At 36.6% G+C, this 230,789-nt stretch overlaps 15 protein-coding genes, 3 long non-coding RNA genes and 1 other non-coding gene across 43 annotated transcripts; 13 read left to right on the forward strand and 6 right to left on the reverse strand.

Annotated features, from left to right (window-relative positions):
* Nucleotides 1-23,415: 23,415 nt before the first annotated feature.
* Nucleotides 23,416-48,697, reverse strand: LOC128017048 (CD82 antigen). Its single transcript, XM_052602124.1, has 9 exons — nt 48,544-48,697; nt 44,502-44,573; nt 43,137-43,209; nt 39,151-39,275; nt 27,362-27,436; nt 26,309-26,407; nt 25,770-25,943; nt 25,119-25,202; nt 23,416-24,459 (listed from the first exon to the last, which is right to left on the reverse strand). The coding sequence occupies exons 2-9, from the start codon at nt 44,562-44,564 to the stop codon at nt 24,382-24,384; spliced, it is 771 nt and encodes a 256-aa protein (XP_052458084.1). The 5' UTR covers nt 44,565-44,573; nt 48,544-48,697; the 3' UTR covers nt 23,416-24,381.
* Nucleotides 27,683-32,854, forward strand: LOC128017051 (uncharacterized). Of its 5 annotated transcripts, none has more exons than XR_008184351.1 (4): nt 27,683-27,737; nt 31,230-31,326; nt 31,452-31,535; nt 32,183-32,854. It is a non-coding gene; the product is annotated as an uncharacterized LOC128017051 (long non-coding RNA). The 5 variants fall into 5 exon arrangements; XR_008184350.1 differs by having other exon boundaries at nt 27,723-27,737; nt 31,115-31,326; XR_008184352.1 differs by having other exon boundaries at nt 27,729-27,747.
* LOC128017052 (uncharacterized) lies at nt 35,024-39,049 on the reverse strand. 7 transcript variants are annotated; one of them, XR_008184355.1, is made up of 7 exons: nt 38,687-39,049; nt 37,338-37,549; nt 37,129-37,212; nt 36,366-36,470; nt 35,985-36,279; nt 35,671-35,882; nt 35,024-35,582 (listed from the first exon to the last, which is right to left on the reverse strand). It is a non-coding gene; the product is annotated as an uncharacterized LOC128017052 (long non-coding RNA). The 7 variants fall into 7 exon arrangements; XR_008184354.1 differs by having other exon boundaries at nt 38,697-39,048; XR_008184357.1 differs by having other exon boundaries at nt 37,338-37,434; nt 38,697-39,043.
* A 2,389-nt stretch (nt 48,698-51,086) lies between the features above and the next one.
* Nucleotides 51,087-81,902, reverse strand: LOC128017050 (tumor protein p53-inducible protein 11). 2 transcript variants are annotated; one of them, XM_052602129.1, is made up of 8 exons: nt 81,749-81,902; nt 79,439-79,549; nt 66,312-66,468; nt 60,929-60,987; nt 60,713-60,761; nt 60,012-60,102; nt 56,107-56,208; nt 51,087-53,241 (listed from the first exon to the last, which is right to left on the reverse strand). In XM_052602129.1, exons 3-8 carry the CDS (start codon nt 66,435-66,437, stop codon nt 53,108-53,110), a joined length of 561 nt encoding a protein of 186 aa, XP_052458089.1. In that variant the 5' UTR covers nt 66,438-66,468; nt 79,439-79,549; nt 81,749-81,902; the 3' UTR covers nt 51,087-53,107. The 2 variants fall into 2 exon arrangements, with proteins under 2 accessions (XP_052458089.1, XP_052458090.1); XM_052602130.1 differs by having other exon boundaries at nt 66,312-66,480.
* A 9,764-nt stretch (nt 81,903-91,666) lies between these two features.
* On the reverse strand, nt 91,667-93,288 carry LOC128017054 (heat shock factor-binding protein 1). Of its 2 annotated transcripts, none has more exons than XM_052602137.1 (4): nt 93,091-93,288; nt 92,478-92,544; nt 92,163-92,312; nt 91,667-91,926 (listed from the first exon to the last, which is right to left on the reverse strand). In XM_052602137.1, exons 1-3 carry the CDS (start codon nt 93,133-93,135, stop codon nt 92,191-92,193), a joined length of 234 nt encoding a protein of 77 aa, XP_052458097.1. In that variant the 5' UTR covers nt 93,136-93,288; the 3' UTR covers nt 91,667-91,926; nt 92,163-92,190. The 2 variants fall into 2 exon arrangements, with proteins under 2 accessions (XP_052458097.1, XP_052458096.1); XM_052602136.1 differs by having other exon boundaries at nt 92,167-92,312; nt 93,091-93,287.
* Nucleotides 93,289-94,670: 1,382 nt separating this feature from the next.
* Nucleotides 94,671-103,991, forward strand: LOC128017053 (PHD finger protein 23B). Of its 3 annotated transcripts, none has more exons than XM_052602134.1 (6): nt 94,714-95,116; nt 96,238-96,269; nt 96,349-96,441; nt 98,031-98,634; nt 101,622-101,711; nt 102,813-103,991. In XM_052602134.1, the coding sequence occupies exons 1-5, from the start codon at nt 95,089-95,091 to the stop codon at nt 101,678-101,680; spliced, it is 816 nt and encodes a 271-aa protein (XP_052458094.1). In that variant the 5' UTR covers nt 94,714-95,088; the 3' UTR covers nt 101,681-101,711; nt 102,813-103,991. The 3 variants fall into 3 exon arrangements, with proteins under 3 accessions (XP_052458092.1, XP_052458094.1, XP_052458093.1); XM_052602133.1 differs by lacking the exons at nt 101,622-101,711; nt 102,813-103,991 and adding an exon at nt 98,927-100,454 and having other exon boundaries at nt 94,718-95,116; nt 98,031-98,244; nt 98,338-98,634; XM_052602132.1 differs by lacking the exons at nt 101,622-101,711; nt 102,813-103,991 and adding an exon at nt 98,927-101,105 and having other exon boundaries at nt 94,671-95,116.
* Nucleotides 103,992-106,285: 2,294 nt separating this feature from the next.
* LOC128017055 (phospholipid scramblase 2) lies at nt 106,286-117,765 on the forward strand. Of its 5 annotated transcripts, none has more exons than XM_052602138.1 (9): nt 106,286-106,528; nt 107,142-107,207; nt 109,979-110,197; nt 110,415-110,479; nt 110,803-110,845; nt 111,376-111,596; nt 113,616-113,777; nt 114,294-114,458; nt 114,911-117,765. In XM_052602138.1, coding segments are annotated over exons 1-9 (1,002 nt in total). In that variant the 5' UTR covers nt 106,286-106,527; the 3' UTR covers nt 114,971-117,765. The 5 variants fall into 5 exon arrangements, with proteins under 5 accessions (XP_052458098.1, XP_052458102.1, XP_052458101.1 ...); XM_052602142.1 differs by having other exon boundaries at nt 106,287-106,524; XM_052602141.1 differs by having other exon boundaries at nt 106,288-106,528; nt 107,103-107,207.
* Nucleotides 117,766-120,835: 3,070 nt separating this feature from the next.
* LOC128016320 (phospholipid scramblase 2-like) lies at nt 120,836-126,642 on the forward strand. Of its 2 annotated transcripts, none has more exons than XM_052600806.1 (13): nt 120,836-121,121; nt 121,380-121,559; nt 121,716-121,814; nt 122,058-122,228; nt 123,390-123,563; nt 123,698-123,964; nt 124,206-124,355; nt 124,633-124,697; nt 124,798-124,840; nt 125,005-125,204; nt 125,816-125,977; nt 126,112-126,273; nt 126,514-126,642. In XM_052600806.1, exons 1-13 carry the CDS (start codon nt 121,037-121,039, stop codon nt 126,571-126,573), a joined length of 1,818 nt encoding a protein of 605 aa, XP_052456766.1. In that variant the 5' UTR covers nt 120,836-121,036; the 3' UTR covers nt 126,574-126,642. The 2 variants fall into 2 exon arrangements, with proteins under 2 accessions (XP_052456766.1, XP_052456768.1); XM_052600808.1 differs by having other exon boundaries at nt 120,838-121,121; nt 121,380-121,493.
* Nucleotides 121,248-123,552, reverse strand: LOC128016321 (uncharacterized). 2 transcript variants are annotated; one of them, XR_008184141.1, is made up of 3 exons: nt 123,429-123,552; nt 121,691-121,795; nt 121,248-121,538 (listed from the first exon to the last, which is right to left on the reverse strand). It is a non-coding gene; the product is annotated as an uncharacterized LOC128016321 (long non-coding RNA). The 2 variants fall into 2 exon arrangements; XR_008184140.1 differs by lacking the exon at nt 123,429-123,552 and adding an exon at nt 122,094-122,240.
* A 5,566-nt stretch (nt 126,643-132,208) lies between the features above and the next one.
* On the reverse strand, nt 132,209-142,240 carry LOC128017056 (activated CDC42 kinase 1-like). 2 transcript variants are annotated; one of them, XM_052602144.1, is made up of 14 exons: nt 142,163-142,240; nt 139,442-139,624; nt 139,255-139,325; nt 138,985-139,173; nt 138,726-138,878; nt 138,117-138,394; nt 137,828-137,954; nt 137,574-137,720; nt 137,098-137,192; nt 136,247-136,456; nt 136,056-136,120; nt 133,594-134,081; nt 132,805-132,900; nt 132,209-132,705 (listed from the first exon to the last, which is right to left on the reverse strand). In XM_052602144.1, the coding sequence occupies exons 1-14, from the start codon at nt 142,188-142,190 to the stop codon at nt 132,553-132,555; spliced, it is 2,283 nt and encodes a 760-aa protein (XP_052458104.1). In that variant the 5' UTR covers nt 142,191-142,240; the 3' UTR covers nt 132,209-132,552. The 2 variants fall into 2 exon arrangements, with proteins under 2 accessions (XP_052458104.1, XP_052458105.1); XM_052602145.1 differs by having other exon boundaries at nt 141,914-142,234.
* A 6,630-nt stretch (nt 142,241-148,870) lies between these two features.
* LOC128017057 (uncharacterized) lies at nt 148,871-153,726 on the forward strand. Of its 3 annotated transcripts, none has more exons than XM_052602147.1 (11): nt 148,871-149,048; nt 149,690-150,396; nt 150,661-150,813; nt 151,104-151,215; nt 151,322-151,469; nt 151,573-151,620; nt 151,899-151,976; nt 152,324-152,461; nt 152,620-152,703; nt 152,807-152,857; nt 153,086-153,726. In XM_052602147.1, exons 2-11 carry the CDS (start codon nt 149,727-149,729, stop codon nt 153,194-153,196), a joined length of 1,593 nt encoding a protein of 530 aa, XP_052458107.1. In that variant the 5' UTR covers nt 148,871-149,048; nt 149,690-149,726; the 3' UTR covers nt 153,197-153,726. The 3 variants fall into 3 exon arrangements, with proteins under 3 accessions (XP_052458107.1, XP_052458108.1, XP_052458106.1); XM_052602146.1 differs by having other exon boundaries at nt 148,872-149,163; XM_052602148.1 differs by lacking the exon at nt 152,324-152,461 and having other exon boundaries at nt 148,871-149,163.
* Nucleotides 153,727-154,324: 598 nt separating this feature from the next.
* On the forward strand, nt 154,325-160,668 carry LOC128017058 (eukaryotic initiation factor 4A-I). The gene is made up of 11 exons (XM_052602149.1): nt 154,325-154,426; nt 155,862-155,910; nt 156,341-156,473; nt 156,769-156,908; nt 157,303-157,471; nt 157,635-157,744; nt 158,124-158,267; nt 158,578-158,715; nt 158,885-158,974; nt 159,260-159,339; nt 159,421-160,668. The coding sequence occupies exons 1-11, from the start codon at nt 154,404-154,406 to the stop codon at nt 159,563-159,565; spliced, it is 1,221 nt and encodes a 406-aa protein (XP_052458109.1). The 5' UTR covers nt 154,325-154,403; the 3' UTR covers nt 159,566-160,668.
* LOC128017968 (small nucleolar RNA SNORD10) lies at nt 158,371-158,506 on the forward strand. The gene has a single exon (XR_008184658.1). It is a non-coding gene; the product is annotated as a small nucleolar RNA SNORD10 (small nucleolar RNA).
* A 3,967-nt stretch (nt 160,669-164,635) lies between the features above and the next one.
* Nucleotides 164,636-168,004, forward strand: LOC128017059 (transcription factor Sox-19b). Its single transcript, XM_052602150.1, has 2 exons — nt 164,636-165,649; nt 166,255-168,004. The coding sequence occupies exons 1-2, from the start codon at nt 165,018-165,020 to the stop codon at nt 166,490-166,492; spliced, it is 870 nt and encodes a 289-aa protein (XP_052458110.1). The 5' UTR covers nt 164,636-165,017; the 3' UTR covers nt 166,493-168,004.
* An 8,717-nt stretch (nt 168,005-176,721) lies between these two features.
* LOC128017060 (metallo-beta-lactamase domain-containing protein 1-like) lies at nt 176,722-178,040 on the forward strand. Its single transcript, XM_052602151.1, has 2 exons — nt 176,722-177,172; nt 177,267-178,040. The coding sequence occupies exons 1-2, from the start codon at nt 176,768-176,770 to the stop codon at nt 177,504-177,506; spliced, it is 645 nt and encodes a 214-aa protein (XP_052458111.1). The 5' UTR covers nt 176,722-176,767; the 3' UTR covers nt 177,507-178,040.
* Nucleotides 178,041-179,607: 1,567 nt separating this feature from the next.
* Nucleotides 179,608-182,263, forward strand: LOC128016323 (transmembrane 4 L6 family member 5-like). Its single transcript, XM_052600810.1, has 5 exons — nt 179,608-179,895; nt 180,073-180,138; nt 180,393-180,529; nt 180,733-180,919; nt 181,069-182,263. Exons 1-5 carry the CDS (start codon nt 179,704-179,706, stop codon nt 181,075-181,077), a joined length of 591 nt encoding a protein of 196 aa, XP_052456770.1. The 5' UTR covers nt 179,608-179,703; the 3' UTR covers nt 181,078-182,263.
* LOC128016322 (lysophosphatidic acid receptor 6-like) lies at nt 181,841-185,383 on the forward strand. The gene is made up of 2 exons (XM_052600809.1): nt 181,841-181,942; nt 183,043-185,383. The coding sequence occupies exon 2, from the start codon at nt 183,085-183,087 to the stop codon at nt 183,985-183,987; it is 903 nt and encodes a 300-aa protein (XP_052456769.1). The 5' UTR covers nt 181,841-181,942; nt 183,043-183,084; the 3' UTR covers nt 183,988-185,383.
* Nucleotides 185,384-191,095: 5,712 nt separating this feature from the next.
* LOC128016324 (transcription factor HES-2-like) lies at nt 191,096-193,549 on the forward strand. The gene is made up of 4 exons (XM_052600811.1): nt 191,096-191,262; nt 191,959-192,054; nt 192,221-192,293; nt 192,464-193,549. Exons 1-4 carry the CDS (start codon nt 191,200-191,202, stop codon nt 192,922-192,924), a joined length of 693 nt encoding a protein of 230 aa, XP_052456771.1. The 5' UTR covers nt 191,096-191,199; the 3' UTR covers nt 192,925-193,549.
* Nucleotides 193,550-206,540: 12,991 nt separating this feature from the next.
* Nucleotides 206,541-218,507, forward strand: LOC128017061 (galactose-3-O-sulfotransferase 2-like). Of its 2 annotated transcripts, none has more exons than XM_052602154.1 (4): nt 206,541-206,733; nt 213,094-213,204; nt 215,471-215,780; nt 216,606-218,507. In XM_052602154.1, exons 2-4 carry the CDS (start codon nt 213,098-213,100, stop codon nt 217,593-217,595), a joined length of 1,407 nt encoding a protein of 468 aa, XP_052458114.1. In that variant the 5' UTR covers nt 206,541-206,733; nt 213,094-213,097; the 3' UTR covers nt 217,596-218,507. The 2 variants fall into 2 exon arrangements, with proteins under 2 accessions (XP_052458114.1, XP_052458113.1); XM_052602153.1 differs by lacking the exon at nt 206,541-206,733 and adding an exon at nt 212,208-212,554.
* Nucleotides 218,508-230,789: the final 12,282 nt, after the last annotated feature.

The following is a 230,789-nucleotide window of genomic DNA, read 5'->3' on the forward strand; positions in this document are numbered from 1 at the left end:
CTTTCATTTTGTAAGTAATTGCTTTGGCACATTATATTTTTTATTTTTATTAATAAAAATAGTTAATAAATTAATCATTATTGGACATAATATTTAATAACTTTACTGTAACACACTGTACTTTCACCAAATTCAGTTCACACATCACTGCTCTCCTGCTGGTTATACTACAACTTTCATTTTGAAAGAAATTGCTTTGGCACATTTTTTTAGAATTTTTATTATGAAAAATAGTTAATGAATTCACTATTATTGGACATAATAGCTAATAACTTTACTGTAACACACTGTACATTCATCAAATTCAGTTCACACATCACTGCTCTCCTGCTGCTTATACTACAATGTTGGTTTTAAAAATAATTGCTTTTGCACAATTTTTATGATTTTTTTTATTATGAAAACGTTAATAACGTTACTGTAACACACTTTACTTTCACCAAATTCAGTTCACACATCACTGCTCTCCTACTGGTTATACTACAACACTTATATTGAAAATAGTTGCTTTTGCACAATTTTTATGATTTTTTTGTTATGAAAAACAGTTAATAACTTTACTGTAACACACTGTACTTTCACCAAATTCAGTTCACACATCACTGCTCTCCTGCTGGTTATTCTACAACAATCATTTTGAAATTAAATGATGTTGCACATTTTATATTTTGAAAAATAGTTAATAACTTCACCATTATTGAACATAACAGTTAATAACTTTACTGTAACACACTGTACTTTCACCAAATTCAGTTCACACATCACTGCTCTCCTGCTGGTTTTACTACAACTTTCATTTTGAAAGTAATTGCTTTGGCACATTTTTTTAGAATTTTTATAATGAAAAATAGTTAATGAATTCACCATTATTGAACATAATAGTTAATAACTTTAATGTAACACAATGTACATTCATCAAAATCAGATCACATATCACTGCTCTCCTGCTGGTTTTACTACAACACTCATATTGAAAATAATTGCTTTGGCACATTTTTTATTATTTTTTATTATGAAAAATAGTTAATAACTTTACTGTTACAAACTGTACTTTCATCAAATTCAGTTCACACATCACTGCTCTCCTGCTGGTTATACTACAACTTTGATTTTGAAAGTAATTGCGTTGGCTCATTTGTTATGATTTTTTATTAAGAAAAATTGCTAATAACTTTACTGTAACACACGTTTTTTCAACCAAATTCAGTTCACACATCACTGCTCTCCTGCTGGTTTTACTACAACACTCATATTGAAAATAATAGCTTCGGCACATTTTTTATTATTTTTTATTATGAAAAATAGTTAATAACTGTACTGTTACAAACTGTACTTTCACCAAATTCAGTTCACACATCACTGCTCTCCTTCTGGTTATACAACAACTTTCATTTTGAAAGTAATTGCTTTGGCAAATGTTTAGAATTTTTATTATGGAAAATAGTTAATGAATTCACCATTATTGGACATAATAGTTAATAACTTTAATGTAACACACTGTACATTCATCAAATTCAGTTCACACATCACTGCTCTCCTGCTGGATATACTACAACTTTGATTTTGAAAGTAATTGCGTTGGCTCATTTGTTATGATTTTTTTATTAAGAAAAATAGGTAATAAATCACAATTATTGAACATAATAGTTAATAACTTTAATATAACACACGGTACTTCCACCAAATGCAGTTCACAAATCACTGCTTTCCTGCTGGTTATACTACAACTTTCATTTTGAATGTAATTGCTTTTGCAAATTTTTTATGATTTTTTTATTATTAAAAATAGTTAAAAACTTCACCATTATTGAACATAATAGTTAATAACTTTACTGTAAAAGAGTGTACTTCCACCAAATTCAGTTCACACATCACTGCTCTACTGCTGGTTATACTACAACTTTGATTTTAAAAGTAATTGCTTTGTCTCAGTTGTTATGATTTGTTTATTAAGAAAAATTGCTAATAACTTTACTGTAACACACTGTTTTTCAACCAAATTCAGTTCACACATCACTGCTCTCCTGCTGGTTTTACTACAACACTCATATTGAAAATAATTGCTTCGGCACATTTTTTATTATTTTTTATTATGAAAAATAGTTAATAACTGTACTGTTACAAACTGTACTTTCACCAAATTCAGTTCACACATCACTGCTCTACTGCTGGTTATACTACAACTTTCATTTTGAAAGTAATTGCTTTGGCAAATGTTTAGAATTTTTATTATGAAAAATAGTTAATGAATTCACCATTATTGGACATAATAGTTAATAACTTTACTGTAACACACTGTACTTTCACCAAATTCAGTTCACACATCACTGCTCTCCTGCTGGTTATACTACAACTTTCCTTTTGAAAGTAATTGCTTTGGCACAGTTTTTATATTTTTTTATTTTGAAAAATAGTTAATAACTTCACCATTATTGAACATAACAGTTAATAACTTTACTGTAACACACTGTACTTTCACCAAATTCAGTTCATACATCACTGCTCTCCTGCTGGTTATACTACAACTTTCATTTTGAAAGTAATTGCTTTGGCACATTTATTTGAATTTTTATTATGAAAAATAGTTAATAACATCACCTTTATTGAACATAATAGTTCATAACTTTACTTTCACACACTTTACTTTCACCAAATTCAGTTCACACATCACTGCTCTCCTGCTGGTTATACTACAACTTTAATTTTGAATGTAATTGCTTTGGCACATTTTTTATGATTTTTTATTAAGAAAAATAGTTAATAACTTTACTGTAACACACTGTACTGTCACCAAATTCAGTTAACACATAACTGCTCTCCTGCTGGTTATACTACTGCATTCATTTTGAAAATAATACCTTTTACACATTTTTTATAAATTTTAAATAAGTAAAACAGTTAATAACTTTATAATAACAGTTAATAACGTTCTTTCACCAAATTCTGTTCACACATCAGTGCTCACCTGCTGGTTATACTACAACCCTCATATTGAAATAAAAAAAAAATTGCACATTTTTTATGATTTTTTTTATTATGAAAAACAGTTAATAACTTTACTGTAACAGACTGCACTTTCACCAAATTCAGTTCACACATCACTGCTCTCCTGCTGGTTATACTACAACTTTCATTTTGCAAGTAATTCCTTTGGCACATAATTTACCATTTTTTTATCATGAAAAATTGTTAATTACTTCACAGTTATTGGAAATTATAGTAATAACTTTACTGTAACACACTGTACTTCCTCCAAATTCAGTTCACACATCACTGCTCTCCTGCTGGTTATACTTCAACATTTATTTTGAAAATAATTGCTTTTGCATATTTCTTTTTTATGATTGTTTATTATGGAAAATAGGTAATAACTTTGTAACTACATAACTTCACGATGTAATAAAATTACTTAATTTATGGACTTTGTTTCTGCACAATACAAACATGTATCTCAACTCCGATACCTAATGCAGTTTACTTTTTAGTTAACTGTAGAATTTAATAGCACATAATGAAAATAAGAATACTTCACACAAATGATGTTGTTACCCACCTAACATACTAGATACTCTCACAATGTCATTAAGTTTACAGTAACTTATTTTAATAAGAAAAAATATAATAAGAAATATCATAAAAAATGTGCCGGCACAAATATTTTCAATATAAGTGTTGTAGTAAAACCAGGAGGAGAGCAGTGATGTGTGAAATGATTTTAATGAAAGTACAGTCTCTTACAGTAAAGTTATTAACTATTATGTTCAATAACGGTGACGTTATTAACTATTTTTCATAATAAAAAAATCCAAAAAAATATGCAAAAGCAATTAATTTCAAAATGAGTGTTGTAAGGATAACCAGCAAGACAGCAGTGATGTGTGAACTGATTTTGATGAAAGTACAGTGCATTACAGTAAAGTTATTAAATATTGTTCATAATAAAAAATCATAAAAAATGTGCCAAAGCAATAATTTTCAATATGAGTATTGTAGTAAAACCATAAGGAGAGCAGTGATGTGTGAACTGATTTTGATGAAAGTTCAGTGTGTTAAAGTAAAGTTATTAACTATTTTTCTTGATAAAAATTCATAACAAATGTGCCAAAGCAATTATTTTCAATATGAGTGTTGTAGTTTAACCAGCAGGAGAGCAGTGATGAGTGAACAGAATTTGGTGGAAGTACAGTGTGTTACAGTAAAGTTATTAACTATTATGTTCACTAAAGGGGACGTTATTAATTATTTTTCATAATAAAAAATAATAAAAAATGTGCCAACGCAATTACTTTCAAAACGAGTGTTGTAGTATAACCAGCAGGAGAGCAGTGATGTGTGAACAGAATTTGGTGAAAGTACAGTGTGTTACAGTAAATTTATTAACTGTTTTTTTCTTATTTAAAATTCATAAAACGTGTAAAAGCAATTATTTTCAAAATGAGTGCTGTAGTATAACCAGCAGGAGAGCCGTTATGTGTGAACTGAATTTGGTGAAAATACAGTGTGTTACAGTAAAGTTATTACCTATTTTGCATAATAAAAATATATAAAGACTGTGCCAAAGCAATTATTTTCAATATGAGTGTTGTAGTAAAACCAGCAGGAGAGCAGTGATGTGTGATCTGATTTTGATGAATGTACAGTGTGTTACAGTAAATTTATTAAATATTATGTCCAATAATGAGGAATATATTAACTATTTTTATTAATAAAAATTAAAAAAAATGTGCCAAAGCAATTACTTACAAAATGAAAGTTGTAGTATAACCAGCAGGAGAGCAGTGATGTGTGAACTGAATTTGATGAATGTACAGTATGTTACAGTAAACTTATTAACTATTATGTTCTATAACGGTGAAGTTATTAACTTTTTCATAATAAAAAATGTGCAACATCAATTCATTTCAAAATGAGTGTTGTAGAATAACAAGCAGGAGAGCAGTGATGTGTGAACTGAATTTGATGAATGTACAGTGTGTTACATTAAAGTTATTAGCTATTATGTCAAATAATGGTGAATTCATTAACTATTTTTCATAATAAAAATTCTAAAAAATGTGCCAAAGCAATTACTTACAAAATGAAAGTTGTAGTATAACCAGCAGGAGAGCAGTGACGTGTGAACTGAATTTGATGAATGTACAGTGTGTTACAGTAAACTTATTAACTATTATGTTCTATAACTGTGAAGTTATTAACTTTCTCAAAATAAAAAATGTGCAACATCATTTAATTTCAATATGAGTGTTGTAGTATATCCAGCAGAAGAGCAGTGATGTATGAACTGAATTTGGTGAAAGTACAGTGTGTTACAGTAAAGTTATTAACTGTTGTGTTCAATAATGAAGTTATGAACTATTTTTCATAATAAAAATTCTAAAAAATGTGCCAAAGCAATTTCTTTCAAAATGAAAGTTGTAGTATAACCAGCAGGAGAGCAGTGATGTGTGAACTGAATTTGGTGAAAGTACAGTGTGTTACAGTAAAGTTATTAAATATTATGTCCAATAATGATTAATTTATTAACTATTTTTATTAATAAAAATAAACAAAAATGTGCCAAAGCAATTACTTACAAAATGAAAGTTGTAGTATAACCAGCAGGAGAGCAGAGATGTGTGAACTGAATTTGATGCATTTACAGTGTGTTACAGTAAACTTATTAACTATTATGTTCTATAACGGTGAAGTTAGTAACTTTTTTCGTAATAAAAAATGTGCAACATCAATTAATTTCAAAATGAGTGTTGTAGAATAACAAGCAGGAGAGCAGTGATGTGTGAACTGAATTTGATGAATGTACAGTGTGTTACATTAAAGTTATTACCTATTATGTCAAATAATGGTGAATTCATTAACTATTTTTCATAATAAAAATTCAAATAAATGTGCCAAAGCAATTACTTTCAAAATGAAAGTTGTAGTATAACCAGCAGGAGAGCAGTGATGTATGAACTGAATTTGGTGAAAGTACAGTGTGTTACAGTAAAGTTATTAACTGTTATGTTCAATAATGGTGAAGTTATTAACTATTTTTCAAAATAAAAAAATATAAAAACTGTGCCAAAGCAATTACTTTCAAAAGGAAAGTTGTAGTATAACCAGCAGGAGAGCAGTGATGTGTGAACTGAATTTGGTGAAAGTACAGTGTGTTACAGTAAAGTTATTAACTATTATGTCCAATAATGGTGAATTCATTAACTATTTTTCATAATAAAAATTCTAAACATTTGCCAAAGCAATTACTTTCAAAATGAAAGTTGTAGTATAACCAGCAGTAGAGCAGTGATGTGTGAACTGAATTTGGTGAAAGTACAGTTTGTAACAGTACAGTTATTAACTATTTTTCATAATAAAAAATAATAAAAAATGTGCCGAAGCAATTATTTTCAATATGAGTGTTGTAGTAAAACCAGCAGGAGAGCAGTGATGTGTGAACTGAATTTGGTTGAAAAACAGTGTGTTACAGTAAAGTTATTAGCAATTTTTCTTAATAAACAAATCATAACAAATGAGACAAAGCAATTACTTTTAAAATCAAAGTTGTAGTATAACCAGCAGTAGAGCAGTGATGTGTGAACTGAATTTGGTGGAAGTACACTCTTTTACAGTAAAGTTATTAACTATTATGTTCAATAATGGTGAAGTTTTTAACTATTTTTAATAATAAAAAAATCATAAAAAATTTGCAAAAGCAATTACATTCAAAATGAAAGTTGTAGTATAACCAGCAGGAAAGCAGTGATTTGTGAACTGCATTTGGTGGAAGTACCGTGTGTTATATTAAAGTTATTAACTATTATGTTCAATAATTGTGATTTATTACCTATTTTTCTTAATAAAAAAATCATAACAAATGAGCCAACGCAATTACTTTCAAAATCAAAGTTGTAGTATATCCAGCAGGAGAGCAGTGATGTGTGAACTGAATTTGATGAATGTACAGTGTGTTACATTAAAGTTATTAACTATTATGTCCAATAATGGTGAATTCATTAACTATTTTCCATAATAAAAATTCTAAACATTTGCCAAAGCAATTACTTTCAAAATGAAAGTTGTTGTATAACCAGAAGGAGAGCAGTGATGTGTGAACTGAATTTGGTGAAAGTACAGTTTGTAACAGTACAGTTATTAACTATTTTTCATAATAAAAAATAATAAAAAATGTGCCGAAGCTATTATTTTCAATATGAGTGTTGTAGTAAAACCAGCAGGAGAGCAGTGATGTGTGAACTGAATTTGGTTGAAAAAACGTGTGTTACAGTAAAGTTATTAGCAATTTTTCTTAATAAAAAATCATAACAAATGAGCCAACGCAATTACTTTCAAAATCAAAGTTGTAGTATAACCAGCAGGAGAGCAGTGATGTGTGAACTGAATTTGATGAAAGTACAGTTTGTAACAGTAAAGTTATTAACTATTTTTCATAATAAAAAATGTGCCAAAGCAATTATTTTCAATATGAGTGTTGTAGTAAAACCAGCAGGAGAGCAGTGATATGTGATCTGATTTTGATGAATGTACATTGTGTTACATTAAAGTTATTAACTATTATGTTCAATAATGGTGAATTCATTAACTATTTTTCATAATAAAAATTCTAAAAAAATGTGCCAAAGCAACTACTTTCAAAATGAAAGTTGTAGTAAAACCAGCAGGAGAGCAGTGATGTGTGAACTGAATTTGGTGAAAGTACAGTGTGTTACAGTAAAGTTATTAACTGTTTTTCATAACAAAAAAATCATAAAAATTGTGCAAAAGCAACTATTTTCAATATAAGTGTTGTAGTATAACCAGTAGGAGAGCAGTGATGTGTGAACTGAATTTGGTGAAAGTAAAGTGTGTTACAGTAACGTTATTAACGTTTTCATAATAAAAAAAATCATAAAAATTGTGCAAAAGCAATTATTTTTAAAACCAACATTGTAGTATAAGCAGCAGGAGAACAGTGATGTGTGAACTGAATTTGATGAATGTACAGTGTGTTACAGTAAAGTTATTAGCTATTATGTCCAATAATAGTGAATTCATTAACTATTTTTCATAATAAAAATTCTAAAAAAATGTGCCAAAGCAATTTCTTTCAAAATGAAAGTTGTAGTATAACCAGCAGGAGAGCAGTGATGTGTGAACTGAATTTGGTGAAAGTACAGTGTGTTACAGTAAAGTTATTAAATATTATGTCCAATAATGATTAATTTATTAACTATGTTTATTAATAAAAATAAAAAATAAAATGTGCCAAAGCAATACTTACAAAATGAAAGTTGTACTATAACCAGCAGAAGAGCAGAGATGTGTGAACTGAATTTGATGAATGTACAGTGTGTTACAGTAAACTTATTAACTATTATGTTCTATAACGGTGAAGTTATTAACTTTTTCATAATAAAAAATGTGCAACATCAACTAATTTCAAAATGAGTGTTGTAGAATAACAAGCAGGAGAGCAGTGATGTGTGAACTGAATTTGATGAATGTACAGTCTGTTACATTAAAGTTATTAGCTATTATGTCAAATAATGGTGAATTCATTAACTATTTTTCATAATAAAAATTCTAAAAATTGTGCCAAAGCAATTACTTTCAAATTCAAAGTTGTAGTATAACCAGCAGAAGAGCAGTGATGTATGAACTGAATTTGGTGAAAGTACAGTGTGTTACAGTAAAGTTATTAACTGTTATGTTCAATAATGGTGAAGTTATTAACTATTTTTGAAAACAAAAAAATATAAAAACTGTGCCAAAGCAATTACTTTCAAAAGGAAAGTTGTAGTATAACCAGCAGGAGAGCAGTGATGTGTGAACTGAATTTGGTGAAAGTACAGTGTGTTACAGTAAAGTTATTAGCAATTTTTCTTAATAAACAAATCATAACAAATGAGCCAAAGCAATTACTTTTAAAATCAAAGTTGTAGTATAACCAGCAGTAGAGCAGTGATGTGTGAACTGAATTTGGTGAAAGTACACTCTTTTACAGTAAAGTTATTAACTATTATGTTCAATAATGGTGAAGTTTTTAACTATTTTTAATAATAAAAAAATCATAAAAAAATTTGCAAAAGCAATTACATTCAAAATGAAAGTTGTAGTATAACCAGCAGGAAATCAGTGATTTGTGAACTGCATTTGGTGGAAGTACCGTGTGTTATATTAAAGATATTAACTATTATGTTCAATAATTGTGATTTATTACCTATTTTTCTTAATAAAAAATCATAACAAATGAGCCAACGCAATTACTTTGAAAATCAAAGTTGTAGTAAAACCAGCAGGAGAGCAGTGATGTGTGAACTGAATTTGATGAATGTACAGTGTGTTACATTAAAGTTATTAACTATTATGTCCAATAATGGTGAATTCATTAACTATTTTTCATAATAAAAATTCTAAACATTTGCCAAAGCAATTACTTTCAAAATGAAAGATGTAGTAAAACCAGCAGGAGAGCAGTGATGTGTGAACTGAATTTGGTGAAAGTACAGTTTGTAACAGTACAGTTATTAACTATTTTTCATAATAAAAAATAATAAAAAATGTGCCAAAGCAATTATTTTCAATATGAGTGTTGTAGTAAAACCAGCAGGAGAGCAGTGATGTGTGATCTGATTTTGATGAATGTACAGTGTGTTACATTAAAGTTATTAACTATTATGTCCAATAATGGTGAATTCATTAACTATTTTTCATAATAAAAATTCAAAACAAATGTGCCAAAGCAATTACTTTCAAAATTAAAGTTGTACTATAACCAGCAGGAGAGCAGTGATGTTTGAAATGAATTTGGTGAAAGTACAGTGTGTTAAATTAAAGTTATTAACTATTATGTTCTATAACGGTGAAGTTATTAACTATTTTTCATAATACAAAATGTGCAACATCATTTAATTCAAAATGATTGTTGTAGAATAACCAGCAGGAGAGCAGTGATGTGTGAACTGAATTTGGTGAAAGTACAGTGTGTTACAGTAAAGTTATTAACTGTTTTTCATAACAAAAAAATCATAAAAATTTTGCAAAAGCAACTATTTTCAATATAAGTGTTGTAGTATAACCAGTAGGAGAGCAGTGATGTGTGAACTGAATTTGGTGAAAGTACAGTGTGTTACAGTAACGTTATTAATGTTTTCATAATAAAAAAAATCATAAAAATTTTGCAAAAGCAACTATTTTTAAAACCAACATTGTAGTATAAGCAGCACGAGAGCAGTGATGTGTGAACTGAATTTGGTGACACTACAGTGTGTTACTGTGAAGTTATTGAGTATTTTATTAGTAACCTTTTTCGCGTTTCGCACTTTGCAGACGGTCCCTTAGGACTTGTCTCTCAGACGCCAGCGCATTGAGATCAACGTATTTTGTACAGAGCGGAGGAAAGCTTGTTTTCAGGCAAACTCGCTTGTAGCTCGTTTACTACATCACTACGAGTAAAAAGAGGCATAATTCGTGTACCAAAAACGTTTTGCTCGCGAGTTATTGATCCGGAAAAGTCGAATCTGTGAATATCTTGCCAGTTTTACCGAACTTGGCCAGTGGCGGCTACTAGACCTTCTCGTCTCCTGTCATTAATTCTTCATTTTCACATAACGGTGTACTGTAAGTCAGAGTTAATCACGGTGACGTTATATATGTGTGCGCGTGTGTTTGTGTGTATACCTCTACATCCTTTTATAGATCATTTTATATTCAATCCTTCGCTATATTTTATCTGAAACCTAAATCAAGTCATTCAGTCTACAGTAAGACCAAACTCGCTCTGACCAGCAGGTGTCTTATCGGGTATAGGCTTTTTCTCAGATGAAAGATTCACAGCTTTTGATTAGATTTTTATTAACTACCTGTAGACATATTACATGAACACTGGTCCACAAAAGCTGAGAGACTAAAATGTCTGTCCTTAATAAAGAATGAACGTGTTGCTCTATCAGCCTCAGTAATTGTACTTTTCTTTCCATTCATTTCTAAGCTCCTCGTGTAAAGGTCCCTAATATAAAATATAAGACATTAGCACACATATTATTTCAGCATTTTTATCCAATGCAACTAGAATTGCTATCAAAAGTTAATAATTGTATGCATTGCTTGGGAACTGAACCCATGGCCTTTGGTTTGCTATGATGCATTGCATCATATAGTAAAAATATCAAGCAGTGACAGCTTTTGTACCTTTTTTTCTGAGAGTTAAGAACTATAATTTAAAAAAGGGCTATAGCATTTACAAAGACAGTACCTGGAGAAATGGCTCATGGTTCTCTGCTTTCTGGACTCAAACCAGCAACCTTCTAATTTCCAGCCCAGAGCATTAGAGACAAATAATGTGTATCTTCTTAAAATAAATAAGAACGTGAGTCTGTGGCATCACTCTTGACCAGTTAGACACTGTTTTGACTGTGACATTGGTTGTAGGAACTGTAACTGACTGATCTGGGCTCTGTGAGGTCCTGAGAGAACTGCATAAATAATTCAATGCAAGGTGACCCAGCCTCATAACATGCTCCACTTGAGCCTTTAGGCTTATATTTATAGACAAAGACTACAGGTACATTGCTCAGTTGCAGTCCTCACTTTATTTTTTCCTGTCACAGACAGTTTCAGCCTTACATTCAGCCAGTGATGGCAGACACATTTTAGAGAGATTTTATGCTCAGTAGCAAGCTCATGGGCATATGTCCAAACATTTTTGGGAGGGGTGGTGAAAATTTGATGATTCCTGAAATTATAGTCAAATGGTACAGTCAAATTCTGATATTATTCATAAGATCATTTCATATTGATTTAGCAGATGTACATCCAAAAGGTCACAGGTGACCTCCCCAAATGTTTTCATATTTTTGGTTATCACTACTAATGGATAAACCAAGACTATCTTGTATATTATGTCACAGGGCCTATAATTCAAGGTTTAATTTCATTGTGTTAGAAGGCTGGGCATATATTTACAATTACACTTCTGGCAGACACATTTTATCTAAAACAACTTACACAGTATTCAGGGTACATTTATCTGTTGCATTCCCTGCAATTAAACCTGTTTGAGCTAAAGGAAAGATCAAGAAGCATGGAATACAAGTCGGCGAGCTATTTTCTCATTTACATCCTTTTTTGTGAAGAACAGCAAAAGTGAAAGCTAACTTCCATCTTACTCTTCAAGGACTGGAAACTTAAAAATACCAAAGCTGTTTGCTAAAGCATTGCATGAGGCAATTTCTTTTTTTACATTTTCATTGTTTTTAATTTTTAATCACTGAACAGTGTATCTCTAATGCAGGGATTGATATATTTTATTTTTCCGGCAAACTGGGAATTATTATTAATGAGTAATGATGTTTGAGTAATAAGCCCAACTCTGCATGCCAGTTTCACTTTTTTTTTTTCTTTATTCCATCAGGCCCATTATCTTCAATGACCTCTGCAGGCAATTGAAAAAGCATCATGCTATTCATTACAAAATCAAATTCTTTAAAAAAATTAATCATAAACATCTGAAAGTGAAGCTATATGTTAATTTAGGAACTAAAACTGCATTCTGACTTTGGTCAGAACAATGCTTCGGTTGCTAAGTGAAAATTAACATGCAGTCTGGTTCTGTGCTGATTCGTCTATAATGTGTTGTCAGTTGTTAAGCGAATTAGTCTTTCTAGTTTCAACAATATTAGGGCATCACATTTTAGACTACACCTTGAATTATTACCACCTAGATAGGTGGAGAAGCCTGTAAGATCCAGCTATCATCCGGGAAAATAAACCACAGGGAGTCTGGGTGGGCGAAGGTAGAGGTCAGCTCTTTGCTTGTTTTGATACAGGGCATCTTCAGTACAGGTGGGCAAAGGTTCAGACCAATCAACAACATTTTAGCTGCAAAACCCACACAGTGGGGTTCTGAAAGTCTGCTCTCAGGCATGAACTCCACAAGTTTGTTCAGAACATGAACTTTATTTACATTTATGCGTTTGGCAGAAACTTGTAGTGACATAGCATTCAATGTTTACATTTCTTGATTTATCTGAGAACTGAACCCATGACCTTGGTGTTGCTAGTGCCATGCACTACACTTTGAACTACAGAAAATATCATATTTATGTTCTCCAGCATGATTTGAGAATGATCCAAGAGCATCTTGAGCGTCATTGTTTACAAGAATATCAGACCTGAGGAGTTCACATGATCAATGTCACAACATTTCCTTATATGATTATTGACGAAGAAATAATGCAGAATCATAAATATTTCATAATATTTATTTATTTTTTAATTTTTATTTAATTTTTTTCACAATCTTTACTTGTTTTTTCTAGGTTTAAATCACTATTGCCAGATCCCAGTTTTTGAATGTAGTCTCAGTCTTTTGGATGTCACTATAGTCCTGAAGATGACTAAATCTTGGCATTTCTAAACAACAAAGTGGTATGATGAAATAAATCGTTATCATACAATAGCTCATTATTTCAAAGAGAGATGACTAATAAATCCATCACACAATGTATACATGGGGAGAACCTCAACTCCACGCTATCAGAAAAGGAGCAGTCCAGTAATAAGTCCAGAGCAGCTGTGACTACAGCCAGAGGTCACTAATAAATAATGTACAATTCTCCTTGTCACCTGTGGGGAGAATGACAGATCACAGTGAGAGAAGTCAACTTATTTACAGCTCCAGATGTCATCACATGACAAGGCATGGAGATGCTTCTGCAAATACATGTCAACAAGATAGATCATTTAGCTAATACAATTTATGTTTATAGTGTTGTTATTTTTATGTTTGCTGTGGATATGTAATTACATATAATTAATATGGCTGAATATTTTATATATAATAATAGTAATAATAATAATATATTAAATTCCTCACTATAACTGTTCTGGAGTTTTTAGTCATAAAAGTCATCATTATTATTCAGGGCAGAAAGTTGAGAGCATTTGAGAAAATTAGGTATTCATCAGGTTCAGTGAGTCAGAAATGATCTTTCACAGTTCAAGTAATCCCTGATAGACCTTAATACAGATGAGCAACATCCGAATTTAAGCCGCTTTACTCTTTACGAAGAGCAATAATGTCAACTATAAATTCCAGAAAGTTTCATGAAACAATTGCCTGTGGTTTATAGGAAGAATATTTGTTGTTTAGAATTGCAGAACGATTCTAAATGTTTTCAGAACTTGATTTCCATCAAAAGATGGACCTCTTTGTAGAGCTGGTTATCAGCTCCTCTTGTATTCCTGTCTTTACTCCTTTGTACTGCAGTTGCAGCGCTAACCCTCCAGCTCTGATATCATTCCTGGCAGGAGCTATTAAAAAGGCAGCAAAGTAAAGGGCTTCAGGAAAGGTCGAGCTCTGAGGGTGGGGAATGAGGAATGGAAATGTTAACTGACATTATTAATTGACATTCACATGCTGTGGAAACAAAAAGGTATAGATATCCCTCCTTCTCCCTGAGGGGGAGATAGGTAAAGTGTGTCGGTATTGAAGCAGATACAGATACTATAGTTTAAAGCCATTTTCACTATTTATAAAGACACGTGTGCAATGCTAGGAGGAGACAGGTACAGCCTTGTGTCTGAATGCTGCAGGGCATATATCATATCAAGCTATTACAGTTTGGCAAGCTATGTTTTTGTTTTGTTTTTTATAATTTTTTCCACTTTTTCTTTCCTCTCTCTCTGTCAGACCACGGGGATTGAGCCAACTCTTGAGATGTGGGTACTGACATTCAGTTATGTAAGCTACATGAAATAGGGAGGTGAAGGTAGTGTTATGTGGCCCAGCAGAAACCATACCCCTAAATTCCCATGTGTCATGTCATGGATGGTCAGCTATCATCTTGAAAATTACAGGTAAATGGTAAATGGACTGCATTCATATAGTGCTTTCAACAGACCCATGGCCATCCAAATAAATAATATTTTTGCATGTTTTGCATAGACAAAACTACAGCTTGACTGGAAATGACAATGAAAAAAAAGTCATATTTACATAGTAAAAAAAATAATACTTGAAATTGCTCTTTATCAACAAGGTTTTCTCTTTGGAAAAATAAATATAAAAAATAAATGATGGTGAGGGTTGTTATAGGTAGTTTGATCTTAGTTCATTTTAATAAAAATAAATTCCTAGGACATAAAAGTGTAGAAAAAGAAATGGCCTCATAGACTTTAAAGCAAAACTACCTCAGATGACATGTGTTTTCTTTCAGTGCAGGGCCTGCTTCCCGCTGTCCAAGTAAGTTTTATGTGAAGACTTGTCTTGAAACACTCTTCTCCACTTTACATAAAGATAGAGTGGCAGCTGGAGTCTTCTGGGACTGTGTTTTTCTCCCAGCTGTCATCAAGCTGAACATCAGATTCTTGACAGAGAGTAGATGAGAGAAAGGCCAAGACTGAGTCGCCTTTCATGCATTTTTGTGAAGTGATTTGGAGTGATGTCATGCCAGATGAGTTAACGTAATAGCCTTTAAATCTTTAGTGATAAAATGTGAGTCATTTGGAAGCAGTCCATTAAAATCAACAAACAGCAGTCATACAGTGTTTCATATGTATTGATTTGATCAAAATAGATCGAAAAAGACAGCTGTCATGGGGATATTCATAGCTCTACACATCTCATAAAAATTTCATATAATACAATAACATCCTCTGCCTGAGCCCATAAAAATTATCATTTTATTTGGGAATAAATCTAATGCAATATATTAAATAATACATTTCCATACATGGGAAAATAGCTTATATTTTTCAATATATTGCTTTAAACAGCTTCAGTTCAGTCTTCTCTCCCCTTTTATTTCTGTTTCTCAAGCCTAGTGCCCTTCATGCCCTTTCTGACCAGATACAGCACATCAGAACACCATCTGTCCACAGATCAACATAAATAGATTCACTATTGTCTTTCATTTACCCAGTGAAGGCAAGCAACAACCAGCAGACATGCATTTAGATTAAAATATCTCTTTGGGACAAAATGAAGTTATGCTACATGGCTTTTTTGTCTTTATCTTCCTATTTCTAGGAACTTGATGACAGATGGGAAAACTTCCAAACTCGTTAAAACACTTTTTTGGTGTTTTGTGGTATTCAATAATTACGCTATTTGTAAAATGAATTTAAATCCAGAAAAAGGAATCCTTAACACCGTAAATTATTTACCCCTAACAGTAACCATTTACAGAGATTAGACTGTCACTGAGATTGCTGTAATATTTCTTTTGGATAATTTTCTAAAAACAATTGTGTAAAAAAAAAAATGAAATTATAATGTTGAAATACATTTGTTTGCTGTGAATATTAAACTGTTTCATATGAATACAGATGTGTTCATATATTTCAACATGTAGACTTTGTAAAATTACTTTCTCTCTAAAAAGTGTGTGTGTATATATATATATATATATATATACATACATACATACATACATACATACATACATATATATATATATATATATATATATATATATATATATATATATATATTCCATAAATGTCCAAACTGATTGGTTCCAGGAAGACGTCAGCTTTTTAGGATCCAGGAAATTCTTTTAAGAGATAAGAAATCCAAACATCTGGCTCTTAACTAGGAACCAGAATTCCCTGGAATCTTCTAAATAAATTGTGGTATTTAGTTGAGATTTCGTCATATTTGAAAAGAGAAGACTCACCATGAAAAACAATTCAGTGGGCACAACATACTGACAATCAGAAAAAGTTATGTAATCATCTCTAAAGGACTAAATAAATCCAGGGTACCTGCAGGATTTTTAAAATTAAATTTAAGACTTTTTGACACCTACACAAATTAAATGAATACCATAAGGCATAGGGCAATGTCTATGATAACATATTGGACTGTAAAATTACAGTATACAGTTTACAGTTCAGATACATGTTTTCACAAAAACTAATTGTTTTAAAAAAAGGGAAGAGTCAAAAGAATAAATTATTATATTAATTAAAAAAATTATTATAAATTATTTAATAGTGTCACACCTGGACTCATTTAGTGTGTTTTTGCCCGTGACCCAGTTTCTGTCTTTCCGTGTTTGGTTTGATTAGTTCCCAGGTGTGTCTATTCTATTCCTCATGTGTTCCATGTCCCTGTTAATTTAGTCATGCCATCCACCTGTGTTTCCCCAATTATCCTTTTGTACATAAGCCTTGTCCTTTCAGTTCTGTTTTGTCGGGTATCATCACTTGCTACTAACTCATTCACTACGTGTGTCTATCGCTGTGCTCCTTGCGTTGTATATATTAAAAGCCTTATTCCGTTTATCCTCGGCTCCGTGTTCCTTCAGGCAGCGAAAACCGTGACAGAAGACCCGACCACAAAAAGGAAAGTTTAAAACTGCGTCTTTCCCTCCGTTTTGCTTTCGTTTTTTCTCAGTCTTTTTGTTTTGTAGTGTTTGATGGATCCCCTCTCTAGCCCCGGATTCCTCCTCCTCATGCTGGAGCAGGAAGGACGCTCTCTCGAGGACCACACCAGACGGTTTCTGCTATTAGCTAATGCCACCAGCTACCCGGACGACGCGCTCTGCACCTTCTACAACACCAGCCTGAACTCCAAGTGCAGAGCGTTGTCGCCCGAAGATGGTCCTCGGGAGGATTTCGCCGCATACGTGGAGTGGACTCTGGCGAGAAATGGCTCATCTTTCACCATCTGCCCCATAGAGGACCTCGCCAGCCCCACTCCCGACCCAGAGACCAGCCAGCCACCATCACGCCGCACGGAGCCAGAGCCCACCGCAGCCGCAGAGCCCGAGCCATCCACTGACAGGGAACAGGATCTCGAGAGCGCGACTGACCAGGTGTGTGAGCCGGCAACACCGTGCATCGTGGGAGTCCTCGTGGAGATCGAGGGCGTGGAGGAAAGCCCTGCCCACACTCCTGCGACTGAGGGTGAGCTGTATACAGTCTCTGAAGGTCATATGGAGCAAGTTCTGGATCTGATGGACTGGTCTATGGAGGTAATCCCTAATTTTCCTGTTTCCCCGCTGGTTCCGTCCAGCCCTGATTCCCCTGTATACCCTCTCAGTCTCCCACTCCTACCTCCTCCAGTCATTTCCTCTGCTCCATTTCCGCTGGTTCCATCCAGCCATGAATTTTCTGTTTATCCGCTGGTTCCGCCCAGCCCTGAGTTTTCTGTTTCTCCGCTGGTTCCGCCCAGCCCTGAATTTTCTGTGTCTCCGCTGGTTCCGCCCAGCTCTGAATCTTCTGTGTCTCCGCTGGTTCCGCCCAGCTCTGAATCTTCTGTGTCTCCGCTGGTTCCGCCCAGCTCTGAATCTTCTGTGTCTCCGCTGGTTCCACCCAGCCCTGAATCTTCTGTGTCTCCTGTATTCCCTCCCAGCCTCCCTCTCCCGCCTCCTCCCAAACCTGCTGGTCCCTCTACTCCTCTTTCGCTGGTTCCGTCCAGTCCTGATCCTCCTGTCCTTCCTCCCATCCTTCTCCTCTCTCCTCCTCCTAGACCAGCCAGTTCCTCGCCATCCCTGCTGGTGCCAGTCAGTCCCGCAGCTCACCCTCAGTCCGCGCCATCGGGGCGCGATGGTTCGCCGCTGGACTGCCAGTCTCCAGCTCCGCCTTGGCGCGTTAAGGCCCTGTCTCCGCCTCCAGCCTCCGAGCCCTGGACTCCTCCTCGGTCCTTCGACCCAGCGGCTCCGCCTTGGCTCTTAGCTCCCTCGTCTCCACCGTGGCCTGTCATCCCACCTGCTCCACTGGGCTCCCTCGTCCCTCCGGCTCCACCTTGGTCAGTCGTCGACCATCCGCCGCCTCGGGACTCCTCTCCTCTGGTTCCACCTCGTCACTCCATCCCTCCGGCTTTGTCAGGCTCCTCCTTCCCTCCAGTTCCACCTCCATCCTCGGTCGCTCCGGCTCCACAGCGGTCTGCCAGGACCCCGCCTCCACCTTGGTCGCCTGAGCCTTCAGCTCCACCTAGGCCCTCCGGATCCTCGTCGTCACCCTGGCTCTGCGGCTGTGCTGCTCCATCTTGGGCTCCTCACCCACCGGTGCAGTCTCCGCCTGTCGGCCCCCTGGTGTCGTCGACCCTTCCTTCACCATGGCTCCTCCCGCCGTCGACTCCACCTTGGATCTCCGTCCTGGCTGGTCTCTGGTGGACCATCTGGCTCCTCCTGCTCCTGTCTCCTCCCTGGCTCCTCCCTCCGTCGTCTCCTCCCTGGCTCCTCCTTCTGTGGTCCCTGTCTGCTGGCCCCCTCCTGGGAGTCCGTCCTCCACCGGAACCTCCTCCCAAGTTCCCACCCACGCCTCCCTCTGTTGTTTCTACGGGGCGAGGACGCACCTACCGGGAGGGGGGAGTACTGTCACACCTGGACTCATTTAGTGTTTTTTTGCCCGTGACCCAGTTTCTGTCTTTCCGTGTTTGGTTTGATTAGTTCCCAGGTGTGTCTATTCTATTCCTCATGTGTTCCATGTCCCTGTTAATTTAGTCATGCCATCCACCTGTGTTTCCCCAATTATCCTTTTGTACATAAGCCTTGTCCTTTCAGTTCTGTTTTGTCGGGTATCATCACTTGCTACTAACTCATTCACTACGTGTGTCTATCGCTGTGCTCCTTGCGTTGTATATATTAAAAGCCTTATTCCGTTTATCCTCGGCTCCGTATTCCTTTAGGCAGCGTGAACCGTGACAAATAGCATATAAATATATCAGTGTCTTTATTTTTTAGATTGTAATACATAACAATTAGCTTCTTGTCGATGCACCCGTTCACATTTACAGCTGTATTAAAATTGAATAAAACAGCAGACAGGCTTAATGAAACTGCACATTCATTCTCCGCTATATCACAATTCCTGTATTTCAGTCCCCAAATTTAAGACCTCTAAAAATCTAAGACCTCTGTCAGTATTATGATTAGCATGGGTGCATAAAAAATAATTGTCACATCATGTTCTGGTAACACAATATTATGTTTATACCTAAAAATAAAATCACAGCATACTTTGAGTCTTCAAAAAGTATTTAGCACTCAGTTTCTTCTGAAAACTGGTGAGAAAAACCTACAGTAATATAAAGTAGCAGCTGAGCTCACACAGAATGACCCCAATAATATGCACAAGTCAGCGGTCCATCCTAGTCTGTAAGTCTCCAGCAGCTGCCAAGAGCAGGAAAAAGGGTCACGGCCTGTAGGTGACCTCATCTGGAGTGCAGAGGAGTGGCTGGTGCTGATCTCATTGCTGGATATGCTGTAGAACCAAATCATTTCCAGACAGGAAACTGTTCTTATTTCATACATGAAGAGTGGAGGGTAAAAAGCGAATGTTGGTGACCTGTTTCCTGGGATTTTCCTTAGTTGGCAGTTATAGTCATCAAAATTATATGATATTAAATGATATTCTAATTATATGACCAGCACCTGTAGATGAGTGTCCCAGACCTACAATGAGCTGCCCTTTAGATCTGGTGAGCATGATTTCACCAAGTACAACATGTTCCTCGATCAACATCCTTGTTGATCCTTGAACATCATTCTAATCAACCAATAAGAATTGAGAGATAACTTTTCAGGAAATGTGTTCATCCACACCCTTGTTAATAAGCTATCACTTCCCTCTGATTTAAGGAATAAATTATGGGTAAGTTAAGGTTTAGAGGTAGTGATTGGGTTAAGTCTGTATTTTTGGACATTAAATGTTGATCCAGGATCAACAAAAGATGTTGATCCAGGAACATGTCTTCCTTGGCAAAATCATGGCAACATTTTAGATCTTCTCCAGCCAGACCTTCAACATCACTGTTCTCAGGTCAGCCCTTTCACTCATTGTTCACCCCCACATCTCACTTGTCCCTCCATGAAAACTGTAACAGGGCCGACGAGCCGTGAGACATGCGGATCCATATTCTAACTATTATTACACAGAGAGGTGGTTGTATAGGCATGGGTCAAACACTGGCAAACAGGTATATAGATGGCAAGACAAAGAATATTCCTAGGGCAAGCGTGGGTCTTCGATGAACGAACACTATCCAGAGGGCTAATATAAGCAAGAGTGGTAATCCAGAATCCAGAGCAAAGGGTAAAAACACAAGAACAGGGCAAGGCAAGAAAAAGACTAAACTATGAAAACTAGAAAATGAAATAAGACTACGAAAACTAGAAACTGAAACAAGACTTTGAAAACTAGAAACTGAAACAAAACTATGAAAACTAAAAACCGAAAAAAAAAAAACTATGAGAACAAACATGGAATGGCTTGGTATCACAGCTATCGCTAGGAGAGGGATATGGGCAGAACAATACTCGGCAGTGTGTGAAAGGAAGTCCAGTGCTATAAAGCGTGTCTGATTGATTGTGCTGTGTGTGTGTGTGTGTAATTGGTCTCAGGTGCATGTTGTGATTGTTATCAAGTGCCTGTGATTGGTGCAATGGAGCATGGGAAATATAGTCCAGGGTTTACTGTGTGGCGTGAGAGTCTGTGTTATAGAGGCTTGTACTTCTTCAACTTAAGGGTGATCTTGCCAAGTCCAAAATATGCGCCTCTCATTTTTGGATGCTGCATATCATGCAGTCTGCATAGGACACTGCTATAATAGGGATTTTGTTCCAGTTTTCTATTACAGTGTTCTGTTATTCAAGGACCAGATATGGTACATACAGTGAAAGACGCAATTATAATGGTGATTTTACTGTTCTCAAAACTCCTAAGACATGTAAACTCCAGCAATTTTCCCTAGCTATCTAAACAATTATTTTCACTGGCTATCGAAATAATATATTATTTATAAATATAATATGTGTGCCTTGGTGGCTATACATTATATTATATAAGAAATTTCGGTAACATTTTCTATTAAGCCTGCATTTATTATACATGCATAAGGCTTTATAATGCATGCATTATGCATTATAAAAAAAATAATAATGATCATAACAACAGTTATAATACATTGTAATAGTTGCGCGTTTGTGGTAATAATGTTTAAGAGCATGATTATTTATAACACACAATTAATACCATATTGAATCCACTTAATTTAAGATGGTTTATTTCATGACATTGTTTGTTTAAGGTCTGCACAGTGAGTGGTTAGGAGTGGTTGATTGTTTTCGAGTGTTTCCTGTGAGGTTAAAACAAATTTTGCTGTAAGCTTCTTTTTTTTTTTTTACTTTTCGAACTTCCCCTTGCTTCTCCTGTTATTAGTGGACTTCCTCCTACCCTTCATTAGCCATCTATGTGAAGTGAAATTAGATTAAACTTAATGAGGGTGAGCAGAGTATGACTGTGTGTGTGTGTGTGTGTGTGTGAATGACAGCTCTGTCTCGTGCAGTCATGTCTCTGTGGCTTCCTGTCAGCTGCTCTTTCTCACAGTTACCATCAGTCTATGATATGGTATTTCTCTCTTTATGTGGTCATAAACATTAGGAACATTTTAAAAACTAAATCACATCTACAAAACTGACCTCAACATGAGACCTCAACATGAGACTGTAAATATTGCTTATAAAATTTAATTTCTAGACTACTCAAAAAGTCAGATTTCTACAGCTACACAATGAAATAATTTTGCTGTCTATGAGAGCTATTTGAGAAAAGAGCAGCAGCTGTTGTTGTTTGGCAGGCTGGCAGAACATGATCAGAATGATATTCCAGACAGCCTTTTGACAAAATACAGCTCAGCTCCAGGGTCAGTCCGTCACCATTATAATTATAAGTTTAGCTCTGGAGACCTGGAGCAGAGCATTACCGGGAGGATGGGAAAGGAAACCCATGTCCTCTTTGAGCTGAATTACCATAGATTAATAGAGATCTACATGCTTAGGTAAAAAAAATAATTTATGTTGAATAATTTTTTCAAAGCAATTGGACATGTGCATCTAAAAAAAGACAAGTTGACCATGAGTATCCATGTGTGTGGAGGCTGGGCAAGACTTTGGAAAGTCACAGCCTTCTGAAAAAAGGATGGATCTTCACAGGCAGGTCGGTTGTGAAGGGGGTGAGCAGGAGGCAATGAAGGGAGGAAAAAAGGGTGGACAGTGTAATTTAACACCTCATTAAAACACAGAAGAGAAGCAGACCTACATAATGACCCCTTGAGAAAGACCACCATTTGACTGCAGAAATAAACAAAAAGCAGGGTAAGAAATATGTTACTGTATGCATATGTATTATTTTTTGATGGTTTACTAATACAGTAATACAGGGTTTATTTTTATTTACTTACCTATTAAGCAAATCATTCTGAATTAAAGGTTAACTGCTGACCACCACTCCCAGTTCACATTAACTAGAACAGATGTGCTACTGCCACCTAGTGAAGATCTGGCAAAAGTACATGGTATATAAAAACAAAGCAAATGAAAGGTACATGAAGTTACATTATTCTATCATTTCATTATTACTTTGTAGGGGACTGTATTCCTTGTATTAAAAAAAATATGACTTTTTGTAACATACAAAAACATAACAAAATAAGTGTGTACCTTTTATTAAGAATTCAAAGTTTTACATATGCAAAAGAACTATTACAGATGACAGAAAGCATTGTTAGCATTCATTTATACTTGTCATAGCAAGTATACAATTGAATGCGTAGTTGTGCCAGAGAAAATCAGTTAAATTAGGATCAATGCAATAATAATAATAATAATAATCTGCAGTCAACTTTGGGGGCTAATCTTCATTTTGGTTCACATCATCAGGAATAGCTTTATTTTGTACTTCCTTACAAATAAGCTCATTCAAATATGCTCAAATTAAGCATGTAAAAAAGACTACATTTATCACCTGTACAGAAAAAAGAGACTCCCTAGACTTGCAAATGAAATCTAAAATATATACACACTAATTAAAATAAACACATCTGAAACAACACTGATTTACAAACATAAATGATGGACTATAAAACAAACAACTTTCTCATGGACATGCCACTATAGGGCAGAGTGGGAATTGTGTCAGTCTACGTATACCACAAAATCTAAAGAAAAGTCCCTTGATTTAACAAAAGCACGCCTTCATTGTTTTTCTGTTTTGTATAAAGCATAAACCAAATTTTAATAGGCTGTTAACTCATAGTTTGGGCCGCTACAATGAAAAAATATCAAAGCAAACAGACCAGGGTGTTAAAGAGCGTTGTTGAATAAGTAGACCATCCAGGACTCATCATACACTTTTCATTAATTTATGTGGGCATCCTTCATGTTGTACACTTCACAATGTCATATGATGGGCTATTCAACCTGGACTAAAAAGATCTGATTAAATATCACAGGGGATAGTGTTATTGACAAAGAGTGGAATCTCACGACTAAACATAACCCTAAAGTTTCTCTTTTGGAAACACTGAATATACTGTAGAAAAAGAGGGAGATCTTTTGTTCCAAGACAATAAGGAGGGACTGAATACATTTGTGTGCAAGTGTCCGTGTTTCCTCCTCAGAACCGTGGCACTTTGGTGTAGTCCTCTTGGTGTACACTCTTGCAAAGGCCCATAGAAAGTATCATGCCAAGGAGCTGTAAAAACAAACAATGGTCACTCCACAGGGATCAAGATGGAAATGTCCAATCTGTTCTTCAGAAAACTGTGATGTTACATTTCACACAAAGTACAGAGCTGTCATCGGGTCAGTACCACAGACTGTAAAAAAATATGAATGTAGTGTCCGTGATGCGGTTTTGAAGCCTAAAGTGTGCAGAGCGGGCCGTCGCCATATGGCAGCGCGTCACCGCGCGACTCCCGGATAATCGAAAATGGGCAAAAAGGCGGGAGCTGACTGCTGAAGCCACGACCACCCAGCACGACGGCATTGTCAGCAGCGGCAATCCACCTGTCACTCAAGTGGCCACGCCCTTAATTATGCAGAACCTTAAGGCTTAATATAATTTAAACGGATGAGATATAAAAAATTTAACCACCCTCACAGTTGTCATGAAGGGCAAAATTAGCAATATAGACCAAAATCATTTTTTGAACCAGGCTGTAAACATGTTTTTTTCTGCTGTAAAGTTGAAAAGTTTACCTTTTAAAAAAAGTAATGCACCAATGACGGTTTTGTTTGTTTTCTTTCTTAGAGTGCATAGCAAAACTTAATTGATAATAAACACCCCATGATTTCTTAGTAATGAAAAGGCGTATTGTTCATGCTGCCAAGGCCAGAAGAGATGCAACATACCTCAATGACAGCCACACCAAGGCAGATTCCCAAAATAATTCCATAATTTGTGAAGAGCCAGCTCTCCACATTTCCCAGGCAGCCCTGACAAAGGCAGAAAAACACTCGGTCATAAGATCTTTCACCTGAACTAGACCAGTTACCAGATATATGCATCTCAAACTTCATAAAATTATGGAGGAAAGAGGTAGGTGATATGTAATTTATTAGCATCCATCTTTTAGCATCTGTGTAATACATTTAGCAGAACTATGTATTTTTCTGTCATACCGAAGGATAGTCCACCCAAAAATGAAAATTCATCTGTCAAATTCATGTTTATTCATGATCCCCAACCTGTTTGACTGACTGACTTCATAGGAACACGAGAAGATATTCTGAAGAATTCTGGTAAACAGTTTCAGTTACCATTGACTTGCATTACATTGTTTGGCCATACAACGGAAGTCAATTGGAATCAAAACTGTTTGTTTACTTTTATTCTTCAGAATATCTTGTGTTCCACAGGAGGAGGAAAGACATTTTGGAACCACATTTTCATTGGGTGGATTTTCACTTTAACAATGCTTTAAGAATTACACAAAAATAATTAAACTGGGGATAAAACTGAGACTAAAAATGATTAATGGATAGTCAATATATTTCCCATACCGTGTTATAGACGGGCCAATCATTAGATGTGGTCTGACAGAAGCCGCTATCAGCCACAGTATGTGGTGGGAGGGAAGCATTGTGGCAGGAGCATGGGTAAAAATCCAACGATGTATTCTTTATCATAAGGTTGGCCTCCCAGTCCTCATGTCCATTCCAGCCACAACACTGCATCTGAGACACACAGAGAAGAAATAACAGGGCATGAAGTACTTTATAATGTTGGCTTGACTATGAACCAGAACTGTTTAACCCACTGACATCTTAATCATTTATAATTAGCACATCGGCCCACTAATTTCTCATTAAAATGTATGCAGTATTCAGCCTTATACACTTTTCCAGTGGAAAAAATGAACAGTCAAGCCTTGACGTCAGTTCTTAAAGGCTAAACTGTCAACCCAACAAGTATTTCTACATTCAAGAGCTTAAACCTTGCGGTTTTCATGGAAATACATTCAAATGCATACACTACACATAATACACGTCTCTAATCTGAATTAAAGACAGTGTATGAGTTACACCCATTCTCAACTCACTGTTCTCTGGAGGTAGTCCCAGGCTTGCTCTGTGGTTTTGTTCTGTCCGGGGTAGTTCACCACAACTTTGGACACAATTTCGCTTGCTTCCTTCCTCAACTGCAACAAGAGTAAAACAGGTTAGTGGTTTATTTTTCCAGCCCCAGCTATTTGACCTGAGACTCACTTTGCTGACTGAGGAAACAGTTGTCGCTAAGCTATTAAAATGGAACAAATTCAAACACACTTGTTTTGCACAAGTCTTTTGCCATGAGAGTAGCATGTTTTGCATTTGTATTGGAAGCAAATCTTCCAACTGCATGCTCATCTTGTCTCCAAACCGGTTTGTATTTATGAAATTTACGAAGATGACAGGTAAGCAAATACAACAAGGACAACATCTATCATCTACTTGCTCCAAATTCTTTATGATTTACTGCATATCCTGCTCAGATGCTTCCTATAACATCCTCAGAGACACTCGCTGCTGGCTGATTTAGATGGAGGGTGCTGAAGTGTTTGCGTGCATTCGTCCTCATCCTGTATCTAACATATGTGATTATTTTTCTCACGGGTCATCATGGTGAAGGTCTCTTCAAAAACAGCCATCCTCAAATGCATGCACTTTTTGGTAAATGCAATAGGGGGCATTATAGATCATTTTCAGCCACTGATTCTCTTGACCTCTTTTCAAGCTGTTTCAGAAATCTAAACAAAACCTTCACAATAAAGTCTAGCTGGCAAATGGAACACATAGAGATCTGATCTCAACTTTCCCAAAACATTTTAACATGCATATGTTAAACAGTCCTATGTGTCTTGCCCTCAAAAGCATTTTGATGCCAGGCTTTAAGAGATGGTTCACCCACAAATGAAAATTCTGTCATTATATCATCATAATGAAAATTCTGTCTAAAACACTTCTTCAAAATATGTTTTTTTTTGTGTGTGTGTGTGTGTTCCACAGAAGTCATACAGGTTCAGAATGATATGAGGTCGAGTAAATGATCACATTTTCCTTTTTGAGTGAACTACTGTATTATGGTAGGCACGTAAGAGCGTTCACTCACTCACCCAGTCCCGCTGGAAGTAGATGAGAATGGCAGTAGCCACTTGAGCAAGGAGGATGAGCAATAGACAGGTGAAATACTGGAAAGAGAGAAAAAGACAATGGATTAAGATATGACAGACCCATGTGCATGCCCCACCACATATGTCAGTCTCCAACCCGTTCTCATCAGTCTGCGTATAAATAACACGACTTTACACTTTCTATTTGCGTGTAATGCATACGCCAAATGCCATTTTTGCGTGCATATGATACGCCAATCCTTCCCATTGATTTCGGTGGAGAGCAGATGCGTCCAAATAACACGCATCATCTTCAGCGGCAGTGACGTCACTAGCGAGGCTCGTTCAGTTCACCTGATGCGCGTACACCTTCAAACAGGTAAGCAAGGGTAAATATATTTTTTTATTCTTCTTTTTGTAATGATATCACGTGGTTAAGCGTATTGTTTTAACTATTTCAGTATTTCTGCATCACGTTACAGGGCTCCAGACTAACTTTTTACACTAGGAGCACAGTGGCCCCCAACTGAAAATTTTAGGGGCACAACCAGAAAATTTAGGGGCGCACACCGTAAATCAACATGCTAACCAAATCTACTAATTTCCACTGTATTACTAATAAATACTTTAATAATAGATGCAGAAATTACAATGTGCCGTTTCAAATTCAGTGTCACATTTTATTCTGCACTTTTGAAGATGCAACAAGGTAAACTGACAGCACCATCGCTGTCATGACAGTACAAATAGTAAACAAAATTCCATACACTCAGAATAAAAAATGTGCATAGTAAAAAAGTTTGTGTGCATGCTTTATCGTTGTTGTATGTTTCGTTAAGTTTTAAGCCATTCTTCCTTTGAAGGTCGAGCTGGCTTTTGTATTTGGTGAAAAGTAGTTCTAATAATTATAGTACCTCAGCCATCTGAATTCTTACAGCCAGTCTTCTCGAAAATGGTGAGTGTGACACCTGTTCTGTCGATTTGTCCTACGCTGTCAGATTTTCCTACCTCCCACCAAAACAGTGGGTAGTACAATTCCACAACGAAAATTCTACTGTAACGTTATGGTTTAATAATGTCTACACCTATCACAACCCTAATCATACCCTTACAGAACTGCAAATACAGTAATTATGTGTTATATTCGCGGTTGTAGCTAAAATGGATACAGTTACAGGAAACCAACAATAAATATTATTTTCTACCAATTAGATTGCGTTTTTATTAAAGTCTACAGCTACCCCAGCCCTAAACCTACCCTTACAGTAATGCAGATACATTAAATATCGTTGTTTAGCATGAGACAAAGGACGCGATATTGATGTGCGCGTGCGCAGTAAACCCGCGTAGGAAAATCTGACAGGGTAGGATAAAATGTCAGGACACCGGCCCTGACCAATTTGCAACATTTTACCTGGCGCCTCATGCATATATATATATATATATATATATATATATATATATATATATATATATATATATATATATACACACACACACACACACACACACATTACAGCAGAACTGTTTCCAACACTCATAATAAATCATCATATTAGAATGATTTCTAAAGGATCATGTGATAGACTGGATGTCACATGTGACACTGAAGAATGGAGTAATGATGCTGAAAATTCAGCTTTGCATCACAGAAATAAATGATAATTTAAAGTATAATAAATTGAAAACAAATTATTTTAAGTTGTAATAATATAACACAATATTACATTTTTTCTGTATTTTTGATCAAATAAATGCAGGCTTGATGAGCAGAAGAAACTTCTTTCAAAAACATTAAAAATAGTAATGTTTCCAAACTTTTGGCCTGTACTGTATCCCCCCAAAACTGCACAACTGTAGAGTAAAAAAAAAACAAAAAACAAAACAAAAAGTGATAATAAAAAATGCGTCTTAAAACTGATTGTACAAAATCACAGTCTGGGGACTCAGATCTCAGAACAACTGCTAACATTAAGTTTAAGGTAAAAATAACTGCCATGAAATTATAGTATCTTCTTACTCCTATGCAATAAATTGCTATTTCACTACATCTCTTTACCTCTGTCTTTATCCTCTTCTCTTCTTTTTGGCACTGTATCTATCGCAGACTATGCTCATTTATAATGTGTCATGTAAATTCGGCCTTCCGTCACAATCAGGAAACTTTCACCGTGTCTAGAACTGGCGCGAGCTGCCAGGCCCGTTTCTACGAGCTGTGTGTTAACAAAAGCAGTGCTGTATACATTGGATGCGGCGTCGGGCACGCTACACAACAAATTACCAACAACTGATTGTGCGCGCACTCTGTTTCTGACACACTTCAAGCACTCGATGGGCGGGGGAAGATTGAAGAGCCGGATTTTTTTTTTTTTTTTTGCTTTATTTGGAAGTGTTTTGAATTAATGGTTTTTAAATAGTAGCCTATTATAAAAAAAAAATATGTAAAAAAAAAAAAAAAAAAAAAAAAATCACTCGTTCACTCATTCTGGCGCCCCTATGGATGAGTGGCGCCCTTAGCATTTGCCTATACCACGGGCCGGCCCTGGTGCGGACTTTTTTAGCCACACCAACCTCTGACTCTGAATCATCATCTGACGGTGACACTAGGCTCTGGCACTGGTACACTAGCCGCAGGTCGGAAGAACGAATCAATAGTTCGCTTGCTCATAGCTCAGACGCACGCACATATCAGGTTGTGATGATATTTGTCTCGGTTTCCTTCCCACAGATGTTTACGCCCGCTCAATTATCTCTAGGCACCTCCCCCTCCACACATTTTAGTCCCTTACAGTGGCCATTCCCTATTCTTCTCACACGCATTTGCCGCCTCACAGACAGGCATCACTCAATGAGACGCGAGTGTGTGCAAGTGTGTGTGTGTGTTTGCGTGCGTGCGTGTGCAAATCTACTGGTCGCACATGTGCGACTGGATGTAAAATTCAGTCGCACACTCTCAAAATTTGGTCGCAAAATGCGACCATTTGGTCGCAGTCTGGAGCCCTGCGTTAGACAGGGCCGTGTTTTTAAAGGGCAGTTTATGCTCCAATTATGGGTCAGTGGGCTGCTCAGCTAGCCTACCATTGTCATTAGCCTAAGCTAACCTGTACTGTTTATAGACCTGTTGCAGTTTTAAATAAATTTATGATGTGACATATGGGTCTTCAGCTTTTAGACATGACTAATACAAGCACAACAAAGCACCCAACCCAATATCACGTGATAATCGAGATCGTGTAAAAAGTCCACACATTTAGCATATTTTTACAATACTAGCCTAACTTTTGCTTGACCACGTCATGTGTAGCCAATACACACACAGTAACTACAGCATATTTACCATGCTTCTCCTACTGTAACCGTAGTTTTACTCTGGACTTTGTAACGCACATAACCACGACATTTACTATGGGTTTACCATAGTAACCATAGTTTTACTCTGGTATTTGTATTTACTAACACACAATAACCACAACATTTACTATGGGTTTACCATAGTAACCATAGTTTTACTCTGGTATTTGTATTTACTAACACACAATAACCACAACATTTACTATGGGTTTACCATAGTAACCATAGTTTTACTCTGGTATTTGTATTTACTAACACACAATAACCACAACATTTACCAGGATTTTACCACAGTAACTGTTTTTACTCTACACTATTTGTAAAGCACAGTAACCACTAAGTTTGCCATGCCTTTAATATCTTTTTGTGATGTAATTGTAATTCAGTGTTTTTTCTGTCTTGCAGTTACGTCGGATTACATACTCCACAACAACCTGTAATCCAGCAGATCTTTAAAGAAGCCATCTCTTGTAAAATTTCTCTCTCTCTCTCTCTCTCTCTCTCTCTCTCGCTCTGCTAGAATTAACAGGGAACTTCAACTCCACGCTCCCAATGCTGATATTGAAGAAGCTGTCAAGGGGGCTGAACAAGTCCTTCAAAGGATCAACCCTTCACAGGTAATGTTGAAGACTCTTAGTTATAACTGATTTTCTTTAATGAACACATCCTTATATTATGTGTTAATCAAATATTTTGGTCACAGATCATTTTAACACACTGTCTCAACATGTTTATATTTCAGGAAGGCCTGTCATGAGATTTGAATTTGACCATCTTGTGCATTTATGAAGAAGACCAAAAGCTGCAAAGGCAAACACTTCCAATGGTACGTCAGATACATTTTTCTCAGCATTTGATGTTTCTTAAATTTTGGTTCACTTAGCCCATCAGGAAGAACACTCAACAAAGAGCATGTTGTAGTAGTAATAATTCATCCAATAATCATATTATATTGCACAAGCGTACTTGTACAAAATTCTACAACTTTTACTCCTACTGCTGTTATTGGCCATTACCACAGCTCCCATCAGATTGTGCCCATTGTAAGAGTGTTTAGATCATGAAGTTTAAATGAAGTCCATTGTATTCTTTATTAATCTTTACAAATTGGTGCCGCCTCTTCCTGTTTCAACAGTACATGATATCTGTCCACACCTCATAGTCTGCCTTTCTTTCTATGGTGATGTTACTGAACACATCTGTCTTAGAAGCAAGAGAATGGAAATCCTAGTTTAACTTTTCAAGTGCTACACATCAGATCTTCAATGAATTTGGGCAATCAGATCACTTAAAGTTGTTCACACAAAGACCAATAACTATAATGAGAAGTATTTTAGCATCCACACCAACAGACAATACTGTACAATTACTGCTATGCACACTGCAGTTACAGTATGTTGTATTCTGCCATTTGTTGTTGTCAGTGTTTTTGTTGTTCATAATGTGATAAATTATCTTTGTTTCTTCTTGCAGGATTTCTCACAGATTACTTAATCATTCTTCATCAGCTCTTCACAATATCAGCCCATTCAAAAGCTTCCAGATCTTCCTCTCTTGTGTGACACATCTGCTCTCAGTCCTTTACTGCCAACCTCCAGTCTTAGCATTTCTGCTTGTATTCATTTTTCCTCTACATTCATCACTCCAATCTCTACTATAAGCACTCCTGTATATATATATATACACATAATAATTATTATTATTATTAACCATTTATTTGTTTTGCATTTATTCACAATAGAAGCAAACAATGATTACAGGATATATGTTTTTAAAGGTGATAATTGTAAAATATTGGAGCATTGTTCTTAATCATTTTTGCCTATTTGGTTGATAAAGGGAAGAAAACAATATATTTTCAACTGTAGCCTTGATTATTCTTTGGCATCTTTTGTCAGGATTCAAGGTAAACAAATTCCCTTTTTATTTTTGAATATTAAACTTATGTTTTTTGAAGGGAGTTTCTGTTGCAATTTTGTTTGTTTGTTTTCACTTAGTTACCTCTATGCATTTTTTTTTTTTTTTTTTTTATCAACTTTTCTTTTTTTTTCATAGTGGAATAAACTGGAGAGAGACTGTTCTGGGCACTATGTTTATCTGCGAAAAGTTTGACATATCAATAAACACTGTAAAATGACTAGACAATGAGTGATTGATGTCATGATGTTTGTTTGTTTGTTTTCTATTCCTATAGTTCAACTGGTGGATCTAAGAATGGCAAGTTTTTAGGGTCCATTTCCATGAAACGTAGATGTGATAAATTGTTTACCTTTAATACACTATAAATACATTGTAAATATTACAGAAGGAAAATTGAGTAGTAGAAAAATATTGTGTTTAAATAATCTTCAGAGGTGTTTTTTTTAAGCAAATGAAACATTTTGACATTTATTTTTCACACAGTATATGCAAACTTTTGAGTTTAAGTACTGTACACTAATATTAGTGTAAACAATGTAGCCTATTCAATACAATGGGAATCATTATACCTTCGTTAAAACACAAAACAAAAAAACACCTTTAATCAACGTATTTCTTGCTGCATCAGGGTAACTGCAGCTTCTGTCCATTCACTACAGGAACCCGGAAGCTCCCGGCATAAATGACCATATATGTACAAGTTAGTGTGACGCCTCTGCTCAACTGGGTTGCCATTGGCTTTGACGTTCCCTTGGCTCTCGCAGAACTCGCTGTGATTGGACTATCTTTTAACCCAAATTATAAACCGCTTAATGTTGCAAAGTCCGTTTGACTGTAATTATTACGTCAGTAACACCTTCAGTTAACAATGCAGTGTTGCTATGTCGTGAGAAATTACCTCTTTACCGAAATCGTAACCCTAACCCTAAGCACAACTCCAATAAACTCCAAATACCAGCGCTAATATTACTCGCGTTCAAACGATAGAATGGCAGAGGCTTATGGGTAATGTAGTTTAAAATGTTTAATAATTAAAAAAAAGGGAAAATGCAATCTAGTTTAACAAAGGGTAATCTAAACATGTTCATTGTGCAAACATTAATGACATATTTAAGAGGCAGGCTGAAATTCGATATTTTACTAAGTGCACTTTTTTAAACACCTTTATACCACCTTTCCATATATGATTGAAAACTCTGTCCAACATTATTTAATTAGCATAGCATAAGTAGTTGTCCTGCCAATTTTTTCTTTGACACTATAATCAGACTTTGATTTACAGCCATTTGAAATTTACATTTTTTTGCTCTTCTAGGGGACTCTACTGGGCCCTTGAAGATGGAAGGGCAGTAAAACATACACATACCTTTTCTCATCATGGACAACAGACTGTGCTGAGTCATAATTTTTAAGTTTTTCTTTTCAACAAATTGCCAATATGTAAGTTGTAAGTCATGTTTATCTTAGAATAAGAATAGAACCATAAAAATATACATCAGTGCCTATTTGGAATAGGCTCCAAATATTGAATTATATCAGGTGCAAGGATACAGTATTGAAAGTAAACAAAGACACCAATTTAAACAACCAATACATACTGTGACACTTCATTGTACTTTCACAGTGTCAATGTGTCATTCATTAAGACAAGGTACAGAGAGTGTGTAGTTTATAGTGCAAAGCCATACAATTCATGCAATGCAATCATAATATTAAGAGCTAATTTGTGTCTCTGTGTAAAATACTCCTCATATTTGTCCTCCTCGGGTACTAAACATCAGTAATGTGCATGCTCATCTTGCTTATTATACAGTACTGGATTCATGTTGATCTTTCCCTTGTCCATCACCTTCAGTTGTGCATGAAATTCCTGCAGCATTATAGTCCATGCAGTATCTTCTAATGCAGCTTTCAGCCTGCCCTTCATCTAACTGAATGTCATTAATGTAACCAAATGTTCATTTCTTAATTAAAACACATTTAACTATTGTTTACAAAATTAAATGGTGTATTTACCAAACACCATTCTTAATATAGAATATTCACCCTACTTTATTATCCAACACCATGTGCAGTACTTTACTGGAGGATACAACATAAAGACAACTAAAGTAGTGTATTAAGACAAATGATATACAATTTTTAACAATATTAAAAATGGGTTATGTTAAAACCATGTTTTTCTAATCAGATGAAGCCATGCAAATGCATGCATGGTGAAATGTCTTGAGCCCCAAAGAATCACATCAAGTTTTTAGAGCTCTCCTGCTTTTCTTCCTCTTCTTGCTTGTCCATGTCCTGGACATATCATAATCTTCCATGTCATACATTTTTTTTTGCAGTTGTTATGCAGCACCCTACAGCACAACTGATGAACAAAAGACATGTAACTAATTTAAATCAAATATCTTTATTGTCACAATACAATGAACACAAGTATACAGGTGATGAAAGTCTTGGGTGCAGACTGCAGCGTGACAGTATGGATGACAAATGAATTAATTCATGAATATATATGAAATACAAATTCTGAATATATATATATGCAACACACATATATAAGGGACTCAATTCAGGTAGATAACAATATATGTTAAAAATTATGCTATACAAAGAGCATGAATTGAAAACAATAATAATCACAGTACACATACATCTCTGCAGTAAAGCACGGTATGAATTAGTGCAAACAGAATGTCAGGGTGCATAATAATATTGAGTCCAGTCAGCATAACTGATAAGAGTGCAGGGCATATGAGGTTGGTGGGGTGTGTATGGTTTTACTGGTATGAGTTCAGTTCAGTCTGATTGCCTGTGAAAGGAACTTGTCTCACTGTCTGCTGGTGTAGGTTCTGTGATAACGTCTGCCTGATGGTAACAGTGAGAGCAATCCATGGCTCGGCTGGCTGGAGTCTCTGACGGTCCTCCTCACACTCCACCTGGTCTAGATGTCCTGGAGGGCCAAAACATGTATTTAGGTTATGGTAAATCAATAAACAATATATAGTATTTTTATTTATAATTGTTGCACTGGACTTAACATTGATTCTTGTTGGGGATATTGGCCAAAAGAATCCCACCACAACTAGCTCTCGTTGTTTAGCTGTGATGTTTACTTTGCAGGCCGTAACATCTGAGCTGTCGCAGTAGAGCGGTTTGTGAATGCAGTCTTCACAGAAGATAACTGATGGGTTCAGGTAGCAGTGATGCACTCGGTGGCCATTCAATTGATATCTTCATCAATTGGCTTCATCTTAATTCAAACAAACAGACAAAACAATAAGTCAGCAATAACAGCAATAACCATTCTAGAGTAATAGTGTTGGTGAACACAGTTGCAGGTGTCAGTACTCACCATATTCAGTCATTTCCTTCCCAAATCACAGAGATGATGCACAGCTTATTTGCTCATTTTAGGAGCTATAAAAAAGATGTATATGTGAAAAACTATAACTGCGGACTTGAAAAGTCTTTTGAGAGATCAACATCAATGTTGTACCACACATAACTGCATTGAATTCAGACATACAAATTGAAATGTGAAACTTTTCATCTTTCTGTCTTTTCTTTTGGGGCACAAGAAGTCCATGTTCATTCCTCATTTCTTTAGGACTGGTTTGACTGATTTTCTTTGCGTTTCTGGTCTTCAGCTGTAAAACAAGAAAATATTTATTGACCCCATGTTTAATCATTATTGTTGTTTAAAAATATAAATGAAGCAGATATAATTATATACTTCAAGCACAAGTTCCTTGGCAACTCTAGTAGGCTCCTGAGTTCATCTGTACACATCAGATTCAGCGTCTGAGAAAATGCCATCATGCAAACTCTCAGTTTCTGCCTTACAACAGAGCATAAAAGAATGTGTGAGTGAGGGAGTACAGCATGAAGATGAAGTGAAAAAGGCAGAATTTTGTGTATAAATTTAACAGAATGAGGGGAACATTTAAGAGATTTAAGAGAACAGTATTGTCTGTTGGTGTGGATGCTAAAATACTTCTCATTATAGTTATTGGTCTTTGTGTGAACAACTTTAAGTGATCTGATTGCCCAAATTCATTGAAGATCTGATGTGTAGCACTTGAAAAGTTAAACTAGGATTTCCATTCTCTTGCTTCTAAGACAGATGTGTTCAGTAACATCACCATAGAAAGAAAGGCAGACTATGAGGTGTGGACAGATATCATGTACTGTTGAAACAGGAAGAGGCGGCACCAATTTGTAAAGATTAATAAAGAATACAATGGACTTCATTTAAACTTCATGATCTAAACACTCTTACAATGGGCACAATCTGATGGGAGCTGTGGTAATGGCCAATAACAGCAGTAGGAGTAAAAGTTGTAGAATTTTGTACAAGTACGCTTGTGCAATATAATATGATTATTGGATGAATTATTACTACTACAACATGCTCTTTGTTGAGTGTTCTTCCTGATGGGCTAAGTGAACCAAAATTTAAGAAACATCAAATGCTGAGAAAAATGTATCTGACGTACCATTGGAAGTGTTTGCCTTTGCAGCTTTTGGTCTTCTTCATAAATGCACAAGATGGTCAAATTCAAATCTCATGACAGGCCTTCCTGAAATATAAACATGTTGAGACAGTGTGTTAAAATGATCTGTGACCAAAATATTTGATTAACACATAATATAAGGATGCGTTCATTAAAGAAAATCAGTTATAACTAAGAGTCTTCAACATTACCTGTGAAGGGTTGATCCTTTGAAGGACTTGTTCAGCCCCCTTGACAGCTTCTTCAATATCAGCATTGGGAGCGTGGAGTTGAAGTTCCCTGTTAATTCTAGCAGAGCGAGAGAGAGAGAGAGAGAGAGAGAGAGAGAGAAATTTTACAAGAGATGGCTTCTTTAAAGATCTGCTGGATTACAGGTTGTTGTGGAGTATGTAATCCGACGTAACTGCAAGACAGAAAAAACACTGAATTACAATTACATCACAAAAAGATATTAAAGGCATGGCAAACTTAGTGGTTACTGTGCTTTACAAATAGTGTAGAGTAAAAACAGTTACTGTGGTAAAATCCTGGTAAATGTTGTGGTTATTGTGTGTTAGTAAATACAAATACCAGAGTAAAACTATGGTTACTATGGTAAACCCATAGTAAATGTTGTGGTTATTGTGTGTTAGTAAATACAAATACCAGAGTAAAACTATGGTTACTATGGTAAACCCATAGTAAATGTTGTGGTTATTGTGTGTTAGTAACTACAAATACCAGAGTAAAACTATGGTTACTATGGTAAACCCATAGTAAATGTTGTGGTTATTGTGTGTTAGTAACTACAAATACCAGAGTAAAACTATGGTTACTATGGTAAACCCATAGTAAATGTTGTGGTTATTGTGTGTTAGTAACTACAAATACCAGAGTAAAACTATGGTTACTATGGTAAACCCATAGTAAATGTCGTGGTTATTGTGTGTTAGTAACTACAAATACCAGAGTAAAACTATGGTTACTACGGTAAACCCATAGTAAATGTTGTGGTTATTGTGCGTTAGTAACTACAAATACCAGAGTAAAACTATGGTTACTATGGTAAACCCATAGTAAATGTCGTGGTTATGTGCGTTACAAAGTCCAGAGTAAAACTACGGTTACAGTAGGAGAAGCATGGTAAATATGCTGTAGTTACTGTGTGTGTATTGGCTACACATGACGTGGTCAAGCAAAAGTTAGGCTATTATTGTAAAAATATGCTAAATGTGTGGACTTTTTACACGATCTCGATTATCACGCGATATTGGGTTGGGTGCTTTGTTGTGCTTGTATTAGTCATGTCTAAAAGCTGAAGACCCATATGTCAAATCATAAATTTATTTAAAACTGCAACAGGTCTATAAACAGTACATGTTAGCTTAGGCTAATGACAATGGTAGGCTAGCTGAGCAGCCCACTGACCCATAATTGGAGCATAAACTGCCCTTTAAAAACACGGCCCTGTCTAACGTGATGCAGAAATACTGAAATAGTTAAAACAATACGCTTAACCACGTGATATCATTACAAAAAGAAGAATAAAAAATATATTTACCCTTGCTTACCTGTTTGAAGGTGTACGCGCATCAGGTGAACTGAACGAGCCTCGCTAGTGACGTCACTGCCGCTGAAGATGATGCGTGTTATTTGGACGCATCTGCTCTCCACCGAAATTAATGGGAAGGATTGGCGTATCATATGCACGCAAAAATGGCATTTGGCGTATGCATTACACGCAAATAGAAAGTGTAAAGTCGTGTTATTTATACGCAGACTGATGAGAACGGGTTGCAGTCTCACATATGTGAAACAGAAACGCAACAGCTGGTTCAGTCCAGTCTGCAAGGGTCACGTGACATTAAACCACTCAGCACAGCAAATTTACACACGAGAGCAGAAGTTCTTTTTGTACTTCGAATTTGCATGAGAAAAAGCATGTGATTTCTAAAAACGAACAGCAACTAAATTAGGAAAGATGTTAAAAACAGTGCTAAACATTGTTGCATTTATGTGTCTTACCAATCCAAGCAAACAGCGGATCTCATAGATGGCCCCCAGACAGCCCAGAAATCCCAGAAGCATGGAGAATGAGCCCACGCCAATCAGAATATAAGAGACCACCTTCAGCCCCATGGATGAATCCTCTGTTAGTGAGAAAAATAAACACAATCTTGGTTACAAACTTATCATAATTGTGTTAATGAGCAGTAATTCAGTTAACACACTTTGAAAACACTTTTTTTTTGGGGGGGGGGGGGGGTAATTCAATAGTTAACATGAAATAGCAATGAAAAATACTTTTGTATTTATTAATCTTGGTGCTAAAATTTACATCTCTGGGGTCAGTATGACTTTTTTTTTTTAATGAATACTGTTACTTTTTATTCAGCAATGACATTAAATTGACAAATCTCAAATAAATGCTGTTCTTCTGAACCTTCTATCCTGAAAAAGTACCATGGTTTCCTCATGAAAACTAAACAGAAAACCGTTTTCAACATTAATAATTTCAAATGTTTCTAAAGCACCAAAACAGTATATAAGAATGTTTTCTGAAGAATCGTGTAACACAGAAGACTGGAGTAATGTCTGAAAATGAAAATTCAGCTTTACCATCATAGGAATAAATAACATAAAAAAAAAAATTAATGAAAAAAGTAATTATTTAAAATTGTAATAATTTTTCAAAATAATCTTTTGAAATGATCCTTCACTTTTTATATTTTTTTAAAATAAATGCAACTTTGGTGACCATAAGAGACTTATTTTAAAAACAATAACATATTGATCAAAAACTTGTTATGGTCTGTCGAGCTTTAAATTTAGCACAATCACTTCAATTCTACCTAATGAAATGTGCTGTTGCTGGTCAGTTGGCACACCAAAAACTAATTTTGTTCTCAAATACCCCTAGCCAGTAATTACAGTCTTGGGTAGTTCTCATGAATATGCATTGTGTAATGTTGAGATGGGGTTGGCAAGTCTCACTTGTGATCCTGAGTGAGACATGAGGGCCTATAGTACCAGGCAATGCCCACTGTATGCTGTTGAACAGTGGGTTTAAACATTCTGTGGCTTCACCTTAAAAGCTAAAAGCTTCTCTAACTGTGTTCTGGTCCTAGTCTCTGTCATATCATCCTGCTTCGAAATACCTCAGTGGCTCCCCAGCAAAAACAACATTACCACAGACAGCCTTGCAAACAATACCACAGTGTCTGTGTGACTGTGGGTGCGGAGGATACAATGGTCCATCATGTGACCCGATGTAATCATCATTACGAAACCAAGCACTTAGATGAGATGACCATCTCAACCCTGATGATCACAGCAGGCATCTAAGCACAACTAACAGAATGAGTTAATCTTATCACACGGTTGAGAAGGTTCTGTCTACATCTTACATAATTTAAACTATTTAGTAATTAATGATTAAGAGAGAACTGGATACTGGGAAACCCAAAACTGAGAACTAGCGGATGTCATTTAGTAACTCCAGCATCCTAAGAAACAATGTGAATTGAGTTATCTTATTTGAAATCATTTCAGCCCCTTCTGTTTACTGCGGAATAATTCTCACAAGATGCACAGCAGTTGGCTTTTTTGAAGTTTGACTTAACTATTGGTAAAAAAGCTTTTAATACGATCAAAAGAAGCAGAGAGTTTTATTTGGAAATAGCCAGACACAGTTATTTTGTGCCATGTGGTAAATATTACACAAATGTCGCCATAACAAACCCACAAACAATAGCAGAATAAAGAACAAGACCTTTTTCCTTAACAAAGCAAATGCCTTTTTAACCAGTTCTGTTTCAGTTATTCCCTCCAGTGCTCAAAGCCTAAGAATGGGCAGTGACATTGCAAACAAATAAAACGTGTCTGCATTTCAACTTCGAATGTGTGGGCCTTCGTAGCTTCAGTACTGTAAATCTCAAACCATCCCATGCAGTAAATGTGCCTAATGGTGTCCTCTAGGGATCAAATACAGCAGCCACTGTTCACTGCAGGAATGTGTCCGTCAGATTAATTATGGCAAAGGAAGAATACAGGAGGTTCACAAATCCACTGCTGTTGGTGTCATTCTATGGTTTGAGTCTGAGCTTTTTAAAATCCATTTTCAGCTCTGAACAATCAAACAAACAAAAACTTTGTTATGGCGCAGTCACTCAGACTGAGTTCAAGTCTTGGGTCAGGCACACTTCATTTTGCAAGACAACCTTAAAAATGACCTGACCTTTCCAGGTCAACTACTGCAAATGTTGACTTTCAGTGCATTTGAGCAGTTTTCATTTTCATGTTGCAGACAAAATACAATTTTGTCATGTCATATTCATTTATTTTAGTCAGTATTACTTGGATCAAAATGGCCTCTATTTTTAGTATATGAGGAAGAACAAATATATATATTTTTTTATTAAAATTCAAATACTTTATATATAAAATGGTATGTTAAATGTTTAGCTTCAGCTTATGCCACTCAAGTGAGTCACTTTCCAACATTTTTGAAGGATTATTAAAAGCATTTATATTCTTCCTAGAATTTTTCTATTCAAAATTATGCTAAAGTTAATTTTTGCATTGTTTGTCTTTTACCATATTTGCATTAACAGTATTTTTTAACTACAAGTATTTATGAATAATCTTGGTGTGCTTTTTATTGATGAAATTAAAAACCCTTTATTATTGACCACTTTTGTCAGTAATGTTGACACTGGCTTTGAGAAACTCTACTGATCAAAAGTTTGTTCCGTTTTTTTTTTTTTTTTTTTTTTTTAAGAAATGATTACTTACAATTCAGAAATTTTGCATTAAATCAAAAGTCTCAGTAATGAGTTTTACACTGCTACTAAAGACTTCTGTTTCAAACAAAATGTGTTCTTAAATCAACTTTAACTTTATTAACTTTACTATAATTCTTTTTTATTTCTTAAATAATAATCAAATAATTCTAAAAACTAAAAGTATTACAGTTTTCACAAAAATATAAAGCTTTATTAGCTTTGCCATACCAGGAATGAATTACAGTTGAAATATATTAAATAGAAAATAGTTATTTTAAACTGTAATTATATTTCACATTATTACTGCATTGTTGATTTAATAAATGCAGCCTAGGGGAACACAAGAGACTTCTCTGAAAAACATTTTAAAAAATCTCAAACTTTTGAACTACAGTATAGATTAAGACCACATGGAATTTAGTGTCAGAGGCAGATAGAGGGTCATTCTTTTACATCCTTGCATATACGTGCTCACAGCTCACTAGTGTTAATTTGTTCTTTCCAATGAGTAATGCAACGAGAGGCCTGATCTGAGCATTGACGTGATGCATGCTAATGAGACAGTCACTAAAAGAGCCCTGTGTGGCAGCGAGGGAGCACCTGCAGACTGCCTCAGACGTGCTATGTCACACACAGGCCCTGCCTGGCTCGCCACAGAGCTGTGAACTCAATGGCTGATCCATAGCCAGCTGTGAACATGTAGCTCGGGCTTGCTTGGCAGTGTCTGTAAGACTCAGACCCAGTGACCCAGAGCTCCCTGCAATGGCCTCTGGGATGGAAAACAGATCAGAAGTGTGCAGGGGGTGGGGTGATGAAGAACACAGAGCCCATCATTGACAATCTGTCCAAAAACCTGAATCATACACATTGAGATGAGACTAATGGTGCTCATCAAACAAAACGAAACGAGAAAAAAGTTGGTCTGAGTCACTGGCGCATGAGCCCAGGAGGTTTTACTCAAAGGCATAATGGGATAAAACTTCACTAATAAGAGCATAAAAACACAAGACTGACAACCATCTTTTCTCATAACTTCCTTTAGTTTTTACAACCAGCCAACAGCAAAGATACTCTCCCATGGGTCATTAAATAGCCTTTTAGATTAATGTGAACACATTTCAGTCCAACCCAGAGAAAATGGCCAGGAGAGTAGATTTTCCTGCTTGCTCGCCTGCATGATGTTTTATGGTTTTCTCTTAGTTGCACACATTTTATGCAAACACTTACGCAACACCGCAATGAGGCTCTGATTGTCTAGGAGGATCCACAGTCCAAATCCCATAATCGTAGCGCCGAAGATCTGTCGAGAGACAAAAAGGAATAGACAGGGGGCAGAGGAAGAGAGAGGAAAGAAAGAAGGAGAGAATCAATCATGTGCTGCAGGACAGGAGAGGAACGAGGGGCCCCACATTTCAGTTTACAAGCTGCAACTTGTTCACTCCAAATCTCTTGGACAGAGCTAGAGATGAAAACTCTAGTACTAATGCCTTCCCTGAAAGACAGGAAGGTTGTGTGCTTTCGGTGCAGGAGTATGTAACAAACACACTAATCCAAGGCCGTAGGAAGTTATGGACCTCATTTCTAACTGTGGGGTTCCAGACTCATTCTGCTTTGCTCTCTGCTCACATCTGGGACTGATTGGGCTGTGCTTCTGCGTGGCAGCAGGGGAGGGGAGCTCGGCGGATGTTCCATGAGTTCAAGAACACCACAGCCTTCCCTAAATCCACTCGGACAAACACCCCATCTACTCTCCTTAGGCCTAACACCAGGGCACATGCTGGGGTGCCAGGTTTAGGGGTGCATGGTGGGCCGCTAAAGATCCCATTATGCTCACAGTGTAGTTCATTTGCACTCTTGGATATCTTTGGTTTGAAAAATCTGTGCAGCAGTAAACTGTAAACTGTGGGTTCATTTAAACAGGTATTTAAGTATACTAGTTGGGTTACAAATGGCTGGAATTATTCTCTGGGCTCTTCCTGTGCTCTTTGAGCCTGAGCACCCAGGCCCGCAGAGAATACATTTTTTCCTACATGGAACAAGCCCAAGGATGACAAGGGAGAGTGGGCTGTTTCCCCCGAGATAGAGAGGAGTAAACTGTCTGGGTAACAAATGGAAAACACTTAATCTGGATGATAACATTCTTGTGATAGAGAGGCACAAGACTGCTATGGTGCAACTACAACTAATAAACGTGTGTTTGCATCAACTTGAAGATCTTAAACAGTACTGACTTATTTATATGAATGTGAGACCTGATTTAATGAATATTAGTGTTAAACTAATGTTACGAAAACTGGAGCACCAGCTGTGAGTGAGCTAAAGAGCATTGTTTATAAAAAGTCTTGGGAAAAGGAAACCTTCCAAGAATAGTTTGCCCATTCCTAATGCAGTAACACTTTATAATAAAGATCAACTTGATTATGTTATATTTTCTGTAATGTTATTTATTAGATATTAACATTTATGTGATATGAAAATAATATAAATGAAAAATAGAATAATTAAAAATTAAAATGAACCTCTATCAACAGTTTTCTAGGTCAAATGACTGAAATAACTAAACTTGTTCTTTAAAAACTAAGTGAAACTTACGAAGAAGATTAAGTTGAAGAGAAACAGGAAGTACTTGGTTGCAGCGATGCATCCTTTCCCCATTTTGTTGACCTGTAAAAACCCAAAACAGGGAAACAGCAGTTAAATGATGACACTGATTAAGACAAAAGGCAAGTGGGCAGCATAACAATGTTTAATTCAGTCAAATGAATAGACAGCTGTATAAAATATTTTTTTTAGGATTAGTGATGAGAGTTAAATAGAAACAAAAATGGAATCTGCAAACAAAGATACAGTTTTCATCATGCCCACTGACTTTTATACAATGCCATCTTTCTACAGTTTAAATATTCAATATAAGTCCCAATTGCTTCCATACAGAGCATGCCGTCATCATGAGACAAATGGAGTACACATATCTAAATTCCACAGGATCAATCAATACTCTCCTCTGGACTGCGTGATGGCTGTTGCCACAGTTTTTTGATGATGACCCACATTCCAGCTATATTTAATAGGTTAGTATTATACACTCTTCCTGTGCTATTTGAGGGCCTGTTTGGTGTGCAGCATGGTGCACTTTATCAGTGACCTCAAAGAGGGCGAAAAAATTGTGATTGATTATTAGCAAATATAGAGCAACACCACAATGCAGATCAGGCCCCAGATGGAGTAAACACTACTGCTGGAGCAAAGGGATACTATACAAGAGATACTACATCTGAAGAAACCTCTCGAACCCTTGCTAAATGTTTAACAGTGAAATACACCTTTGACTTGGAGTATCAATAAACTATAAGCAGCAGAAAATTGTATGGGGGCTTACATATTAAATTGATCAAAGGGAAAAGAATAAAGTCTTATACAGTTACAAAAGATTTCTATTTCATGTAAATGCTGTTCTTTGAACTTTTCTATTCATCAAAGAATCCTGAAAAAAAAAATTAAGCAGCACAACTGCTATCAAAATTGATAATGAAAAATGTTTTACATTAATCTGATTTCTGAAGGATCATGTGACATTGAAGACACAGACCGTGGGTATAGAAAATAATCAACCTGGTTATAAACACATCTAAATACGCAGGTAAAAATGTTGCTTTGGATAAAAGTGTCTAAAATATAATATCCCATAAGCAAATGTATGTCCACGGAGTTTCTTAGTCTTTTTTTTTATTTTCTTCAAACTTACATGAACTTCTAGTTTTTATCAGTTCATGAAGAACTACTCTTGTGAGACAGGAATACAATTGAAAATGTGTTTAGCTTGCTTGTTTAAATGTAGTTTTGAAGAGAGAATCACAGTGTTGCTGAGCAGAGGCCAGCCAGCTCAATTATAAATCTCTCATACCAAGGGAGAGATTGTAATGAGTTTTTCAGATGCAGATACATCCCATGCAACAGAAGTCTGTGGAATCAAATTACCACTTCCTCCTCATTCTGCAGAGTGAAACAAGGCTTTATTTTTACCTTAAGTGAATTTCCTTATCTCTGTACCATGTCTTACATTAGATAAAGGGTTAACAAATTCAACCTTGACGAAAGCACTGTTGTGCTTCCGATCAAGGTCAGCAATGTGCTGATGTACCACATATGAAGGTCTACACACATATAACTTATCCAAGCTCAGTCAGATAGAAAAGTGTGTCACAATGCACTAAAACTTGAATCAGGCCAGCACACCACCACAGGGAGAGACATGGCAATATATATTAACAGGACCATCAGTTCATCAGTAGTAGTTTATCTTATCTCTTTCATTGCCAAAATTGCTTTAGCAGAAAAATAACCTTAAATCACCTGAAAAGCAAAGCAATGCTTGCAAAATGAGAGAATCTTAAAAGCAATTACTTGTTTGAGAGTATCTTAAAAGCAATTACAATTATCCTTTGAGGCTCAGCCCTCATTCTGAAGTTCATCAGCATTCAGCTCATCTACCCAGTGTACACTGGGGCTCTAGTACACACCTCAATCTCCAACAACCCTCCCCCACACTCACAAAGATAGAACCAGCTTTGATTTCCCACCACGACAATGGCAGCTTTCAGCCACGCTTTTTAAATTGAACAAAAGGAGAAACTCTGCACACTCAGGAACCCACTGTAGCCTTGAAGTTACCACCAAACCAATAACATCCCTAGAGGTGTGGCAACTTTACCATCCAAAGTAAACATACAAGTGCACAAGTGTCATGGAGTCTAGTACTAGAACTACAAACCTCTTTGCTGACTGAGCAAGTATGCTTTATATAACATGATTAAGCTTACTTGCAATTGTTTAAGCTACAAAATCAAGCCTAGAGCCAATGATTCAAGGCCTTTTTTTTTTTTTCGTTTCCACGATAGCTTCATTTAAACTTGTGCATGCCAAAAAGGTTGCTGTGGTAACCCATCAAGCAGGCTGGTATGAGGGGTGCAGAGTGTCCCCTCTTGAGACTAAACAGTCTCTCAGTCCTCACTGCATGCAGAAAAGAGAAAAGTGAAACCCCAAACAAGGGGAAGCCCACAGGGGCCAACAGCCTTGTCTATCCACAGTTACTTCAGGCAGAAACAAGGCGTACATTCATTAGGAGTGTTAATCTCTCCACCTAAACACAAAGACCAACTTGATGCCACTAGTCGTGTTAAAGTGGGCTGTGCAAGTAGCTACTAAATTGACTGTTTTTATGATGAATGACGACTATGGTTTTAAAAAAAAAACGATAACATTTGAAGGGACCGTGGAGGGACCTATGTTTACTTGATGCATCACCTAATGGAATGAGGGCAAACTGGAACTGTGCACTCAAAAGAAAGTCTTATTGTTTAGAAGTTACTCTAGCAAAACTCAGATTTGTTATATTACATGCACTTTGCTTGTGCACACAAATTTGACTATAAATCCAACTTTGCTACTGTATAAATTAATCAGTAAAGTATTAAAAGTGTAATGTTTAACTGTTATTAGGCTATTAATATACATTATTTTGTAACTTAAGTTACTGATTTGTAGTTCAACTTAAGGGACAGTTCACCCAAAAATTTAAGTTCTTTCATCATTCACTCACCCACAATTTGTTGCAAACCTGTATGTATTTCTTTCCACATCAAGATATTTTTAAGAATATTGGTAACGTAACAGTTTCTGGCCAACATCAACTTCCATTGTATATGGATGACAATGGGGACCAGTAACTGTTTGGTTACCCATATTCTTTAAAATATCCTCTTTTATGTTCAACAGAAGAAAGAAACATACAGGTTTGGACAAATCGATGGTGAATAAGTAATGACAGAATGTTTATTTTTGAATGAATTGTCCCATTTAATCTAATCATCAAAATCATAAAACCTAATTTGAAGGCAAAAACAGACGTGTCAATCAAATTCCTATTCCCCTCTAAACAGAAAAAGACTATTTCAATTCTCTTGCCAAATCACTGACAGTTGTAAACCGACCTGACCTACATTCGACAGATCTCAGATTACAGAAACCAATGAATTAACCAATCCTCAAAAAGAGAGCTCTCTAAAAATATTTTTAGGCGAAAAAATACAGACTTTGTGCAGGGGAGGAAAACAGGCTTTTTCACAACCCTGAACAAAACTAACAAGTAGGCAAAATTATTTTAAGGACTATGAGCAAAAGGACATTATAAACACTCCTTATCCTGTCTGATAATAACAGCTCAAGGATCAAATATTTATAAACTGAAAGCGAAATCATGACAGTGAGTGGGAGAATAAACAACACCTTGAATTGTTTTCATAATGTTTCACAGACGTAATCTATGAACAGGAAATTAAATCCAAAATAGAAAAGTGAAATATTTATAGGACAGTTGAAAAAGCGAAAAAATTCAATATTACTACAAAACTGCTAATAGAAAATCTGTTACAGGTGACACTCCAAAACATTAAAACTGCCTGGGATATTAAAACATTTGAAAAGATATTCATAGACAACTCATGACTGTCTATTTAAACTTCTCATCCAGTCTCTAATTTCCAGTCGTGTGAGATTTATAGCCGAGATATTCAGAATAAGATATAAAACATTAGTTAGCCTACCTAAAATATTATGTTTTAAAAAAAATACTCACGTATAGTGTCGGGATGGGAAAATGAGAGAAGTAGAATTAGATGTCAGCTGCGCGTCTCGTCCAGCGTTAATGAGTCTAATGCGAGCGAGCAGCCTGGAGTTGGATAATAAAGGCTACTCAGAGTCTCCGTCAAGTGGTGTTTATGAGAACAGTCCGAGGGGGACGGTCGGACCTGAGTTTCTGACTCATACAACTGCCTGCTGTTGAATCAGTCTGCTTGCTTTTAGAGGGAAAAGCTGCCCACAACAGCTGTTTTCTTCGTAATAATAGCATAAAGAAATAGATTTGGCAAACAATACAGTGTCTATTTTTCTTTAGAAAGCGTCCAATAATTTTACAATGTATTTTCGCAGAGATAAGCAATGTACCCAATAACAGACATGTTTGTTGACTTCTAAAACGCAATGGCCAATCAGAGGTGTTTAGGTTGGAATCCACGCAATCGCCGCTCCACTCACCGTTTTTTGGCTAGTGCTGGGTTCCATCATGCTCGTAACTTTTTTCTAACAAAAACATTTAAAAAGTTTCATCGTGCTGTCACGTTCATTGTATTTTTTTATTATTATTATTTATTTATTTATTTTTGGAACTTTGTTAGATCGTGATGAATGAGTGACAGTTTTTAATAAATTTAAAGGGAGCAGTCTTTTCATGCTGTATAACCTACGAGGTTTTATTCAGAATTTAGATAAAACTTCATGCATGACAAGCAGCCACGTATGGCACAGAGAAAGCTGTATACTACACTGACTATATAGGGTGAATTGCCTTTAAATGGGTCACTGCCTAATGTGGGACACTTAAAGTCTAGTGTTTGTAGCTTCCCCATAAATGCCAGTGAAACAATGAGGTAGCCAAAGCTGTGGTATCATGTCATCAACATCATATGACCTCTCAGATGCAATCATCAGACAGGAAGCATATTGTGTGAAGAACACCCAAAGGTCAGTGACATAGAGTTTGGACAAACTTGATATTAAGGAGAATAAATTAATTTTAAACAAGACAATCCTGTTACTTGTTGGTCTAATGTGCTTATAAAATGTTTGTCCATCAAAATATAGTATAACTTTGTTTCAACCATGTTTCAACCATAAATAACCAAAACCATTTTACTATTCCACATGAATCAAGGTGATTTTTGCCTTTTATCATAGACTTTTCAGTGTCCCACATTAGGAAGCTGCAGATTTTCTCAGACGATTCGCACTAAAAGCAACAATATGTCTTTAATTTATTTTATGAATGTGTTATCTGCATTTTCTTTGATTTGATTAGGACACATCCTGGGGTTTTTAAAATGGTATTGGGTGTGATGTAATTCCCTTTGAGCAAAGCACTGAACTCCCAACTGATACTGGCTGTATCACACGTCACTTTCAAATCAGATATTTCAGCAAAAGTGAAAAAAAAAAAAAATATTAATTTCAGCAAAAGTGTAAAAGAAAAAAAAATCTGTAAAAACGTTGAGAACCAATACCGACTGTGATGGACAGTTACTTTGCTTAATTCATCTCCATCAAGACTCCATATGAAATGCTTTGGGGATTGGGAGTAGAAAGTGAAAGCTTCAGCTGAGGTTAAACCCATTTACTTGAGCTAAAAGCATGCAGTAGCCTTCAGAACAGTTGAGCTGGACCAATAGCTACCTAACAAATCTGCTCCCCACTCACAGCTGTCATCAAAAATCAATATTGAAAGTGAAAGAGGCATGCAATCTGCTGAATACAGACTTTTTGGATACTAAAAAAATGACAGTATGTATAGGTAGAAGGAAACAAATATGAAACATATCATCATATTAAGTAAAACATATAGGCCCAATTATGAAAAATATGCATTGGACATATATGTCATGCACATTTATATCCATCCTAAAAAAAAAAAAAAAAAAAAAATAAATGCACATATTTTAACAATTATTTCAAAGACATATATGAACATACAGATATTTTGCATATATGTTGCGTACATAAGATATATATTGTTGGCATACTGCAACATATAAAACCAAATAAAAGCATCATATACATATTAACATCACCTCATGTTGTAGCGGAGGGGGCAGTGGGGGGTGCTGGGAGTAGAAAGTGAAAGCTTCAGCTGAGGGGAACCCCAATTACTTGAGCTAGAAGCATACAGTACATTCAAAACAGTTGAGCTGGACCAATAACTACCTAACAAATCTGCTGCCCACTTGCAGCTGTCATCAACAATTAATTCTGAAAGTGAAAGATGCACATAATCTGCTGAATACAAACATTTTGGATACTAAAACAATGACAGCATGTAGGTAGAAGGAAACCGAAACCCAGTTACTTGACCCAAGCACTTCATTCAGGACAGTTAAGCTTCAATGCAAAATATATGTTTAGGCTATTTAATTTCCATATATGAAATATATTGTCATATTAAGTAAAACATGTAATTATGAAAAATAATCATATATACATATCTCATAAAAATATGCATTGGACATATATTTCATGCACATGTCTATCCATGTAGCTCCTGTGGATAGGAATCAGACAATGACTCAAGAATACATTTTCCATTTCAAAAACTTTATAGATTTATTTAGAACATTCACTGTCTCTCTACAAAAGTAGCTACATATCTTTTAAACATGAGTGTTTTTTCCTTCAAAACAGATAAAAGAATGAGAACAAACATTCTAAAAACTGACGATGCAATCATTATTCTCAAAAACAAAACAAAACTAATACAAGAAAAGTTGCACATTTTCAGACATTTAAGAAGTGTTACACATTCCTGAATCATTCAAATATTTACAAAGCAAAAAGTGTCCTAAAAATATACCGTCTAGTCTAAAATCATGAACAGTGCATCGACATCAAATCATGGTCGATTGTTTTGTTAGTTAACTTTTACTAAACAGGTCAAGAGAGATGCACAGAATAAATAAACAAACAGCAGTTTTGACTTGATGTTTCCAAAGCACATATTCATATGATCCTCTGATTTCCCTTTGGAATAAAGCCATTTGTTGTTCTCTGGAAGAAATATCTAAGATCTATGGAAGGGCAGTAACTGTCCACATCTCAAATGACAGTTCAGTGATAGAAGCATATACTATAAGGAATAACACCTGCTAGTTCTAATTATAGAATAATCATAATAGTATACATGATTATTCTATAAGTTAATGTGCTTTCCATGTTAAAAAGTGCTACATTTTAGCGCTACTTGCCGATCCGCATTGTTGGCTTCATGCAATGATCACTAAAGGCATAAAGCATATCTTATTACATACAGTTCTAAAATTTACGATTGTTGTGCATAATGGTAGTTGTTACAAGAATAGTTCATACAAAAAAGAAAAATTCTCTGAAGTTCACCATCAATGACGATACACAAAGGAACCATCATATAATTCAGACTTGAAACATCGTATTTACTACATTTACGATACTCCTTTTTTGTTCCAATGAAGATAGATATTCATAAGTTTTGAACTAAAATAAAAATATATGTTGCACTTCAATTTTTTGGGAGGACTGCCCCTTTACTATATACAGATGCATTTGTGAAAGTAAAGTCATTAGTAACATGCATCTTGAATGTCATGAAGACATGGAAAAATCACCTCAACCCTCAAAAGATTTTTCAAATTCTCGGTAAACTTTTAATCGGTCTTAAAAGGAAGTTGAACTAAGTTTATAATTGCACAATTTACTTTAGTAACTGTTGTGTAAATGTTCATTAGGTATGTAAAGCAGCAAAATGTTACATTTGAATTGAAATGGGCAGAATTTCTTTGTGTGAAGTCAAACAAAGCTGTTTTTGACAATCTTATGAAGTTAATAAGGTACTTTTGAAAATACACACATTAAATGGCATTTAATACTAGATCTGTTATTCTTATTTCACATAATATACTGTTGGGAACCATAAATCTAAAAGGAATTTATTTGCAAAGTCTTCACTTTGCAATGTTAGTAACTACAAGTAAATGTAACAATCCTATTTCTGTAATGTATAAAAAAAAACTACTTATGTATTTGTTTATTTAATGCTATTTGTTGTATTACCCTTTGTCTTGCAGTATGTTGTTGTACACTGTGCCATGCTGTGTATATTGTGCCTGGCAATTAAAACCAGTACCATTTTAAAACTAAATTCTTACCATAGAATAACACGCCACATACTGGAAGTTCACTAAACTATTACATAATATGACCTGAATTACAGGCATCTTCCCAAACTAATTTGACACATTTGGGATTCTCTGACGTACACATGTGCCGTAAATCTACCCTCCATACAAAAAAATCTCAGAAAAAGCTTTTACAAAAAAGTGAGCTGTCAGAAAAGTATACCCTCTGAAGGTAATGTAACATAAAAACAACACTCATGATCTGTAGCCTTCTGTATCTAATGAAAGTAAAGACCCAGATAATGTGCTTAAATAAAATGGAAATTGCCCACAAACAGAGGTTGATTTTCAGTCAAGTGTAAATTCATTTGGTCCAGATAGAGGTGCTAATGTATTCAAAGCATTATGTGCTGCCAATCTACCCATTTAACAAATAGCTGGCCTCCCTCAGATCTTTTTGGTGCGCCGGCCGAGGTGATGATAGTAACTCAAGGTGATGAAGAGGAAGAAGGTTTCACTGAGAAGAAGAACGATTGCACCATTGGATAATGTGCCCATCTCCAAGAGGGTGATGGACGTCACTGGGGGAAAAATGAGTACAGAGACTAATTATAAAGTCAGACAAAGTAGTAGTCTGAAACATATACAGACATCTAGCAAAAAACAAGAGTGCCATGCAGCACAGCTACAACACTCAATTCACAAACATATTTAACTCATGTTATGTTAATGAAATATGTTGACAAAATTTTTTATAATTACATAACATAATATTGAATCTTTTTTTAATGTTAATTTAAGTAAAATAAGTAAAAAAATAAATATAATGAAATAAATTATTAATCTAATGATGCTTTCCCACTGAATGGCTCACTTTTGGGGAGTTTTCCAGTGTTTCTTTTGAAACAAACTCCTTCATCTTGCAGTTAGAAACATCCACAGGCCGAGAATGAAGGACACCATTCCATCTATATGCTCCATTGTTGTGTGTTTGTTTATATCGTGTTTACGATGATGTCACGGCAGTAGAAGTGGCGTAACAATAACGACATACAGTATTGTTCAAAATAATAGCAGTACAATGTGACTAACCAGAATAATCAAGGTTTTTCGTATATTTTTTTATTGCTACGTGGCAAACAAGTTACCAGTAGGTTCAGTAGATTCTCAGAAAACAAATGAGACCCAGCATTCATGATATGCACGCTCTTAAGGCTGTGCAATTGGGCAATTAGTTGAATTAGTTGAAAGGGGTGTGTTCAAAAAAATAGCAGTGTGGCATTCAATCACTGAGGTCATCAATTTTGTGAAGAAACAGGTGTGAATCAGGTGGCCCCTATTTAAGGATGAAGCCAACACTTGTTGAACATGCATTTGAAAGCTGAGGAAAATGGGTCGTTCAAGACATTGTTCAGAAGAACAGCGTACTTTGATTAAAAAGTTGATTAGAGAGGGGAAAACCTATAAAGAGGTGCAAAAAATGATAGACTGTTCAGCTAAAATGATCTCCAATGCCTTAAAATGGAGAGCAAAACCAGAGAGACGTGGAAGAAAACGGAAGACAACCATCAAAATGGATAGAAGAATAACCAGAATGGCAAAGGCTCAGCCAATGATCACCTCCAGGATGATCAAAGACAGTCTGGAGTTACCTGTAAGTTAGAAGACGTCTGTGTGAAGCTAATCTATTTTCAAGAATCCCCTGCAAAGTCCCTCTGTTAAAAAAAAGGCATGTGCAGAAGAGGTTACAATTTGCCAAAGAACACATCAACTGGCCTAAAGAGAAATGGAGGAACATTTTGTGGACTGATGAGAGTAAAATTGCTCTTTTTGGGTCCAAGGGCCACAGGCAGTTTGTGAGACGACCCCCAAACTCTGAATTCAAGCCACAGTACACAGTGAAGCATGGAGGTGCAAGCATCATGATATGGGCATGTTTCTCCTACTATGGTGTTGGGCCTATTTATCGCATACCAGGGATCATGGATCAGTTTGCATATGTTAAAATACTTGAAGAGGTCATGTTGCCCTATGCTGAAGAGGACATGCCCTTGAAATGGTTGTTTCAACAAGACAATGACCCAAAACACACTAGTAAACGGGCAAAGTCTTGGTTCCAAACCAACAAAATTAATGTTATGGAGTGGCCAGCCCAATCTCCAGACCTTAATCCAATTGAGAACTTGTGGGGTGATATCAAAAATGCTGTTTCTGAAGCAAAACCAAGAAATGTGAATGAATTGTGGAATGTTGTTAAAGAATCATGGAGTGGAATAACAGCTGAGAGGTGCCACAAGTTGGTTGACTCCATGCCACACAGATGTCAAGCAGTTTTAAAAAACTGTGGTCATACAACTAAATATTAGTTTAGTGATTCACAGGATTGCTAAATCCCAGAAAAAAAAAATGTTTGTACAAAATAGTTTTGAGTTTGTACAGTCAAAGGTAGACACTGCTATTTTTTTGAACACATCCCTTTCAACTAATTGCCCAATTGCACAGCCTTAAGAGCGTGCATATCATGAATGCTGGGTCTTGTTTGTTTTCTGACAATCTACTGAACCTACTGGTAACTTGTTTGCCACGTAGCAATAAAAAATATACTAAAAACCTTGATTATTCTGGTTAGTCACATTGTACTGCTATTATTTTGAACAATACTGTATATATCCCGCCCAATCTAAATCGGTACTAAACTGCAGTGGAAACACAAACCGTGTCGAGTCAAGAAGAGCCGAGCAGAGCCATACCATGCAGTGGAAAACACCATAAGCATAAAGTACCAGTAGATGCATGTACCATATATTTCAGAAAAGTTAGAACTAGACTTTTATTATGTGACAGTCCTAAATACCATAAGTGTAATCACTTCAACATTTACTTAGGGGTTAATAAGGTTAATTTTGTATCTAATCTTTGAAGCTTGTGCTTGGATTGGATTTTAAAGAGCGCTTGTTGCCATAAGAGGGCAGTACAGCATTAAGCACAATGAGTATTAAAGATATTCTCTGCTAACCTAAGAAAACAAAAATGGCCCACAGATTTCATCAGGTTTTATTGACTTGTTCTAGTCTTGGAAGGATCTTAAGAATGGGTTATAATTATAATTATAATGATTTGCATTGTTTTCAAGCAAGAGTTTATAAACCTACCACTATCATGCAGTAATCACACAGTAATCATAAAACATAACATTTAATATATATATATATATATATATATATATATATATATATATATAAAATATGGGGAGAAAAAAACATGAATAATATAAAAATACATACAATTAAATGTTTAAAATTGGTTAAGGTTGTAAAAAACAACAACCTTAAGTTAAATTGTCCCTTAATTACAGGAAGAATAAAGATTAAATGTCAGTTTCCATTCTCACGTCCCTCTGCACTGTCTGCCCAATGTTCTCAGGAGAGAGAAAAAACCTCTCTCACCTAGAAATTGTACCCCGAAGTAACATGCTTCTGTAAGTAGTGTCCATTGAATGATGACCTTTTCCGCTGTGTACAAGCCATTCCACAGAATTAATGAGATACCTGTTGGGAAGAGCAAAACACATCCTAAGTCAGCTAGAGACGTTAAAGGGCACCTATCTATTAAATAGGATGCAGACTCTCCTCCAAACACCAAAGCACTTAGGCTAGGAATTAAAAAGCTTGAAATCATGCACAAGATCAGAGAACTGATGCTGTGATTCTTTCTGATCTCCTTCCACACTGTGGTAATGTGGAGGGTAGCTGTTTCTTCAAACCTGCCAAGTGCCATCTGCCAGCACTATTTTTCCAACCTTGCTTGAGTAATTCCCACCATCGAACTGGCCATTGATCTGACAGAAGAACACTCACACCTTGCATCGCTGCAGGGGTATGAGTTGTTTGTGAGCTAAACCAGGTGTCACACTGTATAAAGGCCACTGGTTCTCAGTGAGGGGTCCAGACTGCAAAATTCAGCCCTTCAAAAATGTGCATGCTAATATCATGTGTACATACAGTAAAACTTCCAGGGCTCTGCTGCAGTGTCATATTCATGAGCACTCGGACTGATAATGTATGTAATCACATTATCATAATATTCTATATCCCCCACTGGTTAAGGCTGCAATTTAAACACTAAATCTAAATCTAAAAAACGTCTTTATGCTGAATTAGAGGCTATATTACGCTATAGAGAAAAGATAAATAGGCTGCTGTTCATAATGAAATAAGGGCATAGGGAGGGAAGGGTTTTATTTTCCACAAAACACTCACTTTCACACACCCATAAGCCACCCCTGCAATCTTTTATAATACAAGACCTCCTACGGTTGACTGTAAGCTCAAGCACGGGGTAAGCTTGGCATGTGCTGTTATTGTGAAGAATCCTGGGACCAGCAGGGGGTCATTACTAGTCATAATACAGTCGAACTGCCCAGCACACTGAAGCCCTGCCCTATATGTGGCTAAATGGAATTGTACTGACTCATTAATATTTAAAACCGAGGCATAAAATATTCATACCACTTGAAATCATACACGAATTTGGCAGTGAAAAGCGCATCTAGTCATGAATATTTCCAGTGAGTGGGAGACAGACTTGCACAAATGTGTGTACATTATGCATTAGCTATGCATAAACTGAGATAGAGAGGGAAAAGCGAAAGTGTAAAGACATGCATATATACAGTACATATCCAACAGTATGTAGAAAAATGTAAATTTAAACATCTCTTTCCAAAATGATGGGCGCTAATATGGAGGTGGCCCTTTATACAAAGTGTCCTAACAGGTCCAATTCATAGACATGCATTTTATTTGAATGTTATCAACAACGTTTTTACAAATGCCATACTTTTCTGGTTGTTCTTGAATAATATTTAATGCTTCTTTTTTAAAACAATTTAAGGTGGTTATAGAAAATAATTACCCCATTTAAAATAATCACATTTTGTTACTTTGCAGACTGAAAAAAAGATGGACACAGTTCCCTTTCGAACAGTCTCTTCCATTGCATTGCTGACACTTATGAGAGAAACTTCTGTTTACTCTGATACTGGTCCCCATATGCTTCACTCTACCCACAACACCTCAACTCGCCCATGTGCTTCACACTTGAGGATCAGTGCACCTAACCAGATGCGAGCAGCTTGATTTTCTTTGGCGGGTCTGATGAGGAAGATGTCGTGGATGATGTGGATGGATGCTGGAGCACCACCTTCTAAATCTAAATCTAACGGAAATAAGAGACGCTGACAAGGTCACCTTCCTGGACTCGCCAGTCTCTCCCAAGGGACTGTTTGGCCCTGCCATGGATGGTTTTGCTGAGCACTTTACACAACTTTACAACTCTCAGACGTCATTGAAGGCAATGTTTCACCTTCTGCCGAAGCGCTCCAGTGCAGCGACTGTTTCAAGTCACCAGAAGACTACATCCTGATGGCAGCCAGCCAAGGCAGCACCGCCTCAGCCCCAAGCTAAATCTGAGCATGGGCTTCTACAGCACACCCAGACAGCAAATTGCTACCTGTTTAGACTTCGCATCAAGGACCCTGCCCCAGAGTGACATCGGACCCAAAGAAGTCATCCTGATCCAAATGCAGAGTGGAAGAGGAGAGGGTCAGTTCTCGCAGTTTGGCGTCTGGGATGTTTTCATCTCAAGGTAACCCACCGCTGCATCAGAGCTGTGGCCTCAAAAATCATTGCTTGTTTCAATCAGGCGTCCCACTGTGACCGACCTCCAGAAGGTGGTCAAGACAGGTGCCTCCAACTCAGGTTGGGTAGCTCTCTAAAAGGGCAGACAGACGTTCGGCTCCTGGTCAATCCTGGCGCAATACTTGCACATCAACTGCTTCGAGATGATGGCAGTTTTTCAAGCCCTGAAATCCTTCTTGCTGGTCTTAAGGGAGCACATGTTCTGGTCTTTTTGGACAACATCACGGTAGTAACCTTTATCAATTATCAATTTTCACTTTTATCACTTTCACTTTCTTTACCCAGGTGGTCTCTGGTCAAGCTCCCTTCAAAGATTGGCTTGGCACCTCCTTTTGAGGGATTGGGAACCGCTGTGGTAAGGGGCATAACATTTCCATCATACGCTTGAAGCATTCAGCCAATCACAACGCACTGGATAGCTAGCCAATCAGCATACAGTACATCTCGCTTTTCAGAATGATGAGCTTTGTAAAAGTTTGAGAAAGGCTTAGAGGAGCAATAATGTGTTTTTTAAACCTTAAACTGCATTGCATAACATTGCATTACACCAACGTCATATGACCCCTTTAATGTAACTGATCACATTTGATTGTTTTTTTTATTACTTTTCTAACTTTTCAACAAATATTTTCAACTATTAATAATTTTCAAACACTTAAAACAGGTAGGGTTAACCCTAAAGTAGTATTCAACACTGATTACTGTCAGACTTCTCAAAATTCTTCATGAATTACGATTAGAATAATTAAATTTTAGCATAGTCGCCACAAAATCACACTTTACAACCTCTTTTTACTTTGAGAGGTAAACAGATTTCAAATCATAAGAAATAGTTATGACACTATTGTTACCATACACAACTGTGAGCCAGTCATAGCAGCTGGCGTTTACTTCTGAGTCTACAATCCACCACACCTAATCAAACAGAGCATTCCGATGAGGGGGTCAAAACAGGACAGAAAATAGCCTATTACTTCTAAATTATGGAGTTTTTTTTATTTAAAAATCTTGATAACATTATTGACCTCAGAGAACAGAACAAAATAATAAAAAAGGCAATTCATGGCCCCTTTAATAATAGACGCCACTATGCTTCTAGACATTTTTTTAATTGAATTTAAAAAGCCTTAAAAAAACTATTTGTATCCATATCCTGATTTGTGCCTGTCCAAAACTTTATCCCTGAGATCTTTTGACAGTGCCTTGCCATCAATAATTTTCTTCAGTTGCACTACCAAGGACTGAAATGCTCTAGGAAAGCTCTTTTCATGCTGAAATAATAATATGACCAAACCTGATCACAGATGGATGTCAAAATGCTTTGTGTGCAATTCTGATTGAGTTTACACGTCATTTTTAGGAGGGGATTATCTTTTTCTGATTCAGTTTTTTTTTTTTTTTGACATGTTGGTATTATATCTTTAACTTGGGCAAAAACTGTGCCCATCTTCATTTCAGGCTGCAAAGCAACAAACTGATTCTTTTCTATACCCACATTAACTAATTATAGAAAAGTGAAATTTACTCTATGTAAAAGGTTTCCAAATTTTTGTGGCAATATTGTGTATATGTAAGTTAGACGTTTAGAATTATTATGCCTTATAGTGTTAAACTTTCTTCCTTCTAATGCTATACCATAAAACTGAACATACATAGAAGAGCTCCCCCATAGAGTCTGATGGAGATCCTGGTGGTGGTGATCTCAAATATTAATTCGCAGAGCCAACTGGGAAAAGCCAGGGCCTACAAAACAGAGAAGAAGGTCACATAATGAATGTAATGGTACAGGAACTCTAGGGAGAGGCATTAAATCTGCAAAAAAAAATCCTTTAAGATGACAGAAAAAAGAAATGTTTTAAATATTTTTTTTTCATTTACATTTATAGTATTTTAAATGACTAAATTGCAGCAATTGAATAAACTGCAATTCATTCTTCTGATGGCAAAGCTGAATTATTCAGAGAGCTGACATTACTCCAGTCTTCAGTGTCACATGATCCTTCACAAATTATTCTCATAGGCTGGTTTGGTGCTGAAGTAACATTTCTTACAATTATCAGTGTTGAAAACCATGTTGCTTATTATTTTTGTGGAAACTGTATTTTTTTTTTTTTAGGATTCTTTGATGAACAGACAATTTAAAAGAAAGCTGAATATTTTTTGTAACATTATAATTGACTTTACTGTAAATTTTGATCAAATTAATGCATCTTTGCTGAACAGAAGTATTAATATCTTTTTTTTATTGACCCAAAGCTTTTAAAATGTAAATGTAAACAAAATACAGCGAGAATTATTTCATTTTGGACCATAAACTGTTTGGAGCATAAAACATTTTGATTAAAGTTCTTACCATTAAGGATGTGGATGTGAAAAGCACTGCAGAGATGAGAAGCCAAACCCTGCAATGAGAGAATGAAGGACACTACACCAGCTGACTTCTTATAAATCAAAACCCTCAAGGTTTGGCAAGAAACAAACCTCACAGAACAATGGAGCAATTAAATTAGTTAGGGAGTTTGGTCTGATGATATGAAAGTGGTCTGAATGATAATTTCTAAAGTCTTACCGAAGACCAATGGGCTCACGTACAGCAAACTTCATCTCATTACCCAACATCTGACTGATCTGCAAAATGAGAGAATTGTCAATATAAGCAGGTAACATTTTAAGACACATGAGAGAAACATGAATAACTTATTACAATCTTTCTGGAAACGGACCAAGGTGGCACGAAAAGAAAAAAAAATACAGGCCCATGGTAGAAAAATGTCAAATTTTGAAAAATTGACTCACAAAAGTGTGATTATGAGATTTGCTGATAGCCCAAGCCTGCCAAGACTGAATGGACCATGCAGAGGGACACAGTTTTATTTTATGAAATTGGAAACTTTGGTGTAGCATCTCAAGGGACTGATAGGAAAGTTTGAGTTTTGTTTTAATTGAATAGATCTATTTTGACAGCAGGCTGGTGGTTTCACAATGAGGGCTGTTTGTTCATAATCCAGGCTGAGGGCCAAAGTAGAGCAGAGCTCCTTCAGACAGAATCAGATAGAGACAGATACAGATACGGATGTGGAAGCTGTTACAGTATTATGCTTCCTTTGGTTAGCCAAATGAGTCCATAAGTGACATTGAATACTGCAAGAGAATGCTCTCTTTAAAAGAGCATATCAGTAAGCAATGAGCATCTAACATTACAATTATAAAAACATTATAAAAGCTACAAAATAAGATTGGTAATTTATTGCAAAAACTTTTTTTTATCTGTATCTGGTACAGAGCAAGACTGTTCACTAATAAGGCTGTATTTATTTGATCAAAAAAATACAGTAAAATCAGTAATATTTAGAAATAGTATATTAAATAAACTATTTCCTATTTGAATACATTTTCAAATGTAATTTTTTCATGTGCCGACAAAGCTGAATTCTGCTGATTTACTCCTCAATAAATATATTTCTATCAACTTTGAAAACCATTTTGCTGCTTTAAGTTTAAAAGGAAAACATTTACTTGTAATAGAAATCTATTGTAACATCATGAATGGCTTTACTGTGGCAATTTGAAAGATTACTTGCATCCTTTTTGAATAAAAGTTTTAATTTCTTTAAAAAGAAATTACTGACCTCAATTTTTGAATGGTAGTGTACATTTTGTGTGCAAACATAAACAGGTGGTTAAGATAAGAAGGTCAACAAACCTTTCGGTAAGCCCAGCCTTAAAAACATGTTCTTAAATAATCCCACAGAAAATTCACTAAGTGCATTCTTTTCTTTGTCTGCATAAAACACTAACAAGGAAGCTTGTCAGACCTACCAATAGTAACACCGGTTGCAGGCTTAGCGAGATCAAATATTCAGCAGGAAATCAGTAGGAAACTATACAGTAGCTATATATATATTTACATATTTTTGAAACACAAATAGGCATTATCTTTACTTTGATGTACTCTATAAGAAATTATCCCAATTATGTTACATAGCTCTTTTCCATTTCCATCAACAACAAAAAAAAACTTGTCCTAATGGTTATTACACATGCAGGCTTTCTCTTTCTTCTCCCACCCTAAAAGAGAGGGCTCTGTCCATCTTCCTACTCCACCATGCTTCACTAAAAGTCTCTGCAGCATGGGTAATTTCATGTTGATGAAAACCCAATCCATTTCTGATGAGAAGCTGTGGCGCTGAAATTCTGATTAAAGGTCATTTTAAAGGGGAAGCATGAAAGTGTGAGAGTGTGTTTGTACGGGGACGTGTGTCACAGCGACTGTTTTAGTGTAACAGGAGCACATAAATAGCAATGGCTTACAGTAAAACTCCTCATAGACAAGCTGACATCAGCCCTTTCGGTTTTGTAAATATTTAGTTCTGCAGCCTTAGCTCATTGTAACATGAACAGTGACTGCAATTCATTCAACTGACATTGCCAAATCAATTTGTTGAGACTTGATAAACAAATGCTGCTGTATATACCCAGTAAACAGCAGTAGCTAATAAGGTGGGCCACTGATTATTCTCAGGAGGAAAGTGATCGCAGAGATGAAGTGTTCAGAAAGCATGTCGCACTGAGAAACAAGAGCATGTCATGTGCTATGGAGACCATCACTCAATCGACACCTCGCTCTGGTTGTTTCTGGGGGGTTAATACATCTTGACAACTGCTGGGGACAGGAAGTACTTTGTACTGTAATGGTTGAAGCTACACAGTATGTTCCTCTGACTGCAGTATCGCGGCAACTGGGATGAAAGCTTGATAATGGGGAAATTAAACAGAGTACTTCAAATACATCATGGCCCACATTATCACGTTAATTGGTGGACAGAAATATCAATATCGTAAAAGACAAGTCTTCAAGTCATGCAAGAGTAAAATCATTTACTACCATATTAGATTTTACACAGAAAGCTTTTGCACCCAAAAAAAAACATGATCTACTTTAACTGGGTCAATTATTAAAGGAACTGTTCACCTAACAATGAAAATTCACTGGGAATTTTGTCACCTTCAGGCCATTCAAGATGTAAATGAGTGTGTTTCTTCTTCAGAATGGTTTTAGAGAAATTTAGCATTACATCATTTGCTCACCTTCAATGAATAGGTGCCGTCAGAACGAGAGTCCAAACAGCTGATAGAAACATCATAATAATACTCTAGTAATCCACATAAATCCTGTCCAACAAATAGCATCTTGTGAAGTGAAAAGCTGCGTGTTTGGGAAGTCGTGGCCTAATGGTTAGAGAGTCGGACTCCCAATCAAAGGGTTGTGAGTTCGAGTCTCGGGCCAGCAGGAATTGTGGGTGGGGGAGTGCATGTACAGTTCTCTCTCCACCTTCAGTACCATGATTTAGGTGCCCTTGAGCAAGGCATCGACCCCCCAACTGCTCCCCAGGCGCCGCAGCATAAATGGCTGCCCACTGCTCCGGGTGTGTGTTCACAGTGTGTGTGTGTGTGTTCACTGCTCTGTGTTTGTGCACTTCGGATGGGTTAAATGCAGAGCATGAATTCTGAGTATGGGTCACCATACTTGGCTGAATGTCACGTCACTTTCACTTTCACTTAAACTTGGTCTGTGCATATTTAAAGAGAAATATGCACAGACCAAGCACATTTTAGAAGCCGAAACAGCCCAAAGTCGTTATAAACAAATGTGTTGGTGGATTTTAATGTGAGAAAACAATAATTTTTCACTGGAGGAAGTGTTATTATGGATTAAGGACTGATATTTTGGCCAGAAGCAATCTTGATGGATTTGTTTCTTATAAAAACACTGAGCTTTCAAGTCACAAAAAGTGAATTGGTCTTGAGGATTATTGTGATTTTTTTTCCTTCTTGCATTCTGATGGAACCTATTCACTGCAGAGGATCTATTGGTGAGCAAGTGATGTAATGATGAAAAGGAATGAATTTTTCCAAATCTGTTCAGATGAAGAGACAGACTAATCTACAAATGTAATTTTGGGGCGAACTATTCTATTAATAAAATATCTTAAAAGCTCATGTGGAGCTGCATTCATGCATATATCTCCAGTCATTATGGTGCTGTCTGAGCCATCTCTGTTGAAAGAGAGGGTGATGGGCGACTGCCCCTTAATGGATGTTGTCTTTGATCTTCCTCTGTGACCCTACACAGAGTCTGATGCACAGTGTGGAGGTGGAGAGGGTGACCATGTCTGAGTAATGCCCATGTTTCATGTGGACTACCTCAAAGCCCCATGAGTTTTAATAGCACTGAACATGAGACGGGTAGTTGTGCCAATAAGCTCTTATTGTGGGTTATTCATAGTGATGTAACATGACTGCACGCTGGCTTCAGGATGAGTGTGAGGGGCCAATTAAGCCCCTTTCACACGGAGATTCCGGAAAATACACAGATAATGTTTCGTGATTTGTCCCAGGATCTTTTTATTTTGGTTCATTCACACTGCCAGTGATTTTTCCGGGATCCGTGTGTGCGTTCACATACATCCCATAAAGACACATAAAATTACAATGTAACGTTTAATGTGTCACATACCGTTTCACTAATATGGCGAACTATTTCAGCTGCAGCGCAGATAGTAAGGAGCTCCCGGATCTCTGTTTCATACCAGTTTGCAAACATTTCTTTTTTGTGAATGTTGATCTGCCTTCAAAACACCCAGTAAAAGAGTCAATCCCCAGACGTATTTGCATTTACACTCTGGCAATTTCCGGGACCAACGTGCATTGTGAAAGAGGTTTTAGTGTCCTAGAGCTGTGTGCCACACTGTGACACAACTCATCTAGTCAGCCACCTCTGCCATAGCAGGTGTGTTCTTATTGCACAATAAATGTGTGGCTCATGCTATGTATCCCCACCTCCCATGAAGTAAAATAGCTCTGTATGCAATGTATTCTATAATTTATATATTGCTTTCAACAGAAATTTATGAAAGATAAACAACAATTTCTAAATGTAATGATCAGAAACATCTTTACTTCATAATCACAAAATTTATTTATTTATATATATGTATATATATTGGATCATGCCGAGTTGACTGCACACCAAAATTTTACGGATTGATCGGATTGATCTATGAATCAATATTTATGTCTTTTTCAAACTCCTCCTAGATGGTTTGTCTGATTTTGACCCAAATTGGCTCAGAATATCTTCAGACCATGCTGGCTATGGGATTCAAGTACATTAGTCAAACCATTCAATAAATAACGTGCAAACAAATTTGACAAAGAGCATGCCAAAATGGACGTAAGGCTGGCTATATCTCTACAACGCTTTAGAACATTAAGACCTAACTTGGTTATAAAAACTATGACTTGAGGCTACCTGCACAGTTTCAGCACAGCACCACCTAGTGGCACAAGATATTAAAAATGGCTATTTTTGCACATAAATTCTGAAAGGTTTGGCCAAAAATCACACAACTAGTCTCTTTAGATTCAATGCAGAATGTTGAGTAGAATTTTGTCAGTTCATCTTCAGACCATGCTGGTAAAAAAGTTATGGATTTTGCATCAATATACCAAACAGTTATCATTTAACGCATCAATGAATTTGCTGGAATGATACCAAACCGAATCTGGCTGTATCTCAGCAAAGCTTTGACATATTGACACCAAACTTTGTGTGGGACATTGTCACCTCACACTGACCACGTCACATCAATTTGATAACAAAAGTGGTCAAAAGTGATGACCCATTAAATCAAATTACTAGTGGTTTTATTTATTATTATTTTTCTGCCATTTTGACTAAAATAATTTTACAATGGCTTCAATTACTCACTGCTGCAGTTGGTCTGATGCTTGATGCCTTGCTTACTTAAATAGTGATTGGTCTGGATAATTGCTGCTCACAGCTTTTTTTATTTTATTTATATTAATACATACACTTCAAATTTCACTAAACCCCAGTAGTAGATATTGAGGTCAAATATGAAGACTGATGCAGGCAAGTGGGATGCTACCTTTGACCTGTGCACCTCTCCATCATCATCCTCCCCGCCAACACCCAGGACCTTGCGGGACTTGAGGCGACTCACAAGATCAGTCTGACTGTGCTTCTTCATGAGAGGAGGCGGTGTGGAAGCCATGGCAGCAGAAGAAAGCAGGCACTTCAATGAGCTGTCAGAGGGACCGAGGAAACAATAATACATCAGCAGGCGCACTTTCTCAGAACTGTTTGTTTATAGTATTTCAGTTATAAAGAAAAAAAAATCACAACCAGTAATATGCAGGGTTTTTGAAATATAACAACAGCATGTCATTCTGTTTCACATCTATGACAAAGAATAATAGCTATCAGTAAGGCTTTTTTTACAACGAAAAAATAAAAAAAGATGGCAGTAAAAAAATATATATAAACATTAAGGCCTATTGAAACAAGTCCACAACCTCCCACAAAGCTGCACACACAAAGATTCAGAGTATACTGTGTTGGATGAATAGGGATATACAAAAACATTTTCAAAGACTGCAAAAAAAAACAAGATTATAACTAGACACAATGAATGTGTGTGTGTGGGTTTGTGTGTGTGTGTGTGTGTGTGTGTGTGTGAGAGAGAGAGAGAGAGTGTAGAACTCAATAGATTTCCCTTATGATGCCCTTTATTTACAACTCCACATGTTAACTGTCTCTTGCACATTTGTATATACACTATACCATCATTTATTCCTGTGATGGCAAAGTTGAATTTTCAGCAACCATTACTCCAGTCTTCAATGTCACATGATTGATGCTCTAAAACATTTCTTATTATCTATATTAAAAATAGTTTACAAAAGAATGTTATTTTTGTAGAAACTTGATGAATAGAAAGTTCAGGCAAAAAAAAAAATGCATTTATCTGATATATATATATATATATATATATATATATAATAAAGCGTTAGCGTTAGTTCTGGCAGGTCACGTGAGTCAAGCTTGCATCGGCTGATTCTCAGCTGATCACATCTACCTATAGGAATACAACACCTTTCATGGCATTCCTATATAAGCTCTATTTAGTAGTATTCAGCAGCTTTTCAGATTGCTCAGGAGCAATTTTTCCTCCTCCATCCCCATCTCCTCCTTTCGCCACAGTCAGGACTTGACTTTCTGATATTCCTTGCAAATCAGACTCCTTTATCTTGAATGAAGTGTTACACTTAAATATCATTAAGTACATTAAAGATATCTGCCTTGTTCTGTTCTGTTCTGTTCTGTTCTGTTTACCCTAGTGGGGTTATTATTGCTGCTCTCCCTGCTTATTCAAGACAGGCTACATGGATGGGCAGGGAGTTTTTTCCCAGAACAGAAAAAAACTGAAAAATGTTTTCCCCACCAAACCAAAGTTCATGCTAAGTATCTATCATTTTGAATATAGTGGTCCTGACAGAAATGTTTTGACTCTCTATTTCATGCACCCTGAATAAAATTATGAACTCCATTTAACATATTTTAATATTTAATCGTAAGCTTAGTGAACTTTTGGAGAATTTTGGAGAATTTGATGTTTCCCCATTCAAAGAGATAGGAGTTGCACTTGCATGCCCGAGCGGTGTTTCAAAGATGGCCGCTGAGTGACATGACTTGTCTTAAAAGGACTTTGATATAACCAAGCATATAAAAATGTGATATTATATAAAAATCACCAAAAATATTGGGTTATTTTAAAAAATTATAATAATAATTAAAAATTAGGTAGTGTTGACTCTGTGATGCATAAATCTTTTCCATTACAAAGCTTTGAACAGCTTGAAAGAGTTAAATTTTTAAGGTGGGAATATCTATACATAATGTCTCACCAGTAATAGGAAATGTTATCCCGTATATGTATGGAATATACTTTCAAAGAGGTTCAAAGACTGCAGATTTCTGTAGCACAGAGGGGAAGAGGAGATGTTTCTCTGATATCTTGTGCAGACTGATTATTGAACAACCCAAAGCCTTTCTAATCTAATTGATTAGTTTGGTGTTAATGAAGAGCTTGATTCATGACAGCAGCTGCACCATGTTGATCTCAGCTCTTCAGCTCTAGATCTAATGAGGAAAGAAAGCACAGACTGAGGCTGTTCAACTTATTGTGAGACACTAGACGCTGCTTAATGCTAAAAGACTGAATGATGTTCCCGAAGGAGAACTGCAGGGTTAAAACTCTTGTTCTATTCCATTACTCAACTCATTCCCATTAGACAAATGAGCAAGTCGGCTAGTAAAAAAGAGAGAAAAACTGCAGCCACTTGCCAAAATGGGGCACATATGTCCTTACTGCGGCATTTAACCAACAGCTGTCAGTACTAAATAGCTTTTTTTCAAAAAAAAATTAAAATAAATAAATAATAATAATAAGCGATTAACATGTTCTCTAAATAGGCCAAAAAGAATTACAACTCTGCAATGTTCCAGGACAGTTTGCTGATACAAAATGATAGAACATAGTGACAAAAAGTCATCATACAACAAAAATATAAATTCAGTGAGATACACTTAAATCCATCCTTATTAAAGGAGGGGCTAAAGCTTTTTCGTGCATTCTGCATTATTAACACTGTAAAAGAGATGGATTATCATGCTAAACATGGCCAAAGTTTCAAAAAAAAAGATTTGGACGTACTTCTATACCAAATACATTCCTTCCGAGTTTGTATACGTTTTGGAAAGTATTTTTTCCAAGCTTGGCCCTACATGACATCATGAAGGACGGGGTTCCTTGTATGGGCACCTCTCCCAAAAGATCAATAGCCTCCCCATCAATGTGCTTCTTTTGGGTTACGGAAGACATCGGCAGCACTGCACAGGACTTGCTTGAGAAGAATGTCTTTAAAAAAAGTGTGTTTTTGATTGTGAGGGAAAGATAACCTTGTTCAGTTTCCCAAAGAACCCAGCATTACATTAACAGTGGATGCAGTTTGTTTTTCTGGGACAGCAACAGTTTCACATATGGTTATTTGTTGATGTCATTTCTGTGATATTTTATTAAAAAGGGCCCAGTTCGACGCTAGATTTGCACATTGTTTGATCCTGAAAGATGGAGACAGAGATGGGGACACAATACTTGGCCACATGTCACTTCACTTTCTATTCACTTTCACTTAATTATTAATGCCCCAGTGCATGCTGGGAAGACTGCAAATTTTACTGAATCATAAAAGTATTTTTTAGTGTAGCCCATACCATAATAGCAAAGCTTCATTAGTGCAATAACAGTAATAATAAAAGTAAACTGCCAAAAAAACTACAACAAATAAGTAAATCTTTGACAGATGTTTTACTTTATTATTATTTTTAACAATGCAGAAATCAATCTACCAAAATATTTTCACAAAGCAAAACTGAACTAAACAATATGGCAATATTCATATGCATTGCTCTTATTGCCATAATGAATCTAATTACACAAAAAAATGACATGACAATGAGGGATAAACTATAGACATTTTCATCCATATCCCTTTCTGAATAAGTGTATATCGAAATCCAGAATAAAATGAAAAACCAGAATTACTCCCAAGTCTCACCATGGGCCCTATCTTGCACCCAGCGCAATTGACTTTGTACACCGACGCATGTGTCATTCCTATTTTGCACCTGCGCAAAGCGCGCTTTTCCCTCCACAGAGGCACGTCGCTAAACTAGTGAATGAACTTGCGCTCCCTGGGCGGTTCAGCGCAAAAAAGGAGGCGTGTTCCGGCGCAAACAATCCCTGGTGCTATTTTGATGTTCCATTAAACAATTGCGCCACTGACCAGAAAAAACCTAGTCTAAAGTCAGTGGCGCGTTGCGCGTTGTTCATTCTGCTATTTTAAGGGCGCATGCTTGACCATAATGTATAGCGTGCACAACGCGCATACACTTTGTTCATGTAATCTACACAGATGCAACAGTTATTTTTGCAAATCATAAATTGTTACACTTAAAAAAAATATTAACACATGAGATGACGGAAATCATTGTGGTGTGCCACGAAGATGTGAAAAAATAAATCTAGCTTACAAATTATTCAGGCTAATTGTAGTAATTAAGGATCAGACCTGTTTGAGGTCATATATGTATAAGGACATCTGACAAATTGGTTTGTCCGTCAAGAACCAGGAAAAAAAAAAATCGATGAAACAATTGTGGCTATTTCCTCCCACGCCTGTTTAACCGACGCTATTTTGGGTGGGTTTCTCCCATCCCCATACAACACAACTTCTCTGTCTTTCATTGCTCTTACAAGAACATCAGTCTCCTCGGCTGTGAACCGCTCCTGCCGTGCGCCTGGTAAATACGCCATAATAATAGCAATCCATAATGGAACTTGCGCACCTGCTTTTAAAGGGAATGTTGGATGACGCTCTGATTGGTTTATTTCACGTTACGCCCAAACCACACCTATGAATAATGAAGCTACTTCAGACCAACCCATTTTAGATTTGCGCCGGGCGCAAGAGCCATTTATCCCGCCGGGAAAATAGCAACAGCGCCGAGACCCGCCCACAAACTTACTTGCGCTTCGCGCTTTGACACTTGCGTTTCAGATCGTTAAAATAGGGCCCCATCTGTTCATTTCACAGCTGTTTGACATTTGGACCCTTCAGTCTGAGAACCCTAAGCAGAGAAATTTAAAAACCCTCAGGCTATACAATACAACACCATTAAAAATTAAAAAAGTAAACGGTCTACTCCATCCCTTTTATTCAGTCTGCCATCTATGACAGCTCATCCAACTGTTCTTCAGTCTCACATCATCTTCACTGCAAACGTTAAGTTGTTTCAGTTGCCTAGTAACACAAATGGTATGAACTTTGTGCCTTTCATATAATCATAAATATATTCAGGGATCATGCCTCTCTAATCATTAATCAGCTATTTGAGGTTGGTTGTTATTAATGCTGTGCCCTCTATTCAAATGTTGAGCATCTCATTTCCTCTATGTCATTGTATTTACGTTCAAAGATGGTTTTATGAAGCACACATTTAAATTCTAGATTAGCTGCGTGCTTACAATGTGTTGTTTAGTCATGCCAGTGTTTGCCAACATGTGTAAACTGATTATTTAAATAATTGTACATCAGGTTGCCAAATCTTCCATTTACTTTTAAAGATACAGGTATTTTTTAATTTGTTTACTTGTACAATATGGGCGTACAAACCATTTGGGGAAAGAGTTAGATTTGTAAGATAATTGCTTTTAAGAGATCTGAACGAGGGAGCAATAAACACTAAAATGTACCCACAACAAACTATTTAATTATCTATTTTGGTGACACCACAAGAATTACTGAAACAATGATGAATCAGTCTGGAAAATGAATCTGGCTGACCTGTTAATTTGGTGCAGGAACAACAACCTCCCCCTTAAGATGACGGTGAGCACCTTTAACATCTTTAATTGTGAACAAAGTTTCACAGCAAAACCATAGCAAGCACAACTTGCTTCTCCAGAAGTATATTTACCATTCATTTTTATTAATACACATATTGAACAAAAACATTTACTACCATTCAAATATGTGGGCTTTTTTTCATTAAAGAGGGGCTACAATACTGTTTCATGCATTCAGAGTTGTTTACACTGTTAAAGAACTAAGCATGGTCAAAGTTTCAAAAAACAATTTGGACATATGAGAGTATTTCTGTGACAAAAAAAAAATCGTACTTCTGGGTTCGTACTAGTTTCGGAGTTTTTATTTTATTTTATCATGACTCTTTATGAAGTAGACGAGGGTGGAACTCCTTATATGGGCATTTTTTATTTCGGAAGAGTGCACCCAAGCAAACACTGACCAGAGAAAAATTAAACTACTCAATTACACATCAAATTTACAATACATACTTTATGACTTTTCTGGTTTTACTAAGGCAATTACATCCACACACATTCATTTATAAAGATTTGGCAAAGGCGTTTATCTCACTGCTATGGCAACAGTTCATGATCAGTCTTGAACAGGCTACTCTGAAAATGTAATCAAATTACTGATTACTCCTTTTAAAAGCAATACCATTACTGTTCTATATTCTTATTACCATTTTGAAAATTACAATGCATTAAATTACTCAATTACTTAAAAAGTAATCAAATATAGTAATGCTTTAGTAAGTATTGCTTTACTGCCCAACACGATTATGTCAGGGTTCGATGGAAAATCATACCAGACTGTTCAAATGTTCCATGGCACGATAACCAGCAATCGAAAAGTCTGTGCAAAACACCGTTTGAACTAGCCTTTGCATGATAATTTTGATGCTGCAAGGCAGGGGTGCCTGCAGGATTTCAGCTGAGGGTACGCACAGACATGTTAAACCCTGAAAACACTCAAAACAGCTAAGAGCAATGGAATGGTCAAAGACATCCATCACATGTTCAGATAGGAAAACGACTGAAAAACATTGCGGGTAGACACAAAAACCGATTCGGTGTGAATGGCCGCTTTTTAGGCAAGTCCAGTGGGTGTCACGTCATAAAATATTTTAATAAGACTGAATTTATATTTAATGTGATCACAGATTAATAAACACATTTTAAGTTACTAATTAGTTCAATCAGCGAATGTGCACACTGAACAAAAAACCAGCTTTTCAGTGACGACTCATCTGAATGCATCTGATTGGCCATTGCATTCATGAACTCAACAGAATCGTGTGTGATTGGTTATAATGTGCAATGCTGTAAAATGCATAAAAATAAACATGATGCGATCTGAGCATATCTAAATGTAATCAACACTTTTCAGTTTAGATTTAGCTAAACTGAACAGGGACATTTTTGTCCAGTTTGGTGGCATTTTTGCCTCAAGCACCCATCAATTTCAGACCGTTGGCCAAAAGCCAATATGATTCAGTGAAAGCGTGATCCAAATGCATTAGGCCAGTTCATTGAAAAGAGATAACTGACTCAAAATAAAGTGCAAGAAAGAAAGAAAATGACGTGAAAAGCCCAGCATTTAACCCAAGGATGATTAAATCATGAATGATTGGCATCACTGGTTCATTTGATAGAAATACGGGACATAAAACTGCAAAAATATTTGAAGGGAAAATGTTTCTCAGGTCAGAGCGCTCATGGTACGCACAGTTGTGTACAGGCATACAGCTGCAGGCACCACTGAATAACTCTCCATCTCAGCCCTCATCCTCCTCTTCCCCGACATGAACAATACAATCTGCAGCATCTTAACTAACTACCATTTTCAAGAAGGCTTCTCCCACTTCCATTACTAGCCCCTCTGGAATACTTGAGATCCCATCTTCACTATAACCTGCCTACAGCCACACCACTCATGCACATCACTCCACAACTGTACTCTGCATAGTCTGGCCAAATATAAATGTATGTCCATTATATGTTTTTTTTTTCTTTTACTATTTAAATTAATATACATTTTACTTGCTGGGGTTTTTACACAGATGGAGCCAGAAAATTATTCAGTCTATTGACCCTTTAAGGGTAAATAAAAAATAAAACAATTCACATAAATCAAAACCTCTGTTAACAGACACTTTTCCAATTCTGTCATCATTTACTGAAACACTTATGTCTACATAATCCTGAATGTATTTTAAAACAATAGGCATCATACTTGTTCCAAACACAACAAACATGCAATTTGTTGCAAGAAGATATATGACAAATGAAAACAATTTGTGGTTTTAGAAAGAGCTCAAAATATCAAACATGTTTGATATCCTCTGTCTGAACAGATTTGTTGTCGGAGGGGAATTTGTACCCATCATACACTACACACTTTTCTGTGAAACCTGTCATCTCCAACTGCCCAAAACCTGCAGACTGATTCTCCAGGCTTGTCCAGACTGCAAATCAGGCAAAAGTTATGTGGTGTATTCCATCCTTTACCTCGTGAGAGTTAAGACAAACTTAAAAGAAGAGTAAACAAATGTGTTATAGACATAACACCATCAAGTAAATGACATATAAAGTATTAAAAATCAGGAAGGTTACACAATCTAACATACATATGGAGTGCAGCGCAGAAGTTGTTTTACTGAGGGTGTATTTACACTGTACATGTAGCTATAATTAACCTCAACTGGCTTACAATGACTAATTTCTCAATAATGCAATTTATTAAAATAGATTTTATATGCACACACACAGCGATGAAAAAGCACATCGCTTTTTGGACTGCTGCTCTGTGCCATTCTTGTGACAGAGCCCTCTTGACCCTAAACAAACATTTTGCCAGTAATCTAGTCATTGACTGCTTCCTGCTGCTTTAAAAACATTGCATCTAGGCAAGGTACAAGAGGTTTGCAAAAATAGCAGGGTTTGAATGTGGAGAACCTTTCACCACACATACATTTCAGAGTCTCAACACCAGAGATGAACATCCCGATCTCATGTCTGTACATCAGTCAAGATTTTCGTCATGACAACACACTCTCATACAGATAAGAAAGGTCAGCGCAGATCTAGGTGGGATTTGCAGTCATGCATATTACATGAATTGGGATCTGACAGATTAAACATTTAACCCTAAGCACGAATTTGGAGTGCAAAGGTTTCTTAAAATGAGGCATCTATTGCTCACGGAAAGCGATGAGATGGAGGTGACGTTGTGTTGAATATCGAATCTATGTGTCAGCCAGTGCTTCACTGTATTATGATGCAGTGCCTTCAGCTAAGAGTCATTAGTTGCAAACAAAACCAACACCTTTTGAGAGAATCTGAGAGTCCCTCCAAGTCTGCTGTTTTAAGCTGTCAGGCATGTCATATTGATTTGAAGAGCTCCGCATGACGCTTTCCGCTGGATGTTCAGAACTGCCTCTGAAAGCTGCATGATGTCTACAAGAAACACCATCAGTATAAAGTTTAAATAGCAGACACTGAAATAAGCAGAATTTTCATTATTCCTTTTTTTTTCTTTTGAGTACTAAAAGTTCCCACAATCACTCAAAAACTGCTCAAAATTAAGCTGGCACTGCCATGTTTTTATTAATCACCTAATGTTTATTAAAACATTTAGTGCTTGCTTTCTTGTTTAAGTTCAGATACAGAAATATTGCATCGTAATTTCTGTGAATTGTGCTTTCTGGTTGCTGGCATGAGAAGGAAAGCTCTGCCTGCTGTGTGTAAGTCCAAGAGCTGCTCTCAGTCACCTTCGTGGAAATAATGTGAACAAGCAGTAAGTCCCGGAGAAGTAAAACAGAGCTGGCATAATGCTCATATTTAAACCGACTAAGTGATTCATCAGCAAGAACAGATGGCCTCTAAACAATAAACACTTCCATTTTTCCACCAGATGAATAAAACAAAGGGTTACAGGAAGACATCATCATAACATGTTCATCATCATAAGGTCATATTTAATACTACTCAACTAGAAAGATAATGTGATAAAGGTTCAACATTTGTACATTTGATCAAGTTCATTTTAATATTTTGTGAAGTAAAATGTGACGGTCAATGATTATTTAAGACGACGCATTTCTTTAATCATTGCACCCTCCATTGTTTTGTATTTTAATATCTAATTGGGGTAGTTGATGTTGGTGGCTGTCTATTTATGAAACTATTAAACACTTTAATTGTTAAATTGTTATAAATATGGGACCCTCATGTTATTCATGTCATAGCCATGGGTGTAATGTCTTATGTAATGTATTGGTAGTTGTGAAAATGTGTGTTATGTGCAAATGGAAATTGTCATGTAAATGTGTATTGTTAGAGACTCAACATTGGCTATGAATGATGACTTCAATAAAATTAATTATTTAAGAAGTGGGTGGAGGGACTGAATTATTCAACAGACTGAAGAAGGCCTTGAGCCGAAACATTTGTGTTTCGTCATGCTGGTGATTAACGTAAAATAAAACACTAAAAGAAGACAGTTTCATATAATTAAATAGACTGACGCTCCAAAATGAAATATTAAGTGACAAGGTTCTTAATTACATATTTTAGTTCAACCAAGCACAAATTCAGAATTTGTTTAATAGTTTTTACGTAAAAAGCTCATACAAAAATATTTCTATTGTTGTCTACATTTTAAAGTGAGTCAATATTGGTAAAGGCTATTATCATTAACTAAAACCAAAACCAACGAAAAACTATATAGACAAACTACTAAAAATGATGAAAACACAACAGAATTACTAAAACGTTACTGAAAATAAGAAATATATAAAATGTAATCTAAGTGAAAATACTAACAAAAACTATAATAGCATATCAATGACATTAAAATTTCATAACAAGTAAGTCGAAAAATCTGACTGTATCTACACTAGTGATCAATTGATATATCGGCCGATATAGGGCATTTTTTTCAAATATTGACATTGCACAATAAGTTTTTCTGCTTGGCCGATGTGTTCGAGGCAGGACATTTATTTAGATGGTGGGGCGGACTTTTATTTTAACGGCGCTGAGAAAGGCTGCACCTGAGCAAAGCGCACAGTCTCCCTCTTGTTTACTGTCATTGTTAACAGTTTTGTCTAATACGAAGTCGTTGGTCTAATAATCAGATAAAATGGTTAAACAAAGGAATAATGTATACAGAAAGGGTTTCTCGTTTGCCGTCAGCATTAAACAAATAGACATTTTTTATAATTTAAACAAATCTTTGACTGGCTAATGAACATTTTACAGTAATCTCACAAACCTTGCAAACTAAGTTGAATCCAGCTGTGAGATCTTGTGAAATGTGTATGTGTATCCTGCATGATCGAGTGTTCTGTGTGTGGCTGGACTACTTTGAAGATGTTTTTATTACCTTTCTGGACATGGACAGTATACCGTACATACATTTTCAATGGAGGGACAGAAAGCTCTCAGACTAAAACTAAAATACCTTCAAATATTAATAAAATAAAAATACACACACACACACACACACACATATACTGGCTTTATATTGGCTATCTGCCCCCTTGATTGCCAAGATATCGGCACTGACATTGGCTGTCAAAAAAGCAATATTGGTCGAACACTAATCTACACCCTAAGCAAGCAGCAGAGAAAGTAGCATGAAAGATATTTGTAAAAACGCAGAACTGATCAAAACAAAAATTTTCTGTTATTACAGCAATAATTTGTCTCGCTCACTGTAAATTTGTCTCCCATACTCCCCAATGGCTCAGAGCAATAATAAACTGAACCGTTTGCTTACACTAGCTGGATAGCTTTAGCTGTAATAAGCCATCTCTGAACATGAACACCAAGTTAACAAAAGAAACTGTTCAACCATTATATTACAAGCCTGCCTCTCACTCAAACTTTGACAGCATCAAATAAGTATCAAATTATAGCCTGTTCAACAATTATTCAGTGGTGACTTGAAAGTAAACAATCCTGCTGCATTCAACATATCTGGGCTAAAAAGTTCAGAGCTAAATGTAGGTAAATGCCCGTCCAAGTACTTCCATTTCTACATCATTGTACTATATAATAATAATTTTGCACACAACAAGCAAATTCCCTTTGCTCTCTGCAAGTGTGTTTATTGGTATGAAGTTCAGCAAAATACAGAATAACATCTGCAGTCATTTCTTATTGACTGACATTCATGTGGGGAAAGGATATAACATTTCAAAGCACCTGCAGCTGCACAAAAATGCTGAGCATTTTTCCAAATCTGCAGACACTCTATGGTTATGCAAAGAAATTTGTACAGCTAAATATTTAAATGCTCTTGCCACAGAGGTTCCTGACAAAGACCCCATACGTTAATTAGGCTGGAGGATGAAAAGCCCTCTTTGCTGCTGTGCAGTCATCTGTGTCATATGGTTAAAAGGTTGAGGATGTTTTTCCATGGCCATTTGTGGGGAAAAAAATCAATTTGGTTTATATTTAAGAGCTACAGCCATTCAGCACTTTGCTTCACAAAATAAATGTTGCATCTCATTTCACATGGCTAAGTGGAATGGAGCCTCCCGTGTCATAAAAATCTTCATATCTTAGACACTGGAGAATATGTGTGGAGGGTCAATTGGCTATTTATAGTAAGATAAATACTTTATTGATCTAAAGGGACATTTAGTAAATCAAATAACTCCTTTTCCTAATATGTGACAGGCGACCAGCCGATATTGTGAGAAGTTCTTCAATGTGCTCTTTGAATGAAAGCACAGCATCTGCCACATCAAAGTCAAAATGATAATCAAAACATTATCTGGAAAAGCTTGGATGTCTATCCCTTTTTGTTTATATTTTTTATGTGTTTTCTTGCCAAATTATCTTGTAGTGTCATATGATGATGACGAAGTCAAGTGCAAGGATTGAACAAAACTGTGAGGCAAAATTATAGATTGAGACAGATTAGGGCTTTTATTTGGAGAGATGTGAGTGTTAGTCTGCCAGATGAAATGGCTGGGATGGGTGGGGTTTTGGTGGGGAAGAACGCTAATCTGATTCTAGCAGCAACAGTAAGACAAAGAGACACTTGCTAATTGCAACTTTGGATGCATATTGCTTAATAGCCCCAAAAAAGCTGTGTATTTCGTTCACCAGCATCAGCCTCAACATATTGTACTACAGGTGAAACCAACGCTCTACTGTAATACAAATCCACAGCCCTCACACTCCTAACCTTATACCTAAAAATATACCACTGAATGGGAACAAAGTTTCCTTCTGGGCCTTTTCTGGCCTTGGATTACTGATGATCCAGTCATCTGACTAAACACAGAGCTATTACCTCAATCAGGGCTGTTAATGTTTCACTTCATGAAGCACAGCATGCATCTTTCTCAGTGATTCAGTCCAAGGCCTCACATAAATGCTTTTCTACAGCAACATCTAAAGAGGATTTAGGAAGCGTTTCATTCAATACTATCTTAAGTGTCCTGATTGTATTGACTCATGTGACCATGAAGAAATGATGGCTGCAGGAAATGTATTGCATTAATGAATTAAAACAGAACAATTAATCTGGGTGTTGACAAGTATAGTCATTCCATAAAAATAAAAATAAAAATTCCATCAGAGCAATTCAAGGTTGAAGTACAACCTTTGTGTTTTCACGTGTTACACTTCATATCTTATTTAGAAAAAAATATTGATTGTAAAAGTATACTGCTTAAATTTTTAAGAAAAAAAATATAAACATGCAGTTATTTTACAAATATTATATCAAAAGCATAAAACAAACCCAGATGTAAACTACTTACTTCCAGTCAATGTTGTTGGACGTAGAATGCAAAATCCCGCTCTCTGAACATATGGTCCAGCGTCTTCTGCTAAAATCTCAGATACTCAATCCACCATGCATCTAGTGAGATCTGAGGAACAGAGAAAATTATTAATTAACGTGAAGCAGGTAAAAGAAGTGAGAGCACAGGGGACTGACCCAATTAAGTGTTTTCTGTAATGTACTTTCATATAGTGAGGAACGTCACATTTCATTTAGAAGCTACTGTAAACTGTAAAAGGCATTGAAAAGAAAATAACTATTTCTACTTTGTCCATTAAGAAGTTTTTACATCAAGTCAGTAAGCCTTCAGGGTCTTTAGTAGGGCTTTATCAATCAATGTTTTATCAGAAACATATACTCTATATATGATCAATATTTCATCTATATTAGTCTTTCGGTTTGAATTACGTACACGTTATGAATTTTTAAAAACCTCCATACTGGTACAAGTGGCTACATGACACTGTACCGACACAGCATTGTGAATTGAGAGGAAATCCCTGTTAACTGCTCCATTCTTTGGTAGTCTTCAGATTTCATAATGCCATGCAAACAGTCAAGACATCCAGTGCCTGAGGCACCAAAGCAACCCAAAAATATCAGTGAACCTCCACCATGTTTGACTGCAGGAACAGTGTTCTTTTCTTTGAAGGCCTCTTTTCGTCTTTTTGAAGACAGTAGAAAGATGTGCTTTACCAAAATCTCTATTTGAGTCTAAATCTATCCACAGGACATTCTCCCAGAAGGATTTTGCCTTCCTCACATTTCCACAATTGTGTTTCTCGAATCCTCAGACAGTTCTTTACTGTTCTTTTTTTCCTCCGTGCTCAGTTTGGTACACATAGACACACAACACAAAAGTTGAGATAACTTTTCTCCATTTTAACTGGTTGCTATAGTAGGGATGTTCATATTAACCATTTAACCATTAACCGCAAGTAACAAAAATTGACAGATTAATACTATCAGTTTAAACGATTTAAAAGGTATTTTTAAGTCACAGCATAAATCCTGATTAAATGATGTTCACCTAAATGTAGGTATCTGGATTTTTTTTTACAATTCTTTTTTCCTTAAAAGTAGGGACTAGGGTCACTATCAAACTTAGTTATAAACCAAGACAAGTCTAGATGAGAGTGTTCTTAGGTTAAATCATATCTGTGCAGTGTATATGTAATTTGGATCAAATAAAGCCCAATTTAAACATTAAGCACATTATTTCAAACCATTTTAAAAGAAAGCAAAATGAGACCTTGCGGTCAGATGTTTTGTTTACCCTCTGAAACCCTGTCCCTAGCCACTGATGCATCGAGTGCTTTAGAAACGATTCTGTGCTACTGAAAAATAGATAAGACTGTTAACACTGGTTTCTGTGTTATCAAATAAGTGTAACATTAAGCACTGATTGCGATTTCCATCCACTGCATAATGAAAACTTATACATCAACAGCCAATTATAAGAGTTAGGTTAACAGAAGACATTTTGTCATTCAATATACTAACTGTCCATCCCAAACTCCTACAAAATAAAAGTAGTTTGTTGATGTATATCATGTCCATAAATAAAAATCAGAAAGTAATTCTGTCTCCATAACAAAGAGACTTGTCAAAACCTTTTACATTAACGTTGCCAAATATACTCTAATACTGCAATGATATACAACATTCAAATACTGCCATCAAAAAGACAGTAAAACCACTAAAACATTATAAAATCGTTAATATCAAGAATTTTAAAAGCACTTTAGGCATGTAGGCATATATCAGATGAAGCAAAATGCACTGATTTTAGTAAAGCATTACAAATAGCCTATACTTAAAACCTCGCAAAGTGCCATCAACAGGCATGCATCTGTCCATGTTGTACTGTTAGTTTGGCATAAAATATGCTCACCAGAGAGCGACAAACTGTCCAAAGTCAGTTTATATTCATTATGACAGACGGCACAGTGCACGTCGAGTTTGGAAGGCAGTTGGTTTATTCGCTAACTTTTCAGTGCCAACCAGTTGTTATCTATAGTCTAAAGCCAAAGTAGAATAAGAATTCAAATGGTAAGCATTTAATTAACGTGGAAGTTGTTTCCAGGGTTTTATTAATCGGACCAAACAGAGAGAATGTGACTAACCGTGTACACACACTCCCTGCCCTCAAAAAAGGAAACTGTCCTAGTAACACTTTTGTTCTCTTTGAATAAAACCAACAGCGATACAGCTTGATTTTAAATGTAGAATGATTAAAACTGCAGCCAGCATTTCTTCAGAAAGAGAAATCATTATCCATTTTTACCTTATCTCGCAGACGCGCTGTTGTTTACTAGCTTGATGTAGTGCGCCACTCGCGTGCTGCTACTGCGTGCTACAGTTGTGCCTACCGCAAAACCAACACGAGCCACACGCACTTACCGTAAGGAACAGAAGAGAATTCTGGCAAAGTACCGTAAGAAATCTAGCTGACTAAACACTATCGTCATCTTCACTGTAAAAGATTTGTCTCTCAGACACCAAGCATGTCTGGACTGGGTTTTAGTTCTTATATGAATTTGAAGGTATTGACTGTTTTTACGAATAAAGCAGTCATTATGAGTCAGAATATGCCTTTGAGATTGATGATACGATCTTCATACACATAAATGTAAAATAAAAATGTTGTTTCTGTGTATTATTCATAGACAGACACATTTAGGCACTGCATTGCAAGCATTTTCAAATGGGATAAATCAAGCAAAATGTGGGGGTTATTGATTTTAAGGTGAAGCCTACTTGCTGTAGGTTTTAAATACTGAAAACATACAGTATTCAAAGCATTATTTATTTTATGAAAATTGCACTGGATAAATCATATCAGCTTAAATGGATAATTCACAGAAAAAAGAAAAGAACATTTTGTCATCATATTCAAACTTTTTGAGTGAATTATCCCTGCTGGTTTTTAGAACATGAGTTCCTTGTCCAAGGTAGTCTACCAGTATACTTGATTCATGTTAGCTTTGTTGTTTTGCCAAAGAGACATTGCAAAAATATGATGATATTGGAATTTTGACTTGTGTTATTGGACATTGGACTCTAAACGTTTCAGTTAATGAGATATAGCCCATCTGACCTGACAGAATGTTCTTTATTATTAAAGACAAGAAAAAATATAAGGACTATAAGGCAGCCAATTTAGTGTGAGCTGGTGAACATGCTGTTTTCAGCATAAATCAGAAGAAGCTGTTGGGTGTCTTTAATTTATTATGAGCATCTATTTTATTGTTAAGGTATAAACTGAATCACTCAATCATTTCATGTAATACAATGAAAGCTGCTTTAATCTCTCTCATGAAAAGAAATCTAGGAATTGTGCCTGAGTGCCTCAGCAGAAGCCATTTATCAATGCAGACTGCAGTGAGCAAAATTAATTTGTAGATTGATCAGAACTTGGAAATTTTTCATTGCTGAATCTATTATCTGCCCCTTGAAGCATTCTACCTCGAGAGAGACATTTATTTATTTTTAGAATAACAATTTTGCTGTTTGTAACAACATTTTCATTGATGGCTAAATTAATACAAAGCGAATGCAACATAGGCATATGCAAAATAAGGTTGGGCATGCTTTAAACGGTTCGCTAGGGTGTGCTTGAAAAATGTGCTGAAAATTGACTCACCCTCAGGCCATGTGAGATGTAGTTTTCAGATAAAAAAAAGAGTTTCCTCAGGAAAAGGTTTGGAGAGCTTTAGTGTAACGGAGACCAGCTGGTAGGTGCTGTGTGGGTAAACCTCACTCCCTTGATCTCAAGAGGCACACTTGCATCTGACACTAGAGACTGCAGTCTTTAGCCTCCTTATTAGTGAACCAGGTCGCCGCCGGCAAGGTAGGGTTTGAGTCCTGCTTGGAGCGGGTGCAAGTAGGACCCAGGGAGTTATATAGCATTACATAACCCGCTCACCAATGGATCCTCTGCAGTGAATGGGTGCTGTCAAAATGGCCAAACAGCTGATAAAAACATTACAGTAATCCACATGTCTCCCGCCTATCAATTAACATATTGTTAAGTGAAAAAGTTTTCATTCCACAAATTGACAAAAAAGATACACCCAGACAGGCTAGATGAACTGATACAGCTATATATTCATTCACTATGCAGATAAGAAAAACAAGAATATACTTGAAATAGCTTTGATCCTACAGAAAGGTCAATGAAAAGACATGCCAAAAACCTCTCCAGTGGTATTGAACTAGAGATGATCATATTCTCATATATAGATTACTTGCATCCTCAGGGATTTCCTGTCACACATGTAATAGAGTTTTTTGTCCATCAGCCCAGTGTAAATCTTTATCATATTGATTAATGCTAGTTCCTCCATCTATCTGCAAACCGAACCATGTCCTTTTGTTCTCAACAATAAAGTGCCATGTTACTTGTGCATAAGATCACAACAGCAATTTAATAAATATTGTAGTATGTCTTGTCATGCAGTCCACAGCTTGGATCATGTCTTCTGTAGTAATGCACTTCTGAATAGCTCTTCACATGAACTCAAACAGAAATATGTTGAATATGCTCTTGATTACCTCTGACCCTCATCAACAGCAGTCTGTTTCTATATGCAATCAGCCTTAGAATGTGCCTGGCCTACTTCTCAGGAAATAGCAATTATTTTAATGAGAACTCATGAGTGATGAGTGATATGATATGCCTGAACTAATGGTTAACCTATTATAGAAAATACAAAATAGCCTTAAAAAGTAATGTGACTGTTTGCACTGCTTATGACCTCAGTTCAACTCTATCAATGTAATAGAGAGGAGGAAAATACTAAGCCACTCCCCTGTTATTTTATGCTTCCCATGACACTTCTAATGGATCACAATGATTCAGATGTCAAAGTGAACAGAAGAAAAGAAACATCCTGCCACCGAAGAGGAAAGAAAACCACAGCTTATAACAGCAGTTTGTTAAATTGTAAAGTGTGAATAGATATAAAAGATTCAAAAGTGCAAAGACGAAATGGCCAGAACTGAGAACAATTACTTTAAATTGGAGTCATGACTCATACAGATGTAAATAATGACACTTTAGAGAAGATATTTATCACGATCTGAGCTGTGGTTAGATTTCCTCTACTTTGCATCATTTTGTACTTTCTATTATTTATTTAAAATTATTTAATTAATTGTTTTCCATGAAAAAAAAAAACATTTCCCTGTATTAATCTGCAATTTTATTTGATGTATTTGTTTTCATTTTAGTTTTGTCACTGCTGGAAAATTGAGCCAAAACCTACAGTATGGTACAATATCTATCAGTCCTCCCTTTATCATTCATTAAAACCTTGTTTAGATTCTTGTAGATAAACAATATTTACCTTATTTAAAGTCATGATCTCCAGCTGGAGTGCCCATGAACTCCACCAGAGGGCACTACACCCCTGACTCTTGTGACTGTGACTACTCTCACAGACTACATTTCCCATAATCCTTTGCCCGGACTCAGGCGCCCATTGCAATCACCTGTATCTCATCACCCCATCAGTCTCACCCTATTTAAAGGCTGGTTTTTCGTTTAGTCTTAAAAGTGTCCCTTTGCTGTTCCTTGTATTATGGTTGTTTTTTCATGGTTAATATATTTACCTGGTGTTCTTTTATTTTCTAAAGATTTCTTCCCTGGTTGTATTTGTTTGGACTGACTACTCTGTTTATGGACTATGGCTTTGGATTACCCAAATATAAACTGCATTTGGATCCTCAGTCTCCATGTCCCTGTGCAGATCATGATGATTAAACTTACAGATTTTTTTAGTGTAATGTAAAATGTACACCTGAAGAGAAAAACGATACTGAATTAAAATGTTTTTGTGCAGCACTTGAAAAGCCCTGTGTAGTTGATTTGAGACATTTCAAAGAAACTTCTGCAAAAAATTAGAAATGAAACATGACACTGTGAAGCAGGATTATTGCGATCCAAGAAAAACAGAGTGAGCTTAAATCCACCAGTCATAAAGACAGTACAACCCATCTTGTTACATTAATATGTTCACATTTTTTTGAATTTCAAACAGTACAGCATGGAATAAAATGTCTTGATCAAAAGTGCATATATATTGGCTGTGCTTTTGTGACTTTCCTGTACATGAGAGCAATTTAATGGGTTTAGTTGAATGTATATAAGAGCAGTGGTCATAAGAAACCAAAGGCATCACCATGGCAACAGAAACTCTTGCTGTGCAGTTGTGCAATGGGATGGCAAAGGATCTGGAACTACCATCATTTAAAGCCACAACTTAATAACAACAAACCCATAAATACAGAATTTAATGTGATTTTTTCATTTACTGTCATTATAAACCTCATCAAAACACTACATTTCCTGCCAGTCGTATTGTCCATTTCTAATGAAGTTCTCTGAACAGCCCATAAATAGGTCTCTACCTCATTTTGCTCTGTACGCTCTGTTGATTTTGGCATAACAAATAATAGTATTTTATAATGACAAACACATATTAAACACATTAATCAGGCCCAAGAAGTCATCTCTTAGCTTTGCTCACTCTACCTAATAAACCTCACAAAAGTCAATATTATTGTCCCGTTCCAGATATTTGAATAGTCATAAACCCAACGTATGGTCATAATGCATGGTGCTCTGTCTTTTTTTTCCCCCATAGCAAAATTTAAACCATCAAAAAAAAAAACTATTAAAAAATTTATAAATAAATTAGAGATTCCCTTCCAATCTAAAGGGTTGTATATGATATAACATTTTTTTAAATGTTATGTAAAAAAACTTTTGTCTTGTAAGTTGTTGTGATAAATGTCTTAGAAAGAAAATTTGAGAAAATGTTCCACTTCATATTACAGTCCAGAGGGAAAGAATACCCCAGCTGAGATATAAAATTACATCTTTCCAGTGTGTTGGGACTTTGAGCTTGGAGACAAAGAAGATAATCTAATTTCCAACTCTTGCAAAAAACAAATATTACCTCTGTTGTTGCACAAACACAAATGTACTACCACAGAGATGCATATAAACATATTAACAGCTTGAAAATTAATATATTTTGTCTCAGATGTCAGCAAGACACAAGACATCATATAGATTTAACGCTCTCATTTTCTTTCAGAGAGAAATTTAAAAAAAAAATGCATTTCCCAAAAAATCTGACAAAGTCTTGCAATTTTGGCTTTGATGTGAAAATTTATTCACAATTAATTGGTCAGTCCTAACAATAATGACACTGAGAATATACATATGGATTAAAATTAAAATTGAAATGGCTGTATGATTATTGCATGATTATGAATAGTATTGTAATCTAAACCAGGGGTTTTAAAACATGTATCCTTTTTAAGAGACACCAAACTCAGGTCTTGCATTAATGATCTGATGAATCAGGTGTGTTAGACGACAGACACATACAAAATGTGTAGGACAGGTTTGAAACCCCCTGATCTAAATGTTCAAAACAAAACAAAAACAAAATAGCTCCACCAAGTGGACAGTATTTATTGATTTATTTACATATTTATGTAGGCTATGTATGAATGAATGAATGAATGAAAGATCTGCCTGATTTTTTTCATGTAATCTCAGCCATCTCATTTGACTAATAGTGAAATATGTAATTTCTGCACCACTTAACTGGGAAAATAATTACTGTTTTCACGCATATATCAAACATCAGACCAAACATTTTCATTCCTACGGTCTGCAATGTTGTTTGAATGAAGAATAATGTAAACATTAAAACTGTTAATATTGTTTTTGTGTGATTTATCTAAGCCATTTCAGGACTTGGTGTAAATTTGAGTTTAAAATGTATTTATAAAAATGCTAATAACAATGACACATTTATGATGATTTGTTAAAAACAGTAGAGAGCTTCAGGGGAATTTTTTTATTAGCATCAAATGTAACATTGTAGATGATTGCTCACTTTTGCAGCATGCAGCTTGAAGCAGCAGACTCTATAACCCAATAATGGAAATACTTAGTGCGTAGTGAATCTTTTATTGGCAGTTAAAATTCCACACAATGCATCATTTGGATCTGTAGAGACTGTGACTTCTGACACAGCTTGACTTTATAACCTTGAACAAAGGCATTAAGGATTTAAATGGTTACTTTGGTACAGTGTTATAATTTGCTGGACAGTTTGAAGCTAAAGCAAATGCATATAATGGTCAGTTCTATCATAGTTTAAAAATAATGAGATGCCAGCTATATCTTTGATATTTGAATACTCAGTGAGTTTTTCTATTTATTGGTAATTTTCACATGAATCAGTTAATGATGATTCCAAAGTGTTTCTATACGGGGGCCAACTGAGCTCTGTCTCAGTTCTCCTGGGATCCTTAGTCAATTAAGTCTCTTATCAGATGCCCACAAACCATATTTACTATTGATCTCAGGTATGTCTGCTGAAATTCCTGCTTTAGATTTCTAAAAGCACCACTGCCACGTCTATGTAATAAGAGCCAAACATGATGAAATGATATAGGTATAATAAAAATGATAATGGAAAAATAGAAACACAGAAAGTTGTACCTTTTTGTTGTTTTTTTTTGTTTTGTTTTTCCCCAAAGAAACCACTGCCGTAATAACAAGAAATTGATTTAATGTCTCTGAGCACTTTCACACAGGCTGTGACCAGTAGACACAAAGCAAAACATTTAACTGTTCTTTACATTTCTGATGCTTTATTTTCAGGAAATATTTCATCTGTATAATAAATCAGTACAGTACTTGAATACACCTTATATATATATATATATATATATATATATATATATATATATATATGTGTGTGTGTAGATAGATAGATAGATAGATAGATAGATAGATAGATCACGCATTACTATCATTCCAGCTGTGCACATCACTATGTGCCTCCTGTGACATCACGATACAATTATGTGTCGTCTAGTATTTAAAGGCTTTAAACCCTGTAGCTCACTATGCTGGTTGAAGTTTTGGAGTAGTCTGTAAAAAACTGTTATCACAAGAATATTTTCACAACCAAAAAAAGTGTTTAAAGTAGAGCATGCTCACGAACCCCAACCCTTGTGTGCTGCTCAAAAATACACCCATCGTTAAAACCATCCTCATCCTCTTGATGATCCGTATGGTGTTGCTGATGAGATAAGGAGAAATGAGGCAGGGAAGCAAGAGAAAAAGAAGAGAATGATTTGGAGATGTCGCCGCCTTTTTTCACAGAAAAACTGGGAAATGCAACCTGGCTGAGACTGAGAATGTGTGCCAGAATAAGGCGAGATTGCAGGGGAGAATTAATGATGGAAAAATCACATATGACTTTAAATTAAATAATCAACAAATTATATTTAATTAAATATTTTCAAAACGTAAAAATATTGTATTTAAACTATTCAAATGAAATTAAAAAAAATTATATATAGATGTCATTACCAACCACAGGAAGTCAGCGCTCCAGTTAGTTTGACAGAAGAGAACAAAGTGGAAGAGCTGGACAAGGGTAGATTTATTGCCATAAGTCAATTCTTGCTTTCCTAGTGGATAGATTTATTAGGTTAATACCAAACCCCTCAGTACAAATCTATTTAGAGATTTATTTTTCAATAGTGCTACTATAATTTGAGTATGCAATATTTTAGTCATGGTATTGGTATTCCACTCTTTAGATCAGACATCTCTACAGCACATCCATGTTGTAGAGATCCATGATCATCAAGAAGCTGCATGCTCTGAATTCCTCATCACTGCTAAGGAACAACTAGAGCAGGACGTCCTCCAACCTCAAGATATCAACACTCCAGTTAGTTCCTCTAAAGATGACAAGAGGAAGTGCTGGACAGGTAGATATCTATCTATCTATCTATCTATCTATCTATCTATCTATCTATCTATCTATCTATCTATCTATCTATCTCTGTCTGTCTGTCTTCTGTCTTCTGTCTTCTGTCTTCTGTCTTCTGTCTGTCTGTCTGTCTGTCTATCTATCTATCTATCTCTGACAGACTGTATTGCCTTCAAAACATTCAAACTTTAAGCTTGTATAACTACTTTAAACTTCAAACTATTTCAAACTGAAAACCATCAAACTTAATACGTTTGAAACTTCTTAAGCTTTTCAAACTTTTTCAAACTTTCTTGAAAATTAAAGTTTTGTCAAATTAAAGTTTGCCTTCTAGTATAGGATGCAGAACAGCTTGTAAAGCAAAACAGACCCAAGAGATCAAATCAATGCAGATGCAACGTGTGGTGCAGATAAAGCTAAACACATGACATCAGGAAATTAATTAAAAAAAAAAAAGTATTTGTTGGTCCAACCCTGGTTTAACAGACAATGTTTTAAACCTAGTCCCAGACTAAAATGTAAATCTGAGCTGTTTCAACTGAAAGAACCACTGATTGATCTTAAAATCAATTTCCTTGTTTTGTCTCAAGATTTTTTCATACACACAAGGCATGTGTATAAAAATGACTTAAATGTCCTAATTTAACTATGGCCTAATCCTGGTTTAGTGTAATCCCTGTCTGTAAAACCATACCTAAAGGTTTTACATTTTCAAACTTAATCTGATAATCAGGTGTCACCAGTTAAAATAGTAAGGCATTAGAAGGCTTTAAAATGTCCCTTACTCTAATGCAACATGTCAACAGGCAGTTTGGCTTAAATGCTATGGAAAGCCAAATGGGTCATACACGTTTTAAAACGCCGATTTAATAATGCCACCAGGCTTTAAATAAGCGTCATTACGCGATAAGTTAACGCCAGAAAGCTGAATCTGAATCATTGGGTTGAGTTAATGTAAATAAACAGAATTTCTATTTTTGTGAAACTATCGCCAACTATTTATTAAATTGAAATAATCCTACTTAAATCATAATAATAAAACAATAATATTACTGTCTTATTAATTTAACTGTTGAATAATATAATTTCCAAATTTGCACTCATTCGTGCCTGGGGTGATAACTTTATGAGTCAAAAGCTATATGTATAATTGTAAGGGCTATCCTTGCTATCTTCACGCTCTTGCAAACTGGATGCTCTGACTTGCCGTAGAGTCCTTGTAGCCATGAGAGGTGTGTCCATGTAGATGAGTAAATAAATCTGCATCTTAAGTCGCGTGTTGCGTTAAAGCTGCAGTAGGGAACTTTTGACGCTCTAGTGGTTAATAAACAGAACTGCTAGCGTCTTGCGGAAGAACATCGTAGCCGGATCTACTTCTCTCTGTTTATGTCTATGAAGAATCACAAAGGTACTGGGTTACTCCGCCGCGGTACCCCCGAAGCAATCTAAAATAGTCTGAATATAAACACTTATTATAGGTGCACCTTAGTGATTCAGGACAAGCTAAAAACACGGTTTGGAAAATGGATTCATGGTGTACTTGCTTATTATATACATTTTTCTACATTTTGAACACAAACAAAGTTACGGACCGCAGCTCTGATTGGTTGTTTTTTACTGGGAGCGCATGACTTTCTGCAAATGGCAATAGGACCACTGGGAGGAGCCAGAGCAGCTTGATTTTTTTCACAGATTATCTGTCTCATATTCTACTGTCAAGACATAATGACAGGTTTAATAAATATGTAAAAAAATATTTTTTTACAAAAGTTCCCTACAGCACCTTTAACTTAACGTCTGTCGGCGTGTGGCGTTATTTTAACGCGTGGTGGCGTCTGGCATTAACTTATCACGTACCGGCGCTTATTTAACGCCTGGCGGCGTTTTAAAATGAATACAGTGTTGAAAAGCATGCGTATTCTGACCCATTTGGCTTTCCATAAAATGCTGCCTTTGACATCATAGTCACTAGTGAAGGCTTTGGAACTGTGCACATTCTTGTGGTATATCCAATAGGACAATGTTATGCATAAACCAGTTAAACCCTGCTGGTAGATGTCATAACTACACCATCTAGCTGCATAACCTTTCATTGCAGGCCTTTTTAAAATGTAGCCTGTATTAATACTATATGTATTATATATAATATAATATAAAAAATAATACTGTATGTATGTATTCTGATTAAATATATAAAATGCAAATCTTGAATATATGAATGTGTGTGTGTGTGTGTGTCTATATATATATATATATATATATATACATATATATATATATATATATATATATATATATATATATATATATATATATATATATATGTATATATATATGGAGTTTAAATAGAAATATGTTAACACAGGAAAGAAAACAGCGACTGTGAAGCCATTTTATGGAGTTTTTAATAATCAGCAAAACATGCAGGATTCACATGATTTCCCCGTGATTACAATGAATAAATACAAAAACAAGTTTTAATATGTTTTTCTTCTGTCCAGTAATATAGTCTTAAACCTTACAGTATGTAATGTATTATGTAAGACGAGCACCATTTTTAATTAATTACTTAAAAAAGTATCAATTAACATTTCATTAAAAAATTCTGATACTGCAGCAGAAGGTCTTCATTATGTTCCTTGGCAGTCTGAAAGAGAAAAGATACTAAACATTAAACAAAACTGAAAGACACGGCATGAAGACCACAAAGCAATTTAAATCTGCAAGTTGAATCTGACTTTCCATAAATACTGCGTCTCAAGCAAATGAATCCAAATGTAATTCAAATCCATGTCCTCTGAAGTTTGTGAGATGTAAGTGTTCTCTAAATGTAACAACTTTGAATGAATGGCATCTTCAAAGTGACAAAAGCACCACCTTCACCTACTAGGATTGTGTTGGTCCATTGCCTTCAACCTGTTCCAGAGGTCTCTCTGACTTTTATGTCCTCCTCTAAATCCTCCACACCCGCCTGAGTCATGAGATCAGAGATGTTCTTCTCCAAGTCATCAATTCGCATACTCATCTCATCAAGTATTAGAATTAAGAAAAATCTTCTCACAGTCAATCTAGGAATAATGAAGGTTTTGATTGTGTACATAAAAACATCAGTGCATTCAACTTAATTAAGCTATAATCAGTTCCTCAGTTAATTACAATTATTTACACTGATATAAACATGCATATGCGGAAGGATATTTCGCCCAATAATCTGCTCTGACATGGTCTGGAACTTGTCCTGCATCTGCTGTAGCAAACTCTGTACCTGAACAGAAGAAATAGATATTATACAAGCATTCAGCTTAAAACTCACAAAAATAGTGAATGAACACTGCGTCCAACTAGCATTAATGAAATCCATCTAGAATCGTGTGGGTTTTGCGTGGGCCTCCCACACAGGAGTGAAAACAGCAGTTTAAGGGCATGCTCTCCGCCCACGCGTGGAACTGAAACCATAGTAACAAGGGAACTTCGTCTCAACATGATATAAATCACACAAGACAGCACACCTAACAATGAAATAAAGGAATGTTCGATGTATAAGCCTTCTGAAAATAAATTCCATCTACGTTCTAATTTAATTTAACTATAGATTTGATCAAAACAGAAAACATGAAAATACATGGAACTCATAAGAGTGATCTGTCAAAACAAGTTCGCGACAGAGCTATTAATGAATGAGGAGCACTCCTCATTAAACACTGATTCACTTTGGCTAGTGAAATGAACGTGAATGGATACTAGGCGACAGTAAGTGCACGACCCAGTACTGTACCTCGGTGTAAAAAAAATGTATACATATATCAAATACCACAACAGTCAGGTCCTGAGATGTTTTAGGGTCCTTCTCTGACATAGCCTATCTTCTCCAACAATTCCTACGTCTCTTCGATTGAATTCCTTGTGTGATCAAGAGTCTTGTCAAGGCTGTACAGTACTGTATGATGTATTCAGTGTAGAAACCGTGGAAGCGGCTGCTGATTTCGTTAAGGGGTTTGGTCAGTGAACTGAAGTCAATAGAGCGGCTTAGGCTGTTTTTGCTGTTATCATTTTTATGTCCTAAAGGGGGCGCTTGATGGCTCAAAGGTTCGGAATCTCTGCAAATCTAGCTGACAACTGTATTCAATATATTTGATTAATACTATGTTAGACTTTTTTAGCCTTACTAAAATACAGTTCAATAATTATTAAGTTAACTAAGACTTGTATAGGCTTTTCAATAAATTAAGAAAATATCTTTCTGATTAATAGAATTGTCATGGTTTGTCCGTCAACAAATTATAGCATGTGAGAATTTTTAATTCAATTTAAGATTTTTGAGACCTTTTACAGCCTTTTTGTCACTGTCAAACTTTAAACAGCTTGGTTTCACCTGCCCACCCTATCAGGACCTGTACAACTCCAGAGTGAAGAAACGGGCAGACAACATCATCACAGACCCCTCTCACCCCGGACACAATCTGTCTGCACTCCTCCCCTCAGGCAGACGCTACAGATCTCTGTGCACCAGAACATTTAGGCATAACAACAGTTTTCCCCCCATGCCATCTCCATCTTGAACAGCTAACACAGAGTTCCAGCTTACTTTCAGGTATGATGTAAATAAATACATATGCATATTTTTGTTTATACAGCTATACAGTAAACAATGCACAAATCTGTACAGAAATCTTCTGTTTCAGATTTTACCACATTGTTATTATTTATTTATTTTTTCTTTAGTTTTTTTCTTTAGTCTTATTCAATTATTCTTTCTGTCATATGTGTAGGCCTATGTATGTACCAAGAGCTCCTATAAAAGCCCCACAACAAATTCCTTGTGTGTTTGCTCTCACTTGGTGGATTCTAAGCTAATTCTAATTCCAATTTCTGGCCCGAGGACACCCAACCTGTACTACACGGGTGATTTGCTTAGATTTTAATTATTTTATGTTATCAAATTTTCGCCAAGCGCCCCCTTTCGAAAACAAATGTTTATTTCATGTCGTACAGATGCTTTGGCCATTCCACTGGTTTAAGATTAATGGTAATACGTCACTGGAAACCGAAATGACAACAGGAAACCAGCCTGTTTAACTAACGGGTCTTACTTATTGAAATGTCCAACGATCTGCATAGAAAGATTAATTTTAAATTTTAAAGTTAATAAATGTCCCATTATTTATTTACACCTGCATACTACGCTTAGAGCAAACACAAGCCATTGAATTGGAACAGATAAACTCAGTTTCCCATGAATATAGCGACAACCGCAATGAATCATGGGAATTGTTGTTTATTTGTCATTGGATTCAGTGCCTTCCGTCAGCAAATCTAATTGATTGAACTACATGTCCCATAAACGCTTGGAGAGAAAATTTTTACATCGCAACAACAATTTGACCGCAAGGGGTATTTGGAGTCAGTTGACATCGTCGACACCGGAGGCGACACGCAGACGGGGTTTTTTTTTTTTTTTTTTTTGGAGGAGAACTTTGATAATTTTGATAATAACTCGAACGTACATTTATATTAACGTTACTAACATAAGATGCTGGATCCCTGGTTTTATCATTGGTTCTTTTTTACTTGGTGGTCTGTTAGGTAATTGGAGTGCTGTTTGCTGGATAAAATTAAGTTAATTAATCTTTCCCGGGATTTAAGATCCAGCGATATTTATTTGGACCAGTAAAATCGTCGTTTGCATCATTCTGATGCTTTGCTAACTAGACTACAGCTAGTCAGCCGGGGCTCGCTGTGCCCGAGCCGGGCGAAGATCGACGCTGCACGGTGTCACCCAACTCAAGAGGATCGAGCTTATTAGGCGACAATGCTTGAAATAATGTCCGAACACCAAGGTAATGAAAACCCAAGAATCTGAATTTCGAATATTCTAACTTTAACCATGTTGTGATAGGCAACACCCATCATCCTCATCGTTCAGTTTTAGCGGAGCCAGCTAACTTAGCCTGTTAGCAGCTTTAATACTGCAGTGACTTTACATACTCGTTAGTTTAGCAGACCGGTGTTACTAATAACGTTAAACTTGATTCATTGTCAGACACTTTTTAATGTTTGATTATGGTCACAAAAAAGAGGACATTTTACTGCGCCAACAGGGATTAGCCCAGTTGCTATCTTGTGAAATTACTCCTGTTGATTGTAGCCATTTGTTAACGCTGTAACTCACCAATAATGTAAACATTCCTGATTTCCAACCACTGCTTTCTGTTAAAGTTATTTTATGGACACGTTTACAAAACCGCAGTTACGCAGCGTTGCGCATTTTGTCTTGGCAAAGTAAACAAGCTCCGTTTCAACTACGCTGCTGTTGTTGATGATCACTTTTAACCTGGTGCCAGTTGAATCTTTTTAAACTGCTGCACAGATCGGCTGTTTCTCTGATATTTCAATGCAATTTAAGGCAGAAATGTTGCCTTTTAAATCGGGTCACTGTTTAGCTGGGTAACGTAGCATTTCGCTGCCTGACCGTAACTCTTTGTTACGCCGGGGTAAGTAATGCCAATGGGGTCTCTTAACACTTAACGTTACCGATTTGGTCGTTGTAACTACATCATGATCAACCATAGATGCTTTTGTAAGTTCCCAAACCAGAAAAGTTGTTTTCGAGTGCTTCGACGTCGAGATTAAGGTTTAAGCCACGAGCTGCTGCGTCCTCTCGCCTTTATGACTGCTTTAGCTTAAGGTGTTTGTCGCTTAATTCATTTAGTTTTCTCCACAATTAAAGTCCCTTAAACCGTGTGGACATTTGAATGTAAAATGGTGCCCTGCTCACTTAGTTTTACGCCTCAATCAGCAGGGAGTTAGCAACGTTAGCTTGCCGCCGAAGACGCACTTTCACCCGGTTTGTAAGAATGAAACCTGCGTGGCTTGATTCCAGATGCAACGTTTTTTTTCTTTTAACGAGTTATTTAGCCATTAATGAATGTTATTCTCTCCCCTTCCTTTTTCTACATAGATTCATTACTGAAATGCAAAGCAGAGACTCTGGTAAGTCAAACAAGGAAATTACATTTTCATCCTACAGATGGCAGTGCTTGTCTAAACGCTAATAAATGTTCATGTCCAGCCATCAGAGAGAAGAAAGCGGACAGTGGAGGACTTCAACAAGTTTTGCAGCTTTGTTCTAGCATATGCTGGTTACATCCCTTCTCCAAAAGAGGTAAGAATGGATCATAGTTTCACATACAGGTGCGGTATAATGCATTAAAGCCCTTTTTAGATTCCTGTTCCCAGAGACCTCCCATTGCTGCACCTATTTGACACCCATTCCAAGCCTGTACTAGACTACAGAATGAGTAGAATTCAAGCGAAACTAGATTTTGCAGATAGTGATAACCAAGTTAATAAATAATTGGTGCTGAAATGTATTACAAAATGAACAATACTGACTTAATCTTTAACATGTTTCACAATATTTAAAATAAATTAAATAAGCTGTGCCTCATATTATACACATTGTTTTCTATATAAAAAAAATCTGTACAAGATGGGAGAATGATATAAATAAAATCACAAGTCTGCAAAGTATATTTAACGTCAACACTAGATAGATAGAAAACTGACTGTTCTGTGCAAAAACAAAAAACACAATCTAATTTGTGAATACTCTTAAGATTTCAAGAAGCAGCTATTGGTGCCAATGATTTAAAAAAGGTGTATTCAATTAATTAGACATCTGAAACCGTGCAGTGTTTGGGGAATTCCAGGATCAGCATTAAGAACCACCGGTTTACATAGTTTACCCCAGGTCCGGCAAGCCCTGCTCCTTGAAGGCCACCATCCTGCAGAATTGAGCTCCAACCACAATTAAACACACCTGAACCAATGTAATCAAGAGGTGTTTCTCAATGTCAAGGAAGGATCCTCGGAAGCCAGTATTTCGAGGATGCTACGTCATCGACATCCGTCGAAGGACTGTTCCAATGTCGAGGATCCTCGGAATTTCAACCAAGGACTGAGTCCTTCGTTCGAAAAATATCCCATACACAGGAAAGGATGCATATGTGTATCCTTCGTGCTCTCAAATCACCCACAATCCTATGCCCGCACTCGCGCAGCTTTGCTATCTTGTTCTAAAATTCAAAAATGTCAAACGTTAGCTGAGTCGGAGTGTTAACGGTTTTTATTTACGTTACCAAACACTTGTTATAACTGTAGTAAATATAAGTAAAGTATAACATTTAAATGCCAGTAAAAATTACTACCATATTGATATTGTAAATTATACAAATGGTTAACTGAACTGGACCTGTCATTTAACAAATGTTAACTTTGTTACGTCATCAGCATTTTTTTATAAATAACTAGTTAAGTTGTCCAAAGTAATTTAACGATACCATTCAAACAGACCTTTTCACTGACGTAATGACGCAATTACGTGTGAACTTGCTAGCCTGTTCCATTTACGTGTTCTCCCGAATGCTAAAGAGGAGTCTCGCCTAGCCTCTAAAGGAAGTGATTTGGAAGGATCAGTCCTGCCAAGGAAGTATCCTTGACATTGAGAAACACCTAAGGTCTTCAGGATTACAAGAATCTTTCAGGCAGGTATTTTGCGACAAGTTGGAGCTAAACTCTGCAGGTCCAGGATCGGGCTCCCAATGATCAATGTATGGTTTCCATTGAATATCATCTTTAGCACCTGCATAGGTTATTTTTTATTTGTCCTTTTCCCAGCCTATATTTGTAGATATCAGTAATGGCACGACCAAATATCATGCGATGCATTTAGATGTCTGTCTCTGTCCACAGGAAAGGCCATGGTCACCAGGATCCTCCAGTTCTCCGAACAGCTCTGGTGCTTCAGGTGAAGGAAGTGTTTTAAGTGGAGCGAGTTCTAACATGGCTCCCAACTGGGGACACGACACATCGGACATGCACACTATCCATACCTTTGTTCGCAAGGCTCGTGCCAATAAGAGCAACAAGAGCATGAGGCGGCTGTCATCTGACAGCACCCTAATGGGTAAAATGTGTTTAAAAGACCCTTTCTATGAGGGCCAGGCGGCCAGCAAAGCTGAGCGCAAAAAGGACAAGAAGCTGAAGCGTCTTTCTCTAGGTTCAGGCGCTGGCGACAGCAGCAGCAGAGGTGGCGAGAAGCGTGCAAGGATCAAGCGTAGTAAAAATCCCAAACAGTCCAAAGCCCTTAAGAAGCTTAAGAGCTCTGCCCACAGCGAGACAGACTCTGAGAACGGTCTCGGGCATGGAGAGGAGCATTTGGACCACGGAGCAGCGGCTGAGCGCAGACTACAGGCCCAGGTCAAAGAAGAAAAGGAGGAAGCCACCAGAGAAGCGGATATGAGTTCCAGTGAAGGCGAGACTTGGATAGCGGATGAAGACATAATGGTAGAGTCAGGTGGGTTTATTAGGGACTGAAGAAGATTTAGATGGTTTGGAGATGCCCACAAATAATCATTGAAGGATTTTAATATTTTGATGCTGGATTTTATGTCAGTGTGGTGAAATATATAATCTGTGTATAATTTCAGTAGCACATGATCCTTCATAAATCATTTTGTGCGTGTACATATATTTTTTTTTACATTTTTAAAAACATTTAGTTTAGTTTTTATATATATAATGTCATTAATGACTTTACAATTTAAATACTAATTTTTAAAATAATTTTATGCGTCTTTTACTTACAGGGGATGATTCATGGGACTTGATCACCTGTTACTGCGGTAAACCCTTTGCAGGACGGCCCATGATTGAATGTAGTCAGTGCAGTGTGTGGGTGCACCTCTCATGCGCCAAAATTAAGAAGTCTAACGTGCCCGACATATTTAACTGCCACAAATGCAGAGACTCTCGACGGTCAAGTCATAAGAAAGACACTTAGATGAGGGGTGTTCATGCCCTCAAAGCTCTGAATGTTCCCAGTTCTCCAGTTTTTGTATCCAAAACAGTTTTCACTTTCAAAAATCCATTCTTTCTTTGCGGTTCTAGTCTTGGCCACCAGTTACTCCTTACATGGTTAACAGTCAGTAGTCACATTTGCAGAGTTCACTCAGAAATAATGTTTGAATTGATCTCTTACCTCCTGAGTTGGTAATTGATCTTGGCTCATTTGTAACTATTCCACAGATACGTACACTATTCTTTGACATGCAGAATTGTCATTTGTTTAAAGTAAGCAGCTTACGTATTTAGTAAGTGGCACAATTTTCCTTAGGAGAAGTTGGAGAAGCCACACTACATTTTCACAGGTGTATACTATATTAGTTACTTTGGTACCGTAAAAGTCTATTTTAAAGTGTAAAAAAAGACCTACAAAATATGGAAAAACGTTGTCATGATTTTGCCAAAGAGCTGCTATGAGAGATTGCTGACACTGCTGTTTCTAGAGAATGCATTATTTTTTGGTGAACTGTCCAGTTGATCTTTCTTCACTGGGATAGTTACCATTGTTTGAAGACTAATAGATAATTCATAATCATTTCCTGTAGGTGATCATAAGACCATTTGATTCCAACCTCTTAATTGGATATTTATGTAAGAAATCGCACCCAAATAGACTTGACCAGTCAGCTAACATGTATTAGATGTTCAAATATAAAGAGCTATAGGAGTCATTTAAGCAGGGATTCCATTTATTTGCAATTATTGTTATCAAACATATTAATGTCATCTAATTCTACTGGTAATATACAGTATATTAACTCATGTACTTTGTCGAAGAAGCTATCAATACTGTTTAGTCTTTAACTTGCACAACATAGTGTTTTTTGTTAGATTTCTTCTCAATCTGTTCCATTTTTTGTGGAAGATTTCAGTTTAATAAGATGTAAATGCTAGTTTTAGGAGCTTTGCTGGAGCTTTCCTGGAATGAAATGGTTGTAATTATTGATTTCAAGAAGTGTTTGGGGGTTTTAAACTCTGAGAACAGGTGAAGATTACTCATTTATGCTACAAGCTCTTTCTTTTGAAATAGTTTGGAGACTATTGTTTTGGATATTTTTTTTTCCCTTTGTGGTTTATTTGTGAAGCAAGGGGGATAGGAAATCCCCAAAAGCCAGACTTCTCTCGCTTCATGTTTCACAGATTTTGAGAAGTGTACGTATCTGAAAGTGAAGAGAAAAGCAAAGCATATTGTTTATTTTATAATTATTATTTTTTTGGATCTGATATTGTTTTCTTTAACTACCTGGAGAAATAAAACTTTTCCTTATCGGGGTTAGAATGTCTTATTTTCATAATCTAACTTTTGTGTTGAGATGCGTCATGTGTTTTGTGATTTAAAACGAGCTGAAAGAACATTAGACAAGACTGAATGGTTTATCCATGTACATTTTATTTTGCAGCAACACCAATACAGTGTCTGTCAGTTTGCACCCCACTAGAGGGAGCTGGTAAGCTAATATTGGAAAAACATAAATACAAATAAATAAGTCACAGTTTATAAACCTGAGATGCAATGACTTAATAGAAACCAAAAGATCAATAAAATAGATTTTTTTTTTTTTATAAAAGGACCAGTACTAAACAACATAAGGTGTCCTTTTTAACGGTATACGTCATCTGAAAGTTTGATCACTTTGCATCGTACTCCTTAAAGTCTTCAGGTTCCTCCTAAGGGGGGAAAAATATATATATTTTACAGTGATAGGATATGCAATCTGTTTAGTTTAAATCTATGTAGTCAAACCACTTTGGTTTTCTCTGTTTGAAAATACCTTTCTGGTCCTGGAAGACAAGTAGGAGCTGCCAATGGGGTCCAGAGGAACAGTGATCCTCCTCCTATTCAGGGTAACAAATGTAGGAATCGTGTGAGAATTTGGGCTTAAATTATGAGATAGCTTGCACAGAAAACTAACAGTTCCATAACCACAAAAAAAAAAAAAAAAATTGAAAAGCACTTTACTTATTGTAAAATAGACATTTAAAGGAGTTTAATACTATGAGGTTAAATATACTAATTAAAATACATATGCTCTATACATTTTTATTAAACTTGTGTTTTCATAAATATTTTTAATAAAATAAGTCAATATTTCTACTCGCCTCTTCTCCTTGTTTTTGCGGCGGTTGCTGTTTGCTGGTTGCACATTGATGTGTTCCATAGGGGAAAAGAAATCGGGAGTCTTGGCGGGATTGGGTTCCCAGTCCCGAGTCATTTCCCCTTCATTTCTTGGGAACAAGTCAGCCAGATCAGAGAGCTCATAGATATGTGGTGACATCTCCTGATCTGACCTGTGATTGCTCTGCAGGGAATCAGATGCATTTTAATATACGTGACATTAAAGTGTTTTTATTGCAATGCTATATCAAAAGCTGTATATTCTCAAGAAGAGAATTAACTCGGCATGTAATTAATGTGATATTTACTCTTTTCACTCGCAGTCTGTCTGGTATCAGGAAAGCACAAAGCTCGTCCATCAAGAAGTAGACAACCAGAATAAGTAGCAAACACCTGGAGCACGTCATCTGAGGGTACAACACCACACAACATGATGTTTAGAAAAATGTTGACTACTTTTTCTATTTCAAATGTTTGCATGCATTAAGATGAACTGCTAACAGCAAACACAATAAGCTGATTAGAAATTGTAAAAACTGTAGCAAACTCAGCACTTTTATATGACAACATTCAGAATTAAAGTATATTGTGTTTTTAATATTTACCTTCTTGACAAATTCGTCTGTCCTTTGGAAGTTTCTTCAGGAGTTGTTTGACAGTCCTGCTCAGCTTCTACTTGTGTGTTGATGTTGCCTTGATGTCCTCTTTGTCAAGGGCATGTGCGTTTTGGGTATTTGTAGACCTGAAGCTGGGGTGGGTTTATATAGGATGACCAAGAGATTATGGATAAAGGGAGTGTGTGTGTGTGTGTCTAGCAGGACTTCGCCCACCCTCCAAAAAGATTAGAACATAATTAAAGCATCCTTTTGGTTGTTGTTAGAATGTTCTAGTTCAAACTCAGGTTAACAGGTTGACAATATCTACATTGAGCAGCCACACACAATCTAACAAGAGAATCAAAAATCAGTATTCATAATGACATGGAATATTCTCATATGTTTATCTATATTTAAACGATGATGAATAAATGACTGATATCAAAATTGCACACCATATTGTCTGAAGAAATAAAAAATGTGCTACAAGTGAATTTAGGCATCACAAAATTATAATATACAGTATTATAAATTGGTATTTTTTTTATATTGAAATATGCCAAATATTACATTCACATGTTTTTAAGAATATCTTTAAGTGTTAAATGACAGAAAAATTTAACCTCTAATATCAACCTATATGGATAAATTAATAAAATGTCTAATAATGGCTAATTGATGGAATATTGTGTATCTCTGTGATTTTATTTGTAATTTTGTGAGACATTTGATGCAAGCCTGTGCATTGTAACTAGTTGATATTTGTATACACTCTGAATGTTCTGTCCTTTGGAGACTCTGTGTGTGGCCTGTTCAGGTATCAGACCATCTCGTCTCACCCAATTTCACGGTTTCAAAACATTGGATTCTCCTCCACGTACACCAAAACGGTCTCTCTCTCTCTCTCTTTCTCATTAGGGATGGTCGTAGTATTATCAGAGGAAACACACACAAGTTGAAAAAAGCAGGAGTGGCCTCTGCGGATGGCCTACCAGCAGTCTGACACGTTTTCTCTTTTCCTCTTTTCCCTCCCTATCCTAATTATTGCTATTTCTGGCAACAGAGGCACCAGACATAGACTAGCTGTTGACAGACAACCCATGGTGAAAATAAACTACCTTTACTAAACAAGGACGATGCCATCCACCCAGATCTCTGTCAACAGAGACTGAGAACAAATCATTGCTGCTGATTACTCATAATTAGTGTGAAATGTGTGTGTGTGTGTGATCATTTCTGACAACCCCGCCTTCTCATTTCTGCCCTATAAGTACCCAGAATCTTCATGAGTTCCAAATTTAGAACAATGAAATTCTAAAGAGTGCATCGGCAGCACAAATATAAGCCTTTGTGTTCAAATAAATTGCAGAATCAGTAATGTTTTTGATTTCATGTGTAATGTATTGTGTATTTTCATTAGAAAAATTCTTGTAGATACAGTAATATTTTTTTCAGAATGTTTCGGGTAATAAAATGGGTGGTTCATTTTCTGAACTTCATACGGTGATTCAATAAGATCTCAAGTAATATGCAGAATGCCCTACTCGTTTTCATCCCATGTCTTGAAATCTATGGATCAGTGTTTCTACAATACTGATCTCTACATTTGCAATTCATTTGATTTAAAATGTATTTGTCTGATTTACAGACTGCACTCAGTTTTGTCTTATGAGCAAGTTGAAATTGTCTGCTGTTTCTTTTCTTTCAGTAACTACTGAGTCAGTATAACATGCAGCTAACTAGTTACCATATTATAGTCAAGTAGCAATTCAAAATGCAGAATAATATACCTAGCATTACATCTAAACCACAGACTATACAGGACTATATTTCTCTGTGGAAAATGCAGTCTCTTAATTGGATACTGAAGCTTTTGAGTTCTACACACAGTTTGTGCAAGGCCTGGACACATAATGTTTAAATGTGTTTAACATTTTGTGGTGAATATTTTGTCATTTCTTTAGGGGTTGAATAGTGTGTTGTTCATTTCGTCTTGAAGGAGCTGTACCTTCACTGCATTTAATTTGTATTTTTTAGAATTATAACTATATATTACTGAATACTTGTAAAGGCAAAATAAAATAAAAAAATTCCCTTTGATTCTGTTTTCCTTAAGCAGGTTTTTCAAATCAAATGTTCTGATGCTCATCCAAACATTTTGATTCATCAAAACATTTTACAGGTACAAGACAATGAAACAGTAAAAAAAAATGGAGTAGGATTTACTTGAAAAAAGCTTAGAAAGTATATTTCACTCAGAAAAGGCTAGTAAATTAACTAACATTTGCCAAGTAAAGGCCTAAACTTAATTTATTAGTAGGTTTAATTAGACATTTTTAAGTTAAGTTTACTTGGGAATTCCCAGTCAATTTTGTTGACTCTTTGTTTGTAAATGTTACATTATGTAATGCTTATCACTGTAAAAATGTGTGCTGTTAAATATCATTAACTTACTTTACTGGAAAAAAACACCACCATGATTTACTTAATTTTTCTTTCTTTTGCAAAGTCTACACGTTTTTATATTTTGAGTAAAATTTAAGCAGTGAATTAAAATAAGATCTTAAAGTTTAATGTAACACTGTAGTTCATTTGCAAACATGCAAGTAAGCATGTAGACATGCAGTTATCCTTTCAAGATAATTTGCCCAGTCAATTTAATAAATAGCTAAATGAACACAGACAACTCAATGCATGGTACACCATACACAATGACAGTAACAATCAGTGAATAGTGTTTGAGTACGAATGGGTCATTTTGGATAGAAAATGAACTCCAGGTCTCACAAAACAGTATGTTACTAAAACGAACAACAAAAGCAACCATAAAACAGTGTAAAAACAACTCAAAAAGATTTTTAATTATTCATGCCCCATTGCATGATGGGAAATATGGGATCATAACTTTGACATTTGCAATCCTTACAATCCTTGTAAGCATAACAAACAGTTCCAAGTAAAATATACTTACAGTATGAGTTCCAACTTTAATTTCTACAAGCTTAAATTAAGTGCTAACATAGAATTGTTTTTTTTTTTATATATAGTTCTTGCCTTTATTATTTAATGTAGAAATTACATTTGTTTTTATGTAGTATTTACTGCACCACAAAATCATTTTTATCAGTGCAAGTCACAACCTACTGGGCTAACTGAAATTATCAAAGCAAAGTCCACATTTCACAAAATATAGACAAACTCAAGTTTAACTACATTTTGATCCTAGGGCAAACATTCAGCATGCTTTTTATTATCAATAGTCGAACAATATCACCTGCTAAAATCAGTTAAAAGGTTGCAGTCATTTCAATCTTAAAGAGCAGCTTTTAGTATGTGTACAGAAGAGATTTTTAATTTTACAAATTTGCCACAAGGTGGAGTTATAACAAAAATGTGTGAAATGCAAACGTTTTTCATGCCATTTAATATTATCTTTGGAATCTTCCTAATTGTCTAGAATTATCTTCATTATTCTGTTATATATTATTATTACTTAGTGTTTTACTTATTTTTATTTGACCATGAAACCGACCACATGCTATTCTTGAGTCTTGGCAGATGCTTCACATCACACATACACTGTTCTTTATTTTAAAAATACTCACTATTACTGTGTATAATGGGGGGAAATGATGGTTAAGAACAGCTATTGTCTGAATGGATGAAATATTTCAGAGTCTCAGTTGTGCCTCCTATCGAGGGAGATAAATGACGCGTTAAAGCAAATTTTTGTAACTAAATTAAATTTTTCTACTTCTTGCCACGAGAATCAAAGGATTTAGTAAACATTTAGTAACCCACGACCTTCAGGATACAGTGGTGTGCTGTTTGATGTAGGGTCCGTTGAAGTTTACATCACATATTGTTCCTGTGGCTAAAGTGGTGGAGCTTTACGTAAGCTCCACAAGGTTGTGGTTTCGACACCCAGGGAACACGTTAGGTAAAAAAAAAAAATGTAAGCCTGAATGCACTGTATGCATACATTTATTTCTTTATCCTGTAGCGTCTTTACACGCAGACGAAACTTGCTAGAGAAGTACGAAGTGCGACAGATTAAACCTCTGCAAATAAACACAATTTAAATTCACGTCTCGCACACAATGGAACATTCAAACGCGATCTGGACTCATTCCGGGATAGTGATGTCCACTTCGCAGGGCACTTACGGTCGAACAGGACAAACGTCTGAAAAGATACGAAATGTGCAGAGTGGAGGACAGGAATAGGTCATCTATCTTCTAAAAACAAATTACAAAAAATCCCAACTTCCTGCTCCTTTGTTGGTAACTGAATATTGCAAAATGACCAATAACATCCTCATTTTATTTTAAACGCCAGTCTCGTTTCTTAATAGGAGTCTTGTGGCTCTCTCAGGTTTCTAATCTAAATGCGTCATATGAAGGGGAGGAGATTCATAGAGAAAGCGAAGGCTTCATGTCTGGACATTGTGTGTTAACGCTTTCGTGTCTTTTTTATTATATTTTATCGAAAGTGTAAAGCGAAAGTGAAGGAAACTATTGAAAACTGTTCTCATTCCATACATCCGAATAATCACTGCAACGAGAACTGCTCTGACGAGAATCTGTTGCCTGTTTGAAGAGTATCAAACCTGCCTCTCGAGAGCTGAGATGTGAGTGAGTGTTCATGGTGGCGGGTTTCCCCCCTTTTCGAAGTCTCGGCTATATAGAGTATTTTAATACCGTTTTGCAAGAATTTTGTATGCTAGATGTATATTTTAATGTATAAACTGCGGAGAAAGTGACCATCGTAATTAATTTCGTAAAACAGTACCTTTGGTCATTAAGCATGTGGATAAAGCATACTTATTAAAAGCCAAGTAGGCTTATCAGTGTCTGTTTTCTTTTCCCTTTTCAGTTTTCTTCGCGAATCCTTCGTCATGTTTTGCTCTTGTCTTTGTGAAGAAATTGTATTTGGCCCAAACGATAAACACAATCTAATATACAGGCTACCGTCACCGCCCTTTGTATGACGTCTTCGTGTTATTGCTTCAGTATGTTTCTCGTCTAAAACACGGTACAGTCCACTAAACGAGAATTTAACGGGCTGGCACGTAGCCTGTAGGATTTCCTTAAGTGTTTGCGCGTTCTTTTAAATTTCCTTTAAGATGCTACTAGACCATTTAAACGTTGATCTTTTCATTTGAAGTTGAACTTGTGTTCTTTTTGGACCTGTTCTGCTTGTTTCCAGCTCAGACACCACTTCCCTACCTTTTCTTCTCTCGCATAGTGATCGAGGTGCTGATAGACGTCGGCTCTGAAAATCTCAGATCTGTCTTCAACATGTCTGGCCCAGGTAATGACAACTTGTTTTTAATTTTCTTTTAAATGCAGTAGAACTTGTTTGTGGAGTTTTAGTTTTAGTTTTTAAAATGGCAGCATGTAATGTTTTAAACAAACAGTGAGTTTTGCAAATAGTAGGCCTACAGCTCCCATGTTCAAATCACTGTGCTGAAAACTATCCAAGCAGTCTATTTACATTTTTTCCCTCAAGTGTGATTCGTGCAGTTTCATGCCTGTTGACATGAAGTTGTGTGTGTGTGTGTGTGTGTGTGTGTGTGTGTGTGTGTGTGTGTGTGTGTGTGTTTTGGTGGAAACTTTTTCCAATTTTCTCCAGAGGTCGCGAAAGGAATGCAGGAAGTCTAAGGAAGTTAAGTCTACAAAAGTGGCTGTGTTCCACATTTATAGGTTTCCACGGGCTATACAGCTTTAAGAGCTGAGTTTTATTACACTATAAAACATCTGTGGCTTTAGCTTTACCTATTTACCTATCATACAAAACTGGTATTGGAAAATCAGTGATGAGGTATTTTAGGGCAAGTCATAGATCTATTGTAAGAGTAAATGTACTGTGCTCACTTCAGAACAGATAACATAACATAATATTTGATGATAATCATCACTTTAGACTGTCTTACCATAAAATATTCCTAGCGCAATCCACACTCGATTGCATTTCGCTGTTAAACTGGGAGTCAAGTGATTCCTTAACACCATTAGGATCATTTATGCCAACATCTTTGGAGCAACTGTGTTCTTAACAAGCTTTGGAATTCAGGCTAGTATTTACCAAACAGCCATTTAGTCTATGTTGAGTGGATTAACATCATGAATTATCTACTGAAACTAATGATTCATGTTTTCCAGTCATGCTCATGTGCAAGTCATTTTTTTATGCATTACGCAAGAAGAGAAAAATCTGTTGCAAAGGGCCTGGTCTCATCCTTGTTCTGGTGAATGGTTAGCAATGTTTAGCACTGGAAAACCGGTATGGCAAGATGGGAGTGTTCAAAACACAATCACAAGATATAAATGTTGATAGCTTCTTGTGTGGGAAGGTCAAGGATTATGCAACTCTACTATCCAGCAATTGGCTTGGTTAGAAAATCCATGCATCTCTGCCAGAAAGATTGATTCCCATGTCCTTCGTTTCATAATCATTTCAAGACCCTCCAGTCGCATGTTATGCAGATTTCCTTATGAATTAGTAAGCTACTTCTAAACATTTACTGTTGTTAGAAAATGATTGTTAGCTCTTTTAATTTGAGTGGAATAGTGGATGTCTACAAACGTCATGACTAAAATTTAATTGATAAATGACTTGGTTTCTTTTTTTTTCCGCTAGCACTTAACATAATGCTTTGAGCAAAGGACATGTGACCACAATCAGTTAGATAACATGATGGAAACCAGATGCAATTTCATGTGGCATGTCTTGAGAATCAAATTAGCAACAACTGAGAACCTAGAATTAGTGTGAGCTCAGGGGGTCTGCTAGGTGATAGTACTTACTTATTTTTATATCTCCCTTTTAATGAACAAGAAACAAACAGTGAAACATACAATGAGCACTGTAGCTGAAACTATATTAATTGTAGCACCAAACAACATTCCTTGCCATTAATTAAAGCTTCATAACTTCACCAGCAAGCAATGTAACATGAATTGTTGATGCCTTGATCAACAATCTCTTAGTCCACTCATTCCCGTGTGAGTAGTTAGATGTTGTGGGTGGAATTTGATTAACACCAAATTTAGTTTCTTTTTTTAAAACCACCACTTCCTCCCACAAAGTGAAATGTTTGCTAGTATGTTAACCAACAAGGTCTGCTTTCTGCTGCTAATGAAAGGCATTGTTGCAACCTGTCAGTCTTAAATAGACAACCCTTAAAAAGGCTTCTTTTTTTTGCTCTAATTGTCATTGTCTAGGCAGGAAATATAATAATGTATGATCAATGCCTGTATGATTGTGGAGGTAAAACATTTAATAGACTACATCCTTAATGCTGTTACTTTAAAGGTGTTTTATATGACCGTAGAAGATTTCTCTCAATGGCACCATAATGTACAGAACAGCAGATCTGTGCAACTTATCATCAAACCGGGTTGTTGCAGAGTAAATAGAGAAGATGCTAAATATTTAAATACAATGACAAGACATGTATTGTTCATGATGGTGTTATGCTGTAAATGACTTCTGCATGTAGTCAATATTGTGACAATGAATTATTTATGACCCCTTCTGGTTATTGGTGGCTATTTTTATATATTTTCCCTTTGGAATGCCTCACATGTATGCTGCGGTCTAAAATAGATCCCTACCACAGAACATGGGAGGCCTGTATGAACCACCTCAATTCTGGCATCTCTTATTTTACAAGATGTCCTTAACATGCATACATATAATTCTGTGTGTCTGTATTTATTGATTAAAAGAGAATAAATCAGTCAGTTGTTCCAGTCATTATCTACTGCATACCAACTCCACGCCATATTCCAGTGGTGAGGCATGATCGTGGGATTTCCATTGAAGGCTTGAATTGAACAATGCATTCCAAACCATCGAGACTTTCTCCAGCATGTCAGAGCATCTGTCTACGATTTAAGACTCAAAAGAGGCTGGCTTTTGCCAAGTAACAAAATACAGGCAGGAGTAAATGAACAACAGAGTGTCTCAAATACATTTTTATTTTACAACATTGCCTAATATGTCTCATCAGAGTAAAGCTAAAGAAGCATTTTATTAAGATTATATGTATTTTCTTTCTTTGCATATTAAAATTGCAGGCTACCCATCTCCACACCAGCCTCCTTATCCCATGCCCCAGATGGGTGGACACTCCATGCCCCCCTATCCCATGGGAGGTTATGGAGAACCTGGACAAGCGGCACCACCCGCAGGGTTCCAAGTAGGATACCAGCCAGTTCCAGATCAGCCAGTGATGTATCAGCCTGGTCCGGTTGTTCCAGTTAGTCCAGCATCTCACCATGACCAGCCATATGGAGGTAAATTTAGACTTAATTTACAAATAATATTTGAAGTAAAAGGTGAACATTAGGTAAGTGGGCAAAGTGACCACACAGACCAAAGCTGAAAGAAAGATTCTAATGATTCTAATGATTCATAATTCTAATGATCATTAATACAACAAAAAACTATGCAAAATGAGTACGAGTGTTGTTGCATAATGCATGGTGACTAATGATGGTGTGCCTTTTCTAGCACCTTTAGCTGCACCAGTCTCCGTGCCTGCTGGAGTTCCACCTGGTCTGGAGTACCTCACTCAGGTTAGCCATGTCATTTGGTACATTCAAAGTCACGTAATCGGAAAGTATGTATTTACAAGTTGAATGCACTTGAACACTACAGAAAAGATGTGATTATGCGTAGGCAGTGTTTGGATGGTAAATGGTAAAAACTTTGCTGTATTCTAGAAATGTGATCAGAGAATCTCTGATCTGATCAAAATGATTAGAACACACGTGATGTTGTATTTACGACTTCCAAAGTTGAAGGCACTAGTTCTGTCTGTCATTTACTTTACTTATTAAAAGTAAAAAGTAAAAGTGTGCCTATACATCTTGTTACTAGTGTACTCCTTTCATTTCAGATTGATCAGATCCTTATTCATCAGAAAGTGGAATTGCTAGAGGGTGAGTCATCTTCTGTATTGTGGATGTGTTTGAGGTTGTTTACTATATAACTTGAGTGCATTAAAGCAAAGCTTGTCTGTTTCATTTTATGCGTTATCTTTATTTGAAGCCTGAGATGATTTTACTCACCATTACTTTTTTGCTTCTTTAATTCAGACATTCAAAGACTTTAATAAGCTCCATGAAATTAGCCCCAGTGTTGGAAAAAGAGATTTCTATCAATTTCCAACCGATGGGACCAGATTGTTTATACCCACTATAGAATAGGTAATTCCAGGATGGCACAAGTGTTTAATACTAGGAGAAGATCCTTTAACATGTTCTCTCTGCCAAAACCTTTATCCCTGAAGCATGTTTTAAATTGTGCTGGTTTTAACACTGAGCATGTTTATTTTCATTCAGTTAACTCTCTTGAAGAGATTTTTAATACTGTTTTTAGCCACAGAAGCTGGTATAGCATTAAATACAAGCAAACAAACACTCAAAGACTGCCGGTTTAACATCTTTGCATGCTTTTCGGCCCTGTACAGCAATCATTGGCTTTGAGACCAACAACCAGTATGAGATCAAGAATAGCCTCGGTCAAAAGATTTATTCTGCCAAAGAAAAAAATGACTGCTGCACACGCAACTGCTGTGGAGCCCTGCGCAGCTTTGACATGAAGATCAAAGACAACGCCGACCGAGAGGTCATTCGACTGATCCGACCTTTCCGCTGTGTCTCCTGTTGGTGCCCCTGCTGCCTGCAAGAGGTACACTAGACAAGTCATATCAAAGCTTTGCATTTAATTTAATTTAATTGCTTTTCAGTTAGTGAATCTAGAGCTGTAATCGGGCTTTAAAAGTTAGGCCCGACAGGACCCGAGCCCGACAGGTTTCGGCCCGAGCCCGACAAGTACATTTTGATTGACAGCTTTTTTAAAGCCCGAACCCGTTTACAGCCCGACATTATTCAAATGTGCGCACGCACACAGCTCTTTTGCCTTTTGCCAACAATGAGCAATTTATTCATGTTTTAACATAATTTACTCATAACTAACGTAGACTAGACCACTTGGAAGTTGGAATAAAGAAATAAAATAAGTCCTGTGTCACATCGTAACATCTCAGCATTCTAGACATAGGCTCATTTAACCTATAAATAGACCAACGCACCAATAAAAACGAGTCATTTAAAAAAAAAAAATTAAATTAAGATGTGTATTTGGCAATAACGAAATTAAGATAAAGGCTCCGCCGGATTTGCTTTATTTAATAAAAGAATAATGCCAACATTAGCGTAAATACTCTGTCAACATTATGCATTTAAGACTCAATGAATATTTAGTTATCATTTGAAAAACCTTTACTCACAGAGATTAGGCTAGGTCTACATGTTTTTGTGGAGGAAAATGATTGAAACCACTGTTGATGTCTTCAGCGTGTTCCTGCGCTCACTGATGGTGCGTCATTATTCTCTCATTATTCTCATTATAAGCATGGTCAAAACTTTTCCACACCTCAGAGTTTGCTTTAGTTGCTGGTGCAACCAAAACGTAATCACCAGAGGCAAGCCTCCGTTACACCTGCTCAGCATTCATTATCGCATCTTTCTCGCGCTAATCGAAACACATCACATGACCGCTCGTTTACCTCGCAAACTGGAGCGCAAGCCCGAGCCCGGCCCGAGCCCGCGTAAGATGATAGAAATTAAGCCCGAACCCGACCGAACCCGTCGGGTCCCGACGGGTCCCGTCGCGTTCGGGCAAAGATTTTCAGCTCTAAGTGAATCATCTAAATCTGTGGTTCTCAATTCCAGCCCTGATGACCCTCTGCTCTGCACATTTTGTATGTCTCTCTTATCTAATGCACCTGTTCAGTTAATGGATCTCTTTCCTAATGGCTGAAGATCTGAATCACTGATTCAGAATCAGGTGTGTTACATGAGGGAGAAATGCAAAATGTGCAGAGTAGAGGGTCCCCAGGACGGGAATGGACTACCAGTGATCTAAAGAACATGTTGTGTGACCTGCTATTGACATGAATGTGTGTGAAGAGTTATAAATTGTGTAAGGTCAGTATGGACATAGGACTCTATGCCACTCTGTCTTTGCAAGCAGTCGGCAATCACAGACTTCATTTAGTTTTAGTTTGGGAACAGTAAAATTTTTGGTGTTTTGTAAAGAATACTTTTTTTTTTTTTAGCAAGGATGCATTAAATTGATCAAGTGAAACCATAAAAACATTTATAATGTAACAAAAGATTTCTATTTTAAATACATGCTGTTATTTTGAACTTTCTATGCATAAAATAATTTTTTTATTTACCTTGGTTTCCAAAAAAACGTTAAGCAGAACAAATGTTTACACAACGTTATAATATAAAATGTTTCTTGAGCTCCAGTCAGCATACTAGGATGATGTCTGAAGGATCATGCAACACAGAAATTTGGAGTAATTGCTGCTAGAAACAGAAATAAATAATATTTTCATTTATTCCACGAAACAGTATTTTATATTTATTCCTTTTGAACATTTGTTTATGTATGCATGTACAGCTACTGTCTTAAAGTGCCCCTATTATGCCATTAAGGTTGCTAATATTGTTTTGGTAGTCTCCTACAGTAGGATCACATGAATGCAAGGTAAAAAAAAAAAATTCCAGCAATTCTCAAACGATTCAATCAAAGCAGTTCTAATATTCAGTCTTTCTAAACCCCTCCCCTGCAATTTGTGCTTACTGTATATTTCTAATTCGCTAAGATCAATAAATGTGTATATTTTGTCTTCAGATGGAGGTTCAGGCCCCCCCGGGAACGACTGTAGGGTATGTGAAGCAGGACTGGAATCCCTGTTATCCAAAATTCTCCATCCAGGGGGCAAACAAGGAGACTGTGATGAAGCTCGAGGGGCCCTGCTTGGCATGTAACTGCTGTGGGGACGTCAACTTTGAGGTAACTTTTTAGAACTGGACGGAAAGTAATTTTGTTCACATGTTGTTGCCTTGTTAATATATCAATTTGAAGTAGGGATGCACGATAATATCGGCACAATATCGGTATCGGCCGATAAAAGCTTAAAATGACCATTATCGGTATCGGCCGATATGAATATTTCTGCCGATGAGCCAAACCGATATTCTCCAAGTGAAATAATTGACCTGTTTTTCAGATGTGAATGTCTGTCTACATTTGTAAAATAATAAATTTATGGTAGAATCAGTACAGAAGAGATACATGGATTTCTCTTCAGTAAAATTAAAGTTTAAATATATCAGTATATATTTGTATATATATCGATATCGGTATCGGCATCGGCCAAAATTATTTTGAAAATATCGGCATATCGAATATCGGCCAAAATCCAATATCGTGCATCCCTAATTTGAAGGTAAACATTATACTGACACCAAACAAAATCATTTTGAAATTGGTAGGTTTCTTACCATACACCTGTATTTATGTATTTAGCTCAAAGGCAAAGACGGTACTGGGAAGCCTATTGGTCGAATTAGTAAGCAGTGGAGTGGCCTGTTAAAGGAAGTCTTTACTGACACTGACAACTTTGGCATCCAGTTTCCACTGGACATGGATGTGAAGATGAAGGCTGTACTTATGGGCGCTTGCTTCCTAATTGTGAGTATTAAGCTATTGAAACATTTAATCATCCGCAATAGTCTTCTAACCATTATGCAACCACAACCTCTAAATGTATGAATTCTCTCTTGGAAATAAATGTGTAGTTGATAGAATGTCTGTTGAAGGATTATAAAAATAATGTTTTTATAGCACTTAAAATAAAGCAGACATTAAGCAGACGGTCTGCTGATACTCTAATAACTGGTAGTCGAGATGTAGTTGCAAAGTTATTAGAGTTAGTGGATTGTCTAAAGTGAACTATCAAAATAAAATGTTATAAAATATTGTATTACAACAGAAATCACATGCACTAGAAGAGGGGTCAGTGGTTAACCAGAAAAGAAAAAAATGGCACATCTTGCCACAAAGGTTGCCGACCCCTGCACATATTCTTCCCCAAAAGATTCTGTTCTGACTCTTTGTTCTTTGTTCTCTTTTTCTTTTTAAAGGATTTCATGTTCTTTGAAAAAGTTGGAGACACAAACCAGCGTAATACTGTGTTCTCCTAGAGCTCTTGCTAAGTTACTTACTAAGTAACATATTTCACACTAACTCCCATCATCTTTCAAGTCTGGACTTTTTTCCTGCAATGTTATTTTATTATGTTTATGACTAGCAATATTTACAATGAAAGGTGGAGTATCAACTGTAACTGTTCACTGGTGCCTTTTAAACAATCACAGCCTACAATAATTACAAATTATTACAATAGTACAAGCAACTAACATTGTTTTTGTAACTTCTTTTTTTTTTATTAGAAATGAATTGTTACATGCAACCTTACATGTTTTTCTACACTTATCTCATGCATATATATATATATATATATATATATATGTATAAAATTTTAATTAAGTTTTATTGTGCTAAACACAAAGCATTTTGTTTAAAACTGTGGTTTTTAATTCTAGACATGCACATTTCGTTTGTATCTCTTATCACTTCAGACATTTGTTCTTTTCGACCTTAAGTGCCCTGCGAAGTGGACATCACAGGATATTCCAACATGGTTCAAGTTCGAAGTGAGCGTATGTTCCATTCAAAGGGCATTAAGCATGCAAGACATTTAAATTGTATTTATTTACAGAGGAATGTTATTTCACAATTCTCTAGTAAGTTTTGTCTGTGTGTGAAGACGCTGCAGGCTGTGGTGTAGCTCAAATCTGTGAATGAATGAATTCCGAAGTGAAGGAAAACTTCCAGGATTTTATGTGCTTAGGGTGTAGGGAGCAATGAACACTATGGAGGGACCATGTCATTTGGCCCACAGTTCATGTATGGAATTTTTCTTTTTTTATATATACAAGCTGGTCTGAATCAGGTGTGTTAAGAGAGACATGCAAAATATGTAGAGCATTGGTATGCAAGAACTGAAATTAAGAACCACGGAGTTAAAACAATGGATGTACGTGCAGCCAAGTAATGCATGATGGTGGAGGTTGCATGCCAGTTACTGAATCTGACAACAGGTGAATAAAGGAACAAAACCAGCAAGTAGTTGCATGTCATTGCAGTGACTTAATATGGGTAGAATGTCAATTAGTTAGTAATAGTTTAGTAATTTACTAGATTAGTAATTGTTACTATATATATATATATATATATATATATATCTCAGATTGCTGCTTAAAATTGTGAACCTCTTAAAATTGTATATATTTCTGCATAAATATGACCCAAAACATAATTTGATTTTCACACAAATGCTCAAAGTAGACAGAAAAATTCAATCAAACAACAGAGACAAAAATATATACTTTGTAATTTATTTATTGAGAAAAATGTTTTGGTGTTAAATATTTGTAAGTGGCAAAAGTGTGAATCTTTGCTTCTTTAGTATCTGGTGTGACCCCCTTTTGCAGCAATAACTGCAAGTAATGTTTCTTATAACTGCTGATCAGTCCTGCACAACGTTTTTTAGGGATTTTAGCCCATTCCTCAGTACAGAACTGCTTCAACTCTGATGTTGATGGGTTTCCTTCTATGAACTGCTTGCTTCAGGTCCTTCCACAACATTTCCACTCCAAAACATTAGCTTTGTCCTCCTTTAAGCATTCTTTGGTTGTCTTGCTGCATGACCCACTATCTCTTGAGATTCATGATTTTGCTGGTATAATTCAGAATTCATTGTTCCATCTATGATGGCAAACTGTCCTTGACCAGATGCAGAAAAACAGGCCAGAACTATGATACTAGCTCCACCATGTTTCACAGATGGGAAAAGTTCTTATGCTGGAACTCAGTGTTTTCTTTCTCCAAACATAACGCTGCTCATTTAAACCAAATTGTTCTATTTTGGTCTCATCCATCCAAGAGACATTTCTCCAGCATTCCTTGGGCATGACCTTTAGCAAACTGCAGATGATAGTCGTCTCACTGATCAAAAACACCCCTGAACAGATGGACTCTAATTCACCTTCTAATTAACAGCTGATCCTAGAGATTCACATACTTCTGCTGCTCACAGATATGTAATATTGGATAATTTTCCAGAATAAATAAATGAAAGTGTATATATATTCATCTCATTTGTTTGATTGGATTCTGATTTAAATCAGGTTATTTATGCAGAAATATTCTAAAGGGTTCACAAACTTTCAAGAAGCACTGTGTGTATGTATATAAAAATTGTTTCCCTTTTTTTATATGTGTGTGAAGACAGTGTCCCCCAGGGGGCGCTTGTCAGCTGATAAAAGCAGCCTCTCATTCAGTCACACTTTTAATTCTAAGTGTGGTGCTAATTATTCAAAATTATTCAAAATGCCAATTAAATCCATGAGTATCATGAAAAACACATGAAAATTCATTAAACATTTCCCAAAAAGTCATATGGAGAGACTTTAATAATATCCCTGTCATAAATGTATGAGTCTGTCATAACATACCACATGACATTTGTTTATAATAATAATCTGGTTGGTTATATAGACACTGGGCTAGTATCAATAAAAGAGTATATATAACATCATTATAAAAATATACAGACAGTTTGTTTTGTTTTAATGTATGTTTTGGTCACTTTTTATTTCAAACTTTTATATAAATTTACTTCATTACACTGCAAATGAAAGTTGTTTCCTATCACTAACACAGTGAATTCTAACAATAATAGAAAAAAAATGTTAAACAATCATTTTGTTAAAACAATGTCAAATTCAGTATCCTAGTTGCTAATTACTAATGTGTTAAACTAACTGTTCTCCGATCTCCCGATGCATAATCAATATACTTGCGTATGTGTCTTCTTGTGTATATGTGTATGCCATATTATAACATTATACTTAATAAATGTATATTATTGTTATGTTGGTGGTTGTGTGATTTATATTACTTTATCTAATATGTAGCCAAACTGAAGGACTTCAGATGTGGGCTTAAGCTAAAATAACCATCATTTGCAATTTTACAGTGCCTTGGAAAAGCTGCTGCTTAAGGTTTTATAATAGCAATTTGCATATACTCCAGAATGTTATGAAGATGAATTGCATAGTACTTCTTTGCCATGAAAATTAACTTAATCCCAAAAAAACCTTTCCACTGCATTTCATTGCTGTCATTAAAGGACCTGCTGAGATCATTTCAGTAATCGTCTTGTTAACTCAGGTGAGAATGTTGACGAGCACAAGGCTGGAGATCATTGTGTCGGGCTGATTGGGTTAGAATGGCAGACTTGACATGTTAAAAGGAGAGTGGTGCTTGAAATCATTGTTCTTCCATTGTTAACCATGGTGACTTGCAAAGAAACCCGTGCAGCCATCATTGCGTTGCATAAAAATGGCTTCACAGGCAAGGATATTGTGGCTACTAAGATTGCACCTAAATCAACAATTTATAGGATCATCAAGAACTTCAAGGAAAGAGGTTCAATTCTTGTAAAGTAGACTTCAGGGCGTCCAAGAAAGTCCAGCAAGCGCCAGGATCGTCTCCTAAAGAGGATTGAGCTGCGGGATCAGAGTGCCAGCAGTGCAGAGCTTGCTCATTAATGGCAGCAGGAAGGTTTGAGCACATCTGCACGCACAGTGAGGCCAAGACTTTTGGAAGATGCCCCGGTGTCAAGAAGGGCAGCAAAGAAGCCACTTCTCTGCAAAAAAACATCGGGGACAGATTGATCTTCTGCAGAAAGTATAGTGAATGGACTGCTGAGGACTGGGGCAAAGTCATATTCTCCGATGAAGCCCCTTTCCGATCGTTTGGGGCATCTGGAAAAAGGCTTGTCCGAAGCTTGTGTGTCATGCCAACAGTAAAGCATCCTGACACCATTCATGTGTGGGGTTGCTTCTCATCCAAGGGAGTGGGCTCACTCACAATTCTGCCCAAAAACACAGCCATGAATAAAGAATGGTACCAAAACACCCTCGAACAGCAACTTCTTCAAACAATCCAACAACAGATTGGTGAAGAACAATGCATTTTCCAGCACGATGGAGCACAGTGCCATAAGGCAAAAGTGATAACTAAGTGGCTCGGGGACCAGAATGTTGAAATTTTGGGTCCATGGCCTGGAAACTCCCCAGATCTTAATCCCATTGAGAACTTGTGGTCAATCCTCAAGAGGCAGGTGGACAAACAAAAACCCACTAATTCTGACAAACTCCAAGAAGTGATTATGAAAGAATGGGTTGTTATCAGTCCCAGAAGTTGATTGAGAGTATGCCCAGTCGAATTGCAGAGGTCCCGAAAAAGAAGGGCCAACACTGCAAATACTGACTCTTTGCATAAATGTCATGTAATTGTCGATAAAAGCCTTTGAAACTTATAAAGTGCTTGTAATTATATTTCAGTACATCACAGAAACAACTAAAACAAAGATCTAAAAGCAGTTTAGCAGCAACTTTTTCAAAACTAATAATTATGTAAATTTTCAAAACTTTTGGCCACAACTGTAATATCTGTCACTCTGTTTAAACAAAATAAGGAAAGGAGCATTAACTCAAAATGCACTGTACACTCAAATGGCTTGCCTTAATACACACATGCAGATTTAAGATGGACATTTCAACAACCCCTTTTTTTTTTTTTTACAGATTAATTTGAATATAATTCACATTAAATGATGCTAGGAAATTTAGCCATAGCTAACACTAATGTCAACAAGATGCACTTGTTTCTGTTTATCTACATCCACTTTCCCTGGTTCATATTTCACAGAATTATATTAAAAACATTAGATAAATCAAGTCATTTTTAGGGTATCCAATATGACCAAACCAATTTATCAGATCGAGATTGTACAGCACCGCTTTATGTAACATTACCTAATAAATTACATGAAAATAGACGGTCTGCGAAGACATGCAGACAGACTGACAGATATAAAAATTGTGGTACTTTTTAGGTATATATTAAACTCCTGGGTCTGCTAGAGAGTGAGGCATTAGTGTAATATGATCTTTAAAAAAAAAAAAAGTGGTACACCTTTCTCAGGTTGTTAATTTAAATATGTAAGAAAGGGGAGGAGATACTATCAAAACAGAAACCATAAATACATGAATGGGATAATACAACAAGCACAGATTTCTCCACATGTTAAACCAGACAAAATCCCCCCAAAAATTATTAATCCCTGTATCCAGACAATCATTCCAACACCAAGGAATTTCTCTACAGAACATCCCATTTGTGGATCATCCAGTGAGGTAAGACTTTGTTCAGAGTTTTGATAGGTAAGTGATAATTTACGTTATGTGTAGTTGTTGGACTAATTATACTACAGTATGTCTATTTCTGACTTCATAGGGATACAATTTTTTTTTGTACAACTTGAACTTCATTTACTTCTCCTCCATCACCATAGTGGCTGTGCTGCTTCTCTAACAAAAAGTCTTCAGCCTCTCAGTACCATGTATTGAAGTTTAATTGTTTAAAAGAATTCTAGTCATTTAAATGACCTCCATATATTCAGTTAATAGTCACAGTTTTACTGTGCTAGGTTTTTCTCTGTGGCAGGTGATACACATCCTGTTGCTAGGTGATTTTATATAGCGATTTGTCTTGTTTGAATGCCCAATATCTTTTTTTTTTTTTTTCAATTTGAAAATTCTAATCAAGAAGATGAAGGAATGGAATGCACAATAACATGAATGACCACATTCTACAGTATGGAACGTTTGCAATAGGTTATCAGTGTGTTTTGTTTAGTTTAGTTTTATGTCTGTCAACTGTCCGTGTCTTAACCTTTCTTTTTTCTTGTTTTCTTTACTGTAAGTGTCTCTGAATAAGTATCACCGGTTAACCAAGTTCCACATCAATCAGAAAAGGCACTAAAAGTCCTAAAAGTATGCTGTCTGACAGCTTTGATGAAAGAACAGAAAAATTTTTAACGGTTATTCAATGAAAATCTTCAGGCACACTTTGGCATCTTTCACTTTCGTGCAGATTGTAAAGATGGATATCTATGATCTGAAATCCATCCACTGATTCAGACTGCAAGCAAATTGATACCAGAGTGACTCTGTTTTATTGAATATTGCCTTAAACCAGACTGTCCACCAAAACCAACAGAAAACCAATATCAAAATCTCATACCTCAATCAGAAGGTCCTGCACCGGCTCCTCTAGCCAAAGAACTTCAATCGATGAATCAACCACCTCCAGTTCAGCCAGTCATGAATCAGTCTGATCCAAGTAAACCTGCACCTGCCCAGGTTCAGTCTTATGAAGGTAAAATGTACAATAAATGTGCATCTGAGCGTTCTATGATGTTTTGATGTTCATGGGAGGAAATTGCACTTTACGAAATTCAACTAAATTAGTGATAATACAAATAGCTCAGCTGAACAAAAAAACTTCCCATAACAATAAAGTTTATTATTTTCAAATTTGGTCTGGTCACACATGCACAGTTACAGTTATAGTAAATCAAAACTAAAAAGTGCTGTGTTTTTATTACTGAGTTTTCTCTCTCTCTTTATTAAATAGGTTGTCCACCCCAAAATGAGCTTCCAAATCCCATGCCTCAGTCAGAAGGTCCTGCAACGGCTCCTCCAGCCCCAGGACCCCAGACAAATGATCAACCGCCTCCAGTTCAGCCAGGTTTGACTCAGTCTGAACCAGTCTATGAAACTGTTCTCCAGGTTCCTGAAGAGCATACATGCATGTGTATGTATATCTGAATGTGTTATAATTTTCTGAAGTTGGAAATAAACTAAATTTAGCTACATGACAGTTAGGTTGTACTTAATTGACTTCCATAGTGGCTCAAACAGAATAATTTATTTTACTATACTAACTAGAAAGTTTTTCACTCTCATTTAGGTCCTGATCCAGCTTCTCCTCCTGCTGCTCCAGTTCAGCCCGTCATAAATATGTCTGCTCCAGTTAATGCAGTGCCACAACTGATTCAGACATATAAAGGTAAGTGTAAAATAAAATGATATCTGAGTGCAACATAACATTTAGATGTTCAAATGTTTAACTAAAAGGCTATTTATTTATTTTTCAAAATAGACGATAAAAGTTAATATTTTCAAATACTAAATATCACATCAATAAGATAGAGCCACATAAAGAAGAAATGTTACGTCACCGTCCTTACTAGATTCTTTAAACTTTCAAGGCTTTTACTTTCACTCTCTATTTTTTTTTTTTTTTAACTAGACTATCCAGTCCAAATCTACCCTCCAAATGCCATACCTCAGACAGCAGGACCTGGACAGGTTCCTCCAGCTGCAGGCCTCCAGCCACAGAATCAAACACTTCCAGTTCAGACAGTCATGAATCAATCTGCTCTGAGTAATCCAGCACCTCACCAGGTTCCATCATGTACAGGTAAAAAAAAAAAAAAAAAAAAAAAAAAAAATATATATATATACACACACTCACCTAAAGGATTATTAGGAACACCTGTTCAGTTTCTCATTAATGCAATTATCTAATCAACCAATCACATGGCAGTTGCTTCAATGCATTTAGGAGTGTGGTCCTGGTCAAGACAATCTCCTGAACTCCAAACTGAATGTCAGAATGGGAAAGAAAGGTGATTTAAGCAATTTTGAGCGTGGCATGGTTGTTGGTGCTGGACGGGCCAGTCTGAGTATTTCACAATCTGCTCAGTTACTGTGATTTTCACGCGCAACCATTTCTAGGGTTTACAAAGAATGGTGTGAAAAGGGAAAAACATCCAGTATGCGGCAGTCCTGTGGGCGAAAATGCCTTGACGATGCTAGCGGTCAGAGGAGAATGGGCCGACTGATTCAAGCTGATAGAAGAGCAACTTTGACTGTAATAATAAATAAAAATGTCGCCTGGTCTGATGAGTCATTCAGATGGTAGAGTCAGAATTTGGTTCCATTATGCCTTGTTACCACTGTGCAGGCTGCTGGTGTCGGTGTAATGGTGTGGGGGATGTTTTCTTGGCACACTTTAGGCCCCTTAATCCCAATTAGGCATCGTTTAAATGCCACGGCCTACCTGAGCATTGTTTCTGACCATGTCCATCGCTTTATGACCACCATGTACCCATCCTCTGATGGCTACTTCCAGCAGGATAATGCACCATGTCACGAAGCTCGAATAATTTCAAATTGGTTTCTTGAACATGACAAAGAGTTCACTGTACTAAAATGGCCCCCACAGTCACCAGATCTCAACCCATTACAGCATTTTTGGGATGTGGTGGAACGGGAGCTTCGTGCCCTAGATGTGCATCCCACAAATCTCCATCACCAGCAAGATGCTATCCTATCAATATGGGCCAACATTTCTAAAGCATGCTTTCAGCACCTTGTTGAATCAATGCCACGAAGAATTAAGGCAGTTCTGAAGGTGAAAGGGGGTCAAACACAGTATTAGTATGGTGTTCCTAATTATTCTTTAGGTGAGTGTATATATATATTATTGTGATCTCATAAGGAAATTAACTAGATTATTAAAACTAAAAAAGTTCATGGTTTTCAAACTTTATTGATTATTGTATTTATTGTATTAAAGTAGGCCATCCTGTCCAAATCTACCCTCCAAATGCCATACCTCAGACAGCAGGACCTGGACAGGTTCCTCCAGCTGCAGGCCTCCAGCCACAGAATCAAACACTTCCAGTTCAGACAGTCATGAATCCATCTGCTCTGAGTAATCCAGCACCTCACCAGGTTCCGTCATATACAGGTGAAAAAAAAAACAATATATATATATATATATATATATATATATATATATTGTGATTTCATAAGGAAATTAACTAGATTATTCAAACTAAAAAAGTCCATGGTTTTCAAACTTTATTGATTTTTGTATTAAAGTAGGCCATCCTGTCCAAATCTACCCTCCAAATGCTATACCTCAGACAGCAGGACCTGGACAGGTTCCTCCAGCTGCAGGCCTCCAGCCACAGAATCAAACACTTCCAGTTCAGACAGTCATGAATCCATCTCCAAATCCAATGCCTCAGCCCGGACAGCACCCTTATCCCGTGGGAGGTTATGTGACACAGGTTCCTCCACTTGCAGGGCACCCACAGGGCAATCATCCACCTCCAGTTCAGACGGTCGTGAATCCATCTAGTCCAGGTAACCCAGCACCTCACCAGGGTCAGTCATATGCAGGGAGAAAGAATAAATGACATATGAATGACATATTTAGATATTAAAATGTTCAACTAAAGGCTTTTCTTTCCATGTACAATAAAAGTTAACAAATCTCAAGTGTGCTTTTTTGTCAGTTCATCCAGTGACATAGAAAGGAGTACATCAATACAAATGAGGACACCAATCAATAAAAACAAAAATGGTGATTATTGTCTTAAACTAGGTCATCCCGTCCAAAACAACCTTCCAAATCTCATGCCTCAATCAGAAGGTGGAACCATGGAACTTCAGTCAGTGGGTTCTCCAGTCCAGCCAGTCTTGAATCAGTCCGGTCCGAGTAATCCTGCACCTGACCAGGTTCAGCCATATGCAGGTAAACCTAGAATAAATGTATATCTGAGTGTTATTTAATATTAAGATATAAGAAATGTTACTTTGAAGTTGGAAGGAAGTTAAGCTTTAACAACATCAAATTAAATTAAGTTAAACAACTCAACTGAAGTAAAAAAATCTGTACTTCCCAAAATAAACTATAAAGTTAATATTTTCCTATGCACAGTTGAATAGTGTGTTTGTGTGTGTGTACTTAATGAACATCAATGCTTTAAAGACGATGCAAGTCTAATGATCCTCCTCACAAACGTCTCTAGCACCTGCAGTTCCTCCACTACTTCTACTTTATGGAGCACCCCCCGGGCTCGAATACCTCGCTCAGGTGGGGCTTCCCTTTTTCTTCCTAACAGTAGATCTTTCTGGAAGTGTAATTTCTGGTTACTACCTGGTAATCATTATTATAATTTTTTTGTGCATTTCAGATTGACCAGATACTCGTTCACCAAAAAATGGAGTGTATTGAGAGTGAGTCGTCTTCTATTAGTTCTTTTATTAAGTGTGTCAGAGCAATATCAATGTTTGAAAACATATCTGTTAACACTTTGATTTCTAAAAGATAACATACTTTCACCCTGTTTAAACATAAGAGATATTTTAATCTGACAAACTGTGATCATACTTGTCTACAGTGATTACTGGCTTTGAGACTAACAACAAGTATGAGATCAAGAACAGCATCGGACAAAAGATCTACCTCGCCAAAGAAAAGAGTAACTGCTTCGTGCGTAATTTCTTTGGTCCAGCACGCGGGTTTATAATGAAAATTACAGACCACATGGACCAAGAGGTCATTCATCTGGAAAGACCAATGCGCTGCTGCACGCAAGAGGTAGAACAGACTTTATCAGTCTTATCAAGGTTAACGTAGCATCTAAATAAAACGTTTTAATGCCAATTTTAAAAGGAGCTCCAACATACTAGGCATCGGGACAAAGAAACTGGCAAATAATTTTTTGACCTAGAATGAAATATCATTGGAATCAGTCAATTTATTTAGTTGACAGTTTACATAATTGCTAATTAAAGATTGCTATGGATCAGCTTTCACCTAACTTGATAAAGCTTAAAAAAAAAACCTTTGTAGACCCACACAAAGCCTAATTGTGCAATTAAAGGTTGAGGATAGCTATTTGAAGGGCTAATTTGAAACTAATCTTGGTATGAATGGGAATATGATATGAATTTTTAAGGACATACTTGCACGCAGCTGTGCAGGGATTTGATTTTATTCTTTTTTTATTGGACAGTGGTACAGGGGTTAAACTGATTTAGCATAAGATTGACAGCACTCTATTTTTAGCTTTGTATTTACACACTTCTTGGGCATGTGTCTAACACTATGAGTTATTCGATTCACTATTACAAATTCCATAATATAACTTTGTCTGATTGCACACATTACACAATTTATCCATTGATGGATCCATTTTCCATCTTCAGATTGAAGTACAGTCTCCCCCTGGGATAACCATAGGCTACGTGAAACAGGAGTGGTCCTGCTGTTATCCTACATTTTCCATCCTGGGGCCCAACAATGACGTACTACTGAAGATCCGGGGACCCTTCCTTCCGTTCAAATGCTGTGGTGACATCAATTTCGAGGTAACATTTATTCCAGGCAACATGAGAGCAATAATGAAATATATTTTTTTGACTTGTTACTGACATGTTAATGTGTTTTGCATTTGATGTTAGTATTATACGTCTTCAGCACCACTAAGGAAGTCTGTCTTTAGGTAAAAGGCTTGAATAGTGGACAGTCCATTGGTCGAATCACAAAACAACGGAGTGGTTTCATTAAGAAGTGCATCAGTGATTCCACCAACTATTGTATCCAGTTCCCTATGGACATGGATGTTAAAATGAAGGCTGTATTTTTAGGTGCTTGCTTCCTTATTGTGAGTATTAAGCAAATTACTTTTGTGATTTACAGGACATTGTGGTCTAACTGTAAATATTGGAAGTTTATTAAGAGCTGATATTATTAAGTTTTTTTTGGGGGGGGGGTGAATTAGACTTGGCATATAACATAAATTAATAAAATATCAACAGTATGCAGTTCTGTTAGAATGTATAGTATTATAGTAGTGATTGTTTGAACTAATCTCTCTTCATTCTCTTTCCTTTTCTCCTCATAGGACATCATGTTCTTTGAAAAAGGTGGAAATTTATTTCTAAAATTATTAAAGGGGTTTTAAAATCCCTTCCTTTTTTAAAAAAGTATTTTTTTATAATGGGTCTGAATTTAATAATATCCCAACATTTTCCACCCTGTCCCTGGCTCTCTAACTGAAAGGCTCAGTTTTTGTGGTGCTTGGCATTTTTTTTTGGGGGGGGGGGGGGTATAATTTTTGTCATAGGAAATAATGTCGTTTTTTTTTAAGAATACAAAAATACTGTATGTACCTAGGTGCTTTATTGCATTAGTGGAAGGAGATACAGGATTATAAGAGGAAAGATGCAACACAATATGTTATATATACATATATGTTATATATACACATATATATAATATAAATTAATCTTACACATGTATAACTTAAAAAAAATTATGTTCTTGTCCGTTTGCAAACAAGCATTGCTCTAAATGTATGATTCACACACTGTCCTTTCAATTTATTATTATTATTATTATTATTATTTGTATTTTATTTGTATTTTTTTTTTTTACATTAGCTCATATAATGTTTAGTGCAAAAACACAAAAACAAATTCCATGAATCTGTAAAGGTTAATCAGGAGGTTAATGAGGTAATATGCAGCCAATTAAATACCCATGTTTTCTGTTTGTTTGTTTCTTTTTTTTACTATTGGAATGTATTTTCTGGAATGCCATAAATAAATTGCTAATATTATTTTGATTACATATTACGTGTGCAAAAGGTGGTCTTATATTTAAACAAATATATGATTTTTTTTTTAACAATATGAGACCAGTTCATTAACTTTTACAAATGGGACTTTCACAACAAAAAAGCCAAAGACTGTCTTTTACCATAACTTGCTAAGAATAAAACTTCAAAGTTTTGAAGCAGTCAGCTGAGGTATCTCTTTTTAAATATGTTGGTCACTGAATTATCTAATCACACTGGTGTGATTAATCAAATATCAAAAATATTATTCGGCTATTTTTGTGTTTTGGAAGCTGCATTTAAAATCCACTTGGCTCGGACACTTTGAATGGACACGATGCCTCTGAAGTTAGTGATAATGTCTGTTCATTTAGCTATATAATGTTAGCAATAATTTATTCGCTGTTTGAATAACTGTGGAAAGGAAATGTTATAGAGCCTAATTAAACATTTCTAATGTTTTCTAAATTGTAATCACATAAGGACGGTTTGCCATCATTGATGGAACAATGAATTCTGAATTATACCAGCAAAAGGAAAATGTCAGGACATCTGTCCCACAACTGAATCTCAAGAGAGAGTGGGTCATGCAACAAGACAACCAAAGAATAGTTAAAGAAGAACAAAGTTCACTTTTAGGAATGGTCAAGTCAAAGTCTGGACCTTAATCAAAAGGAGATGTTGTGAAAGGACATGAAGCAAGCAGTTCATAAGAGGAAACCCACCACAGAGTTCAGTGATTCTGTATGGAATGGGCTAAAACTAACTAAAAGCAGTTACAAGAAATGTTTAGCTGCATTTACTGCTGCAAAAGGCGGTCAGACCAGATACTGAAAAAAAAGATTCACATACTTTTGCCACTTACAGATATTTCACACTGGATAATTTTTTTAATAAATAAATGTCAAAACAAATTTAGTCACATTAAACATATTTTATTAGCCTACATAACACCCATGTCTGGCTGTTGCCTAAAGAGACGGTTTATGATGTTTAATACATTTGTCTTTTAGAGTTGGTTCACCCTCCGCCTATGACCTCGCTTTAGTTTCTTAAGGATTACATAATCAGAGAATATTCGTTTTTGATTTGAATTCATTAAAAAGTAGACACAGGCATTCTATAGACATATTTCTCATTTCTCTGTGTCAAATTTTGCTCAGTTTGTGACATGTAGAAAGTTGCTCATGAGACCTAGGCGGCAGTTTTTTATTTTTATTTTGCAAAAGCACAATGTTTTGTTGTTATTGTCACTGTACACAAATACAAGTTGTCCCTTTTGAGATTCGATTGATTTTTAGTCTTATCTGAGTATTTGAGGTTTCTCTGTGAGTCCGGAAAAACTGAAAGTGAAAGCGCTGGCGCGTGCACAGAGGGTTAAAGACGCTGCGTTCAGTTTTATCTTTAGATGGTAAATTTAGATTTCAAATTCAATATTGATTTAAGAACTGTTGAAATTATTTACTGTATGTAACGCAAGTACATTATAAGTAACTGTAATTCAATTACCTAAAAATGAGCAGTAATCTGTTGCTTTACTTTTTCAGTGGATAAGTAATTTAATTACAGTAACTCTTACTTAGTATGCGTTACACCCAACAGTGGTCCCATTTTATATTAGGTGTCTTTAAATGCTACATGTAGCCTACTTCATATTATTGATCTATTGAGGTGGGATAGGATTAAGGTTAGGGGCAGGTTTGGTGTCATGGTTAGGTTTAAGGAGTAGAGTTAGGGTCAACGTTGTAAATATTGATGTAACTACAGAATTTAATTGTAAATGTACAGTATTTTCAAATATAAGTACAATGTAAAAACATGTACATACACAATACATGCATTGTCTCCAATTAATAATTTAAATGTAAGTAGTAAATTAGGACACATAAAGTGGATCCAAAATGCTTTAGACTATTATGCCCACCAAAATTAAAGGTTAAATGCACATTAAACCATGAAGTCAGGACCCAGTAGAATCATATCAGACAGGGGAGGGTTACAGAACATAAATCAGCAAGACTTCTTGTCCAGCCTGTTTATGTTGTGAAATGAGTGAAGAGAATGCAACACATCTGTAGCATTTACTTTTGCTTTCTTTATTAGGCTTTGTGTCTTTCTTTTTGCATTTTCAGAATCCAATCAAACAAATGAGACAAAATATATACTTCCTCATTTATTTATTCTGGAAAATGATACAATATTACATGTAAATGGCAAAAGCCAAAAAAGGGTTTAAATGAGCAGCGTTATGTTTGGAGAAAGAAAAAACACTGCATTCCAGCAGAAGAACCTTTCCCATCTGTGAAACATGGTGGAGCTAGTATCATAGTTCTGGCCTTTTTTGCTGCATCTGGTCCAGGACGGTTTGCCATCATTGAATTATACCAGCAAAATCATGAATCTCAAGAGAAAGTGGGTCATGCAACAAGACAACCACCCCAAGCAAACAAGACGTTCAACCAAAGAATAGTTAAAAGAACAAAGTTCACTTTTAGGAATGGTCAAGTCAAAGTCTGGACCTTAATCCAAAGGAAGTGTTGTGGAAGGACCTGAAGCAAGCAGTTCATAAGAGGAAACCCACCACAGAGTTCAGTGATTCTGTATGGAATGAGCTAAAAGTCGTTGTTCAGGACTGATCAGCAGTTACAAGAAATGTTTAGCTTCATTTTTTGCTGCAAAAGGGGGGTCAGACCAGATACTGAAAGCAAAGATTCACATAATTTTGCCACTTACAGATATGTAACACTGGATAATTTTTTTAATAAATAAATGACATACTGTAGTGTATATTTTTGTCAAATTTGTTTGATCAGATTATTTTTGTCAACTTTCAGGACTTGTGAAAAGCTGATGATCTTCTGGGTCACATTTATTTAGAAATGTAGAGAATTGTGTAGGGTTTACAAACTTTTTTTAAGCACGACTAAAAAATGTTACTGTTCACTCTTTGATCTCTAACTTTTTTTGCGATAGTGAATGAATGGCAGGTGTTTATAGCCAGCTAAACTCCAGGACCAAAGTTGGAGAAGTATACTTCAAGTTTATTTTACTAACTATACTTAAGTAAAGTTCAAGTATATTTTTAAGTATACTTTATGTAGCAAGTATTAAGATATCAGTGTTCTAGTAGTATACTTGTAAGTGTACTGTTTCAATACTCCTTGGGACTAAATTGGCCCACTTTCTAGTATACTTTGTATACTTTGAGTACACAACTAGTTTACCTCTATGTTTATAGTTTGTACTTCAATTGTATTAAAGTGAAATTATAAGTATACTGATAGTTTACTAATTAAATACTTTATACACTTTGAAGTATAGTTTCAGTAAACTATTAGTTTTATACTACAAGTATACTCGTGTAAATACAAGAATAAATGTTTTCGTTAAGTGAACTTTACATCATACCTTAAGTATACTACGTCCCTATTTAGGTTTGAAATTGTATATATTTTGTTATATAAATAACTGAACATACAAAACATCCAAAGAAAGAACAGGGTGTCTGCTTGTAAACAAAAACATTTTATTTTAGCTTCATGCATAATTTTTTTAAACACTTTAATGTGGGTAAGTTTTATTTTAAAAAAAATAAGAAATAACATTTTAAACAAAAAGCTGTAAAAAGACTATGAATTGGATTCAGAATGATAATCAAAATGTAGATGGAGTCGATCAACACCCCAAACCTTGACTGTAAATATTAACTCTTCATCGGTTGACATTTTATTCCATAATGTTACAGTTTTGGGGCTTGTTCCATGTCAGACAATCGTGTTACATGTGTTAGTATCTGGTGTTTCTTTTGTCTTCTTTACTTGTGTTTTTTTGAAAGTTCTGTGCAGAAGATGTGTACTAGCGCCCTCTACCGTATAACAATGGAATCACAGATTCTAGGAATTTAGCTCAAATATATTTAGAATGTTTAAGTCAACTATACTTAAATGTCATTTTAAGTGTATTTATGAGGAGTAGCCTACATAAAGCCCATTTCTGAGAAGTACATAAAAAGTCAACTAAAAGCCAACTTTCCTATTTTTAGTTTAAAGGAAGTATACTAATAGCAAACTTGAATAAACTTCGTTTTCATAAGTGAAGGTACAAACGTATACCTTTTGAAAGGGTACTAATGTATGCACAGTGACAGCTTTTTAACCTTTTTCCTGAAAGTGTAGCATAGGCTACAACACCCAGAGAAATCAAGCACTGGGCCAGACATCTTGTAGCTCAAATGCCTCAGGTTGAGTTTTGAAAACAGCAATGTTTCCTTGAGTTGTTGTCCCACTATACAGCAGAAATATTGCTAATAGAATTATGTAGCTCCTTACATTGTAACTCTTTGAAAGCCTTCTCTCAAACATTTGTGTTACTGTGACACATTGTGGTTGTTTTGGGTACAGCAACTCTTTTAGGTTCTTTTCAGTTCCCATTAGTTGTTGTAACTTCAGAGGACATTCTTTTTTTAATCAATATTCTACAGTTTGAACCCTTTTTTAATGTCAAGTTGTGTTACAAGCACATGTTTAACTTAATAACTGAATGACAGTTTGATCTTCAAAACTTACGTAGACGTTTTCCTCTCAATGATATGTAAACATTTTATATGTGCCTCACTTTGTCCTTGTCATAAATATATCCATTTGTACCTTAACTTTGATACCTGGAGTCAATATGGACATTTTTCATTACAACTACAAACTGAGATGGAAAATCCTTAGCATGCTATTTTCCATAATTTGTTATGTTTTAAATTCCAGTGTATGAAAATCTGAAAACAAACAAACAAACAAAAATGCATGTTACTTTATTGAACAAATACAAATATTTCTAATACTTCATATGTATTTTAGTGCTGTCAAATTGATTAATCACATTTGTTTACATAATATGTGTGCACTATGTATATATATATATATATATATATATATATATATATATATATATAAAATTTCATCATATACATTTACACAGTTTCACTGAATTTAATACATTTCAAATTTTACAAACCTAATTTATATACAAACAATAGTAAAGTAACAATAAACAGTCACAATGGCAACTGAAATGACATTCTGCATTTAATATGAATGATGATGCTGTCTTTCCAAACAGATGTGAAATAACTGATATCACCAATTTAATAATCAAGCACATTATACATAGTCATTAAAAATAGTTTCACATTGGAGATGGATAGAAACTTGTTCCGAATGAGAAAACAGAGTTTTTGTGTGCCTTGGATTATTTTGACCTCTTGACAATTCAGTGATATCACTGAAAAACATGAACTCATCAATAATTATTCAGTTTTAACATGGTCTTGCATTAAACTCTTTCTCCCCGTCTATCAAATGCAGTCCTATCTCTGTCTTGTCGGATGATGTAACGTCCCGCCAGCTGTAGGTCCCAGTTGTAGCTGGTGAGGATTTTTTGACATTCCTCACGAGAGCACTGAGTCATGTAATACAGCTGGTCTATCTGATGATGTAAGTCAAACATGAAAGAATAAGTACAAGTAATGCAATGAATAAAGTGAAATGTTTTACTTTGAAAGCACAAGGGCTAATTCTCTATTACCTTAAGTTGCTGCTCTGCCCTCACAGGATTCCAGTCATTGCGATACAGAGCTTTCTTGACCTGCTCAATGGTCACTCCATGTACTGCCTCTTGAACCTAGCGACCAATCAGCATTTAACATATTATCAACAGCATTGAGGAATTATATTATTTACAAAAAGGTTATCCAAAACTTCAGCAAAAAAATTAATTATTATCAATTTTGAAATCAGTTGTGCCTTTTAATATTTTTGTGGAAACTGTGATATATTTTTTCTTTGATAAACAAAAAGTTACAAAGAACATTTATTTTAATACATTTTCAAGAGGTGTAACAATATATTGCCAATATACCAATACAAAAATGTAACAATAAGTATCATGGATAGTGATATAAATAACAAACACGTTATTTAATAATATACAATATTTAAAACTTTTTACATTTATGTAGTCAGGTACAGAGTGCAGCCTTATGTAGCTATTTAACAAAATAAAAAAATGAATATTTGTGTTGCTTAGGGAATACAATTAATTTAGCTATTCTTTATGTAACACCAACATTTAATAATAGTATTTTAATTTAAATTAAATCTTGTTAACTGTTTATCATGTCTTAGAAGTAATATATTTTTTGTATTAAATTATAATAAAGTGTTAAAGTATATTTAGATCAGAATCATGTTAAGTGTATTGTTACATGCTTGCTGAATAAAAGTATTTTATATATATATATATATATATATATATATATATATATATATATATATAGACAAAGCAAAGTTGTTGAATGTAAAGAAATCTACTTACTTGCGCCATGACTGCTTCCTTGCCAATTTGTGGTGGATATCTCTCCTTTGCCTTCTCCCGCTCTCTTTCTTTATCTTGCTCCTTCTCTTTCTCAGGGCCATCATCTAACTGAGGGCTTGATTTGGCAAGATGTGTCATCCTGGCAAGGTTACTATTCCCTAAATACTGCTGTTGTTGTTGGAACTGGATCTGTAGCTGTGAATGAGTTTGAGGGGCCCAGCCCGCTGGGTTTACTGGTCTCCGATCATGGATCGTCGTCTGAGGTTTGACGAATTGGAAGCCAGTGTTTGGTGGGCTGATGCATTTGAAATTGGGACGTGGTGGCCGTGAAGGTGGGACAACAATAGCATCACTAAACCTGCGTGGATCTTGCAATAAATTACTCTGCATGAGTCTGTGTGGATCAGGTCTCTGAGCTGCATTCCCACCAGCACTCTGACCTTTTCCCTGTGAAACACCAAGGACAGACTCCAGACTCCTTGACATGCCTGAGGATTGAGAGTAAGTCAGAATGTGACTAGATAGATAATCACATGATCCTTCAGAAGTCATTCTTATATGCTGATTTGGTGTCAAAAACAGTTGTGCAATTTAAATTGTTTATGGAAATTGTGATTCCCTATGGAACAGTCTCTCCCATGGTGTTATACACTTTAGGAAAACTCTTGTTTACTCTAAAAATGGAAGCCTGATTTCTTAATGTTTGTATACCTGCATGAACAAATGGTGCTTCTGCCCACCAAAAGGTGTAGGGCTGACTGTTACATAAGTTGGCTCTGAGCCCCATTTCACCAGAATGTTCTCCTTCAGTGCAGGAAGAAGCAGCAAGTAGAAGAGCCCCAGCAGCAGGAAGACACCTTCTCCCCTGATGCCATGCTGCTTTTTCGGCTCATGCAGGGCACCCCTGCACACTTCAGATGAGGACAGTGAGTGCGCTGCTCGCCTGGTCCATGCCAATGCTGAGGCTGCTCTCACTACGACAGGATCCAGGCACTCTTTCCCCAATTAATTAACACGTGCTGGCATGGGTAGCAAACTAGAAGTAAAAAGTGGCTCGCCCTCACTTCTGTTGATGACACTGAGTAAAATGGGACATGGTTATTGCACATCTCTACCCTGTCATAAACCAGTGCCGGTTTTCCTGGAAGTTCACAATGAACTTACCAAGGTGGGGCACTGTGTGCGTATCCACTCTTCTAATTTTGCTGCCCTCACCTCTGCTGATGGTGCTGAAAGAAAATGTGATAAGGCAAGGTCCCTGTCTGGAGGTTGTGGTCGCTGCATATCTCTGCTTAACAGCCAGTGCTGTGTACCCTTCCAGGCCCAGCAGGTCCTCTGCAGAGGATTGGATGAGTCCAGCCCTTAAGGAGTGCGCACAGCAACTGACCTGACTCTGTGCACTACCAAGGCTATTTGACAGGCAACTGGCAAAGCCATGGTGGTGCTAGAGCGCCACCTTGGCCAGATTTAAAGGATATCAAGGGCAGAGACAAAGTCGCCTTCCACGACTCCCATTTCGCCTATGGGGTTATTCAGCCTCGCCATGTGCGAAGTTTTTACCGCAGCACAGAAGTCATTGCCAAAGCAACTGGTTCAGGTAGCCAGAAGGCTCCATCTTCCCAGCATCCTGCGAAGACCTCATTGTCTCCAGCTCAGCCTCAGAGCTGAGGCCCTGACAGCGCCCTCAGATGGCTAAACACTACCGTTTTATTGGCTCATGCTCATAGGAGCCCTCACTGCAGGCGATCAGGGGATTGGCTTGCAGAGCGGCTTCCTTCTGCACTTGCTTATACGTTCCCCACAGTGTATAACGCAATGGGTGAGACTGTTCAATTGGGAATGCTCCATTTACTAATGTAACCTCTGATTACTGATATAAGAGAACGAGCGTTGTATACGTTGCCGTGCTATAAGACACACCAGAGTTGATGACTGCCGCTGTCAGTCAAAAGATTCTGACACAAATGGCACTCAAAACTGACTTGTATCAGTCAGTAATACCCCTTTTGGTAAGCTGAAGCACCATCTGTTCATGTAGCTACACAAACATTAACAAATCAGGCTTTGGTATTCAGAGTAAACAGGAGTTTCCATGTACTATATAACGCAACTCTCGTTCACTTATCTGGAGACTGGGACCAAAGTTAGTAACCGGAGCATTTCTATTAGGATTCAGGATTCTTTGATGAATAGAACATTTAAAAACAGCATTTATTTGTAACAGAAATCTTCTGTAACAATGTAAAAGTCTTTACAGTAGCTTTTGATCAATTTAATGCATCCTTTATGTATAAAATAGCTAATTTCTTTCAAAGAATCCTTGCTGACCTCTTAACTTTTGAACACATACACTCTTAATGTATGTGTACAAGATAATAACCTCTCTTATAGTAAATTCAGGCCTTGAATAATACTCAAATGATAAGGTGTGAAGTTTGTTACAGTATATTTTAAGTTCTAACCTGCCATTTTCTTGAGATTGGAGCCTTCCTTCTCTCTTGCTAATGGAATCCTCCAACGTCTGGAGCTGAAAGGTACACAAACAAAAAAAATGGCAAAAGTCACATAAACAGTTACATTAGATTAGAGTGACATCCAACTGTTAAGTGAATTCAAACCTTTAGTTAATATCTTTAGTTAAAATGTCACTCACTCTTCTATTCGTTCTGGGTTGCCCCAGCTGCGTGCTGGGTCAGTATGTCCATGGCCCGAGTGCTTTAGACTACCTTTAATAGGAGAAGAGATCAGAGTCGGACCAGATGCAGGAACTGCTGCTGTGAGAGCGGGGGCAGCCAATGAAGGAGAAAACCAGCCAACACTTAGAGTTCTCTGGTTTTGGCCCTTCCACTCACATATTTCCAGCCTACAACACAACAGAAGAGCATAAAAAATAGAGAAATCGAATGGAAGTTATTTTTTATAGTTCCTGGTGATCACTACAAAGCCCTAATTTAGCATCTCTACTTGTAGTTTACAAATAAATTTAGATGGAAAATCTACAGCACCTTTCTTTTTTGACAATTCCAATGTGTTCTTAATTTTTGCTCCAAAATTCTGTCTATTGTTAATTATTATCTTCAATCTGCTATTGCATATTGCACATGCTAATTATTTTAATTCTATAAATTCATATTTACAGAAAACTGGATAATGTAATTTGATTTCTGAATCGGTCATTTAATTTCTAAGAGTGGTTTGCATGAGCATATGGAAGAAAAAAAAACACTAAGTTGATTGAAATTAAAGGTTGAGCTATGAATTGAATGCTACGAAGTCAAAGGGAGGGGAGACCTTAAAATTACCTAAAACCTTTATCAGAGTCAACAAAGTTTATTGGCAGAACTGTTAACATCTTTTAACAATGCCAAGGGTATAAGGTATGGAAACAGACAATATAGAAAATGTATATACTAAAGTAAATTTCAAAAATAAAGAGAGAAATAAAAGACAGAAAAATAAAACGTTTTTATTATTTTATCGTGATTGCCCTCAAACCCTTCTTACCCATGATCTATTACAGTCACTAGATCATTCGCCTGTAGAGAGAGTTTTCTGGGCTCTGCGAAGTCTTTCATTGCACGAACCTCCATAGGCTGTGCCTGAAAAATTAATTTAAAAGAAAGAGAGATAATTGTGAGAGAAAATACATTTGATGTGTATCGTTCATTAATTATAGTACATGTACACAATTAACACACTGCACCAAGACAGGAGGAAACTGTCCTGGTTTTAGATATGTTTTTTTGTAAAAGCACAAGAGGTACAGTATACTGTTCAGCAGTTTGGGGTCAATAAGTCTCTTTTGCTCACCAAGACTGCCTTTGTTTGATCAAAAATACAGTAAAATCTGCAATTTTATGAAAAATTATGACAATGAAAATTGTAATTTTTTTTTGCATGGGCAAAGCTGAGTTTTCAGCAGCCATTACTCCAATGTGAATATCAATGAGATCACTAAGAGGCAGAGCTTTAAAACTGACCTCTGCTACCATGGTGGTGAGCTGTGAGAAGGTCGGTCGGTCAGAAGGACTGCAAGCCCAACATTTACGCATCACAGAATATAACTCCTGCGGACAGTCTGGAGGCCTTTCCAAACGCTCGCCTTCCCGCTCAACACGATATAAAATCTATACAAAGCACAACATTTCATCAAAGGAAATAGTGCTGATTATAAATATAGTTCATAAACAGAACACAGCATTTTTCACAATGTTATTGCATCAAACATATATACCTGTCTGCCAGACAGCCCAAACCAGGGCTCCTCACAGTACGTGAACATTTCCCATAATGTGACACCAAACATCCAGACATCTGACGCATGAGAGAAAGTACCTACACGCAAACTCTCAGGAGCACACCTATAGGAAGCAAGAAAGAGTTACTATCCTCGACCTAGCAAACAGGTAATAGTGACAACCTTTCTTCATTAAGATCATCGTTTCTACTTATCCTTTGATTTATGAAATTGTATTCAAAATTCTGAGATAGCTCTTTCTGGTTCTTTAATCCAGCTTTCTTACCATGCAAAGGGAATGCGCTTGTGTGCCGTCATGATGTAGTGGTCCCTGTCCTGATCCAAGCCTCTCATCAGCCCAAAGTCTCCGATCTTCACTAGCTCTCTGGCAGCCAAGAACACATTCCGGGCAGCGAGGTCTCTGTGGATGAAGCGTCTGGACTCTAGGTACTCCATACCTGCAGCAATCTGTGTGCTGAAGAGCCAGAGCCGTGAAAGAGGATATTCTCCCTGTCGTAGACGCAGAGTGTCGTATAAAGAGCCAAGGGGAGCCAGCTCTGTCACCTAATAGAAAAATACTGATTCACTGAGGAACGTGCAGCGGTTAACTCTGCTTTGCTTAAAAAGTATTTTCATGAGTGGTGCACAAAAATACACTAAGTAAAAGGGCAATATTGTGTCTGAAATATAAGTAACTAAATATTAACTTCTTGTCTATTGAACTGGTTTATAAAAGCCAATATCACACTCGCAATCATATTTTGGTCTGAATATCAGCAAGACTGATACTCCTTCAATTAACAATAAAATAAATATGGAAAGGTAATAAGTTATTTATATTTATAATATATGCATAAAAATTGGAAGCATCGATTATTAGTGCAGTTACAATTACCATTTTAAGAGGATGAGTAAGGACAACACCATACAGATGTATAATGTTGGGGTGGTCCAGAGACTGCATGGTCGTAACTTCCTGGAGGAATTCGGTCACCACTTCTCCATACCTGGATGCGCCACCCCTCAAGGTTTTCACTGCTACAGACAACTTAAAATAGGAAAACAGGACTGTTAGTGCAGTATTTATTACGATCTGTTCAAGCTTCTAGATAGAAAAAAAGAACACATACTTATATTTGGTTTAAAGCACTCACCACTCGTCCAGTCGGTGTTTGCCATTCTGCTTTCCTAACTACCCCAAAGGAACCTGAGCCTAGCCTGTCCCCAAAAATCAGTTCACCGTCCTGGATAAGACAGGGGAGTGCACGTGCTGGTTCTGGCCCCTGGCCTGACCCAACACCATTAAACAGCTCACGTCCCTCTGCCGAGCGACTATTGAAGGCCTAGTAGAAAAAAACAGACAGTGATGATCATAGGTAGGCTAAGTGAATGAATAAAAAGAGAGTGTATAAGATGTGAAATACCTTAATCATCGATGACCGTGGTTGCATGTTGTTTTTGTAATGGCTGACGCCTTCCCATAATCGTCGCTGTCCTGTTGACAGAAAGCACTTAATGGTTATATTCACCATTGTAGGGTCTTGAAGTGCACAAAGAAAATCAAACAAAATAACATGATCTTCAAATAACAAACTGCTTTACAAGACAAACCTGGTTTACTAATGCCAATATGTTCAAGATCGGCTTCTTTAACGTAGATCAGGTGCTCAAAACGTGTCACATTGAGTCCATCTCGCATCCTTAGGTAGAATCTCTCTAGCTGCACACCAGCAAGGAGCTGGTACAGCCACTGAGTGTCATGATCCATCATTATTAGACTGTCAAACAGCAACTCTGAAAGACCAACAGAGCAATGAAATCAGATCAGAAAATAATGTAAAATAAATCTGAACAATCTAAGACATCCGTTGTTTTTCCCATATTCCTGAATAGACACTACATGGCTGTTCCTTACAATTTGAGTCCTCACTGGGATGCTATGAATGCTTGTTGAGAATTTGCTGCAAGCCAATGAGAAGTCAAACAAACAAGAAACCTGAGCTGTGTTGAGAAAGCCCTCTTCAAGTGCATGCTACTCAAAATACTTCCTTTTTTTAGATTTAAAAGGGTGGTGGACATAAATCTCTTTTTTTTAATTGCCAGTTTAACTGTTACAGAGATCATTTTCAGCTATAGTTCAACTTCACATGTGACCAACTACATAAATAAATATATATGTTTATAAGTTTCGTGTTACTTTTACTACTGGTAAAAAAATGCAGAAATGAATATCTACTGTACATGCTAACAAACAGACTAAATCTTAAGGAAGCAGTTGAGTTTATAAACCAAACAAACCACTTTTTTTTCAATGGATGCCAATGAGGAGAGAGGTATGTTGCCAGCCACTTTAGGCATTTGATTAAAAGAGAATGATTTAGCTGCTCAGCAGGATTAAACTCATAAAGCAATCATGCTATGAATGACCACTAAACACCTCTCTGAAGTATACTAACTTGTTTGTATTGGCAAGGAAATCCCCTTTTTACAGTTGCATACTGTATACACAAGTATGCAAAGCAAGATTTGGAAGTTATGTGCAGCACAGAATAGATTTTTTTTTTTTTTTTTGCCTGTCAAGCACTGTGTCGTTGTCTTCACAAGTCCATGAACCTCCCACTCCTGTCAGCATGTGTACAAAAAAAAAACAACAACTAGAAACTATCTGCACTCTTGTGTTTACAGAACCATGACAGCATAAAGACCAACTCAGACATATGATCTTTTAGTGAATAATCAGCCAGCATGCCTCAGAACAGACCACTCTAAAACTATGGGGGCTTGTCTGAGCAGGTAACATGAGAGTATCAAAGTAAGATTCTCCAAGACAACACACCCAAAGTTCACACCCTGAATGACAAAAACTAGACACTGTGTGAAACTCAAGGCTCTACAGTTTAGCTGTGAAGTCTATTCTAGACCAGATCTTACATTTGTAAAAACTACAGGATTATATAGTCGTTAATCGGAGCATGAGGTTGCAACTTTTAGGCTGGTTTTCCACAAGCTGGCTTGTTTGATAAAGCCATGCTTCTGTTAACATTTGATACAATCTCCTCTGAAACTGGGTGTGAACTGATGCATCAAACTGTTTCTACAGCATTATTGTAATCAAATATGTTTTAAACCTCTTGAAAGTCTTAAAAGCAGAAAACAATGGACTTTTACACAGAGGTATCAGTGAGTGTAAACCCAGTGTAAAGAAACAAATGACAGCTTATGTTTGTCATGTTTTGTCAAAAGGCGTGACTTTAATCCTTCATGTAGAAATAACTTTAGAAATGTGTCAAACATTTGCACTTGTCCTATGACCAGGTAGTTAATCTACAAACAATATGCAGGTCATTACTATATACTAATTTCCCAATTAATGGCACAGTAGCTACTAATTAAGATATCAAAGTTATTTGAGAGATTTGTTAAGTGTACTGTATAATGCTACCTGCCCACCTGATATTCAGAATGAGTGTAAAACAAATAACTACTTTATTTGTTATACATTTTTTTTCATAGCAGCAGATAGCAGTATGGTCCCTCATTAATAATACATTTTTCAATAAGGAGAGAAACAAAACTTGGGTCAGATGAAGAACAGTCATTTCAACTAATATGAAAAAGGCTTACACTTAATCTGAAACTACACAGATACTTACAGATACAGTGTGTGTGTGTGGGGGGGGGGGGCATCGTCTATATAAGCCTATATATTTTAATTTATATAAGCCTGTATATACTGGAATATAGAGTAATTATTATATACACTGACACAAAGTCTTTAATGCAGTTTTTGAAAGCAAACGTACATACTATTGGTTTCACCTTGTGCTATAAATCAACCATGACGGCAGATATGGACGGCTTTATACTTTGAACCAGGTGAGTGTTTAAAGCATAAGACCAAAGCGGAAATGACGCTTTTAAAAAGTAATTCCATGATAAATCGTTAGCTGCTTTTGACCAACCATCCTTTGTGCTTAGACTCTCATTCATTTTGAATTAATACACTGCTTATTTTCCATGTATCATTAACTTTTCTTTTCAGAATAAAAATGCTTATTGCAGTAAACAATAGCTTGTACTTACAAATAAATGCTCGACGTTTTTTTTTCGGCAGTCGAATCACTTTCTTCAGCTCATAAGTCAGCTGCACTCCAGGTATAAACTGTCCATTATGAATCGTTCATTTTCAGTGAGTTCCACGCATGTTTATTATAAATTATAATCCGCCGTGATAGAATATGGAAGCTAGTCTAAATAGTCCGCCTATCATTAATCTGTAGGTTAAGAGTATTTTTTAAAGTAGCCTAAAGACAGGTGTTTTATAGACTGCACCTGACGTCTCTCTGCGATTCCAAAGCATCCAGTCTGAGCTCTTCCTCACTCCGCCTCCTCCGCCCTCAACACCGACATTTCCCTTCACCGCCTGCCGGATTTATGCCCTTTATTACATAATACTGTTGATTTTCCTCCGCAAATTTGACACTCATATGGATTTTGATGTTTAGGCTATCTTATTTTTTCCTCTATTGTTTAGCTACCATGCTTGGCTCAAAAAGCTACTTTTCAAAAAGCTACATCCCTATAGCCTACTTGACATTGTTATTTATATTCCCCGTCATTCCCCGACATGATGAATAATCCAAAACACTGTTTGTATCTGCAACTGGCATTTTAATTAAATTGTTATCTAAGCTTAGTGGGCATGGGCAATATAATGGTTTTCCAATATCCTTTTTTTTTAAATTCATTTTACTAAATAAATGATTAAATTTAAACGTGGTGCATGTGGTGATATAGGTTAAAAGTAATATTCCACAGCAACCATGTGTTTGGCTTTTACCGGAAACGTGGGCTTATTTTCTTGTTATTGGTTTTGAAAAGTCGGAAGTGTTGAAATAAAGGACGTCAACAGTTGTGACAAATTACAATAAATGGGCGTGAAAAGAAATTTGTAAATATTGTCTTAGTACACTCAGTATGAAGAAACTCTCACATATTACATTAAGCCGTGCATCATTATTAGCAATTGAAAACAGAGACTATTTTCACCAGTGCTCATTTCAGTTAGCCTATGCCTTTCTGATCCTGTCTTTCCAGTTTGACTGGATGTTTATGGCCTTTCTTCTTCTCACAAGACACACACACGCACACATATGCAAATGATCACGTGAAATCATGTATTAGATTATCCTTAGTCAACCTATAAAAATTACCCTTATGGGAAAAAAAAAAAAAAACTTTTATTAACAACTCACTTCCTGGTTATCTATTTATGATACTCTACATGTCATAATATTGACTGTTAACTTTGGAAAAAAATTATAAATAATTATATAATTTTTTATTTATTTATTTATTTTTAATGTAGGTGGTTTAAACCAGGGAAAAGAAACTAACTGCATTGCATGGGGACATGCTTATTAAGCACTATATATTTATGCCATCAACTAAATATTTTGTCAGTGACCAGTAATTTCATTTGAAAATAAACCAAATACACAAATAAAATATTTGTATATCGTAGTGAACCATTAGCAACATAACGGATATTATCAGCTCTGAGTTCTGAGAAATCCCATTAACTGTGAATAGGTTGAGTCAACTGTGTTTTGCAATTTAAAGGCCTCATCATTTAGTCCAGACTAGTCCCATCTTTTAAATAAGTTCTTCCTTCCCATCACATTGTGACTCAGACCTAGAAATGTGCAGCCTGTACTTGACCATATGTTTTTTTTGCTTTAAGTAAATACTAGATACTTGATCTAGAAAAAAAAACTAAATAAGTAAAAATTTCTATAAGTTCCGTTATGTTTCTCATTTTTATTCTAAGAGTTAATTTGCTTTAACCCACTTTTTACATTTAAAGCTCATTCATCATCACACGGTTTGATCCAGTATCAGTATGTGTTGCAAGCATCTTCGTTTGGGTGTTATTTTTAGTGTGTTATTTTTAGTGTTTTGTTTTGTCAGCATTAGTGATGGGAATCCGGTCTCTTTTTAGGGATCCGGATCATTTGGCTCAGCTCAGAAAAAAAAAATTGGTTTCAGCTCTCAGATGTCTCTTTTTAGTAGGCAACCACTTCTGGCTTTTTTAATACAGCCAAATTTGTCAGCGTTTTGATCGATGTCTGTTATGTGTGCACAAATATATTTAAATTATTAAAAGTAATTGAACTAAACGATTAAAAAAACTGAATGCAATAAAATGCCATGTAATATTCAGTTTTGTTAAATTACATTAGCCTATAGTTCAGATTTACACAATTTAAATCGTTTTAATTTCTGGCTCCATACGCCTTTCCGAAATAACATAATTTACAATATTTTTGGTATTAAACCCCAAAACTCAATTTATGTAAAAATTACAGAATATTATTACCCAGATTGCACAGGTACAGTACGTCTCTAAGATGTCTGCTAAAGATGCTTGTTCTGGGAAACATTTTTTGTGTAAAAATATCTGATTTACATAGATTCTAAAACATCAACATCCAGCAAACATTTAGTGTAATTTTATATCAACTCTAGGAAGGATATTTTCGTGGCCAGAGAAAATAATTTAGTATTAATGCATTTAATTTGATTAGATTAGATTCAACTTTATTGTCATTGCAAATGTAGGGTACAAGGCAACAAAATGCAGTTAGCATCTAACCAGAAGTCCAATAAGCAGTAAGTAAAGGATATACAGTGTCTACAATATGTTACAAATGTACAATAATATACAGAGAAGGCAGTACTATGGACATAATTTACAAATGTTTAAATACTATTTATTTTTAAGTCTATATAAGCAGAAACTATGAACATATGAACATAATTTACACAAATGTGCAATGGACATGAAAAAAAGGGCATAGAAAAATATTCCAGTGTGCAAATGGATCTATCAGTATCCTGGATGAACAGACAGTAGGAGTTTAAACAGTTATTGCACTGGCTACCAATATCTGCTTGCATAAAATTCAAGGCATTGATGTTTGCCTACAAAACCACCACTGGCTCTGCACCCCTTTACCGAAATTCATTACTTCAGACTTATGTGCCCTCTAGAAGCTTGTGTTCTGTAAGTGAACGTCGCTTGATTGTGCCAACCCAAAAAAGCACAAAGTAACTTTTACAGACTTCAGAGGAACTTAGAGTCCTTAGCCATCGAGTCCTAGCCATCATTAAGAATTGGCCTAAACACATCTCTTAAACTTTTAACACTCACTATTCTAATTATATTCTTAATAAATAAATAAATAAATAAATAAATATATAAATATATATATATATATATATATATATATATATATATATATATATGTATGTATGTATTGTTATGGAAATTTTTAGTCTTGTTAATTTGGGATTGATTGCATTAATCTCATTTAGGTATCTTTAAACATACAATGATCAAGGTAGTATATATAGTCCATAAGGACATTGAGTTATTTTATGTAACTTGTGCACATAAATGCTTGCTGAAAAACAACTTCTAAAGAGGAACCATGTACCAGGAATAATTAGTTCTGAGACAGTCCGTACCAGGGAGAGGTGCATCATCTACGTGAGTTATGAGGTGATGTGCACTGAGCAACATGATTGGCTCAAAGGTCCTAGTCTGTCCTTCAGTATATATTTTTACATACTATAAAAAATGGTCTGTGAGTCTGTGTGTCATCTCTTTGCACACAGACTCATAAGCTGTGTGTAAACCAGATCATTCTCTGCAGAGAATTAAAGCAATACAAAGACAAAACTCTGTTTGGTTTTTCATTCTCAGTCTTTACAAATTGTTATTGAATTAGAATTTCCACGACTGTACGCATGTATGTATATCTAACTAACTTTCTATTTTTTTATATATTATACATTTAACAAAAGCAAAAAAGACCTCTAACACTAGTTTCCTCTATTCTTTTTGTATTTTATCTGTTTTCTTTGTAGTCACAATATTTATTATATTATTTAAGAGCCCTTGCTATACAGTATGTACTGCGTTAAGCTAATTGTGAGATTTGTTATAGCATGTGTATATCATTGCTATTTTGTTGTCCTCATTTGTAAGTTGCTTTGGATAAAGCATCTGCTAAATGACTAAATGTAAACGTAAATGTAAACGGTCTATGAAAGGATTCCTTAAGAATGCTGAAAGCTTGATATAGACAGTGTTTTCTCTGGATCCCTGTGATACGTTGAGTGGTTTTCATTCAAATGGAAACATAAAGTGTCAATGTAAGCACACCTAATCTTAAACGCTGAGCTGATATCAATATACATCATCCGTACATGTGTTATTATTATTGTTCAAATGTGTGAGTACAAAGTGCCGCACTGTGCATACTGCATCCTCTGTGCACCTATTGCTACGGTAGGAAAATTGGTGTGGGTCCAGTATGGGTGGGAAGCAGATCTTGAGATATGCTAGAACCAGTCACTCAAAGCACTTCATAACAATAGGTGTGAGTGTTACGGGGCGGTAGTCATTCAGGCACAACAAGGAGTGTTTCAGCACTGGCACAATAAATATGTGGACTTAAAGCATGTTGGCATAGTTGCTTGGGTGAGGGATAGGTTGAAACCGCTGTGAAGACCCCTGCAAGCTACTCTGCACATGCCCTAAGCACTCGTCCAGTAATGCCTTCCAGGCCAGTAGCCTTGCGTGCATTGATCTGGCTCAATGCAGTGTGGACATCTGTGGAGGTGAGTTTGAGGGGTTGGTGGTCTGCTGAGGGTGTGATCTTGGTGGCTGTCTCCTTGCTGTCACTGCTTAAGCAAGCATAATAGTCATTTAGTTCGTTAAGGAAGTAGACGTCTGTGACCGCTGGATTGGAGTTGCTCTGCTTGTAGTCACTGAGGACCTGGATGCCCTGCCACATGTGTCGGGGGTTAGAGTTTGAAAAGTATTCCTCTACCTTTAGCTTGTAGCAGTAATTGGCCTTTCTGATGCCCCTCCTCAGGTTAAAGGGTTAGTTCGCCCAAAAAATAAAATTATGTCATTAATGACTCACCCTCATGTTGTTCCAAACCCGTAAGACCTCCATTCATCTTCGGAACACAGTTTAAGATATTTTAGATTTAGCTTAATTAAAACAAAAGGAGCCCCTGCCATTGAGTACATGTACAGTAAATGAACATACTTTCCAGAAGGCCAACAATTCACTAAAACATTTTTTTGTCTTATGAAGTATTCTCATTTGTTGAGATGTGCATGTGCATTGGTGGGTTTTTGTTTAATGTTAGCCAAAATCATCACAATTAAAAGAACCAAAGACTTAAAGGGGGGGTGAAATGCTATTTTTGCTAGTTTTTTACACTGTTAAAGAGTTGGATTCCCATGCTAAACATGGACAAAGTTTCAAAAATTAAGTTGTACGTTTGAAGGAGTATTTCTGTTCCAAAAATACTCCTTCCGGTTTGTCACAAGTTTCGGAAAGTTTTTTTCGAGTATGGCTCTGTGTGACGTTAGATGGAGCGGAATTTCCTTATATGGGTCCTAAGGGCACGTCTGCCGGAAGAGCGCACGCTCCCGTATAGCAGAGCAGAGAGAGGCTGTGCACAGACAATCACTGATCAGAGTGAGAGCTTCGCGAAATGTCACAAAAGGAGTGTGTTTTTGGTTGCCAGGGCAAGACAACCCTGCACAGATTACCAAAGAAAAAACAGCATTAAGGGACCAGTGGATGGAGTTTATTTTTTTACAGAGCATCAACGGAGTTGTGCAAGTGTTTGTGTTTGTTCCCTGCATTTCTAAAATGCTTGTTTTACAAACAAAGGCCAGTTTGACGACGGATTTGCGTATCCTTTATTTCTTAAGGATGATGCAATCCCAACGAAAAAGGGTCACGATTGTGTGTTGGAACCACAGGCGGTGAGTAAAACTGCTTAAAATATCTCTGCCTCCTTGTTAGTGCGTCCGCCTCCCATCGGAGACCCGGGCTCGAGCCCCGCTCGAGCGAGTCGTTGCTGCTGCTGCTCTCGTTCAGTTTCAGCCTTCACAGCTGTCACAGCTTTCAAACGCTCTCAACGCAACTGGCGCTCATGATTCTTTAGCTCCGCCCACACGTCACGCCTCCAGGCGCTCGTGTTTTTCTGGGAAAAATTGGTACAGACTATCTTTCTCTTATGAATATAATAAAACTAAATACTTTTTGGAGTTATGAAGGATGCAGTACTACTCTATAGGTACTCAAGATTAACATGATATTGAATGAAAACGAGCATTTCACCCCCCCCCTTTAAACATTCAAAGAGTTTTACTCCAGTCTGTTTGCATTGAATTTATTTAATATACAAGTTTCACAATTTGAGTTGAATTAATAAATAATTGAACTTTTCTACGACATTCTAATTTATTGAGATGCACCTGAGTTTCATATGAATAGGTGCAAGTATGTGTGAGATATACATCACGTTTTCTGACTGTGTTCCAGGGGGAGAGCTGTAGAGCCTCTGTGCCACACCCGGGTCTCCTTTTCCTTAGGATTATTTTTTTTTTCGATTATCCGGGGCATTTTGGGGGCCTTAACATGCTCAAAAACTCTTGAAAACACTGCAGAGGCTGGAACCCGGGCATAGCACAGAGGCTCTACAGCGCCACCTGTAACACGGTCAGAAAACGTGATGTATATCTCACACATACTTGCACCTATTCATATGAAACTCGGTACACATATACAGGTGCATCTCAATAAATAAGAATGTAGTGAAAAAGATCATTATGATAATAAGATATTACATATAATTTGGTAGTAAAACAAAGTGCTACACGTTTTAATGGTGCAAAGGGGAGTAGCCTATATTTATTTTGTGCATCATTTACAAATGATTTTCATCACTTAATTAGAAGCACCAGAAATTAAATTGTGTCATCTGTTTTAGAGACCACTGAACAGACATTTATAAAAGTTTATTTTAAAATGCAAAGTATCGAAAATAAAAATGCGTTTTTACAACACTTGTGTCCCACCAGGTATAATGACAAGTTCTACACACACTTGTGGTCTTCATCCTCACTAGGGCCAAATACAGGAAATACGCCATACAAGTAGTCAAGTGATCAAGTGCAAAGACCGCAAGTGTGGATATTCAGACAAGGATCTTGGTATGGACAGTAAAAGATCTTGGTCAGCATCTGCAACGCCATTACAGGAGACCAATGATGTCATCAGCTTCGCGCAGCGTTGCTGTTTATGCTTTCGTGGAAACAACGCGACTATATTCATTGATTGAGGTGAAAAAATCTCGTCATGCATAATTTGGTTTATTTGCCCCAAATGCGTGGAAAATAAAGGCGAAGCTGCTGTGTGTGATATTATCTTACACTGGTGTAAAACGGCACTTAAAAGGTGAGTGACATGTGAGCACAATTGAATAGGCTGTAAGCTGCTGTTAGCTCGAAAGCTAGTTAGCAAATTTGCACATGCCAACAAGCGAAAAATACCAAATGAACCGTGAATTATAAAGTCTGCCGTTATTGCAAAACGCACTAAACGCGAGTTGTTTCAAGAAATTAAATGGCTTTTGAAAGGCTTGGTGGATATGAAGCTGCATGTTCTCCGTTCATTTGATTTGTACAACTGTCCATGGACATACCTGAATATATTGAACATGAATAAATCTGCAAATTTAATCTGAATCCTGTTTTGTGAAACGAGCACAGACAATTTAATTACTCTGAGAATGCATACCGTATAAAAACGCCAATAGCTGCTTTCTCTTCAAACATCTGCTAACATCTGCTTCACATGTCAGTCATCATATAACTAACTGATAACTGGTCATATAAGTAACACATCTGTATTGTGCAAATACCTGCCTACACCGTAAACAAAACTCAAGGCACTGAAATGACCCTAATTCTCACTCTTGCAGAGACGAGCTGGCGCAGGTAGCAGGTTGCCAGTGGACTATGAGAGACAGCGGTGGAAGCCTGGCCCAGAACCACTGGCAAGGTGAACTCTCCTTGATTGTGAGCCAGGAAGCCAGCAGTGTTGGGGGAATGGGAGGTGTTCTAATGGACCCAAACTCCCCTCCGAATGCTACCAGCCCCATTCACCTCAAACTAGGTCACAAGGAACAAGTCTGGACTGGAGAGTACATAGAACCGGTAGAGGTTGATGAAGAAGCTGGTTTTGATGAGGATGACGAAGATATGGAAGAAGAACAAGATGAGGAAGACATCAATTCAGAATGTGCTCCATGGGAGGAGAAAGATGAAGTGGAAGACTGGCAAATGCCATTTGAATCACAACCGCAAACCATGCTCGCTAATAATTATCGGAAGCAGGAATCCTTGTGTGAAGGTGAGGCCAGATTCCAAGCCAGAGACTTTGTTGAGAATCCCTTCCGGATTCGGCTTCATGGACTTAGACAGCAAAGGCTGAAGCGATGGCGAAGACTACGGTCTAGTGCAAGGTTACACAACCAGCTTGTGCAGAATTGGAAAACGTGGAGACAACGGGCCCAGTGGGTCAACACCTTAGGGTATCGACGGGCAAGGAGGTGCCGCCAATATAGCCTTTGTGCCAGCAAGAGACGGGATGAGCAGGGATGTGACACCACGGGTTCATCACAAACAGGTTTGGATTGTATCTGTATCTATTAAACTACATAAATGAAATAAATTGTTAAAATGAATGATTGGTTTATTTTTATAATATAAATTATATTTTAACTGCATCTGTACAGTACTACAGTGAGTAGAAATATAAAGGTAATAATGTAACATAATAGAAATGTATTATTTTGCTGAGTTGGTCCCTCACACACACTTGAAAACCACTGATTAAGAGTAAGCAGAATTATAGTCAAAACTGTAATATATGTTTGTTCTCTGTCCACAGAAACCAATTTCTCTGGTTTCAATGGTTATCGTGGGGATTCTCAGTCAAATTCAACAGTCAGTGGTGGTCAGGAATATCTTTCTGTGCCCCTGAAGCCCACCGCTCAAAGGATGGAGATGACTCTTACAGAGGAGCACAGGTCTTATGTCCAAGGTAAACTCTTCTTCTCTAAAAGCTGTAGAAACATACATCTAATCTCTTACAATCTCTTTTGGTAATGAAATGGAAGTATGTCCGGTGATAATATAGGACTATACACCAAGATAGCAGTTTAAAGTTGATCTTATACTCAATTTATTGAGATGAAACTGGTATTAAGAAAATATTTATTTAGTTTTATTTTACATCTGCATGATCCATTTTTTTCACATAATTTGATGTTTAAATGGAAAACATTTTCTGTACTCTGTGGTTCTCAATGCATTCAATTATTTATTTCTCAGGTCTTCTTGACGAGTACCTTCAAAAGTATGGAAGTCTGATTCCTGTACATTCAGATGACATTGTTGAGGAATTGCAGGGCATTTTCAGCGAGGACTTCTCTCAGCCTCACAGGTCTCACACATGCACAAGCTCAAATACACTCTTTCTTTCAGTTGTTTATACCACATGCATCTTTGGAAAGAACAAATTTTTTTTTTTCTTTACCATGTGCCCACAGGAAAGTCATGGTGCAACATTTAATTCAGTCCTATCAGAGATCATCAGGGACTGCCATGGTGAAAGGGTTCCGGGTGAATTACAAGCGTCATGTTCTCACAATGGATGATCTCAGCACCCTCTATGGACAGAATTGGCTCAATGACCAGGTCAGTTTTGAGTTCTAAATGCACAGCACTATTTTGCATTAATTTTTCATCTGTCCATTCTTAAAGCACACTTTGTTCTTATGCACACATCTGATTTCTTAAGGTCATGAACATGTATGGAGACCTTGTGATGGATTCAGTGCCTGAAAAGGTGATTATTTTTAGTTATTTCTCTCTTTTTCCTATTCTGTCAAATTAGTTAACCTGATCCTAGTTCAACCTTAATAACAAAGGTTGTGAAAAACAAATGGATCCTGGACAGTTCAGTAATCAATGTCAAGTGTATAATAAAGTTAACATTTTTAGACACACATTATTGTGAGTTGGTTAGTCAGTTTTACAGTTGTTGTTGATTGCTAGGGAAAGTTATTTGTATTCTGTTGTGTTCAGTGCTTTCTGTTATATTTAATGACATCTCCTGCATTTTAGGTGCACTTCTTTAACAGTTTCTTTTATGACAAGTTGAGGACCAAAGGTTATGATGGAGTGAAACGGTGGACAAAGAATGTAAGAAAGCTGTAAACCTCTTATTTTTTGATTTGTTGTACACTACAGTTTAAAAGGCAACATATAATATATTTTAAAAATGTATGTATTACTTTGATAGCAAGGCTGCTTAATATTTTTGAAGAAATCACTTTTGATACATTTAATGCATCCTTGCTGCATTACTGGTAATCAATAATAATAATCTTATTGACCCCACACTTTTCAGTGTATAATTTTCTTGTGTGCATTACATGTACTATCTAATGATTAATTGATTTGGGTCCATTCTTTAGTAATAATCCTTAAAGCAAATCAGCAGAACTTCTTGATATGCTTTAATTTATACAAGTACAAACATGTTTTAGGTGGACATCTTCCAGAAGGATCTGTTGTTGATTCCCATTCATTTAGAAGTGCACTGGTCACTGGTCTCGGTTGATATTAAACAACGCTCCATCACGTACTTCGATTCTCAGCGAACCCTTAATCGCCGCTGCCCCAAAGTAAAAGCTCTAAAAAATATTGTTTTATATACAGTCAAAAACTTCTTTAAAAGCTATGAAATTTCTTTAAAGTTGTGTGTAATGTATAAAACATTCTACAATTATTTGTTTTATGTTTGTAATTCATATCAGCTAAGTGACATTTTCTCTCTCCACAGCATATTTTTAAATACCTTCAGGCAGAAGCCATAATAAAAGAGAAGAGAGAATTTCTCACAGGGTGGAAAGGTTTATTTAAAATGGTGAGTCCAGTGACTGTTACCATAAATTACTGCCTGACTTTTTTTGGAATGTTTAGTGCCTTTTGAATGACAGTTATTAAAACCTCTCTATTTTATGTTACAGAATGTTGGCAGACAGAATAATGACAGTGACTGTGGTGCATTTGTCCTGCAGGTTTGTATATACACCAACTTCATACTGAAGTTTTATCTGTGCTTGATCAGAATCAGATTAACTGACAAAGCACTGTACATTTATAGCAGTCTATCCAGAGGAAAATCCATAAAGCTCTTTTAAAAACCACAAAACATTTGTCAGAACATATGTTGTTTGAGATGTCTTTTTCTCAGTTACACACACAAAATATTTACCTCTTATTTCTCTTTTTATTTTCTTCTTTAGTATTGCAAATGTCTTGCATTGCGTCAGCCCTTCAGCTTCAGTCAACAGGACATGCCCAAACTGAGGAGACTTATGTACAAAGAACTGTGTTATTGCAAGCTCTTACTGTGATATTTGTGTAAAGACTGCACAGCCATTTTACCTGAGAGACTTCACACTGAGGATATTTCATCCTCACTTTCTATTTTATTTTTTTGTATAACTTTTTTGTTTGGTTTCGTACTGGAGCCCAACATATTGTCTGAGAAATATGAAGTGGTTTATGGTGGACAGCCTGTCTTGCCCTTGTGACATACTGCCTAAAAGGAAAACTGTTTCAGATTTTGCTTTTGTTCTGTGCATAAAGATGTAGCTGTTCCGAAATGTTGGCATGAGGGTATCTGTTCCCGGATGCAAGTGACAAATCATGTCTGCAGTTTTGTTTTTAATAAATCATCTTATGAAAATAATGATCTGTGTGTTCATCAGAACACTTAAATTATATTATTCTGTCAGTCACATTGCAATTAATGATGACATGATATTTTGAAATGGCCGGGATTTCTAATGAAGTGCTACTGAATCAATGTCTCAGGCTGAAGTATTCTCAGGTTAAGCTGTTTTCGCCCTTATTCAGACTGGAAATAATACCAGTTAGCTGATTTTTCCTCAATGCATATTTGTATGGATTATTAAATGACACACTAGTAACACAAGCTGTGAATCATAAATGACTCAGTTGCAACATTTATGTACAGGAAAACAGCTCTTGGGTAATAAGGGAACTGTTACCTCTGTATTTTCTGGAAGTGAACAAATTAGTATTTGTATGACATAGTAACAGAAGATCAGAATTTTTTTTTTTTCAGTTTTAATTCAAGTACAGTTAGTAAAGTTCAAAAGCAAAAATAAGTTATAAAGACATATATTAACAATGAAAGTACCTTCACAGTCTATTAAAATCCCATTAACAAATAGTCCTCATTTTTTTTTAAATCGGAATAATAACCTCAAATTGTAGGGCTGAAAAAAATATGGTTTGCCCTTTGTAAATTGTTATTAATTTAGTTATGTTACTTATTAAAACAGGTCATTTAAAAAAGCATATTCTGGAAAACCAAAAAGATTTTAAAAAAAAAAATGTGGTTTTAACTTCCAGCTAGGATTTTTTTCGTGACGTCTTCAAACAGGCGGCACCGATCGTTTCTGAACCAATGGGAAATCACGGTGGGCGGGTGTATAAGCTGACTGAACGGGACGATGTCCAATCAGTGAGCTTTAGCGGTCGTCACGGTTTAAGTATTTGCGCGTTTCCGCCAGTCTACAGTCTTTTGTGATAATGTCGTCTGAACATGAAGATAGGTAAGAGAACGTGTTCGAAGAATATTTTCCCCGTTTGTGTTAATGGTCGCAGTTTACTTAAATGTTCAGTCAGTATCATTGATTACACATGATTTGTTTGAAAATATAGAATATTTGTTTTCCATTAGCGATTCAAAAGCTAACATTATCAGCCGGTTTGGCACGTTCGTCCGTTCTCTCTGGTTCCCGCCTAGTTTAACGTGAAATGCTTTTGGAAACGTTTTTTTCACCGGGTAGTGTTAAGTACCAGTCACTTTTTTAACGTTATATCCGTAATGTTTGTTGGAAAGTCTTTTAAAATGGGTTTTGTAACGTTTATTCGACGTTCCGTTAGAATGCCGGTTCTTGTGACGCAACGTGTCTCACGCGCTCGTTCAGTTCCTCGTGTGTCTATGCGGCACATGGTCGCTCCCTTCTCCTCATTTTAAGCCGATTGCCTACATTTTAGACATTTGTTGTAATATACTTTACCTGAGAGCTCCTTATCCAGTGCCATGAAATAATAAGTCTATGACTGTTTGCAGATGTCACGTTAGGCCTAAAATTGAGAAAGTACGTAGGCCACATGGCCTTTGCTGGGCGAGACAATAGAATGGTCTGGAAGAGCAGGCCCAAGGCCTATCAGCAGATATGCCTCTTTTATAACTACGATTGATATACTATTTAATTAAAAAAAAAAAGGGAAGCAATGTCGTCGTTGAAAACTTTACTATTATTATGTATCTTTAGAATTAAATGTCGTTATGTGTTGGTGTAGTAATACGGTGACGCACAAGGTAATTTTATATGTATTTTTTTTTTATAAAATCCAACATTTTAATAATCGTTTGTTACCGAAGCGTCTTTGTGAATTAGTGGAGCCACGTTGTGAATGGCGCAGAGCGAAAATGGCTGCCACTTAGGCATTTTAACGACGAGGTTACAATGTCTGTGTTTAAATTTAAAACTAACGCTGTTTTATGGGTATTGCAGATGATTACAATCAAAATCGTCATCCAAACCGGTGTGACGTTTTCCCTGTGGACCCAAAAGAAAACGTTAGACAGAATGATGGGTCACTGTTCACTTTCATTTTATGGAAAATGATCTAATGAAAGTGAACGGTGACTGAGGCTGTCATTCTGCTTTTGTGTTCCATAGAGCAGTCATGTGGTTAAGTAAGTTTTAGTTTTTGCGTGAAACTTCATTTAAACTAGGTCTTTCACACATTAACAATAGATGTACATGTATGGGATGTTCGTGTAGGCAATTCCCTGCACTATAAAGTGACGGGGTCTAGCAAATATTGGTTAGAATCCACTCTATTTACTGTTTAGTTAAAGGTATTGTGAAAAATGTGCTCTTTGGGGCTGTTTTTTTTCTTCAAGTGCTCACAACTGTGAATGTGAAATGAGTTTAACACAAAAGCTATACTAATTACAATGTCTTGTTTCAGACCCAGAGACAATGGCCCTGAGGGGATGGAGCCCGATGGTGTCATTGAGGTTGGTGTCTCATAAGAGCCATTTAATGTAAATAATGTATATTGCTGATTCAGGTTTGTTGTAGCACTCTGTACATGTTGGTGCTTTTCCATGGAGGAAAGTGTAAGAAACCTTTCCAAAAAGATGTGCCAAACCCTTCAGTCTATAAGCATGTCCCCTAATTGGGCAAGGCAGTGTCTGTCAGTGACACAGAGTCCTATATCAGTTAGGGGCAGAGCAAATAAAGGCCATATTCATCCCAGTCAGCTCAACACAGTGAGAAAAAGACTGTTTCATGGTATGGGCACAGATACTTGTCCAAGATGGTGTAGTATTGATCCCCCCCATTTATGTTAGGAATCAATTACATAGGAATGACAGTTCCCCCTCTCACACTAAATATATATGTGTATGTATGTTTTTCAAAATCTTATTTTATTTTTTTAAACAGAGCAACTGGAAGGAGATTGTTGATAGTTTTGATGATATGAACCTGCGAGAGACTCTTCTCAGAGGAATCTATGCTTATGGTTTTGAGAAACCTTCCGCCATTCAGCAGAGGGCAATTCTCCCTTGTATCAAGGGTACGTAAAACCTAATTTCTAGAATGGTCTATCTGTATTTTAGTCACTTAGGTATCATAAGTTCAGTTTATTCACACCCTTATCAGTTGGGCAGGGCAGTGTCTGTCAGTGACATTCTGACCTATATCTTGTAAGGGCAAATTAAATAAAGCCCATATTCATCCCAGTCAACTCATTACAGTGAGGCATAGACTGTTTCATGGTATGGGCATAAGCTGCCATGGTACTGTAAATTGTAACAGCCATTGATTGAATAGGCATTTGTTTACTTTCTGCCTGTTTTGTCTGTATGTAGGTTATGATGTCATTGCACAGGCTCAGTCTGGCACAGGAAAGACCGCCACCTTTGCTATCTCCATCCTGCAGCATGTTGATGTGGACCTGAAGGCTACACAAGCTATGGTGTTGGCTCCTACCAGAGAGCTTGCCCAACAGGTGAGAACCATTGCTCGTTCAGGTTTGTTTAGCACTTTGTACTGATTCTGCTTTTTTGTTGGAGGTTTTGGAGACACGGAATACAAAGTGTAGCTAACACTTCAGTTTTATAAGAGTGTCCCCTATTAATTGGGCAAGGCTGTGTCTGTTAGTGACGCACAGTCCTATATCTGTTAGGGGCAGAGTAAATGAAGGCCATACTCATCCCAGTCAGCTCAACACAGTGAGAAAAGACTGTTTCATGGTATGGGCACAGATACTTGTCATAAAGCTCTTATAAGACGATTGACTAGTAATTTGCAGTGACTCATGAGCACAGGTGGTTTTTCAGATCCAGTTGAAGTTGAATGGAGTTGATTTATTTTAGTTCTTGATCAAATGTCTTTGTCTTCAGATTCAGAAGGTGGTGCTGGCTCTTGGAGACTACATGGGGGCATCCTGCCATGCATGCATTGGTGGGACAAATGTCCGTAATGAAGTTCAGAAGCTTCAGGCTGATGTGCCCCACATAGTGGTTGGAACCCCTGGCCGTGTGTTTGACATGCTCAACCGCAGATATCTTTGTAAGTGCAAATGACAAACACGTTTTTCAGTGGACTGTCTTAATTGAGACTTGTACTAGCATTTTCTCAACTACCTGCTCTCTTAATTGAGTTGGTACTTAAAGGTTTACTATTCTGCTTTGTAATGGCTTTAAAGACCACTTGATTTTCCTTGCTTTTTCAGCTCCCAAATATATAAAGATGTTTGCACTGGATGAGGCAGATGAAATGTTAAGCCGTGGCTTCAAGGACCAAATCTATGAGATCTTTCAGAAGTTGGCCACAGATACTCAGGTGAGCTGATCCTTTTGGTTTGATTTTCTTGGTACCCACACCAAAGTCCCTCACCTACCAGCTTTCTGTGCTGTGATGGGAATCATGAACTTTGGTAGAGTAATGTAACTGCTCTCCACTATGATTGGGCTCCTAGGTCCCTCTTCATGACTATTAAGCAGCTGACATTTTATATCCTAAAGTTTTTAATTGCTTTATATTTTGACTTCAAGAGAGACGAAAGCTGGCATACCAGTAAATTGTCTGTCTTGGTCAAATCTTCTGCAATAAGGTCACGGTGACTGTAAATGTACCTTTTCATATTATAGGCATTTTTTAGGTTGTGGTTAGAGTTGACTCATTTTGTAAACTAACTTATGCGTGTTTTTACCATTTCCAGGTGATTCTTTTGTCTGCCACCATGCCTCAGGAGGTGCTGGAGGTGACCACAAAATTCATGAGAGATCCTATTCGTATCCTAGTTAAGAAGGAAGAACTGACCCTTGAGGGTATCCGCCAGTTCTACATCAATGTTGAGAAAGAGGTCAGTGGAGAACTTAATGTTAAGGAAGGAGTACTTGTATCTCAAAGCTTTATTCATCATTTTTTCAAAGTTCCAATAATTTGTTAATAAAGTTTTGAATGTTGTTTTGTGATGATCCCCATGCGTGTCAACTGATCCCAGACTTCCTGCAGTGCTCAGTGCCTGATGAGCGTTTTGCTTATCTGTGCATCTGAGCCTGTCAGGCTCTGTGAACATGATCTTGACTTTAGTCTGAAAACAGCACCACCCAGTGGCAGAGCTGATCTTTATTTTTTTTTTGGTGCTAAGTTGTTTCTCTTTATCTTTTAAGGAGTGGAAGTTGGACACATTGTGTGATCTTTATGAAACCCTGACCATTACTCAGGCTGTCATTTTCATCAACACTCGTAGAAAGGTGGACTGGCTGACTGAGAAAATGCATGCGAGGGACTTCACTGTTTCTGCGCTGGTAAGTGACATTAACATAAGCCCCTTTCACACTGTGATTCCGGAAAATACACTGGTAATGTGTCCTGACAATTGTTCCCGGGTTGCTAGATTTTGCACTTTCACACTGCCAGTGATTATCCGGAATATGTGCTTGCTTTCACACATGAACCTGTACTCTGTCTTCATAGCACGGTGACATGGAGCAGAAGGAGAGGGACGTCATCATGAAAGAGTTCCGCTCTGGCTCCAGCCGAGTCCTCATCACTACTGACCTGCTGGTAAGCAATCTTTCACCTTCACGCACAGTTCTCATGGGTCACACCAAGGATTACCTCTTCCACCAGCATTCTGTGCTGTGATGGGCATCAAGGTCTTTGGGAGACTATTCTAACTGCTCTCCACAGTGCCTGGGCTGCCAAGTCCCTCAACACGACTATAAAGCAGTTGACATTCACATTTGTCTCAAACACATGCAAAAATCTGTGCTTTTAAACCTCTTTAGGTTACTAATTGACTTTTTGTTCTTAAATCTGTACTAAAGTGTCTTTTTTATATACTTTAAGGCAAGAGGCATTGATGTGCAGCAGGTTTCCCTGGTAATCAACTATGACCTACCAACCAACAGGGAGAACTATATCCACCGGTAAGTCAAAGCTCATTCTGCTATTTTTGTCTGATTTGTGCAATTCTGGCTGTTGCGTAATAAGTGCTTTTATTTGTGTAGAATTGGACGTGGTGGCCGTTTTGGCAGAAAGGGTGTCGCTATCAACATGGTCACTGAAGATGACAAGCGCACACTCCGAGACATTGAAACCTTCTACAATACAACAGTGGAGGAAATGCCCATGAATGTTGCTGATTTGATCTAAGAACTTGCCTCATTCTTTCCCCCTAAGTTTTTGTTTTTTCCCCTCTGCTCCATTCCCTCTTTAGTCTCATTCCAACCCACATCACTTTTCATGCAAATCCCTCAAAATTCAAGTACTATTAATTCTGAGGATGTGCTTTTTTTTTTCATAAATCCAGTATGTCGGTCACTCATTTATTCAGAATAAATACAACATATTCCTAAAGCTCATTTAATCTAGACCTTTTTGAGTAGTGCCATCTAGTGATCAAGAGGCAGCGTTTCAAGGCTTATTTGCATGCATGGTGTAAATGTTAATGCACTGACTGGTATAATGGATTGAAGACATGTCCGCTTTTCTTGATAGTGTTGGTTTAACCAATTTTGAGATGTGACTGTTTAACATCCTTTTTTTTTTTTGTGTAACACAGCAAATTATGTAAAATACAGAATTATTCATGTTTTATATGGGGAACTTGGACTTGTTCCAAATCTTGGTCACTGCCATTTTCCTTTTACAGAAGCATCTGAGTACTGTAAGATGCTTCAGTCCAAAAGGAAGCTGGATTGTGAGAACAAACCAGATTGTAAAGTTGCAAAGTATGTTAATTTCTCTCTCTCTTTCTCTTGTCCAATTCTTCTGTTACATCTCTTGTGTTGTCCTGTCTGTGTGGTTGTAGCTTTTTGTAAATAGGCTTCACTGTGGCAGGATGGGTGGCTGAAAGCATTGGAAATGAATTTGGCATGGCTGGTTAACACCCTATCTTTGTATTGCCTCAGATTTCTCTGCATCAAAGTCCTATCGGGGAGTGTTGCTCCTACAACCTACCTCACCAAACTGTGTTGGATGGGTCTAAATATGTAAAGGACCAAACTGCAGTAGTAGAGTATATAGAGATCATTGTCTTTGTATTGTTCAAAAAATGCCTGTCTTTTGTTGAGTAGGTTTGGATGTGGGGTTTACATTGGTCAGTGCTATTTTTTTAAACAAATTTATTACAAATGTGATGATTATTAACCTTTTTGAGATGGAAGCCATGTATTAAATGTTTTCTACATTGGACTCTGCATAGTATTTATTTTAATGGTCTGAAATAAAGGTATTTCCCATTTTTAACGTGCTAAGCTGACTCTTACTAGTTAATTGTACAGGTTACAGTAAGTCTATGGTTTGATCTGATACATGCGAGACTTCAAGTGTATGTTCATGGTTCCTGTCTTGTTTGAACTTTTTATACTCTGTTCCCTTTTGAAGCTCAGTGTGAATAACTTGGTATTTTTATTGCTTTATCAAAATTTCAATTGCTGTCTTTCTGAAACAGTCATGTCGACTACATTAATGACGATGAGAATTAAATGTAGGTCATTTGGTCACCAGTGGATCCTCTGCTGTCAGAATTGAGTCAAAACAGTGGATTAAAAACAACAGAATAACTAATTAACAATGCCTTGTGCAGTGTAATGCTGTGTTGAAGAAACTGCGGATGGGTTGAGAATGAGTAGATATACAGCAAATCTTCATTTTAGAGTCAGCTATACCTTTAAAATTAATATTTAAATTTGCATGTACAAATTTCCGTCCTTTAAATTGCGGTTTTAATTTAAACCTTTGGTGCATATTTGTCAGTCAAATAAAACCGTCTGATTTATGTCATGATATTAAACTGTTTTTTTTTTTTTTTTTTATAAACTATCCATTTTCATATCTCAATACATTTCATTTAATTATTTTTTACATTTTAACTAATTATATCCTGCTTGTTCTTCAGCCAGCTAGATTTAAACAATCTATAATTTTAAAAAAAAATTTTTAGATACTCGGGATGATCCTTGCAAAACGGTGCCTACTGATCACAACTATTGACCGAATTAGCCTACCTTTTTATTTTACGATGTTTGTTAAATTAACAGAAGCATGTGCACTTTGATCAATAAGTTAAATATATTAAATCTTATTCGTTGTAACTATATTCTCATTTGGGCAAAACTAAACTATTACTTCTTGTTCAATATCCATACCTAATGAGGTATTTAATCACTACATTATTATATTATTATGGTAAATCCGGTACCCATTTTACTGTGAAGAACTCCTGAGAGATGCACGTCATGAACCAAGACCTAAGAAATCATTTTACAAGTTTATTTTTTTTTTTTAATAGCAAGTTCTTAGTGCGTCCACAGGATGGCAGATCTGTACAACATCTGTATCCACAGGAGCGAAAGGAGCTTTCAGCTGTGCCACAAACTCAGGACGCATAATAATCAGATTGGCCTTGGCATTCCAGCACACGAGGATATATTAGGAAATGTTTTATTCACACATATGTGAGCCGATAGTTATCCGAACTCTCAGAAGGCCTGTGTCACTACAATTCCACGGCTGCAACTTTTGATCACTTCAGCGAGATCTCTTCACCAACATCCCCTGACATAATGCATGGGCCCTCATTCTCCTGTCCATCACGCAAACACTATGTTAATTCCCGCATCATGTACCCCTGTCCCACGTCCCCTTCATTCAATTCATTGTACCAATCCCCTCTCTTTCCTGCCCTTTTATACCCACAGTCTTCTTTTCCGACATTCTTCCTCCTATCACAGCCCTCTGTCGGAGGCATAACAGCCTCTCCCCTCCATCTCACCGAGGGCTATACACCTTATGAGAAATGTTTGGATTATGTGCGCTCAGTGTAGGTGGCCTGCTGAACACTTTCACTGTCTGCATGGTAACCCCCCTGCCACTTCCCCCCTCTCCCCCTGCTGGGTGCATGATTGTGGGTTCAGGGATTATGCGAGCAGGAGGCTCGTAAAGGGCCTGCCAGGGTCTTTCTATGCAGTGACGGATGGCTAGGAGACTGAAGCCTCCATTTACATAAGAAGGGAGAGAATAGAGGCCCCATTCACTCAGTCTGTCAGGGAGGACTCAGGGACAAACTGCACTCTCTCCAAGTTGCCCTCTTCCCCTCTCAGTCTCTCTTTTCTTCTTTATCTTTGCCATTCTCCTTTCTCCTCAAGCTTTTCCTCATCCGTCCTCCTTTCTTAAGGCCATTGTAATTTATTGTGTATTCAGTCTCTTCATTTTTAGGCCACTTAATTTTTTTTTTCTTTTACTCTATTGGGTTTCCGAATTCATATCAAATTGTCATATTTGTCCCAGCATTTAAAGTTTCATTGTTGACAGATTAAAACAAAAACTCCAAAAAAAAAGGTATCAATACTCTATAATATATTCTAATTTTAAAAGGATTCTTTGAATGCTTGAGTCCAAATATTGTTAAAAAAAAAAGCATCAAACTAAAACATTTAAAGCCTTTTTAATGTTTCTTAATATCTTTCTTAATAAAGCCTTTTTAATGTTTCTTAATATCTTTTTTTTTTACTTTTATTTATTTGCATTTTTTAAAGATTTTACATTTATTTACAAATTTTGATGGAGCCAGCGATGATGATTAAATTTACTTTACTATTTACAAAACAATAATAACAACAACAGCAACTGGCTAAGTTCTAGAAATTCACTGTCCTTTTAAAAATGCATAACAAAGTTTCTATGTCAAGTTCTTGTCAAATCAAGGAAGCTAAAATATTCAACCAGGATGCTCAATGCCTTTTTTTATTCTAATTAAACTTTCGAATAAACTTTCTTGAAATTTTCTGATGAATTTATAATTTATATTTGAATGACTATAATTAAATGGGGAAAAAATGCAAACACACACACAAAGGAAGAACAAATAAGCAAAAACAGTCTAGACACAATATTTATTTAGTTCAGTAAGAGAACTCAACTCACGTTGGTTCTCCCTTACAGGTCGATTCAGGTAGAAGTGTTTGAGCAGCTTAGAGCCCAGCTGAATGGGTGGTTATCTTTTGTGTGCGCTTTGGAAAAACAACTGTGTTGTAACTTGTTTTGGACATACATATTCAAACCCATGAAAACATTGGTTTAAAAAAAGCCATACAATAGTCATAGAGAGGCATGTGAAGCACATGTGTATGCAAACATGAGGGCTTTAAACGACCCGTGTTTGTTTGTAGGGGCCAGCCTTAACATTTTGGACAAAGAGAAAGAGCTGTCTTGGTGCTGTCACAAACCAAATTGGAGAAAGAAAGAACGGCTGAACGAGTCAGGCACTCTCCATAAGAGGTTGTCTGTTTTTTCAAAATATGTTTTATTTATTTTTTTGGATATGGTTATAAGAATGAAGCCCAACAGTTTGTGGTTTGATTGGCATAAAGGCGTAACTGTCAGTCACGAACAGAGGCCACTCACATGGTTCACAAAGGACCTGCAAACTCACAAGCACTCACACCGGTGTCTACAAAAAAAAAAAAAGAGAGAGAGAGAAAGCAACATCTTAAAGCTTCGCTCCCACACCTTTTCTCAAGCAATTACGAACACAGAAAATCCCACACCTATAGAAAGTCACATGCCAAAAATTGTCAACAAAATGGAGTAATGTCACAATACTGTATAAGGACTTGAAAAAAATGGATCTAATTATATAGGCCTATTGTCTGTGAAAAAAAACATTAAAATTACACAGAAAACAAAGCTCGAACAAGCTTTGAAAACAATTACTTAACACAATTTACACAGTGAATAACAACTGGTTAATATAACAATAAATCAAAACACTCGTTTTATTTTATAATAGTATATGATGAATAATAGTTTGAAATAACATCAGAATAATAACTTTTATTATACACAGCTAGTTTTCACAGAAACATTTCTCAGACCAGTCTTTTTCCCATGACCCCAGGGTGTCAGGGTTAAGAGCTAACAATAGAAGACACAGAAAGTGTAAAAGTGTAAGTGAAACTAATGAAGTCTTAGAAAGTGATTCAAAGAAAGCAGGTCCGGAATAACACATTTGCGTGTGCATCTTTTAAAAGTTCCTTTATTCAAAAAAGAATTGTGTCGAAAACACTCCGTGAACATATCTAGCCTACTACAGTATTTAATAATTAATAGTAACAGATAATTAGTGCACTTAGAACAACAGACTTGCCTCGATTCCGCTCTTCCTTTTTGCAACAAGTGATCTGCCACATAAAAACACCACACCCCTACAATTGATATGCAAATGAGCAAATGGTTGCATTGAGCGCTGATTGGTCAGACGTGGAATACAATTATACAATCGGTTCAACGTGGACTGCAAACTATTGCGGCTCAACAAGTGGCTTGTGGATAGAGTTCAGCAGAAGTTAGGCAAACAGCTATGATTGAGGAGCTTTTCGCGCCCTTTTTACTTTATTTTGTTTGAGAATTTGTTCTTCATGTTTTGACACATCGAGTTCTTTCATCAGTGCTACTTTTTGGCGTTTCATTCGGCCACACAATCCCGGCTGTAAAGAGACTTCACCTGCTCCGGATTTGTTTGACCTGATTAGGTCCGCTTGGACACTTTTAATTGGCCGCCTTACACATTGAGCGCTTGAAACTCAAAGTGTGTAGTGGCACTATGTACAGCATGATGGAGTATGAAATGAAGACCACGGGTCAACCTCATCCCCACCACAACAGTCCAGGGATGTCTCCTCCGGTCAGCGGGGTTGGAAACGCGCACCACGGATCTAAAACCTCTTGTCCACCCGGAGGGGACCCCATGGACAAAGTGAAGCGCCCCATGAATGCGTTTATGGTGTGGTCCCGGGGTCAGCGGAGGAAGATGGCACAGGAGAACCCCAAAATGCACAACTCGGAGATAAGCAAACGCCTCGGGGCGGAATGGAAACTTTTAACGGACACGGAGAAGCGGCCGTTCATCGATGAGGCCAAACGGTTGCGGGCCGTACACATGAAGGACTACCCCGACTACAAATACAAACCTCGGCGTAAGACCAAAGCTCTCCTCAGGAAGGACAACCCCGTCGGTAAATATCCTCTCGGAGCCGGCAGCCTGCTGGCATCAGCCGTGGCACAGGGACAAGGCGGGAGCCCGAGAATGGACGGCTATGGCTGGGGTCACACCGGCGCTTATATGGGAATGCAGGGTGAAGCGCTCGGATACCCGCAACAACTGCACCGGTACGAGCTGTCAGCTCTCCAGTACCCGCCGGCACAGACCTACATGAACGGAGCCAGCTCTTACAGGTTTCTTTTATCACTATATATTTTTTTATTTTTACGTTGGCTTGACAATCTGTGGAACTGGAAAGCTAGTGGTGTGTGGCGAACGCGCACAGAAATTTGTGTTAAAAGTTTCGATTTTCGTTCTCCATTTTATGAAGAGAAGTGGAAGAATCGAACGTTTGTGAACAATTTCACATCGTTCTCTTTAATTTGTTTCAGTGGAGTATATTTAATATAAATTCAAGTATGTAAAAGTACTTCTATTTAGATTAAGAGTATTTTGAAGATTGAATTTCTCAGATTAACGATTTTTGTGCTGAATGTGCTTAACTTGTCGCTTAATATCCTCTAAACCACACACCTATTCCGTCTATAATATCGTTATCAACGCAAATTTCCTCACAATTTGCCTATATATTTTCTCTCAGAATCACCACAACTAAGCTGGCTTAACCTGTGTAGACCTGTTAATTGCTTGTCAGCATTACTGGGAGCAAATGGGCGTTTTATGTGTGGAAAGATACAGATTCTCAATGCTGCTCTTGTCTGTCTGAGATCTATATATCAAAATGTTTTTTTCTTCTTCTCACTATTATGGCTAATTGTCTTTTTGTTTTTGTCCACAGCCAAATGTCATATAGCGGCAGCCCTCAGCAGCCCAGTCCGGTGATGTCTATGGTTAAACCAGAACCACTATCCCATTCGCCCTCTGGCCACCACCGTGGGGCTTTCCAAGGGGACCTGAGGGACATGATTAGCATGTACATTCCAGGTGGTGATGCCAGTGATGGCTCAAACCAGAGAACCTACCCTGGTGTCCAACAGCACTATCTTGGTGGAACTGTTCCCCTCACTCATATCTGAAGTTTAGGGAATGCTCCCTGAACTCCTATTAGTTGGCCCGTTATTGGGACCGTAGTGCTACAAATAGACTATGGATTACTGAACACTTCTGATTGTTTACTACCTCCTTGCTGTGAATGATCTGAAGTTCTGTTGAACCTGTATAGCTAATTTAGCTGTTTCAGTCTCTTGTGTTCTGTCTTTTTCACACAATGACCAGGCATAACTACTTCTCATCACATTAAGGTCAAGTCAGCCGTTTTCTCTATTCCAGATAATCTTGCACAGCTATCCTCTTTATTCCTCTAATAGATTTTTTTTTCTTTTTCAACAAGTGTTCTTTTGTGCTCTGTGCAATGTTTAGAACATGCGTTGTTCATGCAGTAGTGGGCAATCATTATTCAAAGTCTTAAGTGGGGTACAAAACGGGGCGAAACTGCATTTTGGGAACTTCAAAAAACAGGTCCACTGATGATGATGGCAATGGCCAGTGATGGTATATGTGACCTTGAGGAGAGTAAAAATGTAGTTTTGTGAACCCGGTTTTCCCCAGATGTATGCCCAAACTGGCTCAGCACATGGAATAACTGAGTAATGGGTTGAGTTTACCTTTTAAGTGTCTCTTTAAATTTGGGCAATATCGTAAAGTGTTTTGGAATATCTCAGGGCATTCTTGAAATAAATAGCAGGACATGACCATATAGATCAGCTTTAACTTTTACTTCATATAATTAGAAATCTTTGGAACCCAATTTGTAATTGAGAGGAGAAAAAAGTAATTGTCACAATCTGCTTTTTCCTACTTTTAATAATAGCTGTAAATTCATATTTACCATACAAGTGTGGACGTGAGTTTGTGAACTAACTTTTTTGTTTATAGTCATTTTTTGTTTGCACTCCTGTAAATGGTGAACTTTTGCCATATTTATAGCTTTCTAAATGTTTAGTTTGTCTGGCTTAGCATTCCAGCTTTTCCCTCTTATGGGTCAAACTTAGTTGCACTGATCTTTTGCTGTCAGTCAATGCACTTCGTTAGACTAGGAGGTTATCGACTAATCACCTGGTCATTCTTATTCTACCACAGCATTAAGTCTGCCTCTGCCATTACAGTATGGTTGACCAGTTAGTTCAGTGCACTTGACTGAATATTTCTTTTGGTGGCTTTTTTATTTTTTTATAATATACCCCCCACAGTGACCTTGGTCCTTTGTCAACAAAATGCAAAGTTATGTCAGTCTTGAGGTTTGTTTTGAACTCAAACTGTGCAGGTGGCAGTCAAAAATTAAAGTTTGTCAGTCCAGCTCATTTTTGCCACAAAGCTTGGTTAGCTAGTTACTAATGTTTTGGTTAATGAAATGATTTTAAGCACAATGAAAAGTTTACATTGCCATTGAAGTGAGTTTGCAGCTTGCTGTTTAAATTTTCTTTAAAAAAATGGTTTTAATGTTGGTTGTAAATATACCTTTTTGTACAGGTGTTTTTGTGGCTCTTATAAGGGCTATTCTTGCAGAATAAAAAAAATTGAAAACGCAATGTCTTGTCTCAAGTTGTAATTATTTTGAAGTGAATCTTTTTGAATGTTTGTAATTTCCAAGTCGCATGCAACTCGTATTCTTTCATTTTGGACCTTCAGTATCATCGCAATAGTTTTATCACACTAATGGACAATGTACCTACTATTTGCAGTCAGTCATGGTCTGTTTAATGTGACTGTGTCTGGTAATAACTAAAGATTAAAATGAGTGTTTGTGATTATCAACATGGTGATCTCAAAGAGGTGCTGCTCCATGTAAAATAAGCCCAGTTATTTTATGGCTTTATGTTTTTCACAAATTACAAACAAATTTAAAATGCATTAGGGCCAACATTCTTAAATGGTACCCAGTGTTTATTATTAATCTCTTATTATAATTATGAATTTATTTCATAGTTTTATTAAAACCGCTTCTAATCTAGGCGTATTAAGATTTTTAACGAGGAAAAATGCTGAGTCCTAAATGTAGACTACTGTATTGTGTGTGTGTGTGTGTGTGTGTGTAATAATAATAATTACATAATTATTATTATTATGTAATAATAATACATTTTTTAATAATACGTTTGTGTCGTAAAAAAGTTTGAGACGAGGGTTAAATATAGAGCAAACAGCCAGAAAGGAGCGATTTAAGGGCGAAAGCATCTACTTTCACTGTCCACCTCAGCATAACCCTCTCTATCCAGATTGAAAACTGGTTGTTGTCTCGCTCGTAATTGGCCGTTTCGGAGGGGCATTGTCCGTGTCTTTTGAGCTCGCAGGTGTACGTAGTAAGCCACTGAATCCGGAGAGGCTCCCTTGGACCACTTTGTTCTCTTTTTTCGCTCCCCGCTGTGCGGAAAATTAGCGTTGCCGTCGTTTCTCCCCGTTTTCTCCTTGGGTTTAACCCCCGCTCCACCTAATGTTATTCTCATGAAAATGTAAGAGCTCGCTGCGGCTAATCGGAGGGCGCGGGGGGGCGAGAAGTTAAGTTTACATTTACCTTGATTTACAGTTCAGGCGTGTTTCAAGATAGATTAAGTAAATCATTATCTATTATCATTTTTGGATAAAAATGTTTAAAGGAAGAAAATTAAGCCCTCTTAATTTTTTTTTTTAAGTGCTTTGCGTATGGTCAGACAACTTGTGGTGGTGGTGGGGGTAAGAGGGTGTGTGTGGGGTGGGGGGTTTGGGGGTTCCTGGATGCTCTGCTGAGAAATACAATCACTTAGCAACAACCAGTGAGGCTTCAACGAACTGTTACCAGTGTATATTGTGGGTTGCCAGTTTGCAGATTAAGCCCAGAATTCGATGTCGGAGAATGTGTATTTAAAAAAAAAAGTTTTAAATTAGTTGACAGCCTGTTGTAATTTCGTCATAAACCCTGAAACGAGATTAATGGTTGCCCTGGCAACTGGGGGGGTGCGTAATATTTACATGCATTCCGAGGGAGCCGCTCCCCTCTTGCACGCACACACACTCGCGCACACACACACACACACACACACATACACACAGGCTTCTGCCCAACAGGTGAAATAAAAACTGCGAATATGAAGAGGCTGGTGATTGTGGGTATGAACTGAAAAAAATACTGTACAATTTTGACATTTGATTTGATTTCAGTCATGCAAATGGAAATACAATGCAGCATGTTGCATTTTTTTTTTGTCCAGAGTATAAATTTTTTTGTCTCACACTCATGTTGCTTTGTTGTAAGCATGTTTTGTTTATGGCCGTCTTAAATGTCTTAAACTATGCATTCTCAGTACTATACTACTTTAGCATTTATTTTCATTTCTGTTTCACAGAAAAAAAAATGTCTCGATGGTGAGTAAGTAATATCATCATTTTCATTTTTAAGTGAGCTATTTCTTTAAGCAGACTATGCTAAGTAATGAATTTTTCAACCTGTCCACAGGCCTACATTAAAGCATGTTTAATCACTCTTACACGATGACTTGTCAGTCTTACCTCAGACGCTGTGTATGCACAGGTGAGTGAGTGGGCGTACATTTTCTTCCTTTTTTTTTTTTAACCGAGTCGCTACGCTTGGTTGAAATGCCACCAAGGCTGGATACACGTATGTTTGTGAGTCAGCCTCGATGAGCCACTGCCTGTCACGCAATAACAGGAGGGTGGCCCGACTCATCCGATAACAATCTGTGTTGTGTCTGCCACACGTCAAATGTAACTTTATAGGTTAATAATATGAAGCCTGTTTAAACAGAAACATCTGTTTGTGTATACTTTATACTTTGTATTGTGTACACAGACAAAAAAAGCACAGTATAAAAATGTAAAAGATAATAGAGAAAAAAAAATCTGTACACCATTGGTGGGACGTTTCTGCCAAATCTATCAACTTCCTGTATCTTGAGGTAGGTATCATTTAAAATCAAGATTTTGGATGCTATTTTAAGTTGGAGTAGGTGTGTACCTCATAAGTTTTTCACTTTATTTAATCAGAGGGAAATAAAATGAAACACACAGACAGATTCCAGCTTGTCAACAAAATATATCTACATCAAAAGACTGGCATAAGGCCAAGGCAGTAGTCTACCTGCTTAGCTCATATAGTTGGCAATGACCAGGGTAAAATGTGTTTTGTTTGTTTGTTTGTTTTTTCTGGATAAGACAACCGTAATACCCCTATAAATTTGTTTTTTGTCATGATGAATTTAAAAAGCTGAATAGGAAGTTGAATAAAGTGTGTTATTACTTCACACTGTAAAACTGATTGAAACTTTAAAAGACTAAAATACTACCATAAAACATGTTAACTGGTTAACACTATGTTCTCTTACTATACAGGAAAACTGTAATGGGTCTTATTTAAAGTGAAGCTGTAGACTGACATTTCCAGATTTCCCTGGCTTACACTACACATTTGTTGATATTTTAAATAATTGTGTTTCTTCATAGTTTTGTTATCAGTTCGGGTTTTATGATACATCCTAAATGGTTCAATTAATGTATTGCTGTGTTACGATTAACTAATATTTACCTCAGCCTGTGGAAAGTCTACTTGTGAAGAACTTTGATTCTTTATCTTGCCGCACCACCTTTGTTATTAGTGGTTATCAGTATATGATAATGGTGCACAATAAACGGTTTTAATAGCAGCATAGGCTTGATAATTCAGCAGAAAAGTGCTGTTGGGTTTACCAGTTTAAAATCAAATCTTTTTTATAATATAAATTACACTTTTAAGATGTGAAATGTACAGGTTGTTCTGTGAATATGTGTACATTTTAACTGTATTTGTTACACAATTATTCCGGCAGTGTTTTTTCTGTACAAACTACAGGACTTTTTTAAAACAGTGTACAGGAAAAAAAAACTGAAAACATAGAGACCCCAGAGGTCTAAGCCCACCTTTCTGAGTATCCATGGCAGGCTTTGACAGAGCACGTGTACATTTCTTAATGTGGTTAATAGAGGAAGCATTTGTGCAGCAATGAAAGAGTGATTGACAGATAACACTAATGAGAGCACCACACCCCGGGCAAGACTGGTCTTGCAGCAAATCAAGGGAGAGCGAGGTGGGGTGAAACAGAGGCAGAGTGAAACAAGATACTCTGGATTACTATTCCCAAAAAAGATAAATCCATCACCTGTGATTTTATGCATGCAATGTTAACATGCATGTTAACAGGCATACCTATGATGCTACTTTATTGTCTATGCTTTGACAAAAAGCTGGGAGCTAAGGATATCTTTGACAAACCGGTCTGACACAGGAGATCTGCCACTGTAGGCTGGATATAGGACATTTGTCAAGCATCCCACATAGATGGGAAGGTGCTGGTGCATACCACTGATTAAAAGATATAGATACGGCAGGAAACATTCTCCTTCTCAGGTGAGGTAAGATAGGAATATAGGCCAAACTTTGACCTGACAAACAAGACAACAGACTGTGTCATCCAACACTATGGATTTTAATAATAGGCCTACATTCATTTAACTGTCAAAAAAAAAAAAAAAAAAACTGCACTCTCAAGAACTAACTAAACCTCTGTCCTTACTCCACTGAATATTATTTACATAGATAAATTATACTGTTTAAAAGAAAGATTTTGAATTATTTAATTTTATGTAAATGTATTAATTTACTGTAAAAAGGTATATTATTGTTTTAATATTATTACAATTAAAACAACTGTTTTCTATTTGAATATATTTTAACATGAAATGTATTCCTGTGTTTGAAAAGCTGAATTTTGTTGCAGGACCTTTTATAGACCTTTTATATTCTAATGTGCTCACTTGGTACTCAAGAAACTATTCTTATCAATATCAGTGTTGAAAATGGTGACGCTTAAAACTTTTGTGGAGAATTTTTAAGGTTCTTTGATGAATAGAAAGTTCAAAAGAACAGCATTTATTTGAAAGAGATTTTTTGTAACATTATAGATGCCACTTTTGATCAATTAAATGTGTCCTTGCTTAATAAAAGTATTAACTTGTTAAGGTTGACCCCAAACCTTTGAATAGCAGTGCAAGGATATTTACACTTTAAATGACCTTCATTCATATCTTTAGCTATCTTCAACTGTAAATAAGAAAAACAAAATTCATTCTCTGTCTGACAGTTTATTTGAAATGGGGTCTGATGAGCATCGATGATAGGTGTGTTGACGTGTGCCTAGCCCTGCTGATCAGCAAGAATAGCCGGTTGCAGTTGGGGGTGGAGTTGAGAAGAGATCCATCAGATCAGATGATTTCTGCTTTTCAGTCTACGGGAATTACACTACTTACATGAAAGTAAACTTAATGCTGATCTTGAGTTGACTCTGCAGCTTAAGGAAAATGTGCAGTCTAAATTAGAAGCATTTATTTAACCATGAACAAGCCTAAATTATGACCACAACCAAAGACAACATGCAGAGAATATCCCTTTAGAGGAACTTACAAAGGAACCTATTCTGTTATGCTTCACTTTTATGTTTACGTATATGAAATCTGTGAAAAAAAAAAAAGATTCTAACGCCTCCTTAAAATGGAACAATTTACAGAAACAAAACATATTTCTTCTAGCCAATTTCAATGGCGCTTGTAAATGTTTGTCATAATTGATTTGAGAATTCCACTACATTATTTACAAAGGATATGCAGTTTGGAGAATGGGTGGATGATTTGGAGGTTCTTTTGTATTATGTTTTATACTTTGCTTTATTTAAAATAATTTATACCAGTTTATTGTTTCATTGCTTTGTCTCACACACATTTCACATCACGTCACACATCCATTCTTAGTTTAATTTTAGTCGCAGTTTTTATCCTGGGAAAATAAAGGCACAGAAAACTTTTTGTATAGGACTAGAGTAACTATCCATTAAATGACTGTTAATTAGTAAGAAAATTATTTGAAATGATATGCTTGTAAATTGATTGTCAGTGTTAAGACTAAATTAAATGTAATATTTATTTTCATATCACAAGTCATTTTAAGTGTCTGTGCATGATGAAATTAAATTGAACTATATAATCTGAGTTTATATTAGAGAAAAGATTTGTTCTTCCTGCTTTTACTATTTAGATAAAGCTCTCATTAGATGCCTGGGCTTATCTTTCTGCCATTTGCATTCAGCCGTCCTGTCTGAGTGCATTCGGACTATTGTTCAAGCAGTGCTTGTTTAACTCTGTTTGTCTGTCTGCTCTGACATTCTTGAAAGGAAGAAAGAAAAGAAATCCAACTCGTTGTAGTAAATTAAAACAAAATCTTTATTCGGATTTCAGTCTAACGGATTTCAGACTTCTTGAGGTGGTCTTAATAAAATAGCAACTGAATGCATTTTCTGAACCAGAACTAATACTGCTAGTATATCTTTCCATGCTTTCTACTTCTACTTCGAAGAGTTTAAACTAATGAAATGCAGAGAAATGAGTTTGTTTCAGTCAAATACTACTGAAAGTCCATTGTACTTAAAATAAAAAAGTTTTATGTACCCAAAAAGATATATTTTAAGTTGGAGCCACTGAATAAAGGGGTAGATGTATTATTATTATTATTATTTACTGCTCTGTTATTTTGGCATTTAAATGTGTTTCTTTTATGTTCTAGTTTTATAAGTTTATCATAGTTGGTAAGAGTAAAGCTTGCGGATAGCACGGGATAAGGCTACAAAGCTTCAATGTGATAAATACTTCATGGAAATATATAGTGATAGGATCTTTGATGGTTGTATTAGCACGTGCTAATGTGATATTGCTTATTAACACATAACCATGAAGATTCAGTTAGTTCTGTTTCAAGTCAAATTGTGGAAAACAAGTTTGTGTAACTCTTTGCCTCTCTCTAGTGGTATAATTATGTATCACAGTTCATTAACTTGAACCATCCATAATGGATAAATGCAACAATACAACTTCATATAAGAATAAAAGATTATTTTTTTTCCCTTTCACACAACAAACACAACAAATGATCTGATGGAACTGTTTTACTCAGTGGTCAGAAGTACACTGGAACTTTAGATATGAAAAAAACAAAACAAAACAATCGTTTGTAATATTTCATTCATGAAATAAACCAACAAAGAATAACAGATGTTCAGAAGCAAAAATGGAAAATAAATTCATAAATGTAATGTGGTCAAATATGCAATTTTCATCATTCAAATAAAATTTTTCCTTTTATCTGCTTGAAACTTGCTTTTGATTGGTGAATAACATCTATATATATATAAAAAGCTATTTGTACCAAATTTCTACAATTACACTCTACAGCATGGCTACATGTAGTATTGCATGACAACTGCAAAATAAGAAATACAACAGTAAACGATTCATTACTGTTGTGTCTCTACACATAAACTAAAGAAATCATTCTGTTTTGTCAAATGACAACAGAATATATTTTCTAGAGTGTGAAGCTAAATGGGCATAGATCCTGGAAGACTTTTTGGATTTGGTTGGATTTGTCTAGATAGAAAAAAACTAAAATAATTATATGTGCAATTTTAAAGAATTTTTTACAATTCTGAAATGTATATTTACAAAAATCTTGGCAGACTGTTTTTTTTTCCACAGAATTATTCAAAATGGTTGCATGGGTTTTAGTATTCAGTGAGCCAGGGTAAAGTGAGCATTAAGACAGTATGTCAGCAATAATATATGTAGGTTTAGTACATTTTTCTGAAATTTATGGTTGAATTCAAGCATTCAATTGACACTATTCCTTTCCTTGGGCTAAAAAAAAACTTCAGGTCACCTGGAATACGTGAATGTGTTCATTATACAGTATTTGTGCCTGCATCTCAAGTAAGCACTGATACATGCTTTTAACAAGTGACAGAGCTTAATTTCACAAGAACTGTCATTTTGATTAAAGAACATCTAATTCCCTGATCGACTGTTCAGTGTTCAGTGCACTCTGTCAAACTAAGTGGTCACTGAATTTGCCTGGTGTTTGGATCTACTCAGTCGTCTTCCTGAGGGCAGGGCTGCTTTTCCAGAGGACCTGAGCTGCAATCACACCATTACAGAAAGAAGAAATGATGTAGGTGACAGCCATGAGGGAATAACATTGGAACATCTTTAAATGCTGTGTTGAAGTGTTTAAGAAGTTGCAATATCTACGATATTAATTAAAAAGAATGCAAGATGCAATAATTGAAGTTGAAAAGTGGGTTGATAATAGGGGATTTCAATTATCAGTAGCAAAAACACAGATCATTTGTTTTTCAAGGGTGGCATAAAATCACACCCCTCTCTTTAAAATTGTATGGGAATCCTCTGGAAGTAAAATCCATAATGTTTTGGGGGTTTTGGTTTGATGAAAAACTGAGTTTATCTGTATAAAATTAAAGACAAGTATAAAAAGATTATTAATAGTCTTGTTTATCAGGACAGGAATGGGGAGCAAGTAGAGCATCTTTACAAAATATACACTGGGCACTCATGAGGTCGGTCTTTGACATGGATGTGTAGCTTATATGTTGGCAGCAGAAACAAACCTCAAACAATTTGATGCATTGCAACTCGAGCCCTAAGAATCTGTAGTGGATCATTTAATTCATTACTAATATCAGTGCAGGTGGAAATGGGAGTAATGCCAGTTAATATTGGCATATTAGTTTAATATCCAGGGGGAAAAAAAGTGTTTTGTTTCCAGTCAAAAGTATATTAGGAACATTGAGACAAACTTGAAAAGTTTTGGGTGGATAGGTGATGCAAAGGCTACGTCAATTAAAGTACAACAATACAGTCTCAATATCCTCCATTAAGTGGGAAATACAGTGGGAAATAAATGACAAATCTAAACAAAGAGAATGATTTTAAGAGACATTTCCAAGGTTCAGTGTTTTTATTTGCCGATCGAAAGATCAGGATACAGGATATGCTGCAGGTACAGCTGTATATATTCCAAAGAATGATTCTTATATTAAGAAAAGAGTGTACTGGTTCATTGCACGAAACACAACAAAGAAAGGTGTAATTTTATTTAAAAAAAAATGTAAAGTCAAAGAAGTTTGATCACAAATACTTTTCTATAGCAGGTATTATAGGGGTAAGGCTAACATCATTAAGTTTATTAAATAAACTAAGTTAGGTAAAATAATCAATTTTATTTTTATTATTATTAATAAAATAATAATATTTTTTCCCCGTTTTTCTTTGTTTCTTTCTTTCTTTCTTTCTTTCTTTCTTGCATTATGTCACTGCACGTCTTGTTCCTCACTCCAGTCCAGTCGGTGGCGGTAAAGCACCTACAAATTGGTTTGCCAAACCCCAATAAACACCAAAGAAGAAGAAGAAGAAGTAAACAGGTTGAAATGAACACGAATCGTTCAATAAGAAAAAGTGAGTCGGGACTAAGTTCCGACATCTCGGGCCAACCGTATTGCGTCTCAGTATTGAAAGAAGGGTACTGCACAGCTGAATCAGACGGGACGTTCAGAGCTGACGGAACCATTTCTTTAATTACTGGACCACACACTATCCTGGTAGACACCGGAGGTCCATGGGATCGAGACTTTCTAGTCGCAAAACTTAAGGAGAAGGGTCTGACACCAGACGATGTTGCTACAGTAGTCGGAACCCACGGTCACTCTGATCACGTGGGAAACTTGGGGTTGTTTCAAAACTCCAAAATAATCGTGGGATGTGACATAAGCTTGGGTGATCGATATCTGCCCAACCAGCTGGCTGAGGGACAGCCATACCCTATTGATGATTTCGTAAGTTATTCATATGTCATTTATGGCCATAATTTGACTAACAAAAGGTCTATATGTAGCTTACTTAAGTAACATGATCCACTCTATCCTCAAGGTGTCCGTCATTCCCACGCCTGGCCACATGGGTAGAGATGTCAGTGTCCTGGTGAAGGGAACATCGGAGGGGACGGTCCTTGTTGCTGGAGACTTGTTTGAACGCTGCCATGATGAAGATTCGTGGAAAGAGCTGAGCGAGAATCCTCAGATACAGGAGACCCACCGACAGAAGGCGCTGCAGATGGCTGATGTGATCATTCCCGGACACGGGCCATTATTTAGAGTGCACCGGGAATAATAACGGCATTGACGTAATCCTGGACTTGAGACTCCGTTACTGGGCATTTATGAAACCTTAATCACAAAGAACACATTGATTTATATCACCAGTCTGACGCAGGCATTTTAAAATTGGAACTCGTCGTTAACACTGTACATCTACTGTAGGTGTGAAATGAGATAACTTCATTTATCAGTGTTGGCCGGGGCATCATACTGCTTTCTTAGTTTTTTTTTTACCCGTAGTGAGCGCTCGAGGCAGTGACTTGCTTGAGTTATTTTTAGGCTTATCTTGATTTTAGATCGTGCTACAAAAGAAGGCTACGGAAGATATGATTGTCGTCATATGTTGTAATTCAGCAGTAAATGAGGTCAAAGAAGGGACTTTGACAAAAATAATCTGTGAATGGAAATTTTATGTGTGGCATCTTAAAGCTTTATAAAAGGTTAATACAAAAGACACCTGTAAAAAAAATGTCTGCTGTTGAAAAATTTTGTACGTGCATATTGTGCCTTTAAATAAAGTTATCAAAAGTAGCAACAAGCAATCTAATGGCTTGTTTCCACTGAGTGGTATGCTTCGGTAAAGTGTGGTACACAATGTGACTATTTACATGATTTATAATATATTTTTATGTGACCTAAATATTAACTCATAGCCACTCAAAATATATGCTATATGATTCTATTGTGTCGATATAAATATGAATTACAGCATTTTATTAAGTTTGCATGTTCTTGTTTTCACCAAAAACCTTCTTTAGGACATGCAGCATCAGCTTAAAAAAATTATTCATATTCAGGTAGTATTTAAGTACAGAACATTTACTCTTACATGAGTGCTGTCAAAAGTAATGGATGTAAGTTTCTTTTAAATGTAATGGTAAGTTTTTATTCGCTGAGCTATTGCTTTACAACATTTGACATTTTGTACATTATTTAGGTCAGGAATTAACTTTACCTGACATTAAAGAGATAGTTCACCCATAAAAGAAAATTTGACGTTTATCTGCTTAACCCAGGGGCGTCAAAGATGACTTAGTTTCTTCAGTAGAACACAAACCAAGATTATTAGCTCAAACCGTTGCCGTCTATCAGTCTTATAATGTAAGTTGATGGGAATCACGGCTAAAATATTCAATAAAGTGATAGGTGGTGGTAATGCACTTATAAGTCTGCGATCCGCCGCAAACCAAGAAAAAGAAGCATGCTTGAGAACACGCTCAGGACAGTTCGAACAGTCTGATATTGTGTGAATCAGAGGAAAAAACTATATAAATACTGTTCAGTTTCTTGCACAGACAGATCGTTTTGTGTCTTTATACATACAACTTTATACATGTATCGTCTCGAGCAACAAGGTTTAATAAGGTTTTGTTTTTGTATGTTTGTTTTAGTTTTATATGTTTTAGCTGTGATTCCCATCCAGTGCAACGGTTTGAGTTAAAAATCTTGGTTTATGTTCTACTGAAGAAACAAATTAATCTCGAAAGCCCTAGGGATAAGCAGATAAACATAAAATTTTCATTTTTGGGTGAACTATCCCTTTAAAGACAGTAAAGTTACTGTTGTCAAAAATACTCTGGTACCTTTGACATGCTGTCTTTACATGGAATAAAATTATGCAAATATCTTATGTACTAGTGTGAGCTTGATCTAAGTTTGCACTGGTGGTTAATAGTTAGTTTGATAAGAAATCATGTGGGATCTGAACGCAATGAAAGGTTCAGAGTTCAGTAAAGAGTCACATGCAGGCAAATCTCCAACAATGAATAACATTCACTGATATCTGACTTCAGAATAGATGACAGGATATAATAATTATCATGACATCAATTAATAGATTATGTTGCACCTTTGAGGTTATATGCATGATTGGTTAGCAATAACAGAAGCTTTATAAGAAAGAACAATGTCTCCTTTCCTCAAAACACTGTTTTTCATTCTAGCATACATTTAGTATGTTTCTACATTTAAAAAAAATGTTTTTGACAGACTGACATTGGTAATTCAAAGTACAGTCATAATTTTTATGGCAACTAATAAATCGTAAAAGTGTGACATCAGTTACTGACCTGATTACAGGTAGGTGTGGTGTTAGTCTAGTCAAATACAGTATATAATTCATCCTCTCCTCACTTTAGCACTTGAGAAGAAAGGCTTACACGGCTGAAGTCTACTTATTATTTCTTTTAATTAAACAAAATATTTACATCATGTGTACGGGAAAGTGCTCCAAGGGTATTGGCATCTGTCTCTATCCGCTGGCACTGGTGTCCATCTTCTGCAACATTTTGCTGTTCTTCCCTGATTTTGAAACCAGTTATTCCAAGATGGAAGCAGAGGGACTCTACCGTCTTACAGATGAGATCAAATACATGGGAGGTGTTGTTGGAGGAGGCGTCTTGGTAAGGAAATTCTACTCTTTCTCATTGTATTGTCAACAACACATTTCCCCTGACATTTCTGCTGGTGTTGTCTGACTACTTTATTGGCACTATTTACCTGAATGTCCTAAAAACAGAGCATACATTGTGGGCTACATATCTTATATATATTGATATGGCAACTGTTTTCCGTTTTAGGTGTTGATCCCTGCGATCCATATCCACAGCACTGGGAGACAAGGCTGTTGTGCAAATCGCTGTGGGGTGAGTTTTTCCCAGGCTTATGTGTTGTTGTTTTTTTTGTAGGTCTACACTCTAATACACTTCTATAATACAGCTGGCATGTCTACTTTATTTTAAAAATGAATATTCATAATTTATTTATGAGACAGAATTCACCCAAAATAGAGATATTCTATCCTTTACTCACTCTAATGTCATTCCAAACATGATCAAATATGCTCTTCTACTTTTTCCATTTTGTGACCCTTGCTGGTTGTGTTGTATTTGTCCATTAGATGTTCCTGTCCATTATCTTCGCTGCAGTTGGTGTGGCTGGTGCTCTGTACAGTGGCACTATAGCCGGGGTTGGACTGATTCGTGGACCAGTTTGCAGGTTTAATGATACCACATGGAGCAGACCATTCCTAAATAGGTATGGAAACAACTGGTCCGTCCCATTTCAAATGGCAAATGAGATTGTTTTCCAAAATGAACATTTACTGAAAACAAATTATTAAGAGGAACAAAGGCTCTCTCTCTCTCTCTTTCTCTCTATGGCTCTGTTAACTGTGTTTGTGGAAAGTTACGGTTTTCTTTTTCTTTAATATGACCATTTTTTGTTGTTGTTGTTTGCAGCACTGAAAGCTACTTGGGGAACTCTGACATGTGGGACATTTGCGAAGAGCCAAAAGATATTGTGCTGTTTAACATTGGCCTGTTTTCTGCACTGCTGGTGGCTGCTTGTTTAGAGCTGCTGCTCTGTGGATTCCAGGTGATCAACGGTCTCTTTGGCTGCATCTGTGGAACATGCAATCACAAAGAGGTATGTACTCTAGATACAAAGGTGACTTCATTTCTAAAGGTCAAATCATTCATTTACCGCATTTATTACTGATAGCCATACAATATCTAACAGAAAGATTGATTTACAATTTTTTGACAGTTGATCTAAATTATGCTCTTTTCCTTTAGGTTGCATAAGTTCAAAATGACAACAGCCAGATAACGTAGGAGCAAGATTTATCACCAGACACGTATCAGTCTTCATCTGTGACCTTTAGCAAATGTAGGAGTGTATAGTAATAAACAAAAAAGGATCTACAATATGTACTTCACTGTCTAACATTATATGTTGTATATAAAAACATTATTTACAGATTGAATAAAAGATTGAGAACTTGTGGCAGAACAACCTTTCTGATAATTTCCAAATCAAATATAATTGGACCATTTTTTTGTATAAATGTAAATATGTGAAAGTTTTTTTTTCCTTTCTTATTTTATTCAGATCTTTTAATAATAGTCAATGTTATGTTAATATTTATGTATTTATGTTAACATGGTAAAATATAATAAAAGAATGTTATGTAAATAATGTAAAAAAGGAATTACATCAGTACATGTATATCAAGAGTAATAGCATATTCAACCACTTTTATGTCAGGCAGGACTTTTTTGACTATGATTTGAATACCCAGATTTTTAAAGCTTTTTACTCTTAAAAAAAAAAGGATTTAGCTGGTGTAGTTGGTTGTAGTGGCTGACATAAAACTCCTTTTTTTTATTTATTGCACTTTTGTGATAATCTTGCTACTGAGGAGTTCAATGTGGTTCAGTGTGGTTTTTGGAGGGTTTCTGCATGTATGTTTATTTTCATAAAATTAGTATTTTAAACAGTATACAGTAAGATGATACCTTAAAAAGAACATCTCAAGCAGTGGACTGTTTCTGCTCTCACCACAAACGCATTTCCTGAAGTGAAGTGGTGACACAGCAGCACAAGAGACGGTTTGTTTCATTGGCATCAGTACCAAAAGAAGAAACTCTTTTCTATAAAACTCAAAAGGTGAGTGCAATTACAACATGCACCTAATCATTTTTTCACGTTAACAAATGTTAACAGATACAACTTTAAATTGTAATAATGGATTATTATTAAATGTATGTTTTGAACTTCATATTAACTAACATTCATAAATGCTTTGTAATTATTTTTTATGTTAATAATATAGTTTATGTTAACAAATGAAAGCTTACTGCAAAGTGTTACCAAATACTGTAAATGTAAAACATAGGATTAAAATAAATTCCTTGTGTATTAAAGGGATTTGACTTCACTATATATATATACATCTATATATTCACATCTATAAATACATTTAAAATGGCATGTTTTTGGGAAGTCCTGACTTAACAACTTCTATTAAAGTATTGCATGTTACACTTAAGGTATTCCTTTAGTATGCAAGTAGCGTGTATACATACATACATACATACATCCATACATACATACATACATACATACATACATATATATATATATATATATATATATATATATATATATATATATATATATATATATATATATATATATATAGATAGATAGATAGATAGATAGATAGATAGATAGATAGATAGATAGATAGATAGATAGATATAGCGGCTATAAATATATTTAAGTAAACCATGCAAGATTGCTACTGAATTGAAGAGCTTTGATCATTATGTTAACTAATTTTCTGTTCTACTGTAAAAACATAACTTATACAACACACTAATAATAATAGGTGTCAGAACATACAGAAGTTTTATTTTTTATAGAACTCATTTTTTTCAATAGAGATCGCAATTGTGTGGGTGTCAGGATGGCATGAGTTGAAACGTACATTGTACCTCTTATGAGACTGTTGATGTCACTTGACCTTTAAAATTACACATTTTAACCCGACACTCATTTCTAAACACTTTGAGTAGATTAAAGGTTTATTCTTAGACACTTTTGTACTTCCCACACACACAAGCTACTACATTCTTGCAATACTCTGCTGAACATCTGCAAAGAACCAGTGATTGAAAGATCTCTTCTTGGTGCAAAGATTGTTAGGCATGATGTTGTTGTTTTAACAATCATCACACAACCATTTATTTCTCTTGTCATTACAGGCCATTGAAGGTTAGTCAAGAAGATAAATCCTGAGAACGGCGATGCCAAATCTTACCAATATGACATGTCCAAAATCAGAAAAAGACCAGGTTTTTGTTGCCGTGTATTCAGTGGTTTTCATTTTTGGACTAATTCTCAACCTGACTGCACTTGTGGTTTTCTTCCGTAACTCTAAATCACGCTCGCACACCACAGTGTACATGATTCACCTGGCCTTTGCTGATATTATTCTGGTTTGTACACTTCCTGTGCGGATCTATTACCATGGGGGGTTGGGGGTTCCAAGTCCAACAATCTGTGAATTTGCTGGTGTCATACTGCTAAGTAACATGTACAGCAGCATCTTACTCCTCACGTGCATTAGCTTGGACCGTTGCGTAGCAGTCTGCTTCCCGATGTCTTCTCGTGTCCGTGAGGGCCGCAAGAAAGCATGGTGCGTGTGTCTGGGAATCTGGATCCTAACTATCACAACAAGCTTACTGATCTACTTTCAAGAGAAGCAAAACAATCAAGAAAATAAAAACAACATCACATGTTTTAGTGATTTTCCTAGAATTTCGACTCAAAAGCCTGCTCTCGTTTCCACTCTAATTGTCGGGTTTGGGATGCCACTAACTGTAATGATTGCCAGCTCATGGGCGCTCATCCGAGCTATAAGTAAAAGCACAGCTGTCCAGACTAGCAACCTAGTAGACAGCGGAAAGATTAAAAGGATGATAATAACAAACTTGGCCATCTTTCTGTTCTGTTTTCTGCCATATCATGTTATCCTTGTGCTATTTGTTGACTATAAAAATTCATGCTCACTGTTAAAAGCCTACCAGTATAGCCTCATGATAGCCTGCCTGAATGCAATGCTGGACCCCATGGCATACTACTTCACAACAGAGACGTTTCGGAAAAAAAAAATGACATCAAAGCTTTGCGCAAAAAATGGTAACTGAACAGACACAGCTCAGACGGACAAAACTGCTCATGTCTGCAACATGAGAGCATCAGTGGGGTGTCTATTCAACTCACAAGATCAAAATGAATGTTCATGTAGACTAGGTCTCTCATGCTTACGTCAACATAGTTTACATTACCATTCACATAGCTATCTGCTTTTGTAAGAAGGAAACAAAATGAGAGATACAGGTGCATCTAAAAAAAATAATTTATTGAAAATTTCTTCATTTTTTGTAATTTAATTTTAAAAAGCAAACGTTCTTATATTCTAGATTCTTAGCACACAAACTGAAATATTTCAAGAGTTTATTTTGTTTTCATTCTGATGGTTATGACTTACAGTTTAGTATGACTTACAGATCACTGCAGAAAGGGTTGGCTGTTCACAGAGTGCTGTATCAAAATATATTCATAGAAAGTTGACTGGAAGGAAAAAATGTGGTAGGAAAAGATGCACAAGCAACAGGGATGACCACAGACTTGGGATTATTGTGAGGAAAAAAACTATTCAAGACATTGGGAGAGCTTCACAAGGAGTGGACTAAAACTGCAGTCAGCACAGCATCAAGAGTCACCACACTCAGACGTCTTCAGGAAAAGGGCTACAGCTGTCACATTCCTAGAACCAAGCCACTCCTGAACCAGAAAAAACGTCAGAAGCATTTCATCTGGGGTAAGGAGTAAAATAACTGGACAATTTCTCAGTGGTCCAAAGTACTCTTTTCAAATTAAAGTAAATTTAGCATTTCATTAGGAAATCAAGGTCTGGAGTCTAGAGGAAGACTGGAGAGGCACAGAATCCAAAGTCCAGTGTGAAGTTTTCTGAAGTCAGTGATGATTCGGGGTGCTGTGATGTCTGCTGGTGTTGCTCCATTGTGTTTTATCAAGTCAAAAGTCAATGCAGCTATCTACCAGGAGATTTTGGAGTACTTTATGCTTCCATCTTCTGACAAGCTTTATGGAGATGCTGATTTCATTTTGGAGCAGGACTTTAGCACCTTCCCACAGTGCTAAAACCACTTCCAAGTGGTTTGCTGACCATGGTATTGCTTGACTGGCCAGCCAACTCACCTGACCTGAACTTCTATGGGTTATTGTGAAGAGGAAGATAAGTAAGATCTGACAAACAATACAGAGGGCTTCAATAACCCCTCAGCAGTGCCACAGGCTGATCGCCTCTATGCCACACTGCACTGAAGCACTAATTCTTTCAAAAGGAGCTCCAACCATGTATTGAGTAAATAAATAAAACCAGCTTTGAAGATCTTGGACATTTTTGTGTTGTAAATCTTTTTTTGATTGATTTTTGAGAAAATATTCAAATTTGTTGAGCTGAATTTTTTTATTTTCCTGAGCTCTAAGTTATAACCATCAGAATCAAAAAAAAAAAAAAAAAAAAACTCTTGAAATATTTCAGTTTGTGGGCAATTAATCTAAAATTTAAGGATGTTTACTTTTTTAAATTAAATAACAAAAATAAATAACTTTTCCATGATATTAAATTTTTTTTGCGATGTACCCATAGAATAATCATGTATGACTCAAAGGTTTTTTTCAAAAGAAAACCACAAGAAGTTTGACTTCTACATTTCTACATTGCTGACTGCATGCAAGCACTGAATGTGCAACAATAAATGTTCTGTGCAGCCTTGGTTTTTATCATATACATCTCTGATAAAGTATATAGATGACTCATTCAGTCATTGATGTGCAACAGTATGACAAATTAAGATCATTATGTTTTTATGAATATATGCAAAAGACAGTGGACAGTTCGATCATCTGCATTGCAATAATTATTCATAACCTTTCAGTTTTGCAGCAGTTTTTGTACACATATTTCAAATGTTTAAATTTGTAAGTATTAGTGCATTATAATTTTGCATGTGCATTTTTTATAGGTGTGTGACATTTTGTCACTTTTTCATATATTAGTAGACTGTACATATGTGTTTAATTTAACATTGCCTGCTTAGAAATTTTCTGTTACACATAATGTTTTGAAAGTCTTGATAAAGACCAAAATCCTCTTTCCTGCTTGTTTCCACACTCTTCCCCCTCTTCACCACATCTGCTTGACCTGGTACACACAGCTTGTGCTGAGTACAACAAAAGTTGTGTAAATATGTTAATAAAATTGATTAATACTGACCATTTGTTTAATTCTGTTTTTGGAGTTTTAATTACAGTTGTGTTATCCATCTATGTGGCTTGTTTTTTCTGATGCCAAAGGGAAACAAAAAGCAGGCATTGAATTGATAAATAAAAACATATGGCTTTTTTTTCTTATTTATTTAAAGGAAGGATGGTGAAACATGTTCCTCTTAGAGCCCTGTTTCCAAACAAACTGCTTTTTTTTTCTGCTTTTTTACCTTTTCATTAGTGAAGATCAAAAAATAACTCGTTGCATAAATAACAAATTATTGACTTGAATCATTTTGGATATTGCTCATTAAGTGGTGCAAAATGAAAACGAAGGCTGTAAAAATGAAAGATAATTTCCCTGAAAACTGACCTACTCTTTAGACCCTCTAAAAAATCAGCTTCCAGAAGAGATCAGATGGGCTAAAACATTAGTCAAATTTAAATGCAGACTCGAAATGGTTTTGCAGTGCATTTATTTAAATTAAGGATTGACATTTTGAAAGATATGTAGATAACCACAAATGTCTGCTGAGTAATCGACTAACCCATAAGCAGGGGTGACTCAAGGGAAATACTAAAGGGAGGGATTTTTTGCATCACATTCAACCACAGTGTCACGCACTTGCTGCATCCCAATGTGTCTACTTATACTACGACCTTAAAGTATGTACTCTTTTAGTGAAGAAAAAGTGCACACATTTGAGTGTGTAGTAGAAGAGTAGGCAATCTCAGAGACATCAGTGAAATCATTGATAAACTAACTGCCTTTTTGCTTTATTGACCCACTATTTTCCCATTTAATGCTGTTCAGTTTCTTTGTCAGAATCTGTATTGTTAAAAGCGCTATATGAATAAAGGTGACTTGACTAATGGACCACTCTGTTGCACAGTTACATGCATCCTGTCACTGTAAATTGCCCTGTCAATCATCCTCTCAGTTTAATTTAATTTAACTTCCTACCGTGTTGAAGATAATTTTTAAATGATGCATTTAAAGGTGCCACATGCATGTTTTTGACTCTACTAAAACATAAAAATACTATAATATGTTTTCAGATATTTCAGAAACATGCTAAGTTAATATACTTGTTTATCTGAAAAACAATGCTACAGTCAGTTAATCTTCTTTGAAATTGTGAAATTGTGTCTCATTTTTGTTTTGTGAAGGTCCAGAAAAGTATGAAATGCAGTCAGAATAGTCCATCTGCCATCAGTGGTTCAACCGTAACATTATGGAGCAATGAGAACATTGCTGCGCAGAGTACTTTTTGTATGCAAAATTCATTCAACAATTTGTCTCCTTTGTGTCTCTCCACATCACTGTAGCGCCATTTTGGAGAATATGAGCTGATTGCAGGCAGCTTACACTCTTCTGTGTCAGTCGCGCCACAAGAATGCACTGTTTTCTTTCAAATCAAAGTGTAAATACACATAGAAAACGTATCTTTGTGGTGCAGTTGACACAGAAGAGCGTAAGCTGCCTGCATTGAACCACTGAAAGCAGATGGACTATTCTGACGATGTCTTTGATCCTTTTCTGGACCTTGCCAGTGTATGGGACAGTCGCAAGCCTCCCAGTTTTTATCCAAAATATCTTAAATTGTATTTCAAAGGCAAGCAAAGCATTTACGGGTTTGGAACGACATGTTACTAATGACAAAATGTTCATTTTTGGGTGGAGTATCCTTTTAATGGAAAAAAGTTCACATTGTTGTTGAAGATGAAATATAACACAAATAACATTAAATAAACATTTTTAATAGGTCAAATTTTTATTATTAATAATTCAAACCCTTTTATCTAAACCTCTCTACTTAACATTCGTTCGCACACATCCACCAATGTTTTTTTAACTTTTTTATTCGTGTTTGTAGTTCTTAATTGAATCATTGGTCAAAGCACAATGGATTGTGGGTAAAATTAGCATTCCAAACTGGATATATAGCCCTCCAAAGGGCACTTCGGAGTGAAAACAATTAAGGCTGCCATATTGAAGGGTTGTCCCAAACCGAAATGCTCAAAACTGGCCACTTCAGGGCTCTTTGGATTTAAGGATTTTGAAGGGTACAACTGATGGACACCTCGGCCCCCATGATCCTTTGCACAGGGAAGTTGTTTGGCATCAGAGTTCGACTTCACCGGATAAATGTATGCGCTATAAAAATAATTTGTTGAATCAACTAAAAATACTTTGTTACCCCGCTGGCAAAATTTTTTTGTTATCTTGACAATTAAATTTTTGTTTAAACAACTTATAAAGATAATAAATTTGTTAAGTTGACTTGACTATTATTTCCTAGTTCAGTTGACCTAAATCACGTTTTGTCAGCTGGGATTTTTCATTTGTTTTATTTACCTGTATCAATAAACTTAAGCAAATGTAACTCCACTGCCTTAAATTTTTAAATAAAAATGACAAAACACTTTTTTATTATTTAATTTATTAAACGATAGAGACAACAATTTCATTCACATTTAAATTGAACAAGCAATTTGCTGTGTCAACACATCAACAGACAATGTGTTTGTCAAAAGGGATCATTTTAAATTTCATACCTCAATATGAAAAGTCAAAAGGTTAAACACTGCATATTAACCCTGCAAAAGTTTACCTGCACTCCCCCCACAATAGTGCAAGTTATTGGTCAAAATGAGAAACCAAGATTACATTTTGTGGTCATAATACAAGAAACAGATAGAAAAAGGAAAGAAAAGCACTTGTCAATTTAAAGAAAAATGTGTACATTACTGTAAAGGAAAATGTGATTTGTTTTCATGACAAAATGCGTATTCCAAGTCATAACATTATAAAATTGAATGTGCATTCAAAAAGTAGCGAAAGGTTCAAAACAACCAAAAGCTACTTTTAAAAAATGGAGCAGCTGTTCTTTGCAAGTTTTTGCAGAGCTTCAGTGGTGTATTTCATGCACTTGTGGTAGTGGATGTTTACTGCAGACAGGCCCTTTAGGAATCCAAATGCCTTGGGGACATGGGAGATGTCAGTGATGACATGATGTCAATAAGTGGAAAATACACCAACTAGGCTTAAAATTGTTTACATGTTATTTTCTTTATAGGTACCCTATATGATTTCTGAATGTCATCAAATGTGACAAACACATGCAACATATGAGTTTTCTTTTTCCTCAATTCAATTTTGCCTGCTTGCTATTCAGTCTAGTCTGTCCCACCATTTTAAGCCCATTTTGTCATGACAATCCTGCATGAATATTTACAAAATTAACAATTTACTCTTAGGTCCATTTTGTTATGAAAATCCTACAAAAATAACTCCCCTTAACACAAGATGAAATATGAAGGAGCCCCGTGCCTAGGTGTAGTAGAAAAAACTCTTAACACTTTGAGTAACAAATTTGATCATCGACCGGAGAAGGCCCTCACTTCCGGTCCAGTGGCTGCGGTTCTGAATCTGTTGGTGCTGCGGGTCTGCAGCTGGATATATCTCAACTCATGAGACAGTTTAGATGCACAATATTTATGCGTGTCTCTCAAAACAACGCTCATACCGAAAGCTCATTTTACACAGTTAAAACTTTACGTTACTTCAATAAAATCGACATTATACCAAATCTCAATCAATCAATCAATATATATGTTATAATGTAATTTCAATTTAGGACAAGCCCCCATTTGTTTTCAATTTAGGACAAGCCCCCATTTGTTTTCAATTTAGGACAAGCCCACAATGGTTTTATATGTTTTATAATATTATATATTTTGCCTATAATAGACTGTTCTACTTGTAGAATTTCTTGAGTTTCTAAGGCACCAGAGGCCTACTACCAATTTTGAGGTAGCATTATCAGCTCATGTATTCATGGTTTGCACTCTAATGTCATTGTTGTAGACTGAGCACCCCCTAGTGGTAGGTTAAATCAAATATTTTACTTTAAACACAGGAGCAGATTTCTCAGTCATTTTAACAATCGGAGCAATGGAAATGATCAATTATTTAGACACATAATCATGATAAATTTGACACGTTTTTGCTGGTTTATTGCAACGGCTCTGGTTTATATTTTATGCTGATAACGTCACATAATTTGCCTATAAATTAGTCTTCTTTTTTCTCTTTCATATGCCATTATTTTAACAAATCAGTCTTTCTTCGAAAACTCGATATAGGGGTTTGTTTTTCTGGGTTGCTGAAGCGTTTAAGATGGCCAATAGTGATTTGGCACCCTGTCTTATTCCTTCGACCGTTGGTCATTATTGCCGGACAACAGCAGAAAAGGGGATCGTGCGTGCTTCAGTGACGTGTGCCCGTCCCGTAGGTGAAAAAAACAATAGTGATGGGGCTAGAGGGGATGGGTCGCGCGCTGTGGAGGAAGGGGTGGGGAACTAAGATAATAGGAGTTCTCCTACTTTGAAAACACTTAAAACTAAGATTTCTTTGCCATTGTTGCACGTTACCATCCTCCAACTTTTAACATCCTCTGTCTTTGCGGTGGTGGCGGATACCCGCACTGAAAAATGTTTCATTCATCCAAAAAAAAAAAAAAAAAAGAATTATATATAGAATAGCCTATATATATTTAACGCAATGACCGCACCTATATGCCCTATACCAGGTTTAAGGGCATAAATAAACAGGATCATTAACTCTACAGGTGCATGCTTGTTGTGCTAAAATCAGTTTTTGAGTGTTGATAGTTCCTAAATAAGGTAAGGGCCACTTTCATTTTTCAACTGAGTCAAATCCGTGTAACTGTTTCTGACAGTGAGTCACTTGTAAAGTCAAACTTTTGAACTCTGCTGCTTCTTCTCAGAGCACCAACACTATGCAGTGGAACGTGGGATTCGTTGTAGGCCTCTTTAATAGGCCAAACCCGAGACTGTGGGAAATTGCGCAGCAAAAAGCACCCATGCATTGTCATGGTAATTTCAGTGGGTGGAGGTTTGAGGGGGAGTACTTGTTAAACGAGGTTAAGTGAGACTGTTTAGTTTCTAGCTTTATCAAGACTGCGCCACCGAAACCTCAACTTTTATAAACAGTCGTGGGAAAGCGAAAGGGTTTCTAAACGACCTAGAAGTGGAGAAAAATGACAGCCTCTAATAACGGCAGCGGTCCGGAGAAGAATTTCAGCGCAAAAGAAGAGCGAAAGGTAGTGACATAATATCATTTTATGTTGTTTTCATGTAATGCAACGATGGCAAAATATGTATTTATTTGTTCAATGCGGGATACATTAAGTGATAAAAAATAAATGAACGTAGGAAGAAAAAATACAGCAGCTTTTAGTAAATCATTCAGAACAGCTTTTGCATATTGCTGTTAGTGTAACTTATGGCTATTGACAATATCTAAACAAAAACTTAACTAAACTTCCAGAAAGAACTCTGTTACATAAATCTATTTAGTTGATTTGCTAATTTCAATATTGTTTTTCACAGTATACCTAGTATCTTAGTTTTAGATTTAGTTCCTTATGCATATTGAAAATGAGTGAAAAGAGATTGCAGTTAGTATGTTTTTTGTTGTTGCCTCAACTTGTGCTCAAATCTGTTGATGTCAAGTATACTGTTGTAAATTTGTCAGTGATTAAATATTGAATCAAATATTTAAAAATACTTGACACTCGAATTAACTTTAGTCAAGGCATTACAGTTTATGTTGAATACTCGCATGCGGTTTACTTATTTGGGATGTCCAATTGATATTTCACACTTCAGACATACACCTTACAAAACTGGCACATGTGCTGTAAGTCTTGTATTGTCAAATTTGTACTTATAAATCCCTTAAAGGATGTCTAATGAATATTTCATACAACCTAAAACATGCTTGTTCATCATTTTAGCTGCGGAAACCCTTGATAGAGAAGAGACGCAGAGAGAGGATTAATTCGAGCCTTGAGCAACTAAAGGGTATTATGGTGGATGCCTACAATTTGGATGTAAGTGACCTAAATAAACAATAACATATAGAAACATTCTTTATAGATCTCCTTGCACAAATATAATTCATGTAATACATTGATTTTTGTTTATATTCTATTAAAATAAATAATAAAAAAATAATTGTATATTGTATTTTTTCTCTAACTTTTACTTTCCCCACAGCAATCTAAATTAGAGAAGGCAGATGTTCTGGAGATAACAGTTCAGCACATGGAGAGCCTTCAAAGAGGTTCAGGTTAGACTATGTTAAAACCATATCTTTTCACAGATATTTGAGGTTAATATTATCTAAAACATACAAACAAACCCTTCTGATCTTTAACTGTACATTTATGATTGTTTACATGAGGTCAAACACTCCCATGGTTCTATATGTGTAAATTATATATCTATATATTTTTTTAGGTGGTAGCCTCAGTCCAGGCACTGGCTTTGAGTCTCGACAAAGATACAGTACTGGCTATATTCAGTGCATGCATGAGGTGCACAACCTGCTCCTGAGCTGCCCTGGGATGGACAAGACTCTGGGCGCTCGTCTGCTAAACCACTTGCTGAAATCTCTTCCCCATATCAGCACCGAAGCCGGAAGCACGAGTTCTGTTGGCACTCCCGGCCCTCTTCCTCTATCCCCGACCCAATCCCCTCTAAATTTGTCCTCTTTACATCCCCACCCTCTCCACCTGCACACCCCTCCAACTCCTTCCCCACCCTCCAGCCCTCCTCACTCTCCCAGAGTCCCACCGATTAGAGAGAGACCCCATGAACAGTCCTCTCCCCCCAGGTCTTCTTCCCCTCAGTCTCCAGCACAATCAGCCCTTCCCCCTTTCTTTCCAGGAGCAGATCCCTCCATGTGGAGACCCTGGTGAATGAATCCAGCCCAGCCCCTTGCTTTTCCTTGTCCTGCCCTCTTCTACCTAATAGTTTCCATTACATTTGATCTGTTGGGAGTGCTTTCCACTCAAAGGGGTGCATCATATTGGGTTACAAAGTCTCATGGGGTTGTGTGGTATCATTTTAAGCACTGGAAGTTAATTTTTAGCTATGTTCATGTTTTGAGGGTATGATCACAAATGACACCAAAGTTGCCCTCAATGACTTTATATACTAGTATTGCTGTCTTGACCACTTAGGGCAGGTTTAGATGACCTTTGCTTACTTTTTTTTTTAACAATTATATTTTTTTACTAGTTTGGTTTTAGATGTGGTGTGCTGTTAGGGGATTTGTTGAAATTATGCATGTCCCTCTACCTTAAATGCAAAACGCTAATGGTGATTCAGAAAGGGTAGAACTGACAAGGTCATTTGTGAAAAATATACTCCGTCCTTGTATATTACAAGAAGAGAGGAGTCTGACTAGTACCTCATATTGAAGCAGTTAAAACTGATTTCCTTTATGAAAAATCTGAACTGTGTATTGTATTGACCTGTACTCTCAAAAAATTGATAATGATGATGATTGTGATAAAGGTAATAAAGGTTAATAAATGAAAATGACACTGATGAGTTTGCTTTTTTTTTTTTTAAACTAATATATAATCTGTCATTCATAAGAACTGGCTCTTAGCCCACTGACAAACAAATATGGTTATTTTTTATTATTATTTTTACATTCACAAGCACCACAGACACTTCTAAATGAATTTTCTCAAATTCAATATTCTGTAAATTACAATCCTATTGTATAATCAGTTACTATACCAATAATTTGAACCTGAAAATTATATTCGATACACTGTGTAAATAAAGAAAAAATTAGAAAACACTTTTTTTCAGTTTTGCTAATTTCTTGATGGATAGTTTAGCATGCCAAATAGAAAAGAGCACAGGATCAACAAAATATCAAAGAAACAAAATATCTTTTAAATTACAAGCAACTCAATTAAAGGAATAGTTTGAAATTTTAATTTGAAGACACTTATCCATTGCAGAGGATCCATTTCTCAGCAAGTGATGTAAGGCTAAGTCTGTTCAAATCAGTACCAATGAAAAAACAAGCAAGTTTGCAGGGTTAATAATTTATTATCATTATTTATTAATTTTATTATATATTTTTTTGTTAAACTGTTCCTTTCTGGTAAACAAAATGTGCACTTGTTCCATATTGTATGAAAATTGTGCCATTACATAAAACATCCACTAGATGTCAATACCTACTAGTCACATAACCAAGTCCCACAGTTATTAGTCACGTGCTAAAATAAGATAACTGCCTCTTTTTTTCTTAGAGAGTTTCTTTAAGCCCCGACAGAGTAATATTGCTGTTTTTCCATTGCGGTAAAGTTGTTTTTATATTGGATACTCCTCAGACATTCGCGGACAAACATTGGGGAATATCTCAAAAGTGCATTACTAATAAAAGATTTGTCATAAAAAAAACGTTGAAAAAACAATGTGAAAGGATAGCCTAATTAATTTATGTGTAGCACGTGGAGTAGGCCTAGCTAGTACAAAAGTGTGATTTCAAATAAATGACGATGACATAAATGACTTATTCAGTAGTAACTATTAAATTGTTATAACATAATTTCTTTAGAAAATAGCATTGATGATGTCACAGCATGTGTAAAAGACACCTCCAACCAGGGGCGGACTGGCACCTTTAAGTTGGATGCCAGCATAGACAGTAAAAGAAATGGACACAGCGACCCCATTGGAACTCAACTGAGACAAGTGAAGTCTGACGCGCAGACTCAAACGAAGCTTGACGACGTCAGCAACCTGTCTGACAGATGTAAATCTTCTAGTGGCTGTGCGTGCAAACTGCCATCGTTAATCTTGCAGAGATGGTGAGCTTGAGCGGGGAGTTCTTTGGCGTGAGTGAGCAGGAGTAAGTATTCTGATTAATTATTTTGTATAGTATTTTAAAATGTAACGCCAGTACGCCATATTAAGTTAATTGCCTGCGAGCTTCTCCTCCTGTCTGTACGGTAATGCGACATAGAGTCGAGTGGTTATGACGCAATCGTTAGCCTATTTTTTACAAAAACTGTTTCTACGGGGCCATTATGTAACATAAAAGGTAATGGAGCCCTTTATACATTGTCGTGTATCTTTAGAAATAAATAATGGACAAATGGAGTCTTTAAACGCCTCAGATGTAAAGTTATTCGCTGTCAAAGTGACGCCAAAAAAAAAAAACTGAAAGAAAGGGTGGGGGTGAGAAGGAGAGAAAAAAATTGCGGAATTTAGATACTGAAGCAGCTAAATGTCGCAAACTAACTCAAATATATAGAAATATTTTCCAGCAGCAGCACCTCACAGTTAAATATTAGCAGCAGTGAAGAAGTGAACCAGACAGCTGCAGCAACATGCCACCAGTGATGATGATGATGGACAGAAAGAAGAGCTGGTTCCACAGGCAGATCCAGGCCAAGTATTTTTATTTTTCAGACTCTAAGTCGCACCTAAGTATAAGTTGCATCAGTCCAAAAATACGTCTTGACGAGGAAAAAAAACATATAAATTGCACTGGATTGTAAGTCGCATTTATTTAGAACCAAGAACCAAGAGAAAACATTACCGTCCACGAGAGGGCGCTCTATTTTTTCAGTGGTAGACTATAAAAATTAATTTTGATAAGTCGCACCTAACTATAAGTCGCAGGACCAGCCAAACTATGAAAAAAAGTGTGACTTATAGTCCGGAAAATACGCTATACCCGTTCATTTATTTATTCTGGAAAATGCATAAATTAATTAAAGATTATTGTAATAATATTAACTCCATATTCATCGGGAGGAAGGAGGCGGGAACCGGCCTCAAAACGAAACTTTAATAATTCAAAATAAACACAAAACAGCGCACCAGTCCCTCACGAACGACTGGTGCGCATAAATAAAAAGCAAACACATAAAATAAGACCCAGGCCTGGTCCTCTCTCGTCCTTCACGGTCGTCGCTCCAGTTTTATATCCTTCAATCTCCTACGTGGGACTCGAGACAGGTGGTGGGTCGCAGGTGTAGCTCATCTCCAATCACTACACCTGGCCTCACTCCTCGTTCCCACGTCTCTCGGCCCCGCCCCACTCGTCACAATTATTAAGTAATAAATTAATTTTAAGACAGCATGGAATAGATTGTATAATATGCTGTTATAACAGCATATTATATAATCTATTCCATGCTATTTTGCAATAAAACCTTTTTTTTTTTTTTTTTTATCCATTTCATCATTTGTTTATTCAGGTTGAGCTTAGACCAAGAGCAGAGAAAGACGCTCATTCCAGCTCAACTTTAAATTACTTTAAGCACCCCAAGTCAGATAGTCACATCCTAAAGTTTTTTTTTTTTTGTCAAACCACCCTCAGAAGAAGACAAAATACCTGACAGTACAGAGAGTGTTTAAGTTGAGTGTTTAAATAAACAGTACACAAAGATGGCACAGACAGACTATTGGTGAGTTTCCGTGCGACGATTGCTTTGGGCCGGGTTTAGTCAAAGTCAGAGTCAAAGTCATTTTTTAGTCCCAGTCCGTCCCTGCCTCCATAACATATTGTCATATAAACTCTATTTAACCAACTGGTCCTATAATATCTTCACAAAGATTTCCACACATGGTACATAAAGTTGTTTCTAGGAATTCACTTTGAATTTACAGCAATTTTTAAAACATTAAATACATTAAACTTCTTAGTCATGTGACCCAGTGTTTGCACACCCTATATAATAGCTTTAAAACTTTTGTCACGCATGGTACATGCAGGCAGTTTTAACAGTTTGTCCTTGTTGATTTTTTTTAAATATTTGTTTTATATTATTTGTTTGTCTATTTAACTTCCCAGCGTTGCCACACCCCGATAATATCTTCATTACTCACACATGGTAGACAAAGCTGTTTCTAGAAATCTTGCTTCATTCGTTATATTTAAATCTATTTTCCTGGTCTTGTGACCCAGTGTTGCCACACCCCCAGCAATATCCTCACCAACATTTGTCAGGCATGGTGCATACAGCTAGTTTTGACAATTTGTCTGTGTTGATATTAATATATATATATATATATATATATATATATATATATATATATATATATATATATATATATATATATATATATATATATATATATATATATATATATATATATATATAATTTAAGTCTATTTCACTTCCTGGTCATGTGACTTCTAAATGCCACACACTGTATTTTATTTATAAACATTTGGCAAACACCTCTCATGCAGTTGTTTGGACACTGAGGCAATTTTCATAATTTTGACTCGGTATACCACCAGAATATAATTAAAATGAAACAATCAAGATAAAATTGAAGTGCAGACTTTAAGCTTTAATTCAAGGGGTTGAACAAAAATATAACATAAAATGCTTAGGAATTACAACCATTTTTATACTCAAATGTAATTGGACAAATAAATATAATGATAAATAAAATGTTACTTTTTTAATATTTTGTTGAGAATCCTTTGCACGCAATCACTGCCTCATGAACATCAAACTGGGTTTCTTCCTTTGCAATGCTTTGCCAGGCATTTACAGCAGCTGACTTCAGTTGTTGTTTGTTAGTGGGTCTTTCTGCCTTTAGTTTTGTCTTTAACAAGTGAAATGCATGCTCAATCGGGCTGAGATCAGGAGATTGACTTGGCCATTGCAGAATATTCTATTTTTCGCTTCATAGAAATGGACGATGACAAAAAACAAACTGCAAAAGCATCCAATCATTTTCACTTCATTTGACTGAATCTGGGCAGAGAGTATATACCTATACACTTCAGTATAATTCATAATTCATCCAGCTTTTTCTGTCTTCTGTCACATCATCACTAAGCACCAGTAACCCAGTGCCACTGGAAGCCATGCATGCTCAGGCCACACTGTTCCACCATGTTTCACAGATGATGTTGTATGCTTTGGATCATGAGCTGTTCCAAGTCTTCTCCATAATTGTTTCTTCCCATCATTCTGGTACAGGTTGATCTTAATTTCATTCTTCCAAAGGATCCTTCTCCAGAAGTGGTCTGGCTTTTATAGATGTTTTTTGGCAAAGTCTAATCTGGCCTTGTTTGCACGTCGTGGTGAACCCTCTCATGCATAGTGTTCTTCACTTGGCTGGCTTGTAAATAATTATTTTATTTCAAACATTTCAGTTGACAACTTCTTCATTCCCGTTTAATACATTTCTACTGCACATAATACATAATATTGGCAATCTTATGTCAGCCATTGTAACATATAAACTCCAAATAAGTTAATTTAAATCTCTTAATATCTCAGCAGAAGATGATGTAACAACTCCAAAAACAGCATTACCTTTTCACTTTTCTTTTTTAATTGAAAATATGTTTATTTGAAGTGACCATTTTGGTGAACTGTGTTTGCCTGGGTGTCACAGTGTCTGGTCTGTGTATCCCTGGGCGTCCACTAGAGGTCTCACTTCCCCTTATCGTCACTGTTCACTGTTGATCCGGGGCTCCTGTGGAATGGGTCAGAGCCACCGTCTCACCATGGCGGACGGAGAGGTGAGAAGAAGCGCACGCTCGCCATGGTGGTGCCACTGCCCATGATGGCTGCTAGATCCGCGCCAAGAGGCCGGATGGACGCCAGCACAGCGCCACAACCCAAGATGGCCGCCAGCCCAGCATCACAGCACCAAGTGGTCGCCAGCCCAGTACCACAACACAAGATGGCCGCCAGCCCCGCGCCACAGCACAAAATGGCCGCCAACCCAGCGCCGCTGCGGTGCATGGCCACCAACCCCGCACCAATAGGCAAGATGGAAGCCACCCTCACACCACAGTACCCGATGGCCACCAGCTCAGCACCGACGTTCAAGATGGCCGCTGACTCATTCTTAGAGTATTTCTCCATTCTGTCACAGATCCTAGAAGTTCCCAAGACTGTTCACGTCAAAGCTGCTGAGCCAGCGCCACAACCTAAGATGGCCGCCAATCCAGCACCACAGCACAAGATAACTGTCAGCCCAGCGCCACAGCACAAGAGGGCCGCTAACCCAGCGCCAATGCCCAAATTGGCCACCGGTCCAGCGCCACAGTACAAGATGCCCGCCAGTCCAGCGCCACAACCCAAGATGGCCGCTAGCCTAGCGCCACAGCCCAAGATGGCCGCCAGCCTAGCCCCACAGCACAAGATGGGCGCCAGCTTAGAGCCACAGCACAAGATGGCCGCCAACCCAGTGCCACAGCACAAGATGGCCAACTCAACGCCTGAGTCGCCAGTCAAGGTGCCACCGACTCACCGTCATAGAGGGCGGAGGACGAGGAGACAGGCGTCTACCGTTCCTCAAGGCCTGGAGAACGTTCCCCAGCGGGCCGCTGCCGTCCAGGGGGACGTTCCCGAGCGGGCCGCTGCTGTCCCTGAGGTGGTGCCCGAGGTGGTGCCCGAGGCTGTTCCAGAGGCCGAGGTGGTGCCCGATGCCGAGGCGGTGCCCAATGCTGTTCCGGAGGTCGAGGCGGTGCCCGATGCTGTTCCGGAGGCTGAGGTGGTGCCCGATGCTGTTCCGGAGGTCGAGGCGGTGCCCGATGCTGTTCCGGAGGCTGAGGTGGTGCCCGATGCCGAGGCGGTGCCCGATGCTGTTCCAGAGGCCGAGGTGGTGCCCGATGCCGAGACCGTGCCCGATGCTGTTCCAGAGGCCGAGGTGGTGCCCGATGCCGAGGCGGTGCCCAATGCTGTTCCGGAGGTCGAGGCGGTGCCCGATGCTGTTCCGGAGGCCGAGGTGGTGCCCGATGCCGAGGCAGTGCCCAATGCTGTTCCGGAGGTCGAGGTGGTGCCCGATGCTGTTCCGGAGGCTGAGGTGGTGCCCGATGCTGTTCCGGAGGTCGAGCCGGTGCCCTATGCTGTTCCGGAGGCTGAGGTGGTGCCCGATGCCGAGGCGGTGCCCGATGCTGTTCCGGAGGCCGAGGTGGTGCCCGATGCCGAGACCGTGCCCGATGCTGTTCCGGAGGCCGAGGTGGTGCCCAATGCCGAGGCCGTGCCCGATGCTGTTCAGGAGGCCGAGGCAGTGACCGATGCTGTTCCGGAGGCCGAGGCAGTGCCCGATGCTGTTCCAGAGGCCGAGGTAGTGCCCGATGCTGTTCCGGAGGCCGAGGTAGTGCCCGATGCTGTTCCGGAGGCCGAGGTGGTGCCCGATGCCGAGGCGGTGCCCGATGCTGTTCCAGAGGCCGAGGCGGTGCCCGATGCTGTTCCGGAGGCCGAGGTGGTGCCCGAGGCCGTTCCCGATGCAGTGCCCCAGGCTGCTCCCGATGCCGTGACAGAGGCGGTGCCTGAGACCGTTCCAGAGGCAGTGCCCGAAGCCGAGGCGCCTCAGGTCTCCACAGACAGTCCAGAGTCTAGGCATGTTCCCGTGAACTCTCCAGAGTCGAGTCAGGTTCCGGCGGACTCTCCGGAGTCGAGTCAGGTTCCGGCGGACTCTCCGGAGTCGAGTCAGGTACCGGCAGACCCTCCGGAGTGGAGTCAGGTGTTTGTGGACCCTCCAGAGCCAGGGCCAGTCACAGATGACCCTCCAGAGCCAGGGCCAGTCACTGATGACCCTCCAGAGACAAGTCGAGTCACTGGGTGGTCTGCTGCTCTGTCCTGGGGGACTCCGACGTCGACCACGAGGACGTGGTGGTCATCCGCTCTGCCCTGAGGGACTCTGGCGGCGACCACGAGGACGTGGTGGTCATCCGCTCAGCCCTGGGGGACTCTGGCAGCGACCACGAGGACGTGGTGGTCTTCTGCTCCGCCCTGACCACACGGCTGTGGTGGTCTTCTGCTCCGCCCTGACCACACGGCTGTGGTGGTCCTCTGCTCCGCCCTGGTGGGCGCCTCAACATGCCCTTCTTGGACTTCTGTTTTGTGTTCTTGGTTTCTGTTTTGTTTCTGTCTGTTCCCCTCAGTTAGTCTGGCCCTCAACCCCCCCCCCCCCCCAACCTCCTCCGATCCTCCTCCCTCCTGGTCTCCCTGTTTTGTGTTTACACTTCTGGTGTCTGTTCCCCAAGTTTTCTTTTCTGGCCCTCCGTCCCTCCCCCTGAGCCTCCACCTGTCCTCCTGGTCTTTTTGGTTTGTTTTTTGTGTCTGAGGAGCATCTGGAAGCTGCTCCTTAGAGGCGGGGTAATGTCACAGTGTCTGGTCTGTGTATCCCTGGGCATCCACTAGAGGTCTCACTTCCCCTTATCGTCACTGTTCATTGTTTTCAGCTGTTTCCACTTACATCGTTTGCACCTGTCTATAAATACCTGGTTTGTTTCTGTCTTTGTTACGGAGTCCTTGTTTAATGTAAAAGTTATTTCATGTCTGTCATTTTTGCCTTGCCTTGCCTTGCCTTGTGTTCGTGTCTTGTTTATGTTTTGTATCTTCTGGTTTTGACCCTGCCTGTCTTGTTTACCCGTTTGGATTACCCTTAATAAAGAATCATACCTGCACTTGGATCTCTTCTCGTTCCTGTATCACAGCACGTGACATTGGGCTCTTGATCCTTGAGTCTTTCAGTTTTCCTTTTATTTGTCTGATTTAATGCTGTTTTTAAAAAAACGTGTTGCTTGCTATTTTTTGGTGCTATAAGCATCATAAAGTGGTTTGGTTCATTGATCACATCTGAAACGTAGTCACTGATTGTTAGATATAGTGTTAATAGTCTATCTAACCTTTCTATTACTGAACTTGTGGTACTGTAGCATTACCTGCAGGAAAATTATGGAACTCTTATCAGTTGAAGAATTTAAAAAACATGCTGAACAACAAGTTTTAAGCTTCTCTATCAGTCAAACAAACAATGACTTACTGAATCACCAAATGAATCTCACCAATGACAACAAAACGCTTCATGCTACAGTGCATTCTGGGTGTACCAAAAACTCATCCATGGCTCCTAGCATGCACTACGGCTGAACTTTAGTAGCTTATTTTGTCACTGTTGTTGAGGTTTGTATGGTGAGTGTTGATGTCTAAATGTGTCTGTATTGAAATTGTTGTAAAAAAAAAAAAAAGGCTTTTTAAAATATTTTCAGTATTATTGCACTGTTAACCTTTCTTGTCAGAAGTAAATTTGTTTAGTTTAATATTAAAAAATATTTTTATAGCCTCAAACTCATAACTACTGTATTCCCTATGAGACCGTGTCAGTTTAAAGTGTATTTTAAACCATTGCACAACATGTATTTCAATGCCATAAGTGTAGACAATTACAGCTGGTTTATTTAATTAAAAGACAAGTGTTTTAATAAAACACTACTGCAATTGTATTAAAAAAAAAGAAGAAAAAGAAGCTTAATATAATAAAAGCCAAGGTCAAGTGTTCAATTAAAGTAAAAAAAAAAATCACTTTAATGGATAAAAAAAAAGATAATACACTAGAGCTAAACATCTCAGCTTACACATGTAACCATGGTTAACCAAGAGGCAACGAGATGATGCCTCCCCTATGGGACATATCGGGGAATGCAGCTAGCATGACCGTTGTCTGAGCATGTGTGAAACAAAGCCAATCCTATGGTTAACGTGGCCTGTGACATTATATGCGGGTGCCCGAAAGAATAAAAGGGCACATGCTGAATACATCACCAACTTAGCTGTCTGAAGGAGACATAAAAAGGCAGGCCGAAGTCAATGGTGAAGGGACACAGCATCTAGTTCCCTCTCGGGAACCATGGTTATATGTGCAACCTGAGATGTTCCCCTTTAAGGGAACTTCACTCTACTTCCCCTAGGGCAGCGGTCCCCAACCTTTTTTAGCAACAAGGACCGGTTTAATATCAGACAATATTTTCACGGACTAGACTTTAAGGTGTGACGGATAAAATACAGCAAATAAAATGATACGACTGCCATAAAAACTGTGGTATATTATAAATATAATAATAAACATTAACTGTGTATTAGTATGCAACTTTATTAGCATCGTCTTAATAACATTGTGCCAACAACATGAATAACATCCTCTCTGCCCCCTAACCCTAACATGAAGGGGTATATGCTGTCAGTATTTTTGTTGATTTTTGTTTCAAACTTTAGCATTCATGCAACTGCTTTTGTTACAGAGACATCATCCGAAGGCAGCTACCTGCAGCTTGTTGTTGCCTCAGTCAGGGTCGGCCGTGTGCTTCATCACACACATCCTCCTCGGCGACGCTAGTATGGGGTTTCTATGATTTCAAGCTGCTGTTTAGAGCAGTGTTTCTCAGCCTTTTTTTTCACTTGGCTGCACTATGGTCCAAGTGCAAGACTCACAGGCCATACGCGTATCATTTACATATTATGTCAGCGATACAAACCAACCAGCTTTATAATAGACTATTATAGCCTATCTAATCGATTAGAATCTAATTGATTACATTAATTGAAATAAATATATAAATAATTATACTCACCATTGGTAAAACACCTGATGCTGTCGGGAGCTGACCAATTTAGTGAATTTCTGTAATTATCCGGAAAAGTCTGCATGTGTGAATGGGCTTATTTACACCCGAAGTGTGTTGCTTATGTCCAGTCTACTCCCATAAAAAAATATATAATGAGCGAGTACATCATGAATACATTTTCCAAACCATGTTTTTGTTTTATCCAGAATCACTACAGGACATCTATAATAAGTGTTTATATTTGGACTATTTTAGTCTGGTTGGGGTTGGCAATGCTGCAGAGCAGTACAGTTCCTGCGTGACTCGCCATAGTTATAAACAGAGAGATGTAGCTCCGGCTACAATGTTCTTCTGCCAGACGCGAGCGCCAAAAGTTACAGACTACAGCTTTAATGTAAGTTGTTTATTATTTCTTGTGCGGCCCGGCACCAAATGACACATGGACCGGTAACGGTCCGCAGCCTGGCGGTTGGGGACTGCTGCAATATATAACCACCCTCAGATCCCCTCAGATCCCCAATCAATGTCAGTCCCCCAGTAGACTAGTAAAGTATGGCTGAACAATAAATCACATGTAACTGTCAATGCACATCTCGTCAGTAAAGCTAGTTATGTTATTAGTAGTAAATCTCCATCATGTGGGTTCAGATGGAGCGGCATTTAATACACAGAGCCGTAGTTCGCAGAAAAGCTATGCAATATCACGTTCATAATTGAATGTGATTCATCTGTGATTATGAACGCAATATGGCATATCTTGTCCGCCATATATATAATTAAATATATATATCATATATATTACTATAGTACTACTTAAATATGGTAGGCACATAATATAAAGTCAAGTGACATGTGCCAAAGTATGCACTGAAAGTAAAAAAATAATGAACATAGCAGTCATATTTTAGACCAGCATCTGAGCAGCAGAATACGCACTGGATTACATTTGGCATTATAGAAGAAATGTTATTTCTCATTTAGAAATGTAAACTGTCAAATGAAGGTTTCAAAAAGTATTGAATATAAGGGTGCCATTAATTGTGGCCAATGTGTATTAGAGAAAAACATTTATTTCATAATAATATTTCTCCCCATTTTAAATTATTATCCAATGAAAGAATTCACGAATTTTGTGATTTTTTTTTTAATAAAAGATCAAAAGGATTAACAATGCAGATACATTTTTACAGCCTTCTTTGATCATATTTACTAAGGGTGCTGATATTTTTGGCCATGACTGTATGATAATAAATTTTTGGGTATTATTTGATCCTATGTATGCATAGTTACCCTTTTAAATTTCTGTTTAAAGGTTGAAACAAATTTCATTCTGTATTTGGAGGAGGAGGAGAAACAACAAAGTTGATAACCTCATGTCCTGCAGTTTTGGGATAAAAATCCATCCTTCATTGTGTTGGGGTGAAATGGCACTGAAACAAGACTGTCTTTTTACAAGCAGTTGATACGTGGTTTAGACTATTTTACATTTTGAACATTGCATACCCCAAGTTTTTCAGCTGCAATTTCACTCTCTGTACTAGCTTTATTCTGTTTGTTTGTTTATTGGTGAATTTATTTTTATTTTGTAAACTGAAACAATTGCAAATAATCTAATGTGATAAGAAAGTGATTAAAAAGACAATTTCTTGCAGTTATTTAATTTAATTGAAGTTTTTGCAGCTTTAAATGCATAGAAATAAAGTGTTCTCAAAATATGTGTATGATATATATTATTATTTATTTACATAGCAATAATTTTACTACTACTACTTTTACTAATACTACTACTACCCAGATGGTGAAAGCAACATTTTGGCCCAACAAATTACTTATTTTATAACCCAACGCATTGGGTTACTAATTTACTACACAATCCATTGGGTTAAAATAACCCAACAATAGTTAGGTGCTACAGTAAAACTAGTAAAAACTATAGATTTTTTTTTTTTACCCAACTATTTCAAGTGAGGAAGCTTTGTTTTCATTCCTGAAAATTAAAGGGTAGATAAGGATGAGTAAATTTTCCAGGCTTCCAGCTGTTCCATGTGGTTCATTAGGGCCAGTGGTGTGTTTAGACATGTCTTTGACTGGTAACTTGTAGTTAAGTGTTACCCAGTCATGTTCACCATACATCCAGGTGGCAATGGATTATTTCAACAGGACAAAACAAGTCTGTGATGGCCGACATTTATCCCTCAGTTCGTTCAGGCTGCTCAGTCTTCCTTGTGAAGAATTGTATTTTCTCTTAAGCTTGTTAAATGCATGCATACAAAAATTGGCCATCTCTGTGCTAAGCATTATTCATATACAGTCTACTGAAAAGAATAAGCGGATTGAACAAACTCATTCAGGATTCTGACGATGGAAAGCAGTGTGATCCTTGTGATCCCCAGACTCCCATTGAGGTTCATTATTCAATATCATCTGGCTGACCAAGAGCTCTGAGATGAATGGGGCTTTTGTTGGTTTGGATATTGTATGCGAGTGAAACAGATGGAGGTTGCATAATTTGGGTGTACAGTGACACATCAAACCTAGTTGTCAGTTCTTCAGTCTCATAAGAAAGCAATAAATCCCATATTCACATACTTCACATTTATAAATTTTCCATGACAGACAAAAAGTAGGAAAATGTAAGGACAATATATATTAAATGCAAATTAGTGTGACATACTATACTTCATGTACTTCAGTTTACATCAAAATTAATAGAAAAAATCACATCACAGAGCAATTTAGTGAAAACGCAATTTAAAATGATTAAAAACTAGAGATAATGACCAGATACATAGCCTACACTTTCCAACATAACTTTTTTTTTTTTTTTTTTACAAAATAATATGAAATAAAAAAAAAAAATCGCTCGATTTTTGTAAATTATATTTTTACAATTTTATTTAATTTGCTATTTTTATTTTACATTGTTAACCTAAAAGTTGTCAACTAGGCTACATATTTATATGTGTACACACACAATGGATTAATTTAATGAACAAATTATTGTCCTTGCATAACAGTCCCTTTCATTCCGGCAGCAATAACACGAAAATGTAGCATGGGATGAAAAAACTGCAGCACGGAGAAAGTTACAGTCTCCCTGCGAACTGCAGAGAGCGCGCCGCGCGGGCACGTTCAGAGAGAGGACAGACGTGGATAAAGTAATGGATGGGGGTTGGGACAGACGCGAGGTACTTCTTTAAACGAGTATGAGCGTATTTATTGCACTTTAAAGGACAGTCAATAATCTCTGTGTGGTGGGCTTTTTTTTGCATTATTGCCAGTTGTGGATACGGGGAGAGTGTCACTCGAACTAACGTTTTTTAGGAAACAGCCGTAGTTTGCTTCTGAAAAACACATTTGGGTGAGTAAACCTGATAAATACAAAAATACACTCACTAACGATTGTATCAAGGTACATTTTGTAGTCCATCTGATCCGCTAACTTCACATCCCCCAGGACTCGTATTCAAATAGCTCAGTTTGACCACATAGCTACCACACAGCCTACTTTTAATATTTTCGGGATTTTTTTTCCCACCTGGAAACCACATGCTCTACACTTAATTTAGTCTTATGTTTATTTTACTTGTACTTTTGTCTTGAGTAACGTTATGTGTAGTGTCAACATACGGTCTAATGATATCCAGCCTAAAGCGCTTTTCCGTTGCTAGTCATCCCGAGTAATCACTTGGATTATTTGGCTATGTGGTGAGGATATATTAGTGAGGATAAACTCGTTTAGCAGCTGAAGTCTCAGGTGAACGGCATGTGTAACAAGGCTGGAGTTATGTCCACTCTAAGAAAAGATTTCTTTGAGGTTTTCCATAGATGCAACTTTTTGCAAAGGACCAATTATTGTGTTGCTCTGGAGTTTCACTATAGGATGTTATTATATATATTTTTTAAATGCATGAATGTATGTCACATAAATGGCACATAGCAATTGTTATTAAATATAAACACAGTACTTGCTGACAATTGCATTGTAAAATTAGCACCGCATTTTGATTGTTGAGCCCATATTTGAACTTACAGTGACGTCTCACTTTAATAAAATATTTTAGAGGTCATGTGATGTTGCTAATGATGTTTGTGTATTTGCTGTAATGAAATCGCTATATGCAGTTTAAGGTTTAAAAAACACATTATGTTCCACATACTGTACATTATTGTTTCTCCTCTATTCCTAGGCTTCCTGGAATGCATAATTATTTACAAATCTCATTGGTCTGAAAAGCAAGGTGTGCTCTGATTGGCCAGATATCCAGTGAGTTGAGATTGGCCGAATACCTCAAACTTGTGATGGAAATGTTACACTCCTTAACATACTGTGAAGGCGTGTTTTGGTCAGAAAACCAGCGCGACAGGACAAAAACAATAAAACCCATTACATCAAGTGTGGACATAATTACGGATTATAATGACTTATACTGTGCTTTGGTACCCAACCCTACAAACGCTTCTTTCTCAAGCGCAAATCAGAACAGCTAGCATTGTATTCTACTCTCCCAGGTTCAGGAAACAGTCCTCCATAAAATGCGTTGCACGCATCTGAATATTTGGGTTGAACTGTTCTGGAACAGTGTTGTAAATACAACTTAACCGCTGATTTTTAGTTGTGTCCTCTTTTGGAAGACCAAACAAAGTAGTTTCGCTTTCACAATGAAACACACAGCATCTGTCTCCACAACACGGTGGCAGCCACAATGCTAAAGCGAGAATCAAAGTTATGGTTTCTTTCTTTGCATGAACATTTGGGTGGTATGCAAATCTTCCCACATTGTGACATAGACTTGTGGGGGCGTGTTTAAACAAGGCATTTTAGGAGGGCATGTGTTTCAATGTGGGTAGGTTGGGAACACAAAATAGTGGGACAGCCCATCGCGGATGACTGTCGTGCACAGGCCTGGTCCTCCTTTGTCTTGTACTGTCATCACTTCTCCTTTTATCCTTCCGAAGCTCCTAGGGATGGGTATCATTAAGGTTTTAACGGTATAACTACTCTTACCAATACTGCTTAACGGTCCGGTATGTATATTATATATATATATATATATATAAACATTTGTACATTTTTACACGGGAATATTGATTGATAGCAACTTATTTCACTAAACATAGAAACATAGCGATTCGAAAGGCCCTAATGTGTTTCCACCACTGGAACCAGGATCTAAATAATGTTCTGTCTGCAGCTGTGCAGTGATTCAGTCTATTTTTGCTGTGCTGCACGTGCTGAATTAAAGTGCCAGCGCATTGTTCGATGTAAAAATGAACATGGATCAACATGGAAATTTAAGAATTTCACAGTAAATTGATACAAATAAAGTCTACCGTGTTTCACAGTCAACACGTGGCTTTTTGGCTAGGGTTACCTTGAAACAAGAAAATGTGCAATTAACATAATAGATGCACTTGTGAAGGCAGAAAATCAAGATCCGCGAGATTGCTTGTAATAAAGATTTAAATGCAAAAGGGACAAGAGATGACTATTTCTGTCAGTGGTGAGTCCCTCCTTCCGACAAGCAAATTCTGCTCTTATTGGCCAACTGACCCAGTGCATTGTGATTGGCCGAATACTGCAAGCACTCGTTGGAAATGTAACACCCATTTGCATAATCGCGAGCTTCAACTTTTTTTTATCATCAATTCAACCCCGAAAGAGGATCAGAGTGGTATGACAGACACAGTGATGAAGCTCATATGTTTTAGCAGTACACAAGCCACGGCTGATTAAGACAGCTGACTCCACTGTTCGACCATCTCTCTCTCTCTCTCTCTCTCTCTCTCACACACACACACACACACAATGCACGAAACTCTGGATTTGAACAGTCAATAGCAAATAAACTTAAACTAATAACAAAACAAAACAGTTTAAGCGGCATGTCACGGAATTTGTCAAATTTTTTATGAATTAATCAAAAGTAGGTAATTGCACTTACATCAAATCGGGATATGGACTAATATCTGTAAATATTAAGCAGGAAATGTATATTTAAATATGAATCCTGCATGTTCGCGCAGAAGCGCGGCTTCATTTATTACACATTTAAGGATACTGAAGTGTGCGTGACGCTCGCGGTGATTTTAGCATCTGTCATCTCCCTAAATGAGGACGTGAACACATGAACAACATCTCCAGAACTGAGAGTCGCTTCATGAGCATCTGACCGTTTGATGTGAGTAAAACTAGCATCATATCACATCATAAACTGTATCACATACACAGAACTGTAAAAGTATTCATGGCAGACCGTCAAAATAAAAGTTTAAAGTTGGTTTAGTTTAAAGACAAGTATTTGCCAGAAATCTATTACTATTGTTCAGCAGAATGTACATAGCCTCCTCCTACTACTACTACTAAAATGAAACAATTTTTTTTTTAAGGAACAATCACACAACATTTCTTCTGTGTTTTATTTTTAAAAGTAAATCCCCTTTGTTTACCAAAAAATAAAGTTTGCTTAATTTCAATAATTAAAAGATAAATTAAATGAATGTTTTATGCCTTAATTTGACAACCAGAAAAATGTAAATGCACAACAGAATTTCAGAGAGAAAAAAAATACATTTCATAAGGCTTTTTTTTTTTTAAATAACAAATGTAGTTGTTTTTATGCATTGAAATAATTACACATGCTAAAACACAGAATTAGGTAACAATAAAACATATGGTGAAGAAAAAAAAATCATTTAATAGGGCCCTGTTATTTTTGTTAAATTTTTATAAATTGATGTGAAAATTTATAATTTTTATGATTTTAATTAAGTGGACATGCTTTTTGATTAATACAAATTTATTTAACTATTAAAAATGAGTTGAGACAAATTAAAACAGAAAAAACAAAATTTTGAAAAAAATTTAAACGTATTTCATAGGGCCCTACTACTGCCATGAATGCCGAAATTGATGCCAACCAAAGCTTCTAGCACCACAAACCTTTTCCACCATTTACAGAGAAGGCACAAGCTCGCATACGAGGAGTTCACCAGACTAAGTATCCCAGCCACTAAACCCACTAGCTCTGGCAACACTCCACACACTACAAACACTACACAGATAACACTCCACAAATCTTTAGCGTAGAGTGTAGAATATGAAAGAACCCATTTCTGTCATTGAACAACGTGGCTTTACACATGCTGAAAACACTTGATCCAAGATACAGTTTACCTAGTCGGCCACTAGCAGTCCTTCTGAAAGGATCTTCAGCTGCAGTGGAAATATAGTTACTTGTCAAAGGGCTGCACTTAAGCCTGACACAGTAGTCAGATTGGTATTCCTTGCTCAAAATATTAAAATGCAAAAGAGTTACACAAATTTGTTTTTTTGGCTATTTGTTGATAGCTACGACATAGTTAATGCAAAGATGAGCTTGAGTTGTGTTGAGTTGTTTTCTTTTTGAATGAGTTACATTTTTATTTATGTAATCAGGTTTTTTTGAATGAGTTAAATTGTTATTTATGTAATCAGGGATTTTTTTTTATATTAAATGTTGCAGAAGCACTTTGTTCCTATATGCACTGCCTATGTTGAGTTGAGTTGTTTTATTTTTGAATGAAAGAAGGCAATATGTATTATCGCTTCCTTTATTTTACAATTAAATTATTTTTGTATACAGGGTTTTTTTTTTTTAAATGTCGCAGAAGCACTTTGTTCCTACATGAACTGCCTCTTTGCACTTCAATAAAAAAAGACTTTGTGGTATTTGGCATATTTGTTTTTGCAGTAGGTTTTGGGGGGTTATTTTTCCTCTAAAGATATCGAGATATATATATATTGTATATTGAGATATAGCTAAATATATTGAGATATATTTTTTGCTTCATATCGCCCAGCCCTAGTCCTCACTCCAGGCAACACTGAACAGTGCAACCTGTTATGTCCGACTCATAAACAAATGACTCTTATGAGTTTATCAGAACAAGTTCTAAACAGATTTTCATTTAACGTATAAGTTATTGGTTTGAATTGATGTATGCTGGATTTCTCATTTAGTTTCATCTGCATAAATGCATACTCTTTTCTTACAATTGACTGCAAGCTCACATTCAGATCTGACTTCATTTAATCAACAATGTCTTTTCAGTAATCCGTTCCATTCTGATGTTATCTCACAATACAAAGGAAAGGATCTGTCACTACTGCCTATACATTGTGACTTTAAAATTACACTACAAGGTATTATTATTATTATTATATTATTATTGGTTTCAGATCATTAAAACAGAAACAACATGATTTATTTTTATAAATTATTTGTAATTATTGTTTATTTATTTATTTTACATTTTGTTATGGTATGGTATTGTTTGAATAATTTGGGTCTATATACTTTTTTAAGTTATTTAGCTGACCTGGCAAGTCTTTAAAATCTTAGTCTTACAGAAGTTACAGAGACAAGTGATGTTTTCAGATCTAACTACTTTATGCCAAGTCAATTATATGCGAAATGGTAGTTTTGTCCTACAGGTCTTACAACAAAAACATTCCATGTGCGCTTCCAATAATGCAGTAAGAATGAGAAAGTTATTTTCACAATATATTTTTTAAATATGTCATTTTGATGATCAAAGATAAGTTTTAAGGGATAAAGTATTTAATTTTATATTTATTTTACCCCTTTTGTGTTGTTTTAGCCTACTACTTAGACAATTATTTAAGGTATAAAACATTGTTATTTAGCTACAATAGCTACACAGCGTGGTTTTTAATCATATTTTAAGGGGACAGCCCTCAGATAGGCGAATATGGGTAATAATAATGATTTATCTTGCTTCGCTTTCAATCACGTGTTCTTTCTGAGACTAGTGTTTTAGCAAAGAGCCGGTCTGACGTCAAGGCTTCGACTCACATAGCAGCAGACAGGTCCCTTAAACCCGCCCACACTCAAAACACGAAGCAGTCCCTTTTCTCACTTTCTCCGTGGTTTTCGAGTCTTCGACAAGCTGGGGCGAAGCACATGAGCGTCAAGCAAACTGGAAATGTAACGCACTTGACTGCAGTCGTGCAGACGTTCAGTTTCGGACCATGTACGCACGGATGGAGCGCTTCCATCACACAGACGTCGGGCAGATTTGAAAGGCATCGGCCGAGATGCACCGTGGCTGCTGTTACCAAGCGCCGATCTATAGTGATACCGGCCGGGATTTATCATGGTTTTCAGACGGTCTTCTCGGTAAGTGTATCTGGCTCAGAGCGGCGACTGGCACCGATTGCTAGGCGCAATATGTGATTTATGACAGCGGTTATCTGTTTTTGTCCGAGCAAATTCTGCAGCACCCTTTTGAGCAAGACGAGGCAACCGAATTGAAACAGGCCGGTTTTTTTCTTTTTGCAAATATTTTGTCCCTCAGCCCGTTTAGTTTTACTCTATTACCTTTTATTTTTTTATGCAAGCATAATGTAGTTCGCAATAAAGCGTTGAAGATAATTTCCAGTAGCAGCAATCAAGCGCTTTGTGTGTTTACAGTGCAGACACACCTGCCTGTTTGTCTTCTATTTTCTCACACTACTCTGTTTTCTTAATGTGACTTTTGTGTTTCCAATCATGTCTTCTCTGTTCTAGCTCTTTTGACACTTGACATGCTCACATTCTTTCCCTTTATGGTCCTGCTGTTGGTATTTTCAGGTTTCATGCTCTATTAATGAGCATCTCACTCTTTCTGTGCTGCTCAGTTTCACAACTTAGGCTAACTGTCCTCCTCTTGATCATAGGAGAATGCGGTGGTTGCGATGTTATCGGATGGGGCCCATATGGAAAGCACTCCTGGTATTTGTTCTCATTGCTTTTGCCGGACAACTTCTGGGAGTCATCTTCAACAAGAGGTAGGAAAATGTAGACAATCTGGTCAAAAGATAAAAAATATATATATATATATATATATATATATATATATATATTTCCAGTGAAATTCAGTAACTTTTAATTTTACTGAATTCAGTAATTCAGTAAAATTAAGTTAATTCTATAAAATTATTTATACCATTATAATCTTGTCTGCTGAAAAAAAGATTATATATATATATATATATATATATATATATATATATATATAAAATGGGAATTGTATTGGATAGAACAACAGTAATTCCTATTGGAATAATGCCAAAAACAAAAAGGAATTTTGTAATGGTTTCATGGAAACTGTAAGAATTGTTTTTTATTTCTTTTTTTTTTTTTTAGCAGGGTAATTGTACTCATACTGTGCTGCACATTATTGACAATATTGAGCTGAAGCTTGACTTTGCAAATGTAAACTCGCAAATCCAATCGCAATATCTGTCAAAAAAAATCGCAATTCGATATTTTCCCTATAGAGCTTGGGAAACTACGTCACTGCGCATTGCATTCTGGGTAGTCGCGGCCATTTTTGGGACACGCTTATCAGTAAAAGTTAAAGTGAAAGAGACATGACATACAGATCAAGTGTAAGATTACATATAAAGAAAAACTCAACAAGGAAGCAAAGATGCGGGATTTAGAAAAAAAATCAAGACAATCAACGAACTCAATCTGCACGAACACAAAGAGTGGTCGGATGATCTTAAAGAGCTGCCACTCGTAACCTTCCCCAATGTGTTTTCTAACCTTGTTTGTAGTGTCAGAGCGTACACCTCTGATCAGTTTTAAATTGATAAATCTTTTGAGTCTCACCTGCAATTTACAAATGGATGGGTGCAGAACCTACACATTTTCCGCGTCAACGAGCGAGTTACACGGCCCCTTTACTTTTTAATATGCGTTATTGTAAACTGTACAAATTAACCTCAGTGTGTTATGATGCACAAATAAAGAGATACAGAATTGATCAATTTTGCCGTTTATTACTGTAACAGGTGGTATGCAATATGCATAACACTGATAATGCAGGAGATGTGGTTCATGCATAGGTAACATTTAATGTAAGTCTGTCAAATCGATTAATCACATCCAAAAAAAAGTTGTTTATATAACGTACATTTCTGTATATTTATATATATATATAAATGCACATACATACGTGTGCATATATCAGACCAAAGAGACACTCCTTCTTTTCCTTCTTACTGCTGCTAACCAAGCCATGTGACGCCGCTTTGTTAACTCGGAGACCTGAGATCAAGGTGCGGTTTTCCAGCGGGAAAGCTGAAAAATCGCACTCCATTCAAATTATTTTTCCATGCCGGTCATGAGTACGAGTATGGCATTTAATTACACAACAAGGTTTACTTAGGTAACTTATTTTTTAGCTGTAGAGAGCAAACAAAACAGTCTATTATCAATACAATACAATACATACAGCAGCATCTGTGTCCTAAAGTCCCAGAATGCATTGCGTTGCTGACGTCATGGTCCCAGACTCTGTATCACACAGCCCTAGGTCATATGATGTGTTTAAAATGTTTTCTTTATCTTTGGAGTGTTACAAGCTCTTGGTGCATAATGAAAATCTGTAAAGTTGCAAAGACTAAAGTCTCAAATCCAGAGAGATATTCTTTATCAAAGTTAAGACTCAGCCACCCCCCCTTAAAACAGTTCATTCAAACACGCCCCCACATGTCTACATCACTATGTGGAAATATTTTCAAAATACATTTTGGGGACTTTTTAGAAAGGGACTTTGTAGAAAACTACACATTTGAGAGAGGCGGGGCATAGAGGATCTACAGTATTTGTGTACAGTACATATTTTGTTTCACCAAATAATGATCTTTAAAAAAAAAAAAAAACATCATATGACCCCTTTAACACCCAGCATTAAGAAATAATGTTCCTTAAATGTTTCTGGATTATTTTCAGCTGCAAAAACTGATAATGCTTTAGTAACCTGCTGTAAAAACCATCTGTTGCTGGCTTTTCTGAGAAGGAAATTCAGTTCTCACTTAATATAAAATCTGTCATCAATATACTAATTTTCATGTTGCTCTAAACCTGTAATTTTTTTTGTGGAACACAGTTTGAAAAATAAGACATACTGGGGTTACAAATTTTGGGTTAAATTATCCCTTTAAGGAATAGGATTGAACATTTCTAGAGTACAATTTATTGTTAAGGTATTCTTTTGTTGTCATTATCATTTTTAATTCATAATTTGTTCTTTCTCTACATTAGCTGGATGCAGACAGAGAGACCTCACTCCCTCTACTATCTTCCCTCTGAGAATTCCCAAGGGGAGTCTCTGGGGTCTTGTCAGCCCAGCATCCACATCATGTTCCTGAAGACTCACAAGACCGCAAGCAGCACAGTTCTCAACTTGCTCTATCGCTTTGGAGAGGAGCGGGGCCTTAAATTTGCCCTGCCCATGGGGTATCAGTTTGGCTACCCACTGCCCTTTATTGCCCTGAGGGTGAAAGGATACAGAGGACCTCACCTGGCAGAATTTGACATTATGGGAAATCATATGCGGTTCAACAAACCAGAGGTACAGCATACCATAGCTGGCATTTCCTTAGATAGGTGTTGAAAATCACACTCTGGCTGTTCAGATTTGATAAATATTTTAGGGGTCCAAGTAATAAAATGTATTTACTTCTTTTGTGTCGTTATTGTGTTTCTGCCTGTTTTGGCATCAAAAACAGTGAGTCGCAACTAGGTGGCGCTATAATGCGTACTAATAATTATATAACGATTTAATTGTAAATAATAACATAAAAAATATTCATTTTTGTTTACATAATGAATATATATATATGTGTGTGTGTGTAATGTGTATGTTTATTATGTATATATAAATACACACACGTTCATTTTTATATGTAAGTAACATTTGTTTATATAAAATATTTATATATAATACAAATCATAACTGAATATAAATATATACTTGTAAATATTTTTAAAATGTATATATGTTTGTGTATTTATATATACATAATAAATATACACAGCACACACACATATATTATTTAAACAAAAACGTTTATTTTGGATGAAATTAATCGTGATTAATTGTTTGACAGCACTATTAAAAATAAATTTCAAATAATCATGCAAATTATTTTATAGTCAAATACTTCTGATTGTGTTGTATGTTTTTTTTTTCAAACAACCTTGACTAACTAATTGAAGATTCATACTACTTTTATAACATATTTATTTTATTAACTCTCATCCAGAATATTAATAAAATCTTAAGCATAAAAACTATACAAATATCCTATGAACATTTATATTAAAAATTTGATTCAGTTACATGATTAAAGATGTCCGTTTTTGTAATGTGATTCTCTTTTTACTTCCGTTGCAGGTTGAGAAGGTCATGCCAGCTGACACCTTCTATTTCTCCATCCTCCGAGACCCTGTTGCGCTAGCCGAATCCTCCTATGCCTACTATAAAAATGTTGCCCCTGCCTTCAGGCGTGTCAAAGGACTGGGCGAATTTGCAGACAACCCCTATAAGTACTACGACCCCAGACTTCGAAACAACCATTATGCCCACAACCTGATGTGGTTTGATTTTGGTCTGGATCATACCTCCAACTTCAGCTTTGCGCTGGTCAAGCGCGGTGTGGCAGCAGTGCGTCAGAACTTCAAGCTCATCCTTATCTCAGAGTATTTCGACCAATCTATGGTGCTGCTCCGCCATGCTCTGTGCTGGCCGTTAGATGCTGTGGTTTCCTTTAGCCTGAACGCCAGGCAGCAGATGCCCCGTGGAAGATCAGGATGGGTGGGCAAGGCTGCAGCTCCAGCTCCTTTGGCATTAACAGACAAGCAAAGATCGAAATTACGTGAATGGAATGCACTCGACTGGCACCTTTACCAAGCTTTTAATCTCACTTTCTGGCAGGAAGTCGAGCGCTTCGGGCGCAGTCGAATGGAGTCTGAGGTGGCCTTGCTGAGGACCAAACGGGAGGTTCTCACTCGCATCTGTTTGCGTGATGGGGGCCGCCCCGTAGAGGCCAGTCGCATCCGTGACAAGACCATCCGCCCTTTCCAGAGTGGATTAGTGAAGATCTTGGGTTACGAGTTGCAGTCGGGACTAGATAATGCCACGTGGGAAGCTTGCCTACGCATGATCAGGCCTGAGATACAATACAAAGACTTGCTGGATCTTCGGCAGTTCCCCCGAGCCCAGCAACCCCCAGCCGCTGGAGGGCTTCCAGTAAAGGGAGAGTCCTCAATACTCAGGACTGAAGACCATGGGGGAAAGAGGTTGGTGGAGAAGGACTGGGATGGGACCATTCTGTTTCGGAATCTAACATTGGGTCAGGTTGATTCAAAAGTTAGACTTAGATAGTGAGCTAGTTGCACCTTTTTGCCTCAAGGTCAGTAGTTCTGACCCATTTTGGCTCCACAGGCCTCTGTGCTGCACTACTAGAGGAGAAGGGATATCCAAGACATACAACACACCACTTTGTCATTGACTTTTCCTTCCTCCATCTTGCCCATCTACATTCTATTTTATAGAAAACAACATTTGTTGAATGTTCAGCATTTGTTGAATGTCCAAAGTGGTTTGTGATTAGATGGCAGTGGCTAGAATGATATAATGGGTCCGTGTACGTTTTGATAGTTTGTTTTCCAATTTGAAATGAAATAAGCAGAAACGAGAAAACGGCCCCTTTATTCGTTTTTCGTTTTTTTGAAAAAAACGAAAAACGAGATTTCGGCTTGATTTTTCGTTTTTTAGTTCAGAGGCATAAAACGAATAAATGACTTCAAAATTCGTTTTCCACATGTGGACGGTCCTAAGACGCCCCCTTCCGCCGATTGGTCAAGCAAATCTGAGCACGTGACGTCATCAGTTGTCGCTCAGGTCTGTTCAACAAAATAATAGTCCTCTAACGTTACTATGGCTACCGATTCTTAAACTGTGCAGGGCAGGTCCTGTTGGGCTTTCTTCTGTGCAACTTTACGCGTTTCACAGAAATCTTTACATCAGAAATATTAAATATTAGTCTGCCACCAGCCCGTTTTAATTAGCGGTGCGGAGTTAAATCTGTGTGGTGAAGCTGCGCTAGACAGCGCCGAGCGGGAGAGGATCAATGACCAGTGTTCGGTCAGCAGTCAGAACTTGGTACCGATGATGATGAAATACATTTTTACTGAAAATGACCCGCGAGTATGATTGACAGGACGATAGCGGAGACAATTAAAAGCGCAATATAACGTCTGTTAACAAAAAAAAAAAAAAAAAAAAAAAAATATATATATATATATATATATATATAGAATTAATATATTATATAAAATATAATTAATATATTATATAAAATATAAAAAATATATTAATATAAGCGAATTTGTCTTTGTTTTTAATAAAATAATTGTGAACCACAAACAGAGCCTTCGTTTTAAAGGGCGATTTCCAAATATATTTTATCTATTTGTTATAATATGGGTATTTTATGTCACCCGTCTTATTAGTTTGATTATAGTAGGCAATACGCGATTTTTTTTTTTTATTATTGTACTATTTTACTGTTGTTTTTTTAATTAACAATATATCATAACAACTTAAAAAGATCAAAATCTACAGAAGAGATTAACAAATAACATTGGTGTTGTCATAAGTTAACTAATCAATGGGAAATTTTCCTCACCGGCACAACCCTATTCTTAATGTTGGCTACATGTTACAGATTTAATGTTGAGCACATAATGTTAAAGGCTTCTTAAATACCATCACATTCAGTTGAAGAGTCAAGAAGGATGTGTTAATTTATTCAATCTTTCATTAGTTGGTGACCCGGTGTGATTATAATAGCATAAATAAAAAAACACGTAATAGGCTATGTATGCCAATAGACAAAACACACTTGCTTTCCTTTAGATCACTTTACAGTGTGATGGAAATAAACTTTTCTTAAAGCGTGATGAGGTTTGGTAAAAAAACAAAACAAAAAAAAAAATCAATCAATTGTGTTTTGAAATTTAAATCAACAACGTAAGAGGCTTCAGGCTGTCTGATGAACTCTGTATGAACCAACACCCAGCTTTGCAGTATAGGTGGCACAGAAACAGCATCTGACCTGGCTTTAGATGTACTTTACACACTGTCTATTGCAGCTCAAAGGAGGCTCTGTGAATTTACATTACAAATTCATTCTAAGAGGCTATTAAATGTGAAGTGACAACATGAAACACTACTTTTAATATATATATATATATATATATATATATATATATATATATATATATATATATATATATATATATATATATATATATATATAAAACGCCAGCAGTTGGTGGCAAGTCACCCTGATAATGATTAAATACCAATTTACTCATTAGGCTTTATACCATGAAAAAAAAAAAAAAAATATATATATATATATATATATATATATATATATATGTGTGTGTGTGTGTGTGTGTGTGTGTGTGTGTGTGTAAAAGCAGGAAGTCCAGTCCTGGCTGTATAATCAAACAATAAAACGAGAAACAATGCATGCCATCAAGAACATTTTTTATTCCACAGGAACTTGATCCAGTTCACTTGTTAAAGGATACTCCACTTTAAAATAAATTCTGTCATCATATACTCGCTCTCATGTTTTTTCAATCCTTTATGAATTTCTTTCTTAAGCACGAATTCGAACAAGATCAATTAGTATTTTCAAAGCATTTTGGAACTCTTCTTGTTGGAAATTGACAACACGTTCATTTACATTTACATTTATTCATTTATCTGACGCTTTTATTCAAAGCGACTTACAATTGCTATATATTTCAGAGGTCGCACGCCTCTGGAGCAACTAGGGGTTAAGTGTCTTGCTCAGGGACACATTGGTGTCTCACAGTGGATTCAAACCCGGGTCTCTCACACCAAAGGCATGTGTCTTATCCACTGCACCAACACCACCCCCTCATCGTTAAAAAAGAGACGCAATGTCAGGACACTGCATAGAGAACTGCCTCTCCACAGCAACCTGGTCCTCTATTGACTGAAATGGATTCTGCCCAAAAGTTGAAACTGCTGTCAATGAAGATCTTGCTTCACGGTCATACCTGCCTGCAGCCTCCACTGCATTTGGCAAAAGATCCACAGACACTCTCTTTTGGCATCCTCCATGAGCCAAAACATTAGGAACCCCCTTTTCTAATAATAATAATAATAATAATTAGACAAAAGAATATGTATCTTATCAACATAATTTCAGTAATTTGATAAGGAAAGGGACTTTTAACAGATGATAGAAGGTAATTTACAAAATCGGAGGTATTCTTGACTCTGACACAGTCACGGCCTGTGGCATTTACATTGGCAGTCGATTGATTCAATTACATATGCCTGTACTCTGTAAGATTTACTGTGATAATTAACAGGGCCTATCTTGAAATAATATTTGCCAAAAGTGTTAGATTTTCCTGAATGCGCTGTAGAATAATTTACATCCAAAGATTTTCAACATTACAATTTTTAGAGGAAACGTTCTTGAACTAAAAATAGCAAAAGGGAGACAGACACATTAACTGTCATAAATGGTTAATGAAAAGGGTCAACTCCAGATACTGTACATCTAATTGGGTGTCAACTCTGTCAATTTTTTCTGTCATAAAATTTTGTGGTTACCATTGTGCTGAAGAGTATTGCTGTTAATTGCGATTTTCACTTTGATTGATCTCATGAGCAGGTGCACATGTGTTGAATGTGTCCATCCTGAGCAAGCATTAATGGAAATTGTATGTTAAGTCAATGTAACTCAATTATGTTATAACGGCTTTCCCCTGTTTTATGTTTCAACGAACTGATTGAAGTAGGTCACAACGACGACATTAGAATTTCTATGTAGAATCAGGTAGAAATACCTCCTTAAAGCAACCAGATTTAAGATCCACTGCTGTAGAGGTCCAAGATTGTATGTAATAAACTAACTTCCTTAACTGTATGTAGCTGTTGTGCTAGTCTAATTGTTTTCCTTTTTTTCCTTTTAAATAAAAAGAATCACACAATTGAAAGAATATGGCCTGAAGTAAATAACAGAGTGAATTATCCAGTGAAAGGGGAACTGATGCAATTAGTGAACCAGGAGGAACTGGACATGGAAGATGACCTGAAACGTTATTGCGTGTCTGCACTATCTTGTCAGGATGCTACAGTTGGTCTTGACCGTGTGGTGCAGTCCTGGTATGCTCACCGGATTCCAGGTAAAACAAAGTTTTAGTGTGAATTATGTAATAGGCATGTGCAAGTATCAACATTTCATATCACAGTAATTACTTAAGGTTCAAGTTTTTTAATAGTATTGCAATAAAGAACAGGGTTTAAAAAAAATTGCTTTGTTAATGACAAGTTTCAATTTTTGTGATGTATATTAAAATATCATGCAATATGGCAAAAAAAAAGTATAAGTTTCAGATTTAAGAAACAAAATTAACCTAAATAAGCTAAATGCTAATTTAAATAACCCTAATGCAAACATTAAATGAAAACAACACTTGTAAAAAATATAAAATTGTGGTTGCTTGCCCATTTATGATCAATCAGATCAGCCACAAGCTAATACATTTCAGCAAATAATTTATTATCAAAGCAAGGGAATATTCTAAAATGCTTACAGTTTTTTTTTCAACTTCTTACACACAAATTATTACTTGTCACACAATTTCTAAAACCAATTTCTAAAGACACTCAGACAACAGAACCACACACTAAATCTGCAAAACCCTACACAAATGTTTGGCCTTTTACTCAGTTTTCAATTTCGTTAAACACTTTTTGCAAAACACAACACACAATTTTCTATACAACACACAAAAATCTGACAGGAAGTTTCTTGATTTCCTTTTATAAACACAACCAATCAAAATGCCACACTAATTCATCAGTGCCTCACACTAACTCCTCACATGTGCAAACACTTGTTCCTTTACTTAACAGCAACCAATCATAACTTTAGTAGTGGTCTATAAATAGGCCAAAGGTCAAGTAATAGCTTTTGGATAATGGATGCAAACACTGCAGACAGAGTAAGAGGAGTTGGAGGGAGAGCCAGAGGACGAGTTCGACTAAGAGGAGGAAGGGGAGGAAGAGGATGAGTCAGAAATGGAAACAAGGCTACAGTAGTCGATCATGTGATAAACCATGGTTTAATAATGAGAGAGGCTGGACTGAGAGTAGAAAGAAATTCATAAAGGATTGAAAAAACATGAGAGCGAGTATATGATGACAGAATTTATTTTAAAGTGGAGTATCCTTTAACAAGTGAACTGGATCAAGTTCCTGTGGAATAAAAAATGTTCTTGATGGCATGCATTGTTTCTCGTTTTATTGTTTGATTATACAGCCAGGACTGGACTTCCTGCTTTTACACACACACACACACACACACACACACACACACACACACACACACACACACACACACACACACACATATATATATATATATATATATATATTTTTTTTTTTTTTTTTTTTTCATGGTATAAAGCCTAATGAGTAAATTGGTATTTAATCATTATCAGGGTGACTTGCCACCAACTGCTGGCGTTTTATATATATATATATATATATATATATATATATATATATATATATATATATATATATATATATATATATATATATATTAAAAGTAGTGTTTCATGTTGTCACTTCACATTTAATAGCCTCTTAGAATGAATTTGTAATGTAAATTCACAGAGCCTCCTTTGAGCTGCAATAGACAGTGTGTAAAGTACATCTAAATGCCAGGTCAGATGCTGTTTCTGTGCCACCTATACTGCAAAGCTGGGTGTTGGTTCATACAGAGTTCATCAGACAGCCTGAAGCCTCTTACGTTGTTGATTTAAATTTCAAAACACAATTCGACATTTGCTCGCAATGTTTTTTTTTTTTTTTTTTACCAAACCTCATCATTTTGCAGGACAATTGTCTATTACATTATACAACACATAAAGAAGGCTGCCAATAAAGCTGTGGTGATATACAACACGCTTTAAGAAAAGTTTATTTCCATCACACTGTAAAGTGATCTAGAGGAAAAACAGATGTGTTTTGCCTATTTTGCCTTATGACAACACCAATGTTATTTGTTAATCTCTTCTGCAGATTTTGATCTTTTTAAGTTGTTATGATATATTGTTAATTAAAAAACAACAGTAAAATAGTACAATAAAAAATTAAAAAAAATCGCGTATAGCCTACTATCAAACTAAGACGGGTGACATAAAATACCCATATTATAACAAATAAATAAAATATATTTGGAAATCGCCCTTTAAAACGAAGGCTCGGTTTGTGGTTCACAATTATTTTATTAAAACCAAAGACAAAGTCACTTATATTAATATACATATAGGCTATATATATATATATATATATATATATATATATATATATATATATATATATATATATATATATATATATATATATATTTACAGACGTTATATTGCGCTTTTAATTGTCTCCGCTATCGTCCTGTCAATCATACTCGCGGGTCATTTTCAGTAAAAATGTATTTCATCATCATCGGTACCAAGTTCTGACTGCTGACCGAACACTGGTCATTGATCCTCTCCCGCTCGGCGCTGTCTAGCGCAGCTTCACCACACAGATTTAACTCCGCACCGCTAATTAAAACGGGCTGGTGGCAGACTAATATTTAATATTTCTGATGTAAAGATTTCTGTGAAACGCGTAAAGTTGCACAGAAGAAAGTCCAACAGGACCTGCCCTGCACAGTTTAAGAATCGGTAGCCATAGTAACGTTAGAGGACTATTATTTTGTTGAACAGACCTGAGCGACACGACAACTGATGACGTCACGTGCTCAGATTTGCTTGACCAATCGGCGGAAGGGGGCGTCTTAGGACCGCCCACATGTGGAAAACGAATTTTGAAGTCATTTATTCGTTTTATGCCTGTGAACTAAAAAACGAAAAATCAAGCCGAAATCTCGTTTTTCGTGTTTTCAAAAAAACGAAAAAACGAATAAAGGGTCCGTTTTCTCGTTTCTGCTTATTTCATTTCAAATTGGAAATCAAACTATCAAAACGTACACGGACCATAATGGTACAAACATGCCAGATGATGGCTAAATGCACAAGCTCGCTGTCGGTGAGTTTGTTATTGGGAAGAAGTGAGAAAATGCTGTTTCCCTGTCTGTGAAGAGCCATGGTATAGTACAAAAAAAACATAGCCGTGCATGTGGTTGCATTGTTTCAAACATGCTGCCAAAACCCCACTTTCAAACAGATACGTTACAGGTACGTTAGTGTTCAAAAGTTTGGAGTCAATAAGATTATTTTTGAATTTAATACTTTCATTGAGCATGCATTAAATTGATCAGAAGTAACAGTAAAGGCATTCATTGTGATTTAAAAAAAAATCGAATACATTTTGTTCTTTTGAACTACAAGAAACAATTATATTAAATTGTAATAATATTTCACATTACTGTATTTTTATAAAATAAATGAATCATTTGTGAACATAAGACACTTCTTTTGAAAATGTTAAAAAAGTGTTACCAACCCCCAAATTCTATGTATGCTTGAGCATCCAAGGAAATAACAATGTGGTACTGGAAGTGTATTTGAATTTGATTATAGTACACCATGGAAATCCATTCGCTACCATGATTCCACAAAAGTGCAATCACAGACGATTCATTGTCTGGATCACGAGATTCAAACAGTGGTACTTTTCAGAGTTGCTGGAATTTTATTTTAAATCCGTTTATATGGGTAATTGTTCAACAGGAATTTTTATTTCTTTCTTTTCTTTTTTAGAAGGGATGGGTTGATTTCTATGCCACACACATTTTTCAGTGACACAGTATAAGCTAATACGCTCTCATGGTTCTGTGAGAACAACATCTCCAGTTTTTAATACTGTGAAATAATATGACCTTTCATCAAGTGATTGGCCATTGCGCTTCCTGTAACAGTCTGTTTACCTATCGATAGCTACTTGCTAGAGGTTGATATTTTAGCTTTTTATTTTGATGTTTTCAATTTAAAAAAAAAATCATAGATGGTGAATGTTCACTGGCATGGTCAATGCTGTTATTTCTGAGGCCTGTCATAAACATTTTAAAGATCAGAACACCTGAAATTCCAAAACTCAATGGTTATTATGCCTTACAATTCATACCTTGAAGCAGTGCTTTAATATCAAAGTTTGCTGTATTTATTATGCTTTTGTATACATTTCTCTGTGTATCTACAGCATTTATATTCTCAAACTACTACAAACTGTTTTTTTCTCTTATTGCGTGTGCTGAGAAAATGTACTGTAGAAATTTGACTGGAATGCACTGTGCAAATTGCCCCATGTTACGGACAGCCAGCTTTTTTTTATGTAGATTTCAATGCACAGAGTAAGACAACATCTAACATTACCAGTGATTTTATTTCCTCTGTTTTAAGTAAGACGATATTGAAATGAAGAAAACACTAGTATGGTCACTGTTGTTTACCTATTCATGTGCATAATTTAATGTAGAGTTAGGATTTATATGCATGGATTTAGTTAGCAATCATTTCCTTGTATTATTGATAAACAACTGCATAACATGCATTTTAATACCCCATTCCATTCTAGTTTGGACTGTATTATTGCCAATTAATTAGTCTTTATCTTTGATTTATCTTTCCTTTCACAGTAGCTTTCATGGTTGCAGCTCACATTCGTTTTTTTTCAGTGAATATGGAGTAATAGAACATGCATTTAACTGATTATATTTCACAAAAAAGACTCCATTTGAAAGACCGTGATTCGTTTTTATCATATATGTTTCTCTTTAGAAACGTTGGTGGAGAATTTAATGTTTCTTCCATTAAAAAGAAAAGAGTAATGCTTTTACTGTGAATCATGTTTGCAGAAATCCACACTAAATTAAGTGTGATTAATTTAAGCAATGATTTTCTGTTCAGCTTGAGATGTAGAACTTTTACACTCGCTCACCTCGTTTTAGAGAAAACTGTAATGAGTCTGGCAATATTGTGCTGTAATACCTGCGTGTTATACGAATCAGTGTCTCCGTGACTCTTTAGGTAGATTAACTATGGTACTGTAATTTAAAAATAAACCAAAGAGGTACAGATGTTTCTGTGCTTGGAAACTTGATATATCAGAAATTGGCACAGTTTTTCATTACATTCATTGACCAGAAAATTTAATCAGAAGGAGTGCAAACGGGCAAATTCAGCCTAGGGTCTGTCTCAACTATCATCTCATAAGGAAAAAAAAAGAAAATTGGCTGGAGTTGAGTTTAATTGAAAATTTGCTCTCCAAATTAGAAAATGCAACATGTCTCTTGTAACACATTCTTTTAGTCAGTATCTCTCTGTTCTATTTGAGCAGTATAAGTAAACTCATTAACATTCCTTCTCTTCTGTACTTTTAAGACTATAATGCGATTCAAATGATATTTATGTTCCGTCTTCTTTCACTAATATTATTCAAACCTGTTTACCATATTTATTGTTTTCTTTTAAGTGATTTGAATATATGGGAAAACCTCTGTAGATATTTGCGTGTGATGAGCTTGATTTGGTTTACTTGTATGTAGTAAAATAAAACAAAAATTGACATGTGACAAAAGTGTTTCTAATGTTTTTTTTTTTAATAGCTAGCATTAGTGTCCTCCTCATCTCTGCACTGAATGAGATAAGATCATTGCTACAGGATGCTTATTTGATATACAAAGTTTAACACAATGAAAATAGGTGCTGGAACTGTAGCTTTGCATATGTATTTTCATGGGCTCTTCTCAAAATACACCTGTGACCTTTATGTATAGCCTGCAAATAGGAACACAGTTAGCACATAAGGCCAGAAATTGGTAGTGATATTAGTAATATCTGTTGACTTTTTTTTGCCTCAGGTTTACATGCCTATTACTCAAGAAGATATCTGAATATCTTAATATTTCTGTATTAAATATTTCTCTTTAAGGAAATAAAAAATAGCAGCTGTATGCAAAATTACCCACATTTGGTTTTTGGCCAATGAAAATGTGTACAATTTACCTATGGGATTTAAATCCTGCCATGATTCAAAACTGAAAATACAGTTCTGAAAGGTTGAAACTAAGTGTTCGAAAACTCAAACTCTTACAAAAAAAAAGTTTTGCAAGTTCGAAAAATAAGATTTGCAAGCTTGCAAAATGTAAAAAAAAAAAAAAATATGTCTGCAAACATTATGTTGTTTTTGAGATTTCCTTCTTCAGAACTGCAAAAAAAATTTTACGATGTTGCGCAAAGAATTTTTCTGAGTTTCAAATTTGTCAGTGTTCTCCCACTGTATTAGATTGTTTTCCAGGTTTGATACCTTGTAAATGGTGATCTGAAAACTGGTGTGCGAATGTGTGAAAAAAAGTTTTGAAACTCTGAAAACAGAGCTTTGCAGGCTTGCAAAGTGGTAAAAAAATTTTAATCTCTTCAAACATAATTTTGTTTTTGAGTTTTCCCTCTTCAGAAGTGCAACACTCTTTTTAATGGTGTTGTGCAATAATTTTTTCAGGGTTTCGAATTTGTCACTGTTCTCCCAGTGTATAGTTTGTTTTCAAGATTTGAAACTTTGTAAATAGTGATCTGAAAACTGGTGTGCAAAAAGGTGAAAAAAAGTTTTGAAACTCTGAAAACTGAGGTTCGAAAGGGCAAAACTTATTACATTACATTACATTTGCACTCCTATGCAGACTATTTTTTCAGAGCCGAGTTTACAACACCCACTTTGCGGAGATACGCCCACACAGTTGCAAGCTTGCAACTCACGTAGCTCTGCTCTGAAACTCTGAAACTCAGACTGAGCGAAAATGAAGCTTCGCAACCTCGCAAATAAAAATAAAAAAAGCCTGGAGGGAGGGCCTTCTGCTCTTGGCCAATGCTTTGCTGTCTGTCGACGTACAGTCCAATCACAAGTCGTATTTACCTGAAAGGTGGGATTAAACGACTGCTCCGCCAATGACAAAAGCGCACAGGATACGCAAAATAAACGTTCCTAAAATTTAAAAAAGGTTACCGACTTGTCGCTGGAATTCACCATACAATTGCCAGCAGCCACTGAGTTTACCACTGATAGGCCGGCGGTGCATCAGTATACACACTCACCTCACGCAGCGAACGACTCACTTTCCTCAGGCAGTGGACCACTGACTCTCTCTTCATGTAGTGACCGAATATTACAATTAAAGTGATAAAGTGACTTCTATTGTGCATCCAAAAGAATATTTAGATATTATATTTAAAATATTCAGAAAGGTGTACAGTGTATGTTTTACTTTTATTAAAATATTTCAGTAAAATTATAAATAATTGCCTATTTTGCGTATCCTGTGCGCTTTTGTCATTGGCAGAGCATTCGGTCAATACCACCTTTCAGGTAAATACGACTTGATTGGACTGTATGTCAATAGACAGCAAAGCATTGGCCAAGAGCAGAAGACCCTCCCTCCAGGCTTTTTTTTTTATTTGCGAGGTTGCAAAGCTTCATTTTTGCTCAGTCTGAGTTTCAGAGTTTCAGAGCAGAGCTGCGAACACTGCCACAAATCACGTGAGTGATTTGAACAGCCCTGTGACTGCAGTAGAGTCATTCAGGTTCCTGGGCACCACTATCTCTCAGGACCTGAAGTGGTACATTCACATTGACTCCGTCGTAAAAAAGGCCCAGCAGAGGTTGTACTTCCTTCGCCAGCTGAGGAAGTTTAACCTGCCACAGGAGCTGCTGAAACAGTTCTACTCCACCATCATTGAATCCATCCTCTGCACTTCAGTAACTGTCTGGTTCAGCTCAGCTTCTAAATCTGACCTCAGAAGACTACAGAGGGTAGTCCAGACTGCTGAGCAAATCATCGGTACAACCCTCCTTTCTATTCAAGAACTGTACTTATCCAGAGTGAGAAAAAGGGCTGTCAAAATTACTTTGGACCCCTCACATCCAGCACACTGGATGCCATCTGGTCGACGCTACAGAGCACTGAGCACTAGAACAACCAGAAACAGGACCAGTTTCTTCCCTCAGGCAATCCATCTTATGAACAGCTGATAATAACGGCGAACACACTACACTTTATATTTATATACACATACACTTTATTTATCTAACACACATACTTAGTATACACTTAAATTTTGCACATAATTTATAAAGTACATACATAACTGCATTTTGTAATATACCTGCCTACAATTGTCATTTGTATATTGTCATTCACTATCTACTTATTTGTATTTTTTATATTCTTTTATTATGTGTATTATGTTCTGTCTCTGTCATTCTGTTGTACTGCGGAGCTTCTGTCACGAAAACAAATTCCTCGTATGTGTAAACATACCTGCCAATAAAGCTCATTCTGATTCTGATTCTGAGTTGCAAGCTCGCAACTGTGTGGGCGTATCTCCGCAAAGTGGGTGTTGTAAACTCGGATCTGAAAAAAATAGTCTGCATAGGAGTGCAAATGTAATGTAATGTAATAAGTTTTGCCCTTTCGAACCTCAGTTTTCAGAGTTTCAAAACTTTTTTTCACCTATTTGCACACCAGTTTTCAGATCACTATTTACAAAGTTTCAAATCTTGAAAACAAACTATACACTGTGAGAACAGTGACAAATTCGAAACCCTGAAAAAATGATTGCACAACACCATTAAAAAGAGTGTTGCACTTCTGAAGAGGGAAAACTCAAAAACAAAATTATGTTTGAAGAGATGTAAAAAATTTTACCACTTTGCAAGCCTGCAAAGCTCTGTTTTCAGAGTTTCAAAACTTTTTTTCACACATTCGCACACCAGTTTTCAGATCACCATTTACAAGGTTTCAAACCTGGAAAACAATCTAATACAGTGGGAGAACACTGACAAATTTGAAACTCTGAAAAATTATTTGTGCAACATCGTAAAAAAACAATTTTTGCAGACATATTTTTATTTTCTTTACATTTTGCAAGCTTGCAAATCTTATTTTTCGAACTTGCAAAACTTTTTTTTGTAAGATTTTGAGTTTTCGAACACTTAGTTTCAGCCTTTCAGAACTGTATTTTCAGTTTTGAATCATGGCAGGATTTAAATCCCATATTTACCAGTTTACTCATGGAGCCACATTAAGATCTCCACATCTCTGGGAATGGACCGGGGCCTTTAAATGAAGATACCAAAGTTTTTTTAAGGATATTAAGTAATGTTTAATACTTCTTGAGTTACAGACATACAAACCTGAGGCAAAAAAATAGCTTTTTGCCATTTTTTAACTGTCACCATTTGCATAAAATGAAACAAAGATTGCTAAAATCAACCACCCCTTCAAAATAAAGGATTAATCAGTAAATCTACACCTGTGAAATTTAATATTTCAGCATATGTTCGTCTCTGTACAGAAAAAAATAATAACAAAATCCCAAATTTGAGCCATGGAAACTCCCCCAATTTATTTTTTTTATTTTATTTTTTTATTTTTTTATATGAGTTGCCTTTAATGAAATAAGCTAAAATACATTCATTCTGAAGCATTTACTGAAATGTAAAGAAACATGGCAA

The sequence above is a fragment of the Carassius gibelio genome, chromosome A7 (assembly GCF_023724105.1).
Source record: "Carassius gibelio isolate Cgi1373 ecotype wild population from Czech Republic chromosome A7, carGib1.2-hapl.c, whole genome shotgun sequence".
Taxonomy (NCBI): Eukaryota; Metazoa; Chordata; class Actinopteri; order Cypriniformes; family Cyprinidae; genus Carassius; species Carassius gibelio.

Coding starts and splice junctions, on each gene's coding strand:
- LOC128017048 (XM_052602124.1), bottom strand. CDS start 44,564: ATGGGGAAAGGATGCATCGCTGCAACCAAGTACTTCCTGTTTCTCTTC. Junction 43,210..44,501: donor TCTTCAACTTAATCTTCTTC/GTAAGTTTCACT, acceptor GTCTCTCGACAG/ATCTTCGGCGCTACGATTAT. Junction 26,408..27,361: donor TCTACTTCCAGCGGGACTGG/GTGAGTGAGTGA, acceptor CTCTTGTTGCAG/TTGAGGAAGGAAGCAAGCGA.
- LOC128017050 (XM_052602129.1), bottom strand. CDS start 66,437: ATGGCTTCCACACCGCCTCCTCTCATGAAGAAGCACAGTCAGACTGAT. Junction 60,103..60,712: donor TCACATCCACATCCTTAATG/GTAAGAACTTTA, acceptor TCTGTTTTGTAG/GCCCTGGCTTTTCCCAGTTG. Junction 53,242..56,106: donor CTTCGGGGTACAATTTCTAG/GTGAGAGAGGTT, acceptor TTTTTCCCCCAG/TGACGTCCATCACCCTCTTG.
- LOC128017054 (XM_052602137.1), bottom strand. CDS start 93,135: ATGTCAGAGAAGGACCCTAAAACATCTCAGGACCTGACTGTTGTG. Junction 92,545..93,090: donor CTCAGGACCTGACTGTTGTG/GTATTTGATATA, acceptor TCTTCTGTTCAG/GTACAGAGTTTGCTACAGCA. Junction 92,313..92,477: donor AGAGCAGATTATTGGGCGAA/ATATCCTTCCGC, acceptor TAATTCTAATAC/TTGATGAGATGAGTATGCGA.
- LOC128017053 (XM_052602132.1), top strand. CDS start 95,089: ATGCTTGAAATAATGTCCGAACACCAAG. Junction 95,117..96,237: donor AATAATGTCCGAACACCAAG/GTAATGAAAACC, acceptor TTTTCTACATAG/ATTCATTACTGAAATGCAAA. Junction 98,635..98,926: donor AGACATAATGGTAGAGTCAG/GTGGGTTTATTA, acceptor TTTTACTTACAG/GGGATGATTCATGGGACTTG.
- LOC128017055 (XM_052602138.1), top strand. Junction 110,480..110,802: donor GTCTGGAGTACCTCACTCAG/GTTAGCCATGTC, acceptor CTTTCATTTCAG/ATTGATCAGATCCTTATTCA. Junction 111,597..113,615: donor GCCCCTGCTGCCTGCAAGAG/GTACACTAGACA, acceptor TTTTGTCTTCAG/ATGGAGGTTCAGGCCCCCCC.
- LOC128016320 (XM_052600806.1), top strand. CDS start 121,037: ATGAATCAACCACCTCCAGTTCAGCCAGTCATGAATCAGTCTGATCCA. Junction 121,815..122,057: donor ACTGATTCAGACATATAAAG/GTAAGTGTAAAA, acceptor TTTTTTAACTAG/ACTATCCAGTCCAAATCTAC. Junction 123,965..124,205: donor CGTGAATCCATCTAGTCCAG/GTAACCCAGCAC, acceptor GTCTTAAACTAG/GTCATCCCGTCCAAAACAAC.
- LOC128017056 (XM_052602144.1), bottom strand. CDS start 142,190: ATGCTTTGGAATCGCAGAGAGACGTCAG. Junction 137,955..138,116: donor AAGCGCATTCCCTTTGCATG/GTAAGAAAGCTG, acceptor TGCTTCCTATAG/GTGTGCTCCTGAGAGTTTGC. Junction 136,121..136,246: donor AACCCAGAACGAATAGAAGA/GTGAGTGACATT, acceptor TGTACCTTTCAG/CTCCAGACGTTGGAGGATTC.
- LOC128017057 (XM_052602147.1), top strand. CDS start 149,727: ATGAGAGACAGCGGTGGAAGCCTGGCCCAGAACCACTGGCAAGGTGAA. Junction 150,814..151,103: donor GCACAGGTCTTATGTCCAAG/GTAAACTCTTCT, acceptor TTTATTTCTCAG/GTCTTCTTGACGAGTACCTT. Junction 151,470..151,572: donor AGAATTGGCTCAATGACCAG/GTCAGTTTTGAG, acceptor TGATTTCTTAAG/GTCATGAACATGTATGGAGA.
- LOC128017058 (XM_052602149.1), top strand. CDS start 154,404: ATGTCGTCTGAACATGAAGATAG. Junction 156,909..157,302: donor CCAGAGAGCTTGCCCAACAG/GTGAGAACCATT, acceptor CTTTGTCTTCAG/ATTCAGAAGGTGGTGCTGGC. Junction 158,268..158,577: donor ACATCAATGTTGAGAAAGAG/GTCAGTGGAGAA, acceptor TTATCTTTTAAG/GAGTGGAAGTTGGACACATT.
- LOC128017059 (XM_052602150.1), top strand. CDS start 165,018: ATGTACAGCATGATGGAGTATGAAATGAAGACCACGGGTCAACCTCAT. Junction 165,650..166,254: donor AACGGAGCCAGCTCTTACAG/GTTTCTTTTATC, acceptor TTTTGTCCACAG/CCAAATGTCATATAGCGGCA.
- LOC128017060 (XM_052602151.1), top strand. CDS start 176,768: ATGAACACGAATCGTTCAATAAGAAAAAGTGAGTCGGGACTAAGTTCC. Junction 177,173..177,266: donor CATACCCTATTGATGATTTC/GTAAGTTATTCA, acceptor TCTATCCTCAAG/GTGTCCGTCATTCCCACGCC.
- LOC128016323 (XM_052600810.1), top strand. CDS start 179,704: ATGTGTACGGGAAAGTGCTCCAAGGGTATTGGCATCTGTCTCTATCCG. Junction 179,896..180,072: donor TTGTTGGAGGAGGCGTCTTG/GTAAGGAAATTC, acceptor TTTCCGTTTTAG/GTGTTGATCCCTGCGATCCA. Junction 180,530..180,732: donor AGCAGACCATTCCTAAATAG/GTATGGAAACAA, acceptor TGTTGTTTGCAG/CACTGAAAGCTACTTGGGGA.
- LOC128016322 (XM_052600809.1), top strand. CDS start 183,085: ATGCCAAATCTTACCAATATGACATGTCCAAAATCAGAAAAAGACCAG.
- LOC128016324 (XM_052600811.1), top strand. CDS start 191,200: ATGACAGCCTCTAATAACGGCAGCGGTCCGGAGAAGAATTTCAGCGCA. Junction 191,263..191,958: donor GCGCAAAAGAAGAGCGAAAG/GTAGTGACATAA, acceptor TCATCATTTTAG/CTGCGGAAACCCTTGATAGA. Junction 192,055..192,220: donor TGGATGCCTACAATTTGGAT/GTAAGTGACCTA, acceptor CTTTCCCCACAG/CAATCTAAATTAGAGAAGGC.
- LOC128017061 (XM_052602153.1), top strand. CDS start 212,532: ATGGTTTTCAGACGGTCTTCTCG. Junction 212,555..213,093: donor GTTTTCAGACGGTCTTCTCG/GTAAGTGTATCT, acceptor TCTTGATCATAG/GAGAATGCGGTGGTTGCGAT. Junction 213,205..215,470: donor GGAGTCATCTTCAACAAGAG/GTAGGAAAATGT, acceptor TCTCTACATTAG/CTGGATGCAGACAGAGAGAC.